The sequence below is a fragment of the Eschrichtius robustus genome, chromosome 13 (genome assembly GCF_028021215.1).
Source record: "Eschrichtius robustus isolate mEscRob2 chromosome 13, mEscRob2.pri, whole genome shotgun sequence".
Taxonomy (NCBI): Eukaryota; Metazoa; Chordata; class Mammalia; order Artiodactyla; family Eschrichtiidae; genus Eschrichtius; species Eschrichtius robustus.
In genome coordinates, this window is record NC_090836.1 from 8,579,123 (window position 1) to 8,867,480 (window position 288,358).

The following is a 288,358-nucleotide window of genomic DNA, read 5'->3' on the forward strand; positions in this document are numbered from 1 at the left end:
TAGATTGTTATTCATTCCATGTTTCTTTTCTTTCCTCTCTGTCAACTTAATTGTGCATGGTGTTTGGCTCATGAAATGACCCAGATTATCATTATTGTAGGATCTGAGTTCTTGGTGATGCTCTTATTGGACATTTTATTTACCAGGACTATCAGGGGAAATGGTACTAAAAGCTGTAAATAGCCTGGATTCAAGGCATAGTTCTCTTACACCTTGTGTAACAATAACCCAATTTCAGCCTATGTAGTTGTCCTCTTCTCAGCCTGTTGTTTTAATGATTGAGAAGCCAAAAATGCTAAGAGGAGGTCTCAGCTTCCAATTCATCAGTACTTCAATCATGTTCCTTATTAGAAGTTTTCTCTTGGGCATTAGGAGCTCTAAACCAGGAGCTCTAAAAACAAGGTCTTGTAGAAAGGGAGCAATTTTTTTTCAAGTGGATTGTTAGGTGTAATAATGGGGTACCACTTCAAATTTGAATCTTAATTTCATGCTTTGGTTCAAAGACCTGTACATTCTGGCTATGGCACCAGCTAGTGTCAATAGTATGCCCTCAGAAAGTCTTTTTATCATCCTTTCTAGCCAGTTACTTACAGATAAGTAAAGTAATGTCTATAGGCATGAGTGGATTGCCAAATATTCTTTTTTTTTTCTACAATGTCAAATACAAGGTTGTGTTGGGAAACCATTACAACAGATAATACATTCTTTAACTCTGTAAATGGTGATGCTAGCAGAAGCATTGCAGGCAGAGAAGTCAAATCTGTTATGAAAATATGTGATTATTTCTATAAAGATAAAGCACTATCAAGTCTGTGATGGCAGGGGCTTAAGTAATAGATCTGCCATCAAGTGGCTGGCTGGTCTCCCTAAGAGAATGTACTCTGTTTTTGTCTCTGCCCTTGACAGATTGGGCATTTAGCAGAGATTTTACCAAAATCAACTCTGATTAGGGAAGACCATATTATTGAGCATTTAGATAGCTTCCATCCTTGCTGTCTTGGACAGTTTTACAGGTGTCCATTTAATAAGTTCCAGGATGGATGGGGAGAGGATGACTGGCATCTAAAATGTCTTTCCTCAGTCTTCTGTCTCACCAGTGAAGTCTCATGGATAAAACCTTTGGGTTTCCATTCTAGATTTGCTATAATTCCAGAGATTTGGGATTTAGTTGCCCCAATTTTAAACTCCTTTATCCCAACTTATAAAATTAGTATTTCCAGAACTGTGTTACTCTTTTTAATTTGGGATTGAGTAATGTTTTAGAGTGATAAAAAATTTCCAAAATTGGATTTGGTGATGGTTGCGCACATCTATATATTTGTTTAGAATCATCCAATCATATACCTACAATGGGTGAATTTCATTGTATGTAAATTAGACCTCACTAAAGCTAAGAGAAAAAAAAATCTCAAATATCTGCCCATCTCATGAATATTGGACAACCTCTTCAAATATCAGAAAAAGTCATTGGAAAATATGATTTGTTTCCTAAATTCTCCCTGAAATTTTTTTCTACATAGGATGAGTCTTTAGAATGCCAAAAAAATGCTGCCAGTATTTTTTCTTTAAATTATACTATTAAATTATTAATATAATTTGTAATCAATGTTGTTTTAGGATCAAGAAATAATTTAATTGTTAGGCAATTGCAAGCTATTAAAATAAATATTAATATATTAGGAAATGTAATTGAAAATTCACATATTTAAGCTAATGCAAAAGGCAGCTAGCTATATATTATTTAATTCAACTCGAAAAGGGTATAATTTTCATTCCCCTGACTTTACAGGTTTATCAGGAGACATTTTTAAAAGAACAAAACATGATATTAAGTTCAATATGTGGTGGACAGTTGAGAAATTATGTGTTATGTTTGTCATGGGAAATAAACTTTAAAAAGTAACATTTCCTTTGAGGTTTTCACCAGTAGATGAAACTGTGAACCCTTTTATGTACCCTGAGTGGACCATTTGAGGACAATATCTGAAGAGCAGCAGGCTTATTATTCTTCTTTTATTACATTAAAAAAAAAATACACTTATACACACACATTCACTCACATTTGAAGATGCAAGATGAAGAAAGATACATGACCTTGAATGTACAGTTGAAAAAAAGGAGTTCTATCCAAACATCCCAACTTAAATGTCAAGGTATGGAATTCAGGGTTTGTTTTTTTTTTAATTGCTGTGGATTAATATGGGCGTGGATTTAATATGAGTTAATATTAATATGAATATTAATGTGGATAGTAGTTTCCATTATTCTGTATTTTTTTTTTCCTGTTCTTGGGCTGTTTCATTTTTGTGATGTTTCCCTCTCTCTGTCTCTGCTTCTGTCTTTTCTGTCTGTCTCTCTCTGTCTCTGTCTCATTTATCAATGTGGGACTAACAGATATTGGCTTTTAAAGTAATATTCTGTCTCATATTATTAAGGATATACTTAGGAAATATACACATTCAATTAAAATTAATTGTTAAAAAGTGAATATTTGGTGCCAGTCATCCACCTCCTTACCATGCATAAAATATGACATTTTAAAATACCAATTTTTAATTCAGCTTGTCAAAAATTTTAAAGTATGTTTTTCACCAGGTGAAAAAGTCTGTTTTGGACAATAGAGGTGTTAACATGAAAGACCACAAAATGTAGTGGCTCTTCTGTGAAAACTTTTCTCACATTCAGTTTGTAGATGTCACTTGGAAACCAAAATGTGTCTTAGTGCAGAAAAGGAGCTCGGGAAACTTCAAATAATAAATTTGCAACTCTTAGTTATTCAAGTGGCATATGCTAATAACAATTCTTTACTGATGTATTTTGCTGGTATTTAGTAAAGCTTGCTAATATTTAGTAAAGTTTGGAGTAAGTAAAACATATTACATTTGAATCTAATTGACAATTTCATATTTCCATCTTTTTCAGTGTTTACTTAACTATTCTCACTTGTTTGTTCTTCCAAATAATTTTATAATAGATTTTGCAGACTCTTTCACTGTGAACAACAAAATCAAAAACAAACGGATGTAGTTTTATAGTATACTAAATGCTTCCTAATTTATCAACTAACTTAAGGAACATTTATCTCTGACGCTTAGCCTTCAATCCAAACATGGCTGAATTTCCACTTGTTCAAGTCTGCAGTCATGATATTCTGTTTTTCATTTGTTTGTTTGTTTGTTTAGTTCTCCTCAGATCAGTTTGGAGCACTCCTTGTTAAATTTACTTCTAGTTTCCTCTTTGTTTTTTATTTTGTTCATGTGTCTCTATTAAATATGATATTAGCTTCATTAGGCAAAAAACTGTTCTGTTGAACAAGTGCCCATCTATTTCTGCTTTATTTTTTAGCATAAAATTGTTGGATTTTATAATTTGTGTTTTTTAACCTCTGTGAGATGGTGATACATTTTCCCCTAGCTCTATTAATGTGATATTAATGGATTTCTTACTATTGAATAACGCTTGTATTCCTAGAATAAATTCAACATGTTCATGGTATGTTTTGGCTACCACTAATATTTTTAAGATTTTTGTGTGAACACTCTTAAGAGTCACTGGTTTTTGTTTGTTTGTTTGTTTAAAATATGTTTATTTTTTGATGGCAAAAGGCTTGTGTTTTAACCTTTTAAGTTAAATTATACCACTTCTCTACAGGATAATGAAAATGCTATTTTCTCCATAAGGCTGAATATTAACATGCCTCAAATTCGTATTGTGAAAGTTGTCCCATGATATTTAGGAGAAGTAATTGAGTCTGAGTTGAATTTGAACAGACTTCCACACCCTTTATCCCAACGTTTTCTGATAAACATTTATTTGATGTTTAAAATAATGGCATTTTATTGCACGTGCTAAAATCTTGGAATTTATTGGTTATCATTAGTAATATATCAAAATATTCAAAAACAATGTGGGAAATGAAAAATATTAATTAATTGAATTCTGATAAATCTTATTTTACTATCTTGTCAATATTACTACAAGAGAAAAGCTTTGTACTAATTCTCTGAAATACTGTTCTGTGTGGTTTACTATGCTCTTTCTTAATTGGGAGTGGCAACTTCAAAAGTAGTTTTTCTAGTCCCACCATTCTGATCACCCAGAGTATTATCATTACTAAATAAAATAAATATGTATTTTTCTCTTTACTTAAGTTTTATGTTTTTATTGCCTAATATTCTTTGATATTCAAAACCCATATTGTGTACAATCCTATTATTACAATTGCTGTCACTTCATAGGAATGTACTTTTCTAAGCTAATTTACGTGATTAATCTCTCAGATTGTTCTGTGGTGTTGCCCTGGTATAAAATCTTACTGAGGATATCTGGAACAGTAAATGGTATTCTGGTTTTGACTTTGATCACCCTGTTTCTGTTAGGTAAGTTAAAAGCTCTTAATTAAATAAAAATATGAAAAAAATTTTACTTGTCTCATGACTCTTTTCATATTCATTCATTCATTCATTCATTCATTCTTCTTTATACTAACAAAGATTTAATAAGGAGCTACTATGTATGAAGCAATACATTATACCCCCCAGTAACATATTTAATAAGTAGTCGAATCAAGTAAGTATCTCATTCTCAAGCGGCATACAATTTACTAGAAGAAAAGTGTGTGTGTGTGTGTGTGTGTGTGTGTATGTAATGTGTCTGAAAGCATATTTTTGGATTTCTTAGATGTTTGTGAATAGATTGAATTCCATTATTTATCTTAAAAAATTTATACATTTTATCTAAGATTGTATTTAGTTTATTCTTGTTTTTGTCCAGACATTTACTGAGCAACTACTAGACCCCAAACATTACTACAAATCCTTCAAATTTTAAAAAAAGGAACATACATGGTGAGAAATCGCATATCTTAGTGGAAGAAACAGATTTTAAATAAATAATTATAGTAGAATGGGCTAAATACAACATCATAGTCTTCAGCAAAAGATTAAGAAAGCATGGAAAGAGCATGTATACTCCCTAGAACTGGAACTTTGCTTTATTTACTATTGTATTACCAGTTCTTATGGCAATGCCTGGCACAGAGTAGATCTGCAACAAATACATGTGTTATAAGTGAATTAATTGTGTAATATTTTAATTTACTTTTCATTAAAAAAACAAAAAATTTTTAAAAGAAAATTTCTAGCTATTCCTTCAGTTATCTCTTGTTCCAATCATCAGAATCATTCCGAAGAATTTGTATCTGAGACAGTGCCGAGAGAAGACATTTTCCCAATCTTAAAATAATCCTGTTTTCAAGTTTCTCAGGAAGTGTTGCTAAAATGCCAAAAAGGAAATAATTCAAATATCACCCAGCAAGATGATATTGAATACCTGAAAGTGAATAGTAACACAAGAGGAAATATAAGTAAGAAGGATGCAGGCCACTGTGTTTCAAGAGCTACAGACCATCAAGGTATCTCTTAAGGCTTTGGCCTATACCACTTTTAATCTTTTGGACTTTCTAAGTTTGAAAAATCCTGTTGAACAGGTATGCAGTAGACTAAATTAACAAAGATTTGATATAAATCTACTTTTTACTCAAAACTTGATTCATACATTTTGAAATTTTTTGCAGTGGGAGGAGAGTTGTAAAACAGCATAACAAATTGGCTCTTCCCTCTAGGAGTTTAAAATCATGTTGAGACATATAAATATAGAAAGTTAATTGTGATCATAAGGAAGTATGTAAATAATTATTTTTGTCTCTTATCCTTTTTTGCAATGGATAAAAGTAATTACATCTAACAAATTATCTGTTATGATTTTTAAGCTTAGAACTTCCAATCACACAGAATTTTGGAAAACTGTTCTTTCCCCTTTCAACTTTTTTTTAGTTTAAGTTTTTAACACTTAGCTCTTTGAGCGTTTGACGTTTATTTTATAGTATGATATGTGAACAAGGTACATACTGATTTATTTTGTAATTATTTGTCAAAGAATTTTTCTTAAATCCACTAGTTTACAGTCCCCTTTAATCCCATATAAAAATGTCATATATATTATGATTTACTTATTAACACTCTTTTCTTTCAGATTATCTGTCTGTTTTACATGTACTAGTCCTAATCCAACTGAAATATCATAATTTTACCATGTATTTTACACTCTAATTCCTCATTATGTTATATATAGCAATGGAACCTTTTCAGAGGTGAGACAGCTTTGATATGTAAACGTAGAATCATATAGACACCACTGAGCATTCATTAAAGTCAGTCTAAATACTGTATAATTGAACTATAAGATTTGAATTTCCTATTAATTTTCTTCCTTTTAAATTGAGGTAATATTAACAAACATAGTTATTTAAAATTAAACAATTCAATGGTGTTAAGACATTCAAATGTGCAACATCCATATCTATCTAGTTCCAAAACATTTTCATCACCCAAAAAAGAAATCCCATACCCAATAAACAATTACTCCTCATTTCCTCTCCCCCTGTCTCCTAGCAACAACCAGTCTGCTTTCCGTCACTATGGATTTACCTATTCTGAATTTTCATGTAATGGACTCATACAATATTTTACCTTTTGTGTCTTTCTTCTTTCGCTTAGCATAATGTTTTTGAAGTTCATCCATGTTGTACCACATATCAGCACTTTATTCCTTTTTATGGCTGAATAATATTTCATTGTATGTATATATCACAATCTATTTAAGCTGGAAATACTAACCAATGTGATCTACAGAGTCAAAGAAATCCCAATCAAAATTCCAATGGCCTCTTTGCAGAAATGGACAAGATGATCCTAAAATTCATATGAAATTGCAAGGGACCCTGAAGAGCAAAACAACCTTGGAAAAGAAGAACAAATTTGGAAGATTCACATTTTCCAATGTCAACACTTACTACAGATCTACAGCAATAAAAACAGTGTGGTACAGGACTTAAGACAGACATGTAGATCAGTGGAATAGAATTGATCCAGAATTAAGCTCATACACCTATGGCTAAATGATTTTTCACAAGGGTGCCACAACCATTCGATGTGGAAAGAGCAGTCTTTTCAACAAGTGGGGCTGTGTCAACTGGACATCCACATGCAAAGAATGAATTTGGACACCTAGCTTATGCAGTACAGAAAAATCAATTTAAGATGGATAAAAGACCCAAATGTAGGAGCTAAACTATGAAAGTTTTACAAGGAAAAATAGATATAAATCTTTATAACCTTGGATTAGACAATGATTTCAAATATGATATCAAAAACACAGGTGGCAAAAGAAAAAAATAGATAAAATGGATATCATCAAAAGTAAAAAATATTTGTTCATTAAAGGGCATTTTAAGAAATTGAAAAGACAACACACCTAATGGGAAAAAGTATTTGCAAATCATATATCTATTAGGTGTCCACTATCCAGAATGTATAAATAACTTAAAGCTTGAAAAAAGAAAACTCAATTAAAAATGGGCAAAGGACATGAATAGACATTTCTCCAAAGAAACTATACAAAAGGCCAATAAGTGCTTAACACAATTAATCATTAAGGAAATGGGAAACCAAAATCACAATGGGAAACCACTTCACACTCACTAAGGTAGCTATAGTCAAACAAAAATAAGTGTTGGTGAAGTTATAGAAAAATTGCTCATACATTGCTGATAGGAATGCAAAATGCTGCAGCACTATGGGAAATAGTTTGTCAGTTTTTCAAAAAGTTAAACATAGAATTATCATATAACCCAGCAATTCAAGTCTTAGATATACACTCAAGTGAATGGAAAAATACAATCACACAAAAATTTATACATGAATGTTTATAGAAGTAGTATTGATAATAACCAAAACAACCCAATGTTCATCAGCTGGTAAATGGATAAACAAAAGATGCTACTTCCATGCAATGGGATATCATACAGCCATACAGCCATAAAAAAGAATGAAGTGCTGCTACAGGCTTCAACTGGATGAACCTTGAAAACATTATGCTAAGTGAAAAAGCCAGATACAAACAGCTACACATTATATAATCCCATTTACATGAAATATTCATCATAGTCAAATCCATAGATACAGAAAGCAGACCAGCGATTGCCAAGGCTCGGTTGGGGGAATGGGTAGAGGCTGCTTAATATTTGTGGGGTTTCATTTTGGGGTGATAAAAATATTTTGGAGTTAGTAGTCATGTTTGCACACCTTGTGGATGTTCTAAAACCCATGGCATTTGTACTTTAAGATGGTTAACATGGTGAATTTTATGTTACATGAATTTTATCTCAATAAAAAAAGGAGATTGTAAAGGTGACAAGTTTGAATAGTTATATTTGTCTGTGCTTATATTTTTACATTATACCACATTTTTCTTCATTATTATTCTAAAAGTCTCAGATATTTTCAATTTGAGAATACCTCAACTTAAATTTAAGAAAAAAGGACTTGATGAACTTGCAATAATAAAGAAGTTAAAAAAACTGTTATTCATCTCAGTGTTACTTAATATCAAAAGGGAGATATTAAAGAACAATTTACGCAGATAGAATGACACAGATGCTAAAACTTTTTATGGATAAATTCTAAGCAAATGGTATAGATAATATTTTATCTAATCTCTCAAATAACATTAATGCAATATGCATCTTAATTATTCATATTATTTTAGTAACCATATCTGATTATGACATGAAAAAAGTCTCTTAACCTCTGTCTAGGCTTTGCTTCATCTTACAAAATTAATTTTCTTAACTCCTATGAACTATCATATGTATTTTGGACAACTTCTGAATCTAAACACTTTGTTATGAGTGATTTTATCATAGCTCTACTCTTTTTCATACAATATGTAAGTATCCTCACTGTCAATTTGTAGGAATGTGCCCATCAGAATGGCTCAAATATCAAGAAAAGTGTTATTGGTTCTCTAATGAGTTGAAAAGTTGGAGTGACAGTTATGGATATTGTTTGGGAAGAAAATCTCATCTACTAATTATTCAGGACCAACTTGAAATGGTAAGTGGTTTAGTATCATGCTTATGGCATTAGCCTTTTTGCAGTTAAAAATGGCTTATCTCAAATTTCTTCCCACCCTTTCATTAAACTATATTTTATCTTGATTATTGAGTTTTTGGTGCTCTTTTAAATTTTGTGCTCAAAGCCAGTGCCTCCCTTGACTCATGCTAATTCTGGTCTGAATATTTGTATTCAATTTGCAAGTAGTGTACATGTGAGTAGTATATAATGTATGTGTAATAAGGTATGAATTGATTAGTATAAGGATCCTCACACAAGTGTTAGTTGCCCAGTAAAATTCTAAAATCTTACTTAGTATGTCTAAATTATTAAACTATTCTGTTCATTTAGTTACTCCTCACCCTCTTTTTAGGCTTTTATACAGAAAACCCTAAAACAATCAAACTACGTGTGGATTGGGCTTAACTTTACTTCCCTGAAGACGACATGGACCTGGGTGGATGGTTCTCCATTGGATTCAAAGATGTGAGTCTTTCCTAAAAGACAATCTGATTTATTGTTTATCACAGAATTTATCTCCTTAAAGCACCTACAAATCCACCAAAATGAACTCACATAGTTCTTGGTACGAAAGAACTTGAAAGGATGAAAATTAATGTTAGCTGGAGTAATGACAGGTATTTTAGTTTGGTTTTCAAAGCAAAAGGATTTGAAAACAATAATGATTGTGCACTTATTGTTTCAAAACTACTCACACTTTATATGGAAAAGGGGACTGAAACAATGTAGTCTGCTGTTTTCAAAGTTCTAAATGCTTTTTAAGTCATCTTTAGCAATTAAAAAAACTGTATACAATTTTTGTATTGTATGATTATCATAATGTTAAAAAACAAACAAGAAATACAAGACAGAACAAAATAATCCTGAATGCTCTCAGCAATTGCATGAGGTTATTGAGATTTTTAAAATTTTATGGATGTTTTTGTGCACTTGTATTAATTTTATAATCAAATATTTAATTAGAAATACAAATAGTGAAACCAGTAAACTCAAATCTTATCCCTATGTTGGTAGGCAGACTAATGGTCCTCCAAAATGTCCTAATCCCCAAATCCTATGAATATGTTACTTTAAGTGCAAAAGAGACTTCATGAGTGTGATTAAATTAATAATGTTGAGCTAAGAATATTCTGCTAGATTATTCGGGTGGGCCCAATGTAATCTCAAGAGTCCTTATAAGAGGGAGGAAGTAGGGGCAGGCTCAGAGGAGACTTGAAGATGAACACAGAGTTCCAAGTTATCTGACTGATACCAAGGAGTACAGGCACCCTATAGTACTTGCAAAAGTCAATGAACAAATTTTCCCCTAGTGCCTGCAAAAAGCAGCTCTGCAGACACTTGATTTTAATCCTTTAAGACCAGTTTTGGACTTCTGATATCTAGAACTGTAAGATAAGAAATCTGTGTTGTTTTAAGTCACAAAATTTGTGGCAATTTATTACAGCAGTGACAAGAAACATTCACTATGGTAACCAACTTAATGAATAGTATGTGTTATTTTCCCTTCACTCCTATCTCATCATTAAATATTACTTATTTTCTATCTCACTGCTCTAAATTAATCAATCTAAGCAAGTCAACTGAAGACATCTTTGGAATGGAGAATAAAATTATGGATGTGTATCAGAGTTGTATCACTGGACATGATCTGATTGGCTACTTATGAAGATACTAACCTGGGTTTTCTCCTCATGCCAAATTCACTCAACACCACCTATACAAAATTCAAATATAAAGGTGTATAAGTTCAAATATAACAGTGTATTTTCCAGTATGAAAATCCAATACTTACTTGTCTATTATTATTCTGGGAGCTTTGATGATCATGGGTCTCATTTCCATGATACCTTCTTGAACTTTTTTTCTAAGTTAAATAAATTCCTAACAGAATAAATCACTAAGACTACAGTATTTTAAAGATAACTGTACTATTGTATTTAACATGTTGCTTTATAGATAAGTAATACAACAAATGTACAATTTATTTAGGGCTTACCTGGGTCAGTTTGTGTATTGAGTTCTTTACAAACATCAATTCATTTAACCTCTATAACAATATCATGAGATAAATATTATTATAACTATTGTACAATAAGATATGAAAAGCCAAGAAACGTTAAGTGAGCAGTTCATGTGACTCAATCTGTTTTTAATCTAATGGATGACATGGAACAATGGCAAGAATGCTAGCATAGAATTATGGGCACAAATTTCTTCTTAGCTCTGTCACTTGCAAACAGACTCTCGGGGAACTGTCTGCCAATCACAGACAGTAATACTAAGTTACAGAGATATTGGAATGTTTAATGAATCAAGGTATTTGAAAATTCCTCGAATATTTGAATTACCTTTTAATTAAGGGAGGGTATTAACTGAAAACACAAATGGATGTCTTCAGCAACAATGATTAACTAAGTATTCATCTTCTCTTCTGCAGATTCTTCATAAAAGGACCAGCTAAAGAAAATAGCTGTGCTGCCATCAAGGAAAACAGAATTTACTCTGAAACTTGCAGCGGTGTTTTCAAATGGATTTGCCAATATTAAAATTTTAAAAGTGATAGTGGAATAATCAAGGATCAAAGTTCTTTTGCCTAACATTAATCTTCAGGAGTAAGAATTTAAAATTGCAGTTAAACACCAGCCTCGCTTCTCTATTTTCCCTCGATCATCTCCATGGGTCCTAGCCACAGAGTAACCCATGTTAGCAGTCTAAAATATACCCTTCTGATTCTTTATGTGATAATGTAATACAGAGTGAACCCGTGCATTTATATTCATGATTTAATTCACCTTTTCTTTTACAACAAATGTGAACAAATTATGTCTGCTTTTCTGTTATTTTGCTTTTCTTTTATTCTTAACAATATACTATGGAAATTTCATATAGTTCTGAGTTGTGTTATAGTGTGGATTTATACATTTTTCACTCCTTTATTGATGAGCATTAACGTTTTTCAGATTTTTGCTACGTAAACTATGCTGCAATAAATATTCTGAATATCTTTCTAAATAGTAGCACTTTTATTTCTATGATGTAAACTTTAAAATTGGACTTTCTGGGTAAAAAGTGTTAAAAATGTTGTTGGTTGGCTTTATACAATTTTTGTCTTAATTTAGAAACTGTCACAAACTTATAAGAAGATTACAGGTACAGGAAAAAAAAAAACTTACCTTTTCCCCAAACCTCTTGAGAATTAGTTGCCAATTTGATGAATTTCATTATAAAATTTCACGTATCATTGGGTACTTTTGTGTATATTTCCTACCAAAAAAATCCCCTACTTAATCACAATACAATTATCAATCAACCAATTAACACTGACACAGTGCTACCATCTCTGACTCTCTACAAGGTTTGCCAGTTGTCAAATAATGTTCTTTGGAGTAAAACATCCAGATCAGAATCATTTTCTGCATTTAGTTATTTTGTCTCTTTAGTCTCTCAACATCTAGAAGAGTTCCGTAGCCTTCCTTGACATTCATGACCTGATACTTTAAAATACTACAAGCTGGATGTTCTGCAAAATGTTCTTCAGTTTAAATTTGTCTGATTATTGAATAGCAGAGCAATAATGCAGTGAAGCTTTGTTCTTCTCACTGCAACCTTTCAGAAGATGCAGTTTTATTTGTTCCATTATTGACGATGCTCACTTTGTTCACGTGGTTTATGTGGTGCCTACCAGACTTCACTGGAAAGTTTCTCTTTTCCCTTTGTAATCAATTAATATTTTGTTGGGAATGACCAAGATGGCCTTAACATTCCCCTGAGCTTGACTAAACTTTAGACAAGTTTCATTCTTCCTGATGATGCACTCTTGACTTCCCCCTTTCTGGAGCATTTTCTCTAGGAAACTTGCTACTGGAAATTCTTTCTCTACCCCTTAGAGATGTAAATCTTTTAAGAAGCCTCTTAAATATTTTACAGCCCAGAAATGTCTTTCGCCAGGACCTGGGAGCCATCCTTTTGAAATGCAATCATCAAGAAAGATTGCACCTTTGTTTCTCAGTTTCTTTGAGAGGGTAGGAGCCAAACTTCAGTGGGTGCCTAGCTCCAAGTTGTAAAACTACCTCCTATTATGAATATCTGAGAAAGTTCAATTTTCTTTTGAGTAAAGTCATATAGATGGTATGTGATCCCCCTTTTACCCCATCTCTTAAAAAACGTATTGCTTTTTGTTTCAGCAGATTTTAGTTCAGACTGAATTCTGGTCTATTTCCCCTACTGCAATAGCCTTGAATAAAGTCTTCCTTTCCTGTGTAACATTGTTCTGTGCAATTTTCACTTTCACAGGTGGGATTTTTAAACTCTGTGAATATCCCATTCGTCATCAAAATTTCAATTTATTCATTTTTATATGTATACCTTTGTGGGCTTCCATTTTCATATTTTGTTCAATGGGTTATAGTTTCCTGTTTTGATGGTCTAATTGTTTCAGAACTACTCATGAGAGTCACCAGTCAAGATGACATCTGTATTCTTAATCTTCACAACCCTTTGCTGGTCTGCAGTTTTTTTGTTTTTGTTGTTGTTGTTGTTTTTTAATGATAATAACCTCAGCAGAATACCAATAACCATTTCTGCCAAAGTTTGAAATGGACTTTATGTTCTAGTCTGATTCATAAACATTAATAAAATAATTTAATCAGACAAATATAAAAATGTCTTTTCCAAATAATTTGCTTCTCTTTGTAGTTTAAACTATTACATTTTGTTCTCTGTCTCCTTGTCTAGAATTTAAGTTCCATATAGGCAGGGTTTTTTTCCTGTTTGGAATCCTGTTGCATCCCTATCATTTAAATCAATGCCTGATACATAATAGGTGCTCAATAAATACTGGTTGAATAAAATTTTATAGGTGCTGTAAAGAAAAGTTCTGTGGATCAAGATGGCAGAGGAGTAGGATGTGGAGTTCACCTTCTCCCCACATATACATCAAAAATACACCTACATGTGGAATGACTCTCACAGAACATCTACTGAACGCTGGCAGAAGAACTCAGACTTCCAAAAGGGAAAGAAAATCTCCACATAACTGGGTAGGGCAAAAGAAAAGGAAGGGGGAGAAAGAGAGAGGACCTGCACCTCTGGGAGGGAGCTGTGAAGGAGGAAGGGTTTCCACACACTGGGAAATCCCCTCACTGGCGGGGACAGAGGGGGAGCTTTGGAGCCTCAGAGAAGACCCCAGCCACGGTGTATGGAGGGCAAAGCAGAGAGAGACCTGCACAGAGGGTTGGTGCCGACCGGCGCTTCCCAACCTGAGACACTTGTCCGCTTGCCTGCTGGGATGGGTGGAGGTTGGGTACTGAATCTCAGGCTTCAGAGGTCAGCCCCCTGGGAGAGGACTGGGGTTGGCTGCTTGAAGACAGCCTGAGGAGGCCAGGGTGTAGTGTGCCACCACTGAGGGAGTCCAGGAAGAAGCCTGGGCCTGCCAGAGAGGCAAGGGACCATTGTTGGGGGGTGCACGAGGAGAGGGGTGGGCCCACCATAGGAGCTTTTTTCTCCATGTGCTCAAAGGCAGCAGGGCACTGCCAACACAAGCTCCAGGGGTGGGGGATCTATGGCTGTCATCTCGAACTGCAGAGGCAGGCACGGACCTCTGTGGCCACGGTCACTGTCACCAATGGTCCTGTGAGCAAGTGCAGGTCACTGCCTCCACCTTCCTGGGAGCCTGAGCAGCTAACGACTGCCAAGGGTGCCATGATCCAGGGCCAACTTCCCTGGGAGAGCACAGGGCATTACCCCATCTGATGCGACTTCCTGCTGGTCTCTGTTGCTGCAGGCACTTTGCACATGCCCCAGTTGACGTTGCCTTATCCCTCCCCAGCCTGAGCAAGTAAGTGTGTCCCAATCAGCACTGCTTTTGCCCCCTCTCACTGGGGCAGGGAACAGACACCTGAGGGTGGCCCACACACAGAGGTGAGGCCAAAACCAAAACTGAGTCCCAGGAGCTGTGCAATTAAGGAAGAGGAACGGAAATCTCTCTGTGCAGCTGCACAAGCCACAGATTTAATCCCCACAATCAGCTTGATAAACCCTGAGTCTGTGGAATATCTAAATGGATAAGAAGTGTTCCCACAACTGTTACCCATCCAGCTTTAGCAGCTGTGAACATTGGGGGCAAGTACACATGGGAGCTGGGCCAGGTCAGAGTCTGAGCTGGGCTCACAATGCCCACAGCTGGTCCAGAGACCTACCTAGAGGTATGGGAGGGCCTCCTGGGGAGGCAGGATTTGGCTGTGGTTCACTGTAGGGGCAAGGACATTGACAGCTGAGGCCCCAGGAAAATATTATTATTATTATTACTTTGGTTTGTTTCATTTGTTTTGTCGCTGTTGTATTATTATTATTTTCTTAAAAATTTTTTTAATATATATTTTATTTTTCTATTTTTACTTAACTTTAACTTTTTTGTTGTTTTGTGTTTTTTCTTGTTTTTGTTCTTTGTTTTGTTTTGTTTTTATCTTTTTTTATTATTTTGTGTTTTATATTTTCTTTGCATCTTTTAGTTTGTTTTCTGCTTTTGTTTTGTTTTTGTTAGTTTTGTTTTTATTGTTTGTTTTTGTTTTGTGTTCTTTTGTTTGGGTGCTCTCTTGTTTTTTGTTTTCTTTGCTTATTTTTCTTCTTATCTTTTCTTTGTCTGTTTCTTTGTTTTTGTTTGGTTTTGCTTTTACCATTTGTCTTGGGTTTTGTTTGCTTTAATTTCTTTTTGTTGTTGTTGCTTTTGTTTTTGTTTTTGGCAATTACCCTGCTTGGTCTTCTCTGAGCTTCCTGGATCTATGGTTTAGTGTCTGACATTAATTTGGGGAAAATTCTCGGTCACTATTGCTTCAAATATTGCTTCTGTTTCTTTCTTCTCTTTTTCGTGTTCCCATTACACATGTTACACTTTTTGTAGTTATCCCACAATTCTTGGATACTGTTTTGGATTTTTTTTTTACTAGTCTTTTTCTTTTAACTTCTCAGTTTTGTAAGTTTCTATTGTTATATCCTAAATTCAAAGATTCTCTCCTCAGCCATTTCTAGTCTATTAATGAGCCCATCAAAGGCACTCTTCATTTTGGTTAATGTTTTTGATTCTCTGGCATTTCTTTCTTTTCTTTCTTATAATTTCTATCTCCTTTCATTACGCATCTATTCTTGCATGATGTCCCTTTTATCACATTGGAGACATTAGCATATTAGTCATAGTTTTAAAAAAATTTCTATTCTGATAATTCCAATGTTTCTTCCATATTGGAGTAAGTTCTGATACTTTTCTCTTCAAACTGTGTTTAATTTTGTTTTGTTTTTGTCTTTTAGTATGGCTTATAATTTTTGGCTGAAAGCCTGTGTTGCAATAAATATATTTGGTCTTTACCGCTGATTCCTGGCAAGGAGCTTCAAAAATCATTACAGTTTCTTGAGTGATAGAAGAAGTATCTTTGTTATGCTATTGTGATTACTCATTGTGGAGGTCCTATATAGCTTCAAGGTGGGGTCTGGTCACCAGAAAAACCAACCACCCTGTGATTAGGGAGTAGAGACTTTCAGCCACCTGACCTCTGACCTTCAAAGAGAGAGGGAGGCTGAACATTAAATTTAATCATATGGCCAATGATTTAAGCAGTTATGCCTATATAGTAACACCTGGATAAAACTCCAGACACAGACTCCATGCTGGGATTTCGATGCACCTGGTTTCTATCAGGTGAGGGCACTGAGTGCTGTACTCTCACCCCCACTTCTGCTTTGCCCCATGTGCTTCTTCCATTTGGCTATTCCTGAGTCGTATCCTTTATAATAAAACTGTCATCACACGTCTAGTGCCTTCAGTGAGTTCTGAGAGTTGTATCTGTAAACTATTAAACCCGAGGGGGTTGTGGGGAGCCTTAACTTTGTAGTCAGCCAGGCAGATGTGTGAGTAGCCTGCAGACCTCACTTGTGGCTGGCAGTCATGTTGGGGACTTTGGTCTTTAATTTGTGGGACCTGATGCAAAGTACAATTAGTTAGTGTCAGAAATGAATTGAAGTGTAGGACACCCAGTTGGTATAAGAAACAAAGCCAGAGAAGATATACTGCGTAAGAGAAGCCTGATACTGGATCCTGTGGAGTTTCTTGTTCCTGGGCTTCTGCTCCAGTAAGTTGTGGTCTCTGTATCCACCAGTGTCTCTTCAATTTGGGGGCAATGGTTTTCCATGTAACCTCAGTTCTCTGATCAATCTAAAAAGAGATGTTGATTTTCAGTTTTTTCTTGTTGTATAGATGGGAGCAATGACTTGGAAGCCCGTTACAGGCTAGACCATAAATCTGAAGTTCCTTAGAAGATAGTTTTCTCTGTTAGGACCTGATGCTAAATTCATATACCTTACAGGACAGAAGAGAGGCCTCAGGGTAAGCCTAAACTATAGCATTTAGGCATCTATGAGCATTTCTAAGAGCAAGAGGGTTGGCCAGTCAAGAGACCTCAAATGGGAGTTGGAAGTCAATTTGAAAAAGCATGGACCAAAGGCAAAATAGGCTGGGTTAAAAATAGAAAGATGATTAATAAAAACCTTTTGTCACTTTATTGTAAGCTCCATTAAGGACAGAATATTGTCTTTTGGCTTGCCACTGTACCTCCAGTGTCTAGGTCAATGCCTATGAAACAGAAAGTATTCAATAAACACCCAACAAATGGGTGATTCTGGTTCCATGTAAGTGGAGTTAACACACCACCACTGTCTCTCCTACTAAATGTACCTCTTAGACCTGGACAGAATGCATAGAACTGCTACTTGAGGACTATAAACTCTATATAGTAGCAGTAATTCTATGAAAAACACCAGAATTCAGGGTACTACAAAAACTAGTATTGAATTTACCTCCCCTCCAACCCCCCGTATCAGTGTCCTGAATGTAACACACCCAGAAACCTGGAATTGAGCATCTATTAGGTCACAGACATAGAGAGCTCCAGGAGAAGCAGCCTAGCTCTGGATTGAGTAGGAAAGTGAGCTCCTAACACAGAGGGAGAGTATGAAAACACCCCATTTTTTCTCTCTTTTTTCTCCATTCTTGTGTGCCTCAAACCTCTGGCAATCTCAAGATGGTAGCCACAGTGGCAACTATGATTCCTAATAGCCAAAACCCTGAGGAGGTGAACAATCCTCTCCATTTGGTAGAGCTGTGCTTCCAAGAAAGTTGGACCAAACCCTTTTCTTTTTTTCCACTCCTTTCTCTCTTTCCTCCTGCTATATGGTCTTACAGATGCAACCACAATTGAGAAGTGCATGGTGGAGGAGGTTAATTACAGTTGCAAGCTTCTTGCAGGAGGATGGATAAAAGAAGCTTCTGGGAACCATTAAGTATTGGGCAGATGATAAAGAGGGAGGAACTTTGTAAAGAGACCCCTGAATCTTATTAGCAAACTCCTGGACTCCCCCTGCCCACACAAACACACAAGCTGTGCCTGCCTACACCTGACTCTAATGTACCAAATACATTGAGATCTAAATTGTTGGTAATAGAACATTGCCCAAATCCCAGATTGGCCATTGCTTGATGGACTTGCAAGAAATATCCGAATAACACCACAAAGGCTCTAAAACTGAATTGGAACCAGTGCCCACAGAAGGCCTGAACCTAGCCAGAGTGATGCCTTGCTCAAACCAAAAATTTGAACATGCTCCGAACATTTAAACAAAGTCAAGAGTCTCATAACAAAATATTTATTCAAAATGTCCATAAGACAATCCAAAATTATTCAGCATATGAATAGCCATGCAAATTTTGACTTGCATGAGGAAAGACAATCAACAGAAGCTGTGCTGAAGTGACACAGATGCTGAAATTATCTGGCAAATATTATAAGCAGCTATTATAAAGATACTCAGAATACCACATGAATGAAGAAAGAAATGAAGGGATTTAACAAGAATTAGAAATCAACTTTTTCCTCATCTGAATTGCCTTCTCTCTAATTTGATTACTACTTTTAACAAGGATAAAGAATTTTTTCCATGCTAAATTATGACACCTCAGTTTTCCCCAACAGGTAAAAATCACTATTTTTTCACTTATTAAATCATCATACAAAATCTCAAATACAAGTTTTTTCTAATTTCAAACTCATATAAATATGTATGATATTATATATGTATATATATACACATAGTTTTCTTTTTACAGTGCACCAATGTCAGATATTTCATTTGAATGCGCTACTAAGTTTTTACTTTGACTTGCTCACTTTTTTTATTTGTAAATGTCTTTTACTTACCTTTTAATATTTTCTCTCCTATGAGCTTCCATGATAGGTTTTCTACCTTATTTCATAATAATACTATGTTGCACCTGTGTAACACTTTTTAGTACATATAGTTCTCAGTGAAATTAATCATTTCATTCTCAGTTGTAAATTTAACCGGATTCCATCCTCTTACATCTTACTCTTTTTTTCTTTAATTTTTAAATTTTATTTTATTTTTTTATACAGCAGTTTCTTATTAGTCATCAATTTTATACACAGCAGTGTATACATGTCAATCCCAATCGCCCAATTCATCACGCCACCACCCCACCCCGCCGCGGCTTTCCCCCCTTGGTGTCCATACGTTTGTTCTCTACGTCTGTGTCTCAATTTCTGCCCTGCAAACCAGTTACATCTTACTCTTAATAGTTCCCTTTCCTTACTTGTTAGGACAAGAATTTCAATATCTGCATATTTATACACAAATTATAAACAAATTTATGACCTCTAGCACTCCATCTCTCATCCTCGAGAGCTCTGTGCCTGTTAACCATTTTCCCTGTGTAGAAACTAGAGTCCATCAGTATTGTTACCTTATCACCCCAATTCCCACACTCACTCCATACGGCCCAACTTCTTACCTTGATTTGCAATCCATAGGGTTGGAACAAAGTCTTTCTCTACAGTATTCATGTCATGCATTTTGCCTCCACTTTTCATGAGAGAACCAAAACTACACTCAACCGTTTGAGGTCAGAACTTCCTCATTAACTGAAAATGCCAAGCTAAGTTAAACTGGGTAGTGAAAGATGTACACAGTGAACCACACATTTTTAGTCAGAAGGCCACTTGCCACAAAAAAAAATAGACAGGGCTTTGTATGAATTTTTAAAAAGATATTGAAGCTACTTCACTAATAGTACTTTGGTTGCAAGACAAATGGATTTCAAACTGATCACCATGATAAGTCTAGTTACCATATGTCACTATACAAAGATATTACACAGTTATTGACTATATTCCTTGCACTGTACATTTCATACCTATAACTCGTTTATTTTGTAAGTGGAGGTTTTTGCCTCTCCATCTCCCTCACCTATTTCTTCCCTTCCGCTCCCACCCTCCTTTCTGGCAAACAAACACCTGTTTGTTCTCTGTATCTATAACTAAGTCCCCTACGTGCGAACTTTCAAGTTGCAAACTTTCAAAGATGCAAACATGCGTTCGCATGTACAATCACGTAAGTTAGTTCACGTGTCTGGTGTACATTGTCATGTGCATCCTCTAAAAGTGGTTGTGCTTTTGTGTACTTCACTGTACAGTACTGTATAGAGTACAGTAGTACAGTATCTTTATTTCAAGCTAGATCTGCAAGAGGACAACTTCATTAAACTCCTTGCTGGGCAACACAAGGAGCTTACTAATGAAGACCTGATGGAATTGGAGGCCCAGAGAAATGATGAAGAGAGACAAGAGGAAGAAGAAGTAACTGAAGAACCAAAGAGGTTCACGACGCAGGAAATGGCAAGGGGATTGTCTTTATTTGAAGAGGCACTGTTAGTTTTTGAGGCACAGGATCTGAATGTAGAACAGTGCACGAAGGTTGCAGCAGCCGTTCAGAATGCAATCCAGGGCTACGCATCATCTATGATGGGAAAAAAAGAGCTACTACCCAGACATCACTGAATCGTTTTTTCAAGAGGGTAGACAGAATTGAATCCAGCAAGGAACCAGAACGTGTGCTATCAACATCAGGCGTGAGTGAAACTGCAGCTTGCCCTCTGTCTCCTATTGTAGATAATCCTTCAGCTCTACCATCTCCCACCCCCTCTCCCTCCTCCAGGCAGTAACTCTTCTTGCCTGTTTACTTGATGCCAGCCCGTGTACCAGCTGTTGTACTGTACTATTGTACTTTTCAAGGTACCATGCTGTAAGATTAAAAATGTTTTATTTATTTTGTTATTATTTGTGTGAAAAGTATTATAAACCTATTACAGTACAGTACTATATAGCCGATTGTGTTAGTTGGCTACCTAGGCTAACTTTGTTGGACTTACGAACAAATTGGACTTACAAACGCACTCTTGGAATGGAACTCGTTCATATGCAGGGGACTTACTGTATAAAACTTTTGAACCACTATATTGTACACTTGAAACTAATATAATATTGTAAATCAACTATTCTTTAGTAAAAAAGAAAAGAAAAAATGTTAAATGCTGCTTGAGAGGGCATGGGAGATATTTACTGTAGCAAGTTCACTGGATATAGCAATAAAGATGGGGGGTGATATGGTGAGAGCTGCTTTTCTGCACTTTTGTCGAGTGATAGACAAAACTAGATTTGAATGGATGGACATGCTGGGAGAATGTATTTTCCTTAATTTAAAGATGGCCCTGAAAGAAGAAATGGGCATTCTAGGTCAGGCTTGTATCTGAGAAAGATGAAACACAGAAATGAAAATAAACTGATGTCGATAATACAATGTATTAGTGCTAGTGCTGCCATAACAAAATGCCACATGCTGCATGCGATTTAAAACAACAGACATTTATTGTCTCACAGTACTGCAGACTGGAAGACCCAACATCAATATGCCTTCTGGGTCATGCTCTCTCAGACTGATCTAGGAGAAGCTCTTCTCGCTTCTGGTAATTGTTGGCAATCCTTAGCATTCCTTGGCTTATAGGTAATCATTTCAGTCACATGGCTGTCTTTTCCTTTTGTCTTCACATAGTCTTCCCTTTTTTAGAGTCTGTCACTGAATCCAAATTTCCTCTTTTTATAACACCACTAAAGCTAAAGAGATTGGGGTCCGTAGGAATGCTTTTATATCAACTATTACCTTTGCCACATTTATAATTTCCAAATAAGGCCACAGTCGGAGGTCCTGGGGGTTAGAATTTCAACACGACCTTTTAGGCTCATAATTCAACCCATAAGAGAGAAGAAGAGGAATTTTATTGAACCTATACATAACTAGAAGTTCACAAAAATTACTTCTATCACCTGGGATAGATCATGTAGTTTTTCATATTAAATATTCATAAATATTAAACAAACTGAATAAAATTATAATTTACCCTCAACTGCAAAGACCCTGTGTAATTACGGATTGCTAGATATTTGGTCTTGTAAAGACTTGCCCCTGGGTCTGAGAACCTGGGCAAACATTTACGACAACATCTCTGTTTAAACAAACACTTTGGTTAAAGTGCATTACAGAATTCATAAGCCCATAAGGAGTATTATTATTTATCAATAAATATTGGTTATATATTGGCTTATTGTCCAGTGAAGGTGCATGCAGATTGTTTATAGTGTTCAGGTGGTATTTCTTCCTGTTCAGAGCCGGGGACAATATATGCCTTCCTTATTTTCTAATGTGTCTTTCCTAATTTCATTTCTCATACCATGAGAAAATTAGAAGTTTGTTTTCATTGAAACAATATGAATCTTCTAGAGGTTGCAGCTCTTCAGCACCATTCTTTAATGCTCGTGTAATTACATCAAGATGTCCATGAATACTCTTTTCTAGCGGCCCTCTCAAAGGTTGTTACTTTTCTTCACTGAAGATCACAAGTGCAAATCTAATAAAAATATGCAGAAAATGTGACCAATAATTAATTTTTGAGACATAGGAAATTTATCATGCACAATTTCATGGCATAATTGTAAAGCAACACATTTTCCAACCATGTCTTCATTGAATTATTTAAACCATAAGCCCCGCTTTCCTAAGGAAAATTTTATGGCAACCACACTCATGAATTTAGATGTAAGAATATGAAAAAATAAATATCAAGTGAATCTATGTAGAATAAATATGATATCACATCATGACTAAATTGAATTTTATCTAGGAATGCAAAGTAATTCTGTCACATTAAAAAATTATAAATGTCATTCACTACATTAAAAGATTAAGGAATAGAAACCAGGAGACCATCAAAATAGATGCAGAAAACAAAAGCATACAAGAAAATTAAAAATCTCTACCTATAAAAAAAAATCTCTTAGCAAACAGAAATAGAAAAGAACTGCCTTAACTTTAAAAAAAAGGGTATAAAAAACTAGATACAACATGACTAATGTGTAAATGTCAGAAGCATTTTCTTTAAAATGTGGAACAATGTTTACCATCAGTATTGTCCTGGCAGTCCTACCCATTTTAATTAGACAAGAAATAAGTAATTTTTTAATACAGGAAAAATAAAACTGTTATTACTAGATGTTATGTTTTATAGTATTTAAATGAATCCACAAATTATTAGAAAATTATGAATTTTCAGGATGTATGTTGAAGAGGACAAGAATATCCCAAACCGTTACATTTCTAAAAAACAACTATTTTAAAAGATAATAAAATTACATAATTGCACCAGCAAAAGCATTAGATACATATAATAGGGACACAGGTAATAAATAATATGCAGTAACTGTTTAGAAAAATTGTAAGTTATATAAGGCAAAAGTCAGTAAAAGATATACATTGTAAATGAATAAGAAAATAATATATAAATACAACACTCCCAAAATTAACCTATAGATTCTGTGAAATTACAAGATTCTTCTAAAGTTGATATAGAAAAGCAAAGATCCAGGCCATTTGAAAAGTAGAAAAATGATAAGGAAATTACTTTAATAATCATCAAGATGTATCATCAGGCTATAATATTACAGCAGTGAAATACTGAAAGTTCAACAGAAGGAGAGAAAAGTTGATAAATATTAAAACCATCTTACCCATGGCTGTAAGTCCATTACCAGAAACATTTACTCAGTGCATTCTTTTCCTGCAAATCCATTTTCTTTCTGTGTAGCATCTAGCTTTTGCAACACCATCTTCATTCAGATAAAAACATATTTCATTCCCTGTCATATTAAACCTACAATAAAGGAATTAAACACTGTGTATTGGGGAGTCCTGTGATTTCTCCCTTGCTCAATGACACCTTTTTAAAAATATTATCTGTCCAGAGTTCTGAAAAAGTATGCTGTCCTTTCTTGCTAGGGTTAAGATATCTGTACCAAATTGGACCATAAGAATCTCCCTTCCAAGAATTTATATTTGTTAAACTGACATGAAGTTACATGTCAGGAGTAGAGCCACCAGTTTGTAGAAACCAATGGTTCTTAACCCTAGGGTGAGTTTGCCTTCCACGCCCCTGTAAGGGAACTTGGAAACATCTGAAGGCATTTTTGGTTGTAACAAGTGGAGGAGGGTAGGGGGAATTCCTACTGTCTCGTGGGTAGAGGACAGAGAAGCTGCCAACATCCTACGATGCACAAGAAAGTGCTCCCTCCACATAGCAAGGAATGATTCAGTCCAAACTGTCAGTGGTATTGCTATTGGGAAATTCTAACATAAATTAAGTGGCAAGGTGGTTGGCAGTCACCATTAAGGGTGGTTATACGGGGGTCATGAGTGCAGTGACCTCAGTCTTTTAGGTCCCGTTTTCCATATTGTAAAATGGAAGGTGTGAAGTCCAGGATAAATTGCAATATCTGTGCAAATAAAAGCAGGTTAAAATAAACAAGTTTAACTTACACTGTAAAAGCTGTCAGCAAACAGGTAACATGAAGCTCGCAGAATAGATATATAATCAGAGAAAACAGGTTAAAATCAAGCAAAAGTTTATTTTTACTGTGTATGTGAATCTCAGGTCTTTATTTTCAAACTAACCAACTAAGAGGTATTTCCCCTTACATCTTGATTTCCAACCTCTCTGGCTGACTCTTGAAACTACTCTCAGTACATGACACAATCTTCCCTGCTCCATTTTTCCAACATGCAAACAAATCGTGGGCGCTAGAGCAATATAGCTAATGTACAGGTTCTAGAGCAGTCTGCACTACCTAAATCTAAATAATCCCAGAAAGAAAGAAACTCACCAGTTATTAACTATGCTTCCATTCACCCATTGTCCTGTTTGATCTTTGGTCATGTCTCGCCAAATCCAGTGATCAGAAGCACACTTGTATCGCCTAAGAAAATCCTTTAGAGACAAAACAAAATTCAGAATTTTACTTGTCAGTTTTCAATACAACCTATTGTGTCCCTCTGGCTGTGCAGGTTGTGAAGAGTAAGGTGACAAAGTTTCAACTCTTGCTTTCACCAGAAAATAGCTATGCGATTGTGAAGAAGTATTTTACCCTCTGACACTCAGTTTTCTCATTCCTGAAACAAAGATGTGAGAGAAAGTTTCTTTAAGGCTCTTTTGATTCCAAATTGATAAATATTCAGTATGGAAATCTATGTCTCCAGGATTTTTAAACTGTAAACTCCTGGAAAGCTAGACTTTCAACGGAGTTCTTACACAGCCTTCGTAATCATCATATATTTATTACAATGTTTTTTTCACTTCTCAGAAAATAATGTAATACTTTACTTCAACTTTTCTCCCAAACTATCACATGTGCACACACATGCATACACACGAGGGCACATGCTCACACACACTCGTGCACACGCACTCACATACACACACACCCCTCATGCATCCAGTTCCTTTAGAATCTAATTCTCAAATTTCATTTTTTTGCAAAATATTTAGATTTCCAAAGACATCATTGAGGGAAAAATTTAATTTTCCTGATATTTCTCCATATTCATTCAATGTTGAAATTTTTTCCTACCTTACAGCCTTTGTTGCCATAGAATTACGTTATACACAGAAAATCACTGAGTCTACCCTGCTACTAAGTAGCTGGGAAACTGTAAGTTTGACATTGTATCACTCTATGTTTCAGTTTTATATAAATATAAGGGAATTATGACAGATCACAACACTATGGTCCATTTCTACCTGATAACAGTTACACTGATAACCTTTGGTATTTTAATATACCATCTTCTGTAGCATTTCATGAATTTATTTGAAAAAAATTCAATTCACTGGTCTAAACTATGGGTTTACAAGAGAACCGATTAAGAAAACAGTGTCCCTGGATTCATGGTTTCATGTATAGTGAGGAAATTTATGTAAACTTAGAGTTAGAAAATATTCTATTAGATGAGAAGACTATGAGTATAATAAACGCAAAGTGAAATTTTAGTTTACGGCAAGAAGCATCTGGGTCTTTATGGGGGACTTTCACATAGGATGTGCTCTAAGAGGTGGATCTGGAGGGGAAGAGTAGAAGATTCCATGATAAACACAGAAATCCAGGGAGAAAAGGACAATTCCTATTCTAGGCTTAGGAAAGAGCTTGTTTTAAGGCAGAAAAAAATGTAAGGCACGATATATGTATTGGAAACCAACAGGATATACATTACTGGATTTTGGGAAAACTGGATGAAGTTCAGTAGCTGTGGTCTTGGTGACAGGGAACTGGGAGGTGTATTTCCTAAAGCCTGTCCTATGAAAAATGTTGAACATTATTTGCTCAGTAAAGGGTAGCTCATGTAGCTGCTTGTTAAAAAGACAAGGTAATTCTAAATAGGTGCAAATAAATAGAGGAAAATTTCATGAAACAAGCTTCACCTCATTTTAACTAGAAAAATATTTCACGGTTTAAATAAACATATATAATATTTTACTTAAACTATTTAAAGTAAACAGTCCTTTAAAATTCTTTTATACGTTACTTTTACCGCTCCTTCACAATACCATATGCGGTAAAGACCTCATTTTGTTTGTTACTCATTATGTTTTTCATCTTGCTGCTAATTTAGCCTTTTTCCCCAAGAAGAACTGTAAGGGCTGTTTAAGGGTTTCTCAGAATGTTCATTTCAAGAGTCTTACAAAATTCAGCAGTGAAACTATTCACTACGGAAGCTCTTTATATTAAATTAAACCTGCATCTTACTTCTTGATTTGGTGTGTCTACTCTTAACATACCTAGTTTTTCACATTTTATTCAGGTTTCTACGTCTTTTCTTCCTTCCAAAATAGTTTAGTTTCCTTACACTGATCTATAAATTGCCCCAGCATAGTTTGTATCTATTTAAATTTGAACCAGTCTTCAGGCATATTGCATAACTATCCTGTGTTCACCCTAAAAGTAATACACAATTCTCTTTTAACAATGTTGACTGCTGTGCTGTGCTGCTTTACATTGAAACACATCTTAATTGCACACACACACAACTTTTATTCACATACACAGAAATTTTAATTAAGTTAATTACCTCTCAAATTGACCCTTTACTTTTAAAGAGATGAAACAAAAGTAAAAACATACGCTTGCCGCATAAGAGAGTCTCACGCTTGTTAAAGATCTTGGAGATTCTCTTGACTTAACAGAATTTTTCCGTAAATCAGTATTTATTGAACAAAGATCCATTAAGCTTTTTTTTTTAAATTTTTATTTATTTATTTATTTATTTTTGGCTGCGTTGGGTCTTTGTTGCTGCCCACGGGCTTTCTCTAGTTGCGGCGAGCAGGGGCTACTCTTCGTTGCGGTGCGCGGGCTTCTCATTGCAGTGGCTTCTCTTGTTGCGGAGCACGGGCTCTAGGCAAGTGGGCTTCAGTAGTTGTGGCACGTGGGCTCAGTAGTTGTGGCTTGCGGGCTCTAGAGCGCAGGCTCAGTAGTTGTGGCACACGGGCTTAGTTGCTCCGCGGCACGTGGGATCTTCCCAGACCAGGGCTCGAACCCATGTCCCCTGCAATGGCAGGCGGATTCTTAACCACTGTGCCACCTTTTAACTTGTACCTGCTTTTACGCTACAGCAATGGATACAATTTCAAATAAAATATGGTGTCTGCTCACTGGAAACTCATACTTCAGCCTAGGGGGAAACTTTCAATTGCACCTATTGCATCACTGGTAGTGAACGCTCTGACGGAGGCTGCCATGAGACCTCAGAGAAAGACAGCAAAGCAAGACTGAGAGGTCAGAGGAAGTTTCCACAAAGAGAGTGAAATGGAGAATTCCATCCTTTCTCTTTGTGGCTTTTAAAAGGTTTCCAAATAGTATCAAGCTCTTCTATTTGTATTCCTTAAAATGTAAAAGTTAGCTATCAAGTCTACTACTTGATGTGAGTCTTATACTATCCAAACAAGATATCACTAAGTTTTTCAGCTGTATCTCCTACGGCATGTTCTGAACATCTGCAATATTGTGCATCTAAAGACAGGCGTGTTTGAAAAGTTTTAAAGACCATAATGGAATTTGAATATTTCTAATATCGCTACTCAATATAATTGATAAGGAATACATATTAAATTACTTACCTTTTCTTCTATAGTGTCAATCATAACTAGGTCAGCATTTTGAGACAAACAGTTATATCTACTTGAATTCCAATCTCCTTCTTCTTTAGAAAAATAATAGCATTTATCTTGGAAACCAATCCAATTATCTGGGCAAAAATACTGAGCACCCGGATCTTTTATAACTGTAAATGAGATAAATACATATCTTAAGAATCAGATGAAATAATATGCCACTGTGTTTTGAGATCATTGAATAAAGACAGGATTGTGATGTAAAATATTATGATCATGGCCAGAATTGCATATCTATCCCATAACAAGTTGAAAAACAAACTTCATGTTAGGTTAAATGACAGCAGTCCAGAATGTGACAGGACACTCACATTGCTTTCAACTCCAAACTCAGTGATATATAGGCTTTCCTAGAGCAGTGTCATTTCACTTGTGTTAAGTCCCTTTCGTCATTTCTGGGTAAATGAAATACAATGAAATCCTAGCATTATCTGGTGGTAATAAAAACACTAATTTATATTAGACTGTTATAAATTAGGGCACAGGTTTTAATCTCTAAGAAAGCAATGAAAATAATAAAACAATAACAAGATATGTATTGGGTTTCCTATTGTCAGCTAGGTACCACCATCACTGTGTGGTTCTGGGTTAACCAATAAAAAGAACCCATATGAAATTTAGAAGATGGAAATAAAGCAGAAGCCATTATTCTTGGAAATGCTGGACACAGGAAGTTCACAGGCCTTTTCATGAGTTTCCCTTTTGTAGTCTTGGCATCTAGATGTGTTAGCTTCCTCTAATCTGTGGGTTCTCCAAACACATTAGTGCTTTAAGCCAAAATCATTAGTGACTATTTCTTCTTCAGCTTTGTGGCCTTCCAGACCATCATTCCCCAGCTCCAGTGGTGTTATGCATAATTCTTATGTTAACGTCCTATTCCATGGTAACTTGCCTTATTGTGGAGATCCTTTTGAAATCTATAGAAATAGTAGAAATAAAATTTGTATTCTTGTAATATCTGTACTGTCTATTTTTCTGAACACACCCAGACTAAATCAGTTCTTGGTACGAAAAGTGATTCTAAAGGAACAGAACCTTAAGGATGAGGTATGCTATTGGTTTTCCAATGTGATTTACATTAAAGGCACTGACCCAGTCACCAGTTGTAAATGGGATACTGGCGGTCTATGGTGCACAGAAGTAAAACAATTAGTTACATGATCACTTTCAGTCACCTGATGCCAAATACCTGTAGAAGGTAAACATTTTAGGCACCCTTCTCTTAATTACTGATGTAACAATGGGCAAAATGTGTAAGGATAATAACATCTGAACACCATGATTAACAAAATTAAGTCAGTTGACATACATAGAGGGCTACATGCAACAACTACTGAATATACATTTTTGAAAGTGCATATGAAATATTTACTAAAATGTGGGACAATAAAGTTGTAGCAACAAATTTTAAAGATTGAAAACATTTACTGTGTGCCACCTGACTGCAGTAGAATTGAGCCATATATCAATTAAAAAATAAAATAAAAAAATCACCAAAGTCTGTAAATTAAGAAATGCAATGCTAAATAACTCATAAATCAAAGAAGAAAAAGAAATCTTGGGAAACAAAATATATTTAGAGGCTTCCCTGGTGGCGCAGTGGTTGAGAATCTGCCTGCCAATGCAGGGGACACGGATTCGAGCCCTGGTCTGGGAAGATCCCACATGCCGCAGAGCAACTAGGCCCGTGAGCCACAACTACTGAGCCTGCGCGCCTGGAGCCTGTGCTCCGCACCAAGAGAGGCCGCGATAGTGAGAGGCCCGCGCACCGCGATGAAGAGTGGCCCCCGCTTGCCACAACAAGAGAAAGCCCTCGCACAGAAACGAAGACCCAACACAGCCCCCCAAAATTAATTAATTAATTAATTAATTAAAAATATATATATATATTTTGAACTGAAGTTAATTACATATATTTTGGTGATATATGTGATATATGGTATACATATATATACATAAAATACCAAAAATTATGGATACAACTAAGCTTGTGGGCCTTGCTCTTTTTTTTTTTGGCTGCACTGTGTGGCTTGTGGGACCTTAATTCCCTGACCAGGGATTGAACCTGGACCGTCAGCAATGGAAGCATGGAATCCTAACCACTGGACCACCAGGGAATTCCCCTAAACTTGTGGAACACAACACATTTCCTTAAATCTTAGAAGAAAATTTATTGGCTTAAATTTATGTTTTTTAAAAAAGGGAGACTTTAAAAAGAAAATTATCTATCTCGAAAAGTTAGTAAGAGTGATAAATTAAAACCAAAGTAGAAAGACTCCATTAAAAAAATAAGATGAGAAATCAGTTGAATATAAATTAATGTAAAACAAAAAAAGCAAGGAACTCATTGGCTTTTTGAATCATCTAGAATAGATAGAACACTAGGAAAACTAATAAAAGAAAAAAATCTTTTTAAAGGGAAATAAATGAATTAGCAATACTAGGAATAAAAAAGAAAAGAAATTTCTGAACAACAAAACCTAGCACAACTGACAAATGAAAGGTAAATGTGAATAAATACTCTATCTAGTAAAGAAATTAAACCTTTCATTAAAAAAATTCTACACAAAGAAATCTCCCAGTCCAGGTGGCTTCAATTGTGAATACTTCTAATCATTTAGGTAAGACATAACAACAATAGTACACAACCTTTTTCAGAAAACGGAGTAGGAGAGAATCCTTTACAACTCAGTTTTAGAGGCCAGCATAATCTTAATATCAATACCTGACAATACTATTATAAAAATGAGAAATTATAGTTCAGGCTTGTATGAACATATGTGCATATTATCTTAAACAAAATATTAGCCAGTTTAATTCAAGAGTGCTAAAAAGGTTAATATTTTGTCATCAAATTGAGTTTATTCCAGACAGGAAGGTTTAGTTTAACGTTTTTAAAAAGTCTGTGTAATTCAACACATTAACAGAAAAAAGAGACAAACTAAGTACATCTCAATAGCACTTGATAACATTCTATGCCCTTTCAGAATAAAACCTTTTAGCTATCTAGGAATTAAAGGAAACTCCCTTTATTTGATTAAGAATATTGATAAATAATCATTCATAATAGAGAAATATTTAAAACTTTCTCATGTATATTAAGAATGAGATAAGGATGCAAGTTCTCAGTACTTCTCCTCAACTTTTTACTGAAAGTACTAGCCAGTAAAATAAGGCAATACAAATATATAAAAAGATATAAAGATTTCAACCTAATAAATAAAATCATTATTATTTGCAGATAATCTGAATGTTTACATAAACATACAAATGAAAATAAAGATAAAATATTAAAATTAATAGTTAATATAAAACACACCTTAACGAAATCAAAAGAAAAATCATATTAATTCTGTTTTCAGATTACAGTGGAATTAAAATAGAAATAAATAACAAAGATAATTGGAAAATCCCAAAATATGTAGAGATGAAACAACATACTTCTAAATAACACATGGGTCAAAGAAGGAATATAGAGAAATTTAAAAGCAATTTGAACTAAATGAACATGAAAACACAACTTATCAAAATTTTGGGCATGCAGCAAAAGCAGTCCTTAGAGAAAAATATATAGCATTGAATTCATACATTAGAAAAGAAGAAAGGTCTAAAATCAATAATCTACATTCTCTCCTTAGGAAACTAGTAAAAGAAGAGAAAATTAAACCCAAGGAAAACAGAAAGGAAATAATAAGAATCAAAGCAAAAAGCAATTAAATTGAAAATGGGAAATTAATAGAGAAAATCAGCAAAATCAAAAGCCAGTTCTTTGCAAAGAACAATAAAATCAGTAAGCCTCTAGCCAAGTTAACTTAGAAAATAAAGGAGAGAAGACACAAATTAATATCAGAAATGGAAGAGAGGACATCACTACAGATGCCACGGAAGATAATAAAGGAATACTATGAACAAGTTAATGCCCTCAAGTTTAATAACTTATATGAAATGGACCAACTCCTTGAAAGATACAATCTTCCAAAACTCACAAAAGAAGAAATAAACAATGTGAATAGGCTTATATCTATTAAAGAATAATTACTGACTTAATAATCAGTAATGTCCGAAAAAACAGAAAGGAGCAGGCCCAGATATGTTCACTGGGGAATCCTACCAAACAATTAAGGAAGAAATTATACCGATTCTCTACAATCTCTTTTAGAGGATAAAATCAGAGGGAATACTTCTTAACTCATTTCATGAGGTCAGCATTATCTTAACAACAAAACCAAAGACATTACAAGAAAAGAAAACTACAGACCAGTATCTCTCATGAACATAGATGCAAAAATTCTTAACAAAATATTAGTAAATTGAATTCAACAGTGCACAAAAAGAATTATACACCATGAAAAAGTGGGATTTATCCCAGGTCTGTAAGGCTGGTTCAACATTTGAAAATCAATTAATGTAATCCATTACATCAACAGGCTAAAAAAAGAAAAATCACATGATCATATCAATATAAGCATCTGAAAAACCTAACATTCATTCATGGCAAAAATTCTCAGTGAACTAGGAGTAGAGGGGAACTATCCCAACTTGATAAAGAATATTTACAAAAAAACCCACAGCTAATTTCTTACTTAATGGTGAGAAATTGGATGTTTTCCCTCTAGAATCAGGTACAAGGCAAGGATAGCTCTTCACAAAATATTGTAATTAAATGAGCAGTAAATGTGAAAAGGAGCTTAACAGTATTGGTCATCAAGAAAATGTCAGTTAAAGTCACAACAGGTTACCGACAAAGGTACCAACGCACACTCATCAGAATGGCTAAAATGGGTAAAACTGACAACAAAGTGTTGACAGGTATCTTGAGCAACTGGCATCTGCATACACTTTTGGTTGGATTATCTACTATCTATGGTATTATCTACAAAAACTGACCTATGCATACTCTGTGGTTTAATAATCCTTCTCATAAATATATCCCAAATAATATCCACTATTCACTAAAAGACTAAAAATATAAGGATGTTCAAAGCAACGCAATTAGCAGTAGTCAAAATATGGCACAATCCAAGTGTCCGTCAAAAGTAGAATGATTAATAAATCAATAAAAAGCATGAAATACACTATAGCAAGGATCTGTGAACCACAACGTGAGGCCAAATTCAGAGCTAAAAATGTTTTTACATTCTAAAATAATCAAAATAAAATATTAATTATTTAAAAATAATTAAAATATAAAAATAATCAAGAGAAATAATGTGTTGTGACACATAAAAATTATGTAATATTCAAATTTTCATGTTCAAATTTATTGAAACACAGGCATGCTCAATTGTTTATGTATTTTCTGTGGCTTTTTTTGTACTACAAATACAGAGTTGAGTAGTGGCAACAGAGATCATATGGCTAGCAAAGCCTAAATTATTACTATCTGCCCCTTTACGTAAAAAATTTTCCAACCCTCTTCTATAACAACGAGTCAGTGAACTTTTACTAGTTATGACTTGGAAGAATCACACAAGCATAATGTGGGACAAAAGAAGCAAGAGGCTAAGGATTCATGAAAATTGCCATTTTATTTACATAAAAATTTTTAAATGGGCAAAACTAACTTCTGGCAACAGAAGTTAAAATAGTGATTACCACCGGCATGGGAATGTTGAATGGAATGCGAGATTATCAGGCTGAATGATTTTGTCATAATCATTTTTACGTCTCCCCATGTCTTACGTAGGTCATGTAATTCTTAAAAATTCATTCATTGATACTCCTTAAATATATCATGAATAATGGGAAGGGAGTGAGAATAATGAGAAAAGATTATGATTGAGGCAGAAAGGAAAAGGATCATACAATAGGAAGCTCTGAAAATGAAAAATATAAGTGAAGAAATAAAGGATGTAATTTACTCACCTGAGATAGCAAGTAAAATAGTAGCAACTATAGATATTGCTAATAAAATACAAAGGAACATCATACGCTTGTTTGTAACACCTGAAACAAAACAAAACAAAAAAACACTTAGATTAAGAAACAGGTAAAAGAAAGACTAAATTTGCATTCAAAACCATACCTTACAAACTTCTTTAGGCAATTTATTCTGATATTTCACAAGGAGATGACACAAAATGTACTTTTCTGTTTGCCATATGAAAAAACCCTGGTTTTTTCTTTTGGCTGAAATTTCTCAGGACATCCTTATATCCAATCCAGATGTTATTATGGATTTTACTGCCACAGTCCAAGGAATCAAATATAGATGACTTTTTCGGGTAGAATTTCCTCAGGCCTGAAGCCACCCTCAGGCCTTCAATACCCTTCCTCTATGGTAAAATATTAGCATATCCTAACGTTCCTTGAATATTTCTAAGAAAATCTACTTTCTACTCAATGAAAAGTTTATTTTAAAGGATAGACAACACAGTATATTTGAAAGGTCACAGAATAATCAAAAAAATTTAGAATTGAGGTTTTTGCCGCAAACAAGCAAAGGGAACTTGGACATGTTTCTGTTGTTGTTGTTTTTCTGGTCCTGTATTCTCTGATCTGCAAATCTGATAGAACAGAATAAATCTCTGGTGAGGAATTGTTTTTCTTTTACTAGTATCCATTCAGGAAGAAAAATACGGTGTGTAAGTTCTTTGAAATGAAACATTTTTTAATTTCATATGATTAAAGTATTTATCCTTAATGTAAAACTTCGTGAAATGTAAAAAATGATAGAAGATACTTCAAGATAGACTATAAACTTATTGAGAACATTGATTCTTCCTGTCTTTTTCACCTAGTGAAGAACTAGTTTTTTTTTATTGAACAAATTCTTTCCTTAGTAGATGTATAAAAGAAAATGAAACTTAAAATAGATCTCAATTTACACTGCGTAGAGATAGCCAGCATTATCATTTGGATTAACTAACATCCTTCCACCCATATATCTCTTTAATCCATTTTTACACATATAACCTCCCTCCCACATACACATAATTTTAAATGAGTACAATCATCTTGTGCCCATTGTTTTAAGTTCTAATGTTTTCTGTTAACACTTTGCTGTTCTTCCCATCTGTGGCAAATTGTTAAAAGTGGCCCCCAAAGAATCAGGTCTTTCTGGGTCCACCACCCCTTTGACATACGATCTTGCTACTTCTCACACCAAGAGGTATTTCCCAACACTTGAACTGGTCTTGTGAATATGAATATGAATTTGAACTGGTCTTGTGTCTCGCTTTGACCAAGAGAATGCGGTAGAAGTGATACTCTGGGACTTCAGAACCCAGACCTTAAGAGACCTTGACCGTTAAATAACTCTCTCTCCTTTTTTTTTTTTTAATTAAAGGATATTATGTGCTATGTTTTCAGGTCTGGTTTATAACAGGAATTAAATAAAAGAAAGCTTTTATTATTTTTTTTCTTGTGTTAGCTCTCCCATTTTTCCATATTTTAATTACTGTGTGTGCAGGAGGTGAAGATTATTTACTGCTGTATTAAGCAGAATTAGTTTTTACATACATATTCCTATTCACTGTTTCAAGTAGGTCTTTGGCTCTTTTGGTATCCTTTTCTCCAGAATGACTGTTGAAATCAGTGATCCTTTCATTAAAAAAAAAAAATCCTATCTTATTAAAGGGACTATTTTGAGAATCATAAAGGGCTTTAAATAAGACGAAATACTTCTAAGCCACAAGAAGAAAGAAGCGGGTGCCCATCCTGACAATATGAGAAATGCTTATTTCCATGTACAGGTGATAAGAGTTCTTTCTATCTCAAAGTTGGCAAGATACTAGATCATTCATATTTGTGGAGCATATGGAGATATCCTGCCTGCAGATAAACCAGCCTCAACAAAGATGCATGTGCCATGAATGGGGCAAACAAACAGAGTGGCTTTCCTTGTAAGTTTAGCACAGAAATAGCAGAACTAGAACCAAAGGGGTTATTGGTGTTGGGATATATCTTCTCATAAGTCATCAGTAAAAAGTGTTGACTAGAAACCCTCTTGATGCTTTTGGGCTTACAATACCTGAGAAACTCCATATAACGCTGGAGGAAACTCTCCATTCAGTTCGGTGTCACCAAACCACCAAGATTAATTATCCTGTCAGCTCAGTGAGATGGGGACTTGGAGTGACATTTAGTTTGATTTAAAGATCTAAAGAATTGGAAATTTATTTCGCTTCTGAATATGCAGGTTCACATTTAAACCTGCTACATGTTTATTTAATCTGTCCACTTCCTGAGCCCTAAAATCTAGTTTTTGACACAGTATAAACAGCTTTCATTTTTAAAGTTTCTTCTTTCTACTCTTTTACTCAATCCTCAATACCTGTACACTGCACAAATATCCAAAAAACAAAAACAACAGAAACTGTGGGTCCCTCAGTATGAATTTAGTATTAAAAGATGAATTTCAAAGAAATTGTTCATAATGTGTTCAACTAAGGAATGTAAAAAAACAGATAATATCCCGGGGCCGCTCAATAAAAACCTATTGAATTAACAATGTAACTAAAATAGTTCTACATGCATTCCTGTTATAATATAAACAGCTAAATATTCCAATTATTTTTTCCCATAGAGAATCTTCCCTGACAACTAATTTCTCTCAGTTTCTGACTGTGATCGTCTCCAAGGAGAGATAAGAGAAAAGATCCAGGGTGACCAATGAATTTAAAACCAAATAAAATCCCCTTTTTTTCTTAGTTTACAGCTATAGAAAAAAATCATAAAATACCAATACATAGAAAGAATAAAAGATAATATTTAAAAAATACAAACAAGTTAAAAAATGAATTCTATCACACTCTAAGTAACTACTATTTCAATGGTGTTTAAAATTTCAAATTATATATCTATAGATAATATTATACATACTATATAATATTAAGTAACATATATTTATGTGGTATATATATAATTTATACATAAAATATATAAGTTCATACTGTTGATTGATATATAATGTAGAAATTAACACTGGTTTTATGAGCGGATAGAAAGCATTCTTAAAACTTTTGGTTTACATATTTTCACATTATCATCTAATATTTGATCCCATCGTCCCTAACCCTCTTTGATCTACTCTTAGAATTATTAAATTGTCAAAAGATGAGGAATAAAGTATTTATGCATTCCAATATGAACTGCAAAAATATTTTTGACTGTTGCATAACTGGTAGGCGGAAACAAAATTAAACGGCAAATTTTAAAACTCACCATAGTCACTAAATCACAGATAGTTTTATTAAATGCATTTTAGCTTCATTTCCCCCCCCCCCTTCACCCTATTTAAGGAGCCCTGTTGAAATAACTTTGAAAGATTATCCTGTTAGATTTAGAATTTGGATCTTACCTACTCTGAACTTGCTGTTTAATACATCCAGTGCTACCAAATTGTTTTCTAAGGTTTTTTTTTTTTTTTAAGTACACTTTCTCTCCTTCTCCATTTAAAAATCACCAGAGACTTCTCAAGAATATTAGGGTACCAGCAATTGTTTAGATAAGCGTAGAGGAGGGAGACATTGTTCTGCTATTAAGTACCTCTAAAGAGTAGTTTATCTTGACTCCACTCATGGTCCATAAACAATCTTTTAAAATATTACAGATATTTGCGAATTATTTCATATCATGTATGTATTCTAGGCATTGAATGACTGTGGTTCATATTTAACATCTCCTGAAGGACAGGTTTTATTGAATACTTAGTAAAAGTGAAATTAAATCTTGAATGGTCTTACATTATGGATAATCTTCCTCCATTATCAATTAAGATACCATAAAGTGAATCTGAATTAAAAGGACAAAATAGTCAATTACAAATTTTTATTTATGGTGAAGTTAACTGGAAATAGAATTTTTTTTTGCCTTGATGGAAGAAACTACAAAACCCCAAAAAGTCTTCAAAACTTTTAACAGTATGCTTCATGATTTCCATTAAAAAAACCTTCATTCAGAACAACTGAAAATGTTCTTACCTCGTGTCTTTTCATCAGCTTCTTGTCTGCTGTTACCAGTTTGCAGCTCCACTGCCTCCACAGCAGCTGACGGGTTGTTTGATAACACACCGTCCAACATCCCTCTTCAAAGTTTTAAATTCATGTAAAAAAAAGTTGTTTTTACAGCACAGCTCCAAACTAGAGTTATGCTACTTTGAAGTAAAACACGCTTTTAACTGATCTCGCAAAAGAAAAGTAATCATGTGATGAAGATTGAGTCATACTATAATCTAGAAAAAGTTTGCTTCCTGTGAAAAAAACACAAAACAATTACTGGAAAGGAAGGAAGTTTCACTAAATACTGAAGAGCAAGAAACTGATATATTCTTAGTCCCTCAACAGAGGATCCTCATCTGAACCGTACAGTAAAAAAAACCTTCAAGGGGAATTTTAACTCTCCCGAGAGTGACGTAACTAGTGTCCTTCCAGAGCCACGGGAGATAAGAATACTAATTAATTAAAAGGCCTGCTTTAGGACGTTATGGTTTCATTATCATGTGCTAAGAAAGACCATCTCAAAGGTGATGAAATTAAAGAGAAGAAAGCTATGCTTTAAAGTAGCTACTGAAGCATTTTCTGTCAAAGACAAACATATGCAGCAGTGCGCGCATGCGTGCGTGCGCGCGCGCGCGCACACAGGCAGAGAAAAAGAAGAGAAAAAGGAACAGGAAGTTAAAAAGTACTCAGAATGTTATCATCAATATTCAAGATGATAATGCTGTTATGCTAGTGTTATCAGGACACTGTTTCCTTTTCAAATCTCTCCTCATCAGAATTTTGAAGTGATTTCCTATTTCCCCTCAATATATGTAAATATAGTCGTCTTGGTGTCTGTGGGGAATTCGGTCCAGATCCTCCCCTCCCTGCCGCGGATACCAAAATCCGGGGATGCTCAAGTTTCTTACCGTCTACTCTCCCGCCCGCCTTGGAATTCTCCATCCACGGATTCCCATCCGCAGCTGGTTGAATCCCCGGTGTGTAAGCTGCAGATATGGAGGGTGAAATGTATTTATATTAAGAAGAAAACTAAAGAAAAGCAGCTGGTGTCCCACAGGCTGCTTCGGGATGAACACCACCTTTGTCTGATAGGCACACTGAGAGGGGAAAAGGAAATAAGAACAGAGAGGAAAGTGGAGTACAAAGGAATGAAAAGAAAGAAAACGTGAAGAGAATAAGAAGTGAAGGATTAAACTCTTCTGGTGGTCTCAAATATATACCTTTGGTCACTTCTGTCATCACCCAAAGTGAAATTATACAAGGTAAACTGCAGAAGGAAGGACAGATAAAATTGTTTCCATTTGGGGACAGAAAGAAGACACAAATTTGGAAGGAAAAATGAACATATTCTACTAAGTCATGACCAAAACATACTATCCCTAGGACTATTAGGAATGCATATATAGGAGAGCACAGGAGTACCTCGTTTTATTGTGCTTTGCAGATACTGCATTTTTTTTTTACAAATTGAAGGTTTGTGCCAACCCTGTGTTGTCAGAAGACGGTGAGCATTTTTCAGCAATAAAATATTTAATCAAGGTATGTACATTTTTTAGACATAACTATTGCACATTTAGTAGACTACAATATAGTATAAACATAACATTTATATGCACCAGGAAACCAAAAAAGTCGTGTGACTTGCTTTACTGCAATGTTATCTTTATTGCAGTGGTCTAAAACCAAAACAACTACATCTCCAAGGTTTGTGTGTGCAGGGATTGCATTATCATGGTTGAGTGAAGTTTACTTTTGTTCCTGAGGAAGGTCAAGATATAAAATTTGACTCGGAGTATAAAACATTTCCAGTTCCTCAGAATGTTCCCTGATGTACCTTTGCAGTTCATTCCCCTACTCCATGGAGCCAGGCAGCCCCTAACCTATCAATGGAGATGAGTTTTGCTGGTTTTAGAATTTTATATAAATGGAAACACACAGTTTGCATTCTTTGTGAGTTTGGTGTCTTTTGCTCAGCATAATGTTTTTGAATTTCATCCATATGGTTGTACAGACCAGCAGTTCATTCTTTTTTATTGCTGCATGGTATTTCATTATGTGGATATATGAAAGTTTGTATATCATTTGCCCATTGAGTTGTTTCCAATTTTTTGCTATTGTACATTAAACTGGCATCACTGTATCTGTTAAAAGTCTTTCTGTGGACATTTATTTTCTAATCTTGAGGAAATATCTAGGAGTAGAATTGCTAGGTCATATAGAAAATATGTATTTGTGTCTCCCCCTCTTTTTTGTGATAATAACACTTACATGTGATCTGGGAGGTGATGGCTGTGTCTATCACCTTGGTTGTGGTGATGGTATCATGTGTGTTTGCATATGTCCAAACTCATCAGATTGCATGCATTAAATACAAGTTTTTTGGTTATAAATTCTACCTCAAGCTTTTTTTTTAATGATAATATGTTTAAGTTTATAAAAATATAACATTATCCAAAGAAGTTGTACTATACCCACCATTAATGTAGAACAGTTCCAGTTACTCCACATCAATGGCAACATTTGATATGGTCAGACTTTTTAACTGTAATCATTCAAGTAGGTTTGTAATATTGGGCGGTTTCTATGATGCAATTATGCCCAACGTGGCTGATTTCAAGCTACCAGTGTGACATCACTGAATACCAGAATTGAAAAGAGTTGTGTAGTAGTACACCACTACACAGTATTTCTATTATACAGATATAATAGATGGAAACAACTTCATGCATAGATAATAGTAAAAATAATCAGAAATTCATGAGTTCTGTGTTTCTATTGTCTTTGTTTCTAATATGATTTATTTAACTTTAAGTTTAGATAATGTAATTTTCACTAATGGCTATGATTAATGATTGGACTTAATTATTGAAAGAGAAGTGAGGTCCTCAGAAGGAAGACCTCTTTAATTCTGTGACTAGGATAAATCATAATGATTCCCCCAGTCCAACCCTAAAGCAACTTGTATTAGTCTTCTCAGGCTGCCATAACAAAATACCTTGTGGCTTAAACAATAGACACTTATTTTCTCACAGTTCTTGGAAATCCAAGATCGAGGTGCCAGATGGTAGGTGTCTGCTGAGATCGCTCTTCCTGGCTTACAGATGGCTGCCTTTTCACGGTGTCCTCATATTACTTTTTTTCTGTGTGCAGGAAAAGAAAGCACACTCTCTGGTGTCTCATCCTTCACTAATAAGGACACCAATCCTATGAGATTAGGGCCCAACTCAATGTCCTCACTTAACCTTAATTATCTTGATAAAACCCTATTTCCAAATACAGTCACATTGGAAGTTAGGGCTTCAATATATGAATTTGGTGGGGGACAAAATGTAGTCCTTAATTTTCCATCCTCTGGCTCCCAAACTTCATGTCCTTCTCATTGTTAAATACATCCATCCCATCCCAATAGCCTCAAGAGTCTCAGCCCATCCATCATCAATTCCAAGTCCAAAGTCTCAGCCAAATCAGGTATGGTGAGGCTCTAGGTGTGATTCATCCCAAGGCAAAATTCTTCTGTACCTGTGAAACTGAAACCATCCAAGTTATGCGCCTCCATAATACAAGGATAGGAGAGGATCAAGATAGACATAAGATAGACATTCCCATTCCAAAAGGGAGAAATCAGAAAGAATAAAGGTGTGATAGGTCCCATGCCAATCCAAATCCTAGTGAGGCAAGTTCCATTAGCTCTTAAGCCTCAAGAATATCCTCTTTGACCTGATGTTCTGCCCTCTGGACCTACTAGGGCAGCAGTGTCATCCCCAGGGCCTAAGGTGGAGGCCCTGCCCCCTCTACTCTGATGATAGCCTTGTCCCTGAGGCTCTGAGTGGGGGCAGCCTGGCCTGCTGGAGCTGAGGAGGTGGTCTCACACTCAGAAATCGAGGAGGAAAAAGTCTTGTCCCCCACTCCCCACCCCTGCTTGTTTCTGTATGCTCTGGGCCTAGGGTGGGAGTGGTAGCCCTGATGATCTCCAAATTGTCTTCAGGACCATCCTTCTTGAAGGATAAAGCATGTTCACAGCCGGATAGCTGCATAGAATCCCAGAAGTCTGAGAACCTTCCTTTATTTCATCCTACCTCTGCTCCCTTTATTTCAAATTTGCAGTGTCTCTGCTGGTGTATTTCTACCTCTATCCCTGGCTTCTGATGATATGGTTAATTACAATCATGGATAATCTCTTTATGGAATGGTTGTCCAGCCACACCCTTGGTATCTTCTCCAGAGCATGCTTTCTCATTTTCTGTATATGGATAGGCTGAGAATTTTCCAGATTCTCAATTTCTGGTTCCTCTTTGCTTAATGATTTCTGAATTTATCTCTCTCCTCTCACATTTTACTATAAGTAGTAAGGACAAACCAGGCAGGACCTTCAACACTTTGCTTAGATATCTCCTCAGCTAAGTATCCAATTTCACTGCTCACAATTTCTACCTTCCACAAAACACTAGCACATAATTCATCCAAGTTATCTGCCACTTTATAACGAGGTAGTTGAAAAGAATCAAACAAAATAGCCACCTTTACCTTGCACCGTAGAGAATTTTAACCAGAAATGAACAAGTCTTTCCATTTTCATTCACCAACATATCCTGTGTGGTTTTAGACAGCAGTGCCTGAGTAAGTTTTGATTATTTTTGGACTTCCTTTTAGTTTTTGGTTCATTGTGCCTAGGAGAAATATCCAAGGCTGAGGCTATTCTCCATTTTCTTTTCCCATTTTCTGGGTAATATCACATGAAAACATTCGAGGAAATGGAGAATGAAGATGGTTATATTAGGGGATATATGTATATGTATAGCTGATTCACGTTGCTGTACAGTAGAAACTAACACAATATTGTAAAGCCACTATACTCCACTAAAAATTAAAGAAAAAAAAGATGGCTATATGCTGCTGGAATTCAAGAATCGCTTCAAATCCAGAAAAAGTTCTAAAGGTAGGAATATTGTTCCCCTTCATTCACACTCCAGTTTAAAATTGAGTTATTCTCTTAGGAGAATAATTATCTTTGATATTTTTAAGTGCTAAAATTAACCATATTCTGGCATTTTAAAAGACGTTCATAAATTGTCTAAGATAAATTGTTCAGACTCATGTAAGCATCAACAGTAAAAAGACAATTCTGCAACCATGATGCCAGAGAAATGCTAACAGTATAATGTATAATCCCATCAAAGTAGTAGCATGAGAATAAGAATGTAACTTTCAACTAAAAGGTCAAAAATAGTATTTTTACATAAATTATTTCTCCTACAAAACATAAGAAAGAGACGCAACTATCTGGGTGTGTTATCTACATGAAGAGGTAGGTTATACTTCGAAGGTAAAGAACAAGTACTGATGGTGGGAGTAGCAGTGGTATATAGTGTTTTACAGCCCTAAAAGCATTTTTATACAGACATGTTGTATTTTTTAATCTTCACAAAACATCGATGGGATTGGCAGAATAATCCATTGGAAATGAGGGTAGGGTAAGAAAAAAGAAAACATTTATCTTTGCTCCTTGAGGCTGCTGTATCTGGGACAAGGTTGTTTTTGGGGTTTTGGTCTTTATTTTAGATCTGTTACAAGTTCTATAGACAAGTTTAATAAACAACATACTAGTGTCTAAATTTACTCTTTCTAAAATAAATTATTTTATTTTATTTTTTTAACATCTTTATTGGAGTATAGTTGTTTACAATCTTGTGTTAGTTTCTGCTGTATAACAAAGTGAATCAGCTATGTGTATACATATATCCCCATATCCCCTCCCTCTTGAGCCTCCTTCCCACCGTCCCTACCCCACCCCTCTAGGTCATCGCAAATCACTAAGCTGATCTCCCTGTGCTATGCAGCTGCTTCCCACTAGCTATCTATTTTACATTTGGTAGTGTATATATGTCAATGCTACTCTTTCACTTCGTCCCAGGTTACCCTTCCCCCTCTTCATGTCCTCAAGTTCATTCTCTACGTCTGTGTCTTTATTCCTGTCCTGCCCCTAGGGTCATCAGAACAATGTCTTTTTTAGATTCCATATATATGGGTTAGCATATGGTATTTGTTTTTCTCTTTCTGACTTACTTCACTCTGTAGGACAGACTCTAGGTCCACCCACCTCACTACAAATAACTCAATTTCATTTCTTTTTATGGCTGAGTAATATTCCATTGCATATATGTGCCACATCTTCTTTATCCATTCATCTGTTGATGGACACTTAGGTTGCTTCCATGTCCTGGCTATTGTAGCTAGTGCTGCAATGAACATTGTGGTACATGTCTCTTTTTGAATTATGGTTTTCTCAGGGTATATGCCCAGTAGTGGGATTGCTGGGTCATATGCTAGTTCTATTTTTAGCTTTTGAAGGAACTTCCATACTGTTCTCCATAGAGGCTGTATCAATTTACATTCCCACCAACAGTGCAAGAGGATTGCCTTTTCTCCACACCATCTCCAGCATTTAATGTTTGTAGATTTTTTGATGATGGCCATTCTGACGAGTGTGAGGTGACACCTCATTGTAGTTTTGATTTTCATTCCTCTAATGATTAGTGATGTTGAGCATCCTTTCATGTGTTTGTGGCAGTCTGTATATCTTCTTTGGAGAAATGTCTATTCAGGTCTTCTGCCCGTTTTTGGATTGGGTTGTTTGTTTTTTTGATATTGAGCTGTATGAGCTACTTGTATATTTTGGAGATTAATCCTTTGTCAGTTGCTTCATTTGCAAATATTTTCTCCCATTCTGAGAGCTGTCTTTTCATCCTGTTTATGGTTTCCTTTGCTGTGCAAAAGCTTTTGAGTTTCCTTAGGTCCCATTTGTTTATGTTTGTTTTTATTTCCATTACTCTAGGAGGTGAGTCAAAAAGGATCTTGCTATGATTTATGCCATAGTGTGTTCTGCCTATGTTTTCCTCTAAGAGTTTTATAGTGTCTGGCCTTATATTTAATCCATTTTGAGTTTATTTTTGTGTATGGTGTTAGGAAGTGTTCTAATTTCATTCTTTTACATGTAGCTGTTCAGTTTTCCCAGCACCACTTACTGAAGAGGCTGTCTTTTCTCCATTGTATATTCTTGCCTCCTCTGTCAAAGATAAGGTGACCATATGTGCATGGGTTTATCTCTGGGCTTTCTATCCTGTTCCATTGATCTATATTTGTGTTTTTGTGCCAATACCATACTGTCTTGATTACTGTAGCTTTGTAGTATAGTCTGAGGTCAGGGAGCCTGATTCCTCCAGCTTTGTTTGTCTTTCTCAAGATTTCTTTGGCTATTCGGCGTCTTTTGTGTTTCCATACAAATTGTGAAATTTTTTGTTCTAGTTCTGTGAAAAATGCCATTGGTAGTTTGATAGGGGTTGCATTGGATCTGTAGATTGCTTTGGGTAGTATAGTCATTTTCACAATGTTGATTCTTCCAATCCAAGAGCATGGTATATCTCACCATCTGTTTGTATCGTCTTTGATTTCTTTTATCAGTGTCTTATAATTTTCTACATACAGGTCTTTTGTCTCCTTAGATAGGTTTATTCCCGGGTGTTTTATTCTTTTGGTTGCAATGGTAAATGGGAGTGTTTCCTTAATTTCTCTTTCAGATTTTTCGTTGTTAGTGTATAGGAATACAACAGACTTCTGTGCAGTAACTTTGTATCCTGCTACTTTACCAAATTCATTGATTAGCTCTAGTAGTTTTCTGGTAGCATCTTTAGGATTCTCTAAGGATAATATCATGTCATCTGCAAACATGACAGTTTTACTTCTTCTTTCCTGATTTGGATTCCTTTTATTTCTTTTTCTTCTATGATTGCTGTGGCTAAAACTTCCAAAACTGTGTTGAATTATAGCAGTGAGACTGGGCAACCTTGTCTTTTTCCTGATCTTAGAAGAAATGGTTTCAGGTTTTCACCTTTAAGAATGATGTTGGCTGTGGGTTTGACATATATGGCCTGTATTATGTTAAGGTAGGTTCTCTCTATGCCCATTTTCTGGCAAGTTTTTATCATAAATAGGTGTTGAATTTTGTCAAAAGCTTTTTATGCATCTATTGAGATTATCATGTTTTTTATCCTTCAGTTTGTTAATATGGTGTATCACATTGATTGATTTGCATATGTTGAAGAATCCTTGCACTCCTGGGATAAACCCCACTTGACCATGGTGTATGATCCTTTTAATGTGCTGTTGGTTTGCGTTTGCTAGTATTTTGTTGAGGATTTTTACATCTATGTTCATCAGTGATATTGGTCTGTAGTTTTCTTTTTTTGTGACATCTTTGTCTGGTTTTGCTATCAGGGTGATGGTGGCCTCGTAGAAGGAGTTTGGGAGTGTTCCTCCCTCTGCTATATTTTGGAAGAGTTTGAGAAAGACAGGTGTTAGCTCTTCTCTAAATGTTTGATAGAATTCACCTGTGAAGCCATCTGGTCCCAGGCTTTTGTTTGTTGGAAGATTTTTAATCACAGTTTCAATTTCAGTGCTTGTGCTTGGTCTGTACATATTTTCTATTTCTTCCTGGTTCAGTCTTGTAAGGTTGTACTTTTCTAGGAATTTGTCCATTTCTTCCAGGTTGTCCATTTTATTGGCATATAGTTGCTGGTAGTAGTCTTTCATGATTCTTTGTATTTCTGCAGTGTCAGTTGTTACTTCCGCTTTTTCATTTCTAGTTCTGCTGATCTGAGTCTTCTCCATTTTTTTACTTGATGAGCCTGGCTAATGGTTCATCAATTTAGTTTATCTTCTCAGAGAACCAGCTTTTAGTTTTATTGATCTTTGCTATTGTTTCCTTCATTTCTTTTCCATTTATTTCTGATCTGATCTTTATGATTTCTTTCCTTCTGCTAGCTTTGGAGTTTTTTTGTTCTTCTTTCTCTAATTGCTTTAGGTGTAAGGTTCAGTTGTTTATTTGAGATGTTTCTTGTTTCTTGAGGTAGGATTGTATTGCTACAAACTTCCCTTTTAGAACTGCTTTTGCTGCATCCCATAGGTTTTGGGTCGTCATGTTTTCATTGTCATTTGTTTCTAGGTATTTTCTGATTTCCTCTTTGACTTCTTCGGTGATCTCTGGGTTATTTAGTAACATATTTTTTAGCCTCCATGTGTTTGTATTTTTTACAGTTTTTTTTTTCTGTAATTGATATCTAGTCTCATAGCACTGTGGTCGGAAAGATACTTGATATGATTTCAATTTTCTTAAAATTACTTAGGCTTGATTTGTGACCCAAGATATGATCTGTTATGGAGAATATACCATGAGCAATTGAGAAGAAAGTGTATTCTGTTGTTTTTGGATGGACTGTCCTAAAAATATCAATTAAGTCCATCTGGTCTAATGTGTCATTTAAAGCTTGTGTTTCCTTATTTATCTCAATTTGGATGATCTGTCCATTGGTGAAAGTGAGGTGTTAAAGTCCCCTACTATTATTGTGTTACTGTCAGTTTCCCCTTTTATGACTGTTAGCATTTGCCTTATGTATTGAGGTGCTCCTATGTTGGGTGCATAAAGATTTACAATTGTTATATCTTCTTCTTGGATTGATCCCTTGATCATTATGTAGTGTCCTTCTTTGTCTATTGTAATAGTCTTTATTTTAAAGTCTATTTTGTCTGATATGAGAATTGCTACTCCAGCTTTCTTTTGATTTCCATTTGCATGGAATATCTTTTTCCATCCCCTCACTTTCAGTCTGTATGTGTCCCTAGGTCTGAAGTGGGTCTCTTGTAGACAGCATATATATGGGTCTTGTTTTTGTATCCATTCAGCCAGTCTATGTCTTTTGGTTGGAGCATTTAATCCATTTACATTTAAGGTAATTATCAATATGTATGTTCTTATTACCATTTTCTTAATTGTTTTGTGTTTGTTTTTGTAGGTCTTTTCCTTCTCTTGTGTTTCCTGCCTAGAGAAGTACCTTTAGCATTTGTTGTAAAGCTGGTTTGGTGGTGCTGAATTCTCTTAACTTTTGCTTGTCTATAAAGCTTTTGATTTCTCCATCACGTCTGAATGAGGTCCTTGCTGGGTAGAGTAATCTTGTTTGTAGCTTTTTCCCTTTCATCCCTTTAAATATGTCCTGCCACTCCCTTCTGGCTTGCAGAGTTTCTGCTGAAAGATCAGCTGTTAACCTTATGCTTTTAACATCTTCTTTTGTATTTAATTTTGATAGCTTGATTAATATGTGTCTTGGCGTGTTTCTCCTTGTATTTATCCTGTATGGGACTCTCTGCACTCCCTGCACTTGATTGACCTTTTCCTTTCCCATGTTAGGGAAGTTTTCAACTATAATCTCTTCAAATATTTTCTCAGACCCTTTCTTTTTCTCTTCTTCTTCTGGGACCCCTATAATTCGAATGTTGGTGTGTTTAATGTTGTCTCAGAGGTCTCTGAGGCTGTCCTCAATTCTTTTCATTCTTTTTTCTTTATTCTACTGTGCAGCAGTTATTTCCACTATTTTATCCTCCAGGTCACTTATCCATTCTTCTGCCTCAGTTATTCTGCCATTGATCCCTTCTAGAGAATTTTTAATTTCATTTACTGTGTTGTTCATCATTGCTTGTTTGTTCTTTAGTTCTTCTAGGTCCTTGTTAAACGTTTCTTGTATTTTCTCCATTCTATTTCTGAGATTTTGCATCATCTTTACTATCATTACTCTGAATTCTTTTTCAGGTAGCCTGCTATTTCCTCTTCATTTGTTTGGTCTGGTTGGTTTTTACCTTGTTCCTTCATCTGCTGTGTGTTTCTGTGTCTTCTCATATTGTTTAACTTACTGTGTTTGGGGTCTCCTTTTCACAGGCTCCAAGTTCTTAGTTCCTGTTTATTTTGGTGTCTGCCCCCAGTGGCTAAGGTTGGTTCAGTGGGTTGTGTAGGCTTCCATGTGGAGGGGACTGGTGCCTGTGTTCTGGTAGGTGGAGCTGGATCTTGTCCTTCTGGTGGGCAGGGCCGCATCTGGTGGTGTGTTTTGGGGTGTCTATGAACTTAGTATGACTTTATGCATCCTCTCTGCTGATGGGTGCGGTTGTGTTCCTGTCTTGCTAGTTGTTTGGCATGGGGCATCTAGCACTGGAGCTTGCTGGCCATTGGGTTGAGCTGGGTCTAAGTGTTGAGACAGAGATCTCTGCAAGAGCTCTTCAGCAGGAGCTCTTGATATTATGTGGGGCTGGGATGTCTCTGTGGGTCCAGTGTTCTGGACTTGGCTCTCCCACCTTGGAGGGTGAGGCCCAACACCCGGCTGGTGCACCAAGACCCTGCCAGTCACACGACTCAGAAGAAAAGGAAGAAAATAAAAGAAAACCAAAAAAACCCCAAGAACAAACAGATAGAACCCCAAACCAAATGGTAAAATGAAACTAAATGGACAAAATCACAGAAACATACACATACACACTTATAAAAAGGGAAAACAAACAAACAAAAAGACTAAAAAAAAAAAGAAGAAAACGAACAAACAGAATCCTAGGAAAATGGTAAAAGTAAACCTAAACAGACAAAATCACATAAAGAAACATACACATACACACTCACAAAGAGAGAAAAAAGGAAAAATATAAAATAAATAAATAAATAAATAATCAAAATATAAAAGGAAGAGAGCAACCAAAGCAATAAACAGATCCACTAATAAAAACTGGTTAATAATTATTTGAATATCAAATCACTTGACGTTCTCATTGTCAATAGTATGGCAGGTTGTCTGGCTAGAATGCTTCTAAACTGAGATAATATTCCTATGATGTCTGCATATAAAAAGGTATCTTTATTTTGTTTGTGGAAAGCATATATATATCCATCTTATTCAAAAGTGCTAGCAATGTGGACAAAAATAGGTAAAATTGAAAGAGGATAGTAACATAATATCCCTGTTTAACATATTTGGAAGTTCTCTGTTTACCCCTCTGTAAAGAGACCATTCCTGCCAATGCTGAGCCAAGGGAGTACTACGACATAAATTCTAGATAAGCATCATTAATCAGAGATCTATGCTGTTTAGGTTGATGCTGAGTCCTGTCCAAAATATCAAAGCCAGGAAGATAAAATATAGCATATGTAAAAGTGGAATAACATGGCAATATTCCCAGTACAGTGACTGGTACATAATAGAACTTCAATAAATGTCCTTTTATTTGTATAGTGAGTCATTAAAATGAATAATATACATGACAGTACCTGATATATATATATATTATTCTATGTATAGAATATAAATTATATATTTTATACACTAATACCTAATGCTTTTAATATATTACAGTACATTATATATGCATTATATATTATTCATATATTTATAAAATATAAAATATATGTATACATAAATAATATATTCTATATATTATATAGAGAATTTAATAAATCATTTTAAGCCATCAAAAAATCACCAAATAATTAGCAAAGCAAGACAATTACAATACAATCCAACACATTCAATAACATTGTTTTGTACTGTAAATATTTTTTATTTTCAATTAATCATAAGTTTCAGTCATAAATTAGGTTATAAATTAAAATTATAAAATAAAGATTAAATTAAAATATATTAAAGGGAAAAGATTATACATAAATTAATCATAAATTCTAATGCTGTCTAAAATGAACATGGATTTTTCTCTGTAATAAAAATAAAACAGAAAAATGTTTATAAAGTGAACAATCAGAGAGTTCTAAAATTACTGAAAAAACATTTCAAAGTTTCAGATTTCTCCCTGTATCTACATGTTATTGTCTCATGCTAGTACTTGGATACATTGGGATCCTTATTTTCATGACAGCAGTGATTGGCCTGAACTTTTGGGGTGAGTATGGAGTCTTTATTTTTTCACTTTCAGAAAAAAAAAATTGATCTTTAATTCCTTTTAATATCAAGATAAGCTCCACACTGTAGCTCAATATTGGTAAATTAAACTGGCCAGTCATATATATCATATTATAAAGTTATTTTTAAATTAAGAAAAAGTAAGAAACACTCAAATATAAAGTTAACATTTATTCCACATCTCTTCTTATGAAGAACCTCCAGTAAAAGATTGACATTTTATAAAAAATTAATGATGTATTTTTACAAAAACTATGTGCTCACTGGTATCACTCTGAGAGACAATTGTTTGAAAGTATCTGCACTTTTTTTTTCTGAAGTAGTATTTAATGTGTGTATTCTATAGTTGTTCTCTTTGAAACAATCAGACTAATTCATGGTTTCTAAAACTTTCTTTCTCTTGAAACCGTAGTTCTTGAAAATATAGGGCTCGATCATTCTCTTTGAGAAAGATGCTATTGAGAGAAAACCAATAAAATTTAACACATTGATGAAATATTAGTAGGGACAATATTCTTTCCTGTTGATATTTTTATTCTAATAAGTTAGTGGCAATTTTAATATTCATGTTTCTATTAAGTTTGTGCTTGTACTTTGACCAGTTTAAAAATATTTTCCATGCTTCCAGTTCAAAACAAAGTATTGACAATAAATATTTACATACACTCCTTCCCAAGATTTTATATTAGAATAGTGAAAAAAATAATAATAACAAAATAGAATAAATTAATAGCACAGAATGAAAGGGAAGAAAATTCTAAAGAAAATGAAAAGCTGATGGAATAGTGCTATTGGATAAATCAATGGAGAGAACCACAGTTCAGAGAAAGGGTGATAGATAGCTACAGTGTGGATGAAAGCCCTTCCTCACAGCCAAACCCAGGCAGGACACCACTTTCAGAGCTAAGAGTACAGAGTGTAAAGAGAAGTCTAAAGCAAAGTAATTAATGGAAAGACTTTAAGGAACGCTCTTTTAGACTGGTGTCTCGACAACCCCTTACTCCACTTACACTGTGGCATTTGCCACCCTATTGCATCAAAAACAAACAAACAAACAAAAATGCTCTTAAAACATATATATATATGTCTATATATATATATATATATATATATATATATATATATATATATAAAACTAGATACATAAGCTAGGGCTCCTCTTTTGTAGAGTGTTGGTTGGTACAGTAGGGTGTATGTCTCCTTGTTTTGGTTCTGGAGTGGGCGAGGGGAGTAGTGTATTGGTCTATTGACTATCTTAGCTATTTCCTGTGTCTTTTCTATCTAAAAACTCATGGTAGCTAACCAAATATTACAGAGCATAGAGTAATTGTCCAAAAAAATCAATAAATATAAATAAATATGAGAATATCTGAGACAAAAACACAAAATAATGTCATCTAGGAATGACAATATTTCTTTAAAAATTTCTCAGAAGACAAGAAAGGGGAAAAAAGTAGATATGAAATAATAAATAATAATAATAATATTTAAAAATTCAGGGGAAAAAGCAAACTCCCAAAACACAAGGTTTCAGCTTACAAGAGCCCACAAAATTCAGAATAAGATACAAAAATAGATATAAATAGATAGATTATGGATGGATGAATGGATGATGGATGGATGGATGGATGGACTGATAGATGATAGATAAATAGATGATATAGATAGATAGATGGTAGGCAGATTAGATAGATAGATAGATAGATAGATAGATAGATAGATAGATAGATAGAATAGATTCAGTGTATTTCAGGACACCATGGGTAAAGACATAATCCTAAAAGTTTACATGAAGAATTCATTTTCTACCAAAGAAAAGACAAATTTGCATCAGATTTTTAAATGTACATAAAAAGATACCACTTTAACACTGTAGCAGTGTTCTCAGAATTATAAACAAACTTGATTTTAACTTAAGTTTTCCATGCATTCTTTTGGAACAAATAAGGGGATGGGGCTAATTTTAGATAGAGTGAAGATAGCCCAAGAATGTAATGAAAAGACATGTCAGATTATCAGCGGTCCTGTGTTCCTGAAAAACAATTAATTCAGTCCGTATAAAACAATCTATAGATAATACAAATAAGAAGCTGAAGGAACTTGATATGGTAAAAAGGAGGCTTTTTGTGTGTGTCTGCAACAAGATGAAATAACATTAATTAAAAAGTTCACTGGAAAAAATAATATACAAAAAAGTAATAGGTATGAAGTTTAAGAATGCACACAATATTTAGAATTTTGATTAGTACTTAAAGAAGTAAAAACAGATATGGTAAAAAGTGGTTAATTCCGGGGAAGGAGGAGAGTAGAGGCATAGCAGAAGAGAGAATTTTGAATTTTTATTTGCGTGCCTTTATTTTGTGCTAGTTTTTTATTCTCATATACCTAGATTGCTATTCACTGACTCAGTGATTAGGAACACGGGCAGTGGAGACCAACTAACTGGGTTGGAATTTCAGCTCTGATACTTATCTGTTGTATGACTTTAGGAAAGTCATGTAATCTCTGTGTGACTCACTTTCTCGTCTGTAAATTGAGGGTGATAATAACATCTATGTCATAAGGTTTTGTTTTATTATATTCTTAGATTTGCATTATGAGAAATATAACTAAAAGTAGAGGGAATTATATAATAAATCTCCATGTGCCTTTCAAATGGCATCAACAATTATCAATATGTAATGAATATTATTTCATCTATGTCTCCACCAACATCATTCTCCCAAACTAGATTATACTAAAGCAAATACCAGGTATCACGCCATTTAATAGTTACATATTTTAGTATGTGATTCTTACAGTTAAGGGCTTAACACAATCCCAATGTCACTATAAGTCCTGTGCTCATTTTCTCTTAATGTGTAACAAATTGTCATACACCTAGCAGTTTAAAATCACAATTTATTGCCTCAGAGTTTCCATGGGTTGGGAGTCTGGGCACAGCCTAACTTGGTCTTCTATTCAGGATCTCACAGGATACAGTTTAGTTGTTGACCAGACCATGCACCTTTCTGGATCTAAGGTTCTTCTTCAAGCCCATGCAGTTGTTGGTACAATTCAGTCACTTGTGGCTGTAGACTGCGGTCACAGCTTTCTTGCTGGCTCTTACACAGGGCTGCTCTAAGCTCCTAGAGGGCCCCTGCATTTCCTTGCTAATGACGAACTCTTGTACATCCTCTCAAGTTATGGAAGCTTAATTCTTCAAAGACAATAGGAGTTATCTATCTCTTCTGAAAAAGCCCACTCCCCTTCTTAAGTTCTCATAGCTGATTAAGTCAGACCTACCTGGGATAATCTCTCTTTTCATCAACTCAAAATCAACTAATTGTGGACTTTTCTTTAGCCTTCAAAATACCTTCATCTTGTCATATAATATAACTTACTCATGGGAATGATATCCCATCATATTCACAGGCTCAAATCACACTGAAGGAGAGCAAATTACACAGGACAGCAAGCTTGAGGCCATTTTATTTTTTTCCAGCTTTATTGAGATATAATTGACATATGACATTATATAAGTTTAAGGTGTACAATGGGTTGATTTAATACACATATATTGCAAAATGATTTCCACTTCCATCACGTCACATAATTACCATTTCTTTTTTGACGTGAGTGTGGGTGTATGTTTAAATTTTGTATATACCTAGGAGTAGAATTGTTGAGTCACGTGGCAATTCTTTGTTTAATATTTGGAGGAACTGCCACTGTTTTCCAAAGCAGCTGCACCATTTTACATTCCCACCAAGAGTGTGACTCTTGGGGCCATTTTAGAATTCTGTCTACCACAATTCCTAAAACACGATTGACAATAACCTCTTAATATCATCTACTATCCCGTCAGCATTAAAATTTTTTTTTCCATTTCATTTGTTAGAATCAGAACAAAGACCACAACTGCATCAGTTAAAATGACTCTTAATCTATACATTCTCTTTTCTTCCTTTTATTTTCTTTTCTCAGACATTTATTTAACAGGGAAAAAAATGGGTCATGGTTGTGTCTAATTTCTCATATTCTGGATTTTTCTGTTTATCTCTATTGTGTCATTTAACACATTCCTTTATTTTATAAAGTTGTTTTAAAAAATGAATATATGTTAGGTGCTTAGAAACCTGCTTGGCCCACAATAATGGCATTATGTGTTAGCTGTTACTATTATGCAAGGCATCTGAGATAGGAATTGATACAAAGTATTGCTCAATAAATGTTTTTCTCCATTCTCATCCCCATGACATTTCTTCTTATTATAGAACATGGTACTTGAAGCTGAATTAACTTATAATAACTCTCTGGACAAGAAGTGTCCATATTTTGCATCCTTCTTTGGTTTTAACATATTAAACTGATCTTTTGGAGTATTTTCAGTGTGTTTTGCAGCTCTAGAACTGTACTTTACTGACCAGTCTATCAGTATCCATGTAATGGAATTACTTTGTCCAAATGACTCTTTCTCACCAATAACAGTGAATAAATATCCCCTCTCCAATCATAAATTGGGATGTATATTTGAGGTTATTTTATATCTTTTAGCACATGACTACATACTTGTACAGCTGAGATTGGAATCCAATTATCCTGAGTCATCAAATATTCTTGCCAGATTATAATTATTCAGGACTGGCAACTCTTGCCCTGGAACAATGAGTTAAGGATATATTAATATATTTATATTAATGAGTTAAGGATATATATAATATGTTTGATATATTGAAATTAGTCCATGATAAGTCTTTTTCAAGTCATGCTTGCTGATGTGACTTTGTTTTCCCATCTTAGTTGGACATATTAATTCAATTTCTTAAAATAAATTTTTACAAAATTTTAGGCTCAGAGATGACAGGCTAAAATATTAGCAACGAAAAGTATGACATGCTCTGACTTATAGGTATTTAATTCAATCATTCAACAATCAACAATTAGGCACTATAATGATACAATTAGGCACTATAATGATACAATTAGGCACTATATGATAGAAGATTCAATGATGAATATGACAGTCAACTTAAGAAACTTCCAGTCAGATAAAAGATTTGGAGCTGTTCACAACTGACTGGACATGGACAGTTCATCCTTTGCTAAGTGGCACCTGAGTATTATGAGTCTTAGAGGTGGCAGAAATTATGACTGGTTAAAAGTTTTGTTTTTGAGGTGGAAATACGATTGATCATTAGAAGTATAATTTAGAGGATGAAGAAGGAAGGGAAGGCTATTCAAGGCTAAGGCAACAGTGTGAATGAAAAGCACAGGAGAATAAAAGCAACCAACACAATACGATAAGGAATGGTGATGGTAAGTAATCTCGCAGAAATGAAGTGCAGGTTGTAAGGACAGCCTCAAGGAAAAGGAATTAGAACCAGATAGTGGAGAGGTTCAAACAACAGGTTTTTAATTTCTCAATTAGTTATAAACACTTAAAAAATATTATATATTTGTCTACCCTAGTTATGAGGGGGCAGAATTCATTAGCTTTGTTCTCTGCAACCCATAGCCCAAAACCCTGCCTCCATTCCAGGAAATACACAGATTATGAATTAATTATATTCTCGTTCTGCTAATAGAGGTGTCTTTTAATCACAAAAAGTGAGTTGGCAAAAATCTGTTTTCCAGTCAATCACATTTGATTTACTATTCATGCTTTCTCTATTGACTGTACCTTACTTGCTTTTTTCCCCTACTTTTTCCTTCAGGAAATAATTATGTGTGCCCAAATGACTCGCTATTGAACCAAGGGAAATGTTACAGGTTTTCAGCTTCTTCTAAAACTTGGAATGAAAGTCAACATGATTGTGCAAAGCTACAGGCATATTTGCCGGTGACTCAAAATTCAAAAGAGCTGGTGAGGAATCAAAAACAGGATCTAAGTGTCCAAGGGTGAATCGCTAAGTGCAATTCTAAGTGTGGGTGGTTTATAGTCATTGCTTTCGAACATTCCTTAATCATAATACAATTGCTATTGTTTATTTTTAAAAACCCTACTATTCTGAAAGAAATGATTATTTACCATTTCATTAATGCCTGGCTCAGTGCCTTAGTCTATAGAAGGCATCAAAATTTTTTAAAATAAATGAATGAATACACTATTTCTCCTATAGGAGTTCATACAGAAAAGTTTAAAATCTGGACAACCTAGTTGGATTGGACTATATAGTACATCCCCAGGAAAACAATGGATGTGGATAAATGAATATTTTGTGGAATAAAAAAAGTGAGTACTTATTTGAGGGGGAGGGATGGTGGCAGTATTGACGTTTTATTCATAGAAAGGTATTTTTATTTAAGCTTCTTTGCTTTCTAGCCTCTTTTTTTTTTTTTAATGGCTGTGTTGGGTCTTCGTTTCTGTGCGAGGGCTTTCTCTAGTTGCGGCAAGTGGGGGCCGCTCTTCACCGCGGTGCGCGGGCCTCTCTTGTTGCGGAGCACAGGCTCCAGACGCGCAGGCTCAGTAGTTGTGGCTCACGGGCCCAGCTGCTCTGCGGCACGTGGGGTCTTCCCAGACCAGGGCTCGAACCCGTGTCGCCTGCGTTGGCAGGCAGATTCTCAACCACTGAGCCACCAGGGAAGCCCGCTTTCTAGTTTTTTTATCTTTCTTCTTCCTCTCCTCCTTTTCTTTTGAAAAATTTTTTCTCTCCTTTTTTTTCTTTTCTACTTGTCTTTTTCTTCTTTCCTTTCTCCCTTTCTTCTTTGCTTCCTCTCCTTCTTCTTTTAACATTTACTAATGGGAATAGAAAGTGTGTATTATGGCACCTGGAAATTATTGTCAAAATGGTAATTATTTTAAAATTGTTAACCTGATTTAAATCTCATTTAAAATAATATTAAGCAAATATTTTCTATACACAAACTGCAAAGATAAAATTCACTTATAAATAAAAGCACCTGGAATATATAAAAACATCCCTTGAGCTGAAATCAGAAAGTGTGAATTTGAAATTTTGCCCTTAGAAAATTCTTTTAAACTTGTTGATATCGATTTTTTCACATGTATGAAAAGAACAATGAAGCTTTTCTCACAATGTTCTTGTGTGAACACTATAAGGTAATACATGTAAGAAGGCTTTAAAATTCTTAAGTATCATATACATTTACATGTTCTCTGTGCTTTCATTTTCTTTACATATTACCCTGCTAGAATACCTAAGATTTGGCAAGTCTGGAGCAAGGACCATGAAGTGATAGTTCATTTCCTTCTGGATATTTATCCATTCCTAGATATTTCTCTTCTCCATTCATTATCGTCTTTCACGAACGTAAAACTAAAGTATTGTGTGATAGTATTCATTCTTTGGACCTGCTTTGATTGCAAACTTGACAAAAATTAGTAAGAAATACCGAGGCTCTTTTTTTCCCCTTTTATTTGGAAACAAATATGTTGTTAGGGCAACATATCTCTTTTTAAAAGCTTTCATTTAATTATTCAAGGAAAAATGATACACAGATGGTTATAACAGTGTTTGGTTTTTATTTTTTTTAAACGATAATCAGTGCCTAGAAAGAATAGCTAAGGAAACAGCTCTCTCCAAAAGTATTCTATTCACACATTTTCCTAACCTTATCATACCACTGAAGTTAACTGAGGAAATTAACAGTTATCTAAACAGTTTCTACTTTAACTTAAAAAAAAAAAAAATCCCTAGTTTACTGCTTCACAACTCCCACTGGTATGTAAAATACCTGTCACCATGCAGTCTTTACCAAAAACTTTCATTTTAACATCTAATTACCTTTTAAAGGAAATTATTTATGCTGCTATGTGGAAAATGAATAGATGGGAAGTGAAATCGAAACTGAAGTTCAGTTAGAAGGCTATGACCAGAAAGAAAGAGAAGTATAGTAGCCTGGGCGAGAAGCGAATGGATATAAGGACTAACCTGGAGATAGGATACCCAGGACTTGCTGATACACGTAATTCGAGGGCTGAGAGGGAAGGAAGAGTCAGGGATGCTCCTGGTCTTCAGGCTTGAGCTCCCCTGGCAATGATACTCAGATAAGAGACATCCTGGGGGCTCCCCTGGTGGCGCAGTGGTTGAGAGTCTGCCTGCCGATGCAGGGCACACGGGTTCGAGCCCTGGTCTGGGAAGATCCCACATGCCGCGAAGCGGCTGGGCCCGTGAGCCACAACTACTGAGCCTGCGCTCTAGAGCCTGTGCTCCGCAACAAGAGAGGCCGTGATAGTGAAGAGGCCCGCGCACCGCGATGAAGAGTGGCCCCCGCTTGCCGCAACTGGAGAAAGCCCTCGCACAGGGGCGAAGACCCAACACAGCCAAAAATAAATAAATAAATAAATAAATAATAATTAAAAAAAAAAAAAAAGAGTTAATTCAGGTACTTATTTAAAAAGAATAAAAAAGAGACATCCTGGAGGGGAGGGGGTGGAGGACAAACAAATCAAGAATTCCCAAATACAATCACTGGCAATAAAAGAAGGGTCCATTCTAAAACCTCTGCAACATTCTGGCTGCTGAAGAAAAATACCTACAGAAGTTTGGCTGGGGGGAAACTTTAAGAAATCCAACCATTATTTTAAGATAAATGCTCTAAAGTCTGCCTTTTATCTCCTAGTTTTTCAATGACTGGACCAGTTGATAACATGAGCTGTGCTGTCATAACAAGAAATCAGGTGTATTTTGAAGACTGTGACTCCAAATTTAATGGCATTTGCCAGAGAGATGTTGTCTGAACACCAAAAGCAAACCTGGGCATTTAAAGAATTGGAAGAAATATGTATGGATGTTAACAGTCCCTATTCCTTTTTTTAGCGGAATACAAATTTATTTTTTAAATACAAATAAAAATTTTTCATGTATTTTGTTCAGACATAAAACTTCAAAATAAGAAAATATAACATTTTTAAACTAGAAAACGTAATTCCCTATCATTTCAGTGTCTAAAAGTAATTCAATTTAATCTTCTAATCCTGCTTATTCCCTATTCCTTGGGTTCTAACTCTTCCTGTGTATTTGGTGAAATGACCAGTACATAGATATGGTTATGCCATTATTTTTCTTCGTGGTGGGCTTTTTCTTTAAATACAATCTTGTGTTTAATGTGATTCTACAATTCATTTCCCTACAATCAAATTTATATTTAAGCATTGTTATATTGAGAACTGTCTCACTCCCTAAGTTTTCTAAGTGAAATTCTGTACAAAGTAAAATATCTTCTTTTTCTCTCGTTTATCCAAAACACACTCATATTTCAAAATAAACACAACAGCTCTGTCCACTATGTAAATGCGGTAGTAATTTAACTCCATCAAAAAGTTGTCTGGAGTTCATGCTAAGCCATCAGGAATGTATTGTATTCCTGGTAGGTGTTAATCAGAGGAAAACAAGGGATGAATTACTCTAAATTGCTAAGCAATGAAAATTAATTTGTAACCATGAACCAACAATAAAAATAAAACTTATGAGTCAAGTAAAACTTGAACTTTATCTGAACCAAAATTTAATACATCAAACTGTAATACACAATGACACCTAAATTTCATATTTTCAAGTTTTCTTGGTGACAAATGATGAACAGATATAATATGCCCATGCTTGATAATATGCTGATATTTGCCAAGTATTTGCATTTATATATAGTACCAGGGAAACCATTTACCAGTGGGGCTCCTTTTTCAAGAATCTCCTTTTTCACTTATCAGAAAGTTTTCATCTGCAACTAATTTAGGAAGTAAGCCTCCATTAAAGATTTGGGAGAAGGACTGGTTTGTATGTTTCTGTGTGTTTACCCTGTAACCTAGACACTCTCTTTTTCTCCAGCTTCTCTGCCCTGCTAAGTGTCTATGTATTCACCTACACTCACATTCCTTCTTGCACTCAGAGATTACAGTTACCTAGGCAGGAAATTTAACTCAAACTAATGTAACAAAGGCAGGCTTGATACAATTTTTCCCATACGCTGCAGGATTTGAATTTTATGACATATCCAGGGATACATCATAAGCCCATCCTATTTCCTTGTCCTTACTTGGGAAATTGAAATATTTTTCAATAATCTATTTTTAATCACTTTTAATGTTATTCTTCTAGTTTATATTCTATAATCTAAGCTTTGTAATTTTAATACATAATTCTGGTAATTTATCTGTGATTATTACTTGTAGAGTTAGGGTCCTTCCTGGTGGTTTTCCCTTATTTTTAGGATATTGTTGAAGTACATGTCTGTTGATAGGTGATTCTCTAGTAACATTTCTTGAAGCCAAAGTTGCTGTGGTTAGTATTTTGTAATATTTACACATATTAAGCACATATGTTTCTCTAACTTTTAAGCTGTAGGTCTTGGCTGACCTATCAATATAGAACCCTTTAAATTTGTTTATCATCACTATCAATGCGGTAAATGTCATCTAATTGTTTCTTGTTACTTTGTTTGGTCCTATTTAACAGAAGTTTCCTGACTTGTCCTCATAATGGGCAGTTATGTGTCTTGAATTCATGAGGTTCTACTTAAAATCATTCATTCATTCAACAATTTTTAGTTCCTTTGTTTAATACTTGCAAAACTCTGCTGTACACCAGAAACTAACACAACATTGTAAATCAACTATACTTAAATTAAAAAAATAAATAACACTTGCAAAATTCTTTATTCCAGCTCTTATTCATTTTCCAGTTTATCTTCTCTATTAGATATTTGTTTGCTGCAAATCCACTTGATATCAATAAATCCCCTGGAACTGTAGACTCCATCAGAATTCAAAAAAGCAAAGGATCCATTCCCACTAATTTCAAACCTGAAAAGAAACAATCGAAATTAGTTTGGGAACTACTTACACCAGTAATCAAAAATAAAATTAAGAATAGAGTAATTTGAAACATTTTATACAAAACACTGAGCCTCATACCCATCGCCATACTCTACCCCCAAAAAATCTGGTATATTAAAGGAATGTAGATATTTAGTATTTAAAGACAGAATGTAGGTATCTAATATTATTATAATTATTAGCATAATCTGTAACCTTATTTAGAACAATAAGTAGAAAGAGATATAGATAGACATAGAGAAATCATAGATATAAATATAAATCTATATCTATCTACATTTATCTATCTATATCTATTTCTATTGAAAGAGAGAAAGAGAGTATTTCTAAATCCAAAGATCTATGGAATTTTTTTTAAAGCAGTCCCCTGGCATATTACCTGATATATTTTTAGCCAATGTTCCTTTTTGAAAGTAAGAAACAAGGTTTATATTCATTTGGTACTTTTGAAATATACTCAGATGGAAACCAAAGAGACTAATTATAATAGTTTTTATTAATTTGCACAATCGATGACCATTTTTTTTCTCTTTTTGTAATAAATATAATTTGTCCTGTCTTCCATATTTTAAAATTCGTTCCCATTTTTTTTTTAATCTAACACTTAATGAAATATTAAGGCAGAAAGACATGGGTACAAAAGAAAAGTCATACAGCCCTTGCTTTCAGGTAAAATAGTATATTGCTTTCAGGTAAAATAGTATATAAGTCAGGAAACAACATTCACTCAAGAAATGGTTACATAAATAAATAACATTGCTTATGATGGACAATTGGAAAGTTAAAAAACAATTATATGGTCTCTAACGCTTTTTTTTAAATTAATTAATTTATTTATTTATTTTGGCTGCGTTGGGTCTTCGTTGCTGTGTGCGGGCTTTCTCTAGTTGCGGTGAGCAGGGGCTACTCTTCGTTGCGGTGAGCGAGCTTCTCATTGTGGTGGCTTCTCTTTGTTGCGGAGCATGGGCTCTAGGCGCGTAGGCTTCAGTAGTTGTGGCGCACGGGCTCAGTAGTTGTGGCTCGCAGCCTCAGTAGCTGTAGCACACGGCCTTAGTTGCCCCACGGCACGTGGGATCTTCCCAGACCAGGGCTCGAACCCGTGTCCCCTGCATTGGCAGGCGGATTCTTAACCACTGCGCCACTAGGGAAGCCCTTGGTCCCTAACTCTTTAAAGAAAAAAGAGATCTGACGTGAATTTAGAAGGTACAGGTAATACGTGAGCATTGGCTTTGAATTTGCAGAATAGTTGAATTTGAATTAGCAAAAGGAGGGTTTATTAGCAAGAGCTTGGCAATAACAATAAAGTGAAATAAGAAACAAAAATAAAAGTGGAAAATTTCACTGAGTGTCATATAACAACATAGAAGGAAAGTGGGTTGCTCTAGGGTGTGTTTCAATGTGAGAAGACACATGTCACACGGTGGAAACAGAAAGGTAATTACACATAGAGAATAGGGAGATTTATTTACAATAATGCAACTCAAAATGATTTAAATTTTTTATACAGCACCAGAATAAACCTTTCCTACTAAATTTGAAACTCACCAAGCATTAAATGTAGTGCCGTTTGTCCATTTCCAAGATTCTCCTAGTTTTCTGCTCAGTCCAATCCAGTACATAGAATTTCCTGTGTGCTTCTTCAAAAATTTCACAAAAATCAGGAATTCTCCATTCCTTCATATTTTAGAGCACATTGCTAGCATGCTTCTCACCCCAACATCCCATCTTTTATGATTTACATCCTAATTTGCATGCCCTAATGCTTCCATAGCAACAAACAACACAGATGGTGATGTTTAGGTTAGTTTTATCAGAATGATTTTCACTTCGCTCTTTTACTTCTTAAATATCTCTAAGTAGTAGAGTGACCTTATCAAGTCATCAAAACTCTCTGAGCTACTATATCTTGAATTATCATTAAAGGTAATTTCTATCTCTCAAATAAGAAACTGATGAGAAAAACACATTTGACTTCCTTTCCTTCAAATTCTACTGCATAAACCATCAGTATGTTTTAGTCACAGAGTGAAGGACAAAGACCCTAAACTGATAGGATGTTATATCTGGATGAAAAAATCAGGAGCTGAGCAGTTTCTATAGGAACTGAACAGTATGTTCTTTAAGGGTGACAGAGAACTAACGCTTATATCTTGTTCTGTGCACTGATCCTCTCCCTCAAATCATAGAGGGGTAAAGGTGTTTAATGGAAAGTATAATTACTGTTAAAATAGGAAAACTCAGAAACTACTTTGAGTAGATACCAGAATAAGAATGTCATTGCTGTAGGATTTCACTTATATGTGGACACTAAAAAACAAATGATCAAACACAACGAAACAGAAACAGTCTTAGATACAGAGAACAAACAGGTGGTTGCCAGCGGAGAGAGGGGAGTGGGGAGAGGAAAAAAATAGTTGAGGGAGGTACAAACTTCCAGTTGCAAAATAAATGAGTCACAGGTATGAAATGTACAGAGTGGGGAATATAATCGATAACTACTTAATATCGTTGTATGGTGACATATCATAGCTAGACTTATCTTAGTGCTCATTTTGAAAAGTATAGAAGTACCAAATCACTGTTTTGTGTAACAGGAACTGACATATGTTGCAGGTCAATTATGCTTCAAAAACAAACAAACAAACTCAGAGAAAAGTTGTGGTTACCAGAGGTGGGAGTCGGGGGGTAGGGGGAATTGGATGAAGGTGGTCAAAAGGGACAAACTCCCAGTTATAAGATAAGTAAATTCTAGGGATGCCATGCACAACAGGATAAATAGAATGAACCCTGCTGTATGTCACATATGGAAGCTGTTAAGAAAGTAAATGCTAAGAGTTCTCATCACAAAAAAACATTGTCTGTTTCTTTAATTTTATATCCATAGGAGATGACGGCTGCTCACTAAACTTATTGTGATAATCGTTTCATGATCTACGTAAGTCAAATCATTATGCTGTACACCTTAAACTTACACGATTATATCACAGTAAAACTAGAAGAAAAAATGTCTTTGCATATTTTCTCCTATAATCAGAAATCTAACTTCTGGGTGAATATGATTTATTCCAATAAACTATATTGAGTGCCATCCCTGAATAGTCTCTCCCCTATGGACTCCTTGCTATTGGACCACAAACCTATTCGTTAACTTTTCTTTATAAACAAAAAAACCTCTCCACTTACCCTGTGCCCCTGGATTCCATGTCCCTCTCCCTGGCCCTCTTTTACTTCTTCCATTCATTGTCTCACATTCTCCAAACTGCACATATTTCCTTCATACCCTCCTCTCCAAATTCCAAGGGCCGTATCTTTTTTGTGTGTGTTGCGTTTTTCCCAGGCTCTTCTTGGCAGAATGCAAATGTAAATTTATTAAAAAGGATTTAATAATTTAAGAACATTGACCAAAGGCATTTAGCTATATAAACAATATGCGTTGTGATTAAGGACATAACATCACTAGCTAACTTGCCTAAGTTCAAATCTCAGTTCAACAATTTGTAGCTATGTGGCAATGCCTGGATTACATTCATCTCTGTGCCTCACTTTCCTCATCTTTAATATAAGGATATTTAAATATCTACTTCATAGACATTAGCTGAAGATCATATGAGTTTTTATAGTTAACAGTGCTTAAAACACTGTGTGACATGTATTATTGTAGGGGAGCAAAATTCGTCACCCCAGTATGTGTCTCTTTGGCATAAGGATTATTTTAAGCTGATTATTTTTAGGAAGCAGAAGACTTGGGAAGGCTTTCTTTTTACCTCCTCCTTAACTGCCTGAAAGAATTTAGATAAAGGACTTGGTCCAGGAAGTGCACTTTCACCAGAGATATCTACAAAGAATATGGGTTATGCGTGGCCAGGGGAACTCTGCCGGACAGGAGACCAAAGCCCACTCTGTGTCCCATTGTCTCTGCATGGCGTAGCAAATATTTGTTTACCAAACATTTGTTTTTCCATCTTCATGTGAATTGCCTTCTTCCCCTTTGAAGTTCCAAACCCCTACCCCCTACTTTTTCTCTCTGATGACATATAAGCCACAATAGCCTAACTTGTCCTTGGGTGTCATTTTCTTATAGAGCCCCCATATGTATGTAATTAAATCTGGTTCTCTCCTGTTAATGTCTCATGTCAGTTTCATTCTTAGATCAGCCAGAAGAACCTAGAAGGGCAGAGGAAATTTTTTTTCCCCGCTGACATTATCATAGACTATTTGCTTTTATCATTTTTATTCTCTCTGTACAAAATTAAGTTTTGAAATAATTGAAAACTTTCCCTTTTCTTACCGTATCCTCTGGTGTATCAATCTGAGTGAGTTCTGATCCCTGTGAACTGCAAAATCTTTTACTAGCTGTCCAATTTCTGGTATCATCAGAAAAATGTAAACTAACACAATATTGTAAAGCAACAATACTCCAATAAAAATTTTTAAAAAAGAAAAATAGAAACACGTTCCTCTTACTCCAATCCATTCCTCTGAACATTCCATAGTTTTGGGACATTTTGAAGGTTTTGCAGATAATACTGAAAAAAAAGTGTTTCTACTCATTCTGGTGAATCAATTTTATTTTTTACTCCCATAGTTTGAGGCCTAAAAATTAGCTTCACTCATGGAATGATGAAAGAATTCAATTCCTCTGTTCATAAGGAAGACCATTTAGTGGTCAAGAAGTCTATACTTTATTCTATTGTCCTGTTTTCTATTTTGAGAAATGGAACTGCTAACATCTCATGGTCTATATTGACATCCTACCAAAAACAATGCAGAAGATTTAGTAATCAAGGAAGAGACCTAGAGACATAAATATAAGTTAGTGCTCAAGGACCAAGGTAAGAAATAAAGGGTTACTGTTACCTCAAAGAAATGAAAAGATTAAAGACAGGAAAGGACATCCAAGCTAGGGAAGTGAAACTCACCATCTTGGCAGATGGGAGGGAAACGTCATCTTGGCAGAACTGCTGAAGAGCCTAAAGCAGGAGTATGCCTGGCTTATTTTGGAAAGAGGAAGTCATTTGTGTCCGGAAGATGGAGAACAGTGGGAAATAAGGTCAGATAAGTAACAATAAGCTAATTTTGATTTTTTCCATTCTAAGGTTTTGGCTAACATTCTAAGTGAAATGGGAAGTTGGTGAATTACTTTAACCAGAATACTGTTTTGATCTGACACATATTTTAAAGGTTCAATGGGTGCTCTCAATTGGAAGGGAACGGGACATACTCTCCCAATCTCAACAAGTATTCTTTTAAAAATTGTTCAAACCCCTGTCCATTACAATCCTAAAGTTCACTATCTACTCCTTCTTTGTTCTTCTCCTCTCTCTTTCCTTATCTATCAAATTCCCATCATTGAACACTCTGGTCCTTTTCGGTACTATTTTGATCTTATTAGGGACTGATGGCAATTCCATCATTCGGAGATGCAAGGTGGCTCTCTTGAAATGTGAGTCACCACTCCAGATATCCCTAGTGAAGACGTACAAGTCCCATTTCACATCCTTCTTTTGCTGACAATGGTTATCTTTTGTAGCACAGTAATCGGAAAAAATTTAGAAATTTTTTTGTTCTTGCACAGCATGTAAACCATATTTTAACAAAGCATGTATTCAACCTGCTAACACGTTTTATACACGTTTAAATCCTAGTCCTTGTGCAGAAGAAAGGAAAGATGTTGCCAAAATTTGCTTCTGGTGATGCTATACATGACTTCTATTTTTTCTAAAATATATTATTTTCCATACTGTTTGAATCTTTACAATGGGCATGAGACAGAACTGAGCTGAAAATGTAGTTCCGTCATTTAGTTTAATCTCAGCTAAATAATCTAAGCTTTCACTTGTCTATTTATTTAAGAAAAATTGCTATGAAATGTTCACCACTGAGGGGTTGAAAACACTCAGCATAATTCATGATATAAACAGTACTCAAAAGAGGATCTCATCGTGTTTGTAAATGTAAATATGAAGGAAAGAACGGCAGGCTAAAATAAAATATCAGCTATTTAAAGGTGCACGGATTCTTAATGAAAATTAGATGTTGACCCTCACTCTCTGTCCCTCAGATACCTGTTTAAATATTATCTGGAGTCTAAATCCCACAGCTGTGTGAGAGACCAGAGAAATCTCCACGCTTTCTTCAAGTCAGCGGGGCTTCTTTCCTCGCGTTCTGCTCCATCTGTACATACGCCTGCTCTGCTCATCGTGACTCATATGGCAAAGCCTGACTCCTGGGCTTCCCTGGTGGCGCAGTGGTTGAGAATCCGCCTGCCGATGCAGGGGACACGGGTTCGAGCCCTGGTCTGGGAAGATCCCACGTGCCGCGGAACAACTGGGCCCGTGAGCCACAACTACTGAGCCTGCGCCTCTGGAGCCTGTGCTCCGCAATGAGAGGCCGCGACAGTGAGAGGCCCGCGCACCGAGATGAAGAGTGGCCCCCGCTTGCCACAACTAGAGAAAGCCCTCGCACAGAAACGAAGACCCAACACGGCCATAAACAAAGAAATTAATTAATTAATAAAAAAAAAAAGTAGGTAAACATATATATTTAAAAAAAAAAAAAAAAAGCCTGACTCCTTTACTGGTTTCACGAACAACAGCAACAACAAATCCATTGAATGTAAGTCACTCTGAATTCAGTTCAGTAACTTGAATAAAGATCTAGGAAATCATGGAAAACTGTACCTGGCTCAGTATGCATTTATTTCCAGGGGATTTGATCTTCGAAGGTGATGCAAGGCAAGAAATCCTAATTAGTCTCTGAATACGAATCCCATGGGCCTTCTTTCCAAGTTCTAAGTGAGTGACACACCTCTTGAGGCTGAGTGGAACACTCAGTGCTGACCTCATGCTTCATCTCTTTTGCCTCAGATAAGTAGAGGTATTTTTCCTTCCCTTCCCTTTACCCTCCAATCTGGTCCACCGAGGCATGCTGATTCATCAGTTACGACCAAGACCACCACTACAGCCATAGGCTTACTGCACCAACTTACGTGGTCCAGCAACACTGTGTAAAAGCTCAGTTTAGTTTCTTGGCTTCTCAGATAAGTATTTAAATGAGATAAAAGACATTTAAAGTTTCATCAATGAGCTTAAAACATATGTCTGATGAAAAGGAAGATGTATCAATATGAATTTATAATGCATAAAAGATAAGTTTTTCTTTAATTACTTTATTTCCTGTACGGGAAGAACTCTTTATCTAAGGACAAAACCCTTTATGGCTGCATATATATTTTCTTGCATCATCACAGTTGGCACTACTTATGCCCTTCTTAAACATGTAGGCACACTCTCCACTTCCTTCAATATTGAACCTGGAACAAAACCAAGAGATTCGTTCTTTATTTACGGAACTTCATGAAAAATAACGAAGCACAGCCTAAAATATGTAGTGTAAATTCTGGTGAATATGTTTCAAAATGTAAGAAGGAGGAGAGGAAGTGAAATAAGCTGCTTCTCTCCTCTTATCAAAATCTACCTCCAAACTTTACCTGTGATGGCGGGAAGAAAGGGATACGAGGGTAGTAAACATTGTTAAGTTGTTTTGTGAAGGATGGGATTCTTCCCTTTGTACTTTAAAATAGAAATTAACAAATAAATTTCTTTAGCTGTTTAAAGATTACATAGAAGGACAGTGTAACTGACACTTCAATGACCACCCTTCACATGTCAAAAAAATTGGACTATCTTAAGGCTGAAACAGATGTTCATTTATCCACTCTTTGCAACCATTGTCATGGTGAAGTAGGTATCCTTTACCTGATAGATTATGATACACGTAAATAATCATAAATAAAATATCTAGAAAGGAATTCCTAAATTCCTATTTTAGGTCATATATAAAGAGAGGAAGTTGAAAATTCAAAATAAGGAAAAGAAAAATAGAACGGTGGGTCATGATGAATTGCTGGTATATAATTTCTGGTAATTAAAATGCTTTCAGCATTTTTTTGTGGAGGACTTTGCAGCACTGGTGTACACTTCCTAACTTCTAGGGTACCTTCAAATTTTTATCCTGCCAGTTTCTAAAATGCATGGGTATTTCTGTGCCTATGCATTCCCTGGTGCCAACTGAGAACTCAATAATTGCTATGGGCTGAATTATGGCTCCCACCCCCCAAATTCATATGTCGAAGACCTAAACCCTAGTAGCTCAGAATGTAACCGTATCAGGAGATGAAGTGTTTCAAGAGTTGGTTAAGTTAAAATGAGGTCTTTACAGTGGGCCCTAATCCAGTATGACTGGTCTCCTCATAAGAAGAAGAAATTTGGGCACAGATAGGTGTGTGCACAGAGGGAAGACCATGTGAAGACACAGAAGGAGACAGTGACCATCGACAAGCCACGGCGAGAGGCCTCAGAAGAAATCAACCCTGCCAAACCTGGATCTGGGACTTCTAGTCTCCAGAACTATTGTTTAAGCCACCTAGTCTGCGGTATTTGTTACAGTAGCCTTAGCAAATTATGACACCAACTTTAACCAACTTACTTTTACTTCTTCCTCATTTTTTTTTTTTGAAGCAGGACTATATGTAATATATAATATCATATAAAGCTGCCAATATTTTCTTTCAAGAAAATTCCATAAGTGTTAAGTTTTGTAGTCAGAAAGTTTATGTTATACTTTTTCATACATTTTTCAAAGTTGAAAACACAATCTTTGGCTATATCATTGTGCTCAAATCATTGTGTGTGTATTTCCACCCCAAATTGGATATAAACACAATGATGACAGAAGTTTCTCTAAATTCAGAAACTCCTGTTACTCTCTTTATCATGTCATATACCCCATATCATATCTAGAATGCCACAGAACTAGGACAGTACCTATCTATAGTAGGTGCTCAATAAATTGTAGCTAGTGGCCCCCCCCTCTATGGGGAACTCAGTATCCTTCCAATTCCTTTCTCCTCCCTGAATTTGGGGAAGAACTTTAATGTTTCAAGAACAGAAATGGAGTCTACAGGTACAATCAGTTCTTCAAGCTTAGAAACATAGATAAGTTCTAGACTTTTAAATAAAGGTCAACTGAAGCAAACATTTTGTCTTTCTCTCTCATTTTCTTCCATTTCAGGCCACCAGTGGGTGTGGTAAGTGTAGGCTTGAGTATACTTTCTAAGACTCCCGTGCCAATGAGAATTCAAAGCAATAGCAAACAAATCAAAGGCAAAGCCCTGAGTAGAACAAGGCAAGGCTCAAACTAGTTGGACTTTCATTTAGTCTAGAATAAAAGAAACCCTGTGGCTCACATGTGGTATAGTCCATCTCAACATATAGAAGTAAATATTGGTATTTGATCCTCACTGAAGACCATATATTTATTTGAAGTTTCTCTTTGGCATCTAATTGTTGAGGGCTCTTTTGGGAGACAGTGTGGAGGAAATTATTGAGGTAGCTAATTATAGACACAGAATCCTTACCATCCTTAACACTTTTAATAACAAATGCATATTATTAAGGCTTACCAATTGCTGAATGCTTCTCCATTTGTCCACATCCAGAGTTTGCTTGCATTGTGCTTTTTCAGTCCAATCCAATAAAAAGAGGGTCCCAGATAGGGCATCAAAGATTCCTTTTACAAAATGCAGAGTTCTATAATGGATCTCTCCTAGTTTTCTCATCCTCACTACCTCTAATGCTATGGTCCTTCTTTGAGCCCATTACTCTCTTGCTCGAGTTATTGCAGCAGCCTAATAACATACACTCTGCTTTTATATTTGTCGTTCACCGGCACATCACATTTAAAAGAAAATGATTCTTTTAAAACTTAAATCAGATCATGTCACACTTTTTTTTTTTTCATTTTCTGCAATATTGCCTTAGTTTTACCTGGAGGAAAAACCAAAGTCTTTACAAAAGCCTACAAAACCCAGGTGATCCACATCACTCCCTCACTTCCTCATTTTAGGTACATTGATGGCTGCTTCATTTCTGTTCCTTGAATATTCCAGGCAAATACCTACCTTAAGATCCGTGCTCTACCTGTTTCCTTTTCTGGGAAGTTTATCCCTCAGATATTCCCTTGACTGACTAACTCCCTTATCTACATTACATTTTTGCTCAAGTGTTATCATATCACTGAGATGACTATCTTACTTGGAGCCTCCCCATTCAAAACACTCATAAGACCCCTTGACTTATAATTTTTTGCATAAAATTTACTAACTTGCGATATGTTACATAGTTTATATATTTATTATGATTATTTTTTATTCCTTGTTTCTTCCCTTGGGATGTAACCTCCATAAAGGTAAAGATTTTTGACTGTTTTGTTGACTGATCTATCACACCCTTGAGGTATATCTGTCATATAGTAGCGACTCAATAAATTAAATGAAATGTATATTTCAAAGGAAACATCTAACCACTTCATTCTTGGAGTTGAATATGGCCAGAGATCCGTAATGGGCCATGCACTTTGCCTGGCCATCTATCCAAGTTTTTCCACATTCAGATTGAAAGAAGCAATTATTATTGATTCGGTTCCAGCCTTGTGGACATATAGTTGCATCCTCAGAGCAGGTCTTGTTGTCAAAGAGCTTTGGATTTCTAGCTAAAATTAACACAATAATAGAGGGAAAAAAATGAAGAAAGTGTAAGAAAATGGAAGAGTTTCACCTTCAGTGTAAAAGATTCTCATATATTTCAGACTGAGAAAATGTATGTTACTTCCATATTCAATTCAAATAATTTAAACATCAATTCAGAAAAATTAAAGATCAAGAACAGAGCGTGAACCAAACCACCATTGAAGAATGCAGATCTATGCATAATTTAAGATAGTAATAATAAACAAACTTCCAGAAACTCAATCTTCTCTAGCCATTTTTCCTTCCATTTTTTCATACTTCTGGTATTTTCTCTATTTATCCATTTTCTTCCCTGTAATTTACCATGGTGACTGGGACACGTCTCACCATAAATGAAGTATTTCTCCTTATTGCTAACCTCAGAGAGCTGGCTCCCTATTGCTGACTTAGCTGAGACTAGATGGTCTTTCAAGAATAGCATCTCTTGTTAAAATTATTCATTTATCCTTAAACTCAAAGCAATAGAGGGGAAAAAATGTTGAAATCTTACTAGCTTTTTACCATTCACTTTTTACTCTCCAACTTACCTCCACTAGGTAGATGAAATTACTTGTTAAGGTGTGAAACCTTCAGAGAAACAAGGTTTAACAAAAGGACACCTCTTACCCACAGCTGAAAGAAATGACTGGTTCACATTCAAGACTATGAACGGAAGACCTCAAATTGGACAATAAACCAGCAGTGTGGGACTATACATATGAGCCCTAGTATAAAAGCCAAGTGGAAAAATCAGGTCACCAATATTAATTTCAAAATGATTTTAAAATGTCAAGTTCAAACAAACAGCTTGTTCAAAAATCAAGTATTTGGTTCAGAACTTGAGTCACCAGAAAGCCAGGTTTTCTCATTCACTCACTAATTTGTTCATTCATTCATTCAACAATTACCATTTGAGCTTCCATCATGTGCCAGACACTGTTGTAGGTCTAGAAATACAACAGTGTATATAACATACAAAATCCTTCTCCTTAATGGGACTTACATGTCTAGTAAGCTATACTAGTTTGTCATAAAATATATCAGAGTGAAGGGGATTGGGACCGTTGGTGGAAAGAGCTGCAATTTTAACGAGGTAGTCAGGATAGTGTTCAATGAGAAGCTGATATTTACTAAGGACTTGAAGGACGTAGCTAGTAAGGCATAGGGGAAGATCTTCCCAAACAAAAAGAAGAGCTAGGACAAAGGACAAAGGTGAATGTGCCTGCCTTGTTCACAAAATAGTGAGGATGCTTGGAGGACAACGGTGAATGTGCCTGCCTTGTTCACAAAATAGTGAGGATGCTTGGAGGACTGGAGAAGAATGAGTGAAGGGGCAAACAGTAAGAGATGAGATCTCAAAGGTAATTCAGTGACTGGATCCAACAGAGCCTTATGGGCCATTGGCAGGATTTTGGCATTACTCCGACTGAATAAAATACCATAGCAGCATTTTGTACAGGTCTGATTTGTCTTAAAAAATTGTTAAAAATATATTCTAGAACTGTCCTGCCCAGTATGGTAGCCACTAGCTACATGTGGCTATTGAGCACTTGAAATATTGCTAGTCCAAATCCAGATGTCTTGTTAAGTATAAAACACACGTTGAATATCAAAAACTTACTACAAAAAACTAATGTAAAAATCCCAATAATGTTTACATTGTTACATGGTGAAATGATAATATATTGACTATATTGGGTTAAATAAAAATACAATGAAAACTGTTGTCATTTTTCTCTTTTTACTTTTTACTTTCAGTGTGGCTTTTAAAATTTAAATGACATTTGTGACTCACATTATGTTTTTACTGGACAGTGTCACTCTAGGAGGTCAAGGGTAGAAAAGGGAAGAACATTTAGAAGAGAGAAGATGTTGGTTAGGAACCGGGGTGTACAAATGATGAAAAGTACTCAGATTCTGGAAATATTTTGAAAGACCAGGCAGAATTTGCTAATTATATTTGGGCTTTGAGAGTGGGAAAAGAGTCAAAAGATGACTGTAAGATTTTTGGCTTGAAAGCTGAAAAGATAAAGTTGCTATTTCCTGAGATGAGGAAGACCACAGATAGAAAAGGTTATAGGAGATAGACAGATTAAAAATTTCAACTTGGACAATGTTAGGTTTGAGATGTTTATTAGAGAGTCAGTAGTTGGATTTAAAAATTTGGAATTCAGAGAGAAGACCCAGACCGGAGATGTATTTGGAAACCATCAGTATTGATGTAAAAGTTGTAAGTCTGGTTCAGGTCACCAAGGGTACAAAGGTAGATGAAGAGAGGACCTGCTAAGGGATTGAACTATGGGGCAAAGGTAAGAGGTCAGGGAGAAAAGAAGGAACAAACAAAAGAAACCTGCAAGGAGCAACAAATTAGGTAGGAAGCAAAGCATGAGAGAATGGTGTTTGGGAAGCCAAATGAACAAATCATTTCCAAGAAGAGAGAGTGCCGAATGCTGCACAGATCAAGTTAGATGAAGACTAAGAATGGAAATGGAAGTTACTAATGAACTTGAAAGATAAAGTTGGTGGAAAAAGAGGAAGTGGGAACCTGAACAGAGTAGATTTAACAGAAAATGACAGACATTAGAAAAAACTAGCAAAGAAAATTGTTCAAGGAGGTTGCTTTACAGAGGAGACAATGAAAAAATTGGTAGCTAAAGGAAGAGTAAAGTCTAGTGAGGTTATGTTTTTAGGGTAGGAGAGATATCACTATATTGTATTGCTGATGCAGATGTTTCAGTTGAACATGAAAAGACTGATGATGCAGAAGAGAGACAGGAAAATTACTAGAGTAATATTGATCAGGTAAGAGGCTATAGGATCTAGTGTAGAACATGAATACTCCACCTATATAGTACCAAGGATCTGGATAGAGTATATGTGTAGAGATAGAGGTAATAAGATAGGTGTGGTGAGGAGAGTTATTTGGAAGTTTTCTACTAATCGTTACAATTTCTAAAGTAAAATTGGAAGCAAGGATATAGAATTGACAGTGAAGATGTGGACTCATTAAAGGTTTGGAGAGAAAGGAGAAAGCATAAAATAATCATCTATGGAAGTGAGAGAGTTAATGCAGTAGGGAAATGTAATATAATTGGTATAGACCCCACCCCACTTCTTTTTAACTTTATCCTAATTACACCTGGTATGATTCTCTGACACTCATGTTCTTCTTCTCCTCTAAGGTGCTCTCTGAAACATGCCTACTTGACTTTATGATTCAGCACAAATACTTCTCCCTTCGTAAAGCCTCACTAACTACTAGAGGCAGACTTATAATCTCCTTCTCTTCTGCTTCAAATTGAAAGTACTTCTATTTAGCAGTTATTTTATCGTGTTACTATTTGTTTACATGCTTGTTTCTTCAGTTAACGATGAATCCCTTCCAGGCCAGAAAATCCACTTTTTTCATTTTGGGATCAACATATGCCTGAAGTTCAATAGATATTTATTAAAAGAATGATCATTCTAGAAGGCAAAGCAGGGTGACTAATTTTGAAGAAGAGCTAGATGCTTTGGTTGGGAGAATACTTTCTGAATCCAATTGTTCAGTGAAGGGGAAGGAAAAGTTAGTCACTCGTGTTACTGAATCGATAATAATATTGATACAGTCAACATATTTTTAGCAGAAATTTTTCACTTACATTTTTGAGGAAATCCTAACGCTGCCCAAAGAAGAAAGGCGATGCCTGCACATATCATACTTGATATGATTAGCATTCTCTTTGTTACTACACCTGTGAAAAACTTGTCATTGTTTATCTTCTAGAGAAAAACAAACAACAGGCAAATAAACAAAAGACCCAAGTAGTGGTGTTTTTTTCCCTCTATCTTCTCTATGTGCTACTGTTCACAACCCAGTAATTAACATGTTAGCAAAATGAGGAAGGGCACAGAGATCTAATTTTCAACAGCAGCAGTCTTAAAAGTGCTTTGGCTCCACTTTTTGGTGCCATTTCTGAGAATTATGTTACCCAATCGACCTAAATGGGAAGGAATCTAAAAAAGAGTGGATCTATGTATACATATAACAGATTCACTTTACTGTACAGCAGAAACCAACACAACATTGTAAAGCAAATGTACTAAAAAAAAAAACAACAAGAAATGGGGGGAAATCTGGTGGAGAGGGGTGGATCCACCATTTCTCTGAAGTCTTTGTTTTATAACTAAGATTGCTTTTACGTAAGGGCCAGATTATGTACGATATAAACTAAAATGCTGCGGATGCAAGGTGGAATCAAGAAAGGATGCTCAGTTCCTGTATCTGACGACAACCTCTGTCTTCCCCCTTACCTGGTCTTTTGGTCCTCTGCTTCACAGCCTCTCTATTCCCAATCCTTTCACCCTCCATCTCCGACCCTCATGGAGAAAGCTCTTTCACGGTCACAGTTGCAGGAATAATCCTGAGGATGAACTGCTAATTATATTTGATGCACACTGCAAGAAAGCAAGATACCAGTTTTCTCGAGGGATGGGGCGGCAGCAAGACTGAACTGGAAATAATGCAGCAATCTAGCACCCTCCTCTCAGTCCCACGACTACTTCGGCCAGATATCCCCACGGGCGGTGCATATCGTTTATCCTTTTCTCTTCCGTTTTTATGGACCTGGGTAGTAACGGCTCCTAGGCAATTACCAACCCGTACCCCAGCCGCAGGCGCAGCGTCTCAGCAGCGCCTGATTGGTTGGAGCACAGTGACGACTCTGAAAATTCGATGTCTGATTGGCTCCTTACCTCTCTCCAGGTAACTACTCAGAGCACAGCCGGTAGAGGCGCATACCCTCCGATTTTGGTGTCTTCATACGGGCTCCCTAAAATCTCAAATCTGTGACAATCTGACAACATATGGGGTGTTGGCCAGTAAACTGCGTATGCTCTCCAGCACCACAAGGTGGCTCTGTCCAGCCCCCTCTTGCCCAACTTTTTCTTTTTTTTTTAAATAAGTTTTTTTTCTGTTCTTTTAAACTTCTGAATTCTAAGTTTTACTTGTGGACAGTTTAGGGTTACTTCAGAAGGAGGATTTAAAAGTTTCAGACACAAAGTCGAAAAGGTAAAACAGCTATATTATTAATAGTTATATTTTGTGAGATTTGGAATCCAGCTGCCTTGAAGTACAGTAACCAAGAACATGGTACAGCAGTCGCTAGGGTGAGATTGGTCAAGAGAATGTTGCCAGGCAACAGCTCAACCAGTGTCTAGTGTGTAATGATCTGAAGATGGCCTGGGGTTGAGTTTGCTGCCTGGCAACGTTCCCTTGACGGATCTCACCTCCAGCGACTATTGCACTGAGCTTGTGTGGTGCTTGCTCCCCACCAGATCTCCAGCTGTCTTGAGAAATAAAGAAAAGTAGAGATGTTCACTACTGGACCAAACACTTGGTGTATAAGTGCATATGCCTCTTATATAGTTTTGTACTATTTCATTAGACCTGTTGCAGCAACCTGGATTGAGAAGTTTGTGCTGTGAAGTTTCTTCTAATAGCAAGTGACTTTGCAGAAACCTCAGTAGCTGTGCCCTTGCTCCATCCCTTTCTGTGACTTGTGAAGGCCAGAGACTAGAGTAGCAGGCAGCCATTTTATTAAAAAAAACACAATAAATTTCCTGATGCCTTTTAGTCATTTGGAAGATATTAACTGGGCACCTAAATACCTGATAAATGCTATGAAAAAGCATGGGATTAGGTAATGGATACAACGATGGATATGTGTGTGGAGGGATGGGAGGTCAGGAAACTCCTTCCTTCTCATTAAAAGAAATTTTTCTGCCTATACAAACTCATCTTCATTTTTCTAGCCAACCCATTCCAATGAAATTACGTATAGGGTGACCAGATTTAGCAAACTAAAACCTAGAATTCCCAGTTAAATTTGAATTTCAGGTCAACAAAAAAATATTGCAAATAAAACAAATAGAAACATTGCATGAGGCATACTTACATGAAAAATATACTATTGTTAATCTGAATTTACAATTTAACTGGATATCGTGTCTTTCACCTGACAACCCTACTTAGGTCACCACAATTCTTTTTTTATCTTTTAAATTGTTAGGTGCTCCAGGGCTTGGCTGGGAGTTTTCCTCGATTCCCTGCTTACACTCCTCTGTGAAATTTTAGGTAGTCATGCAGCCCAGGGACTGAGAACAGGAAAGGAATATGCAACAAAGAAAAGACAGACTGCTGTCCCTTCAAGGGTGGAAAGAAGCTAAAGAAAGAGGAAGAAGAAAAAGAGGACATGAGATGCTGAGAAGCAGATCTTGAGGAATCTAACGCAAGCAGTTTATTTTGAAGGTGAGAGAAACACTGAAGGAACAAGAGAATCGAAACAGGGGGCCTGTCAAGCAAGTTACCACTGTGAACATCAAGAGCTTCATTTAGCAGAGGACTTCTAGAAGCCAGTGTAAATACCGTCAGGCTGTTTCCCTCTCTGTCCTCGAGGAGTATAGAGATGTTTCTTTTTCATTTCCAGCTGTAATGAGCTGCTCTTGAGCCTGAGAGGGAGAGTTTGCTGCTCTGCCTCCAGTGGCTTAAGGCTCTAATTCCACAGAGGAGAAATTTCAGGCTTTGTGTCTTTTAAACAATGACTGCTCTTCATCTCCCCAGGCCTGAAACATAAGGGAAACTTGCTAAAATGTCATGACCTGCTCTCAAACTTACAGCATCTGGTGTGGTCTGTAAAGCGCCTTCAAGTAGCTGTGATTTACCTTTGTGTCTGCAGTTCTCAGGGTGTCTATGCTCTCAAGCAAAACCACAGTCTGCCTTTAGCAACTTGTTAAAAGTTTTGGCTGAATTCTTTATAACAGCTTATATGAATTGAGTATTTTCCCCAGATGAGCAAAATTTCATGCCCTGTCTCTCCTTGGAGGTACCTGTCTTTTCTTGGATTTCAGCTTAGTTGACTGCCCTGTGACCTCAGAGCTCTGCTGGGTTTAAGCAAGTTATGAATTTGCAGATTCTCCACCTCTGCTTTGTTGTAAAAGTTGGAGTGATGTACTTCCCAGCTCTCTGCACTCTGAGTGGAAATGAGTCTTCCCCTCCAGTGGCTGTCTGTTCCAGTGACCCAGCCTTGCAGACCTTACAGGTTCAAGTGTTTGCTCAGTTGCAGTGGGATAGACGTCAGCCACAGTTTAGAGTCAAGATTTGAAGGAATTAATGAATAATGGTGCTTCAGGGTAGCTCCTGTAAGTCTCCAAAGCAGCTGGCTGCAGTTGAGTGCTTAAGGCAAACATTTGGATCGTGTGCTTAAGTGACAGTTCAGATGACAGGTTCTGACACATCCTGCAGTTATAGACATAAGGACTGGGGCTGGTGGTTTCTGTGGTGAAAATGCTGAGGCAGCAGAATGGGGGAGAAGCAAGACTTTCTCATTATACTGTTGTGACCAAAACGCCTAGAACGCAGCCCTCAATCACACCTGCAGGGAAGCTGCTGGTCCCCCAGTCACGCACTTAAAAACCCACTTGTAGCATCCGAATCTCCTTCCTGGAATCTGACATCCAGACCTGCCAGATTACCATGCATGACCCCATACTGTGAAAGAGGAGAGGAAAGCTAAGCAACTGCAATGGCTACTGCATCTGTGATATTGTCCCCTAGTAAATGTCCCAGAAAACCTGGTGTGGATGCATTGTTTGACCAATAGCTCTTAAATATATATATGCTCAGTAGGTGTTATACAGTGAGCAATAGGGAGATCTCTCCATTCTGACCGTAAAACTGTAGCTTGTATCACATGAAACCTCCTACAAAAAAATCATTATAAAAGCTGGAGAGAATTTGTAAAACAACTGAGAAGACAAACTCGAGGGACTTCAATATACTGCTTTTATTCTACATGCCTGCCAGAAAAAAAACCCAAACGCCTCTCTTTGTAGAAACATATCATTCATAATCTTTACTGTCTTTAAAATTATGAAGCATCCTAAAAAACAGACTAAATGACAAAATACTAATTGATAAGCCAACTAATAAAAACTGACTTGTAGATGCTTCAGATACTGATGATATCAGATAGGAAATTTAAAATAAAAATGATTCGTGTGTTCAAGTAAAGAGAGAAAAGTATAAAGAATTTCCACAGCATAGAAATAATTCAGGAGTCAAATGAAAATTCAGAACCTAAATGAATAATAAATGAAATTAAAAATAATTTAATTAAGGATTAAGTGAGGGCAAGATGGAACTCAAGACATAAAATTGTTTAGCCGTTGGCAACAAATTCCCCTTTTATTTTTTTTAAAGATTTAATTTTATTTATTTTTGGCTGCATTGGGTCTTCGTTGCTGAGCACGGGCTTTCTCTAGTTGTGGCGAGCAGGGGCTACTCTTCGTTGCAGTGCGTGGGCTTCTTGTGGTGGCTTCTCTTGTTGTGTGCACAGGCTCTAGGTGTGTGGGCTTCAGTAGTTGCGGCACGCGGGCTCAGTAGTTGTGGCGTGTGGGCTCAGTAGTTGTGGCTCACGGGTTCTAGAGCGCAGGCTCAGTAGTTGTGGTGCCCCAGCTTAGTTGCTCTGCAGCATGTGGGATCTTCCCAGGACTGGGATCCAACCTGTGTCCCCTGCATTGGCAGGCAGATTCTTAACCACTGTGCAACCAGGGAAGTCCCACAAATTCCCCTTTTAATGTTTGTACTTTTTTCTATTTGGATCCTGACTGTGGGTTTCTTTTTTGAACTTGAGTATATCACTATGACGGTGGTTTCTCAATTCTTCAATTATATGACCCTGAAGGTATATGTCTTAGAATTTTTATCACTGTGTGCTTCTCTTCAACTATCTCTATTTCTCTCCCTAGTTTCCATTGTAATAACCCACAAAAATATATGTAATTCAGGTGTTAGACAATTTAACTATTATTTATGTTTAATATTGGGAAACATTTGTAATTATATTTGAAGATCATTTCTCAGTATTTGAGTAGAATCAAGACTAACATAGGCTGTGGAGTAGAAAACTGTAAATCATTCCAGATTTCAGTTTATTCATGAGGAAATAAATGTTTTAGCTAGAGTTCTAAAGATCTGGCTGGGTTTAAATCAAAGAATTTGGTATGAAGTTGCAGTTATTCAAATATTTTCATCAAAGAAGACCACATTGTAAACAGCAGTTTTAAATATCTTCTTTTGTTGCGTCTGCCTATTCATTACATACTCTTCATTTAGCACTGATAATTGATTAAGCAACTATCCACAGTGTAACAAAGGACCAATATAACATCAGAGCAGGGCTCTGCCCATGTACTGGCAGGCTCTCACCCTCCCTGAAGCAAAGAGCTACTTTAGTTCATTCTTTATTTATTCTTTCAATATATGTTTAGTCAGGTCCTATGTTAGAACCTGGGACACTAACCAGATTATTTACATTTTTATTACCTTTTAAATATATTCTTCAATGCTTACTTTTTCCTCTTTAGAGTATCGAGATTTACCAGATAGAGAGACATAAGAATAAAAGAAGGAAGAGAGAAAGAAAGGAAGAGAAAGAAGATAGGGAGGGAGGGAACATATGTACAAGAGCAAAGATGCAAAATAAAAAGTAAAAGATGCAAAATAAAAAGTAAAAGCCTCCCTTTCCCTCTCTCATTGTTCTTCTGCCAGAAATAAATTTTAAGCCATTACAAAATAATTCCTTCTGAAAAAGAAAGATATAAACCTGTTATATCAGTGTCAATTTTCTCATTAGTATTTGTCTCTTTTCTATTGATTTGTATAAACGTCCTGTAAATTTATAAGATGTATATATATAATTATTATATACATATTTTGTGTATTACATGCATACATAATACATAATATGATATACATGATTTTATTCAGTTTGCCATGGTAGTTTACTCTATTATACTTTGTCACATTAAGAGCTTTTAACTTTTATATTGTCAATTGTGTCAATCTTTTTAGTGGCTTTTCTTGTTTTGTTTAGAAAGTTCTTTCCCACTCAAGGAGAATAATAAATAAATCCACCAATGTGTATTTTTTTCTAAAATGTTAATCTTTTCATTCTTTGTATACAAATATTTGATCCACCTAGAAGGAAGAAAAGGGCCAGTCTGTTCCCACGGTAAGAGGCATGATAGCCTGTGAATATGTATTTGAACTAGACAGTCGGGTTGCTTGGTCGGGTCCCAACTCTACCGCTTACCATCTATGCGATGCTGGATAAGGACTTAACCTCTTATTTATTTATTTATTTTTATTTGGTTGCACCGGGCCTTACTTGAGGCAGGCGGGCTCCTTAGTTGTGGCATGTGAGTGGGATCTAGTTCCCTGACCAGGGATCAAACCCAGGCCCCCTGCACTGGGAGCGTGGAGTCTTAACCACTGAACCACCAGGGAAGTCCCAGGACTTAACCTCTTTACAGTTCACTTCTCCATCTGTAAAATAAAGGTGATAATAAGAGTACTTAGCTGAAAGACTTGTAAAGATGAAACCAGCATTAGTAAAGTGTGTAGGATGAGATAATCATTATATGTTTTGCATATACTTTCATTTAAATGGTGCTGGAAGTATGTTCATGGTTATATTCTCAGACCAATTTCAATGGTTTTTTTTTTTTTTTGCAAGTATCAGGGAAAACGTGTATTAATATTTTAATTAAGTTGACATTGTGTAGATAAATTAGGAGCATTGAACTTTTGTCTACAATATTGATGCTTTTACTCCCAAAGCGTGTTTTTCTTTTTTTCTCTTGTTTTTAAAAGTTTCAAGATTTTCTTCATGCTGCTTATGCAAATTCCTGGTTAATTTATACCTATTATTTTGTTTGTTTTTAAATTCTTTAGTTGCTCTTATAAAAGGGACCTGTTATTTTATTTTATCTTTATTGTCTATCCAAACATAATAAAGCAGTTAAATTTTTATTGCATATTTTAAAAAATCTTTACATATTCTCTTTAGTAAAAAAAAAAAATAAATAAAGCCTATCCATTTGTGTTATTTATACGCAGTAGTACCAATAAGAATTCAAAGTAAGATTTACAAATGAATGTTAGAAAAGAACTTACTCGAAAGCAGTCATTCCCCAATCCTCACCTCCATCCTGCATACTTGATCAAGAAATGAATGGGACCCTGCCTCCTAGGAAAGTTTGGTCAAATTATGACACTCACCTTGGTCAAATTTATACATCCCCTGGAGGCTCATTTCCTCCCCCCTTATGATGTGATTTCTTTTGTGTTATGATTCCTACTCATCTTGTGTGAAATGCATAGGATTTCAGCTATGTTAAATAATTCCAGGTGGAGTCACAGTGGCCAACCTGAAATTCCATGTCAGTTGTTTTGAAACGTCTGATATATAATATACCCTTGTGAGTGTCTTCATGTGACAAATTAAGAGGTTTACTTTGGATGAGGAATCTATTTAGTAACGTCCACAGAAAGACTTTGCTAGAACAGAAGGAGGGACTGATAGAGACAAGCCCCCTGGGGTGTAACCATTACACCCTACAGCAGGACGTCTTAAAATGGGACCACTGAGCTAAGCGACTCCGCTGGCGGACCCGACTCCACGCCGCCGAGAGCCCTTCCGGCTGTTCCGAAAGTGGCTGGAGGCTCCGTCTGGGCAGAAGGCAAGTTCCGTTCACACTTCTCGCGAGACTCATTGCCAGACTCGGAACGCTGCCCGCTTACTCGTGCTGAGACGTCTCCTTCCTGACTTCTTCCTGGAGAGGTAAGTTACCCACTTTTCTCTTTTCACTCTTTTAACTAACCTGTGTCGTGTGCTACTTGTGCACAGTAAACCGAGTGATTCATGAACTGAATATAGGCCATGTTTTGTATGTTTCCAACTTAACTTGGCCGTATCCCTGGGCTTGCGGCAGGTAAAACACCCCTTTTCAGCTGAGAGTTGGCTCAAATGGATTGAGCAAGTGTGCAGAGACAGCAAGGCTCATCTCAGCTTCCCTGGCTCCTTGCAGGACGTTTCGTCCTGTCCAAAACATCCGTGAGGCATGTGGTCCTCTCCAAAAGGTCCATGAGCATACTTGGTCCATGCCAAATAGTTTTTGGATGGGACCCCAAATATCAAGGACCTTTCGGTGTGAATCAAATGCCTTATGGGCATTTTGGACAGGACCGAATGTCTGCTCCCTGAATCTTATACAGGTTCCCTGACCTGTGGATTCAGTGCTATGATGGCGGGAAAGCCCAAGCAGAAGCTGCTAGAACTGCCTGTATCTAGCAAACAGTAAACCAAAAGCAATATTGGATTCCAGGGAGAATTTCAGAGATTAGTGCCACCCGCCGCCAGGACTTTAAAAATATAGAGGTGGTGATTCCAATGCCATCCCCATTCAACTTTCCTATTTGACCTGTGAAGAAGACAAATGGATCTTGCAGAATGACAGTAGGTTATGGTAAGTTTAACCAGGTTGTTATTCCAATTACAGGTGTTGTACCAGATGTGGTTTCATTGCTTAAACAAATTTATACATCCCCTGGTACCTGCTATGAGGCTATCGATCTGGAAAATGTCTTATTTTTCATTCTTGCCAATAAGACCGACCAGAAGCAATTTTCTTTCAGCTGGCAAAGCCAGCAGTACACCTTCAATATTCCACCTCAGGGATATATCACCTCTCAAGTTCTATGTCATAGTTTAGTACGCAGGAGTATTGACCACCTGTTCCTTCCACAGATATCACCTTGGTCCATTACATTGTTGATGTTATTCTGATTGGACTTAATGAGTAAGTAGTAGCAACTACTCTAGATTTATTAGTAAGACATTTGTGTGTCAGAGGGTGGGAAATATATTTGACAAAAACTCAGGGGCCTTCTTCTTCAGTGAAATTTCTAAGGGTCCATTTTCACAGGGCATATTAAGATCTCTCTTCTAAGAGAAGATTAATTATTGCATCTGGCTTTTCTTACCACCGAAAAAGAGGCACAACACTTAGTGAGCTTCTTTGGATTTTGGAGGCAACATATTCCTCATTTGAGTATGTTACTCTGGTCCATTTATTTCTAGCTAGAAATAGAGATTTGAGTATTGTCTATATTTTCTATTTCAAGTCATGTACAAAGATGAGAAAGTATATAGTGAAAGAAAAAAAAATGTTAAAACTCTGAGCCAACCGACATTTGAAAGGCTGATTAAGGAGAATTCTACAAAGGAGCCAAAATAATTGAAATGAAAGAAAACCAGTAGAAAATGATAATAAGGAAGAAAAGGATAGGAGAGGTTCAGAGATAGTTCAGTTGATAATACTTTATAAAGTTTAGGTAATGTATACTGACAAGTACACATGGGTTTGGAAATCGCTGATGCTATTTGAAAGTGTAGTTTCAGTGTAGTGATAAAAGATGAATACAAAATGTAGTGTACAAATGAGTAAAATGGTATTGAGAAATATAGACAGCAAATAGATGTCTCCTGACTCTAAGGCTTTACCTACCTTTCATTTGAAATATCCTTGCAACTAAGCTTGTATCCCCATGTAATGCACTTGTATTAAATTACTGAGATTTTTAACCTTGTGTTAACCTCTATTGTCATAATTCCCTTCTTTCCACTAAATATAGACATTTTGTAACCAATTAATAAAAAGCCAGGAGATGAGAAATCATTTTACTGACTAGGGACTTCAACTGAGTGGATCCTAGAACTTTTTAATCAAATATGTTTTAAACATATTTTTCTCATTCATAGTCATACCGACTTCTACTGAATAAATAAAACCATGGAATGATACTAGTTATGATGCTCCAGTTATTCCTGTGCTGTGAGTATTATAATAATGTAATAAAGTGGGAAAAGGCAGAACATTGAATCATAAGACCTGACTTAACTTCACCATGTATTAAATACAACCTTAGTCATAAAACCTAAATTGTGAAGCCCAGTTTCTTCTTTTTATCTGTGTAAGTGATTATGATAACCTATGCAAATCAAAAGGTTCATGCGAGCCCTACAAGGAGAAAATATCTGAAAATTCATTTTTAGTGTCAAGTGCTATCCCATTGAAATCTTTTCATTAACGTCATCTTCTTCTCGACTCTTTGGTGTATTGTTTCAAAAGTACAATATGTGTAGAATTCCAGTAATAAACATGTAAAGTTAGAGGTAGATCCTGGATTCACATTATACATGAAGTTAAACCTCAGATAGATTAATATCTAAATGTGAACATTAAAATAACGATACTTGGAGAAGAAGATACATTATCATTTTATTTCAAAAAAATACCATAGAAAGTAATGAATACATGATTGAAAAGTTGGGGAAACCTATGTTCAAGTTTAAAGATACAGAGGGTGGAAATTTTTGTCCATTTAATTCACTATTGAACTACAGGATTTTTTTCGGATCTCATTTTTTATCTTGACAGGGCCTTGGCAAAGTTCAGAAACATCACTTCTCATGCTTCCATCCTTAGTTCTGGTTTAAACTTCAGATTGGCCTTGTAAGCTCCTTTCTCATCAGTAATTCATTACATTTTGTCTTCTTCACCTTTTTATTTTATTATATTCCTTATGAAAATAGGAAGGATATTCTTGACTTAAGGACAAAGGACTAAACTCTAAAATCTAAGCTAATAATGGGAAATACATTTTTATCTACTTTTCCTCAGATCAGTTTTGTTCTGCCACTTCACTAAAACCAGGCATCATCAAAAAATACATATATTATTACCCAATTCCTTAGAAAAAGACTCTTCCTTGAGCTGAACAATCCTGTTCTCATTTTCCCCTTTAATTTAGTCTTGCATATTCTTTATTCTCTCTACTTATTCTAAATTACATGCATATTCTAAGGGGGAAATGCCCTTAGAAGATATCTGGGGTAAGAAAAAGATTGAGTCTTCAAAGACATCCTCTGTGCTAACCTCACAAAAGGTCACAATAGCCCTAGCAAGTGGTTTCTTCCATCTTCAAAAAAACCACAGATATTTCCACATGGCTCTACTACTTCTGAGTGAGGCAAACACACAGCAAATATATTTTCTGGACTGAGCTGAAACACATGCTCTAAATTTCCCATTCTTAAGAATTCACAACTTAACAAGCAAAATTGTGTCTAAGTGCTTGTTCATAATCAGTAAGTAGCTTGCTTGAACTAGGGTGGTTGGAGGGTAAATACGGAAACATTAAAATATATAAAAATCTTGTTTCTTTATTTAGAAAATACAAATGAAGTATAGAAAAGATATTTTCATTCTGCTGCTACTACTGCAAGAAATCACTCATTATCTTCTCTCGAGCATCGGTCAATTGATAATGTGACTGAAGTTGATTTTAATTGGTTACGTGATTTTGATATGTCCCACTAACATTAAATCACCTGCACTAGGTGTGGAAGGATGACCAGGAATTAATTGGGCAAGTATAAAATGTAATACTAAAGTTGCAAGGAGCAGCATAGGCAAAGGCTTGGATGTAAGATATATATTTTGTGGGTTTTAGGAAAGTAAACATAGTAACTTATTTTTACGAGCAATGTGGTACATAAGAGCATTGGAAATACGTTTCTTTCCTATGTAATTTAGAGCTTTATATACCAGATATTCATAGAATGTTCTGGGAGAAAAGACAAAGGGAGGGGAGGCATCAAAACTATTTTACACTAGAGTTGTATAGAAAATGAAAAATATGGAATAAATGAAAAAGTTACAGTGGTGTGGGTTATCTCAGGCTGATGGTTTACTATGTAAACAGCATAAAGACATTAAGAGTGAGAGGATCATGTGTCTAGATTATGTACATTTGCGTAACTTAAAATAATTGGGAGTAAGTTCTATGTATCGATGTTATGGTGCATAATTAAAGACCTTATGCAACATGCTAAAATTAAGCTATATTCAATGAAATGCATTCTTTAGGGATTTGACATTTTCTGATATTTTAAAAGAAAGATTAATCTAACAAATGAAAGGATGGAGAAGACCTGGTAGACTACATTATTAGTGGTGAGAGATGATTAGGACATAGAATGAGCTAAAGTGGAGAATGTGGTAGATACATAAGAAAAAAGCTTCTAGACTAGATTTATTTGACTTTGGTAGGGGAGGGGGTAAAATTGAGGTAGAAACATAATGCTTCCCGTATTTCTACACTGGAAAATTGGGAGTTGGTATAATAAACTTGGCTTTATTTAGTTTGAGTTTCTTTTGGCTTAATTGGGGAAAACAGACCAATTGGGGAGATAAAAAAGTTGTTTTGGAGGTTAGGAGAGAGGACTGCTTGAGATAATGATGAGGGCTTCATCCACGTTTGGGTAAATGCTAATATCTTGGGCATATGAAGAAAGCAGCATGTATAAAGAAAATAAGGTCTACCATAGAACTTCAGAAAAGGACAGTGGAGAGAGAGAGGAGCCTGAAAAGATAGAAAAGCAGTTAAAGAGCAATAGGATCACCATGAGTGAGGTTAAGGATGAGAGAATTCCAAAGAGGAATTAGTTTTTTATAGTGTGAAATGTTCAATGACTAAAAATTGCCTATTTAATTGGCAATTCTGTGATCAATGGTGATCTTAAGTGTGACTAGATTTCTCTTAAAGTTTTTTAAGAAGTAATTAAAGATGTGAAAGTGCATACCACAAATAAAAAATACTCATTAAGATTCTCTTAGAATGAAAAGTTTCCATGTTTGTGAGGATATAGATATCTGAGTTTCACTAGACTGCTGCTGATGTAAGTCTAGAGGATGGAGAAGAGATGACATTATCTGAAGCATATGGAGCTAGAGTGAAATCTCCATTGTCATCCAAAGTACTTAATCTCTTCTCCAAAATTAAAGCCTTCCTCTCTCTCTCTCTCTCTCAAACACACACACACACACACACACACACACACACACACACTTGCACATATTCACTCACAGAAAGAAATAGTATCCCTTTCCAAAGACCATGCCACTCCATGTATGAGCATAACTTTCTCTTGGTTTTAAAATGTTATGTCTGTATTGTATTAGAGCAGGGTTTCAAAGTAAAGGGTGGAAAGAGGTATCATCCTAATACCAATCAGAAGGAAACTGAAGTAGCTACATTAATTTTAGACAAAGCCAGCTTCAGAACAAGGAAAATTATCAGAGATAAAGAGGCACATTTACATGATGATAAAATGGTCAATTCTCCAAGAAGATATAACAATCTAAATGTGTCTGTACCTATCAACTGAACATCAAAATATGTGAGACAAAAGCTGATAGAACTAAAAGGAGAAATAGATAAATAGCTAGTATAGCTAAAGAGTTCAACACCCTTCTATCAATAATTGACAGACCTAGTGGGCAGAAAATCTGTAAAGATACAGCTGAATGGCACAACATTATCAATCAACTTGATTGAATTGACATTCACAGACTACTTCATCCAACAACTGCAGAATACACATTCTTATTAAGCTCAAATGAAATATTTAACGAAATAGGCCACACTTTAGCAAATTTAAAAGAATCAAGGTCATACAAAGTATGCTCTCAAACCACAATGACATAAAACTAGAAATAAATAAGATAAAGATAATTAGAAAAATCCCCAAATAATTGGAAATTTGTAGCATCCTTCTAAAATAACTAAAAGGTCAAAGAAGTCTCAAAAGACATTTTAAAAATAATTTGAACTAAACAAAAATTAACATGTCTATTTTCTGAACATCAAAATTTGTGGGATGTAGTAAGAACAGAGCTTAGAGGAAAATGTATAGCACTAAATGCATATATTAGAAAATAAGAAAGATCTAAAATTAATAATCTAAGCTTCTATGTTAAGAAACTAGAGAAAGAACAATTTACAGATAAGCAGGGGAAGGAGGCTAGAATGATCTGTGTGGTAATAGATTAGAGTTGGAGACGACAGTATAACGGGTAGGTTAATGTAAGCATAACTGACTACTTATAGAAATATTTATAGATACATGTATATACAAGTGTTAGTACGCTAACATGTATTTAGTAACATGTGTAGTAACACAACATGTATTTCTTTGCATTTTCAGCTGAAAGAGCCTGTAAGCAATTAACATTCCAGTAGCAATGAGCTACTGCCATGCAGATCTTGGTTCTTAATACCACTCTCCAGTAAAGGGAACCAGGTTCCTTAGAGAAATGGTTGTTTCTAGGACTGGAGGAGGAAGTATACAAGACGAGTCTGCTCAAACAAGCAAGTAAACATAGCAACACAAACAACAAAACCTACATTGATGGGGGAGTGTCAAAGGGCACAGAAGCCGATTGAAAGAATTCTCAAAAGTCAGAATTGCAATAATTTGAGCAACGTAGTAAATAAAGTAGGACTGGATTAATAACCCAAAATATAAAATAAATATTCATGAGTCCTTACTGATATAAATGGTTGAATAAATAAATGGAGAGGAGATAATATTCCTTCCAGGCGAATTCCAAGTAATTTATAGCCTCAAAATTGGGAACCATAAATTCCACTCTTTAAGTTTGGGCTACATATAGTGACTTCCTTCCAAAGAGTACAGTATGGAAAAGGGGGAAAAGAAGAGCAGCTTTCCAGATGTGAAAACAGGTACTATTTCAGTGAGATGATCAGGATCCGTATCAACAGCGATAAATCATGTTTATATTGTATACCCTTAATATGTGATGAATACTAATACTCTGTGGTTTTCCTTCCAAAAGCCCATAATACCAGTTTAACCATGAGAAGGACATCAGATCGTTTTCAATAGAGGGGCATTCTATAATATTTGTCCAGCTTTCAAAACTGTTGAGATGATCAAATAAAGGAAAGTCTGAGAAACTATCAGAGTCAAGAGGACACTAGAGAGATATAAAAATTAAATGTAATGTGATACCTGCTGTGCATGGGGTCTGGAACAGAAAAATATTAGACAACAACTAAGGACGTTTGAAAAAAAGTATAAACTTTAGTTAATAATTTATCCCTATTGGTACATTAATTGTGGCAAAGATACCAGCCTAATGTTAGATATTAATGACAGCTAAAACTGGATGTGAGATCTGTGGAAATCCTTTCTATTTTCTTAATTTTTCAGTAAGTTCTAAATATATTCAATTTCAATAAATACACTTTATTATTTTTTATTTTCCCTTTCCCTAAAGGTATTTTCAAGCTTGTCTTTTTTTAAAGTTTAGCCATAGTAAACATAGTTGTTCTATTTCCATTTTCTGTGCTTGATAAATCCACGATATGACAAGAGTGACTCATTCTGTTGTTAACTTATTTCTGCTAGTTCTCATAAATTGTGTCCTGTTTCCTTGCAGTAGCCTTTTACTGAGATGTATGCAAGACTGCATGTATTCCCTAGCCAAAACCATATGTGTATACGTATACACACACCCTGGTTTCTCTCCCTACCTTTCCAGAGCAGTCCCCTCAGAGCTACTGAGAAGCTGTTTCCAGGTCTATAGTCCTCAGTAAGACCCTATATAAAATTCAACTCTCAGCTCTTACATTTTGTGTTTTTCTTTCTGTTGACAATCTGTATTCTGGGATGAAGTTACCCTTCTCCAGAAAGGAGTTACATGTTACTTCTCTCAGGATCCAGGGCTTTACCAATTTTGACCCCTTAACCCATGAATAAAGATTGAAATTTCTTGAAAACACAGATGATTGTAACCTGGGCTGTAAGATCTTAGAAGGGCTTGTTTACTTTTGGTTCAATCTTACAATGAAGGTAGAATTATTTGAGTTCCTAGCTCATAGTATGGAGATTACGTTATTCCAACCTCCATTTCTCCAGGACCCAGGCTCTATCTAAATAAAAGGTCAAATTTGTGGGAAATTGCAGATACCTTCTCAGAAAAATAGGCATAATGACTTAATTAGTTCTCTGAGTTCCTGTTATCGCCTCAGTTTTGGCCTGATTATTTCTTAGCTTTAATGAATGACTAGGGATGTTTCAACATAAGAGTAAAAGAGAGGATTAGTGCTAGATCATACCTTCATTAGGTATCAACTTTATTGTCTTGAGAATACTTCATAGATTTGATAAAAATATGTAATAGTCTGGAGAAAAAGAATGACATGATTATAAAATGGAGCACACCTCAGATGCTAATTTTCATTTATTACGTGAACTTTTTAAAATGTCAGAAATAGTACATGTTTACTCTAAAAGAATAAGTCGGCAATATATCTGATATTAATAAAACTAGTTTACCTCTCAGAATCAGCACAGGATTATATCTAAAAGGAATTTACTTCTTACTTTTAAAAAATTGCAATAGTAGTATTAGTTATATGGATGTTTTCTGGAATTTTAATTTTAATTGCATTTCATTTATTGATTAATCTGACAGAAGTGATGCTGCTTTTAGAAGGTTGAACTTTCTATCCAAGAAAAAGTTACATTACTTCTTTTGTTGAACTTATCTTGGTAGCTTTCACTATAATTTTAAATTGTCGTCATTTTATATCTCGTATTAATTTATTCACATGAATTTATTTATTTGTTATTATGGTGGACAATACCTTTTATATCATTAGAGAGAACAATTTGCTATTGTAACAATTTTCTATTTATTTAAGATAGGGTGTATCCCATGGATATTTGTCATGAGATTAGTCAGCTTAATGAATTATCTGTGTCTTATAATTTTCAGTCAGTTTTTCTACATCAAATTTATTTTCTACAAATCCATAATCAGTGTTTTGTCTTGTTTGTATAATCAATCATCACTAATTTTTATTTCCCTCTTCGTTTCACTGGCTAGAATTCTGGAGCAATGTTAAATAGTAACGATGATAAAACAATTTTGGTGATTACAAAATGTATAGAATCACTGTTTTGTTTATTTTGGCTGTAATTTTAAATATACAGTCATTAATATGTTAACGCACTATCTACTATTTCTAATTCACTCAGATTCCTCCTTTTTCTCCTCTTCCTCCTCTTTCTTCTGCTTCTTAAATCCGGAGTAGATGTTAAATCTATCATATGTTTTTCCTCATCTATTAAGAGATCAGATATAATCATTCAGAAAGACATGCTTAAGAAAGGGATAGGTGTTATAAATATACAGTAACACGTGGAAAAATATGATTATGCAGTAAGTGTTAGGTTCTTGGTGTCATGAATTATTTGCTCAAGTTCCCAGGAACATGAATTGCCAATATTTCACCTGAAGTTCGCAATAGCACAAAGAAAGAATTTTACTAAAAGGAAGGCTAAAGAAAAATCACATCGTTTCTAAAAAAAACAAAAACAGAAACAAAACACTTTTTTTAAAACCAAGGTATAGAATATTTGAGTTAAAGGGTAAATAATAATTTTTTACTAGTATCTTATAGGTACATACTGAGCAGCTTGAGGGAAAAGACAAAGTCATTGATCTTCTCTATATCCAGTATGCTACAATAGTGGGAGTAAGATAGATATTATTGAATTTAAAAATTGCTGTAACCTACAGTATTTAATGGAGGTACTCAAATTGTGCAGTAGCTGAATTGTATTAGAGGTACAGACATCTGTATTAGAGGCACAGAATCTTTTCATGGTTCTGCACACGTGCAGATTTCAGAGAGCACGGTTCACTTAAATAACATCAGCCACCCAACTACAGGATTCAGTTTTCATTTACCACAGTATATTAATTCTGAGTAATCGCATGAAGTGCAAACTTTGCTGCTATGTAAATAACAGATACTCATTATGGTCAATCTTGTTACTTCTTTTAATATTTCTCCAGGACTGGTTACTGAGAATCTCTTATTCAGTTCACATATAGATAGTAATGCATACCATTCTTTTCCCTCCTTGCCTCCAAGTTTATAGAGATAACTGTCAGCAAAATAATTTAGTTTTTAAAGCACTTCTACTGTTAGATAATGCTATAGGTCATACTATTCTCTTAGGGTCTTGAGTGAAAATGTGAAAATTTGCTTTTTATCATTAAACGCAACATCATTAATCCAGTCAATGGACCAAGGAGTTATTTCAACTTTTAAGATCTTTTATCTTAGATGGACATTTGGACAGACTACAGATAATGCAATTGTAACCGAGTTTTAGAAATATGATATAAAGCATACAGCTGAAAATATTCAAGCATCCTGGCAGGAAGTAACAGTGAATAACATCTTTATAGTATGACAGGAACTTTTAGCACACTGTGCAAATAATAATCTAAATATAGTTATAAAAGAAATCGCTCACTGTGAGAATGTTGACACCGCCATCATTTTAGAGAATCTCAATATGCAGTCAGAGGAACTTACCAAAGAAAGTTTTTTGACATAAATAAGGAAAGTAGTTGCAATGAAGAAAATGACATTGTCTAAAGGAAGTGACACCAGCAAAAAAAACCTTCACATTAAAGGAGCTGTTGGAAATATTTCATGTCTTTGAGCGCAGAAAGGATAAAATGATAGAAGCTGATTCCCAGCTTAGAAAAGAGTGTGACAATTTGCCTAAGATAGAAAAAACTGTTCCATCTGGATAGTAAAGTGTATTGCAAGAAGTTGTACCACTGTTCATGCTACTTTTGATAAACAAAATAAGCCACTTTAATTCTCAATGTTTCTAATATTTTAAATTAAAGTGGACTAGGTAATATTAATTTCACTTTTTAAAAAATTTTCCTATACAATTACAATCAACTGTAAGGTTTTTAAAAAATTTTTCCTATACAATTACAATCAACTGTAAGGGAGTTTTTAATGTTTTGACAAAAAGTTTTAAAGGTCACAAAACAATCAGATTTACCCCATTTGATTCTGAGATTGTTTTTGCATAGTTTCAGCTTACACGGTCATTTCTATACCCTGCATTGTTATAAGTGTTTGCATTTACATAAGATTGAGAATTTGGTACATCTACTCTGTTCTCACAGATACAATAACTACTAGAGTCATTAGATTTTCCAGTTATTCCATTTCCATTGAATACTGCATACTTCACTGTTTCGGCACTTGAAATACTTACGGAGGTACCAAACCTGGAACAAAAAGATAAATGAAAATGAGTCCTGTGCTTTATCTTGAAAAACAATTACCTCATAAATCCAATATATTGCTTCCAAACTCATCATTTTTTTCTTGTTAGATTATTTTAGTTAAAAGAGAAGAAAGTGACAATAGCTCTGGTGATTCCTTACACTATTTTAAGAATTCTCCAGCCCCCTCAACTGTCTAGGATCCCAAATTACCTCTGGTCTATCTGTTACCAATTTTACCCAAGAGGTCATTGAGTAATATTGGCTTGCCCGGGACACTACTGATTTATGCCCGGTGTCTTGGTGTAATTATCAATAGTGCCTCATTTCACTCTCAAAAGTGTTCTGGTTTGGACAGTAAATCATATGGTCACCCAGATTATAACTCACTTAAAATTCTATCACAATCCTCCATTAGTAAAGTATATAAGCTTATATTATTTCTTTAAACAATGTAAAGTAGTAGAAACAAAGCAGAATTTCTTGGCTCCAAGGAGACACTTTATTTTTTGTTGCACTGGGTAATGTCCTTGACCCTGATTTGACTTTGTCCTTTTACCTTGTCTCCTTTCCTTAGTGTCCTAGGAAAGCATGGAGCAGTAGTATGAAATAAGGGAAGGGAAGTACAGCAAAGCTTCTGAATTTCTACCCCAAGTGCTCTCAATTCCAAGGAACTCCTATATAGAATAGATTTTTTTTGCTAAAAAAGAATTGCCTAAGTTACAGACAAATGCTCCCGGAATTTCTTGCCTTCTCTTTATACACCTTTGACCATATATGGAGGATGGCTGTCAGAGAAACATCTTCAAAATTAGCATGCCACATATACCTTTATTATTGACAAAAAGGAAGAGACGGGTTAACTCACATGTCAAAATGGAAAAATTTGAAACATTCTCTGCTGTGTGATTTGTGTTGTCGAGAGTAAAATTCAGATCCGTCCAGGAGATAGGTGATGGAAGACATCTAATGAGCAGCTATAAAAAAAGGAAACATCGGTTACTTTGTACAACTGGGAGCTAATTCCAGTGCAACAGAACCAAGTTCATGTCATCAAAATTCCATTCAACAATCATTTCACTTCTTCTTGGTTCCTTGTCCCTTTTCCCTCAGTGAGATTTAAAGACCTTCTTTATTCTTCTCAAGTGTCCTACTTAACACCATCACTACACTCTTAACATTTTGCAGATGATAGGCAAAAACAAGTCATCAGATGAGCAAATACCACCCTATAGACATCTGCAGAGGTTCTAATTTTCTTTTCTGCATTCACTGTGGAATAGGTTCCCGTTCATTAAACACTCGCCTTTCCAATGAGGCCCCCCACTCTTTTCCAATTTACTTGTCTCTATCCTACTTTTTAAGATTTTTCCTCCCCACGCTGAACTAAATCATAATGTCTTTAAAACTCTTCCTGGCATGATGAATTTTCTCTCGAGATACAAAAGATATTTTGTCTTCCATTAACTTCCAAGATTCTTAAGAGAAAATCTGGAGTTTAAGCTCTGTTTTAATGCTTCTTCCTCATTCAGATTTCAAGCCGTCTCTAACTATCCTCTTTGAGGACTGACACATACTACAGTATGGATGAGCCTTGAGGACATTATGCTAAGTAAAATAAGTTAGTCACAGAAAAACAAATACTCTATGATTTCATTTATATGAGGTACCTAGACTAGTCAAATTCATAGAAACAGAAAGTGGAATAGTGCTTGGCAGGGGGTGGAAAGAGGGGGAAGTGGGGAGTTGTTTAGTGAGTATGGCATTTCAGTTTTGCAGAATGAATAGAATTCTAGAGATTGGTTGTATGGCAGTGTGAATGCACTGAACACTACTGAACTGTACACTTAAAAATGGTTAAGGTGGGAAATTTTATGTTATGTATATTTTACCACAGTTTTAAAAAATTCATTGGCTGGAATCTGAGAGGACTCTAGCCAATGAAACCCCAATAGTGAGAGTCTGTGGAAACCCAAAACTTTGGAACTTCCTTCTTTGAGGAAGAACCAGCTCAAAAGAATTATCTCTGACAGGAAATAAGTAAGTAGATGTCAGATAAGGTAACTTCTGAAAAACTCACAAAACCATTCAGTAAGGAAGCCATTAATGGCACATGTCTGTTCTTCTTTTCCTCCAGTTTGAAGCTGTACTTTTCATTTTACATAAATGTAACATCATAAATTGCAGTTAGATAATCATTTGCATAATTCTTGATTTATTATTTCGATTCACCTTAGATTATAAGCTTTTGTAAGATTTATTACATTTATTACTGTTATAGCCCCAGCATTTAGTCCACATTGCAGACCTTAGTAAACCCTTAAGAAGCACTTGTTTGAAATGTTATCAATATTTAACCCGTATTACTGACTGCATTTAAAATACTCTTGTCAGAGTCATCTTTAAATTGTCAACTAATCCTTTATTTTTAGACATACCTTGGGCTTTGGAGATAGGCAGACTAGGATTTGAGCTTGCCTTCTGCTGATTATTACTCATGTGACCTTAAGAAATTTACTTATCCTCTGTGAATTTCAGTTTCTGGATCTTAAAGTTAGGGATAACGTATAGAGACTGTTTGATAGAAGGCATGATGCCATGGGAACTAATGAAGAAAAGAGTTTCGAGAATAGTGCAATTAACAGTGAAAACACCTCAAAATGGTTAAATAATGCATATAAGTAGTGACACAAATTATTTACTATATGCCTATAACGAACCACAAACTGGAAATCTGAGTTGGATTAATCAAGTTCAAAAGGGAAAGAAGAATAATTCAGGTAGTAAAACCATAAAGGCCAAAAATCACAGAGGCATGAACCACATTCAGATTAATGCTGATGACAAAATCTTTTGGATTGGAGCATGCTGTGTGTTACAAGAAATTAAACAAATGGATTGTGCTGGATAGTAAGGGTTTTGGCATTCTACAGTTGGGAGTTTGGTGTTTTTTCTACACTCACATATTAAGAAAAACAACAGCAAAATAATCATGAGCATTGCAGTAACTTTATCTGATTTTTTTTTTTATTTTAACTTTTAAAGAGGGTTGTAATATATGAAGATAAGACAGATAACTTACATGATTGTACCAAGTGGTTTATAGCCCAGAGTATGATTTTTCATCACTGGACAACCGCTCTAAGGGGGAGGAGAATCGTATGATGTAATTTGCATCAGTGGTCACTTAAAATATACCTCGCAATTGGAAATAAACCCTTACTCTCTCCTTCCTGGTTCTACAAAAAACAGAATCACAGGGAACAAGAAATACCAAAGAAATATACTTCCATAGCTTACCATGTGGACCAGCAAATAACTGTAAATCCTTGCTTTCTGGACCCATGATACAGGAATTTTCCAATGACTCCACTCAGGGAGATGGCAAAAGTAAAGGGCATGAAGGCCATTTATTAGGAAAGGCCAAGGAGTAATGCTGTTACCCAAATGCTCCTTACCTGTACTTTAACAATACCAAGAAATTTCTATGGATGTATCGCAAATCATAGCACAGACCTTGGTTCTATTCCAGTTTTCCCCATTGCCCATATTCATCAGGGAGCAGTGATTCTTTCCATGGTCACTGTTACTCATATTCCAACTCATTAGTTCAGCAGAAAAGTAACAGCAGCTACTTCCATGCCATATCCACAACTCTGAGCATAAGTAAAATCCCGGGTCTGAAAAACAAACGAGGAAAGTCTATAAAGATATGATACTGATAACACACATACGCATAATATGTATGCACAGATAAGCATAGATATCAGAATTTCTAAACATTTGCATTATACATTGAAATGATTAACAGAAGTTATATTTTGAAAGAGATGATTGCTTAAAATATGAGAGAAGAGAGTGTGACCTGAAATGAAACAGGATTTGGATCTGGAACAATCTGAAGATAGAAGAAAAATCGTAGCTATAGAGGGGAAAAAACGATGAAGGGATTATTAAAAGCACTCAGAGAAAACTTCAGAATGTTTAGTTTGCTGTAACAGGACCCTAGTCCCTATCTATTCTGCTATGGTTTCTACAGAAACCTTATCACCTCACTGTTTCCAGTGACATTTCTATGAGACTCTGCTTTAAATGATTCATTATTTTCCCATAGATTTCAGGTTGAAATTCAGATTCTCCCCATTATTTATAGGAACCCTCATGGCACTCCAGTTTTATCTCTTATTAGTCCACTTAGCTTCCTGTCATCCATTTATCTTGAATATCTTGAATTTGTCCTGAGAATGCCATGCTATCTCATTACTTTTATGGAAATATGCCTCCAATCCCTGCACTGAATATTGTACCCCTATTCAGTCTGGACTGTTGCCTCCAACTATATTGTTTCTTGCACTATGTGTTTATGTTTATGAGCACTCAAACTGAATTGTAATTTTTTTGTTTACTTGTCTGCTTCTCCTCTCACACCGCAAGTGACTCAAGACGAGAAATTGTTATAACTGTTATGCAGAAAAATTTATATTCTCAGGGTTTCCCAGGTGCTTGACATATGGTGTGCAGTGCATTTTTTTTTTAATTAAAGAAGATAAAGAGTGAAGAGAGGGAGGGATAAAATCAGTGAGCATCTATAGAGTTTTCCAGAGAGGAAAAGACATAGTTCATCTCTGGAAAAAATTGAATGAGCTATCCGGCAAAGCCTTGGTTTCTACTCTAATTGTTGGTGCCGTACTTTATATCCAGCTTCATTTAAACTGGAAAGTTGCCTGTTCATCACTCCACCCTGGCCTTCCACCCTTAAAATATCCACATAAATTTCTCACTTCTGGAGAGATCTAGTGGAAAAGCTGTCCTCTTTATTTATTTATTTGGTATCTTCTTTAAATAGCAGTAGTCAGTCCGCACCAGCCATCACTTCCTTTCTTGAATATGAACAGAGAAGCAAGAATCATAGAGTATATAGGAGCACCAGCACATGAAAGAGAATTCTCATGATAAAAGAAAAACAAAAGAAAAAACTGCCCTCCCCCCAAAAAATGAATTTCTGAAAGAAGAGATTGACATCTTAAAATACACCTCTAATTAATATACTTAGATGTCTCCAAAAGATAGTATATACATAAGGTAGGAATAGGATGCTACAAAAACAACTCTCAAGGATCATTAAAAAACATGATTGTCGAAAAAATCATCAGTAGAAAGATTGAAAAATAAAATTCAGGAAATCTCCCAGAATCTAATGCTAAAAGAGGCAGGAAATACAAAGAAAAGATGACAATCTGCAAATCTGAACATCCAAAGGAGAGAAGTCATGGAAAGAACAGAGGAAATGAAGTAGAGGACAAAATAAACTTATAAGGAATAGCACATATCTTCCCTAAATTTGAACGCCCTAAACTTTCAGATTGAGAAGGCCCACAGAGTACACGGCAAATAAATAATTTAAAAACACTCATACCCAAGAATATCCTAAAATTTCAGATCCCCAGCAGCCAAAGTCAGGTCATTTTTATAGAATGAAAATTACACTGGGAACAGACCTCTTACTAACATTGTTTGCCAGAGACAATGAAGTAACTCTCTCAATATTCTCTAAGAAATGAATTTTTAACCATCAAATTTATAGTTAGCCAAATTAAAGACTTTTTCAGACATGCAATAATACAGAACATTTATCGCCCATATACCCAGCTAAACTCCATTATAGCTAAACTCCATTAAAATGTGTGTAAATGTCAGTGTTAAAGAAGGAAAAAAGAAGAAAGAGGGAATCAAGAAAACAGTCTAACCCAACAGAGAGAGAGAGGAAGGAGGTTAGTTTGATAAAAATAATAATTAAACATATAAAGAAACTAAGTCAAGAAAGACAAAAAGTGTTTACTTAATAGAAGAATTTGTAAATGGTTGCCATATTTCCATGTTTTTTTTTAAATTTCAGAAATATTTCAAGATTTTGAACGCAGTGAAAAGACAAGGGAAAATTGGAGAAAACAATGTTACTGATGAGACTCTGAAACAGAGAGATCTTTCACTTTCATTTTCCTTCTGCTTTAACTCTTCAAAGTACTTTGAGGTACAGTTATTCAACACTTGTAATGTGTTTTCTGACATATTAAAATGATGTGCTCACCTGAGACATTTGTAGGCATATTCGTGGGTAATGTCGTAGTTCTCTCCACCCGTTCCGTTACATTTTCTTGCGCGTCATAATGTGTCCTGCTGCCGAAGATGATGAGTTTGTAGTAATCTATAAGTCATATCAGGAGATTAATGACTTAAACATACTCAGAATCTACCAGTAAATTATACTACTATCACAGTAGTCATTTAAAAATTTAATAGAGAGCACATATTTAAATGATAGCTACGTAAGTGTAGAATACTATATACTTTTAAGATTAACATTTATTTGAGATAACAATGTTTGATGTTACTCAACAGAGTACTAGTTCTTGTTTAAGGAACTGCCCAAATAAGTTTAAAAATACAAAACAAAAAATATCTATGAGAAGCAGAGATTTCAAAATAACAGTGCAATTCAGTAAAATGCAAACCACTCTTTTGAGATTAGGAGGCACCAGAATACATTGGTGAGCCTATGCGTTGTAATTTTGAGTTTCTTGGACAGCTATAACCATAATTTATGGATACAGAATTAGTAAACAGCAGCCTCAGAATTAAAAAAAATAATTTCCGAAGATAGGAATCATGTATCTAAGAACTTCAGAAGATGCAGAAAACATAGCATCTCCATTTTGTGGATTATTACACAGAACCTGTCTTTTCTACAAGACTGATATTAGTTTATCTGCCAGCCCTTCCACCTCATAGAATCTTTCATTTTTAAGTTTTATGAGGATTAAATGAGAAACAATCACAAAGAATGGACACTCAAGAAATGTTAACGATTATTGTCCTAATCATCCTCTATTTCCTCGGAATGGCTTTGTACCCTCTGTTGTCGGAGGGAAGGGAAAGGGAATAGCATTTCCCAGTAGCACCCAGGCTTGAGAAGCGATGCTCCCCAAATGCTGAGTTGTTTAAAAAAAAAAAAACTTTTATTTATCAAATACATAATTAACGGATATTTAAAGAAACAAAGTATTGTAATGATTGGGAAGACAGTCAAGAAAGAGAAAAAAACATGCTCAATATAGCAAAGGAAAGACAATGGGGTATTAAACCATAAAGTGTAAAATAAAATGATAGATGTATGATCAAATATTCCCCACTAGTCACTTACAAACCGCACAGAACTGGAAAAGTACTTGGGGCTCTCTGACTCTGGAAACTGAGGAAAAATGTAACTATAAAGTATGGTTGGGGTAAAGATTAAAGGAGATAATGCATGTGAAGAGCTTGGGAAAACAGTACTCAAAAAGGTAAGTAAATTGTTATGAGAGTGTTTATTTACATTACTCAATGAAATGTTGATATAAAATGATATCCATGATACAAAAGATATTAATGTATATCTTTATATTTTAATAGTTATTACCTCCCATTGGCAGATACTAATTGCTTTTAGTTTCTTGTCCTTTCCTATATTTCGAAGTTTTGGCAAGATCTTTATTGCAAATATATTTTAAAGTACTTGAGATTCCCTTTTTTCGTAAATGTGGAACAAACTGCTGAAAGAGTAGGTTGAGATGTGCCTTTACTTGTAAATATACTTCAGCTTTAATAGTCAAAAGCCTACTAGTTTCTGCTTGTTTATTCATTTGTTTGTTCCTTCACTCATTCGTGTATTCAACTAATACATTCATTCAACCAAAAAATACAGAGAATGAATAATCCACAGTCTGTGCCCTTAAGAAGCTTGCAGTATATTGGAGGAAAGAGACTCTACCCACCAATTATTATACTAATGTCAGGAACAATTATGGAAGTTCTAGAAAAAATTAGTTTATCATTTGGGAGAAATTATTTTTCAAATGACAGCACCATGAAGCCAGATCATATCTATCTGAAATTGTGATTCTTAGAATAAGATAACTGGCCCACTAATGAAAAAATTAAAGAAAATCAAGTAACGATAGTGGTATCTTGAAAGATGTTTGCAATTAGAATGGGTTGGGCAGGGAGAAAATGTCATGAAAATAAAGAGTTTGTTTCTAATAAATGAAATCATCATGAAAACTCTCAGAGTATAAATTAGTTATACTTCTGTCGTTGTACTGATTTTATAACTTTTAGAAACATAGGCTTTACATTGCTATCTTCATCATTGGTTGCACTGAAGGGATCTGATATTAAAATAGCCTAAAAAGAATGACTAATGTTATATGGTCATACAGAAATGAAACCTGTTTTCCTGGAAATTTCATATGGGTATGTCTCAGGACTAGGATTCATTTGTGATATGCCTGATAAAAGCAAGGGACAGCCTCAGAGAAAAGTGGAAACTTACTCGTTAAGCCCAGGGTTCCCAGTCCAGCCAGCACCACCAGGTTCAGCAACAGTGAAATGAAAGCAATAGGGCACCACACCTTCGATGGAGTGCTACGTCCTGTGAGGAAAATGACAAGAAGCCACACATTTTAGGCTGCTTCCTCTTTCCTTAACCCCTTCCATCCCCTACTCCTCTGTTCATAGTAGTGTTGGATCTCTATTTTATTGTTTAATTAAAAATACTGCTTGTAAAGTCAAGGAGTTCTCATTTATATTCAGCCAACGTGAATACACCTCTACATTCACACTAAAAACACAGAATTTTATGTAAATGTGATCATATGACATATTCTGGATATTTTTATGAATACTCTCTTGTTTATATTTTAGCAGTCTTTCTTCCCCTCTACCTTCTTAATCTTGTTCTCGTTGGTCTACCTTCCCATCTCCAGGTAATCAGTGTTAACCACCTGCTGGATGTTCTTCATTACTTTTTCCAGGCTTGTTTTGAAATATACTATTTAATGTAATTGACAGTCGGTTCCCTGATGATTTGATCTTTTCAAGTGATCTATTTAATATGTTAGTAGAAAATCCAGTCTCCAATATGAATTTTTATAGTACTTTCATTCCCTCACTGCTTCTCTCCCTTACCCTAGGGTTTAGTAAAATCAGTTCTAGACTATTATAGACTTTCTCTTGCAGTATATCTATTTCATTGAAAAATTGTTTAGCACGTTTATATTTATAGTTTTCGTATGATGCCATTATCAGCTATTATTTTTTTGCATGCCACTAAATGTTCCCTTAAGTTCTTATTAATTAATCATGTGACTGGAAACTTTCTTGAGTATTTCTCAGATGACGTGTATGACGATTTTTTTATTTTGCTGAAATGGATTAATTCTATCTTCTCTGATTTCAGGATGAATGAATGACAGTTATTTTCTCTCCATGTTTACTCAATACTAGATATATCTAATTACTTTATTTCCTTGTTTATATCTATTCTTTTTATTCTTTATGGAATCTTATTATTTACATATTAGATTACTTGGCTTTATTATCCAATCATGATTTTCATATCTCTTTAATTTTGAATAATTTCTTCTGTATGATCTTTCAGGACATGCAACTGGGCCTTAATTATCATTTTCTCTTTCAACTCATCCACTGGAGTTATTACAGTGAAAGTGATGTTTCAAATTTTAAAATTTTAGTGCCATAATTTAATGTCATAAATTATCTTATTATGTTGGTTGTTTAATTTGATTATCTTTCCCTTCCAGGGATTCTGTTTTACTAGGAGCTGCTTGTTAGGCTTTTTCTTCCTCCTCTGGCTTCTGGGTCCCCTAAAATTAGTTGCTTTTATTTGTTTTCCCTTAGTTTTACTGACTCTTGGATTTGAGATCAAGCTTTGGAGTACTTTGAGAAGCGTCAAATCTATGTGTGATGGAATGCACAGTTGTTTCTTTCACTGTGTCAGTGGCACGCCAGATGACAAGCTGTTAATTTTATGCCCCATAAAAGAAGAAACCTGGTCCATTGTCTTCTCAGATGAAGTCTGGTGCTCTCTATGATTTAGGATTACAGAGGGCCTTTTCTGCATGCCTGTTTAGTTTGCATACTAATCCTCTGAGGCCAGAAAGAGAAGTAGGTCCTCCCAGGACCACACAAGAAAGTTGGTATCACCTTTTTTCTATGGAGTCTAATAATCTCAACAGACTAAGTTCTTTCTAGGCACCAGAGAGGCCTGAATCTTCCTCTAAGCCTTTTTTTCTGTGAATCTCCAGGCTGTTAAGTAGCACAGTGGTACACAAATCTATCACCTCTTCTCTTCATTGGAACCTCATAAGAGTTTGGGGCATAAACATATCCGCAATGCCCTGCCTAGCTACTAGCCCCTACAGTTGCTCCTTTCAGGGGAAGTATTTGCTAGTAGGAAATGGGAAAGAAAGGCAGAATGAAAGTACATTTGGGCTGATTGAAATGTTGATTAAAAATCAGTCTGGAATGAATGGTTATAGATAGATATCATCCCTTTACCTTGGTTTTCTCTAAAAGCTCCAATAAAATATAGAAAATAGGTTAGAGAAGGTGTAGATTCACAATAATAAAGAGAAAGGAAACCACAGAAATGGCATTTTGGAAGGCAGATAACAGATACAAAGGCTACTAGTAACTTTGTACACCCTTAGAAGCAAAGTCAGCAGTGAGAAAACAGAAGAAGCAAGCTGATTCTCACTTAAGAACCCCAAAGGCTCCATGTATCAGTGATACGTGGTACTTTATCTTTCCAAGTGGAGGTATGGGTGAGCCTGAAAACTGAAAAAATACCTGAAAGTCGACATAAGATGTTGGTACTCCCCTCATACCATATTTTTCTCTCCACTTTGTACAACTGAGTTACCCTCTCTTACCCATTATAATAGCAGAATACCCTGGGCAGAGTACTGGAGGATTCATTCATCTCCAGAGCAGTTTAACTGGCCCAAGAGGGGGAAAAAAAACATACAAATATTGAAAATTGGACTTCTCAGTGAACTGCTCCAGTCCATGAAGGCTACCATTTAACAAGCCCATCTCATCTACACAAGGTCTCACTAAATCAGTTTAGTACCACACACTTAAATGAGTGCAGGCAACCAAGGGTCATCAGATATTTTAAGAAAGCAGCCAATAATAAAAGACTGAAGAAACAGAAAACACAGACAGCAAGAATTTAGAGGAAGCAGAAATACAATGAGACCACTTCAGAAACTCTGTAAATAAACTAGAATTCTCTTAGATGGCTGATGGAGGTATAAATGTGGAAAACAGTTTTGTCCGTTTCTTATATAGTTAAACACACACCATCCAACCCAGGCTTCTACTCCTAGGTATTTACCTAATAAAATTTCTAAAAATATGTCTACACAAAGACTTCTACATCATAGCAGCCTCATTTATACTAGCTTCAAACTGGAAGCAACTGAAACGTTCATCTACAGATAAATGGATCAACATAGTATAGTATAGCCACACACTGGAATACTACTCAGCCATGGAAAGGAATTCACTGCTAATGCACAGAACATGGATGAATCTCAAAAACATTATGTTTAATGAAAGAAGCCAGTCATTGAAGAATATGTATTATTTGAACCTATTTATATAAAACTCTAGACTTAACAGAGTAGTCTAGAATGACCGAAGGTAAATCTTTCTGATTAGCTGGGGCTAAAACTAAGACTGGTGGTGATGGTGGTGAGGGTAACTTGAAAGACACACAAGGTGTCTTCTTGGGGTGGCGGAAATATTGTATCTTAATTTTGGTGGTTTGTATGCTTAAAGTGGGCATATTATTTTGTATTTAAATTACGCTTCAATAATGTTGACTTGAAAGTACAATTTTTCAAACCATCAGAGAAGTAAGATAAGATTTTGCATCCACACATAAGAATAGAATGCCATAAAAAAAGCCTTTAGAAAACAATAGCAGGAGTTCATTGAAAATAAAATAATACCAGGAACACATTTTTAATAGAAAAAGATAATTTAAGAAAGTCACCCATGAAATATAATAAAAGATAAAATGATGAAAAATGGGAGGGTTAGTGAGGTTAATATTATAAAAATTGGAAATATCAGAAAACTATATGAAACCTCTGGAGGTAGATAGAGAAAATAATCAAAAAGAGATGATTTTCCATAACTAAAGGGCATGAGTTTATTACCTTTGGTTTATCCTCCTTTTCTCAAAATTTTTGTTTTATTTTTTGTTGAAGTATAGTTGATTTACAATGTTGTGTCAGTTTCTGATGTACAGCAAAATGATTCAGTTTTATATATGTATTTTTTTCAGATTCTTTTCCATTATAGGTTATTATAAGGTATTGAATATAGTTCCCTGTGCTACACAGTAGGTCCTTGTTGGTTATCTATTTTATATATACTAGTGTGTGTATGTTAATCTCAGGTTCCTAATTTATTCCTCCCCCTGATCCCTTTTGGTAACCGTAAGTTTGTTTTCTATGTCTGTGAGTCTGCTTCTGTTTTGTAAATAAGTTCATTTGTATCATTTTTCAGATTCCACATATAAGTGATATCATATGGTATATGTCTTTGACTTACTTCATTTAGTATGATAATCTCTACGTCCATCCATTTCACTGCAAATGGCAATATTTCATTCTTTATTATGGCTGAGTAATATTCTATTGTATATATGTACCACATCTTCTTTATCCATTCATCTGTCGATTTAGGCAGCTTACATGTCTTTGCTATTGTGAATAGTGCTGCAATGAACATTGGGGTTCATGTATCTTTTCGAATTACGGTTTTCTCCAGATATATGCCCAGGAGTGAGATTGCTGGATCATATGGTAGCTCTATTTTTAGTTTTTAAAGGAACCTCCATACTGTTTTCTATAGTGACTGCACCAATTTACATGCCCACCAACAGTTAGTAGGGTTCCCTTTTCTCCACACCTTCTCCAGAAATTATCTATCTTTTATTTTTAAAAGCAATCTTTATTTTTTCTGCCCCAGCATCTCCCACTATGTCCTTAATTTTCTTCTTGCCGCAGTGGCTCTATTTATTGAAGTAGGTCTCACCTCTCACAGCTCTGCTCTTGGCCGCCTTGGCTGTGCCCTCAATGCTCCCTGTTGCATTTTCAGCTGCAACACCCAGCTCCAACTCAGGCACTTCATGGTTGTCTTTTCAGGAAAAAAACAGTGGCAGTGTTTTTAAATAATCAATCTTTTCTCTCATCTTCCTTTTACTTTCTAACTATCCAGATATTCCCAGTGTTCCTGGCTTGATTCTGATTCTGATGATAGATTTTTTAAATAGACACTTTGTGACCTTTTATAAAAATGGAATTCAAACAGTTTACTCAGATGTATAGAAAAGGAAACACATATTAGGAAATACGTATCAGAACATAAATTGCATCTCCAATTTTATAAATAACTTGAGTCAGTGGCCTATGATGTCAATTGGATGGTGAGGATGTGGTACTTCTCCCAAATACATGCAGTGCCTTCATCAAACATTATAGAGACAGAGAAGATGACTCTTTTGGGGGAAACTAGTCCCTAAAACATCATCCACTAACCTGATGCCAAAAATTCTATAATCAATCAGAGATTTGTTCGTATTGAGTGCTTTTACTTCATTATTTAAATGTAAAATACTTTGAGGTAAATTTATGACTTTAAAAAATCCACATCTATATAGAAGATATAATTTTATATTAAGATAAAAAGGACCTAAAAACAAATACAAAAGCAGGAAAAATAATGTAAATAACAAATAACAAAAAATAATCCGAGGGAATGCACAAGAAACCATGTATCCCATAGCAATAAAGAAATTTCAGTGAATATGACTTTCATGTTTCTAAAAAGTATCTTCCTACTGCTTCATTGTTATTAACTGTCTAGGAATTGAATCACAGACTACAATTCTATTATTCTGAGATAAGGAACCTTCAGTCTTATTCCTTCTCAGAATGAAATAAATGTTTACGACATCATCACTGACTGGGGTGCCATGGTCCTATGAAACCCTTAGCATATGCCTATTTCATATCTTCTAGCAGTTAAATAAAAACACTGGATAGTTATGTTCATGCTATTACTGTTTTTCCTTCCCCTAATATCCTGTGTGTAAGATCATCCTAAAATGTCTAAAAAATATAAGAAATGCTACTTTGGTGGCAACGGAGATCTGGATTTCCAGAGGCTTAGACCACAGTCTTTTTTCACACACTATGATGATCTTACAAACTAAATAAGATAGACAAAACTAAGCTCTGGTGTAGTGACTGCTGTACGGACTAGCACTCCAAAATTTAAATCTCAGGGGGGACTAACAGCCTTGAGTTGAAAACACGAGAACCCACCAGCATAGCCTGAATAACCGCTTCTCTGGTCTTTCTGATCCTCATTGAGAGTCTTACCCATTCTTTTGAGACTGTGGCTCTCCCGGGGTTCCTTCGTCTTAGGACTTGAAAACTTGAGAGTTGCATAGGTCACTTCTTCAGGCATCACTGAAAAAACAGAGCACAATTCAGTCACCCTGTGTACTGTGCATATCACCCTGAACTCTCAGAAGCTGCTGTTGGGTAACCTATGCACGCAGGCACTGAGTTGACTGATCTACCTTTGTAAAGACCAAGCAAAAGAAGTAGTGCCAGAAAACAGAACTGTTCCACTGAGAATTTCATAACTGCACTATTCTCACCTCTGTACATCCCTCTTACCTCTCGTTTCCTAACTTCCTCCAGTAAAACACCAGGTTGAAGAAATGACTAAGAGAAAAATGTGGGTTTTAAATGTAAATAAGCTTTTTTTTTCAGCTAGTGGGAAAACCATCTGGATCTCCAGACTCGAGACTATCCTAGGGAAATACAAAGAAAGTGTATTTATTTCTGCATATATAATCAGCTCTTAATCAGCATGTGCCTGTGAGAACTGTGTTGTAATTGCATGCAGTACGTAACCCATGGCTGACTCCCAGGAAATCACAGGCGAGTTAATTCTCACCAAAACATTTTTCCTTCCATTTTTCGTTTATTTTTGTGGATTGAAGAATCCTGAGAACTTAAAAGCAGAGTATTAATGGAGCAATACAAAATCAAGAAAAAGAGAGCTGCAGTGAGCTACACTAAATAAAGATTGTCCTTCCCTCTCCTCCCTTTTATTGACTTTCAAGAAAGATTGGGGCATTGTGCAATAAGCAGACAGAACCTCCCACCGAATTTTAAAAAAGAAAGAAAAAACTATAAGGAGTAAATTTAGGAAAGTGTTATGAAACTTGATACAAGGAAAAAGACATTACCTTAAACTACAGACTTCGAAACATTTTAAAAACAGAATGGTTCAGACCCAGTAAGAAATATTCATAACTCATTGCAATCAGGTAGGAATACAGTGAACTTTTCTTTATGATAGAGGGGAGAAACTGTACTCCAAGCAGGGGTTGGAGTGGAGGCAGGGATGGGGCAGGAAATATGTGGGTAACATGTGCTTTAGTGCTTTCTTTAATATTAAGTAAATTAGGGAAGTCTCTAGGTGTCACCTCACTTATTTATTAAAAACTAAATGGATGGACCTAAAGCTTTTTTTTTTTTTTAACATCTTTTATTTATTTATTTATTTATTTATTTATTTATTTATTTATTTATTTATGGCTGTGTTGGGTCTTCGTTTCTGTGCGAGGGCTTTCTCTAGCTGTGGCAAGCGGGGGCCACTCCTCATCGCCGTGCACGGGCCTCTCACTGTCGCGGCCTCTGTTGTTGCGGAGCACAGGCTCCAGACGCGCAGGCTCAGCAGTTGTGGCTCACGGGCCCAGTCGCTCCGCGGCACGTGGGATCCTCCCAGACCAGGGCCCGAACCCATGTCCCCTGCATTGGCAGGCAGACTCCCAACCACTGTGCCACCAGGGAAGCCCTAACATCTTTATTGGAGTACAATTGCTTTACAATGTTGTGTTAGTTTCTGCTGTATAACAAAGTGAATCAGCCATATGTATACATATATCCCCATATCCCCTCCCTCTTGAGCCTCCCTCCCACCCTCTCTATCCTACCTCTCTGTCACAAAGCATAGAGTTGATCTCCCTGTGCTATGCAGCTGCTTCCCACTTGCTCTCTATTTTACATTTGGTAGTGTATATATGTCAATGCTACTCTGTCACTTCTTCCCAGCTTACCCTTCCCCCTCCCCGTGTCCTCAAATCCATTCTCTACATCTGTGTCTTTATTCCTGTCCTGCCCCTAGGTTCATCAGAACCATTTTTTTTTTAATTCCATATATATGGGTTAGCATACGGTATTTGTTTTTCTCTTTCTGACTTACTTCACTCAGTATGACAGACTCTAGGTCCACCCACCTCACTACAAATAACTCAATTTCGGTTCTTCTTATGGCTGAGTAATATTCCACTGTATATATATGCCACATCGTCTTTATCCATTCATCTGTTGATGGACACTTAAGTTGCTTCCATGTCATGCCTACTGTAAATAGTGCTGCAGTGAACATTGTGGTACATGACTGTTTTTGAATTATGGTTTTCTCAGGGTATATGCCCAGTAGTGGGATTGCTGGGTCGTATGGTAGTTCTATTTTTAGTTTTTTAAGGAACCTCCATACTGTTCTCCATAGAGGCTGTATCAATTTACTTTCACACCAACAGTGCAAGAGGGTTCCCTTTTCTCCACACCCTTTCCAGCATTTATTGTTTGTAGATTTTTTGATGATGGCCATTCTGACCGGTGTGAGGTGATAGCACATTGTGGTTTTGATTTGCATTTCTCTAATGATTAGTGATGTTGAGCATCCTTTCATGTGTTTGTTGGCAATCTGTATGTCTTCTTGGGAAAAATGTCTATTTAGGTCTTCCACCCATTTCTGGATTGGGTTGTTTGTTCTTTAGATATTGAGCTGCTTGTATATTTTAGAGATTAATCCTTTGTCAGTTGCTTCATTTGCAAATATTTTCTCCCATTCTGAGGGTTGTCTTTTGTCTTGTTTATGGTTTCCTTTGCTGTGTAAAAGCTTTAAAGTTTCATTATGTCCCATTTGTTTATTTTTGTTTTTATTTCCATTTCTCTAGGAGGTGGGTCAAAAAGGATCTTGCTGTGATGTATGTCATAGAGTGTTCTGCCTATGTTGTCCTCTAAGAGTTTTATAGTGTCTGGCCTTACATTTAGGTCTTTAATTCATTCTGAGTTTATTTTTGTGTATGGTGTTAGGAAGTGTTCTAATTTCATTCTTTTACATGTAGCTGTTCAGTTTTCCCAGCACACTTATTGAAGAGGCTGACTTTTCTCCATTGTATATTTTTGCCTCCTTTGTCAAAGATAAGGTGACCATATGTGCGTGGGTTTATCTCTGGGCTTTCTACCCTGTTCCATTGACCTATATTTCTGTTTGTGTGCCAGTACTATACTGTCTTGATTACTGTAGCTTTGTAGTATAGTCTGAACTCAGGGAGCCTGATTCCTCCAGCTCCGTTTTTCTTTCTCAAGATTGCTTTGGCTATTCGGAGTCTTTTGTGTTTCCATACAAATCGTAAAATTTTTTGTTCTAGTTCTGAGAAGAAATGCCATTGGTAGCTTGATAGGGATTGCACTGAATCTGTAGATTGCTTTGGGTAGTATAGTCATTTTCATAATGTTGATTCTTCCAATCCAAGAACATGGTATATCTCTCAATTTGTTTGTATCATCTTTAATTTCTTTCATCAGTGTCTTATAGTTTTCTGCATACAGGTCTTTCGTCTCCTTAGGAAGGTTTATTCCCAAGTATTTTATTCTTTTTGTTGCAGTGGTAAATGGGATTGTTTCCTTAATTTCTCTTTCAGATTTTTCATCATTCGTGTATAGGAATGCAAGACATTTCTGTGCATTAATTTTGTATCCTGCTACTTTACCAAATTCATTGATTAGCTCTAGCAGCTTTCCAGTAGCATCTTTAGGATTCTTTATGTATAGTATCATGTCATCTGCAAACAGTGACAGTTGTACTTCTTCTTTTTTGATTTGGATTCTTTTTATGTCTTTTTCTTCTTTGATTGCTGTGGCTAAAACTTCCAAAACTATGTTGAATAATAGTGGTGAGAGTGGACATCCTTGTCTTGTTCCTGATCTTAGAGGAAATGGTTTCAGTTTTTCACCATTGAGAACAATGTCGGCTGTGAGTTTGTTATATATGGCCTTTATTATGTTGAGTTAAGTTCCCTCTATGCCTACTTTCTGGAGAGTTTTTACCATAAATGGGTGTTGAATTTTGTCAAGAACTTTTTCTGCATCTATTGAGATGATCATATGGTTTCTATCCTTCCGTTTGTTAATATGGTGTATTACATTGATTGATTAGCATATATTGAAGAATCCCCTTCAGCCTGTCTTCACACAGCCATCCCCAGTCCTTTCCCTGGGATCTGACCTCCAAAGCCTAAGCCTCAGCTCCCAGCCCCTGCCCGCCCCGGCGGATGGGCTGACAAGCGTCTCAGGCTGATGAGTGCTGGTCAGCACCAGTCCTTTGTGTGGGAATCTCTCTGCTTTGCCCTCCGCACCCGTGTTGCTGTGCTCTCCCCTGTGGCTCTGAAGCTTCCCCCCGACCACGCCACCCCCCGCACCCCCCCATCTCCACCAGTGAAGGGGCTTCCTAGTGTGTGGAAACTTTTCCTCCTTCACAGCTCCCTCCCACTGGTGCAGGTCCCATCCCTATTCTTTTGTCTCTGTTTTTTCTTTTTCTTTTGCCCTACCCAGGTGCATGGGGAGTTTCTTGCCTTTTGGGAAGTCTGAGGTCTGCCAGCATTCAGTAGGTGTTCTGTAGGAGTTGTTCCACATGTAGATGTATTTCATATGTATTTGTGGGGAGGAAGGTGATCTCCACGTCTTACTCCTCCGCCATCTTGAAGGTCTCTCAGACCTAAAGCTTTTAACCTATTTTTTCTAAATGTATATGATACTCTCATTCTACTTCTCCTTCCAAGAGTGAATCTATCTAATGCTTCTTTGAGGTCTTAAAACATACATTTGCTTTGAGCCAGTAATCTCACTGTTTGGACTTGATGCAGAGATAGATAAAGATCTATGCACTTTCATGTTCATCATATTGTTAATTTATAAAGGGTGAGAAATGATAAAAGAGTTAAATATTAGACAGAAAGAAAAATTGAAATTCTTGACCATTCAGATAATGAGATCAGAAGCCAAGTTGATGTTTTGTACCTCTCTTCTTAACAGAAAATGTGTTTATGGTGTACAGTGTCTAGGGTAAAATAAAAACATTATAAAGGTAGAAGTTAAGGAATATTTCATGTGTTGTTGAGAAAGAGAATATAAATATATATATACATGTATGTATGAAAACCACGTTCTGATATGTAAACCTCGATAAAAAGGGAAAGACCAAAAACTCTTACCCTGAAGCCCAGAATTTTCACTGTCTTGAATTTGCTCTGGAGGAACAGGTGTTTCCACCATCCTCCTAAATGTGCATCCTCAAGGATACTACCTGAGCAAAACTCATTCAATATTCTAATCTACTTTCTGAAAACTTGAGTAGTAGTTTACTTCCTAAATCTTCAAAGGATCAGCTTTCTTCTCCCAGATACCGATGTGCATCCCATCTTAGTCTAATCATAATAAACTTTGTCTCCATAAATATAAATGCAATGTATTTTATTTCATAAGTGGATTCTGCCTATTAACTTTGAAAAGTAAACATTTTTCCTTGGGGGTTCAGAAACATTTGCTTATTCATCCATTTATTCATTCCTTTATTCAACAGATTGAGTACCTACTGTATGCTGTGCAATATTCTAGAGTAAATGATAGAAACTTTTTTTTCCTTAAGGTAGTTTACATTCTATACTTCATATATTACTTGTAAATATATATCTTATATTAATATTTTATATATTTAATCATAGATAAGCAATATAATGTAAAGTAGTGACAAGTACTATGGATAGAAATAAAGCAAGGTAGAAGAAAGCGTGAGAGAGAAAGGAGAGGAGGCTTATACTAAATGCGAGACTCATGGAAGGCCTCTCTGTGGAGCCGTCATTTGAAACAACCAGAGAATAATGACAAAAATATTATTCTATGAAAACATGCTAATTAAATACTGTAATACCTACTATCTTTTTTAGTCACTGAAATCTAAGAGTCACAAGTTATTCACTCTTCAATTTCAAAGTTTCAGTTCCTTTTAAATTTCCCCTTTCTTTTCAATTTCATCATAATATGTTCCTCCTTTTCAACTTTTGGCCCAAAACTGATCCCTTGACAAATTTGACCAAGGCAGGAAATGTGTCAAATATTTGTTCTCATTTGATCTGAATAAGAATTACTTCATGTTCCCAGCCTCTGATCCACTGATGCAGTCCCGGTAACTTGGTGCACATTGACTCTTGGGTGTGTTTCACAACTAAAGATTCTTTATCTTGAAAGCCTGAATCACAACCCCTTCATCCCTGGATATATCCAAACCGACCGATTCACAAACATGGTACCAGCTGGAAAAATAACAAGCCAGCTAAAGAAGGCAGCAACCAAAAAAGCTGACAGATATGGGATCTGGCTAACAGTGGACAATCCTCAAAAGTGCAGTAACAAATGTTCCAGGCTGATTATTGCAACAGCTCTTGCAAAATACTGGTACAGAATGAAGTAGGAGAACCGGGGGGACTCTGGGAGAACAGGACACATCACAGAATATGCAATATGACAATCCAAATATCTGGAGGATATGATATAAGAAAAAGTAAGGAAAGAAGAAAGGGAACTAGGCAATCAAGAGGCAAAAGCAAAAAACTAGAATAACTATGTTCAAATGTGAGGCAAACACAAATTTGGCATGACTGAACAATTAGACAGATTCCATTTGAAATTTATGCTAAGAATATTGTCCTTTGAGTTGCTAAGTGGAGATGCAGAGAAAGATTTGCAATCACTGCATTGAAATTAATCATTATGCAATTGTAATGTGATAAATAAATAAATGCATTTTAAAAATTCACTTTTAAAATCAGCCAAAGGTAAAATCATGAAATAATTATGGCTATGGAGTATATGCATACTATTCATAATATTGAAATATTAGCAGTATAAAAGCGGAGGATCAAATGACAGAGACTAAGAGATAATAAGATGAGAAGAGAGAGGGGGAGGACAGGAGAATAGGAGGAAGTGGAGAATTTAGATATATGCCGCATGGTGGTTAAATGAGAAATAAAGGTTTATGTGAAGGGGTGAGGGAAAGGAAGTGAGAGAGAGTGGTCTTAAATGAATCATTTATCAAAACAGAGCCAGTAGATAATTTCTAAAGTTTATAAATCTATATAGAATAGTATAAATATTATTTAAAGCTACAAAGGTAATCACTGTAAGAAATAAAAACAAATTATTAAAAACAGTTGCCATTGAGGAGCGAGACAGTCATTTGAGGGGAGATGTTTTTATTGGCTAATAAGCTGTTCTGGTCTATTTTGTTTTAAACAAGTACACATATTACTTTGAAAAAATGAAAATAATAGCAATTGTGTATATTCATATCTATTAAACAAGGTTCTCTCCATTTCATAATTTGCCTTCATTCTGACCTTGCCTCAACAGGTTTCTTTACTGTTGATTCTGCCCTCAATTTAAAACCCACTGATTAGCATATTAAACTTTCTGCAGTGAAGTATGGGTACAGATTATGAATTTTATATATATATATATATATATATATATATATATATATATATATATATATATATATTTTAAGATGTTGGTCTATAATTTTCTTTACTTGTGATGTCTTTTTTTTTTTTTTAAGCCAGCATTTTACTTATTTATTTATTTTTGGCTGTGTTGGGTCTTCGTTTCTGTGCGAGGGCTTTCTCCAGTTGCGGCAAGCGGGGGCCACTCTTCATCGCGGTGCGCGGGCCTCTCACTATCGCAGCCTCTCTTGTTGCGGAGCACAGGCTCCAGACGCGCAGGCTCAGTAGTTGTGGCCCACGGGCCCAGTTGCTCCGCGGCATATGGGATCCTCCCAGACCAGGGCGGGAACCCGCGTCCCCTGCATTGGCAGGCACACTCTCAACCACTGCGCCACCAGGGAGGCCCCTTTATATTTGTTTTATTCCTGTATATATAAATTGAATCTCTAAGTATTAAAGTTTACAATTAAAGTAATTGATATTCATTTGATAAAAACAATATAAATGTATCACTCATTTGAATAACTTTTAAACAAATGTATTGGAAATGCTTTCTTTAATGACACTAGTGCATTCTATAATTAGTTCAGGTACATTTACATAATTATGATTGAGACAGTTTTCAACAGTTTGTATTTTTTGTTATTTATAGATGTATAAACTAAGAAAATTCCTGTTCATAAAAATAAAAAGATGAAAACAGAACGATTCATTCTAGCAGTGCCACTCGGCTGTTTGAATTCCTTGTGAATTACCTGCCAAGGTTACATAATTATTTAATAGCAAATATCACTTATTTACCTAATAAGCTGATTAAATCCTCTCCCAGTTTTTGTGAAAGAATTGGAAACCATGAGAAGTGCAAAAATAATTTGCTACCTAGTCATTAGTTTCATTCATTTTCTCAAGTTTGGGGGAAAATATAAAGCTTAAGATTTATCTCTGTGACAGCTCTATCATACTTTTTCACTTAGAGACTACTTGTTGAACCCAGTATACTCAGAGCATGTTGAATTATCAAAATCCTATTAATTCCATTAAACTCCAACATATTTTTAAAACAAAATGTTTATATCTCATTGTTTTTAGTATATCTGTGTCAGTAAAGGATAGCCACATAGTTCAATGAATTTATGAAAAACATTTTTTATAATCTTATTGACAAACCTAGTAATCATTATCATCCTCCAATCTGACTTATACAGTGTCAAAAAATACCTTATTCCTATTCATGTTAACAATATGCATTTTTAAGAAATACGTTAAAAGCCACTAAAGCTATATTATGAACTATATTTGTAACACCAAAGTAGTTAAATCATATTTAAAATAATGTAGACCTAATGAAGTTAGTTTACACACTTTCATGTTATAAAGGTAAAGTAATCAATTAATATGTTATTTCTCATTGCTTAACTTGTAATCATGCAAGGTATGGTGTTGGTAAAATTTTAAGATATAAATGGGGTAAAGTATAGAACACAAGGCACAACATTTTATCAATTTAGTTGTGTGTGTGTTTGTATGTGTGTGTATACACATGCATGAATCAAATCCATGGTCAAATTTTCCAACATATATAATTAACCCCCTCCAAATATGTATATATTGTCCTGTTGAAATCTACTCTGTTAAAAAATCGGTATATAATATCTTCATTAACAAAAGTTAAATAATTTATAAAGTGAAATAAAATGAGGCTTGATTATATTTGGAAAAGACAGGTTATGATAGAATTTGACCCAATATTTTTTTCAGACAACTTATTTTTAAAAATCAAATGAAAGTTTAGCCATGGGTTTTACTAATTGACTTTAAAAATTGGCAGATATGGAAAAAACTTCAGTTACCAGAAAGAGACTCATTATTACTGACGTATTATGCTTTGAGTATTCAGTGGTGATTTTTCAACTTACAACACATCCTTGGGACCAGTATTCAGAGTAGCAAAAATAACTTGTTAACATTGACGTAGTGAAAAATAAACATTTTAATGCTTAATTTTAGCTTTACTCTAATGGAACTTTTCCTTGAGAAAATTGTGTGATTAAACACAATTTGTCATAATTCCTAACACACTGTCACATGTCTCATTTCAGAGCAGCTCACAAGTGTCAAGAGATTTCACGCATAAACAAAGCTTCACTTTGCCATTTGGGCAAAGGCAAAAGTCATTGCTTAGTTACTTTCCATGTAACAATATGTACTTTATCTTGGAAAAAAAATTGGCAAACTGTCCCTACCAAAACAGTTTGGTGGGAATGACTTGGGTCATTCATTCCCAAGTGAAAATGTATTAATTCACAATGTGGGGATAGGATGAAATTGATTAATACACTATTCCCAAAAAATAGACCCTTTCCCTTCAACTACCTCAAAGTACTACAGAAGTATGGTAGAAATGGGATTTAAAAGGTCTCAGAGAACACACTCCTTACATAATTGCTTTTTACATTGGCCAGGTGATTGGCTTTTTGATCCAACTTATCCCCTGCATCCTGTTCTTATTCTAATATTTGGCATATGAGAACTATTTCAACAAAATAATTTGTTAAAGAGGCAATTCAACAGATTGTTATGCTTCCTTTGAAATGAGGCACATTGATTAACAAAAAATCAGCAAGTATATAGTGGACTTGAGCAGATCTATCAACCCACTTGGTCTGTTTGACATTCTACATGAACCAATGATGAATAGTCAAACATATTGAAACATACTGAAAAACATATTGAAAAAGAAAGACATATTGGAAAACTTACTGTCTACCTGACTTAAGACTCTTTAAAAAGCTATCATATGTAAGACAGTGTGATGTTATTGTCAGATAAATAATTCAATGAAAAATATTGAAGTCCATAATGGACCCTATGTATGTGGCCAGTTGATTATTTTTCACTGAAGACAGCATATTAATTTCTAAAGTAGGGTATCATTATGAAAAAATGGATTTTTATCCATACTTTGCACCATAGAAAATAACAATAAAAACAGCAACAACAAAAACTCACGATGGATCATAGACCTAAATGTAAAATCTGAAACTATAAAACTTCAGAAAGAACATAAAGGAGAAAATGTTTATGATTTGGGGTTAGGCAAAGGTTTTCTAGATACAACACCAAAAGCAGATCCAAAAATAACAAAGTAAATTAAAAATTAGGCTTGATGAAAATTAAGAACTTCCACTTTTTGAAAGCCACCTAAGGACATGAACAAACAAGCCAAACACTGGGAAAAAATATTTGCCATTCACATATCTGATATAACACGTCTGATATCCAGACTATATAAGGAACTCTCAACACTGAAAAATGATAATAAAATATTACAAAATGGGCAAAAGATTAGAACGGACACATTATCAAAGAAGTTATACAAATGGCAAATAAGCACAAAAAAAGACAGTCGACATAATTATGCATTGGAGAAATGCAAATTAATATCACAAAGGACACCCCTATATAACTCTTAGAATGTAAAAATAAAACTTACCATATCAAGTCTTGGTGAAGATTCTGAACAAACAAAACTCTTTTTTCCCCAGTTTTATTAAGATATAATTGATACACGGCACTGTAGAAGTTAAAGGTGTACAGTATAATGATTTGACTTACATTGTGAAATGATGACCACAATAAATTTAGTTATTCATCATGTCATACAGATACAAAAGAAAAGAAAAAAATATTTTCCTTGTGATGAGAACTCTTGGGATTTGCTCTCTTAACAACGTTCCAATATACCACACAGCAGTCTTAACTATAGTCATCATGTTGTACATTAGATCCCCAGGACCTATTTATCTCATAACTGGAAGTCTGGACCTTTTGACCACCTCATTTCATATCCTCTCTTTTGGACTCTTGATCTGGGTCCGTGGATGTATATCTATCCTGGTATCAAAACTGTTTTATTATTATGACTTTAGAGTAAGTCTTGTTATTGAGTACTGTACTTTCTCCAAATATTCTTCTTTTTCAATATTATCTTGGCAATTCTAAATCTTATGCATTTCTGTGTTAATTTTAGAATTAGCGTGTCACTTTAAAAAAAAATCCATCTGAAAAGTTCAGGGATTGTATTAAATCTAGAGGCAACTTTGGGAAAGTAGACATCCCCCAAATATGAACTTTTCTAATCCAAGTTTATAGTTATCTCTCCACTTATTAAGGTTTTCTTTAATTTTGTCAGCAACATTAACAGGCTTGATTTCCAAGGAAGCAGATTCTGAAAACAAGATTAGTATGATGGAGGTTTATCAGGGACACCCTTGGTGCGTCCACCTGTGGAAGAGAACAGAAAGAAGCAGGGTCGGGCAGAAGGGGAAGTTGGACTGTGATGGGTTCTCAGTGAGGCCTCAGTCAATTCCAGCTGGAGCTCTGAAGCTGGTATAGACCTTTTGAGTTTGACCCAGTTAGGGCAGGACAGCCAGGCCTTCATATTCCCACATCACTAATCATTGGATATGAGCTGCCTTGGGAAGGCAACATGACCTTGGTTGAGTTAATTCTCTTCAACAGAGGCAAGGGCTCATACTTGATAGTTGTATGTTGACAGCTCTCCCAGCAACCAGAAGAATAAGCCCTTCAGTCCTGAAGAGGGATCTGTGTATTACATTATAGAGTCCACTACAGTTTAAGTTTCTTCAGCCTAGATGTATTCCTTCATGGAAGTGAAGCAAGTCCAGGTTGAAGGTATGTCTCTTTTCTTGGAATAAACTTGTAAGAGGAAGGTGTGTGGAATGAATTCTAGCCCCTGGCGCTGCAGCTGAGCTCAGAGTCACAACTGATCTTCATCGTCTCCCTCTCCTATTACTCCTCCTCAATTCCTCTCACTCTCAGCACCTCTGCTGATCTTAGAGTCACCTACCTGGGGTCTGAGCCCATCCTACCATTCTCAGGCTGTGACTGCAATTTGTCTTTTTACCATCAAAATAGGGGATGGATTAGAAAGATGTCCTCAGCTGGAATAACTGGATGCCAAACATCTTTCTTCCTGTCCCGATTGTGTAACAGCAAACTTACCCCTCTCCTGTTGATCGGCGTCAATTACTCATCCCAAGATAGTGATTCATCTAACAAGATGTTGTGCCCCCTGGTGGAAGTTTTTGTCCTTTACAGGCAAGATTGGACAGAAGGCACACATCTCCCAAGTTGGTTATTGGAAATGATGGTAAGAAGGATCACTCCTGCTTCTCCCCTTGGTTTCTAGACCCATGTATTCTACCTGCTGAGAACACAGCACTATATAAAGGTTACTGATTTAAGTATACATTATAATTTGGAAGATGGCATCATGTTGTCATAAGTATTAACTCTGAGCTGGTTCTCCAACTGTGCTTTCAACAGGCCCTGAGTCTTACCATTGTGCTATCTGACCTGCAGCTGTATGTGGCTTCAATTTGTGATATAACTAGTGGATCTCATGGTCAATTGTCCAAGCCCTTACCTCTTTGCTAGAAAGCATCAGACATGGTGTTATGTAAGGTCCTATTCTAGTTGATCAAATATTCTCCAAGTTTGTGGATATTGGTTCTGGCTGAACGCTATGGACAGGACAAGCAATTCTATACCCAAAATATGCCTCTGTTCCTGTCAAAGTGAGTCATGGCTCCTTCCATTGTGGAACGGGTACATATTAGCAAATTTGACAGCAAACAGCTTATTGTTTTCTCTGAGGCATCTTACAGTGGATTCCTGGTCCTTGCTATGCCGTGCTTACCAGTCACTGGATATAGAGATCCCTCGGAAGGTGGTGTAACTTTGGGTGAGGCAATAGGATCACACAGCATATAATATTTACATGTAGAGATTTTTCACTTTTTTATTATTATATTTATTACTATTTTGTTTTTGGATGCTATTATCAATGGTATTGCTTTTTAAATTTTATTTTGCAGTACTTACTGCTAACAAGGAAATATGATTGATGTATATATATTGAGTATATATTATATATAATTTATCAGTGACCTTGATAAATTATTTAACAGTTTATAAATTATATTTGTTTTTACGTACATTATTAAATTATCTAAAAATCTTATTTCTTTCTCATTTTTTATATTATTAATTTTTTTCTTGCTTTGTTTCACTTCTAGAACCTCCAATAAACAGTAGAGGTTGTTGAATAAAATAATTGATAAAGACCATTTTTATATTCTTCCAGGGTTCAAAAGAAAAACTTTCACTCTTTTACTAGAAATATGATGTTAGGCTTAGGGTTTTTTGTTACTGTTGTTAGTTGTATTTTCTTTTTCCTTTTCTCTTTTTAATGTCAACATTATCAGATTAAAGATATCTTCTGCTTCTAGTTTTCTAAGCGATTTTATTATGATTGGGTGTTGAATTTTATCTAATGCTTTTTCTACATCTGTTGAAATAGTACTGTATTCTGTTTTATTTTTCTTCCAAAAAGCAAATCAATGTATATTGTCCCACTTGATTATTTCTATATATTCCAATATTTAGTTTTCTTTGATTTTCTGTAAAGTTGATATTTACCATGTTTCTGGAGAAGCAGGAAAAATTAGCTTCAGTTTCTGTATTCTCACCCAAAACACTGTTTATGCGCAACGGTATCTGGCTTGTATCTGGATGATAAAGTATAACTTTAGGTATGACTTTAGGTTCTATTCACTTAGCAAACGAGGAGAAAGAAGAAAGTTTGAAAATTTAAATTGTTAGGAGAGAGGCAGAAATGTAGTCTCAGTGCATCTTTATTCCATTTGTGTGATCCGCAAGGTGTATGCTCCCTAAAGTTGCCTTTAATTGCAGGATAATAGCTGGGGCAAAATAATTGCACTAACTACATTCATGCTTCTGGTACTTCACTCATTAGTATACTCTCAATCTTCACTGGATTGGCCAGCTTCTCACATATAATACGTTTAGTCTTGGTGCACCTAGTATGATAAACATATGTGTTTTCTGTGTATCCACAATACATCCAATCATCTAAGTCATTTGTATTTCTTGTAAACCTGAAAGAGAAAATAAAGAATTACACTTGGCAAGTCAAACATTTGAAACACATTCACAGAAAAAAAATTACTTTCCCAACATATCATTGCTCCTAGGGTCTGCATTGTCTAAAATAAAGTTTAATCATTATTTAGAATGTCAAGTGTCCAAATTACTCGTTTTTATTGACAAATATGCAGTGTCACACACTGCCTGATTTCTCTCTGCCTTTTCTGCTTTCTCACATTTGGAATATTTGTTGTCCTTTATTTCCAGACACCTCCCTTTCCCAATACCTAATATGATTTGGAGTAATGTAATTATATTAGATTCTCTAGGAAAATTGGACCAGTAGTATATCTTTGAGACTGTCCTCCTCAAATCATAATCACCAAAACCAGGAATTAACCTCATCTGTGATACCTTAAGCTCAATATCATCTCCAAGTGACATTTCCCTCCCTCCAGCCATTTTTCAGAGATTTTACTATGAAGTTCTGAATAATTACCAGCCCCTAATACAGGATTACTGATGAGGGACTATGCATTAAAGACAAACTTGTAAACTGAGTATATTATCTTTGGGAAAAAATGTAACATCAATATTGGGTCAATAAATAATGATCAATCAATAAATAAGTTCCTCAGTTACATTTTCAAAAGTGAAATTTCCCATTTGAAGTGGCATAATACAGATGTTATTGATCACATCCCAATTCCAGAAACAAACCCAAAAATAACATCGAGGATAAAAAACAAAAGGGAATTACATATATTATATATGAAAATATATACATAATAATGTATTCACCTATACTAGGATATAATTTTTATTTCTGTATTATTTCTTGATGATTTGAAATATTTACTGTGTTTTCCATCCCATTATAGATGACCTTCCCATTAGCAATAGTTACAAATAAACACGTGGAAATCCTACTTTTTGAAATGAGTCCATCTATACTGTTCCCTGATGCTCACATTACCTTTACCTCTAGTACTTCACTCCAAATGAGGTCTTCAGAATATATAACCTTCTCTCCTCTGTTTGTGCATATCCTATCCCCCATTCTGTGCTGTCATTGCAGACTGCCAAAGATAGAGCTGCCTTGTCTTTCTGACCCCTATTCCTACACATACTATTTCTATCTGATGGAAAAAGCAAACAAGACAAAACAAAACAAAACAACAAAAACAATCAAAGCTTCTATTTGCCACTTTGCCCAACGTGGTGAGTATGGAGGAACCTCAGGGTTTAGATTCAGGCAGCACCTCAACAGTTATCCTGAGCTCACCCCTGCTTGATGTGTCCTCAACCAGCAAATACGTATAAATTTGTGAGATTGGGACAGCATCCAGCAGCTTGAGGCTCTGGTTTCTTTCTTCAGTGTAATCCTGTCTGCTTCCCAAATTTAAGGAATTATAAAACACAAATGGATAAGCCTAACACCCCCCCTTATAAACAGAACAAATGCAACATATGAATCCATTTATATTTATAACCACATGTCTTAACCACAACAAAATATTTTATATATCCCATATATGCAATATATCATGCCCATGTTCATTTTATTCTCTTTACCAGAAATGTTCTTCTAGTCAATCTCTAAATTTTTTATTCAAAAAATGTCCATTTCAGGGCTTCCCTGGTGGCTCAGTGGTTAAGAATCCGCCTGCCAATGCAGGGGACACGGGTTCGAGCCCTGGTCCGGGAAGATCCCAAGTGCCGCGGAGCAACTAAGCCCGTGCGCCACAACTACTGAGCCTGCATTCCAGAGCCCACGAGCCGCAACGACTGTAGCCCGCGTGCCTAGAGCCCGTGCTCGGCAACAAGAGGAGCCACCGCAATGAGAAGCCCTTGCACCGCAACGAAGAGTAGCCCCTGCTCGCCGCAGCTAGAGAAAGCCCGCGCACAGCAACAAAGACCCAGTGCAGCCAAAAATAAATAAATAAATAAATTAATTTTTTTAAAAAATGTCCATTTCAACTGTCAGTTATAACACAAATTTCAAAGCCAAAATTTATTTTTTGTTATTCCGTGTATCCTTACTGAAGCATTTATCACATTTTATTCTTTTCGTCTGTAAAATTGTTTAATTAGCCTGTGCATACAATTAATGGTTAAGTAACTAAGGGAAGAATTAGTCTTTCATTCCTCTTTGAATCCCAGCACTTAGCACAATTTTAAGTACATATTCGAGCCTAGTGAATTTTGTTGGCTTCTGTAATTTTCTTAGATAAACGTATTACTCACAGAAATTCTCCCTTATTTGGCTTATAAGCTCCTTACTCACTTGTCAAGGTAATGGGAAGACATTCGCAGAAACTTTTTCGTTATTAAACACAGTACAGAAGCCTGATGGAAAAGAGTTCTTTAAAGATGCAATTTCAATAGAAGCTAGTTTTCACTGTAATCTACACTGCTACTGTAGTGTAGGGAATTCGCCTTTACTGAAACCAGCTATAAAACTTTAACAACCGTATTACCAATGATAATAGTATTTTGAACTGAAGATATGATGAGGAAACAAACTTATGTATAGTCAATCTTTTAATTAAGCTTTGACTGTTTGGGGAAGGGAAAGCGCCTCTTAATGAGGTGACTGTAAAACACTTAGGGTCTTGTCTCTTAAAATGGCTTTAAATCTTGACCTTAGGAGTGATTTCAAGTCCTATACTGTAGTGCAGATAAGTGGCTCAGTTGATCACAACTATATTTTAACAACTTTGTTCCCCTAGTGTGGTCAATTGACCGAGAGGTGACCATTTGTAAAACATTTGAAAACATGTTTTCATCGTTCCACTTTCAAAAGTATTGCTTTTGTTAAACCCAATATTTAGCTTTTCTTGTGATACATTTTGTTAGCCTGTGTAAACGGATTAAATTTCAATAGGGTTGTAAAAACTCTATTTTTATGTGAATTTAAGTGCAGCCACATACTGTTTTTTAAAGCATATGTTTTACCACTAATTTCCCAAAGTTACAATAAAATCCTAAAAGTAAAAATCTACTAGAATTTACTGTAAGGCAGACTGTTAAATGGTAGAAAATTATTTCACAGGTTAGGCACTGAAATTTTGAGGTATATTAGGTGTATAAGGCACTTCACTTGGATGCCTTTTCATTTGTAGGCAGCCTCAGGAGCACCAAAATACGTTGGAATTCCAGTACTAAGAAATATTTATGTTTGTAATATTGAAAGGCAGTGTTCGTTACTTGGAAAGTTGCGGCCAAAGTAATCAACTCTGTAGGCTCCAAGCTGTTGGGGATGCTGGTACTCATTAATGTTTTTTACTGAATGGTTGGAATCACATGATGCACCACACCAATTAATCTTTAAGTAACGTTATTTTATAGAACTGTTTAAATGGTGTGCTTTAGATGAGGTGTGTTCCTCTCTGCGCGTTGTCTTAAACTAAACATTTAGGGCTGAACAGGCTTTATGTAATTCCTCATTTCATGGTAGAATTTGATCCCGTGGGTTAATTTGATCCCCACTGAAGTGGGTTCTTGTTTATTGGGTTTTAAACTATAATTTGCATGCCATGGAGGAATTTGAATACTGTCTTAATGAAGGACATGCTTGTAATCACATACTTGCGTTGCTCAGGTTTCCTTACCGTGTGATAAGGTTTTTTCCTCTAACTTGACATTTAAAAACTATTAGTGATTTCCTGTTTCTTTTATTAGTTAAGCAGTCTAAAACTTGGAACGTTTTAGCATGGAGTCAACAGTGAAGACTACCAGATGATTTTGTATTGGAGAAAAGAAAAGTAACCTAAATTGTGAATTTCAGTGCTTTATAAGGTGCCTTCAGAGTCAGCTTTTGCATTATAGGGGCTGTTACAGGCCAGCTGAGATGACCACTTACAGTTTATACAGAACTCATATGTATAAATCAACATTCTTAGGATATTACTATATATCCTTTGAATAAACCCCTGTGAAGCACTTCCTCCCCCCTAAAATGGTGCATAACGTAAACATGAAATGTGTAGTATGCAGATACCATTTATTAAATAGTTTGCAGTGTATAAATTTAGAACATTTCTTTTCGACAAAGGGTGAATTGATTGCTAATTTACCATTTAATTCTCTCAGGAACAGGCAAAACAACTTCTCATCTTGGATAATCAGATGCAAAGTCATCTACGAACTTAGAGCTGAAGTTAGAAATAATATAAATGGCCCTTTCAACCTTGACCAGCTGAAAATAACTAAAACACTTTTCTTTAAGTGAAAGTACGTGATTTTTCACATCTAGCAATTTTAGAGTTCAGTGTTAACACAATATTTCTAGTGAGAAATTGTTATTAGAAGCATGGGAGTGAAATAGTATGAAATGGTGGTGAGTGCGTCTATCATATTACTGTAGGTACTTGGACTGGTGCAAACTTGATTCCCTTTCACGGCCCTATTTAGGAGCTGTTAAAATCCAGTACCATTTTTTGTTTCATGTAATAGGAAATAGCCGAATTCACTTTAAAGCTTCTCAACTATTTATGAAGAGCTCACTTGTTTTAATTGAAATTCACTAGAATTGAATGTGGCATGAAACCACTTAGCCTGTGTATTGGACAAAAATATTAATATCATGATAAAATTCTACACGTTAAGAGAATTCTTGTAGGCTTTTAAAAAATGATTTCTTTTTGGTTAGGTTTAAGAAATATGTGCAATGCAGGAAGACAGATCAGGTGAACGTGTCGTAGCAGACAATTTTTTAAAACGGTGTTAGACTTGAATTCATCCAGTTATTGTTTGAATGAGGGTGGGTGGGTAGAAGGATAATGAAATTACTGTATTGTTTCTTTCCTTAAGGAAAAAGATGTGAATCCTAGCCTTACTTCAGGGAAGTCTTTGAGGCTGTGATGGACAAAAGTCTAAATTAAATGTATGTATGCTTCATTATATTGCTCTTAAGACTACTGAGATGGCAGTTTAATTCTTAAAAACAATAAAATGAAAGCATAAATACTAAAAAAAAAAAAAAAAAAAATTCAACAAGAATAAAGACTTAACCAGTCAGAGGATATAATTGTCTCATCCAAGATCTTGTAACCGTTTTTATATTTTCTGGGAGATAATCCCAGCCAATAGTCATATAACCTCAGGGATTTTATAAATTCCTACAGGAAGCAGAGGTTGTTTGTTAAAATCATTTTCTCCCATTTCTATAAATTACCTCACAATGTAATTTCTTACAAATTACTGTGCTAAGGTGACATCTTTGACATTCTACTACTATTTTCTATGCCATTAAAACAAATTGAGACAAAGTGTCTCTTACTGTAAGATTTCCTTCAACATTTATACCTCAGTTACTGTCTCACATGGAGAAGGATCTACTAATCCATGTGTAACCTTAACTTAGGGTCAGTGAGGGTCACAAACTTCAGGATTCAAATGCTAAGCAGTAAATACTCAGTTCGGGGGCAAAAGAGGTGGTTATTCACAAAAACACAAGTTAAGAGAAACACAAGGAGCAGGAGAAAAATGTAGGAAGGTCAGATGAGAGTGGTTATAGAATAGAATTCAAAACCAGTCCAGAAATTTGTAGCCAAAGTAATAGTTTTTTTCTCATATTCCAGTAATTCGTTGAGCAAATAACTATGAATGGATCATTTGAGAATAATCAGATAAGGAAGAGACTATGGATTGATTTCCGCTCTTCTATAAAGGAGGGCAAGGATTCTTAGAGTAGGGAAGCTGAGACTTTTGGGGAAATATATTTTTGCTTAAAAATAAATATGGGATTACTGTCTGAAAGACCAGAAATGCTAATTAATGAGTAAAATATAGAGATACTATTTAAATATTAGAATAAATAAATAAATATATAAATAAATCTTCCAGAGAACTCACTTTTCCTGGGACCCAGGAGGAACTCAGTGCAATATATCTGCTTGGCACTTGCCTTTGCTACCCCATCTTAATTCTACTTTTTTATACATATTTTATCCAAGCTATCTTTTTATTCTAATACATGTTGGCTTTTTCTCTTAGTTTAAAAAATACAAAATGGTGGAAACAAAGAACCTCCTCCTGTGTAGATCTTATGGAATTGGTAACAGTCAGGAATAATTACAGATCTTCTGTTTTTAGATAAATGCTCAGAAATAGTGCTCTAAGAGTTGATCCTAAAGTTCCAGTTTGGAAATGTTCGCAGACCTAAAGATTCTGGGTGCCCCATATCTACCCATCTGCCCTTCAGCCTCTGAGATTCCTCTGCTGCTAAGGTCCTAAGCTAAGGTTTCATATGACTAACCTTGGCTTGATACCCAGAGATAAGTGTACTAAGTTTTATTCACCTCATACCCCAACTAAAATAAGCCAGACTCATGTCTGGACTAATACAAATCTTCCCCAACATGCCTCACTCCTCTCTGTTCTATGATGGGGAAAGTGACTTCCTTCCTCACAGGAAGAGATCCGTGAGATCTTACCAACATGCTTTTGTTTGTAATCTTCAACAGACTGGCATTGTGGTCAGAACATATCTTGTCACTCTTTTGCCACGTTTCGTAATGCATAAATTGTATATAACACCTGTCCTCATGCCACATCCATTTCTTTGGACAAGGTTTACATTTGTGCTCTGGAAGAAGAGCATACTTTCATTTGGTTTGTGGGGTTAATCTTCATAATTCTTATTATTTCCATTGTTCTCTATGTTAAATTAACCACATTTACTTGTCTTTCTTCTTACATCAAAGGTGAAGAAAATAAATCCTGTGTTCCAGGCTTCTGTATACCACCACAATGTGTCCAAAACATAATTAGAGCATATTTGAAGTTAAACACTCAGATTCCAGTGTATTTTCCTACCTCAGGAGCCCTGAATAGCAATTAATTAATCTCCTTCTTTCCCTTTGTCATTTTGCGTATTTCTACATGACAATAAAAGGTAATAACAAGAAACATTGCCTCTTCCAACTAGAGCATTTCCAGCTCTCTGACTTGCTGAATATTCGGAAGACTTCTCAAGAGGACAAAGAACATGTTTTAGTTATAATAACTATAGAAACTTAGAGATATTAAAAGACCAATTCCTCCCAATTCCAAAGGTAAGACTTGACTTCTTTTCTTAACGTTAACTCATCAAACACTGACTGAAATTTAGGAACGAGGTCATCTGTAAAGAGATGACCTATCTTCCATCGCTGTCCTTTTTAAAGGATTAGAGAAGGATTAGAGAAACTGTAGACTGTCTAATGTTTTTGTAAGTAACTATCATCTTCTGATAATTTGGGGGCCTATAGTTATTATTCTGTTTTTCTTCTAACTGCACAGAAATATCAGTGAGTCTTCTGTCAACCACATTTAATTCTTTCCTCCAAATAATGGTTTCCTAGGGAAAAGCTGCTAGCTGTTGATGAAATGGTTCTCAAGTGACTCCTAGGTTTAGTTCATTGTCTAGTAAATAACTCAGAGAGAAATATAGGATTACCTGGGATTTTTGTATATAACTCATGACATAATTTGGTGGCTGTTTCTTGAAGTGTGATAGAGAGATTCCTGATCTTCTCGGAGCTATTCATGTTATGCATTAGTTGTAGAGAAACATTTCTCTGAAGTTCTTCTTTGAAATTTTGTAGTTTATTCAACTTTTCCATGTCTATCTTCGAAGTTATGTAAACTCCAGATTAAAAAAAAAAGAGATGATAAAAAATTGTAATCCTTCAGTACAACCATCACCTCCTTTTTGCTGAATTGTATTAAGAATAATAAAGGTCTAGGGAAGCAATTATTTCATGAGAGTGAGAGAAAGAGACTAAGTACCGTGTTGTAAGTACCTAGTTATAAGTCCCTTTGTGGGCATATCACCTATAATCATTCCAAAGCCTCAATTCAAAGAGTAAAACTCGTGCAATTCTAGGTGTTTTCCCTGTCAATAAAAACACAGGTAATACATACATAGGCTTCCTAAGACTCCCAGTCCAATCAGCAGCAGAAGGCATAGAAGAGTCAGAGCCCAGGCTCTTTGACGCCATACGTGGGACGCAGCAGGTGGTACTGTTGGAAGCAAAATTAGCAAAGACACCTGGAATGGTACACATCTTAATTTGATTCATGCATTCATTTATTTTGCCTTTATTTCTTTCCTCCCATGTCCCTGGTGAAGGAATGCATTTTGCTAGAAACTCAAGGATATTTTAAAATAACTTTTAAGAGAATAACTCAAGAAGAAGTCAAAAACATTTTGTTAATTGTTTCGCATGCAAACTGATTCTCAAAGGAGAGGCTGTTAATTCATAGGCTGATTCAAGAAACAGGCAAAAATTGGGTTGAAAAAGAAGTGAGAAGACCAATCAGTCTGGAAATAACGTATCTTGTCTGTACAAAATTGGGGAAACTGAGTAGCAGGCAGCTAACACAAAGGTCGATTTGAGTATTCCTTCCTTGAGTCGACAATTGTGGGGTGTCAGAGAAAATAATTTCATTTATTTATGTTTGTCCCCAGGAAATCCTGAGAGTTCGGCTGTGGAACATAAATGATCAGCTGTCTCTGTAATGTCTCTGGCTGTCCTCCCATCAGCCAGATCTTAGGCTAGACTTGCATAATTTCCTCAGAATTTTTTCATGCTTTTAGCAACAAACTTTTGTCGAATGTTTCTTTTTTGCTGAACAGTGAGGCTCCAAACAGATCATTTCCCTACTAAAAATCCTCCAGTTTATAATATAAACTTTATATTATAAATTAATTATTATTAAGTTACTATGTGATTTAAATTATCATCATTTGTATACATGGATGCTAGATATGTCAAGAAAATGTAATTCAGGGTTAACATTACCTCACTATACTTCTGATCTATGTCCTACATATCACAGTTGGTGATACAGTGATACTGTGAAATATAGAAAGAATTGAAAATAAAATGTGAAACAACTTTTTTAGACCTTGAACAATAGTTAATGGCAAAAGAATTACATAGTCAAGATCATATCTAAGGTTAGAATCATGACTTCAAGTGCTATCATTCTTACGAACTTTTTCTAATGTATTTATGTATACAATTAATCAAAAATTATCTATTGAATACCATCTGAACACTGGACACTAGTCTGGGTGCTAACAATACAGAAGTGAGCAAGACATGCCAGTTCCTGCTTTCATAGGAGATTAATTTTAATTGTGAGAGAAAATGAATGGATAGATAGGTGATAGACACATGATAGATAGATAGATAGATGATAGATAGAGATATATCTCAAATTGTTATATGGTATGCACAGATTTGAAACTGAGTTATATTATAGAGAGCAGGTAGTTCAGATCTTATGGCCACTGAGAATCAGCATGAAAAATCAGTGCAAAGAAATTACAGACAGCAAGAACACCTAGTTCAAAGACTCTAATTTTGGGGAAAGCTTTATCTATTTGAAAAACAGAAAAGATTCAGAGTGGCTAAAGAATTGTGGCCAAGGTGAGAAATGATGTTAGAAGTGGTCAAAGAAAAAGTCAGGAGACAGATTTACAGGCTTTGTTAGCCAGAGTAAGGGCACTGGAGTTATTTGGAAAACCACTGGAGGGGTGCAATCAGGAAGAGAAAATAATTGAGTTTTTTTTGTAATAGAAAGATCACTGTCACTGAATATAGAGAATGAATTGTAGGGCTACAGTATTGGAAGCAGGAAGAATAGCAAGAAACATTTCAGTATGCTACGCACGAGGGAATGGTAGCTTGATTTTACTAGTATTAGAAAATGACCCATGGATAGATTAACAATACATCTTATAGTTAGAATCTATAGTTCAAATTTATGAAATGTTTATGAGAGCTCCAACTTGATAAAGTTGGTAGAGAATAAGATGTATACATTTATAGGCAGTACAGCATTATGATAAATAGCACAGCACATTCTCAGATTAGTGTGCCTGGGCTTGAATCCTGGTTCTTCTGTGTATCACCCGTGGGGCCTTGGACAAGTTATTTAACCTCTCTGTGTCTTAGTTTCTACGTTGGTTAAAAAAAGAGAGCCACAGAGTTTCAGACATTAAGTGATTTAATATTTGTAACACAATTAGAACAGTGCTAGCATATGGCAAACAATTAGTGATTGTATTTAAATATGTATTTATATTTGTAATTAATGAGATGAGGATGATTGGAGAGAAGAAATAGTTTTAGAGAAAAAATAAATATTTCTATTTTTGGTCTTTTAAATTTGAAATGAAATTAGAACCCCATGTTCAGTGACATAAGAAAAGGGGACCCAGAACCGAGCCCTGAAGTAATCTGTAGGGAATCTGATACAAGGGGAAAAGTTGAAAGAGAAGATTGAGAGGGCGCAGCCACTGTGGTAGCAGAAACCATGAGGACGTGGCCGTGAAAGTGGGCAAAGACAAGTATTCAAATAAAAGGGACTGTTCAGCTTTGCAAATGCTGCAGGAAATTCAAGTAGTACAAGATCAAAGATGTGACTGTCAGGGTGAATCAGGGAGGAGGTCATCTGTGACCTAGACAAGAATCGTCTCCATGAGACAATGAGAGCAGAAGCCCAGGAGAGTCAGATGAGAAGAGAACAAGAGATGGAGAACTGGGAGTCTGTGACCAAAGACTATACACTCGAAAAGTTGGGTTGTGAAAGGAAACAAAGAAATGGAAGAATAAATGGAGAGTTTTAAGTGGCCAAGTAGGGACTGTGTTTTGTTAAAACAGGAGTAGCAGAGTATGTTGGTGCACCAAGGAGGGGTAATTAGAGGAAGGAGAGAGAATAGCAGAGGAGAGAAAGGAGAAAATTATGGAAGAAACATCTTTGAGGAGGACACCTGGATTGAAATTTAGAGCCAAATGAGGAGGTCTGCCTTTTGATAAGAGTAAAGAAGTACATTGTAAATATTATCTAGAAGTAAGGCAGAGAGTATGAGTGAGGATATGGCAGGATGGAAATTCTGGTAATAGAGAGAAAAGGGGTGGTGTGAAGTAGGAGCAAAGCTCATCAAGTGAGAGTAAGCTGGGCTCGAAACTTTGTGTGTTTTTACCCGCAGTGTTCAGCTGCTCAGGTGGGGCACAGACTGGGTGGATACTTAAATTTAATAAGAATTGGAATTTTTCAAGGAAAAAACAGAGGAGGGGGTGTATAAGAGAGTAAGAGAGTAAGGGTAGATGTTAAATAATACAAAACTTATATTACATAATATAGACTTTAAGCTGAATAATGAGAAGATTAGACAAAATTGAGAAAGTCAACAAGACATACGAGACATGGATTCGAGATTTCTGCAGAGACAAGGAATTTCTGAAGTGCAAATTTAGAATAAGGATGATTAATGGGACAGGAAATGAGAAAGGATGTGATGGCATATGTAAAGAGCAATGATGGTATATTAAGTTCATGGTATGTTCCTCTCACACCATAAAAAAGGAGAAATACAAACAGGGAAATTCAGACAAGAAGTATTATAAAATCAGTAACTTCCCACCCTTTTTAAAAAAGTCTGTATTAAAGGAAAAGGCCACAGAATTAAGCTGATATCCTTTCTCAGGATTTACAATGCTGATGATAAATGGCTCCAAGGTTTAACAATGAAAATTCTGTTCACAGTAAAGTTAGAACTTTAAAGAATGTTACATCTTGTATGGGGAAAAAAAACACTTAAAGAATGCATGAGAATTTTTCTATTAGTCCCCTTCTCCTAATTTCACTGTTTCCACCACGTTTTTTGTTCACCATATGTACTGTTTAATTTATACACACTGATTTTAAGTATGGATATACTGGGGCAGATTTCATCCAAAAGGCCAGAAGCCAGGAGGTAGAAGCTACTTACAATAAGAGAAATATGGGATTCTGAGTAGGATGGAAATTAGGGTATACTTTATTGAAGTAAAAACTGAAAGGAAACACAAGTAGTCCATTTATCGTAATTAAATTTGAATAAAAAAATACAAAACTTCCAGGCACAAGGTGGATTTGAATGTTGTATCTTCTAATATTTCTTTATCTCTTTTCTTTCTTTAGTCCTTGATGTGTCTTTTCATTTAACTGAACCTCTTCTATGTTTTAGAAAGTTGGGAAAAGATCTCCAAAGAAGTAGGAAAGTTTTTAGAGTAATATAGGCCCAATTTGGTAAAAAAATCAAATCAAATCCTCTAAAGGTCCTCTCTGTCTGTCTGTCTCTCTCTTTGTCTCTCTGTCTCTATTTCTTTTTTAGACATACATGGACACACACACACACATGCACGCACACACACACACACACACACACAGACACACACAGACACACTAGCATTTTCTTATAAAAAAGAATGTACAAAGCCATGACTTTCCTGGACAACACGTCTTCATTGTCCATGGCTTCCTTTCATGGGGGAAAAAATGTTTCACAATCCAGTCATACGAAAGTACTATCCTGTCCTAATTATCTTGATCGTGATATGAAAACAAAACAGAAAATTTGTAAAGGATTGAGTGTTCAATGCACTGATCATTGCCTTAAAAAAAAACTTATAGTCATTTTGTATGGACATTTTTGGTAAAAATAAGATTAATTAAAAATTCAAATGGAGAGTTCATTGCCAATTCACTAACACCCAAGGGGCAGGGCATCTGCTCTTATACTTCTGCCACTTTCTGCACTCTGACCACATCCATAGCCTAAAATCTTACCTTTTATCCCAAATTTGTCAAACTCCTGCATTTTTCCTGTCTTACTGGAGTCCTGGAATTTTAGATCTGCATAAGTGACTTCTTCAGACATTGATGGCTATGCAAAGAAAGCCCGACAAACTGCAAAAAAAAGAAAGAAAAGAAGAGGGTGAACTAAAAGAGTTGGATGATAAACAGGAGTTGTGTTTTCAACTTCTGTTTATAAACCAAAGCTTAAACTTATAACCTTAAACTTCTGGTTTTAATGCACAGTACCAATCACCCACACTCCCGGAAACGAGCTGCCATACATGGCCTCAGAGAAGAACAGAGAGCATCTTTCTTCCTCTTATCCCTTCCTTTTCTCATTTCTCTATATCTACTGACCACAGAAAGTAGTTTCTAAATTTGTGTTTGGATATTGTTAGTGTTGTGCGAAGGGGCACAAATCACCAGTGCCACATGGTGCAGATATAACATAGAGTTTCTTGGAAAAAAGTCTTAAGGAGAGAAATAACAGAAAGCTCACAGCCCTCAAGCACTCACTAGTCTACAGCCATGGCCTGTATGTGTCGTGGCAAAGGTCCTGATAGAGGGATTTGCATCAGCCAGGAGATCACACATGCACAGAGAGAGGGAGAGCGTAAGCCCCACCCCATCACCCTGTTACACAGGTACAGGATAGACTAAAAGGACCGAGGGAACGCCTAGTTTCTCTAGTAACAAGAAATATACTAAGGGATCTGGAATAGGGGCTGTGCTAGGGCGTGTGCATACTGACAGCTATGGTCAGTATACCAAAGCCCCAGAAACAGCTTTGCAGGTCAGGAGGTTAGCAGACATTTGGTCCTGGCCAAAACGTCCATAAGACATTTGGTCCACGCCAAAAGGTCCTTGAACTTTGGTCCTATCCAATATGTCCATGAGCATATTTGGTCCACGCCAAATGGTTTTGGACAGGACCAAATATGACCAAGTATCAAGGACCTTTTGGTGCAGATCAAATGTCTTATGGACCGAATGTGTTATGGACATTTTGGATAGGACCAAATGTCCTGTAAGGGGGAATTCTGCCAGCTACTGAGTATATTCTAATTGTGCATTCCAAAAATGAAAAATAACCACAGAAAGGGTTTGGGGACACAATGGGCCCACTGTGAGATGGACCTAAACTAAAACTCCATTGGTCACCGAACCTCCATAAGCTCTTACTCTGCCTGGTGGGCCACGGTGATATTTTGGGTCTCCTGGAATTAGTATAGGTTCAGAGCATTTCCTGAAAGGTCTGACTCTTTCCTTTTCTGAAATGCACAGTGACCCTAGTAGACTAGCCGATTTAGGACCTGCCAGTCTAGAAGCCCCGGTTTCCGGAGTGGGAACAATTTCCCCAGGCAGCACAGAGGGACTCTCGTTCACGTGTAAGCTATGGCTGCTACTCTGCACTTCTTATGCCAGGAGCCCAGCAGGAAAGAAAATGAGTCACAATCCTGACGGGGCTAATTAAACCTGATTATCAGGAGAATGTAGGGCTGCTGCATAAGAGGGAAAGTGAAGCACGTGTTTGGCCCCAAGCTGACCCACTAGGATATCTCTTGATAGTCCCCTGTGAAATTTTGACAGCTAATAGGTAAGAAATGGTATTTTGTAGCCAGGGGCTTAGAGCCCTTAGTGATGAGTACCTTGATCACCCTACCAGGTAAAACATCCAGTCTAGGTGAGGGTGTTGTCAAGGGTGCGTGGAACTGGAATGGTGGTGGAGTAGGAAGGTGATGGATATTAGCTACAACTTCAAGACAAACTGTAATGACGGGGAGTGTGGTTTGTCCCACTAATCTTTTGTGAGTTTCACCAGGAAAAGAGACTGAATAGAATACTGGAGGGGCTGGGCAGGGAACATTTATATACTAACCAAGCAGATCAAACAGTGTGAGAGTAGATTGCAGCAGATGCTTTGGTTTGCTGCCCAGATACTCCTGTCAGGACTGATGTACTCACTTCCCAAGCTACTGGGAATGTTAGCAACTGAATTCTCTCTGCTGAGTCTTTTTCTGGGAATTGCTCTCTGCCAAAGGGAGTCACCCCTCTCAGGGACAGCCTGCATCAAATGACTAGACAAGGTGACAAGTTGGGGGTAATAAAGGTCCAGCCTTCTGGCCTCAAGATGTGCAACTTTGAAGGATCAGCCTAGCTCCAGAGTTCCCCATAGGATTAGCTGAGGCCTCAGTGGCAACTGAGTTGTATGGATGAACTTTTCTCTTTATCCAATGTTGCTTCCCTCACCCTCTAAGCTGTTACTCACAAGGGCATTTACCATTAAAGCTTCTACACAGAAATCCCAGAGTTTTAGAGTCTGTTTCCTAAGGAGTCTTACATATTAAAAAAAACTAAAGTGATGATTTTCTTGATCCACTTTATATTTTTTAAGGGAATAAAAACATTTTGTCACATTATGACTCTGGTTGCTTCCTTTTTACTTAACTTTTATTGTACTCACTCTTACTTATTCATTATCCATCCATTCAACGAATGAGCATGCTCTAATTGCAGAAACTATTATGCCTAAGATTATACAATAAATAGTTTACTTGTGGTTTTTCGTGTGGCATGTAAGGAGGTTGGAAATTATCACTCCCATCCACATAACAAGTAAAAAACCTAAAAGTAAACAACCCTTCTTAGATGCATCAGAGAACTGAGGTCACAGGGCAAACCACTGTGCCATAAATCGAAGAGACAGACAAGTAGAAACGGAGAATCATAGCTTCCTAGAGCAGAGGCCTAGGAGTAGAAAAATCCACAAGAGCTGGTACCAGAGCAGGAAAACCTAAACTTTAATTGACAAACTTATGATAAGGAGATTAAGGGAAGGTTCTGCAAAGATAATGACAGCCCACCCAAACAACATCGATGAATAGAGTAAGTTCTGTCAATCAAAGAGTTTCAAAAACACAATTTCTGCATGGGATATATTCTTCAACAAATACAGTACCATTAAAAATATTCCCTCTCCCTTCTGCATTCTTTGTCAGGCAGTTTGGATATCTCCACTTCTTTAGGGTTGGTTACTGATGCTTTATTTTGTTCCTTTGGTGGTGTCATTTTTCCCTGATTCCTTGATCCTTGTAGCCTTGAGTTGATGTCTGCACATACGATGAATTAGTCCTCTCTTCCACACTTTGTAGACTGGCTCTGGCAAGGAAAGCCCTTTACCATTTAGCCCTGCCAGAGATTCTGGGAGGTCCTGGTGCCAGAATCCACAGACATGCAGGCCTGGAACCTGGGTCCAGGGGCAGTTTGGCCTAGTGCCTGGATCAATAGGCACCGGCCTAATTATTGGGTAGACTTGGAGCCTGGTTCTATGGAGGTGGGCCTGGAGCCTCAGTCTATTGGGGTGGTTCTGGAGGATGGGTCAACAGGGGCTGGCCAGGTGCCGGGGTCTGCGGGGACTAATTTGGTGCTAGGGTGGATCTAGAGCCTGAGTCTGTGGCAACAAGTCTAGAGCCCGGGTCCATGGGTTCTGGATTGGAACGGGGCTGGCCCAGCACCAGAGTTCACTGAGGCAGGCCGGGTGCCAGCGTTCATGACAAAGACAGATGTTCATTGCACTCTCTTTACCAGGTGGTGCTGCATTTCATGGGCTTGGGGAGGCATGATGCAAGTAAAGTGAAACTGTCCTTCTTACTCTCATCAGTGTGTCCTTTCTTATTTCTGTGTTCCACCTGTTGCTGTAATCTCTCACCTGGATTCCACTGCTCTTGTGAAGGTGTTTCATATGTGAATGGTTGTCAAATCAGTGTTTCTGTGAGGGATGAGGACCCTCCTATTCCATCTTACTGATGACTCTTCCTCAATTAATCTCTTAAGGAAAGATTTTTCCTAAAATAGTTTAAGTTCACAGGTCTTGTACTTTAGACACCTGTCATAGATTGACCAGTACCGGCATGAAGCTGGAACTCAATATTGCTTCCTATATTGTTTCTCTTTCTGTCGTTACTTATCTCAAATAACAATAGGTCTCTGTTATGCTTCGCGTCTACTAAGTGCCAAATGGCCTTAAAATGAAATACTCATGAGTTCTGAGAACATGTTTTTTAATATGATTGTATAATGAAATTAGCAATTGAATTATAAGCTGTTATCACGATATTCTATAAAACATTCACTGGTGTTCTCTGGTGAGGGATACATTTTCTCAATATTCTGTTTCTTTCTTAGTGGAAAAAGGCCCAGTTTCAGCTGTTGAAGATTGATCGTATGTTCCAAATGCTAACCCTTTCCTTTGGCTGGATCAGAAGAGAATAAGAAAGATAAATGAAGATATTTTGGTAGTTTTTTGGATACTTTAGTCTTTTCACATGTCTGAGGGTTTGTTTTGATAGAGAAGTTCATACTGAATTACACAGTGTATCATCATACTTTTGGAACTTTAAACTTCTTAGAGAGGAACTTCAAGATGGCAGAGGAGTAAGATGCGGAGATCACCTTCCTCCCCACAAATACATCAGAAATACATCTACACGTGGAACTGTTCCTACAGAACACCCACTGAACGCTGGCAGAAGACCTCAGACCTCCCAAAAGGCAAGAAACTCCCCACGTACCTGGGTAGGGCAAAAGAAAAAAGAAACAACAGAGACAAAAGAATAAGGACAGGACCTGCACCAGTGGGAGCGAGCTGTGAAGGAGGAAAGGTGTCCACACACTAGGAGCCCCTTCGCGGGCGGAGACTGCGGGTGGCGGAGGGGGGAAGCTTCGGAGCCACGGAGGAGAGCGCAGCCACAGGGGTGCGGAGGGCAAAGCGGAGAGACTCCCGCACGGAGGCTCGGCGCCGAGCAGCACTCACCAGCCCGAGAGGCTTGTCTGCTCAGCCGCCGGGGCGGGCGGGGCTGGGAGCTGAGGCTCGGGCTTCGGTCGGATCGCAGGGAGAGGACTGGGGTTGGCGGCGTGACCACAGCCTGAAGGGGCCTAGTGAGCCACAGCTAGGCGGGAGGGAGTCCGGGAAAAGTCTGGAGCTGCCGAACAGGCAAGAGACTTTTTCTTCCCTCTTTGTTTCCTGGTGCGCGAGGAGAGGGGATTAAGACCGCCTCTTAAAGGAGCCCCACAGACAGGCGCGAGCCGCGGCTAACAGCGCGGACCCCAGAGACGGGCGTGAGACGCTGGGGCTGCTGCTGCCGCCACCAAGAAGCCTGTGTGCGAGCACAGGTCACTCTCCACACCGCCCCTCCCGGGAGCCGGTGCAGCCCGCCACGGCCAGGCTCCCGTGATCCAGGGACAACTTCCCCGGGAGAACGCACGGCACGCCTCAGGCTGGTGCAACGTCACGCCGGCCTCTGACGCCGCAGGCTCGCCCCGCCTCCTCCGTACCGCTCCCTCCCCCCGGCCTGAGTGAGCCAGAGCCCCCGAAGCGGCGGCTCCTTTAACCCCGTCCTGTCTGGGCGGGGAACAGACGCCCTCAGGCGACCTACACGCAGAGGTGGGGCCAAATCCAAAGCTGAACCCCAGGAGCTGTACGAACAAAGAAGAGAAAGGGAAATCTCTCCCAGCAGCCTCAGGAGCAGCGGATTAAAGCTCCACAAACAACTTGATGTGCCTGCATCTGTGGAATACCTGAATAGACAACGAATCATCCCTAATTGAGGAGTGGACTTTGGGAGCAACGATATATATATTTTACCCTTTTTCTCTTTTTGTGACTGTGTATGTGTATGCTTCTGTGTGTGATTTTGTCTGTATAGCTTTGCTTTTACCATTTGTCCTAGGGTTCTGTCTGTCCTTTTTTTTTTTGTCTGTAGTATAGTTTTTAGCACTTGTTACCATTGGTGGATTTGTTTTTTGGTTTTGTTGCTCTCTTCTTTATTTTTTTTTATTACTTTAAAAAATTTTTTTAATAATTACTTTTTATTTTTTATTTTAATAACTTTATTTTATTTTACTTTATTTTATTTTATTTTATTTTATCTTCTTCTTTCTTTCTTTCTTTTTCATCCTTTTATTCTGAGCCGTGTGGATGACAGGCTCTTGGTTCTCCAGCCAGGCATCAGGGCTGTGCCTCTGAGATGGGAGACCCAAGTTCAGTACATTGGTCCACAAGAGACCTCCCAGCTCCACGTAATATCAAACGGCGAAAATCTCCCAGAGATCTCCATCTCAACACCAAGACCCAGCTCCACTCAACGACCAGCAAGCTACAGTGCTGGACACCCTATGCCAAACAACTAGCAAGACAGGAACACAGCCCCATCCATTAGCAGAGAGGCTGCCTAAAATCATAATAAGGCCACAGACACCCCAAAACACACCACCAGACATGGACCTGCCCACCAGAAAGACAAGATCCAGCCTCATCCACTAGAACACAGGCACTAGTCCCCTCCACCAGGAAGCCTACACAACCCACTGAACCAAGTGCATATGTAACAACAAAGCAAGAAAACTCTTTTATTTGAGAGAGAGAGAGGAAAGTCAGTGAAATGAGTCTGAGATTGAATAAGAGGACCATAGAACAGCTATTCCTGTAGGTTCCCAATGAGTTCAATACTGAATAACAAGAACATCCGGTCAGAAGGCATCAGACGATGAGGTGGAGACTGTCTGTGAAGCAGATTTATTCACCTGTTGCCTGATGGTTTAAGTACACAGTCACTATTTAATCTGTTTTGGGCTCGAATAGTGTAGCTCTTTCCTTCCTCACATCAGCTTATTCACAAGTCCGTTACTTCCTGGTGAATTTGAAGGAAGCATATTAATCCAAATCTTCAATCTTCACTAATGCAGCTGTCTTCTCACAAATCCAAGAAATTTCAGCACTGCAGCGGGAAATATAAATATTCCCTCTTTGAAAATAAGCACAGCCTTTGGATCCATTGACCTGGGCATATTCGTTAGTACTAAATCTGAAAAATAATCAATTTTAAATTAACTACAAATGTCATGTTTGAAACTGATCACAATTCAGCGTTCTCAGGTCCCCTGACAACCAAATATCATACGTCTGAATGCGGAGAGACTTCTACGGCCACCACCCATCAAAATCCCTAAAGCTGGCATATCTGAGTTTTTTAAATTTCAAATTAATCATGATCTCAGATAGAATTATTTAAGAAGGAAACTTAACTTTGGGGTTGAGAATATTTATTCTCTCCATTAACGTGGTAGAAACTACCCAATGCAGATTATATTAAAAGTACTAGAATTTCTTTACTCTGGAACTTTCTGAAGAAAAACAGAAAAATAAAATCACATTCTGTGTAAAAGTGTATTACGTCTTACTATGCACAAATATAATTTTGTATATGTTTATACATATGGAGAAGGTGAAAAGAGAATAAGAGATTAAGAGAGAAAAATGAATGACTTCATAGACGTGTTTCTGCTATCGGCTCCTAGTTCCTCTGCTAAAGAATGGATGATAGGGCTTCCCTGATGGCGTAGTGGTTGAGAATCTGCCTGCCAATGCAGGGGACACGGGTTCGAGCCCTGGTCTGGGATTGAGATGGCGTAGTGGTTGAGAATCTGCCTGCCAATGCAGGGGACACGGGTTCGAGCCCTGGTCTGGGAAGATCCCACATGCCGCGGAGCAACTGGGCCCGTGAGCCACAACTACTGAGCCTGCGCGTCTGGAGCCTGTGCTCCGCAACGAGAGGCCACGATAGTGAGAGGCCCACGCACCGCGATGAAGAGTGGCCCCCGCTTGCCACAACTAGAGAAAGCCCTTGCACAGAAACGAAGACCCAACACAGCCATAAATAAATAAATAAAATAATAATTAAAAAAAAAAAAAGAATGGATGATAATTCTTTTTTTTTTTTTTAAAGATTTATTTTATTGATTAATTGATTGATTGATTGATTGCTATGTTGGGTCTTCGTTTCCGTGCTAGGGCTTTCTCTAGTTGCGGCAAGTGGGGGCCACTCTTCATCACGGTGCGCGGGCCTCTCACTATCGTGGCCTCTCTTGTTGCAGAGCACAGGCTCCAGACGCGCAAGCTCAGTAGTTGTGGCTCACGGGCTCAGTCGCTCCGCGGCATGTGGGATCTTCCCAGACCAGGGCTCGAACCCGCGTCCCCTGCACTAGCAGGCAGACTCTCAACCACGGCGCCACCAGGGAAGCCCTGGATGATAATTCTTAAGTAATGTCATCAGAAAATTATGCTCATCATGTCTAAATCTTCTGTGTTCCCCAGACTGCTTTTATTCAAATGATTCAAATGTTCTGCGTTACACTGCAATACTCTTTTCTTGCTTCAGGGCTGGGCTTACTACTAGATCTTACTCATAGTGTAGGCACTTTTATTTAATCTCTCTACAACAATTTTTTTAATCTATAAAATGGGAATATAACAATGTTTTTATCATACGGATAATATTTTAAAATACTTTAAACTAGTAAGTATTACTTGTGTCTGTTAAATAAAGAAATTTATTTATTTATTTATTTATTTTAAATAATTGACTTCTTTATTTTATTCTATTTTTTGGCTGCGCAACATGTGGGATCTTAGTTCCCCGACCAGGGATTGAACCCCTGCCCCCTGCAGTGGAAGTGTGGAGTCCTAACCACTAGACTGCCAGGGAAGTCCCAAGAAATAAATTTAAACTAATAGAGTTCAGTGTCCTGCCATGAATTTATCTCATGCATGAAACGAGTTACTCCTCCTTTCCATCTCTATTAGTGAAGCTCTCTTTTCTTTGTAGGTTGTACTCTTTTTTTAATCTAGATTTACAATTCTTACAATTAACATTTATTTTCTTCGTATTTCATTTCTTCGTATCCTTAGCTTTTTTATTTCCCCAATAGTTAGAGACTTACAAGGATGGAGAGGGGCTAGAACCATCCTCCCATAGCCATCTTCTGCCAGATGGGTCCCATGATAATCCCAACCAGAAGAAAGGAAACTTGGGTAATGGCTGTGACTTCAGAAAATCCTGAAAGAGAAAACAGGAAAAATGTTCCGTGAGAGCCACATTCCAGTTTGTAGGAGTAAGAGAGATGGGAACATTCATCAAATTCGTGTATTAATTCTTATTCAAGATGTACTGAATTCCTACCATGTGAGTCAGAAATTCCATTTATTTCCTTTCCAGTATATGGATAATTTCTATAACCAGGGAAGGAGATTCAACCAGACCTTTTCCTCCAGGCTATCTATCTTCACCAGCGTGGAGTTCTTATCCTTGCAGCTTTTTCTACTGTTAGGCCAGGTTTTCTGCTCATTTGTCGCAAAATAATAGCAGCTGTTTTGGTACCATTGCCAGGTCTTAGGACAAGGATTACATTTGTGGTCTGAAAAAGAAATTACACCCAATAGCACAAACTACACAACTTTGGAGCGGCTAGGGACTGGAAAGTAAATCATGTAATTTGACAATAGAGCCTCAGAGCCAGCACCCTGAAAACATACTGCTTTAGGAGCCTCTGAAAATGAAGTCACCCCCGATAATGCATTGGGACAATGGTGATTGAAATACTCTTTTCAGGGCTCAGTCTTCTGGCTTCAGAATTACCAGCTATACTTTTAACTTCTTATAACAACAGGATCACCTAAAAACAGTTCACAAAATGAGGGACTGAAGTATCCAGATTGGTATCATTCCAAGGTGCTTCCCAAATTCACCTCTGTGTTTTCAAAAAGAATAAAGGATTTCGTATCTTCCCTTGTCTTCTGTAAATTTAGTGCAGCATCATTAGAAGTCATTGGTAACACACTCTCATATTCCGAGGTGGTGCACGTAATCAGCCTTAGCCAGAGCAACAGATTTGATCTGACTGGTCAGCAGGTCCTGATTACCTGAAGTGTGAATGATTAGCTCTTGGCAGAGTTTGATGGCCATTTGTCTCTGCCTCTTCAATAGACTGGAGATCTGTGACTTGAGAAATTCCTCCTCCATGGGAAAGTTCCTGTAGTTGCTCAGCTGCTGGGATAAGTTATCCTGCTGTTGGTGGATGATTTTCTGAAGTTGACTCAGTTTCTCTGAATCTGAGTTAATTTCATTAGATGTCTGCAAAACTCCAAGAAAGAACAGGGGACAAACTCATATATCCTTCCATTCTTATTATAGCCATAGATAATTCTCTTAACACAGAAATATTGCTTGGATTGTTTAATATTTATTAGTAATTCCTAATAATCCAGGTATCATGGAAGAAACACACCTGATGCCTTTCTATTCCAAATTGTGTAGAGCTTATCCTTATAATTTTACTTATATTTTTAATTATGATTGTACTTGTATTAAAATAATAAATTAATAGTTACATATGTCTGAAAGTTCATCTAAGGTAGTGCCAGTCATTTTGTCATTCATAGTGGTGGATTTTTTTTTTCTTTTTGGAGTTGATTAATGTAATTGTTGTTTTAATAGGAACAGAATCCTTTGGGGCCACGGGTATCTCAAAGTATGGTCTGCATATTATCTGCATCAGAATCACCTAGGATATTTGTTGTTTGTTTTTTTTTAAAAAAAAGCAGATTTTAATGCCACACTAGACCATTTTTGGTCCTGAATTCATAAAATCTGAATTTTTAATAAGCACTTCAACTGATTCACCAGCACAATAAACTTAATAACCATTGCACTAAAAGTACTATAGGGAAAAAAAAATGTTCACCCTTGTATGGTGAACCAATGAATATATATTGTTGCATCTTCATTCATTCATTTAAATATACATATTGTAGATCAACTGCTAATCCTCATAATGATTGGCTACTGAATATCTGTTACTGCTGCTAGAACATCATATTTCTTTCCACAAAAGCAAGCTACATCATTAGCCTCTATTTATAGGTCCAAATAAGTATAACTAAATTCCAATTATCCTTGAGATGAAAAGAAATGAAAGTAGCAAAGGAGGTGTTATTATTCAGCAAATAAACTTCCTTGGTACCAGTTCCCTGAAAGTGAATGCTGTGTCAACTCACCTACTCTGTACCTCATATACTTAACAGCATTCTACAAAATGTGTGTTCTCAGGACATTTTCCCACAAACTTTCTATTTACTGAGTAAGATATTATCAGGCAACTCTTCCTCCTTGTTTGTATCTTCTTTTTTTCCTTCATAGCAGTCAAGCTGTAGCTGCTGTTTAGAAGTTTCTTCTACCCTAGAAAGGTCTTGGGTGAGAAGATTAAGCCAGTCTTGAACTAAGTCTTAGAGGTAAATGAAATGTCATGCCCTTCTTTGAATCCACTTCCCTCAACTCCCTGTTTCTCAGCATTGGAATAATAAGTGGATGTGTGTCTAGGCAGACAAGAGCCTCCTTATTCCAATCAATAACTTGAAAAATAAAAGTTGTCTTCATAGTCCAGTCAAGTTTATCAAACAAAAACCATGTATTTTGGGCAAAATCCTCCTAAGAATGAAGTATGTCCCTTGCAGGTTTATCTTGGAGACATGGAGAATGAGAGGGATAGGAGGTGCAGAAAATATTAGAGGATTCGGAATGCTAGCACCTATCATATAATCTAACCTGAATTTATATAGTTTACAGCTATGTTTCCTAACCACCTTTCTTGGGTTTGATGCAAGCACACTTACACATAATCCCCAAGGTCACCAGCCCAATCAGCAGCATCAGACAAAGAGTGAGCAGACCCAGGGCAGCCTGACGCCATATGGGGGATGGAGCTGGATACCCTGAAAAAAGCCAGCAGAGGGATTAGCAAACAGAACTGCCTTGTGATTGTCACACTTTGAGTTGATTATTTCTCCTACTTAGCAAGCTTCCAGATATTAAAATTTCTCTCTTGCTTCTTCAATTCCCCTATTTAGAAAATACCTAAAATGATGCACCGTAAGGGCCCCACCATAGTTCTCCTCCATATTTTTTCTTCACCATCCTCTGTTCCTTTAAGAGTCTCCTAATTTTTAGGTTTTTGCTTTACATCACCACACACCTTTCTTCTTCAGGATTACTGAATCCATGTATGAGATGTTGTGGTAACTTGTTCTCTGGTTGATCCTGACAATGGGAGAGACCCCAAGTTTTTGAGATTGCAAACCTCCATAAGGCAGATGTTTTGTGAATTCTGTTTTCATCTATTATGTATTCTAGTTTTCACCTAGTAGATAATGAATTAATACTGAATGAAAGAATGAATGAATAGGCAACCTAACCTGCCAACAGCAGAACAGACCAGAAAGCCAGACGATAACTCTTCAATATTTAGCATCTTACATGTATATATGTGTGTGTGTGTGTGTATACATGGTATGTGTACATATATATATGATTTTTATACTTGCCTCACCTTCCTATTCCCTAATTCTGGATCTAGTGGCATCTAGCTCAGTGTCTCAGATAGATTAATACAATCTCCTGATTAATACAATCTCCCTGCCAATGCACCACGTCCACAACTGCCTTTTTCTCAAGGATTAGATTTTTAAAAACAAAACAAAACAAAGATGTATAACCACCTTTACCAGACACACGCAAAGTCTATTCCCATCCTCTTTTTGGATATCATCCCCCCAAACCACATACACACATATACACACGTGCTTAAAATAAAAATCAATCTAAAGAGCCGGAGAACATTTTAGACGATTCAGGACAACAAACTGTCCTAAACTGTCAACAGATTCTTGAAGGTAAGGGATGTTGTCTGATACATTAAATTGGATTCCTGACCATAGAGACAGATATTTCTTCCAGTTTGATACAAGGGACTGAGTGGAAGAAAAGAACTGAGTCTCAACTCTACCACATAAGAGTTGCATGAACTTGGTTAAATTATTTAATGTCTTTCAGCTCAGTTTTCTCATTAATACACTGGAGAAAGTACTATTATTCCATTTCCTTCATAGTTATGTTTTGATAAAGACATGGTATAATGTATATAAAATACTATACAGATATTAATATTGATTCAACATGACTAATTATACTGGGAATTTCAACCTACCTTTAAAAAGTTTCTAAATACTTATAAGACAGAAACCAGCTCTTATCTCTTTCTGACTCATCCTCCAATTTTTCTCTTCAGTTATTTATACCTTCAGAAAGAAAAATTCCCTCCACCTTCTCTCTTTTAGAAGGCTCCAAACTGGGTTCTAGAAGGATATGCCCCTTGGCATCTCTCACAAGGTATAAATATCAAGGACTACAGTTATAAAAAGAAATCTCTTAGCTCCCAGACTCAATCTCTGGCATATTTAGTCAAAATGATTCACTATAACACAAGAGCTTCATGACACATAGCGATATGTGGTCCTGGAAGCCACATATTTCCTCCTCAATGAGGGAAGCCCCACTCTACTAAACAATTCCCCAACTTTGTCTCCATTTTGGAGATTCCACAGTACACCTGTCTTTAGCATCAGTATCAAAGCCAGCACCTCAAGGCATCTAACACCTGTCCATCCTCCGAGATTACATCTTGCTTTCTCTGAACTCCTACCTCTTTTCCTTAGGTTATTTCTATCCCGATTATTTCTTGCTGCAACAGAATCCTGAAATGTGAGTGTCGCGTAGGTCACTTCTTCAGACATTGTAGAAGAAAGCTCTACTCTAAGGGTAATTAATGTTTCAATATCTTCAGACCAGGAACAGGATGTTCTTTTCAAGGCTGGGAGTTCTTATATCCACACCCAACCGACCCGAGACACATCCCACGTTCCCTCTGTAAAGACAGAATGAAGATCAGTTTTTCTGCAGAGAAAGTAAACTATTGCCCTTAGAAATCAGAATACTATAGATCTCAACTGTTTGCTCCTTCGGCATTGTTTCTTGCTGTGAAGCAAAGAAGGGGTACTTGCAAGCAGAGCAGGGATGATGGTTTCGTGGGGAAATTCCCATAATCCTCAGCGCAGGGGCTGCTCTGAGTGTTTTACTAAAGGCTCGGGTTGTCCTCTTCACATGTGTCAAAGGTCAGCTAATCCTGTATGGAGGCTTTAGATCTGGTTCACACTCAGCCATATCAGATATCAAGGAGATACACATACTAAAACAGCAAGAGCCCTGTAGTTATACATACTGAGACAGGAACAGCTGTATAGTTAAAAACCGCCCACACCTGGTTGCAGATTTAAAAAACCAAATGTGTGTGAGAGACAGACAGATGGTGTTGGCAATGTGCTCGGAGAAGAAATTAATAGCTATTAAAACTGGGCATGAGTGGGAGTTTCCTTCTTACATGGCTACGTTCCTAACAGAATAATGCTCCTTTAGGTAACAAGTAATAACTCAGGACAAGATTTTTAAAACGACCTCCTGCTGTTTTAGAAGAGTGAAAAAAGCAGGCAGATTCTGGAGAGAATGAGGCTGGCACATGGGAAGGTGCTTTTGTTTCTGTTTTTAATTTGTTTGCTTGCTTGGCTTTTAGCCCGAGGGAAGCCCACAGTCACGGTTGTGGCGCAGCTGAAATTCCTATAGAAAACTTACCGTCTTCCAGGTCCCAAAAATCAGAAGATAGAGTGTGGGGTAACCACAGGCACAGACAGTGCTAGATACTCATATTGAACACTGGATATGGGGAAATCTCCAGAGTGTCTTTATGCCTGAAGTCTCTTTCAGCTACAGTTTATTTACATTTCATTAAAAAATAACCTGATGAACTAACCAACCTCTATCTCCTCTTAGGCCTAAAAATGCCCTGAAAAGATGTTTCCAATAAAACTGAAGTAAACTCACTGCACAAGGATTTACCCGGTGATACTGTAGGTTTCAACAACATCACATGAGCAATAAAGAGGTGACAGTTTATATAGAAAGTGTTTTGGCTGTTTATTGGAAGAACATGAGAAAAGACAGCACACTGCACATGTGGCTGGTCGTTTAGTCACAACAAGCATCGGATTTACAGAGCTCTTAAAGGACTGCATCTACTGCTAATCCCACCATACTTTTCATAAAACATACTAATTTATTCAAGAAAGTAAATTGTTGTTAAGAACCTGTGTTAGGCAGAATAATAGCCCCCCAAAGATAGCTGTGTCCTAATCCCCAGAACCTATGAATACGGTAGTTTACATGGCAAAAGGAACACTGCAAATATGACTAAGATTACAGATTTTGAGATGAGGAAATTATCCTGCATTATCTGGGTGGGCACATTTTAATCATAGGAAAGTGGAGAACCATTTCTAGATGTGGTCAGAGAGAGATGTGACAACAAAGAAGGGTCAGAGAGATACAGTGTTGCTGGGTGAAGGTAGAGAAAGGGGGCCAGGAGGCAATGAATATAAACAAGCTAAAGGATGAAAAGTTGAGGAAATGGATTCCACCACAGAGCATTCAGAAAGGAGCACAGCTCAGCCTTAACTTTACCCCAGTGAGATCCGGGTCAGACTTCTAACCTACAGAGCTGTGAGATGATAAATTTTTGTTGTTTAAGCTGCTATTTTTGTGTGATTTTGGTAAAGCAGCAAATACAGAACTCAAAAAATATTTGTGGGCAATACATGAGGAAGGAAACTGAGGAATCATTTCTAAAGGTCTCCTTTGGGGTGAGGAGGAGAAGATTAGGTAACTGTACTCAGGAAGAGAATGTGGGTTGGGTTTTTTGTTTTCAGATGGCTGGGGGAGTGATCCAGAACCTCCCAAGGTTCACCTCTGTGTGAAGATTATTTTAGTCACAGGTCTCCAGAAAGAATTGCAGCTGCTTTAGGGGTGTGAACGATTATCCAGTGGGCTGCAGAAATGCAATGTAGCAATAATAATTCTTCAGAATTATTTCTGTATTTATATTTTCTGTATAAATACAGAAAAGTACATATATTTCTTGTTTATTTTTTTTTTCAAACTGATGGAGAGCTCAGTACAAAAAAAGAAAAAGAAAAAAGTGTGTGGACGCTCTGGGTCATAATCAACTAAACCCCACCACCAAAAATGTGAAAATGAATAATAAATCTATGCTTATGTTTCTATTCTAGGTAAATTAGGTAAAGGCACAGACCATTGATATAAGCAAAAGTTAAATCAAATAGGTGATTACAAAAATTAGAACTTGGGAATTCCCTGGCAGCTCAGTGGTTAGGACTTGGCGCTTTCACTGCCATGGGCCCGGATTTGATCCCTGGTTGGGGAATTAAAATCCTGCAAGCCACGTGGCCAAAAAATAAATAAATACATAAATAATAAAAAAATAAATAAAAATTAGCTGCCCATTAAAAAAAAAGGGAACTCAAGGGTGTTTTTCTTTGTTTTGGTCTTTCACTTAATTTTGCAAAGACTGTGTTTTCATTTTCATTTCCCTAATTCTTTCATATGCCTTAAAGTTCCCTTAAAAAGTATTTAATTTCTTACTATCTTATATGAAATAATGCTTCAGTTAAACCATGATGAGGAATCTCATCTGGTTCCTAATTATTTCTATAGCAAAGAAGATTGATCATACTTCCTACACACTTTCTACTATTATGATCCTAAAATGCCATATTATCTGTTATTAGTTGATTTTAGAAATTACTGTCTACACTTTCCCCCTTAAAAATATCCAGCTCCTCTGTAGCACATTATATCAGATTATACTATCAAATAACACAACACGTTGCAAGCATCTACAAATTCCAGGGCATTTCTCATATCTTTACCATTTTTTCAAATGTCTTAAATCTCCTTGTTCACCTCTATTCCTGTCATGATTATCAGTAATTTCAGTATTCTTGCAGGTGAAAATTCCAATACCCTGTGCTCCCAGGTCCTGGATTTACCTCCAGTCACCTTTGACCACACCACAAATCGACCACTCATTATGGTGATCATTCATTAAAGCTATGCTTTCCATTATTGTCATTACTAGCCACATGTGACTATTTAAACTTCAATGAATTAAAATTAAAAATTCATTTCCTCAGTCATACTAGTCATACTTCAAGTGCTCAATATCCACAGGTGGGGATCTTGGCTGTGGACCTGGACAGCACAATGTATAACATTTCCATTATCACAGAAAATTCTATTGGACAGTGCTGCAGTAGATCCAGACAATTTCATTACCAATGTGAGCACCCCCTCTATTACTTCAGTTTTAGATTTCTACTCTCTAACTTCCAAGTCTTTTCTTTCCAGATCATTCCCTAGAGTGAGTCTATGGCCTACGGTACTCTGATGCCCCCGGGGGTATCAAATTCAGTGACCATGCCACCTTTTCATTGTCCTAAATCCTTCATGTCTCATTTCCTGTTTTACCTGGCTTAGACCGTTTATCAGGGTCAATTATAATGATCACTTCCTTACGTACAGCTACAAGTTCAATGCTTGTCCCTTCCTTCATTGTAGCTATCCGGAAAATGCATCCCGGTGAATCCAACTCTACCTACTCCATACTTGTGTACGAGCAGCTAAATGTGACCGCATTCTCTGGTCTTATTTTACATTTTTGAATGATAACTTGCCAGCAGTCTTACTAATCAGTCTATTCCGTGAATCTGCTAGAAGATTACTCCCAATTTCTCTTTCTTTTTCAATTCTCAAATTTCTGTTCTCCTTTCTCAAACTCAATTAAAAACCTGGCCTCTTATCTTGAGAAAATCAAAATATCAGAAGAGCATTTCCTCTGCCCCATGAGCAAATATACAAAAAATATTTTACATCTGTATATGTAAAGCAATATCATTTTCAACCGTTTTCTGTGGTTAAATTCTACACACTCTCATCTATGGTCAATCTCCATCTACAAATTGAAATCCATTCCATCCGCTTAGTCAAATATTTTTAACTTGTAAATGTCTCTCTCTCTCTGGAATCATCATTTTTTTTAATCTCTAGTGGTTTACTCACCTTAACTTGTAAACATGATATAATATCTCCATTAAAAATAAGCCAAAAAATGTTTGCTTACACCCCTGCCACACACACACACACACACACACACTCTCACCCCATTTCTCTAATTCTCTTAACAACAAAAGGGTTCAAAAGCTGTCTATGCCTGCGAACCCACTTTAATCAGGCTTTTCCCCCCACTATTTCTAGTAAGATGCTAGTAAGTCACTGTTAACCTCTACATCAACACATCTAATGGCTATTTCTCAGGATTCATTTTACTCAACCTATAAACAGCATTTGACATAACTGATTGTTCCCTTTAATTTAAAATTCTTCTCCAAAATACTTTTCTCTCCAGGACACCATTATCTTGTTTTTCTTTTACTTCATTACCTAATCTTCCATCAGATTTGCTGATTCCTCCTTAGCTGACTTCAAAATACTTCTGAGCCCCAGAGTTCAGTCCTTGACCCTCTATCTTCTGTGTATTCTCATCGCTGGATGAGCTCTTCCAGATTCAGGGCTTCAAGTAACAGCCATACATAGATGACCTCCAAATGTATATCTTCATGCCAGAGTTTGATCGCCAGGTTCAGGTATCTGAATGGAGACTTGGCATATTCACTTAATATGTGATAGAATTTTCAGACTTAACACATTAAAAAAATGAACAACCCTTTTCCAATCATTTCACTCTACATTTCTCCATTTCAGTAAATTAGAACTTCACACTTACAGTTCCTCAGCCAAAAACTTAAAATCACCTTTGACTTCCCTTGCTGCCCTCACATGAATTAAATCCATCAGAAAATACTGTTCATTGCAGAAAATAAGGGAACATAGGCTTTAAATAGAGAAGTATTGTTCACCTGGGATACATGAAAAGAAATAATGAGTTTACACAATGGGAAGTTGTATTCTCACTTTGTTCTTCAATGATCATTCCATTCCCACATATTATGCTTATGTCAGAGAACACTTTCAAAGAAGGACCTATATTGGATAGTACCCAGAGAATGAGCAGAATAGGAATGAATTCAAAATTATTTACAAAAAGGAATGGAGAAAATTGAAAATTAAACCTGGAGGTACCAAAAGAACTAAAGAAAAGATAAAAGCAGAAACAACAACAACAAATGACCACAAGGAGGAGCCAGAGGATGAATATAGGAAAGAATTTAGTTTTGAAATGTATCAACAGACTCATCCAATCAGGGTAATAAAATATCCTGTTTAAAATAAAGGACTATGAAGACAGACTGATTGATTCAAATCCTGGATCAACATTTACTTGTCCAGTGACTTTTGGCAAGTCACTTAACCTCTGTGCTTTATTTTTCTTTCCAGTAAAATTGGCGTAAGTATAACACCTACCACAAAGGCAATTAATATAAGCATATAAAAGCAATAATAAATGGTATCGTTGTTATTATATCAGAATTAAGCATAAATTATTTTGGATGCTCTTAAAAGTGGAAGATTTTGCACAGCAAAGGAAACCATTGACAGAATGAAAAGACAGCCTACTGAATGGGAGAAAATATTTGCAAAATATTGATGATGATAAGGGTTAATGTCCAAACTATATAAAGAGCTCACACAATTCAATATCGAAAAAACAAACAATCTGATTAAAAAATTGGCAGAAGACCTGAATAAACATTTTTCCAAAGAAGATACACAGATGGCCAACAGGCACATGAAAAGATGCTCAACATCACTAGGCATCAGAGAAAGGCAAATCAAAACCACAATGAGATATCACCTCACATCTGTCAGAATGGCTATCATCGAAGAGACCACAAATAACAAATGTTGGCAAGGATGTGCAGAAAAGGGAATCCTCCTACACTGTTGGTGGGAATGTAAATTGGTGTGGTCACTACGGAAAACAGTACAAATGTTCCTCAAAAAACTAAAAATAGAACTACCATATGATCCAACAATTCCACTCTTGGGTACATATCTGAAGAAAACAAAAACACTAATTTGAAAAGATACAGAACCCCAATGTTCATAGCAGCACTACTTACAATACCCAAGATATAGAAGCAATCTAAGTGTCCATCAACAGACGAATGGATAAAGAAGATGTGGTACATATATTCAGTAGAATATTACTCAGCCATAAAAAAAGAATGAAATTCTGCCATTTGCAACAATGTGGATGGACCTGGAGAGTATTATGTTTAGTGAAATAAATCAGACAAAGACAAATATCATATGATATCACTTGTATGTGGAATCTAGAAGTTAAAATGAATGTGTAAAACAAAACAGAAACACACTCACAGATATAGAGAAGAAATTAGTGGTCACCAGTGGGTGGGGGAGGGGCAAGATAGGGGGATATTGGATTAAGAGATACAAATTGCTATGTATAAAATTAGTAAGCAACAAGGATATGTTGTACAGCACAGGAAAATATAGCCATTATTTTGTAATAACTTTCAATGGAGTGTAATCTATAAAAACATTGAATCACTATTTTGTACACTTGAAAAATAATATAATATTGTAAATCAACTATACTTCAATTTTAAAAAATGGAAGAATGGAAGAATGTGCAATTCTCCACCCCCTTCTAGTAAAGGTTAAACAAACCAGTTCAAATGAGCACAACCAGGGCTGCTCCAAGCCCCACCAATAAAGCTCTATTATATGACTTTCTTCATAGCATTTATGATGATCTGAAATCGTCTTGCTCTTTTCTTTCTTTTCTTCTTTGCTATCTGTGTTCACCGCTCTCCACTAGAACATAAGCTCAATAAGAGTACAACTCTTGTGTGTTTCGTTCACCACTTGATCCCCAGAAAATAGGATAGTGCTTGGGACATACACAGTGATCAATAGATATATGTTCAAATAATTGATTGGTTAATTGTCCCTGAAATGTAAGTTTTACATTTACATTAATAGGACACCTTGTAGCCCAATATACGGTGACGTGAATACTCAGTTCAAATATGCTTGATCAGTTCACGTTCCTTGATCACAGATCACACCATACTCATTCCAACTTTCCTAACTTTGTTTCAGATGCGTGCCCTCCCTGATAAATATTCCCCTTTCCTCTCTCTTATTATGCAATCTTCGCCTTTCTGTCAAATCTTAAGTCTTATCTATTCCATTTGAATATTATTTGACTTTCTTACTTACAGGGATTTTGTATGCACATGCATGATAAACGTCTCAGTGTTGTGAATGTGGTCTAACACAATTTTCCCCTTCATTTTATCTACTATTTTGTAACCAAAAGCTCTGCCACAGTTGTTGTCTGATACTTATACATTTAGTTTATTCACTTTTAATAGCACATTCCACTTTGCAGTCCACAGGTTTAAACTTTCTGAAAATGAAAGAGAAAGTATTAGTTAGGCATTTTTTTCGTGACAGGAAATTCTAGCCTTTCCCAAAGATAAACAGTATTTGATATGTGTTTAGAAGGCTAGAAAATCAGAAGTGAACCAACAATTTGAATTCAGAGGACTGAGAGAGGGAACAGGATATCACTGACAAATGCACCTAAGGGTTAGCTTAAAGGTGATGTACAGTAAAAGGTCTATAAAAAGATATTACTAACTGCAAAATGTTCATGTCCTTTATATTTTTTTCAGTTTAGAGACATTATTATAACACTCATACTAGTCAACATCATTTTCTTTTTGTCTTTCTTTTTTACACATCCTCTAGCCATCATTATATATTGATCAGTCTTATCCACTGTGCTATGCATTTCACTAATTTCCTTTGTTTTTGTATCTATACCTTGTCATTGTGATCCTAGTGTCTTTTACTGGTTCTTCAGCTATAAGCATAGAAAATGGAGTCTGGGTAATACCTAAATTTGAAAGACATCATAGTACAGTGGAAGGAACTTGGAAACTAGGTAGATGGTGACGCTTTTTGCAAAAAGCATGATCATAGAAAATTCCCAAGATTCCCTAAATTGCTTTCTGCATGTGTAATATTCCAATAAATGCCCATTTTACATATACTCATTCATTCATTCATTCATTCATTCACCAAATTTCTACTGGGTGGTAACTGTATGTCAGTCACTGTTTTAGAGCCATGGAATACATTCCTGTGAGTATACATGACAAAAATGTTTTATATATATATATATATATACACACACACACACACACACACACACACACACACACACACACACACACAGAAACACACACGTATATGCAATGGAAAAGAGTGAAACAAGAAAGAGGGACAAAAATGTGGCCTGGGGTGGGGTGGAGTGGAAAGTTGTTCTAAATACTAAGAGGCAAAGGTTAAGTAGCTAAAGTCTAAGACTCCGTGCTCCATAAGGACTAGTGCCATGACTTTCTCCATGAATACTCGCTATTAATTTCAGTGTCTGACACATAGTTAAATTAATGAGATATTTGCTTTAAAATAAAAGAGATAACTTATGTAACACTCAACCTCTGCAATATTAAACAAAGGTTTTTATTCCAAACTCAAACTCATCAGGATATTTGGAATAAAGACTTCTTCAGCTATACTTTCCTAAGCCAAGAAAAGAGGGAGCGATAAAATATGCAAGTAGAAATAAAATGTCAATGATAGGCCTTATAGGGTGATTGAGAGATAGCTGGAAAAGCCTCTGGATTTTGGAAAAGAGAAAAGAAAATTTTGTTGTATCTATTGGTTTTTCCTGCAGTTCTCTGCTTAATTTTTGCTGAGTAACTCAGCTTGTATTTATGGGGTACGTGGAGAGAGGAAGCAGAATTAAGACTATTGTTATCGGGGCCTCCTTTGACCCTGACAGTCTCTGTACTTACCCAGCATATTTCTAACACCACAAAGTCACGCTTGATGGATACAAATAAAGGCAAATATATTTTTATGAAGCAGAGATCCAGCCATAAGACACTCAGCTTATGTTTAAAGTTATCAGAGATCCAAAAGCCATTCCTGGAAATTTACTTTAAAGTGAAAACATTACTGAAAGGCAATATATGAAGACATTAACTTTGTATTATTTCACTTTATTAGATTGTTTTCCTTTGATGCCTAAACCTAAGCCATATAAATCCTGCCTCATGTGGAGTTCTCAAATTTTTTAAAACTTTGATTTTCAGGGGCTAAAGAGTATAATATAATTTGAATATCTTTGACTCATTACTTAAAATGTCAGCTTGTTCAGTTTTTCATTTTAATGCAATCAAATAAATGGATGGATGAATAACTCTAACAAAAAAACTTTGATTTGCAAAACGTGCAAGAATTTGGATGAATTCTAGGTCATAACTAGACCTTCTAACACAAGACCATGAAACATCTACTATAGCTCATCTTAGATCAAATTATATTAGACTCTTACACCACAATGAGATAGACTCTATATCTGTTGATGTTTTATCCATGTGTTTTCATCAGAAATAAGTTCATTTAAACAACATGATTTAGACTCTGCCAAGGTTAAGATGAAGCATGAACTTCTGTTCTTTGAAAGGATATACACGATGGAATAGTCAGAATGGAAGTTAAGGAAACAGGAAACAAATGCCATATCTACTCGTTTACCACAAGTTATTATTTTTGTGTTTTGGTGTTCAAGGTCCATGTATATCTGAGCGGCTATTAAAGGGCTTCCTGGAAAGAAACAAAAAACAAAAAATCATGTGCCCCAACTCATACGTCTCCACCTTACCAGACAGAGGAGGACCACAGACGGGTAGACATTGAAATCATAAGGGTGGGCACTACATGTTGCAAAGTCATTGAATGCTGAGTTCACTTTCATTCCAAGGGAAGCCATGCAGGATGAAGATGGATACGTCACCTTAAATATTAAAACTCAAAAACCAGCTCTCACTTCAGGTAAGAATGCCCAGAGGCAGCAATTTGGAAATTAACTGTTGAAATGGATCCACCCTAGTTTCCTTTTTTCTACTAGTGATAGCATACATAGTTTTGTTTTATTTTCCTGAATGACCTTCTTTCCCTACATCATTTGAGTGGTATCTACATGGGCTACCTATGTTATTTAGAATATAAAAATCAAATGATACAAGCAGGGCACGTTACATTAAGGCTTATAGATTTAAATGCTGGAGGGAATAGAAATCTAAGGTATAAGAGGAGGAAATGTTTGAAAACTCCACTTTCTAAGATGTCAGCAAGTGGGTGTGATTCCACAGTTGTGGCTTATAAACACCATTATTTAGAGGAGTGAGCACAAAATAAAACAAAGACAAACACAAACACACAAGACCTTAGCTGCTAGTTACATTTTGACTCAGAGAGAAGTCCAGTGGGAGTGGGGATGGAGTGTGTTGTGTTTACTGTTGGTGATTACCAAGGGAGCAAAGGCAAGATGGGCCAGAGAAGCTGTTTATAGCACTTGAAAAATCCTGAGAGGGCAGGGGATGGGGGTGAAGCTGTCCCCCAAAACTATGCCATACTGCCTGCCCCCTAACATCTTGATTGTATGCCCACAGTTGACCCTGCTTCCTCCTCTTTGTGGCGTGTGATGGCTTTGATTCTGCTGATCTTGTGCATGGGGATGGTTGTTGGGCTGGTGGCTCTGGGGATTATGTGTAAGTATTGACTTATTGCCAATGATTTGATCTGAGGAAAGCAATACGTAAGTGTCCTGGTGTATGCCATGAAGCTTAATTGTCACTATTTATTTGTCACTACTGCAATTATCCTATACATAGCTGCCAGGATATTCTCAATAAAGGAGAACTCTGAACTTTACCTTTTGATTAAAATTACCTTTTAGGTTTTTAAAATTAATTAAAAATTATTGTTTAAGAATTTTAAGCTGGTCTTTAAGATCTTCCTCAGTATAGATCCACACTATCTTTTGAAACTTTTTATTTTTTCCTCCCTATTCTGTGCATCTTAAGATCCAGCCAACGTGGAGTTTTCTGTTTCACAAATAAATCCTATGTTCCCCTGCCTGAGATTTTGCTGATTCTGTCCCCTCTTCCTAAAATGTCCTCCTTCCCATTTTTTAAGATGAATGTATTTACTTCCACTGAGACAATTCATATCCCACCTAACTTATAAATATTTTTTCTTCCTATACATCTAAAAGCCCTCCAACGTCACATTATCATCTGTATAATTGTTGTTTGTTCAGATACTTGTTTATTTTTTCATAAGATATTTTAGAACTTTGCATTCACTACTTTGATTTACCTGAATATCACAGTACTTCGAGCACAACAAGAAATCAATACTTTTTTTTTTTTTTTTTTTTTTTTTTTTGCCGCGCCACAGGGCACGTAGGACCTTAGTTCCCCGACCAGGGATCGAACCCGTGTCCCCTGCAGTGGGAGCACGGAGTCTTAACCAGTGGACCACCAGGGAAGTCCTCAATATGTATTTTTTAAGTGAATGGATATTCTGGCGTTACATAGAAAACATAATAGCAGAGGTCATTCACCTCTGTGAAATGTGCTTAGAAATCTGTGTTCAAGGAAAGGTCAAAACGACTGCTTTGGGCATGCGATTTGATTATGGCATGTTCTTACTTGTGGTCATCTCCTTCAAATAGTTTGCCTATTCTTTTGGAGAACTCTCGGTTGTCATTCTGCCTGGCACTTAATGTTTTCTTTATAACCCCTTTACCCTGATCCCTTTTCAGCACTCTTTTACTCATAATGTATCTAGTAAACACTTCATAGATTGACAACTCTACTGAATATAAAGTTCATTGAGAGGACTTTTTCTTTGCATCACTCCTTATTATCCTAATTACAAATTATTATCTAATTTTTACAACTAGCTGTCACGCAGCAAAACTACCTACAAGCTGAGAATGAACATCTCTCAGGAACTCTGAAACAATTAGCGAGGAAGTTCTGCCAAGATTTACTACAACAATCAGGACAAAAGGAAAGTAAGTATGATTTGGTAGTCTCTTCATCTCCCCTAACTCTGGAGTATTCTTGTGATGCTATCTGTCAGGAATCTTGAGATCTTCAGGAAACATTGAATATGAGGAAAAAGTAAGCCCATCCTTTCAGAATGAAAGGCATCCTATGCTTGGATTCTCCTTAAGGCCATAAATGCAGCCCATGTGACATACACTGGAGATATTATGGAGACAGTTGCTATGGATTCTTCAGGCACAACTTGACATGGAAAGACAGTAAGAAATACTGTGCTGATGTAAATGCTACTCTTCTGAAGATCACCACGGAGGACATGCTGGTAAGAATATTTCTATGTCAAATATTTTGGAGTCACAAGGAGAGAAATCTCAAATGAAACATGACTTTTTTTTTTTTTTTTACATTTTTATGTCTTGCAGTTTGTGCTAATCTCAGAACCTTATCAAGCTCAGTAAAAATTACATTTGAGAGTAGAAAGTGCTGAAATAGAACTAATGAAACTTTGAGTTCTGGTCTTGTGTCTGCAACAAGAGTTAAGATCATTTCTTGGCTTCCTTAACTCTGTTTATTAATTCAAAACAGGATCTGAAAGTATAAAGAAACTCAATATGATTGTAAAATATAAATATAAGTGTTATCCCAACATTACATGCATTCTCAGTTTTTGCTAAATTATTGACACTTTGAACGAACCATGATGCAAACTCTATCTTTTCATAGGCCCTACCAGGCGTAGTTTGGGGCACAATCTTATTTGCATAACACACAGGATTTCAGTTGAAAATTTTTTATTAAACATGTCTCCTCTTCTATATTTCCCTTTTTGACAGCTTCTAACAAAAGCTCTCTTTTCAAGTAATGTACATTCACATCCACTACTGCACTCTCCCTATATTATTGAATGTAGCTTTTCTTTTTCATAAATCCTGGGAGCAAGCCAGGAACCAAGACTTGGGGTCTCCCTTCTACCCAATAACAGTTTGTCAAAACATATATTTTTAAAAAGGCAGAAATTATTTATTGTACTTATCCTACAATTTCTAATATAGTAATTATTCACATTTTTGCATATTAAAATAAATGCAAATATAAATTGTAATAGAAGATCAGGATTTGGGCTCTATGCAGACAGAAATTCAATAGAATTCAAATATTCAGGCAAGCCATTTTCTACAGAACTGCTATAGGTAATCAGCAAAATTGACTTGTACCTTACTGAGAGCTGAAGTAACCAGCAGTGGACCAGACATGAGGAAATCAGCCCAGTGATGTCCATGCTCATTTGGGTGTCCTGTTATTCTAATTTGCTGTACCATATACTATTTTTGTGGCTCAGACTCATAGAGAAGATATTCAGATAAATTAACTTCTTTCAAATCAGGCAAAATAAGAGAGTACCTGCTTTGAAATCTCAATTCTATTACAAAGAGATTAATTGGAGACTAAACAAGTCTTGCATCTTATTACTCTAGGCTGATATCAGGTTGGAGATGAACAACTAAAAGAGGAAGTAATGTAATTTTTGAGAAATAAAAAATAGTTAAATTTCAGGTAGACTGTATCTGTCAGGTCCTATAGTGAAGTATACAATATGGATGTACTTTAAAGAAAAAAACCCATAAATTCACAGAAAGGTGACAGGTAGCTCAAGCTTTAAGAAATAAGTGACTCTCACAAAATATCTCTTATGGAATGCCATTTTGTGTCTCACGTGTCTGCCAAGATGCTCAAGTCATTTTTTATTTGCCAAGAACATGTCCTCACCTGTTTCTTCCAGGAGGTATGCGATTACGTGAACATTTGACCTCTTTTTAATTCTGTTACCCATAGATCGATTGATTGACTGATTTATTCATCCATTAATTCAACAAATATGTGCTGGAACTATTCCAGGACCTGAACCTATGCGTTAATAAAACCTACAAATTTCCTAAATTCATTCACTTTATTCCAGTTGGAGCAATAGGCAAAGAACAAAATAAACAAGTATAGTATATAGTATAGTAAATAGTGATCATTTCAAAGTAGAAAAAAGTAGATGCACGTCATTTGTAAATCCCTTTGAGAAAGACATTGTATAACTCTCTTTTACCCAGTCAACTAAAATAAATGAATATTCCTGTATGCAAGATTTTGTAGGCAAGCTAAGCAATGAAACCAAAGCGAGTAGAGCCTAATTCTAGGGAATATAAAGTTTCATCAACAATGTATTTCTTTTCATTTTCCTTCTCTAGTTGTTTACCACTTATTTCATTTAAGAGCCATATTTGATACTTTATTTGGGATTCTAACCTTCAATTGATGGAAGATAAACACATAGGAATATTAGAATATTATCTATCTTGCTTACAGTTTTCCCTGTATCCTGCAAGCATTTTTATGCAAAAACAAGTGAACTTGGTACAATTCTAAATATCAAATATAATTAATTAGTATTAATATAGACATATCTACTTTTTATGTCCAGCATCTTATCATGAAGCTTTGCCTTTATGCCGTTACAAGAACTGTAGAAACACTCTGAACATTATATTTACTTGTGTTTGCAATAGCAATACATCAGTAGCAGGACTGGATTAATTCGTTGGGTTGGATTGTCCCGCCAGAAATCCAGTGACGTCTGGATGTGGGAAGACGGCTCAGTTCCCTCCAAACATTTGTAAGTTATTGGATGCTCAGAATACAAGGCACAACTAGGAATTTTGAGTCCTGAGGTCTTCTACCCTCTTGAGTACAGGTTACTTAAAAGTTGGGAGGTGGCTCTGTGGTTTACTGTGTGTTACATAAGCATTGGCTGAGTCACTTACACCATAATCCTAACAACAGAGCACTTGTAATAAGATTCTACTTTCCTACTCTCCCATTCCTCTGCTTTTTATCTAAGTCGCAATCCACCTCTGTTCCTGATACTTTTTTCCCATTCATTTCTACCCTTAACTTCACCATTGGAACATTTTATGTATGTGGTTTTGTTTTGTTTTGTTGTTTTAGCTTGATCTGATTCTCTTCACATATTTTCAGAACAAAATTATCATCCTCATTATTTTATGGTTGAAGGTTATTTCTTTGAGCCTTCTTTTGACTTTTCAGTATCATTTTACCTCGTCTTTTACCTTAGGGGTATCCAAGAATCAGGCACATTATCAGTCACAAGGTGATTCTAATGTTCATGTCAAAAGGGAGCCCCAGACCTCAGCTAGAAAGAACCAGACCAGAATCGGCCCCATTTTGAGTTAGTGCCATTTGTCTGTAGCCTTCTACAGACAATCCAGGCAAAGGGACCAATTACATTGGGTTACGTAATATGGTTTTCCAATCTCTAATCACCTTTTGTTAATCTTGTGCAATGTCTCTCCAGTTAAAATGTAAACTTATACCCAAAAACCTATACAATCTGATCATTACTTAAAGTTTTAATTAATTTATTCAACAGATATTTATTAAGCATTTGCTATGGGAAGGAGCCAAGAATATTATGAGTACAAGCAAGCTTCTTCATAGACCTGGGTTTTATTCTTATCATTTGTTGCCTCATTCACAATAGTGCAGACACGCTGGTGATCCCTCTGTTCTTTCAATGAATCAAACATGTTTTGAGGTCTTAGGGCTTTTTGCACTTGCTCTTCCCTTCTAGAAAGCTCTGCCTCCAGAACTCCATGAAGGACTCCCCCTTGTCACTCAAGTCTGTTTAATCATCACTTCCTCAATGAGACCAGCTTTAATTACCCAAACTAAACTAGCCTCCCTCCACCACATGCACTTGAGTCTATCATATCACACTGTCTGTTTCATCATGACTCTTACCACTCTCTGAAATTTTCTATTTATCTGTTGGCTTCTTACCAACCTTCTCTCATTATAATGTAAGTTCCCCAGTAGAAAGGACCTTGTCTTTGTTTACCACTCTGTCATCAGCACATAAAACAACTTTGGCTCGTAGTAGATATCCCATAGATATTGGCAAATGAATGAATAAATATACATTCTTTGTCCTCTTGTCATAGCACTGTAGCAGGAAATATAACAAGCAATTACAATACAGTCTTGTATCCAGCTGCCCTATAACATAAATCCCCATTTCAAAAATGTTTAATCAACTTATTTTTCCTTGAGCTCATTTCCAACCCGTGCAGCTACTTGCCTTACAGGACTCCTCTCTGTTTATCTAAATCCTACCCTTCCTTCAAGGCAGAACTAAAGTATGATCTTCCATGAAAAGATGAGAAGGTAAAGCCTTTCTCATTATTTCAGATACCCATCCATCTTTTCCTCTGGACTCCTATTGTACCTACTGTTCACTTCTGCTTAATCTTATGCCATATTAATTTGCTATTGAGCTATTCAAGTGTACATACTTTATACTCCCAAGCAGATTGGAAGTTTCTCAATGATCTGAATGTTGCTTTTTAGTTTTTTGCCTCATACTTCTTATCTCCACTTTATGCAACAAAACACTATACACAGAGTTTGATTGTTGATTGTTTATTTAGCTTTCAAAGGAACTCATTCTACCTTTTCCATTCACAGGTTCACACTTTCTGGAACTGCAACAGAAAATATGAATTGTGCTTATTTTCATAATGGGAAAATTCACCCTACCTTCTGTGAGAACAAACATTATTTAATGTGTGAAAGGAAGGCAGGCATGGCAAAGGTGGACCAACTACTTTAATGCAAAGACATGCACAGCATGTCACAGACAAGTGCTTGATAGTACAATAAGAGATCTGGATGAAGGAATCACTAGCCATAGAATTGCTTATTTTTCCCTTTATTCCCCTTAGAGTCATCTTTACATTATCTTTCCTACCAACACCACTTAGTTCCTTCTTTATATAACCCTTTATACTGAGGAATAACTTAGTGCCTTCTTTATACATCCAGAAACCAGTCTATGAGCTGATTGTTTGTTTCCCAATGGTTCTGCTTCCACTAATTTTCATTCTTCTTGTCTTCCATTCCTAATTATCTCAACATGCTGTGATTCACTGCATCTTCAGACATAAGCATATACATGTTACATTGAAACAAGAAAGGCTAGCGCTTAAATGACTTAAGCTCTGCAAAACATCTAAGTCTGAGACTATGCAAAATATCTAAATTTGAAAAACAGCATAAGATGGTGGAAAGTACACTAAACTTGGAGTCAGTAGAATAATTTAGATGGCATGATCACTCAAGTACAACCATGGCTCAATCACGTTGCCTCTTAACTTCCATTTTCTAATATTTAAAATAGGATAACACCTGTCTTACATACCTCACAGTTCCACAACCGAAAATAAAACTTCAAAGTATTAATTATATCAGAAACTCCATGAAAGCAAACCCCATGACTTTCTTATTTTCTATTCTATGCCAGCAAGCACAGCTCCTGGCTCACAGGAAACAGAAAAATATTTGCTTCTCTTTGTGTGAGATAGTTCATTAGAAAGCACAGCAATCGGTAAAACACTATACAGATAAAATTTCTATTCCAAGTCCCGCTATGGTCAGACTCAAGAGCAGTAATTTTCTGTCCAAGAGAAGGATAATAAAGTTTGCAAGAAAACTGACAGGGCTTGAAAATGAGTAAATGCTTTTTAACAAGTTGCACAGGCTAGTTGAACAGCAAGCAAAAATGCTTTATATAGTTCTTTTCCTGACAGCTCTATGTTTGGCTTTTGCTGAGTAACTCATGCAGTATTTATAGATATGTGGAGAGGCACCCTTTAACAGGATAATAGGCAAAAATTTCATTTCTTTTCACAGCTCCCCTGAAGGTACTCTTTCTCCTTAAATTCGTGGCAATAAAATTTATGAACATGATTCTCAAACATCTCAACTGAGGTGCTTGTTAAAACATGCAAATGTTCAAACACAAATACTTATGGTACTCAGTGGGAAGGCTGAGGAGACAGAGTCCTATGTTTTTAATAAGCACCCTGACTTGATTCTGATACAAGTATCCTTTAGTACATTTCGAGAAATGTTACTTTGGAACTTACTCTCTATCTGGCTTTTGGTAAATTGGTTAGTCTCTTTAAAACTCAGTTTCTTCATCTATGAAATGAGTTTAATATTATTACCTTACTCATAAAGTAATTGTGAGGATTATTTAATATATTTATGTAAGGCATTGAGCAGAGTACCAAGCATATAATTAATACTCGATGAATATGTATAACTTTTATAGCTTTGTGCACTGACACCCAAAGACACTTGAATCTATTTTGTTTTAGACTATCAATAAACAAGCAGGTTTGGCAGGGGAGGGGCGGCAAGAGGGGGCACCGAGGAAAAACAATAGAAATACCATAGATTCTGCTTCCACTTCAAATGTGTTGAGATCTTGGCTTTTGGGGTATAATGCCATTATTTTCCTATTTTTACTTGTTAATTTAGAGAGACCAAATTGGAACTAATAATTCAGAAAACTGTCCAAAAATCAGCCATAGCTCTGAAATTTAATGTTTTATCTCCCCCAAATGGAAAAGCATACATTTTATATCACTATGCATGACTAAATTTTAAAGAATAATATTGTAGTGGATGGCAAAAGTGCAATTAAAAAATGTAAACCAATCAAACTGTACCTACAAAGATTCTTTTTTTCTGATACTCATGTCAAAAGCATCTTATACATAAAATCAGAATAGCATAGACTTTAGTAGCACAGGTAAGAGAACTTGGGAAAATAGTTTGACTTCTCCATGCCTCAATTTGCAATTTTGTTACAACATACTAATAATAGTAACTATGTCACAGAGCTATTTTGAGAATCAAAATAATTCAAGTAAAAGGCCTTTGAAACAGTGCTTGGAATATAATGAAGAATAAATAAGATAGTATGATTAAAAATATTAAACGTCATACCAGTAACATACTAATCTTTGGCTGGGAGAGCCCAATGTTTCCCGCAAAGAAATTTATCAGAGAACATACTGTATTGGGGAAAACTAGATCTTTCTGAGCCTGATATTTAGTGCTGATAAAATTTGAGAGCCCCTGGAAATTAATGACAACCACTGAACTTCCGTTCCTACATTCCTCCTGACATTGCTCTTAATGCATATTTGTTGTGCTTATTGTTTCTTCCTCTTCTTCACCTCAAGATAGAAATCATTTCAATGTAAAGGCTATAGGGAGTTAAGTCACATTATTTTCTCTGTCAGAATCTCAGGTCACATAAAAATCATATGACATATTTGGAGAATTTGCTGGATATTCTCCATTTGCCTCTTGAGATCCTCTTGGCCCCATCCTATGCCTTGGGAGGCAGAACTCCAATGTACAGCAATATCTGGGCAAACTTGACCTCTGGCTTCAGTTAATTCCTCTATTGGGAGGTACTAGCAGTGATCAGGGGGGTGAAAGGGGAGAACGGTCCGGGTGTTTATGCCGCTGGCTGTCGCCTACCACACCCTGGTTTGGCAAAGCCCGCATGTTCTGTGTCTTAGGCCATGACCCTTTCAGATAGGTCACAAAGTTCCAATAATCACCCTCCCCTTAACCCTTCAGGCCTGGGTGTGTTAATCGTTCCCCAATGCATATTTCACAACCCCTTTCTGGTTTCCTTAATCCTTTCCCAATCTTTATAAAACCATCTTTGTTAAATGCCCTCAGATGCCCCCTTGAGTGTGCCATTCGTTTTCTTTTGTTACAGAGATCAGTGGTTGATCCAGTGAGACACTGCGACCAAAAAGAATTTTGCAGATTGTTGGGATTTGCAGACTGTAAATTACTGAGACACTACTTTTGGCCATAAGGACAAATGGCCAATATATGAATGATGATTAAAGTATCAAATTTCTCAATACCAATGCTGTAGTCACAGGATGTGGCAGAAACAGCCCTCTATCCACTAAATAATTCATGCTTCCCTTCTAGAGTGAAATTATTGTAGAAAGTTTGCTAGCCAGGCAAAAATTAGGCTTATCAGGACCAAACTGTAGATCCAAACAGGGCATTATTAGTGCATGTGAATGTCATACATGATAATTCAAGGTTACGGCTTTTAAGAAGCAGATGTGGATATGCCATCTTCTCCTTTTCTTTCCATTGGCTAGAAGTATGACATTCCAACCACTCACAAAATAGAAGGAGCGGGGTTACATTTGGAGGAAAACTACCCACTAACCAGGATTACTGGAGCTAAAATGTTACGTGAGCGAGAAATAAACTTTGTGTTAAATGACTGATATTTTGAGGTTTACTTGTCACAGCAACTGCATCACCCCAACTAATACAGTGTGTAAATTTATTTGAGGGATGAAATCCCTTCCCTGTTTTCTTGTTTAAGGAGGTACAGTGATTACAATTCCTTCCACGCTGGTTGGCCCAATGTGAGCTATCCTCGTATTTTTGCTATCAAGGTCATTCCCACACTTCACATCCTATACCAAATGTAAGCTCATTCTCTGCACTTCTGGCCTTTTCATTTTAACAGTAATCCAGTGCCATCACCTTCAACATCTGCTACATTGTAGAAACCAGAGCAATAACCTATTCTATTATTGGCCATTTTGAATTCAGTTTCTTTCTCACTTCCCTCTTTACCAAGTTATGCTTTGGCTTAAACTTCTACTTTCTGGATGAAGATGCATCTATTCTATTCCTTAAACTCAAACATATTTCCCCACTGGTGTGAAAAGATAGCTAATTTCAGTTCTTCCATTAATCCGCTCCTGACTACAAAAGGAGTTATTTGTCTCAGCTTCTCACGTGGACCCCCTTACCTATCAAAGCACCTCAGACATGCAGGAGGAAGAGACATACACCTCTCTTCAGTGGGATAATCCAGCACCAAACCCTTACCAGAAACATCTGTCTTCCACCAAAAATTCAGGTAACCAGTTCTACTTATTTAGACCAAGACCTTGTGGTTTATAGGTTTTCTTTCTTTCCTGTTCTATGATGAGCCCAAGGTGATTTTTCTAATCTGAGATAACCCACTTAAGAGTATTATAATATGCATAATATGATAATATTAAAAACGAAATGAAGTGGAGGAGGAGTAAGTAAAAGTGAAAAAGGAAAAGAGAAATGGACTTGACAAATATGTATTACACTGGTTTTCTCTCTCTCTCTCTCTCTCTCTCTCTCTCTCTCACTGGAAAGACAAAGAATTCCTGGATTTGGAAAATAAGTGAAAGCAATCATATATTTTGTGTAATTTTAATTCCCACGTAAAAACACCCTGCACATTATCTGATAAATACTAAGATGTAAAAGAGAAAACGTAGGTTGAAAAAACTGGCAAACACTCATCAGCCTGGATCAGTTCTGTCTTTATAATTTAATATTCGTATTAGCCTCCTATTGTTTAGGTAATATATTACCACAGACTTAGGGGCTTAATACAACACAAATTTATTTTCTTATAGTTCTAGAGATCAGAAGTCCAAAATGGGTTCCGCTGGGCTGAAACCAAGGTGTCATGGGGCTACCTTCCCTAGAGAGGCTCTAGGGGGCAACCCATGCCCTGTCTTCTCCAGTTTCTAGAGCTGCATTTCTTGCTTTCCTTAGCTTGTGGCTCCTTTTCCATCTTCAAAAGACAGTAGCACATTTTCAAATGTCTCTCTGCTTCCTCCATCATATGGCAGTCTGTCCCTCTAATCTAAATCTCACTTATAAGTGCCCAGATAAAACAGGATAATCTCCCCATCCCAAGATCCTTAATTATACCTTTAAAATCTCCTTTTCCACGTAAGGTAACACTTACTGGTTCCAGAGATTAGGACATAGACATTTCGGGCAAAGCTGTTATTCAGCCTATGACATTATCCAAAGATAAATTTTATACATTTTTCTGTAACTAGCATTAAGAATATAACAAATCACACATTCATTTTCCCTTCCTGAATAGTTGCAAAATTACCTTAAAAAATTGTCCTCATCCAAAATCGTACGTTTAAAGGGAAATACCTTTGAACCAATCATGCTCAAGTGACACTGGCAAGAGATGAGGAGATTGGAGACAGCCTCTTTGCTCTCAGAAACTAAAGCCTGCTGCCTGGCTTGCCATCATCTCTAAAAGATTGTTGGAAGAGAATACATCTAACTAGTTACTAAGTTTGTGGTGTTATATAAGGATAAGAGAAGTATATTATTAAAACTGTTCAGTTTGGCATTTTTCCAAATCCAGTGTATTCCAAGTTATGACTTGCATTTCAAAGAGTTTGGGTTCACCTTTTCCTGTTACACACAGTTACACGGCCTTGCTGATTCTCTAGGAGGAATGTCTAATGTTAACTCCCTAGTTTACTCAGTGTCGTCCTATCCTGCCCCACCTCTTTCCTCTACTTTCTCTAATACAATTTCATTGTCTCTATTCCTTGTTCAGGAACGTGGTGTCTTGTGACAGTGGTTTTATGTATCTTCTGCAAAGGCTCATTAGCAACCTCCATTTTCTTGGGTGTCAAGTGTAAGTACAAAAGGATATCTTCAAAATAATCTATAGATAGGTTACATACTTCATGTAGTGTTATATACAATTATATGTATGTATGTCGTGGAACTGGAACTTCATAATTTATAAATGGATAAACAAATCAGTTAGAAACATCTAAATGACATAAATGATATAAAATAATGGCTTCGCTATTTAAGTTATGGGACATTTATTTGATATAACTCTCTAAGCACTCGGATGCTAAATGATAACTTTTTTTTTTTTTTTTGAAAGGAAGAGCCCAGATGGCCAGGCTCAGATGGTAAAGGCTTTTTTTTTTTTTAATTTAAATTTATTTATTTATTTATTTTTGGCTGTGTTGGGTCTTCGCTTTCTATGCGAGGGCTTCCTCTAGTTGCGGCGAGCGGGGGCCGCTCTTCATCGCGGTGCGCGGGCCTCTCACTATCGCGGCCTCTCTTGTTGCGGAGCACAGGCTCCAGACGCACAGGCTCAGCAGTTGTGGCTCACGGGCCTAGTTGCTCCGCGACATGTGGGATCTTCCCAGACCAGGGCTCGAACCCGTGTCCCCTGCATTGGCAGGCAGATTCTCAACCACTGCGCCACCAGGGAAGCCCTAATGATAACTTTTAATTGTTCAATTGCATGTTGTTTAACTCAAATCTAATACCATAGGTCTGTTTGGGGAAAATGATGCAAATAATTGCTTATATCATGATTCAATTTATGAATCATGTTAGTATGCCAAAGCTTGCAATTTGTAAGTTTTCAGTATAGGCTCTTCCTTTTCTAATATACATTTGTTCTAAATTTGACTTATACGATTATTTTAATATGAGTTTTTCACTTTATATTTGATGAGGTACCATTTAGTATGTTTAAGGTAAATGTGAGAACTTTGTTTGAGCCAATATTTAACCACATTTCTTTATTCCTTTTAGTCCAAACTGGAGACATGTTTCTATATCTAGCAAATGAATTTTTTATAAAATGTAACAATTACAGAACTGCAGGTTCCAGAAAAAGGACTAAGACCCTTTATTATCACTCATGCTAGCACTAAGAAATATGCTTAGCAAGACAGAGATGAAGGTTATAGTCTGGATAATTCTTATTTCTTGTATGCCTTGGCAAATCATTTTTCTGTCTAGGAGGAATTAGCTGGCAAAGGAGAATTAGGAGTTCTGAAATGAAGAAGAGAGGAGTACAAGGTTTGCTTCCACAAAGTACAGGAAACTTGACCTTGTTCATGTTAGCTATGATCTTATTTTCCTGGTGGTTCAGAGAGGAATGTTTTAATAATTTCTAGGCTCTCAAGAAGTAATTGTTACCTTGTCTATCTCCTCAAATAAAATTTCACAGCCCAGCATAAATGTCAGAACTTCCCTTATCTCACCCTATCCTCCCTCTGTACTTTATTAAAATACACATAAATATAAATATATATAGTATATATAATATACTATATATATTTATATATATAATGCTAGTCCATTTTTAAAAGAAATTCACAATTAAATATCTGTCTATCAAACATATATACTGGAAGCAGATTTGCAGAGTTGGAAGAGAACTACCATATATCCATAAAAATCCACTTTTTCTGTAAAAACTGGGGACTCTCAATGAAATATTGCCAAGTTCCATTCTAACTGCAAGAATACATATTTATCTGACATTGCAAATATCAAAAGTTATGGTTCAGGTATCAATTCTGTATAACAAATTTCAGTGTTATTTTATAAATATTAACTACTTGGGGTAAAAAGATGAAAGAAACTTGAAGTACAGAGAACAGTTTCAATTCAAAGCAAAATAACTGAAGGTGCAACATCTTGAAACAATATTGTCAAGTGAATGGAATGTAGAATTTGTTTTATACATAAAAATAAATCTATAGTCTCCAATCATCAGTTATTATATAGCTAAAAAGCATATAGTACATACTAAGGATGTTGATAAAATCATACTGTACATTTTTATGTCCTCAAAAATCTTGATCTCTGATGGGCACATAATTTTGTTTTCTTCTCTGTCTAGTTTATGAAATCTGTTAAGATCAACCATGACAATCATGTTCTTAACAAACTCTGGGTTATCTTAAACTGAATGAATTAATTTTGATCTAGAAATCCCACTTCTGGAAAGTTTTCCTATTGATAAACCTGCACATGTAGCAATAGGAAGAAAAAAAAAAGATTGAAAAAAATGCAATTGCCTATCAGTAAGGGACCACTTAATTATAAAATGATACCTCCACACTGTGGGATACCAAGAAGCAAGAGGAAGGAGGAGAAGGAGGAAGTGGAGATGAAGGTGGCGGAGGGGGAGAGGGAGGAGGGGCAGGGGAAGGCATTAAAGGCAGGATGTGTATTACAAAAGTGTCTGGAGAGACCAGGTTCCAACAGGCACCTCTTCCTCTCCATGTAAGTGTCCTTTCACGACACAATTTCTCTCTTGGATCAGGAACCACCGATGTGTACGCAAGACACCTTGGTACTTGGGAGCCCAAAATGAAGTCTTGTTTGGGAATTTATTTCTTGCTGACCACGTGACATATTCCTGAGAGGTAACTAGCCTCAACAGCAGAGCCTTCTCAGGGTCTCTTTGTAACCAGGGACAAATCGTCAATCGTATGTCATCAATAAACAATGCTGACAAGACGGTATAATCTGGCCCCCCAAATCCTCATACCCATGATAACAAAGCTACACTATTCATTTGTATGTTTCATGCCTTGTCCGGAGATCAGTGTCACGTAGGAATTTTAAAAACACTGCTCAGGCTGATTCCAGGCCAGCCCGAATTAATTCTCACGGCACAATAAGGGCCACATATATAAGACTAGAAACCCAATGAAAAAAATTACAAAGGATTTAATTATACACTTCATTGAAAAGAAAATACAACTGACCTTTATTTATACATGTGTGAAAAGAGTTTCAACATCAAACATAAAAAGATACATGCAGGGCTTCCCCGGTGGCGCAGTGGTTGAGAATCCGCCTGCCAATGCAGGGGACACGGGTTCGATCCCTGGTCCGGGAAGATCTCACATGCCGTGGAGCAACTAAGCTCGTGTGCCACAACTACTGAGCCTGTGCTCTAGAGCCCGTGAGCCACAACTACTGAGCCTGCATGCTGCAACTACTGAAGCCCACGCTCCTAGAGCCCGTGCTCCACAATGAGAGAAGCCACTGCAATGAGAAGCCCACGCACCGCAATGAAAAGTAGCCCCCGCTCGCCGCAACTAGAGAAAGCCCGTGCGCAGCAACGAAGACCCAACACAGCCAAAAATAAATAAATAAATAAATAAAATTAAAAAAAAAAAAAAAAGATACATGCAAATCCAAATGAAATTGAGAGAACTTTTGCATGAGATAATAGAAGACATACATTAGCGTCTCTCCCCTCTGCTCTGCCGTGACAAGGGCACTAGGAGCATCTCTTGTCCTAATATTTGGTCTTTGACCCCTTCCCTGACCCAGGGCTCCTGAAACGCTTGTAAATTCCTAAGTGAAAAGAACACTTGGAGCATCTTTTGTTCTAATGAGGTGACTCTGGGTGAGCTCCTGTGTGGGGGCTGGACACCAGCAAGACCACACCATGATTAGAAGCTTGGAATTATCAGCTCCACCCCCCATCCTCCAGAGAGGGGAGAGGAGCTGGAAATGGCAACAACTGATCATGCATGGGACTTCCCTGGTGGCGCAGTGGTTGAGAATCTGCCTGCCAATGCAGGGGACACGGGTTCGAGCCCTGGTCTGGGAAGATCCCACATTCCGCGAAGCACCTAAGCCCGTGCACCACAACTACTGAGCCTGCGCTCTAGATCCCACGAGCCACAACTACTGAGCCCTTGTGCCACAACTACTGAAGCCCGCTTGCCTAGAGCCCGCGCTCTGCAACAAGAGAAGCCGCCCCAATGAGAAGCCTGCGCACTGCAGTGAAGAGTAGCCCCTGCTCACCGCCAACTAGAGGAAGCCCGTGCGCAGCAACGAAGGCCCAACGCAGCCAAAAATAAATAAATAAAATAAATAAAGTTATATTAAAAAAAAAACAATTGATCATGCCTATGTGAGGAAGCCTCCATAAAATCCCAATAGTGTGGAGTCAGAGAACTTCCAGGTTGGTGAACACATCCACACTGGGAGGGTGACACACCCAACTCCAACTCCATGGGGACAGAAGCTCTTGAGCTCGGGACCCTCCCAGACCTCTCCCAATGTATCTCTTGACCTGGTTGTTCATATATACGCTTTATCATATCCTTTAAAAAACTGGTAATTCATTTCCCTATCAGTGAGCTGCCTTAGCAAATTAATTGAACCCAGGAGGGAGTCATGGGAACCTCCAATTTGTAGACAAATCAAACAGAAGTTGTGGAAACCTGGGGACCTACTACTTGCATTGGCATCTGAAGGGGGGAGCAATCTTTGGGACTGAGCCCTTGACCTGTGGGATTGTTACTTTCTCCAAGAAGATAGTGTCAGGTTGAATTAAATTATAGGACACTGAGCTGGTGTTGTGGAGAAGGGCAAGGGGGGTGGTGGTGGGGAAACCATACATTTGGTGACCAGAAGTGTCAGAAAAGTCAAGGTGATTCACAGGAGAAAGGCTTATAAAAGGAAAAACTGAGTTTTTCCTATACAGTTTGCATCGGCACACATGGAAGGTAATTTGGAAATATCTAATACAATTTAAATGCACAAAACTTTGACCCATCAATGTATCTTACAAATATACTTACACATGTGTGAAATTATGTATAAATAAGGCTCTTTATTGCAGTATTTCAGTAATATCAAAAGATTACAAATAGTCTAAAACAGAGAATTATTAAAATAAATCATGACATATCGATACAGTGGAATCCTATATAACAAAAGGATGAGAAAGCTCTTTATGTACTAACATAGTATTATGTCCAAAATATATTTTAAATGTTAAAATAAAAAGTGAAAAACCATGTAAAAAGATTGTTACCATTTGTGTAAAGGGGAAAGAGGGGATTTTATATTCATTTGCATGCAAAATTCAAAATATCTCTGGAAGAATAAAAAAGAAATTGGCAAACCTGACTACTTTGGAAGACTGGAATTGGGTGAATAAGGAAACAGGAATGGCAAAGAGCCTTTTTGCTGTGCATTCTTTGTAGGTTTTAATCACAAATATAATCAGTAATGTGTAGTTCTCTTTAGTCTACGTTGAAGGTTTACTTTGTTATATGTCAGTATTTTATCAGGAATGGTTGTTATTGTTTGAAGTGCTCCAGGTGTCCACTACTGCAATGAAGCAGCAAGAAAAACTCATCCAATGGGACAGAGTACTGCTCAACTTCACACAATGGAAGAGAAACCATGGCCTCCAGATGAAATATTGCCAAACGTTGATGCAGAAGTCTTTCAGTTCAGGTAATTGATACAAAATCAGTTTCCACTGCGTGGATACACATGTATACACCAATTCCTCAAAACAACAACAACAACAACAAAAAACCAGTGACATACATTTTATTCTTTGTAAAATTATAGTCAAGATTTCATAATAGGAGAGACATACTTTTGATCTACTCTTCAGTTCAATCTCATATATATACATATATATATCAATAGTATGTGGAAAATACTGAGGTTCCAAGAAATACAGATAAGGAAAATATACAGTCAAATGTCAAAATGGAATGTGTGAGATTAGTAGGTAAGATTAAACAACAAAAAACGCAACATATTATGTGTTATCCAATCATTCAAATTTATGTGTATCTTTAATTAGAGCTCCAAATGCCTCAATTTATTTAGTTTAGATCTTGCTTTAGATTCAAATTTAGATATCTCTTGAAGCAGAAAATTCATTTTGAAAATCAGGGTATTTACAAAAATTATAACAATGCAGGGTTCAGCTCTTTTTTAAAAATTCTATGAAGTGACTTTGGTTTTATCTTTTTCATCCCTTACAAGCATTTTAAACCTGTCTATTTCGACTTGTTAATAGTGTGTCAAGTACTCTGTGGTTACTTAACTAGTGTTTAATAATACTAATACATAAAATTTAGAGAATTAACTTCCCTGTAGTGGATATCATTTTAGTAATTGTCAATAAGAGAGGTCAAAAACCTACCATAGCTCCTTCTAATTGAAATTTAGTCAAGTAAACGTTTAAAAAACTTCCATGTTTTTAAATATAACAGACTACTGAAAGCATGAGTTAGGCCCACCTCTGAGCCATCAACCTTAAATCAGTGACGATATGCATTTTGGAGACTTACAAATCCAGCATGTTCTCAACCTTTCAACTGCCACTTCAACACTACTTATGCTATGACTTTAACAATATTCAGGATACTGATTAGAGTGTATTTCAAACAAAGGATATTGAAGAGCCTTAAATAACTTGACATCTGTGCCATGGAGACTGATAATGAACTATTTTTGGTCTTAAGTAGAAGGCTTTTCTCTAATAACTAGTGTTCTGGCAGTTTCAGTGTCTTTCCCTCTATAAAACTGTGCCAGAAACAGTTGGTCAAATTCTTCCTCTTTGGTTCCCCTTTTATACATTTGAGCATCCTTCTTTTGTGAATACATTCTTTCTTAACACAGGTTCTGTAAAACTGGTTAAACACTATGGCTTACTTCTTAGTTATATCAAAGTCCTAAAATAAACATATTGGTCACTTGTGTTTTTGTTCACTTTTCCTCACCCGCAAATTTTAAAATCATTCCTCAAGGTGCATTGTTTGTTCTCTCCATTCTATGCGAAAAATTTTCATGTTTAACTCTCAGAATTTAAACATCAACTTGAGGCTTATTATGCCACTCAGTTAATTGGGAATGTACTTATTATTATGCTCGGTACATTCCCAATTAAATTGGGCCAATAAGATTAAAAGACATGAAACAATAAGCAAACAAATGAAGATTATAAATGATGTAAAGTTAAAAGGAGGAAAGATTTCTAAAAATAGAATAATCAGATCAATTATTATAGAGGAGGAACAATTTGGGAATAGATATTCTCAAATTAATTTTATCTTAAACTAATTCTTAGAGACCTACTGCACTTGGAAATAATTGTATAAATCTTACTGTATTCAGCCTCAAAGCAGCTGAAGTTGGTAAGTACTGCATCATATGAACCATTGGGTTAAAGGGTCCAGCTTTACTGGGAGTGACACAAGGGTTCTTTTGAGAAGATATGCTACTAATATTTTTACAATAACTTTAATAAAATGTTTATATTTGAAACCCGTAACTGCAGCCCTTGTCCAGACAACTGGATTCAGAATGGAGAAAGTTATTACCATGTCTTTGAAAACTGGACAATTTGACACACCAGTAGAGAGGATTGTTTGAAGGAGGGATCTAAGCTTCTACAAATAAGACAGCAAAGAAGAAATGGTAAACACTGTTTTATAGTTTCACATCATTCTGAAAATACCATATTACCCATTAAAAGAAAAGACTGGTTCTCATAAGACAGAATTCCTTGATACTCTATAACAATGGTAGATTTGTTGAAAAAAAGGTTTAACACACAAAGTAAGAATTAGCATGGCTTGTTTTTCTTTTAACTGGAGAAACAAAAAACGAGATGGTTATTCAAAAATCAAGGAGAATATGTTAGTTCTATGTCCTTTGTTAATCAAAAAGGGGAAAGGGTAAGAGAAATACCGTTTTGTAACATGGTAACCCACTCCAAGATATGCATACATTATAAGTGTATGTATGTTTTAAATGTCTTATTTTCAATGCTGTAGGGAAGTATAATAAGCTATAACAATTTTGTAATTATCAAGAAAAGTAGAAGTATAAAAAGTGAGATGACATCATGAAATGGAGAGATTTATGAAAATAAGCATCTGCTAAATGAAAAATTTAATTGACCTTAAATCTAGTTTACTAACGTCTTAACGAGCAAACAGCAGGATGTTTCCCTGAAATCATTCTACCCATAAATTATGTGTGAAGTAGAAGACATAGTTACACATTTATGAATTTATTAAAAATGTATGCCTACTATATTTAGTAACTAGTCAAAGTTCATTTTTGCAAGAGTAATAGTAGAACAATTTGTTAAGGCTATACAATAAACCAAGGCAACTTGGACTAACTTATTACAATTATGGGTTCACACTATTTTTTCTGTGCAAATTTAGTGACAAAAGTTAGAAATATTTCTTCTCACAAAATATGCCTACAGTTAAGTTGCTTCTGGAATCTTCTAAACTATTTCTGACATTGAAATATCCTGGGTAAGTCATATACTATATGCCAAATTCTGAATCTGTTAAAACTATTTTGATACCAGATGCCTAATTTTTCCATAGTCCTTAACACCACATTGATCATTTAGCAATAGGGAAAAAGGTATCCTTTCTTTTAAAAATCCTCTCTCTCTCTCTCTCTTTCCAGCTCTCAAATTCTAATTACTTCTGTGGAAACAAAATACCACACTTTATATTTCATGGTAATTTATTGGGGTTTTTCTGGTGGTACCCCCCCGCCCCCACTCCATCCTCGGTTCACTGTTCAAGTCTTGTTTCTTATAGGACTTTATCACTGGCAGCCTGAGGTAGATCAAAAGAAGCTATGATTACTGGGTGGGACTGTCTCAGGATGGGTCCAGACAACCTTGGCTTTGGCAAGACGGCTCCTCTCCTTCCCCTGATCTGTAAGTCTCTGAGGGAAACATTCCCAGAAGAATTAGACACAGGAGGGAAATCAAAAGTTCATTTTATTTGATACCTCACATTTCCTCCAGAAGACATAACCAGCATGATAATTTCACAGGCTTCTGATTGGGATCAAAGCCAAGATAATTTAAGAATGGCTACATGACTTCTAAATTTTCTCCATCTCAGCCCCACTGCCATTACACTGTAGCACATTCACATCAAAATTTGAGAGTCTGAATGAACAATATTATGTGATTATCAAGTACATTTCCTTTGTATCATTTAAAGGCTAGAGTGCTAAGGGCAAGAGACTATAGTAGTTATTAGGCAATTTCCATAGTAAGCTTTCAGAAAGAACTGGGGAGGCTGGTCAGCAGTGCCTTCGTATTTTGAGAATTAAGAATCAGAAAAGAGATTCCAAATTAGAGCCTATCCTTTCGTATCCAAGATTTTTTTTTTAAAAAAAAAAATGCTGCTTGTTGAAGTAATATTTACATACTTTATTGAGAGAAAATAGTTCTGTTATTGAAGAAGAAGGGCAAAACTACCTCAAGAGGGTGACAGATTAAAACAAAAGGAAAAGCTGTACATCTCTCATTTTATTGCTCAGAGGACATTCCCATAAGCCCAACACCTAACCTCAGATACACTGACTTGCCTCTCCAGGTCACCAATACAGGGACCCCCAATCAACTAACCAGGTCTGTGGATACCTCAGAAACAACGGCCTTTCTTCCGCTAACTGCAGCATTTGGAAATATTTCATCTGTGAGAAATACGCATTAAGATCTTCTACCTGAAAGAAATTTTGCTTGAAGTGATTGCTCCATTACGGTAATACCTGCAACAGATCATTGGAAAACCTGTAACAATGAGTTTAAGAGCCAGCGCAGAAGTAAACCAGTGCAAGGGTTGTGAAACCAGCTACCTGAGACACAAAACCTATCCTGCATTTACACTTGGTAATATTCCTCAACATTTTCCAGATGTTCCTTTGACATTGTTCAAATTAATTACCAAGAATAAAATTGGTTTAGAGCAACAGAGGACAAAACCCTGAAGAGTGGAAAACAAGCTGAAGAAAAATCATTTCTATTTGTCATTTTTTTTCTTCCTCTCTCTCTCTCTCTCTCTTTAATTTAGAGTGACTGTGAACTCCACAGAAAAATCTATAAGTCACTGGGGAGATGATGCAGTTTTAGCTGACTGATACTCTTTTTAATAAATGAATAAATGTGATCTTTTAAACTCACTGTTTGCCAGATCTTTCTGTGCATTTGCTGAGTTTCCAGGCATTATGTTATTGGACCAGTAGGATGGGAGGATAGAGATATGGATTTTCAAATTGGAAGGAAGACAGGCTGCTCTCTGCTGCCTGTAAGACAATACCATTTTTAGGACTGCAGAATTCTACTGGAGAGATGAACAACCAGAGCTACACGTAAGTGGAAGGAAGAGTCAGGCTGCCAATATCAGCGTGTCTCCAGTAAAGAAGAGCTGCAAGCTGCCTTCCTGCCTCTCACTGACCGTCCCCACCACTCACAAATCAAAAGACTCACGATCTGGATTCTCAAGGTTAACACTCCAGCACTTCTAACTACATGTCTCTGTGTCTCAATGTCCTCCTTGAAAAACAGTAATAGAACTTGCTTCAAAATATTGTTTGAGGACTAAATTATTAATATATGTAAACTTGCTGAGAACTCCATCTGTTCTTGCTCTTGTTACCTGGAGTATCAGTCATCTCTAGGCACCAACCTCATTTCTGTATTCCAGATAAAAATGACCCCTTTACTGCTCATGTTATAAGAAGATTGAGAAGATAAATTGTATGGGTTAATTGTCACCAAGTATCTGGAGAGAATATCTGTCTTAAAGTCAATAAATCTATAGACAATCCCTGTCCTAGGTCTGCGGACTCCTTGAAGCATGGACTAGCTTGTCCCCCACAGACAACGGATGTGAAAGTGTCTGATGACTTACAGAAAGGAAAATTTCACTCATTATTATTACATTACTTTTCTACCACTTGCCTACCATCCCTAGAACAACACCTTACCATTCAGCAGATTCTCATCAAATAGATGTTAAATTCAATATAATTTTACTTACTCTTTCATTTCTCACAAGGAGTAGCTGAGATACATTAGATTCTCATCTTTCTCTCCTCATAAAAAAGACACCACTTAAATAAATAAGGTGAAATAAAACCTAATTCACGGAGGCAGTAGAAATCATTTAAGTGAACCTGGAAGTCTATTGTAAAAGATGACCTCTGAAGGAGACATTCCTTTAGGGATGGGAAGGGCATGTTTTTGTGTTTTGTTTCTTTATTTACCCTTGACTTGGAGCTTAAATGGTGGGAATTTCAATAAAAGGGATTATTCTCTAGTTTTCTGCTGAACCTAGAAAAGGAAAATAGCAAAGAAAACACAGTATAAATTGTCCCCTCTGGTTTTTACAGCTGGCAGCTCAATGTAATAACCTGGAATAAAGGGGAAATAATAGCAAATTTTAGAAGCAAAGACTGTTTGTCTTCAAGATTCTTCAAAGTATTGTCATGGAGCTATGTTTAGAGAAAGGATAGGAAGCATTTAATAACTCTTTTTAGAAGAAGTACAATGAAGCCAGAGGCAAACATCCTACAGCTGACATCATCCGCTAGCATGTGATGCAGTATTTACAAGTCCGAGTTTTATCTACAGAGCAGCTGGCATAAGCCTCTACAGATTTCCTCAGTGGTAATATTGCTTTCCACACAGATGGTATGGGTGGAAGATTTTTCCTTGCAGTTTGCTGTTGGCCCAGAAAAGCAAGGCCTTTTTCAACACAGTGGTAAAAGACTGGACCTTAACACCGGGATAATCAGTTTCATATCCTAGTCCCACCAGTAATGAAATGGGTATCTGATCCATCTCACTGAGTTCCAGATTAGTTTTTAAAAAGGGAAAGGATAGAAAAAATAAAACCCTGTCCTATAAATGTAAAGAGGCTTTTTTAACATGCTCTATCCAAAGGACATTAAACGTATAAAAAGAAAAACTTTGGTAATATGGATAGAATAATAATATCATTAGATTCTAAAAATCGATTCATACAATGAAACTTGTAAAATAAGTTATGTACACTTGAAATCAGATTATGCAGCTTTTTGTATTCTTCAAAAACTGCAAGAATTCCATTAGAAAGTATTCGACTCCCAAATATTGAGGGCAACCCTGAGGCAACTTTCTAGACCTTTCTACGTATTTCACAATCTGCTACTATCTCTAAAGTAAAAACTCCCAGCACACTTCTCACATTTCCTGCTGTTACAAGGCCCCTGACCTGTTTCCTGTTGATAAATTTTAAGAGCTGGTTCAATATCCTCAGGAAAAGAAATAGCTCATTGTTTACCCTGGGGAACTCGGATCTACCAGGAAAGGCCATGTTCCTCATTTAACATTTCCCCACAGTTTCTTCAGAATTACCTAAACACACAAGAGCCTAGAAGAAAAAAAGTTTTCTCGTGTTGGAAAACCCATTCACGGGGTGCTACCCTCTCTGATTCTCAACGGAAAATTGTTCTCAGAAAGTCATATTATGATTATTGCCTATTCTTAAAATTTTAAAAAAAAAAAAGTTTGTGGAGTGAATGCTGTGCCATACTCCTTTCTGTTCTTCTGAAATATTTGCTCATGTCGTGATCAGTACTGTGGATTTTATTAGGTAGATGAGGAGGCTGAGGGCAAAGATGGAGAGGAATCAGCTCAAGAATAACAAACGTCAGATACATGCTGTTATTTTTCCTTCCTCACCATCTAAAGTGACACTTTCCCTTAGACTGCAGATCTGGAGAGAAAACACTAATCATCACCCACTAACCAGGCAGCTAGACTTGTTAAAGCAATGACATTTAAAGAGACACCCGTCATCCAGCCCTGAACTAGTCTGCAGTCATGTAAGATGCCAGGGGTCAGAACTGAATGTGTGCCACCTCAATTTTACTTAGTTCACAAAAGCATTTGACTTTCTCAGATTAGCCATATTTTCTTTCTGCAGTAACAAGGCTTAAATAACACTTAATTGCTTAACTAAAGTTCTAATCCATGTCTCTCGTTATGTGCTTATTATATCAACCATGTTCATTAAATATCTGCACCCATCATGGAAAATATTTAGTAATATCCACAGGCCCCCAGTGTAGGGGCCTCTCTATTATTTGTTCACGAATATAGGTCTCTGAAGAAGGTTGTTTATGCTTGCTTTCGCTTCCCTGCTTTTAAAAACTAAATCCCTCCTCTGCTTTTCTACATATTTTTAACATCCCTTACATTTTACATTGCAATGTAGATTATGAAACTAATTCCACATGTACCTCATTTCAGCCAACAATAACACCCTGAGGAAACTGTAAATATGTCTACTTTATACTTGATGAAATAAGTTTTGTGAAGTAAAGGGATTTGCCAGATAATAAATTACAATACGGGATCTAAAACTTCATTTTATGGTCACAAATGCAGTTCTTTTTGCAGGACACAATAAAATGATACAAAATTTGTTCAATGCTGAAGGAATTTCCTAACTAATTAACAGAAAATTGAAGGGAAAATTCTTAAGGAAGAAATCTACAAGCAACGATTGATAAGCGACACAGTCTTACAGGAATAAATACAAACATCTCCCCTTTATCATGTATTTGCTAATTCAATGTCATTTCACCATGAGATAGATGTTTACTGAAAATAAAACTGAAGCATCCCCGTTTCCACTGTTGAAAAACAAAGAATGATACTAGATTATCCTTTCTAGTGTTAAACCCCTAAAATTGATTTATCTCTAAGTCCATGAAGTCAGTGGTTGTGATGGTGTTACTTGCAATGATTTCTGTTATGTGCGTGCATATTGTCCTGAGCTAGGGGCACCTGCACAGAAGCCAGCTGTGTATGCAGATGTCACAGTGTCTCTTTCACTTGCCATGACCTGATTGGATAACTCACCCTATCACAATTCGGTCAACTCATCTTTAGCCACACATTGATGATATAAACGTGCCTCAAAAGATTTAAAATTTAAAATGTTAAAACCATCCTCTTGAAGACAGCATGCCTCTCCAAGACTTCTTATTTTTCTCAAATCATGAAATAATCAGTACTCTTGTGGAGTCCCCACAAACTCTCAGTAAGGCACACACAACCACAACACTGATTGCTCTCACATTTTGAAGAGCGTCTTTACGCTGAATTTTTCCCCAAATCACAAGTCCATTCTAAAACCACCAACACTTTCCATTATTTACATTTATTATTATCAAATCTTCAGTACCTGGAAGGTATGAACAGGGATGAAATGGAAGGAAAAGGAACGGAAACCACACTAGGCCAGGCGCACATAAAGAGCTTGACTTTTGTTCTGCAGAGCAGAATCTTCCACTTCTCTGAAGGGAGGCTGCAGTTGCAGCTGTAGCTGGAGAACCATTGGCCTCCGTGTCCGGCTCAGAGAGGCTCATGGAGCCTCTGCAGTTTCACTGTGGCCGCAGCTCTTTCACATGCGCATCGCCTCAACTCTTTGCAGTCCTTGGAGAAAGCCTTTCCATTGAGGATGGTCACACAGTCCCTACTTCTTAGGCTGGTGAAATCTACTACAATCTCAAACCTCAAAAAAGAAAAAAAAAAGTCCATTTTATCATAGTTTACTTGTAAAATACAAAAGTACACAGAGAGTGTCCTAAGCTTGATAAAATGATAGAATAGACACCCATAATGAGTTTACTGGAAAGATGGGGTCACCAGACTCTTTCCTCAGTTTCCATAAGCGTTCTTAGAAGCACCAGGTCACCCAAAACAACAAAACTATTTCTAACTAAAATTAAAATACACGTCATGATCCAATTTATCATTCGATTTTACTGCCATCTGAAAAATTATCTACCTTCTCTGTGACTCAGTTTATTTAACTGTAAAAAATAATCACATTGAATATGTACTGTCTCCTGGAAAAAGAAATCCTATATAGGTATATAGAAAGGTGTCTGCTTAAACAAGGCTTTAAACTGTAATATATTTTGATATAGATATTACGCTTACCGATCTCAAACAATATACCATACACATTCCTATCTAAATGCTCATATAAGTAAAACTAATTTTTGATAATATTACTGTTTATATTGTGAGTAAATCTATTCTCAGAGACTGTATTTTGGAAGATGTGCTCCCATTTCACTGTACAGAAAGCCAAGAAATCTGAGGTCTTATACTGTCTCTGGGTATTGACAAGTTGTAGAGTTGTGTGATCTTAGGCAGGTCACCCATTACAACCTGGGCTTCAGTTTATTCACCCATAAGAGAGCCCTCTCTCTCCCTCCCTCTCTCTCCCTCTCTCTCAGAGAATCCCGGTCTGTCTCTCTCACTGGTTTATGAGCCATTCTGAGAGTAAGTACTATGTTTTATACACCTTTGGAAGTCCTCCTACAAACACAGTATCCATACAAAGCAGATGTTCTCGCTTGTTGAACCAAATGGTTGGACTCTTGTCACTCAAGCAAAAGCTCTCTATTAAATGCCTTTCCCATGAAATGTGCTGAAGGCTTACAGTTCATGGGAGTAAGGGGCTCCATCCATCCACAGCCAGGCCTTGCCATTGCCGTTGCGGGATAGCCCTGTCCAATAAGAGTAGAAAAACTCAGAGTAGCTCTGAGGCATGGCAAACTCCTGTGAAAGGCACACAAGAAAACCTTTAGCTTTAGAATTGTTATATACATACAGAGATGTGTAGGGCTGGCCCTCACTTTTAATATGAGAACAACACATGGGTCTTGCCCACATAGATGATAGTACATTTAAGAAAAAGAGTGTCCATGCTGAGGTCAGTTAATTTGTCCAAGTTAAAGAATTATTTTGTCTTAATAAGCATAGACTATATGCTGATGTTCTGAAACCAAGAATCACATCAACCAAGATTTATAAATGACCCATTATTTTCAAGTCACAGGATTTAACAAGATTGATATAAAAAATACGGGATGTAGAGATGTGGAGTGATTCTGGAAACTGGAAGAATCTGGAAGGAAAAGTGCAGGAATGGGAAGTAATCTTCATGAATACATGTGAAAAGGACTGACCAGGAACGAGAAAAGAATAATGAATATACTTTAATGCAAAGAGGGGTAAAAGAAAAATTTATAAGGCTGATTTATGTCTCAGACTAAGACGGGAAAAAAGAGAAATGTTTCATATATATGCAGATACATTTTTGTGTATTTACATATATGTAATTCCTTTTCTACTATCCATGTTGAAAAATGTTTAAAGTTATTTATTTCCTTCTATATCATCTCACTCTTTAACACAGAAATTATCTAAATCTTTTATCATTATCCATTGTTATACCTTCCTTTTCCACGATACTATGAGTTCCTTAAGGACATATACTTTGTTTTGTTCATTTTCACATCCTCAATCCCTCGGATAATTAATGGCACATATTGGTTCAATAAAAGATTATTGGAAATATAAATGAAACTATCACTAAGTGATAGTTACAGAATAGGCATATCAAAGAAACTGTAGTTGAAAATATTGTTTCCAACTGAATGGTGGCCCCTTCACATTAAAAGTTCTATAAATAAATCGTATGAAAGTGACTTAAATATATGCAAATACATGAAGTGCATGAGAAAAAATTACTACGTAACTTTCATAATAATACTTCTAACCACTGCATCTAGTATACTTCAGTGGTATATCTGAATCCTCAGTTTGTGCTGGAGGTGGAGGAAACAGAGAATAAAAAAATTTAGGGGGTTTTATGCCAGGATACATTGGCTTAGTCAAATAAATCGCCTCTTTTTCTGCCTAAATTGAGCCATCAAGAGCCACCTGGAGGGGTGGGATAGGGAGGGTGGGAGGGAGACGCAAGAGGGAGGAGATATGGGGATATATGTATATGTATAGCTGATTCACTTTGTTATACAGCAGAAACTAACACACCACTGTAGAGCAATTATACTCCAATAAAGATGTTAAAAAAAAAAAAGGAAAGGATGAAAAAGATTATTTTAGAGGTTTGAGAGAGATCGCAGAGTTTCATTCATCACAGATTTCAGGAAGTGGATAGGAATTAAGATGTACCTAGAAAGATGTGAAGAGTTTGCACAGTTAGCAGGGTATTAATTTCAATTAAATAACTCTGTTGATAAACTACTCTGTGCCAAGACCTCTGCTAAAACAATGATAAATAAATAATGGTCATACCACTTGAGGAATTAAATCCAAAGTCTATAGATACAGCCACTATGGAGAACAGTTTGGAGGTTCCTTAAAAAACTAAAAATAGAACTACCATACGATCCAGCAATGCCACTACTGGGCATATACCCTGAGAAAACCATAATTCTAAAAGAGTCATGTACCACAATGTTCATTGCAGCACTATTTACAATAGCCAGGACATGGAAGCTACCTAAGTGTCCATCGACAGATGAATGGTAAAGAAGATGTGGCACATATATACAATGGAATATTACTCAACCATAAAAAGAAACGAAATTGAACTATTTGTAGTGAGGTGGATGGACCTAGAGTCTGTCATACAGAGTGAAGTAAGTCAGAAAGAGAAAAACAAATACCATATGCTAACATATATATGGAATCTAAAAAAAAAAAAAAAAAAAAAAATGGTTCTGAAGAACCTAGGGGCAGGACAGGAATAAAGATGCAGATGTAGAGAATGGACTTGAGGACACGGGGAGGGGGAAAGGTAAACTGGGACGAAGTGAGAGAGTGGCATGGACTTATATATACTACCAAGTGGAAAGTGGATATCTAGTGGGAAGCAGCCACATAGCACAGGGAGATCAGCTCGGTGCTTTGTGACCACCTAGAGGGGTGGGAAAGGGAGGGCGGGAGGGAGACCCAAGAGGGAGGAGATATGGGGATATATGTATATGTATAACTGATTCACTTTGTTATAAAGCAGAAACTAACACACCATTGTAAAGCAATTATACTCCAATAAAAATGTTAAAAAAAAATCCAAAGGCAATAATAAATGTAAGAGAAAAGGGAACAATCACGCCATTTTAATAGTGAACTTTAATTGCATGTACTTACTCAATATATGCCAATTTCATTTTCATATTTGCCTTGACCAGTCTATGTTAGGGTGTAAACTTCTGGAAGGCTGGATATTTATTTGCAGATTATGGCAATGATTTAATTAAATGTTTTTCAATCAAAAGTTTTGTCACTTTCACATGGAAAGACAGGAAGTGCTACATTCATGTCTCTGACGTGGCACCAATATTGTTCCCTTCCTACCCAAACCAAAAGAGGTTAAGAAATTAAGACCTTCTTCATTTGATTCCTGACTGATGGGGAACTTGAAGGTCTTTCTCTCATGTTTCTAAGGGGTGGATACTTGTGGAGATCATTCCACAAATGATGACCTCAGGGGATCATTCAAAGCAATAGGAATAAGACTTAGGCCTTGATTGCAATAAACAGGAGAGTCTGTGGGCTTTGACTCCTTAGAATCTTTGAAAGATTTCTTTCTGAGAGTACTTCAAACACTGACCAAGCCTCAGGACCTTACCAGTACTTCCTGTGTATTTATCTTCAGCATGGTCGAGTTCTCAGCAATGCAGAAATATTCACAACCCTGCCAACTCTTGCTTTCTTTATAGAATTGGTAGCATTTGTCCCCATGCCACTTCCATTTTTCTGGGCAAGGGCTGCATCTGTGTTCTTGAAAAGAAACCAAATTTAATGTTATTTTCTACCCAGGTCTGTTGTTTTTGTTCTCTTGAAATTACATAATATTTGATGATGCAAGAAAGAACTGATTCCCTCGCTGTTAGATATTTAATTGCCCAATGATAATTACAAATATCTACTGAACACCCACTATATGCCAGGAATTATAATTGGGTATACAATGGGAATTAGAATAGACACTACCTGCTTTTATGGACAATGGAATCTAGTAATGAATGATTGGAACTTCAGTGTTCCTTGCCCCATGTAATTCAGCATACAGAGAGGATATTCAATTTCATAAAGAACTTTTCATCTGTTCAAAAACTCAATATGCATTGGATTTGGGAAACCATTGAAGTTTCTATAATTTTCTTCCTCAAAATCCACTTATATAGTAGTAAAAGGATTTTTTAATGAAATATATATCAATAAGATCTGGATTATTTTTTCATTCAAAGCATAAGTGAATAAAATTTTAGAAAAAAATCACATAAATACAATACTAAGCCAAGCATGAGTTAAAATGGTAAATCTCCATGTGTCAGAAATTGAAATGGTCATCAAAGTCAGAGAAATAAGTGCACAAGTCAAGGGTAAGATGGACTGAGTGCGTCGTGATTGTAAATATAGGAACTAGGCCCTGAGAACCATGGTCTTATCACCTATGTGGATACATGGCCTTGGGCCTTTGAGAGTTGGGCACCTGTATCCACATCCCTTGTCGGTGTATGGTGAGATGGGAACTCAATGATTCCACAAAAACGTCTTTATTTTAAAAGCAATCCAGTGTCAAAATGTTAACATGTGAAAATCTGAGTGGTCAATACACAAATGGATATTACATTATTGTTCGTATTTTTCTGACTGTTTAAAATATTTCATAAGGTAAAATGAGGTTTTAAATAAATAATTTGGGAGATTTGCTTTGAAAGTCGGGTTATATCTCTGGCCCAGACCTTTTTCCTTATATATCAAACTGCCTTCTCATATCACCACACACATCTAAGGGATATTTCAAAGTCAACATGCTCAAAACAGCATCCCTGGTTCCTAACCTCCCCCTTCATGACCACAGAATTCTTCCCCATTTCACTTGATCACATCTTTATGCTTCTAGTTGCTTTGCCCCAGAACTCTGGAGTTATCTTTGACTCCTTTATCTCCCTCACACCCCACTTTATTCCATCATGCATTCATCTCCACCAATAATATCCTAGCTTGAGGAACCATTCCCTCTTTCCTGGATTATTGCAATAGTCATCTCTTATGTGATTTCTCTGTTTCTATCCTTCCTACCCTCTCCCAGTCTATTTTCAACATATTTGCAGAATGAGCCTTTAAAAACTCATGTCAGACATGTATTTCTCCTGCTCGGGGAGAAATGAATCTTTCTTTTGCTCAAAATAGAAGCCAAACCCCTTACAATGTCCCTTAATGCCATGAATAATCTGGTAGGTGTGTTAATTATCTTGATCTTGATAATCACTGCATAATGTATGTGTATATCAACTCATCATGTAGTATACTTTAAATATATATAATTATATTTGTCAATTATTCCTCAATAAAGTTAAAGACGAATAAAGAAAATAAATAAAATTATGACCACTGAGATCATTAGTCGTGTAGGAAAGAATCACTTAGAGAAGTGGAAGTGTGCGTGTTGATGTTATTTACTGGGTAACCATGAAATCAGGCTGTCTGGTTAGTGTGGAAACCAGTCTGTGTGTGGAAGACTAGGAGACTTCATCTTACTGTAGAGTCCCCGAAAGAAAAATCGGAGACTTGGAAATGTGTCTGGCTTCCTGTGCACGCATAATAAGGAGAACAGAAAAGAAGACAGACTTGAATAGAGCTGGGTGTTATGAAACCCAGAAGGATAGAAGAAAAAGAAGACAAAGAATTAAGGTGATGCTTCTAGGCTTGTCCAGTAGTATTTACCAAAGCACAGTTCATCCAACACTGGCATTGTCATCATAGGTGGTCCTCAATAAAATGCAGATTTTTGGTACCCAGACAAGTCATACTACATTAAAATAACTAGAGCTTGATTCCATTTATCTGCCTTTTTAACTCGATTCCTATGTGATTCTTAAAATCCAGGAACTATAGTTATGAGTTCATTAACTTCTTAATGAGGAAGGATTTGTGAAAACATTATGAAATGTATCCTACTCTTAGGTATTTATGTGCCAAGGTCAATTGAGAAAAAAACCTGTATTTTATCTACTTGTAGTGTTATTTTGGTTAATTGAAGTTAATTGTATTTATTATTCTAAATGTCTGAATTTGCTGAATCCCTTCACGTTCTGTAACACAGACACAGCTGAACTACATGATCCCGATAACTGGGGATGATCTGGATGTCCAAACTCTTTATTACGTTTGCCAGACAACTAGTTGAATAATACATGGTTCCCAGGTACACTGATGGGAGAATCAGCCCTATACGGACAGATATCCTGAGGGCAGAGGGGCGCTCAATGAACAGGACTCACCTCCAGTTTTGTTATAGAGCTCACGACAGAGTTTTTCAGCCACGTGATGCAGAGTTTCTGCAAGCTTCCTTTTCTGAGTTTGGAGAGATTGCAGCTGTCGGGAGAGATTCCCCAGCCTTTCTTCCTTTTGAGAAATGTTTTCTTGCTGAGTGTTGGAGAGCTGGTAGAACTGAAAAACTAACCCAAGTTACCAAGTCAGACTGGACACCTTATAGGCTTCACTTCTATTTCTATTTCTATTTTCTACATCTGGGGAAGACAACAACAGTATGTTATTTAAGATCCCAGGCTCTGGGCGCATTGCCTACACTCAGGTTTGGACTATAGTACATAATAAGTTGTATTGCCTTGGGCAAATTAATTTCTGTTTCCGTATCTGAAAATATGGAGTCATAATGACAATTCCTGACTTCAGGGATAAATTCCTTAACCATATTTACTGCTCAATAAATCTTTCTGTGTACACTGTCAAACCATTACTCAACCTAAAATCATAAATCTATTTATCTAGTGATCGTTATATTGAGTATTGACAATGTACCATATATTGTTATCCCATTCAGTCACTGAAAGAGTCATGTTATTGTTTCTATATTTTTATAGCTTTGCAATTGGGCTCAGTGAGAATAGGTAACCTTCTCAACATCACTTGGCTAGAAAATTTCAACCCTTAGCTTTAAACTCCAGGTTTCTAAATCTAAGTAAAAAAAATTCTTCATGAATCATGAGAGTTGCTTTATACCGTTAAAAAGAATGGTGTATGCAAACCAACAGTTATATCAAAATGAAGTAAAAATTTGGGAGCCAGGGTAGAAACACTAAGATACATTTTTTTTTAAATTTTAAAATGTAAGATTACAAACAAGTTCTGAAATTTCCTATAAAAATCCAATTTTGACATTTGAACCTGCTTTTCTATGTGATCTTTTACCTTGAACCACCTTCTTCAACTGTTCAGGACATATTGCCGTAGGGTCCCATCTGATGAAACCCATTTATTTACTCACTCCCTTTTTAAGTTTTTTACTGTGCCCTTACTAGTTTGAAATTTAAAGACTTTATACGTGAATTCTTCCTTATTTGATTTTCATGAGTCTTTGCAAAATGATTCTATAACTTCCTGGACTTTTTGAAAAACATTACAGCGATTAAGACCTGGTCTATTCTCCGTATATTGAGGGGGGTGGGATATAAATGAAATCTTTTCCTCTGATTAGCCCACTGAGCCATGAATGCTAAAAGCAAAAACCACTGCCGCTGTCGTCTTTTGTGGAATGGAAGAGGGCTGAAGTATGCATTCATTAAACATTGCTGATGTTAAATATTGATATATAAACAAACAACAAAAACCTTATCTCAGAATGTAAAAGTCTAGCTGGTAAGTGACTGTTGCATTTTAATGTTTCTTCCACTATGCTCATCATTTACAGAGTTGCATTAGAATAAGGTACATCATTTACAGAGTTGCATTAGAATAAGGACTTATACACAGGCTCCAGAATCAAAGTAAAAAAAAAAAAAAAGAATATCATAACAAGTACTTCTCATCCCAGACAAACCTTGGAACCAGGATCTTCCCCCAAGTCAGAGTGCAGACTTACACACAAGCCCCAGAGCTGCCAGGCTAATGAGCAGCACCAAACACAGAGTCAGCAGGATCAGGGCCACTGGACGCCAAGCTGAAGAGGGTCGCCGGTGCTCTGCAGGGGACAAAAGAAAAGACACTTTTTCTTCCTCCTGGATCTATGTCAGCAGCAAGCTAGTGAGAGGAGTTGGTTCCGGGAAGAAGCAAAAATTTTCAGGGCAACAGTATTCAGGGGCTAGATAACATTGCCTCTGTCCTGGGAAACGCTGTCACAAGGCTCCACGCCGAGCCTCACTTATCACGGCTGGATTCTTTCACAAGCCCCACCCACTCCTACCCTCCCCATCCACCCCGTCCTACTTTGCACTGAATCAAGTTCTATGCATTACCATCATCTCCATACGGCTATGTGTATAACGTTCTTTCTGTCAAAATGAGAGTTGTAAAAGACTCTCACGAAAATGCCTTCACAAAGAACAATTTTTCACATCATCAGAGAAGAGGCGGAATTAATTTGTTGTTACTTTTTGCAAAACGCCCCGCTCCCATATGGTTCTTCTGAAAAAGCAAATTGCCTATCAGTAATGAGAAATGATTGTTTTACTGTTTCTTTTTGGGATTTCTTTGTCAGAAGTCTCTCTCTTGTAAGGATTTTTGTTTGCTCCTTCATTTGATTTTATAGCTCCAAAAATAGATTCTAAAAGTAACATGATCATCAGTTTCTCAAGGATGGATCTAAGTGATCTCAACTTTGTACCTGTTAAGGAAAAAAAGAAAAAAAAGCTGTAGCCAGCATCCTTCCTTTGCCCACACCCCATGAGTTTGCCTTGTGGTGATTGCAGAGGCTCTGCTGGGTCAAGAGTAAGCCCATCACCTAGTGAGGTCAACTATCAATCTGAACAGCCAGCAATATCTGATCAGGAAGACCCTCATTCAGCTGCAGGTATCCTCTAGCATTGTGATTAAAATAAAATAAAGGGACAGTAAAACTCTCAAACAAACCCTGGTCTCTTCGTGACCTGTGAGTTTCACTTCATTGGGAATTCAAGTCAGGTTCGAAAACAGAAAGATTAAAGACACAGAAATTCATTTCCTCTTTAGCAAAGTCCTCTGTGTGATAAATTTCAGGTACAGAAATTTGTGCTAAACATTATTTCCAAAGGGGGAATGATAACTAGCAAAGATAGTATAGAAATAGAAAATATGATCACTATCCTCTGAGACTTACAATCTAACAGGGAAAACAAGTAAAAATCAGGATACAGACATTGATATATTTTAAAATGTGAATCTTATTTTCACTTTATAATCATATCCTTCATAAAAACTTTCAATAGTGTGCATTATTTTTAGATTAAAATCTACATCACTTTTCCTAAGACCCAGATGGCTCTTTTTTAAAAGTGGACATTTTATTATGGTACGTTGTGACTTAAAAACTGCCTATAGTTTTACTGTACTTAGAATAAAATTCTACAAGAATCCTTTTCATCTGGACCCTGCTTAGGTTTGTCACCCATTTCTGAACTATTCTTCTCTCACTCAAATGCTCTAGTCACAGTGGGCTTCTGTTTATCCTTGATCCAAACAAGTGTGTCCATGTCTTGGTAACTTTGCATTAGCTCTTCCTATTCCCTTGCATTAATCAGTCCTCAGATGGGTTATTGGTAGCCTACTTCCTGTTACCCAGCTTTCCACTTAAATGGCACATCGTTGGAAGATGTCCTTGGAAGTCCATTTCTAGCACATCACTGCATTATGTATGTTTTTTAAAAATAAGATTATTAAGTGATATTTCCATGGTTTTTCTTTGTTTTTGTCTATCACCTCCCCTTGAATGTACCTTCCATTGAAACAATGATCTTGTCTATCTTGTTCACAGTGTATTTCCAGTACTGAAAATAGTGCCTGGCATATAAGGGCTGAATACATATTTGAACGAGTGAATGAATGAAGAATGAAATTATGAAAAATTAATATTACCTAACTGTAATTTTTACAGAGGCACAGAGCCTTGTGGTGACTGCAGAGGCCCTGCTGGGTCAAGAGTAAGCCCATCACCTAGTGAGGTTATCTAAAATTAAACTTTACAGGTTGATTTTTTTAAAAAACTCTATTGACTTTTCAGCAATATTTCTGTCAGCACAGGGCCGACTCAGCTAAATTCATCTCCTGGCCAAACTGCTTTCTATACACTGACTTATGTGAGATTCTGAATCATAAACAGATATAATAGAGATTTGCTTTCTCCCCTATTTCCTTCAATTAGCTGGCTTATCTGATTTGGCCTAAATTTTTCTGGAAATTGCTAGCTTCTCACGGCATTGTCCTTAAGAATATCTCAAATCAACAGAACATAAAGGAATAAGATCACAGAGCAGAATATAGCTTAAGCTAAACATCCTCTCCAAAACCCTACGTCTCTTTAAAGTTCTATATAGCCCAAGAAAATTAACCAGGTAGATGTTTCTAGACCCCAGAGGCAAGTACATATGTGGACCCACCACCATGGTAGCTTTATTTTCTCCATCATCTGTTATTACCATCAAATATACTCTATATCTTACTTATTTGAGGGAAGGGGGGTTATGTCTGTCTTACTCCAGGAGAAAAAAAGCTCCTTCTTGGAAAAGACTACTGTCTGTTTAGTCACTAGAACATCAGTTCTGGCACCTAGAACATCAGTTGAAATAAGTTCAATTAAAATTGAATGAATGAATGCGTTTAGTATGTATAAATAGCTCTGTCTTGGCTCCTCCTGCTGAAACCCATTCATATTAACACACATCTCAAAGGCATAAAATTTTAAAAGATCCTGTCCCTTTTTTACGATTAATAATTCCCCAGCCACAATTAGAAAGGAGAAGAAGAACTATGTAAAACAGCCAAATCATTTATACCTCCAGAAACCCACTTTTCCTTGTATAATATTTGGGGCAAGGGAGATGTTGATTTTCTGCCCAAAGGATCAACAAGAGTGGACTTAAATCCCTACTGTGAAATGAGGGGATGGAATTTAGGGATTAGAACATTATTTAATAATAATTATATCCATGCAAAGAATAAATACGTGATCCTTCCTAAGGCTGCCTCTAGGACATAATAAGAAAGAAGTGTAGTGTATCTCTGCTAAAGGAAACAAAGTTTTAAAAGTTCCCTCCTAAGGAGTTATCTTTCCCTGATCATTTGGAAATGTCTTTACCCGGACTCTCCTCTCTCTACCTCTTCCTTGCTCCCTGTCTCCTTCCCTCCCTGCTTCAATATTCACAATCCCTCCTGTTTTAACTAAAGACCCAGAGAAACACAACCCTAGGGAGTTTCTACAGCAGGTGTGACCATTTCCTAGGAAACCAGGCTTCCATGATGGAAAGGCTATAGTGTTGAAAGTTTTACTTTTTCCTTTTCTTTGAAGCTGTATTTCCCTCTAGGTATTTTCTTTTCTGACTGTGGGTTTACCATTCCTGAGTTTTATTCCAAGTGCCCTGATCATAATGAGGTCTCTCTCTAGGGACCACTCCCACCCTAAAATAAGAAAAAATAAGCTGCCTGGGAGGTGCTTTAGTTTGGCTTGGCTTTCTTGCGGTTTTAGTTTTTGGAAGAGAACCCCTATGCTGTCTCGAGGCATGTTTAGAAAAAGGTGTGGACAGGCCAAGGAATGATACAAAGATCCCTAGGAATAATAAGATATATATAGAAAAAAACACCCCTTTCCTGTATCCTCTTACTATAACTATACTATAAAAGGCTACAGTGCTAAGGTCAAGTTTTGAATATAAATCCCTTTGTAGTTATGCGAAACTTTGTGGATGAAGAGAGTTGTCATACTTGACCAGCTGCCCTTCATCAGGCATCAGAGGGAACACTTTGTACACCTCCACTCCCAGGCCTTCTAAGAAATGAAACAAACATTACCAAATGCAGGCTATTAATATGCCTCTGAAATAGAAAGGATCGGAAAAGCTTGAAAAGACACAAAGAATTTAAATAATTTGCACAAAGCCACATTGCAAACTAGTGGCAGAGCCAGGATTAAATTGTCACGCTTAGCACCTCAGTTTGTACCTTTCCCTGTGAACCATAGCACATCAGTTTGTACCCTTCCTGTGAACCAGCCTCACAGGGACATGGGGCTAAACAGGTGACAAGGTATATAATATTTCAGAAGTGACTTACCTCATCCTTTAGATTACTGGCAACATTTTTCAATCATGAGACATTGCTGATTATATATCTGACTTTTGGATATATTTTTAAATTTTAAATATTGTCTTTTTAGCAACTTTGTTTCCTTAATCCTCGCATGTGGTACACAGTAGACCTCACGGGAAAAGGTTGGAGGTTCTGTGGTTTGAGCATATTTTTCAGCCTTCGTGAAAATGCATGTTTCCTTTCTCTTACGAATCGATTTCAGATATTTGCTATTTTCATTCTTAAAGTAAATGAGTGTTACTTCTTCTATAATTTCAACAGACTATACTTCTAAAAACATATAAGCTATTTCTAGAATATCGAGTTTCTAATTCACAGCAATTAGAAAGTCAATTGTATTTTTCCTTCTCCTTTTGAGCAAAATTTACATGAGTCCATTGTGCATCCAGTCAAGGGGTTTTGTTTCTGAAACATAATTCAAAAATAACATTACTATTAATGATAATTGCTAACATTCCTTGAGTTGTTGAGATAAATGCTGTATATGAATTATCTCATCGATCTTTGCAAATACCTTATGAGGTAGATGCTATTATAATCCCAATGTTATAGGTAGGCAACTGAGACCTAGAGAGCTTAGTTGCCTTACCCAAGGACACACAGCAACTGATAATAGTACTTACTGAGTGTGTTATATATGTTGTAGTATTTCATTTGAATCTCCCAATAATTATTCAAGAGGGCACTATTTTTTTTTTTTTTTTTGAAACTTTGGAAGCCATTTTAATAAATGAAAAGTCCAGCAAAGGTACATTTACCGAGAATAAAGCTGCCCAGGATAATGAAAGTGCCAGGTAGTTTGGGGTGTTTTTGTTGTCGGTAATTGATGTTCTTTTTGCTCCGCTTTTGTCTGGAATTGCAGCGGACACTGTGGTGACTGCTCCCCCCTTGCAGAGCCAAGGTTTAGAGCAGCTGTTGTACCAGGAAGCCCTTGAACTAGTTTAACTCGGTGGGTTGAGACTCATGGGCGTTCCCCAGGTGACAATTCTTCCGTAATGCCCGCAAGGGCTATCCATGCTGTCACAAATGGCAAGCTTCCATTCTGTTTTATTCCATTGTATATATTGGTGATGATTTTCTAGATGCAACACCAATGGCACATTCCATGAAAGAAATAGTTGATAAGCTGAACTTCATTAAAATTTAAAATTTCTGCTCTGTGAAAGACACTGTGGAACAGCAATTTCCTTGGTTCTTGTCCTCTCCAGGGAAAGAATTCAGATGAGAGGCATAGAGCAGTTTTAAGTAGTAAACTGCTACTTTAATTAAGTTTAATTAAGTTTAAATTAAGCAAAGGGAAAGTACACTCCCAAGAAAAGATGAGAGTGGGCTGTCTGGAAAGCAGAAGCAGCCAAGAAGGCACTATTTTTAACCTTTATTTGGATAAGAAAACTGCAGCGCCCAGGAGCTGCTTAATTTGCTTTGGGTTGCAGAGCTAGTACACGATGGAGCCAGACGTTCTATCCAAGCACTCTCATTCCAGAGCTGATTGTTTTATTTTATTTTATTTTATTTTATTTTATTTTATTTATTTATTTTATTTTTGGCCGCGTTGGGTCTTCATTGCTGCGTGCGGGCTTTCTCTAGTTGCAGCGAGCGGGGCTACTCATCGCGGTGGCTTCTCTTTCTTGCAGAGCACGGGCTCTAGGCGTGCGGGCTTCACTAGTTGTGGTTCGTGGGCTCTAGAGCGCAGGCTCAGTAGTTGTGGCGCACGGGCTTAGCTGCTCCGTGGCATGTGGGATCTTCCCGGACCAGGGCTCGAACCCGTGTCCCTTGCTTTGGCAGGCGGATTCTTAACCACTGCGCCACCAGGGAAGTCCCCAGAGCCATTGTTTAAAATCATTTTCCAACCCTCCCAACAAATCCCACATTAATATTTGTCTGTATATGGCAGTTCCATATGGAATTACAGAAACACTAGCATTTTACCACTTGCAACTTTTCACTTCTATATTGTGAATATGTTCGTAATAGTCATTTTAAATCATACATTCTCCACTCTACCACCAAGGTGAGCTTACTAAATTTACTCTCTCCCTTAAGGAGAAAATGTCCCTCAGCATGCTATAAAAGGCCCTCCACGGTAGACTCTCATCCTACTTTTTAGCCACAGCTGCCCCAAACCCCCTCATCCACCCCTTCTTTGAGGACTACCCATTCCTCAGACAAACAGTCTACCTTGCCATCCTGTTTGATTCTGCTGATGTCTCCCAAAATGATCTTATCCTGATCTAAATTCCAATCCAAAGTCAATACCTCATCTCTTCCCTCTGTACTCTTGTCTTCCTTCTTTTACCCAGGAATACACTGCACCAAGTTAGTTCTTACCTCTGTGCTTTTAGCTTTGCACGTGTGTTCCTCACTCTGGAAAGGTCACCCAGTGCCTAAGTTGCTCTTCCTGGAAAACCTAGACTCAGACTTACAGACTAGGTCAAATGTCACCTCGACCAAAAATACCCACATGACTAAACATGGTCAGTAACTTATTCATTCTTCTTTGCTTCTGTGGCCTCCTACATATGTTCAATAGCAGTGCATGACATGTTCTTCTAATTAGTGATTCAGATTATTCCTTCCACTTCTCCAAGCACCTAAAAATAGAGTCTCCCCAGTGCTACCGTAATGCTAAATATTTAGTAGGCATGAATTAAAGATTTGTTGAATCAATTAGATGAGATTTATGCCATGACTTTTCTTTTTTTAATTTTTATTGGAGTCCAGTTGATTTACAATGTTGTGTTAGTTTCAGGTGTACAGCAAAGTGAATCAGTTATATATATACATATATCCACTCTCTTTTTAGATTCTTTTCCCATATAGGCCATTGCAGAGTATTGAGTAGAGTTCCCTGTGCTATATAATAATCTATTTTCCTTCTTATTTCTAAAACAGTAAGCTGTTTTTTGCCTTCCTCATACTTGTACTCTCTGCCGTATTGACTGTTTATTATTTTTTAAATTCACTGTTCATTACCATTGACTTGTCCATTTCTCTTGAAGTTATTGTCTCTTGGCTTCCTCTCTCCTGTTCCACATCATCACTCCTTACCACTCATCCTTAGCAGCTCCTACTGGAGTCTCTTTCTTAGCCTGCCCCTCAATTGTATTCCCTAAGATTCTCTCTTTGGCACTCTTCTCCAGTGTTTTGTCTTGTTTTGTTTTCATTTTCATTTTACATTCCCCAGTGATCTCACTCAGAAAGTGTAATTCCTACCTAAATGCCAACAATTCTCACATGTAGACGCCGTTCAGAATCCTTACCTCTGACCCACATGCTGTATATACAAGTGCCTTAGGGCGACTCCAATTGTGCCTTCTCTTACAAGCATCTCAAACTTAAACTGAATCCATCATCTTTCCTATTCCTCCTGTGGTTTCTCCTCTTATGTGTCTGCCTGCCTGTAGTGACTGCAGCCACTTAAACCTCCCATTTCTGCTCCCATATCATGGGGAACATCTTAAAGTCAAGTCCACTCAATGGTCACTCCCTCTCTCAAACCTTTCCTGATCTCTACCCCTACCAGACAGAAGTGACCAAGCTCTCCCTTATACCAAGCTCATGCCCCATCACGGCACTGTATCACACTTGCTGCTCAGTTGACAGTTGTATTAGACTTTAAGTTTCCTCATATGCAGGGATCGTGTCATGTTTGACATTGTATCCTCAGTACTTTGCAACATGCTTGGCATAACATGACCCCAAGCATAAATCTAGGGAAAGGAGGTTTGAGGGTGTTGTCTTTCGTTTTTACTTTCTATCCTCTGAATGATCTGGCATTTTTTAACACAGACATAAATTTTATATCAAAAAATTGAAAACTAGAAAATAAGTGAATGTGTATCATTTATTTTTATTAATTCTAAAGAAAATACTAAAATTTTCTAGTCATAGCTGTGCCCCGATATTAAGTTGAATCTGAATCTTCTGCATTGCCAAAAAATTCCCAGAGTAGTTGTTGCTGTTATTTTTAACAGCAAAATGATGTCAGATCTGTTTTTCTAACAGATAATTAGACTTCTAGAGTGACATTCCTCTAAACACTTGCATTATCACCAGATGGAAACAAAATGTCAGACACATAGGCTAAGATAACTATTTTCAGGCGTTTGCCTCCAAGATCCTTCTTTGTAACCCCTATTCCTGCCGTTTCCATTTCCATTCTTACAGAAAGGCTGCCAGATGTTTCAGCTGGTGCTTTATCCTGCTCCACCCCCCTCTCCACCCTCAACCTCCGCGGAACTTATCTGTACACCCTGTTCTTGATTATGCTGATCACTAAGCCTTGTGAGAATTCCCAGCTCTAGTCAAAGGTGAAAATGAAGTTGTACACAAACCACTTGAAACCACAGCTGGCTCTTCACAGGATTTGTTGGAGGAAAACCTACCGTGTCCTGTTACACATATCCGGTGGCTACAGACACTGACATCCCAAAGTTATCACTTTGCTTCCCATCAAGGAGGCTGGAAATCCCCAGGACCGCCTCACAACTTACTAGATAGTTTAGTAAAACTAAATAAGTAAATAAAAATGTGAAAAGCAGCCACATTAGTGGGTCTCAGGTCGAGGGTCATTCAACGAATAGAAAGTGGATGGAAACGTTTAGTAAGAAAAGGGAAGAACACCTAAAAGTTTTTTGATAGAGGAGAAAAGGAAGGGAACGGTGAAAAAGTGAGCGTCCAGATTTTAAAAGGTGAAGAATATCTGGATATGGTCAAAAAGTTAGGACATATGAAAATACAGGCACTACATGAATCTCTCTCTGACGCAGATCCGCACAAAAATTTTAAACAGATCACTTTAAGAATTCTCAAGGAATGGAATATTGAAAAGGAACTCACATTTTTGATGTGTCTGCAACGTACCAAGGACTTTTATTACTCAGTTATCAACCTTAGTACTTAGAGCCACCTGATAAGAGAGGTTTTGTTACTTCTATTTAACATTAGTTCAGGTTAATATGAATTAATATGTATAAGTGCTTAGAACAATAGCAGACACATAATAGGCACTGTATACATGGTTACCATCATTAACATTTTATAAAAGAAGAAGCTGAGGCCACAGGATACTTAAGTTACTTGTCCAGTATCACACAGTAAGTGACACCCCTGGTATTAGAACCTAGTCCTGTCTCTACTACAGTTTGATGTCTTTTTACTAGAACTTAACTCACATTTCTGCCTTAGATTGGCCGAGTTTCCTAGGAAATAAAATCCTTCTTTATGTGTGTGAATTGTCTCTTCAATGGACATAGTAATAATATATATTATTGCATAGTAGTAATATATATTATTACTATGTCAAAGGGTGAATTATTTGAAATAGAAGCATAAGATGTAACTAAAACTAAATACTTTCATAATTTAATCCAATCATTTCAATAATGTTCTAGGAGTCAACAGAACAAAAGGGAATGGGATGGGATGTAATTGCATCTGGGGCCACTATTTACATCAACAAGTCAGGATTTCAGAGGTGAAGGGACCTTGGAAGACATTTGATTTAATGCCCTGTCACTTCATAGATGATAAAGCAAATACTTAATGTTGGCATGACTCTCACAAGACCTCACAACTTCAAGATGCAGAACTATTATAACAAAATATCAGGGTTGGTGTGTCTGCTTGGAGAACCCCCTCTAAAGCCATGAGTTCAAAACTTGCAAAAAGGTAGCCTTTATAAATCTAAATTTCCAGATCAGATCACAGCTGGTAAGTAAAACAGCACTGGATCTGGCCTTCATGGGAACGCAGGAAGGGGAAGGGACATTGCACTCATTGTAGATACAGTCTCACGTCTCTGTGCTGAAACTGCTTGGTAAAAGCAACACACCCTCAACTGCAAACCACCCTGCCAGAGACAGAATCTTAGAAAAACACTTATGCGTATACGTTTAATTTTTCACACGTTCACATATGTGGCAGGCGAGTTGTAGAAAGTGCACCGTTACACATTATTGTAAATCACGAAAACATTTCCTCTCTTTCCTCCACTTTGTGCATTCCTAGGAGAGGTGGCTCATCTTGTGCATTTCTCAAGGGTCTGGCCAATTTGGACTACGGGAGACAGGGTACCTGTGTGGCCAGGCTCTGGCCGCTGGGTTGCAGTAGAGGCTCGAGAATGCAGGCTCATCGTGGTGTCCCCATCAGCGTCCAGCATGTCCCTCGTGCTGCTGTACTTGGCCTGCATCCGGATTCCTGCAGTGGTGACCGTGAGCTATGATGGTTGGATTTCCCCAAGTGAGACAGCTCAGAAACCGAGGCACTGAATGGCATTCCTAAGGTTCTTCTCTCTGAGCAAGTAGCAGAGGAAGCCTCCAACCCCGGTTCCTGTCTTGAGAGGCCCGGCCCCTCTCCTGTGAACTTGGACTCTGATTGCCAAATTGGTCAGGGGGAGGGGAAGTAGCATGTGTTTTCTATTTGGGCGGTCTCTGAACAATTACCGAAGGGGTTGCCCTTGTCAGCTCTCTTTTGCTTACTTGTTACTACTTCCTGTGTAACTGCAGTGTAAAAGGTGGCAAGAGTTTACAATTGCGGAAGATTCCTTCAGACTCTGCAGAGCAATAAGCCCAGTCAGAGGGACCTCACCCGGTTCTTACCCATCATACACTCACTGTGTCACTCAGAGTAAGTTTAACCTCTCTGTGCGTTTGTGAAAAGAGAAAAGACTATAGGACAAGGCTTTTGCTTTCTCCAAGGGCACAGTGTAAAGCATCATATACACGGAATGTCAGCCTAAGAGAGCCCTTTGGGGGATGTCTAATTGATACTACTCTTTCATTTTACAAAAAGGGAGATTGAAGTCCAGCTGGATGAAGTGATTGCTCTAAAGGCACATAGCTGGTTAGGGACAGAATTAGCTTTAAAAATACTCTCTGGTAGTCAATTCAATGATCTTTCTTCGTACATCATGTGGACTCAATTTAACATTTTGTACACAACACATTTGGTACGCAATGATCATGAACAATCACATACTTTACTGGAAGTCAGGACTTTTAGGATTATTACTACCTATGACTTTAGAAAACCAGGTAACAATTTTTTGCCTAAATTTCCTAAGCTGAGAGGGAAATCAGAAGATTGCTTTATATAATATCCAAAAAATTTTCCCAAATAAGTACAATAGAATTACATTATTCTACCAATGCTTTTCTGTATTTTGGGAGATAGCTTGGTTAAATCAAACATACTAAACACAAAAGAATGTGGAAGATGCTTGGGCTGGAGCAACCAGGCCCTAGGAGAGATGGATCAGGAAGCATATACTGTGAATTCACTGTGTCTCAAGCTGTGCATTGTTCATCAGATCATTTTAAATTAAACAAATCTAAAGAGACCTTTCTCCTGCATAATGCCCTATAAAAAGTAGGATATCAAAAGTTATTTGGTCATTTGCATTGGATTGATGTATTAGAAAATGTTACAGGAGAGAAGGCAGTAAAAAATTGCAAGGGAGAGAGGTAAGTGAAGCACATATGAACATGAAGTAAGAAGATAGGATAGTAGAAATTGTCACAGCTGAGGTGTTATAATTTAGGAGGTGCTGATAATTATGATTCCAATGAAATAGCACTTAGAGTTATTTCTCAAGCTTTATTCAAGTAGATCCTTGATAATTTTTACCAACCCACATTAACATTTTTAATTCTTGTCCTTAAATATTTTTTTCAACCATGACAAAAATATTTTTTGGGTACCTACTTTATTGCAGGCACTATTCTCAGATTCTGAAATCCATCAGTGGAAAACAAAACTCTCTGTACTTTTAGTGCCTACATTGTATGGAAGAAGGCAGATGATATACAAGAAAGGTAATAAGTAAGTAAATAGTAGAATATATTATACTGTGATAAGAGTTATGGAAATATACAGAGGGTGAGGGAGGTTAAGAATGTACAGGAAGGTGGGCTGGTAATTTTAAATAAGGTAGTCAGAGTCAGCCTCATTAACACGTGATACTTGGGCAAAGACTTGAAAGAGGTAAAAGAGTAGGTCCTGCAGGTATCTAGGGTAAGAACAGTTCAGGTAAAGGGACGGGGAAGCTCAAAGACCCTGAGATGCAAGCATGCCAGCTGTGGCTGGAAACAATAGAGAAACCATCATCCTAAACGGAATGAGTCATGAGGAGAAAAGCAGCTTAGCTCGAAGGAGTAAATGGCCAGCAATTGTCTTGGTGAGTAGACAGTTGTAAAGGTCTTTTGGTTTTTGTTTCAATTTATTTATTTATTTTTTTACTCAGATATGCGGGAAGTCAGGGAGAGTTTTAGTAGAGAGCTGGCATGGTTTGTTTTAAATTTAATGGAATCAGTCTGCTACGTTTGAAAATGGACTGTAGAAAGACAAGTGTAGATGCTGGGAGACTTCCTTGAAAATTATTGCAATAACTCAGGCAAGAGGAGATGGTGGCCCTTGAATAGGTAAGCGTTTCCTCTAGCATGATCGTTACTCATCTTGAATTTGCCCTTTAGACATACGTCAGCTGGTAGCTATTTTCCCTTTTCTGTCTCTTGGAAAAGTGTGGATGTTTTCTGTTCATTCCCATGCACGTTCCCACTTTGGCTGTGGTATACACGTGTATTGACAAGTGAGGTATGGTATGCCTTGGACAGCCTAGAGCATTCTGACTTTACACCATCACTTTTGTTAAAGTCGTGCTTTTATCTTTAAGTTATGGATTATTGTTGGCTCACCTGTCTGGTCTAGATAAGTGCAGCTGGACATTCAGCACACAGAATTATTTCCCTGATTATCAAGATTTCTTCAACTCATCCACTCCATTCGGAGGATACAGGAGACCCAATTAAACCAAAAGCAAAATTTAAATGCATGGCATCGCTTCGAAATCCCACTTTATGCCTTAATTTAACTCTCAACCTGAATTATCTTTGCCCTTCCACATTTCTTTTCAGACAGTGACAACACAAGTTAGTGTCTTAAAAGACAATAGTCAACCTCACCAAAAATTTCTATCTTCTTCTCTTAGGTTTTTAAATATTTAAGATCCAAAATCTATTCTTCAACACAAAACTACCTATTATACTACCTCCTCCCCAGGGCCAAATTCATCATCATTTTTGGGGAGAGGGCAAATAGACATAGTGTTAATTACACATGGCACATAATTTAAAGGCCAAAGTTTCTTTAATTAACATTTTTTATTAAAATGAAATTTGCATAACATTAACCATTTTAAAGTGAAAAATCCAGTGAACGTGATGCAATTTCTGTTCACATATTAATGAATACAAGAAGGCTGTAAATGCCTCTCCAGTAATACGGAAATCCCCAGTGGAAATATAAATAGCACCAATGGGAAAGTTTAAAAGAAAATAAGAAAGAGACAAATCCTCATATGAGGGAACTTAGTTATGTTCCAATAATACCTTTTTACAGTAATTAATTCCTGAGGAATTGCTGAAAACTGCAAAAAGGTAATCATAAAAAGTAATAAAACATGTTTTGCATTACAAAATGTTAAGACCTCTGTCAATAGGACAGTTACTTTTTTATATTCATTATCAGATCTTTTTTTGATTGATAGTATTTAAAAAGGAGAAAGCTTTCTTATAACAGCAGATTCCCTACAATTTCACATTATACAAGATTCTCTTAGAGATATGGCAGACATATTCTCTCGGCTATTTGAGAAAAAAAAGAGATGGAATTGGATGATTTTTTATGATGCTTTTGGTCGTAAACATGTTGTTTTCTGCCCTCCTTACTATCTTACATATTTCTCTCTGCTGCTCCATGGCGACATCCCCACCGTTATATTGACAGCTTCTTCTCACAAATACTGTATGAAGGCCTACTACAAAGTTGGTCGTAAATGACTGACACATGAATCCATACACAACTGTGAGATGGGTCTTGTTTGGTAGCTGTTCTTCTGATTTGAAACCTGTCAAAATAAAATACAATAAGGTAATTGTATAGAACAAGCATAAGGAATGTTGTCCACTGTCTCCACAGTGCTGAAATAAATTGGTAAGGATATTGGTGAAAAGAGTTTCTGAAGTGTACATATCATTGAAAAAGGAAACTTGAATTTAGATTCTATTTGTTTCCAGTAGTAACAAAATAACCTTCATTACTAAGGCATAAAAATGACTCAAAAAAATTTTAAGAAATACTACTAGTTGCATAAAATTAAATAAAACTGACAAAAAAGAAAAACTATTTAACGTTCTATAGACAGTTCTTTACTTCTCTTTTAACCTTTTACCTAGACGTATGTTTATTAAATGAAGCAACAGCTTAGCGAAAATATTATTGGGTATGTTTAGTGAGTAGACCAAGTTGAAACGTTCCTGATAAAGTTATTTAGAACTAAGTGAAGAATCATTGATATCAAAGCCATTTAAAGGCAGTTCAAACAACCCTATATTTTTAATGTATCCTGAAGTTTGCATTGTATTGCAATATAATGAGAGACGATTATGAGAACTACCATGGGTAAATAGAAGCATGGCTCTGTTCTACTTGCTCTTTAGTCTCCTAAAGGAACAGTGTTAATTATTTAGTCAAGCTCAAAGGGCATCACTGAGCCTCAGTGTAAAAGCTATGGTCTGGTACTTTTCATCCTGTACATCTATCTCTTCTTGGCCCTGGAGTTGGAGGATTGAGAGAATTCTTCTATTGAAATAACTAGACTAAGGACATGAAACAACTTTGATCCAGCCTCAGAGAGAATTCTGACCAGTGATCTTCTCCAAAAAATTTTCTTGACCTCTAAGGGATTTTGGAGTATGTACAGAGCCAGATTAAATTACTGTCACCAATGAGTAGTTACATATTAAAATGTTAATTTGGACCTACTCTTATGACTTTAGAGAGTCCACTAGTCATTTTTTAAAACAGAAAAGAAAACACAAGACAAAGGGCTATAGAAAAGTAGGAGATACATTTTGTCAAGATCCTTTGTTAATAAATTCACTGTGCTTTGGCTAGTGGAAGTGAAATAGTTAAGTGGTATTAAAATCAAAATGTGATAATACTCAGTTTGTACTATTCATATCTGATGGTGCTTGCCAGAAGCAAATGAAACGCTTCTCTGTAAACTTCTAATTAATTCTACAAACATTTAAGAGATAATGTTAAGTGCATTATCAAAAAAAAAAAAAATCAGACATATCAATATGAATAAAAATTAGAAGAAAAAGATAATAGAAACCGATACAAATGAGTATATGACACTGGTATTATCAGACACAAATGTTAAAACAACTATACAGTGTATTCTAGGAGTTAAAACACAATACTGAGAATGTTAGAAGAAAGCTAGGAATTATAAATAGTAACTGGGTAGATTTGAGAAATTGTAAAACTGAAAAATTCATCAAACAAAATTAAAAGCTTAACTGAGGCTTTCAATGGCAGTTTAGCTACAGATGAGGAAAAATAAGCACTGGAAGATAGGTGAGAAATAAATACATAGGTTACAGAAAAAAAGGATAAAAATATAGGAAAAAGCAAATGAGACATATAGGATATTGTGAATGGGTCTGTAATACATTTAACTGGAATTCCAGAAGAAGGGAATAAAGTCAGGAAGGAAGCAACATCTGAAGCAAGTGTGGCTGAAAACTTTTCAAAGCTGAAAAAAGACATCAGATTTAAAACATATATTACTTTCAAATAGCTGACTTTTCAAAAACAACAATAAAAATAGAATACATTATAATAATATCTTTGAATGCTTGAAAGAAAAAAACCTACAAATTTCTAATTTTATACTCAAAATATTTTTTAGAAAAGTTGAAATAAAGACAGTTTTAGACAAGCACAGAAAATCTGACCTTAAAACTTCAACTCTAAAGGAAATACTAAAGAGTATTCTTCAGATTTAAGAAAATGATTCAAAATGGAAGGTAGGAGAGGCAGAGAGGATTAAGAAGCAATGAAAACCGTAAATATGTGGGAAAATCTAATAAACTGACTGCATAAATCTATATTGTTTTCTAGGGCTATACTTTTATTGAATCCAAGATGCCATCAACCATTGGTGTACCATTTATTTAATTCTGTGAAATAAATGCATTCAAGATGGGAATTTAACAGAAAACCCTGCAGAAGCTGGAAAACAAAGGACTATTTTGGTGCAGGAGTAAATGAAAAATAAAACTGCCAAACAAAAAAGAGTAACAATGAAAAGTGCGTTTCTCAATCTTGCCACCAGGTGGAAGGTGGGAGGAAAAAATTATACCCCCTATGATGTTGAGCCACAAGCTGCTACTCATACAATTTTTCTGTCTGAACCCATGATAACAGTATACACACACACACACACACACACACACACACACACACACACACATATATATACAAAACCCCTACTGGAGTGTTTAATTTAAGTAGTCTCAGGTTTGTGGTGCTCCTCTTTGACTGGCAGAAACAAATGCTAAGCTTTGACAGAGCTCAATTTTAGTGCAGGATGGCAATGATTAGAAAAGACCAGCAGTTGTAAGACATATGCCAATTTTAGAGATACTAAAATGTGGGAAAATATGGGCCAGAGTTAAAATACACAAAAATAATAGCATGTAATTTGGGGAGGGAGTACACAGAGTAAAGAAATACTCTAATATTTTATAGTGCCCAGGAAAAACATGAAAAGGCCAATTAATATTAGACTTCGATGAATGAAGACCATATGTGGAAATCTCTAGAGTAACTGCTAAAATTAGTTAAAAAGTAAATTCTAAATTAACATTAAGAAAAGGTGGAACAATTTTTAAAAAATTCAAAAAAGAGGAAAGAAAGGAAAGAAAAAGTACATTGAATGAGCCTGAGCCTGCAAGATATAACAATTCTAAACTATATGTGCCTAATAATATGGCTTCAACACATCAACAAAAATGTTTACAGGGGCTTCCCTGGTGGCGCAGTGGTTGAGAATCTGCCTGCCAATGCAGGCGACACGGGTTCGAGCCCTGGTCTGGGAAGATCCCACGTGCCGCGGAGCAACTACGCCCGTGAGCCACAACTACTGAGCCTGCGTGCCTGGAGCCTGTGCTCCGCAATGAGAGGCTGCGATAGTGAGAGGCCTGCGCACCACGATGAAGAGTGGCCCCCGCTTGCCGCAACTAGAGAAAGCCCTCGCACAGAAACGAAGACCCAACACAGCCAAAAATAAATCAATAAAATAAAATTATTTTTAAAAAAAATGTTTACAGAATTGTGAGTAGAATTACTGTAGAAGATTTTATTGTAATTCTCTCAGTATGGGAAGACGAAGCAAATAAAAACAAGAGAACTGTGAAATCCCTGGTGGTCCAGTGGTCAGGACTCAGCATTTTCACTGCTGAGGGCCTGGGTTCAATCCCTGGTCGGGGAAGTAAGATCCTGCAAGCTGCGCTGCATGGTGTGGCCAAAGAAACAAACAAACAAAACCCCAAAACCCAAAAACCAGAGAACTGCAATCACACTGAGTATGTTCTCTGACCACAATGGAACTAAGCTAAAACCTAAAACAAAAGGATAACTATAAACACACAGATATTTCTAAATTAAGAAACACATTTCTAAGTAACTCATTGGCCAAAGAACAACTCACAATGAAAATTAGAAAGTATTTTGAACTGAATGAAAATGAAAATACACTAAAATTATAGCCTTAAATGTACGTCTTTTTTTTTTGAGGAAAAAAAAGGATGAACTTCATGAGTCCACACAAGAAGTCAGAGAAAAAGTAGCAAAATCAACACAAAGAAATTGAATGGAAAGAAATAATAAAGGTGAAAACCAAAATTAATGGGAAAAAAAGAGAGAAAAAAAGACACAGAGGGAGAAAGAATCAACACAGCCACAAGTTCTTTCTTTGAAAACTACACCCAATGAGATTGATTAAAAGAAGAAAAGAAAAGAAAGAAGAAAGCACACACACACACACATACGCAAATACACATACACACACCAATAATAGAAATTGAAAAGGGGAATATAATTTCATATTCTGCAGATATTAAAGAAAAAATGAATGCCAACTGCAGTGAGGAAGACTTCAACACTTTGTGAGAGTTAATTTCATGTGTCAACTTTACTAGCCACAGCCAGATCAAACATTATTTTCAAGTGTGTCATTTGAATCAGTGAACTAGACTCAGTAAACTAGACTTCACTCCCCAGTGTGGTTGGGCATCATCCAATCCATTGAGGGCCTAAATAGAACAAAAAGGCAGAAGCAGAAATTTGTTCCTCTCTTCCTGCCTCACTGTGTGAGTGGCGACATCTCATCTCATCTCACCCTCTCCTGCTCTGGCACTGGGTTTTACGCCATTGGCTCCCCTGGTTTTAAGCCCTTCATACTTGGACTGAAGCTCATACACTACATGATTTCCTGGTTATCCAGCTTGCAGACAGCAGATTGTCGGATTTCTCAGTCTTCATAATCATGTGTGAGCTTATTCCTCATAATAAGTCTCCATATGTAAATTCTTCTTCATCGTGTGTATATTAGTGCGTACACATACAATGAGGAAAAATTTATAATCATGCAAATGTGCATATGTCTAAAAGAGCTTTATAAAATGTGAAATGTAGTTGCTTTTCAAATTAATAATAATAGCATGTATCACACATTTACTATGTGCAAGATGCTGTGCTAAGTGATTTTACTTTTATCTCAAAATCCTAAGAGGTATGTACTATTTTTATTCTCATTTACAGATGCAGAAAGAGGGGTGCAGTTAGATTAAGGAACTCATCCAGTCTCACACAATGAGTGGGCCAGTCATTGACTCAACCTGAGAACTGACTTCAAAGCACTGCTCTTAAGCACAGTTTTACACTGAGTCACAGTGATTGCTCCTTCCTGGGGAGCTTCAAACACATGCCCTCCTAGTAAGAAAGCTGAGGGAGCACTTGTGTTGACAGCTCGAGATGGCCATTCAGCTCTTTGTGACTCTTAAGTCCTCCTCTACCCTCTTGTTTTTGTTTGTTTTTTTTTTCCTGGCTCACTCTTTCTCTCTCCCCATCACTATGTATCTTTTTCTCTCTCTTTCTTATTATGGCCAACAGATCAGATTCTTAACTGCCTGACATGTTCTCACCTCTCTGAGGAAGAGTATGAAGCTTTGTCTCTCCAGATACTTACAAGTTAGACAACAACATTGAACCATCGTCCCAGAGCCATTGTTCTTCAGTCTGACGGCGAGAAAGCCCTATCCAAAATGAATGGTCAGGTTGGGAAGACACTTGCCTAGATATAAATTCCTGTAAGGAAACATAAATGCAAATACAAGTCAAGGAGAGAGAGACAGTGTGATAGACAGAGATGATAGAGATAAAGAGAAGATACAGAAACAGACTCTTAGAGATTTTGAGAAACAGAGATTGAGTCACCTTGGTGGGGGTTGCACACATATACTGGCATCAACCTAGACAGAAGTGCCAATTCTTGAATGCCACTGAGTGTCTCAAAAGTCATATCTCATTTCTTCAGAGTCGTTATTGTTTAATTTTCCAATAAAGAATAGATCCTTAATGTCAACATTGTACGGCCTGCATTCAACCTACCTGACAAAATCCAAGGGAGACAAAATATCCTAGGCAATGTTCATGGATGACAGGCCACTATCTTCCCCACAATTTTAATAGAAAATATAAATTTACATGACCTTTGTCAAGAAATGCTTCTCAGAGCTAGATGACAATTTTAAAGTAGTTTAGTCCCACTGCATGAGTTATGCATAAGTAATCTGGGGGTTAAAGATCATATTTGAATTGTTGACAAATATAGCACAACATAGCGGCAATTACAGGAAGGTCTAAAAGCCAGACAGACTTCCAGTCTTATGCTCTTTTTTTAGTCATACATCTACTTCCATTAATTTTTGTGTAAACTATAACTGTTCGGTAAGACAGAATAGAAACCAAAAAATGGAGTAGTAAAAGTAAGTATAGAAGTTATAGATTGTTTAGATTTGTAGTATAGAATGTTTCCTGACTATTAACCCCTTCTCATAGCTCATCGGAGTTCTATCCATCATTCAAGATGCATAGTAAGTTGCACTTTTTCTGTGAAATTTTTATGTCAGCGGGGATCTGTCTCTGAATTTCTATGGCATTTGTTGCCAGTATGAGATATTTTACTTTTAATAGCTGAGTTGTTTCTATTTTCTTACAAATTATTTGAGCATTGCTAAAACAAGCCTACTTTTTAAACCTCTTTGCCTTTCCTAGTATCTTGCAAGGAGTAAATGATTTATAAATATATATTATCATAGCTGCTGTTTTTCTTGATAATTATGATAACATGGGGAAGATTTTTCTATTTCATTCCACCACATTTACGACCTGAAATCCAAACCCACAAAAATGAGTAGTGGCCTGACTATTACAGTCAACTCGGAGTTGTGCTTAAAGGATTTATTTTAAAGTAAAATGTGTTCATATTTTAATTAATTAATTAAAAAGAGAAGCATATATTATGCACTTTACTCACTTAATGTATGCTATTATTATAAATATGGAGAATATGTAAAATGACTTTCTTTTAGGGAAAATCATCATTACCTGGAACCCACCTCTATTTTTCTGTTCAGTATAGACCACAGATAATTATAACTGAAATCCACACTTACCAACTCTTTTAAGCTGTCTATCTTCAGGAGATTAGAGCCCAGTTGAAAGCACCGTCTTTTACTTGTATCCCAGGAATCTAATGATGTGCTAAATAGATAACAGCTATTCTGATGTGTGATCCAGTTGGGGGGACAAGAGCTAGAAAGAACTCCTGGAAATAAAAGATAAATACAGTGAGATTCATACTATACCAATTCCCTCTTTCAGTGCAAGTACCATGCATCCTAAGGACACTTAATAAATAATCAATGAATTACCATTAATAGATTTCATTTTCAATTCAAACTGTATGGACACAACCTTACAGAAGAGACTACATTAAAACCCCTTCTTCGTTTACAATTAAAAAATGAATTGAGTGGCTATAAACAGTGTTTTAGACAGTGAACCCTCCTTTCCTTCTTGACTTGTCTTCCATTCCTTCAAAGTCAGACCAGAACTCCTTTTCTCCATGATAACTAATAAATCAATTCAAAATCAATCACTGAGCTACACAGTAATTTCATGTTAACTTATTTTACAAGTGTGAGATCCATTTCAGAATGCAATTTTCCAAATAAGAAAAGTATAAGAGCAATCATTCACATTATAGAGTAATGTGATACAAATAGTGAGGAGGTAGGTGTCCAGAGATGGAAAATTGAAGTCAAAATATTGTCATAGTCAATAATGATGCAATTAGAAATTGAAGTTTAGTGTATATAAAATTGTAATTAAATAAATGAACTTGCATGATTAAAGAAAAACAAATTTAACCAGGGTTTTCAGAAACATATCTATTAGGTTTATTTCCTTTGTAAATGTTTAATTCTTAGCAACACTTTCCCTTCTTTCCTTTTTCTATCCGTTTTTCTTTTCTGATGTCCTATTTCCTATTTTAACTATATCACTTTAAAATGTCAATTCCCTAAGGGATGAGAACACTTTTTGTTCCTTCACATCAAATTATACAATCTCCTATTAGCCTAAATACATAGCCTGTGATAAATTAGTTACTGATTTTTAAAAAATCCAACTAAGTTGGAGATTCAACTAAGTTCATAAGTATTTATGATATCACTTTATATATGACAGGGGACGTATTTTACTGGGACAATACTGCTGTGGGCTTTCCTTGGATGCACAATCACCACACGTAAAAGTACTTCCTTCATCCCTTGCTCCAAACCTTAGCACCAATAATTAACCCTTCTGAATCAAGGACTTTATTAATCTTTTAATTCTGCCTTGCCTGTGGTCGTGAGAGCCTTGGTAGGAGCCATATTCCTTTCTAAAGACGATTGTGTGGGTTGACTGTGGTTCTCTTTATTTCTTGATTGAAAGCTGTTATTCTTCAACAGGTTGCTCCCTGAACTGGATCTCCAGATAGCTTCGTATACCAACAACAATAGTAATTACAGAAGAAAAAGTCATTTTGCTATGTTTGAGAATTAAAATCCCCAAACCCATATTTTTGTTGGAATGTAAAGGGTTACATACTTGATTAGTGATAGATAATACATTGCTGATGGAGAGGTAAAGTTAGATGATAGATAGATAGATAGATATAATAGATGATAGATTAAATATATAGAAAAAAGAAATAACTTCCATGAAGAAGGTTTAATACAAAAGAGAAAAATGAAGCAGATGGAGAACGAGTATGAGGGGAAAGTGAGAGGTAAATGGAATACAGTCAATTGGTACTATGATAGATTTGAAAGAGTAATAAGTCTTCTATCTTTCTTCTATTATTTAAAAATGAGAGTCCCTTGAGAACCTGCCTGGTGCCTATAACATAGAATGTACTCAATAAACACTTACCTATTTAAGAAATCTTTCATATAGCCTCTTTGAAGGTACAATAATACTTTATTCAATTTTGAATGCATGAACAATAAAATCTATGGAAATTTATTCATCCGTCACAAAATAACTAGTTAGTATTTGATAAGTGCCTCAGGTGTTTCCTGATATTATCCAAAGGAGTTTAGATTAAAGATCAGGTATAAAACAATTTCCTTAAATCATGAGACATAAAAAATAGTTTATAGTCTCTTTAGAGAATTTATTTCGTTAGGAAGATAAGCACCAATTGTACTTCCTTCTTTACCTCCGCTGGTTTGCTTTCATTAACTTATCCTAGGAATTCCATAGCTTTGAAACCAGCTATTCAAGGAGAGCATGCAGTTAAGAGTATGAGTTTTTAAGACAGACCACCCAAATTTCTAATCATGGTCCTACCAATAACTAGTTTATGACCCTAGAAATAAAATGAGAACTAATAGCGCCAATTCAATAGGGTCAATATACAGATTCAATTAGATTATGTTACGCTCTTAAAAGAGTGCCTGGAACAGTATAAATGCTTATTAAATATCTGTTGTTAATCTCTCCCACCAATACTCACCCATGGTACACAGGACCACAGTTATCACCAGCATTACCAAGCATAAAATTCCCAAAGTCACAGCAATGGGACGCCAACGAGGGGATGCAGCACAAAATCCTGAGGCGCCATAGGGAGCAGAAATTGAATAAAGAAATTGGATGATGGATCACAGAGCACTTCAATTCTACAATTCATCAAAATCTGATACCCAGATAAGCTACTCATCTAGGATTAGTCTGAATTTTTCTCCACCTTTAGCATACCTCTTCAGGTTCTGAAACTTGATATCTATGCACTCCTAAGTTCAGCTCCACATTGATGTCTATAGTTCTTGACAGTGCCAGGATTCCAGAAATTCTACCTATTCTTAGAAGAGATAGCTTAATATAGCAGAAATAATTCTGGTTACTAAGGGTAATCTTCCCCTTTCACTTATTTCTTGCACATCCTTGGGCAAATTACTTCCTCTGTTTTTCCATTTCTCTTTGTGAAAAATTAGGTTAATAATACATCAAAGGATTATTGTGGGCATTAAGTTAACATATGTAAAAGTACCTAGTTTAGGGACTACTAACACATTATAGGTAACACAATTTGTCCACACACATCTATAAACATACACATGCCTCCCTACCTCTTGCATCATCTAGTTTTTCCGCTCTTCCCCATCAGGTTGCCCAAGAAAAGAATTGCATAAGTGACAAGAGGAAAATAATTGTGCAATGGGAATAAACAGAAAGCAGAAGAGAGTAAATTCTGCCATCAAAACCTGTGAATAATCTCTTGATAACAGGAAATTCGCTTTATATTACTATCACCACTTAAAAACTGAGAATAAGCAATAAGAGTATTTCAGAGAATTGTCAAATAGGGGAATCATAGAGGCGATTAAATTGCTCATTCAGTGAAGAGAGAAATCTTTTAATGCCCTTCTCCAGATTTCACCTCTTTTACGTTATGTCTAAGACTCATGTCCTGATAATGGGATCTTTTTGTCTAATACATATATATTTCTTCACTGGTATACAAAGAACTCCCTTTTGTTTAAAAAAAAAAAAATTTCCAAATCAATCTCATTACCACACACACACACAAAAACAGACTCAGGATTCTAAACCCTATGACTTCTGACTTCCCTTTGGCCTTCTCCATAAAATCACAAGTTGTTTTTTCCATCTTTTCATTCTTCTCATTCTTATCTCCAATATCCTGATGTTGTTCATATACACTTCTTTGTTTCCTTGACCTCCATTCTGCAATTTACTCTTTTCTGTCAAATAAACAAGTCACTCCTATTGAAATTCTTTCAGCTTTGCATTTCATCACACTTATTACCAACTCCTTATTTTTGAAGTGTCTGTCCCTATAGAACAGAGAAATTGTGAGTATTTTCTATCATCATAATAATTAAACACAGTTGACCCTTGAATGACACAGGGATTAGGGGCACCGCCCCTCCCCAAAGTCAAAAATCCCCATATAACTTACAGTTGGCCCTCTGTATCTCAGTTCTTCCATATCCACAGTTTGGAATCCATGGATTCAACCAACAGCAGATCGTGTAGTACTGTAGTATTTACTTTTGAAAAACATCCATGTATAAGTGGACCTGCGCCGTTCAAACCCATGTGTTCAAGGGTCAGCTTTACTAATGATTAGTCGCTGAATGGTTACCAAAAGTCTTAGTGCACATTCAAATTACCTTCAGTGACGTCTGAAAACCTTTTACAATATATTAATAAAAGCCCGACAAATCGCAAGTCTCTCCAATTTTTTCCACTTCCAGTTTTAGTTGATAAGAATGTAAATGTTGAAGTCAGAAAGAAAAAAATATACCTTTCTCTGAGACCACAGATTTCCTGATGATATTGCAAGAGCTGAAGTCTAATTGAGTATATCCATCTTCATCCAAATTTCCTATGGAAGAATGGAATTCCATTGTTCGATTGAGTTCCTGAGTTGCCTCAGCAAACGAGAGCTCTTTCTCCTCTTCTCCGAAGACAAATGCCTGTGGGCAAAAGAGGACCTATGAGTCAAGTCATGTGGGGGAGGCATTTACTAGGCTTTAGCAAGTTGAGCTTAAGCAGTCCAACCAGATACCCAAAAGCAGGAAATGAAAAATATGCTCTGGTAATTTCCCATTGGTATCTTTAGATCCTGTTTTTGAGACTGATGATTCTTAAGAGAATTATAAGGTAGCACAATAGATAGATCTTTGTTTCAGATCAAACATAAGAAAAATGAAACCATTAATGTCTTATGCTGCTTTCATTATTCTCACAACCGAACTGGACATCATTAATTGACTTGGCCTATGTAAACTTAAAACAATTTTGGTCCCTTGAGTTCACCAATACTTTGTTACAACTGTTCATTCATTCATTTATTCATGTACTGCTCTTTCAGTAAACATGTATCAAATGCCCATCTTTTCAATTGACAGGAGGTGGGGATAAAAGGATAAATGATACCTGTGAAGAAGCAAATTGAGTAAAAGAGGAAACCCACAGATAGGTTCATGAAGGATACCATAAGGAGGTACATTGTTGTAACAACAGAGAGAGGAAACAAATCTCTTTGGGGCTTGTCAGAGATTTATAATACAAAGTAGAAAATTATTTCTTCAACAATGACTATGAACTAAGTACTATCCATTGCACATGTTTTCTCATACAATCTCAGTTTTCCAACAAGTCTATGAGATAGGCACTATTACTCCTATTTTCTTTTTTAAGTATAGTTGACTTACAATGTTGTGTTAGTTTCTGGTGTACAGCAAAGTGATTCAGATATATATTTTTCATATTCTTTTCCTTATGGTTTATTACAAGATATTCAATACAGTTCCCTGTGCTAGACTGTAGGACCTTGTTGTTTAGTCCTATTTTCAAATGACAAAACTGAGACACGGAAATTTTACTCCCTTGCTCAGTTTTAAGAAACTAATAAAAATATTGAAGCAAGGAATCAAACCAAAGTCCCCTCTTACTGCAAAACTCATGATCTTTTCTGTTATGCTACCCTGCCCCCTTCACCATTCTGTACACTTATATTGCAAGTAACAGCTTATGGAGAATTCTGGAACTGAAATACTATGTTAAATGCTTAATGTTTCCTCTTTGCCAATTTCCACAGTAATACCCAAGTTAATGAGATATGGAAAAACATTTATCATTGCTAGAAACTAGAGAGGTACCCATCTGTTCACAATACTTCAAAGCAAGAAGAGTGGAAGAGACAACTGGCTGTTGTAAAAGATAAAACCAGACACTCATTAAATGTAAATTGATACAGCCTCTATGGAGAACAGTATGGAGGTTCCTTAAAAAACTGAAAAGAGAACTACCGTATCACCCAGCAATCCCACTACTGGACATACACCCTGAGAAAACCATAATTCAAAAAGAGTCATGTACCACAATGTTCATTGCAGCATTATTTACAATGGCCAGGACATGGAAGCAACCTAAGTGTCCGTAGACAGATGAATGGATAAAGAAGATGTGGCACATATATACAATGGAATATTCCTCAGCCATGAAAAGAAACGAAACTGAGTTATTTGTAGTGAGGTGGATGGACCTAGAGTCTGTCCTACAGAGTGAATTAAGTCAGAAAGAGAAAAACAAATACCATATGCTAACACATATATATGGAATCTAAAAAAAAAAAAAAAAAAGGTTCTGAAGAACCTAGGGGCAGGATAGGAATAAAGATGCAGATGTAGAGAATGGACCTAGGGACACGGGGAGGGGGAAGGGTAAGCTGGGACGAAGTGAGAGAGTGGCATGGACTTATATATACTACCAAATGTAAAATAGATAGCTAGTGGGAAGCAGCTGCATAGCACAGGGAGATCAGCTCGGTGCTTTGTGACCACCTAGAGGGGTGGGATAGGGAGGGTGGGAGGGAGATGCAAGAGGGAGGGGATATGGGGATATATGTATACATATGGTGATTCACTTTGTTATACAGCAGCAATTAACACAGCATTGTAAAGCAACTATACTCTAATAAAGATGTTAAAAAAAAAAAAAAAAAGCAGTGAGGACAGATTTCCTTCAGTAATACGATTACAACAGAGAAGAGGGCCCAGCATAAACTGAACTCAACTTCCCCAAAACAAAAGACTAGTGACTTTTTAAAGGCTGGGCTGTGCTAAGGGAAAGGCACTGAGTGGTATTAAGAGGGTTAATCCATGTGACTAGACCATGTGGATTTGTTCATTGGTGCTTCTCCGGAAGAAAAACAAGCTTCTTCTTCCTTTGGACCGGAGACAGTGTTGCGTATTGAAGCAAGGTTGTGCCCCATTGAAGCTAGGGCCCTACCCTCCCATGGGGACTGGGAGAGGGCAGGTTATCTCCCTAACTAATTCCCTGAGTGTTTGCTTTCAGAGATGGCTCTCAGGACCCTGAGGCAAGTTTTAGGTGGTAGCTTTACACCTCAAAGGGCAGAGAGAGGATTTTATTTTTATTTTATTTTATTTTTTTGTGTATGTGTTTTGTTTTGTTTTTTAACATCTTTATTGGAGTATAATTGCTTTACAATGGTGTGTTAGTTTCTGCTTTATAACAAAGTGAATCAGCTATACATACACATATATCCCCATATCCCTTCCCTCTTGTGTCTCCCTCCCACCCTCCCTATCCCACCCTTCTAGGTGGTCCCAAAGCACCGAGCTGATCTCCCCCTACGATGCAGCTGCTTCCCACCAGCTATCGGTTTTACATTTGGTAGTGTACATATGTCCATGCCACTCTCTCACGAACAAACAGTAAATTCTCCTGGCAGCAATGAACTTTCTCAGGCAGGCATTTTAAACGGATCTGGGATCATTCCCGGACACAGCCTTAAACTACTAGAAGCCATGTTAGAGTTTGTCAAATGTCTTAGTGCAAAGGTTTGGATGGATTTGTTCTGTTCCGAGAGTTCTACAGTTCTCATTAATACATATCAAAATGGAAGAGAGGTCAATGGAAAAAAATAAAATTCACCCTCTTACCTAGCCTGCCACAAAAGTTTTACTAACTTTTCACGGACACAAGATAGTGGTGTGGATCTAATCTCGACCTCCATCAGACATCCAGTTCGATAATGCAGCCCTTGGGAAAGCAGAGGAGAGCTGGAAAGCAAGGGATTTTTTTCTCAGAGTGAATAAATTGGCTTAAGGAAGAAAGGTCAGTCAACTAAGTAGAACTAGAGAACAGGAATGAGGGGAGCACCTTCTAGGCAGTAATAAAAAGCTTTTTACTATTGATTCAGACCACCCACGCACAATGGGAGAACCTTTATGTAATAACTTTTATTTTCTTTGACTGCCGTCCTCTATTTAATCACAATCCTACAAAAACAACTGACTCTCTAAGTTATCAAAGAAAATTTTCAGTGAATGTAAACTTTAGCCTTCTCTTTTGTCCAGGACTAAAACAATTAAACAGTGATTACACAAATCATTGACAAACTAGGAAAAATAAACCCTCAGCATTTTAAAAGGCAGGAGGGGGAATTCCCTGACGGTCCAGTGGTTAGGACACAGCACTTTCACTGCAGGAGCTGGGTTAGATCCCTGGTCGGAGAACTAAGATCCCGCAAGCAAGCCTCGAGGTGCAGCAAATTAAAAAAAAAAAGACGGCAGGAGGGGGTGGGGAAAGACAGTTTGCACATTCTGAAAAAAATACCCCTGGTTAAAAAGTAATGTAAGAAACAGGTGAAAAACAAACCAATCTAACCAACCAAACAACAAACAAAACCCAGCAAATAACAACGAATTCACATTCTCAGTGAGATTTAATGAAAAATTGCATTTATACAGCAAGTTTTTTCTTCAAAGAAAAATGAGAAATCTGAGAAAAGTTCTTAGAAGTGAAAACACATTTTATAAACTAAAAATACAATAAACTGAATCGAGTTAGATTGAATATTGCACCAATAAAACAACTTAAAGAACTGCATTCAGTACAGCTGAATTAGCCTGGGCATGCTCTCATTTCTACATATGTAAAACTGTTGTTAACGGTAGTGTTTGCTCCCAGAATTAAGTCTCAAAAATAACATCCTTCCCAAATAAATATCTATTTTGGTAAGTTTACCAGAATGAATGTTACACCAAGAAAGGAAGCACAGGAGATCCTGAGGCATAAGTCCAATGTGACTTTTTGGAAATTTTTATATAAATAAATGAATAAAGAGAAATAAATATATGAATATATAGAAATAAATGAATTAAATAGAAAACAAGATTATTAAAAACAAACTAAGCATTCACTTAAGAACCATTGTAGAAGAAGAAAATGTAAGTCTTCAGGAGATAGCAACATTTCAAATAACTTCCCTACTTATGTTCACAAATTTCAAAAAAAAAATCTTCAAATTTCACCTCTAGTTTGAATGCTAACTTGGGTCTCTTCCCTTTCTTCCTCCAACCATCTACTAAGCAATTAAACATGGAGTGAACATTTACTACATTCTCAGAAACCTGGATACAAAGAAGCATGAGGCCCAATCCCCATCCTAACTGATTTCACATTTTATCTGGAGGGTAAAGACCAAAAACTATTACTTAAACCGTCTAAGTATGCCCAGCTTTGGGCAGACCACAAAAATCACTTAGCTTTATTCACAACACTCCTTCCGGGGTTAAATTACGCTTACTACAAAATGACATAGAATCCTTTCCTAGAGTCCCTAAAATTTTTAATTAAGTGAAAAGCTCACTTTATAATCAATAAATCCTTCATGGTGAAAATGTGCCCTTCACCATCTTTTCCCAACCTACCTTCTCTTTTCTGAATCTGTTTATGGTTTCATGGTTCCAGTTACACTGTTGACATTCTACATGTAACCTCTGCTATCTCTCTACCTTGAGCCCCTTTCCTTCCATTTTACTGGGGGGAAGTGTGTAGAGTGTATATAAACATCACTCTCATATGGCACTTGTATTTGAAATTTCCCTGTCTCCCCAAGGAAGAAATGCCACCCATGTATCATTTTCTTATTGTTAGATACTTATAACTGTTTTCCTCACTAATCCTTGAGCTCCTTGAGCAGTGGTGTACCCAAAATTTTTTGAACAGTTCATTTCTTGTCATTATTTTTTCTTCCCTCTCCTCTATACAACAGAATAATTTTTAGTAATAATCATGAAATGGAATGAATGATAATAATGGCGGAAAACAAATGTAGGCAGTGAATATTTTTAATTGAACTTTGTGTATAAAATCATGCCAGTAAAAATTAAAATGTGCATATAAATATGTATATTAGAACAAAAATAAATATTGTGCAAACTACTTTTAAATATATGGATAAAATCTTTCAATGATATCAACACCTTTTTTTTTTTTTTGGAAAGGAAGAAAAAATTTATACCTACATATAGGTATGTCACAGCAATAAATAACAATATTACAATCTCTGTTTTGGACTCTGTCTGTCTCCAAATTTGTCAGTGATGTTGTCAAAATTAATCTTTTTCAAGTGATCAGGTTGAGTAGACTGCCTTCCCAGACACATCAATTTATTTGCTCATAATTGATTTAAGACCATTTTTTGTTTATTTTAATTTTGAAAAGTTTCTTTCAATGAAGGAACAGATGCATAAATGGGAAAAAGGTTTATACATAGGATATGTGTGCTAAAGATTTAGAAAAATCCTATTTCACAATTTTTCCAGAAACTGCAAGATTGCCCTTGTCTTTGTTTCTTCAGGATCAATTTTAGAAGCTTTCAAATGTCTCTGCAGGTTGCAAAATTGTATAAGTACAAAGAATAATTACAAATGGTCACTTAGAATGACAATTGAAGTAACTCAAGTTCTATTTGACTTTATAATCACTGTGCAATCCTATGAATGTTTATTTCAAAGCTACCCTTTAAATCCAGAAATGTTCCAAAATGGGGAGCTACAAATAATGCAAACCAAGTGGTGCTCTGACTGAACTTGAGCAATTCCAAACCTTTCCAACATGTTCCCAAACTACATATGTCAGTATAACCGGAAGTTCTGTGAATTTACTTCCATGCAGAATACAATGTTTACTAAAGGAAAAGCGATACAAACCTGCTACGTGAAATATAAATGTACATTTATTTGTATTAATATAGATATAGTTTATCTTCACTATTCATGGATTCCAGAATTGCAAATGTACATACTTGTTAAGATCTATTTGTCATCCTTAAATCAATACTCATGGTCATTCACAGGCATGCGCAGAGTAGTAAAAATTTGACTTGCCCAACATGCTTGATCCCAGATGAGTCTGAACAAGGCAATAGTCTGCCTTCTTGTTCCAGCTCTCCTACCATAAATGAGTGTCATTTTCATGGTCTATTTAGTGTTATATTGTTCTCATTTTTTCACTTTTTGTTGGTTATTTCCCTGTTTTAAATACCCTCAAGCATAGAGTTGAAGTGCTGTCTAGTGTCCCTACCCTCAAGAAGGCTGTGATGTGCCTTATAAAGAAAATATGTGTGTTAGAGAAGTTTTATTCAGGCACGAGTTATAGTGCTGCTGGCCATGACATCACTGTTCGTGAATCAGCAGTATATATTAACAAAGGTGTCTCTAAAGAGAAACATATATAAAGCAAGGTTATATATCAATCTGTTGATTAAAATGTTGGGACAAGACTCTCAGAGGAAAGTAACCTTGCATTTCCCCTAGAAGCAGAGGTTGTTCAGTGTTCTCTGTGGCTCTGCAGAACGTGACTACCGTGAATTACAAGAATCGACTGTGTAGATAAATAGATAAACAGAGACTTTTAAAATTCAACAGTCACCACCATAATTGTTTAAAACTTTGGGCAGCCAAAGATATTTTCAGGGAATATTTTATCACTGACATTGTTAGTATTGCTGGTACATGGTGATTATAAAAAGCAAACTGACTTCTAGTAAATGTTATTATTATTTTAATTGTCTACAGACAATTCACCACCCCCTTATTGCCAGCTGAACACTCATTGGTTTTATCTTCTCTGTCCTATAAGGATCTAAATAATCTGATGCCTATCTTTCTTTTTCTTACATATATATATAAATTTATTTATTTTATTTTTGGCTGCACTGGGTCTTAGTTGCTGCGTGCGGGCTTTCTCTAGTTGTGGCGAGTGGGGGCTACTCTTCGTTGCGGTGCGTGGGCTTCTCATTGCGGTGGTTTGCTCTTTTTGCAGGGCACAGGCTCTAGGCATGCAGGCTTCAGTAGTTGTGGCTCGAGGGCTTAGTTGCTCTGCGGCACATGGGAACTTCCCAGGCCAGGGCTCAAACACGTGTCCCCTGCATTGGCAGGCGGATTCTTAACCACTGCGCCACCAGGGAAGCGGTGATGCCTGACTATCTTTCTAACTTAATTTCCTAGCCGTCTCTCCTTCACTGTCCATGGTCTTGAAACACTGGCCTTCTTTTATTTTTTTTTAATTTAAGTATAGTTGATTTACAATATTGTGTTAGTTTCAGGTGTACAGCAAAATGATTTGGATATATATATGCATATGTGTATATTTATATGTCTATATTCATTTTTTTTGTGTTCTCAATAGTGGCTTGTCTTTAATTTTTTTAATTAATTAATTTTTTTATAGTAGGTCCTTATTGGCTATCTATTTTAAATATTGCCGTGTGTACTCGTCAGTCCCAAACTCCCAATCTATCCCTCCCCACTACCCTTCCCTGCTCGTAACCATAAGTTCATTCTCTGTTTCTGTTTTGTAAATAAGTTCATTTATACCATTTTTTTTTTTGGATTCGGCATATAAGCAATGTCATATGATATTTGTCTTTTTCTGTCTGACTTATTTCACTTAGTATGATAATTTCCAGGTCCATCCATGTTGCTGCAAATGGCATTATTTCATTCTTTTTAATGGCTGAATAATATTCTATTCTCTCTCTCTCTCTCTCTCTCTCTCTATATATATATATATATATATATATACCATATCTTCCTTATCCATTCATCTGTTGATGGACATTTAGGTTGTTTCCATGTCTTGGCTATTGTAAAGAGTGCTGCAATGAACATTGGGGTGCATGTATCCTTTCGAAACATGTTTTTCTCCGAATAAATGTCCAGGAGTGGGATTTCTGGATCATATAATAGCTCTATTTTTAGTTTTTTTAAGGAACCTCCATCCAGTTCTCTATAGTGTCTGTACCAATTTACATTCCCACAAACAGTGCAAGAGGGTTCCCTTTTCTCCACACCCTCTGCAGCATTTATTGTTTGTAGATCTTTTGATGATGGCCATTCTGACTGGTGTGAGGTGATATCTCATTGTAGTTTTGATTTGCATTTCTCTAATAATTAGTGATGTTGAGCATTTTTCATGTGCCTCTTGGCCATCTGTATGTCTTCTTTGGAGAAATATTTAGGTCTTCTGCCTCTTTTTTTGATTGGGTTGTTTGTTTTTTGGATATTGAGCTGCATGAGCTGTTTGTAATAATTTTGGAAATTAATCCCTTGTTGGTCGCATCATTTGCGAATATTTTCTGTGGGTTGTCTTTTCGTTTTGTTTGTGGTTTCCTTTGCAGTGCAAAAGCTTTTCAGTTTAATTAGGTCCCATTTGTTTATTTTTGTTTTTATTTCCATTACTCTGGGAAATGGATAGAAAAAGATATTGCTGCGATTTATGTCAAAGTGTGTTCTGCCTATGTTTTCCTCTAAGTTTTATACAGCAAAATGATTTGGATATATATATATATGTATATATATATATATGTGTGTGTGTGTGTGTGTCTATATTCATTTTTTAAATTCTTTTCCATTATAGTTTATTACAAGATATTGAATACAGTTCCTGTGCTATACAGTAAATCCTTGCTGTTTATCTATTGTTTATCTATTTTATATATGGTAGTGTGCATCTGTTAATCTCATACTACCAATTTGTCCCTCCCCACCCTTTCCCCTTTGGTAACCATAAGTTTATTTTCTATGTCTGTGAGTCTATTTCTGTTTTGTAAATAAGTTAATTTGTACTATTTTTAAGATTCCACATATAAGTTATATAATATTCTTTTTGATCACACAAACACATCAGTTTGTTCCTGTCTCAGGAATGAATTTTGCGCTTATACTTTGGCTAATATGTTTTGCCTTGAGAACTTTGCATGGTGGGGTTTTTCTTGATAACTAGTTCTTAGTTCAAATATCACTCTTTTTGGTAGGTCTTCCCTGATCATTCAGTCTGCCGCAGAATATGACCACAGCACCTGTCCGTCACACTGAATCACATCAGACAGCTTTTCTTTTTTTCTCTGAAGTACTTCCCACCATTGGAATACATCTCATCTGTTTATAGTTAGACTCGCCATGTTTCCATGTTTGTAAGCCCCATGAATTAGGAAACTTGCTTGTTCATTCCTTGCTCGTTCACATATATATCCCAAGAACCTAGACTAGTTTCTGATTCATTGTAGGTTATCAGTAAATATATGTATAAAAGATTATGAGAAGTAAGCAAAAATACTTTAAAAATAATAATACATGTACAAAATATATAGAAGTGCCTACCTATATTATAGCCTAAAATTACCTAATGCTATTGTCTGGTTCAGCTTATAAACTCCAAAAGAACAAGCATTCTGTCTCTATAGGTATTCTATGTCCAATGTCTAGACCAGTGTCTTAATGGTCCTGTCTATTGGGGGAAATAGGCAAGAACACTAACAATTATACTTCTTATGAACTAAGAGCTAAACTGTTGGTAATTCCAATTTCTAGTCCCAAATCACAACCACGTTGTCTTTAAATTCACTGTGGAGAGCAGGGGAAAACAAAGAAGGGTGGGTGTTATTTTCAAGTGGGAGGTGTTTCTTGTATGTATGTTTGTTTATTTTAGGTTACCTGTGGCATTGTCCCTGTTTTTTCCACCCACTGTGGCTCTTCTTTCTCCATTGCATTTGCTTTTGTTACTGTATTGGCCAGTCATGTTTCAGTCAAATACATTGACTATATTTTCTTTTTTTCCTGTACCTTTAAACTCTGTATCATCTTTAATAGGAAGAAAAATATAGCAAAACGTGGCTTGCAGTACAAGCCAAACAGGAAAGTGTCTAGACTGTCCCAGTATCAATACAACCAGAGCATCCCTGATTTTACTTGTTTTATATCTGGGAATTTAGTACATAATTTTATTGAACCCATAAAATATTTGGAAGCTATTCACCTGGTATATTCTATTCATTTCTTTTTAAAAGTGGAAACAACCTGAGATAAGGCAATTGAATTGCAGAGGGGGAAAAAAATCTCCAAGTTATTGGCAGAATTTCTAAATTCAAAGTCCACATTCTAGCTAATGAATGAATGATGTCCCTCCTGATTCTGTCACTGGATTAACTGAGTGACTTTAGATGTATTGTTTCATTTTCTCTGCTTGTTTCCTCACCAGCAAAACGATGATGGGTCTTTAAGCCCAGCTAATATCCTTGGATGGTGAATAAGAAAGATACAGGAAAACTAAAAAAAGAAAACAGAGTCCCTGTGGGGTGTGATCTGAGCTGAGTCAATACGAATTCATTAAAAAGATTTAGCAAAATCAGGCAGAAGTGAATGAGGTGATGGCGCCATCTGCTGCTTTATATTATGAATTTCAAGGCAAATTAGAGGAAGTTAATCTGTTTTATTCACTTGTGAGTAAAACTGAAGCATTTCTGCAGGGTGGACCTGACTCATAATAAAAACGTGACTTTCACTCTGCTTAAAGGCATCTGTATTACTTTATTCCTAAGAAATTGTAGTTGTTGGGAGTTATTCTATTGTGAGCAGCCATTGGATTCCTTCAATAATAACCACGTATGTTTATTGTCCTTTTAATTTTCAATGTCTGCCAATGTGTCATAAGTTCCTGGAGAGCAGGAAACTTGTCTTGTTCACTACAAATTCCCAGCATCTAGAGTAGCGCTTCACATATTAAATGAATGAATAAAATTGTACATATGTAGCTATTTTTAATTTGTTTGTTTTCTTCCTACACACTAGACTGTAAGGATCCTAAGGATAGGCTCTCTGTATGTTAATTACTGCCTACTCTGTTAGGACTAAAGAAAGAAAGCATCTGAGTGAGAGCTGTTAAATAAGTGAATGTGTAACCCCAAAAAAGTGAGCAAAATTTCGAATCCACATCTCTGTCACAGCAAATTAGAGTAACTTGGAGAAACCAAAACATCCTGATACTATTATTTTGATATTTAGGTTACTGAGGTATATAAGCAGGTGTTTTAAAATTATATATTGGGCATCCTACTTCATTTCCAATATATAACCCACATGCTTAATAAGATGGGAATAATATTGAGAAAAAGTTGTCTAATTTTTTTTTAATGTTTGGGGTCTGTTGTAAATAAGTAAAAGACTTAGTGCTATAGAAGCATGTCCCAGAAAAGAGCTTAGCAAACACAGATGATTTGATGTTTATGAATATATTCAGGTAGATTCCTGCTATCTGTCTTATAGGATGCTTTACTAAGCTTAAATTATGTATATTCTCTAAGAGCAGAATTATAAATCATCTGTCAGCTGTGCTCTTAATGGGGTAAAGAACTAGGGAAGTGCTGAGGCATGTGGCTCTTCACTGGAGAGTAATGTGGACCCCTAAGTTTAATGGGTTCTACAAACGTCCAATTTAATAATTTTCAAAGCCACTGAGATTACCTTATGGTTCAGGTACAAGTCAAATACCTAATACTCCTACTTAAAATTCTATGTTTTCGCAACCGTGCAAATGCTCAGGACCATGTACTTCTCTCTCATTTTTAAAATGTGCTCCCAGGAAACGAGTGGTTCATTAACTTTCTGGTTCATGGCATCCTTCATGGGTTAATACCTTGCACATCACCGGGATGAGGATGACTGATCATGGAGGGGATTTTGGAAGTAAATATAGGTGCAAAGAAGGTACATTTGGAAACATTAAGGTATAAAGATCAGATATTTTAAATTTGCTCATTTTACTTGCTAAGATTTAAAAACTTGAACAATAGATGCAGGAAAGCATACCTATTCTGCTCATCTTTCCAAACCAGAACAGCCTAATTCTATGAAATACTCTAAGGTAATTCAGTATTTTAAATAATATTCTCTTATATACCATCTATTCTCATTGACCCAAATGCCCTGCAAGCCCTAATAAACTCAGAAAATCTCTACAAAGAAGAAACTGAAGAAATGCTGAACAATACTCTTTATGGTTCACGAAACAAGAGGCAAGTCAGGAGGTTTCCACAGGACAGTATTTCAACAACAACAACAGCAAAAAAGAATCCTAAGCAATGTTTATAAACACCATTAAACCTAAGTTAAGGAGTTATGTGGTCAATTTGCTGTATGAGATTAAGAACCTGCTACCAAAAACAGAAACACTTGTAGGACACTATAAATACAAGGAAAAAATGAACTAATAGTATAGTTAACATTTCTTGAACTCTAATCAAATCCTAGGCACTACATGAATTATTATATAAACATTATCCCATTAAATCCTCGTATATCTATGACCTACTAGAAATAAAATGAAGATCTATGAGTTACTAGTGTTATTCCTATCTTTCAGTTAAGGTAATCAAGCTAATGAAGATGTTAAGTAACTTTCCTTAGATAACAGAGACGTAGAAAACTGGGATTTGAACTCAGCCCAAATTCAGAGTGCATTCCCTTCATGAGAAATAAACATGGCCTAAACAGTAAGTTATTTACATCAGGGGTCAGCAAACTCTTTCAGCAAGGGATGAGAGAATAAATATTTCAGACTCTGTGGGTCACTTACAGTCTCTGCTGCATATTTGTTTTAATAACGCTTTAAAAATGTAGAAACCAGTCTTAGCTTTCAGGGCATCCATAAATAGACTGCAGGCCAAGGCTGTAGTTGTAGCCCTCGTTTAAATAGTAACAAGCAAGGACAAGAACATTTACGTCTTTGGGATCAAGAAGCAGTCTATAAACTGAGAGATATATCCCCAAGATAGATCAGATTAAGGCAGTTTCCTCCAAATCTAAGGTTTAGGAAGACAAGTTGCCAACGTCCGGAAGAATTGGAGACAGAAATAGTAAAAGTGACTGAATAATGACTCATCGGCACTGTCAGCTTGGCTAAAGAAGATAGCTCTGTTATCAACTTTGAAATTTCTATACCAGACACAGAGGCAAGAAATTCATCTTCCAATCTGGACTAGATTTGCTTTTTCCAGGGATCCTTTCAGCCTAACATGTTTTTGTTCAGAGATATCAGTAGCTCCAACGGAAAGAGAAACTAAAGTCCCTAATTACAAAATCCTTCTCTTGGACGTTTGCTCAAAGCCAAATGGAGTAATAAGGACCGTGCCACCTACAAATTGGCTCTTGCCATCTACCTCTACAGGGTTTAAATCGTGAGCCGCTGTAGCTGCTGACCTTCAACACCCCTGAAAGGAGTTCAGGGTGGAGATCAGGAATGAGGCCCTCTGTGCTCTGGGAAAATTGGGCAGAACAGGTTTTTAGAGAGTTAGATATTTTCAGGAGAAAATTTTATGAGCCCAATTCTTGCATCTCCTCGTACCTAGAAAAGCACTAAAATCATCAGTGGTGACATCTGCTCCTCGTGACTAGTGGCCACCCTCTGCCAAAATGTGTGCTTGACTGCACGTCCCCCCTTCACTAAAATTATATATAACACTGACCTTCCCCCCTACTTTTTGGAGGCACTTTCTCAGAGCTATCTGAAATGTCGTCCCCTGGGCTATAGTCCTCATTTTGCCCCAAATAAAACTTAACTCACAACACTCACGTTGTGCAATTTTTTTTTCAGTCGACAGCTGGATTTACCTTCCAACCTGACAGATACAAACAAACAAAAACAGACAAAATGCATGAATCAGCAGTTTTCAAAACACTGGCTATCAAGCAACAAAGCAGGACAATGATCTATGAGAGATGGAAACAAACAAGGTGAGTGCCGGGATTGCCCCAGCTTACCATGCTTGTGGAGTTTGCAGTCCACACACAGGGAAGGGGAATTGAGGAGATTACTGGAAAACCCCTGAATTGAGACAGACAAAGGCACCAAGAGTTCAGGCGAGAGTACGAGAGAGAGGAGAGCTGCACAGAGAGAGAGAACCCCAGAGACCTGCAGAGAACCTCCTACAGATCAGAGCATGAGTGTGAGGGAGTAACCAGAGGGTCTGGAGAAAGAACCATCGAAAATAAACAAAGGGGTTTTGTTTCCGGTAAAGTTGCTATGTTTACTTATTAATTCTAATAATTTGTAGATCTGGGGGGGATTTTCCAAGCACTTAATGATATCATCTGCAAGTGATGACAGTCTTATTTCTTCATTTCCAATCTTAATATCTTTTAATTCTTTGTCTTATCTTATTTCATGGCCTATAGCAACTTTACTGGATACAAAACCCCATATTCAAATATATGTTGTATTCATATATACCAGCAAAAATAGACAATTTTTTGTCATTTACAATAGCAAGAAAACTATCAATATCCTAATAATAAATACAATAATAAATGTAATAAAAATGTGCAAGAGTGTTATATTAAAAGCTCCAAATTACTGTGCAGAGAATTTTTAATAATATCTAAATAAATGGAAAGATATATCATTAAAAAAATAAAATAAAATAAACAAAGGAAATAATGCCCAAGGTCACGTGGGGCAGGAAACAGTGCCCTTTCCCAACAGCAAGACTGGACAAGATCATAGCCCATTGAGTATTGGGTGGGATACTCAGAAAATATTTCCTTCGTAATGGAGAATCATTAACCCCAGACTGAGAACTTCTTTGGTACTGCCTGACAATCATAAAAGCAATACTCAGGAACATCACACTGTTTCTATGTAACTTAAATTGTTCTCACAGTAAAACTCAGGAATATTTAGAGGAACAAAAAATATCTAGCATTGACCTAATATAATATTGTAAGTCAATTATACAGTAGATCCTTGAATGAGATGGGTTTGAAATGCATGGATCCACAAATATGTGGATTTTTATCACTAAATCCATACTACAGTACTACGCAATCCACATTTGGAAAGGAGGATACAGAGGGCTGACTACAAAGTTATACACAGATTTTCCGCCTCATGAAGGGGCTGGTGCCCCTAACCCCTGCACCGTTCAAGGGTTAACTGTACTCCAATTAAAAAATAAAATTACAAAAAACAACTTAGAGGTTAGAATTAGAAGGCACAGACATTAAGATAGTTAATATGTTCTTCATATGTTCGTAGATTTAAAAAGCTACATAGAGACATGGAGGATTTGTTTTTAAAGCATACTTCTAGAGATGAGAACTACAAAGTGTGAGATGAAAAACACGCTGTATGATATTAATGATAGACACTCAGTAGAAAAGATTCATGGACTTGATTATATAGCAATAGAAGCTAACAAAAATGAAACACTGAGAGATAATAATTTTAAAAGGAAAGGAAGGAACAAGGACAGGGAGGGAGGGAGGGAAGAGAGCAGGAAAGAAAGAAGCATTAGGGCACTGTGGCAGCCCAGTATTCACATAACTGGAGTCCCTCAACAGTGTGTGTGTGCATAGGGGTGGGGGCGGAGGAGAGAGAGGGGGAGTGAGGGGGGTACTGGGAGGTGGGGCAGAAAAAACATTTGAAGAGGTAATAGCCTAGCAGCTTAAATTTTTTCAAACTTGATGGAAAAGAAGAAAGATTTCCTCACAAGCAGACCTTCACTATAGGAAATGATAAAGAAAGTCCTTTAAGAAAAATTAAAATATCACATGATGTAATGTGGATCTAAAAAAGAGATGAAGAGCACCCAAAATGGTCACTACATGGGCAAATATGTAAGATTATTTTTGCTTACTGTTTAAATGTCTTTAAAAGATGATTTACTATTTAAGCAAAAATGATAACTATGGATTGTGGTGTTTACAACATATATAAAAATAAAATGTCTGGCAACATTAGTGTGAAGGCTGGGAGAAAAGAAATGGAAGTATGCTATTCTAAGGTTCTATTCGTAGACATGAAGTTGTATAATATCCCTTCAAGGTAGACTGCAGTAAGTCGTGATGTGCATATAAATCCTGAAACAACTACTAAAATAACAAAACAAAGAGTAATTGCTAATAAGGCAACAGGAAGATAAGATGGGAGAGTAAGCAATATTTAATTAATACAAAAGAAGGCAAGAAAAGAGGAAAAGGCAACAAGGACAAGTTGAAACAAAGTGAAAGGAAATATCAAGATGGTAGACTTAAATCTAATTACATCAATATCACATTAAATGTAATGGTTTAAATACACAAACAAAAGACAGAAATTGTCAAATTATATAAAATAGCAGCACTCAACTATTTGTCACCTAAAAGAAACACACTCTAACTAAAAAGACAAAAAGTTGGTTAAAAGTAAAAGAATGGAAAAAGATATATCATATTTACATTAATCAGAGAAAAAATGGAGTGCCTGTATTAATTTCATTCAAATAGAGTTCAGAGCAAACGTTATAGAGCCAAACTGATTTTTTTTAAAAAGGGGAGGCATAAATTAACAATGTCAGGAATAAAAGAAGTAGCGTCACTACGGACTCTAGAGATATTGAAGTAATAAGAAAATATAAAGAAAAATGTTAGGCCAAAAAAATTAAAAAATTGAGATGAAATGGACAAATTCCTTGAAAGACACCAACCACCAAAGCTCATTCAAGAATAAATCATTTGAATAGCACTGCATCTATTAAAGAAACTGAACCTTTAACAGTAAATAATTAAAAATCTTGTGAAACAAAGAAAACTCCGTGCCCAGATGACTTCAATGGCAAATTGCTTCAAACATTGAATGAACAAATCATACCAATTCTACACAAAATCTTCCAGAAAATTGGCATAAAGGAGTACTACTCTGAAACCTAAACCAGACAAAGCTGTTACATGAAAAGAAAATTACATATAAATATCATTCAAAAACATAGTTGCAAAAATCCTAAGCCACATTTTTGCAGATCTAATCCACTGATACACTAAAATGATAATACATCTCGAGAATTGAAAGTTGGCTTAAACTTCTATAACTATTTAAGTTAATTCATCATGTTAAAAAACTAAAAAGAGAAAAGAAAAACTATATGATCATCTCAACAGATATAGGAAAAGTATTAGACAAATCAATACCCATTTCTGATAAAACCTCAGTATTCTAGGAACAAAAGGAAAATTTCTCAAACTGATCATATTCATCTATGAAAAACATACAGTTAACACCTTACTTAATGGTATAACGTTGACTTATTCCCAAGATCAAGAACAAAATAAGAATTTTCACTCTCACCATTTTTATTCAATATTGTACTGGAGGTTCTAGTCTAGGAAATCAGGCAAGGAAAAGAAATAAAAATCATCCAGAAAGGAAAAAATAAAAATATTTTTATTTGCAGATGACATGATTATGTATGAGGAAAATCCAATGAAATACACACACACACACACACACACACACAAACACACACACAAACTTACTAGAAGAAATAGTGAGCTTATCAAGGTTTCAGGATATAAGGTTAATATAAAAAACTATTATAATTCTATACAATAGCAAAGGACATTGGAAATAAAAACTACAATGATAACAATACCATCTACAGTAGCATAAAAAATGTGAAATACATGATGATAATCTAATAAAATATGTGAAACATCTATACAGAGAAAATTACAAAACATTGCATAAAGAAAATCCATGAGTTGAACAAATCAGTATTTTAAAGAATTCAATTTCCCCCAATTTATCTATAGATTCAGTGAAATCACATTCAAAATTTCGAAAAGTTTTTTTTAGAAATTGACAAGCCAATTCAAAAATTAAGATAGACATGCAAAGACATAGATTAACCAAAACAACATTGAAGAACTACCTCCATGTGATTTCAAGATATATTATAAAACTACAGAATCCAAAATATCACAATGGTGTTATGCACAAAGAATACACAAATAGATCGATGGAACAGAATAGAGTCCAGAAATAGACCCAGACATGTATGGATAATTGTTAACAAAAGTGCAAAGGCAACGTAGCGAAGAAAGAATAGTCTTTTCAGCAAATGTTGCAAAAACAATTGAATATCCACATGCAAAAAGGAAAAGAAAAAGAACTTCCATACATCCATACTGACTTACAAATTATCCCCCCAAAAGTTATAGATTTCCACGTAAAATCTGAAACTATAAAATGTCTAGAAGAAAACATAGCAGAAAAATTGTTGTGACCTTGAGTTAAGCAACAAGTTCTTAGAAACAACAATAGAAACAGGAAAATGGACTTCACTGAAGACTGGCAGGGGGGCTTGGAACAAGCTAGGTGAAAAAAATATACATAGAGAATTGAAACTTCTGCTATCAAGGTGTCAAGCAGCTGGGCCCCAGTCTCTGCTAAGGAGTTCTACACTTTAGCTAGTAACAGGAAGTTCTCAGGGCTTTTATGGTTTGCACCTAAGTGACGAAGTATAGCTTAATTTTCAGAAGAAAATTCAAAGGTCTTCTCCTCCTTTTCTTCCAGAGCCTTCACATTCACTGTACTCTCAATACGTTCACCTTCTTCTGACATATACTGAATGCAGTTAAAATGCAGTTTTCAGCAAAAACAGTTCCCCTTTGTATGTATGCACAGGTGCCTGAAGGATACATCTGGAAAACAGCTCCCTGGAGTCTAAACCTGCAGTCAGGGGGAAAAACAAATTTAGATTTACTGCCACCTTGTGTCAGGCACTTAGCCTTGTCTTAAAGCTTCAAGTCAGCAATAAACGTGAGAAGGAAAATTTAAGAGAAGGTCTGAATGGGTAAACGGGCAAGTCCCTGTGTGAGAGAGCTGGGGAGAGAGATTCAGAAATTCCCCAAGCTTCTTTCCAGCAAGAAGAGGACATTGTGTGGAATGTGGCAGTAACTTCACTAGTAAGTTCAGCAAAGAATAGGAAACTTACAAGTGGGGCATCAAAAAGAATAGGCAACTTACAAGTGCAGCATCAAAAAGAAGAGGAAGCTTACAAGTGGGGCATCAAAGGAGAACCATCCTCCCAGAGCCATGAGTAGTTGGGTTTCTTCAGAGACAACCCCATCCAGAATGGGAAACTGGAATGGGCAATTGCTTGCTGGATGAATTCCTGTGGGAAGTAACGTTTCAGAGTTGATGAAAGAGTCGATGTGGACTTTTTAGATTAGATTCACAAAACGAAAGAACCCAAAGAGCTCTTAGACATCCTCTTGATGGCTTTACAGAAATGTCTACTGGAGCCTAGAGATACTTCATAACCTGTCCATCCAAGGTCATGCATGTAACCAGTGGCCAGCCTAGGCTAGAAAACAGGTACATATTCTGATTCTCAAGGAAAGCCTTAACCTGATCTGTTTCCCTGTAAACCAATATTCCAGCCCAACACACATCCATTAAAAACTCACCAGATCATCTGAGCTATTAATCTTCAGCATGTGGGCATCCAAAGACAAGCAGTTCTCCCGGCTTTTTTCCCAATTAAATGGGCCAGAGGAAAATTGGTAACAGTTTTCTTCATGCCAGAGCCAGTCTTGGGGACAAGGACCTAGGAAATGTAATATACTTAATTAGTAAGTTATGCCTGAGTAAAAATATTGCTACAATTCTTAAATCAATTCACCTCTCAGGACTCTCACATGCTACCACCTCTTCTTAATTAGAATTATACCCAGACTCTGCAAATACCTAAATAGCCTAGAGTCTTCATTGCTCCATTTTTTGGAGAAAAAAGAAATGAAGCATTCTGATTTTAGAAAACTCAATTAAAAAGCAAGGCTTGAGCTGGGATGTAATTTTAGAATCTGATCTATTTTTTAAAAATTATGTTTGGAATCATGGAAGTGAGAGTTGGGGGGATGAATATGTAATAGCTATTCTGCTACTAAAACAGATATGCTTATATATTTTAAAACTTCAGGTCTTTGAATGATGGATTTGGGCTTAGATACTGTGCCTCCTGTTTCTGGACATGTAGCCCTATGTGCCTCCTGAGTACTTGAATTACGGCTAGTCTGCATTGAGATGATATTCCGTAAGTGTAAAATATACCCCTGATTTTGAAAACTTACTATGAAAAAAAGAATATAAAATATCCCATTAATTATATTTATACTGATTAGCGTCAAAATAATATTTCAAGTGTATTGGGTTAAATAAAATATGTCACTAAAATTAATTTCATCTGTTTATTTTTCATGTTCACTGTGATTACTAGGAAATTTAATGTTGCATACGTGGCACACACTGTATTTCTTTTGGACAGAGCTGTTCTAGGGAGAACAGTATATTGATGCAAAGAGAGCATCTCAATTTAAATAAGGTTTCAGAAAGTAGGGAAAAGTTTTCAGCAGAAAATTCCCAGAGAGTCCAGAAAACTCAACTCAGGGCTTAGGCGATAGGCAAAATATGTGTTTTACAGATATTTTAAACGATCCCCAAATCCTCTTCCTCTTCCCCCTTTCCCTCCCCCCTCCTTCTTCTCCCCTTCATCAACATCATCTCTTCTGTGTGTTACTAACACTTGGAATCTCTTTACTGGGGAACAAAGCCCTTTGTTCTATGCTGTGACCAAAAAAAAAAAAAAAAAAAAAAAAAACCAAACCTCAAATCCTTGAGCAAGGCAACATTTTAATTTCAATTTTCATTGTGGCATAAAACCATCAGATAATTTTGTAAGAATAGGCTTTATCAGAGAGGACAAAGTAGAAGGGCACTGAACTAGGAAAGAAGAAAGTGAATGAGGAAGGGCATACATAAGGCCGGATTGAAAGCAAAGAATGCAAGCTTCCTAACTTATTAATTTGCCTAGTCCTGTCTTACTATGTCAAAGGAAAGAATATATTCGTTTTCCTGAGCTAAAAGAAAGGTCTAGGTAGGTTTTCCAAGCTATGAAAAAGTGAAAAAGATGAATGTTAAAATGTGGCATTCAAACCATCTGTATTTCCTTTAATTATTATTATTTTTTAATTTAACAAACACAATAACCATTGTGTTAACCAACGTGCCAAAAATGGTTGGCAGTAATTTTTATGTATTGGCTCATTTTAATCCTCATAACCACAGTATGTAAGAGTTAGGTTAATTTTCTTCATTTGAAAGATAGAGAAAATGGGAATTTGAACATGGGCAGTCTAACGCTAACATCTGTGTGTTTAGTCACTATATCACACTACCTCTCAAACTCCTGAGTTTGAATTAACTGAGGAAATATTTCTTGATGCCCCTCAAGATATTTTGATACAGGGTTTTGGGGTAAATCTGGAACTTGCCACTTTTAACAAGCTACTTAGGTGATAATTTTGTACACTAAGGGTTGAGAACCACCACTAATTCCAGTGCTAAAATGTAGTCTGTTACTTTGAAGACACTGCATCTTTCTAGCTGGCTGACCTCAAGCAAATCACATACGCTAATTTCTCAGCGTCTTGCCCTCTTCATACATATACCGAGGACCACCGACTGGTTAGTAAGAAAGATAAAACTTGTCTCAAACTTGAGAAAACTGGCATAATTTTTTTGCATAGTATTTTATTATTAATGTTTTTGAGAATCTTCTCAAAGCTGCTTGACGAACAGCAGTGCTTCATTTGGCATCTCTACTAATTGGCCTTTATCTGACACTGCCAAGGAATGCAAACACGTTACTTGGTGTATCTACTACAAAAGACATATCACCTATTAGTTTTGATTAGTTGTCCACACTTGGCATCTCTGGGATATGGTTCTGAACAATCCTGACATAATTTTACTCCCATACAACTGATGAAAACAAGACTATTTTACAGCCCCACCTGTGAAATAAACCATTTTTGGTATGTAGCTATGTCTGCTTATATAAACGTTCCTGTCCTTGATATATTAGCCTCCTTCCTTTAAGCCTTCTTTGAGATGGTTTTATTTCCTAAACAGCTCTTTCCTTAAAGAGATTCAATATATGTTTGACGCTTGCTAAAAAATCAGCTTGTCTATAAACGTCTGCTAATTTTGGAAATTTAAATAACCCTGTACATACTGAAGGGATTTATAAACTGCAAAACTTTATACAAAACTACTTATCTTTATTACCATTTAACTTACCTGGGTTTCAATTTTTTCATCTATAAAATAAATGGATGGGTACCTATAAACTGTTACTTTATAATCTTTATTCAACAAAATTACGTGGTTGAGATTAAGGTGAGCTGTACAAGCAAGAAGCTGCAGAAATCTCTGTCTATTAGTGGCAGCTAGCTACTAATGCCAAGAAAGCAATGTACCACTGAAAGTGACTCTATTTACACTTTCAAACTCTCCCCATGACTAAAAGCACATACCTGATTTAATTATACGTTGTAGAAAAACTATACTAACTGTACAGATGACTTCTGTAATATTGAGTTCACATTATCATCTCCATGTTAGAAATGTTTCTATCTGCCTCCTAGATTCTGAGTTCACCTAGTCAGCTGAGATCAACTCAGTCCTTCTCATGTACAGTGACTTCCTGGGCCTCTCATAACTTTGTCTAATTTGAAGTATCTACTTAACACTTTCAAGCCAGCTCACCTCTATTGATTCAATTTACATTGATGTAGTACACTTTATGAGAAACAGTCCCATAGAATAATGCTAATGAAGAGGAAGGGGTCCCCAGGACAAAGGAGACCCCTTAGGAAAGGAAATCGATGATTAAGATACATTGGAATGGAAAGAGAGAAGAATCTGTGCAAAGGGTAAAGGTGAGGGATTTCTTCCAGAAAAATCTCAAAACTAGAAACTTAAAAAGAAAGAGAAGGCTCTTGTGAGGCAGGAAAACTTAAATCCACCAAAAAGTATGGTTAATTGAATCAGATTAACTCAAGAATTTGGCATGGGATAGGGTGAGGATGACAAAAAGAGAGGACTTCTGGTGTAGAACATGATGAACAAAAAAGAATACATATATCAGTATGCCAATTTCGTGCCTAGAGATATTTCCAAAAAACGTTAAGATTTACAGAGAAGCTTCCACTGTCTCTCTTCACCCCTCCCTCCCTCGTACCTGAATAGTTTGCTGCTTTTTTCAGAGCTTCTTGGAGATTCAGGTTCTGGTGATGGAGTTCCATTAGTTTCTTGGATTTTTCATCCAGCTTGTGGGCAAGGGTTTCTATCATTTCTTTGAGTTCCCATTGTGACTCCTGGGAAGATTTTTCTGTCTGGTGCTGGGCTGAAATCTGCCCCTCCAAGATATCTTCCTGGTGAGTAAGGTTTGCTTGCTGTTGCTTTAGGAGATCAGACACCTGGGATACTAAATCAGAGCTGAATTAAGACTCCATTTCCAACCCCAGTAGAAATTCCTCCACAGGATTTTGAGGAAATCAAAGAACTGAATCAAACCATTTGTTTTGACAACAAACTGCTGCAAGATGACCCAAATTTATTCAGGAATTACAGATTTGGAAATTATTTGATATTCATGCAATATTTTTTTAATGTGAGGAACTGTCACAGATACTTGTGATTTAAAAAAAAAAAAGACAGGATTTTACTCGTTGTTGAGAGTTACACACTACTTAAAAGGAATCACAAGATAAGTCTTATACGAGTGGCATAAATAAAATATAGACAATCTAAGATAGTCAGACACCAACCAGACTCAGTGACTGTTAGTAGCACTGGTCATTAATGACTTACTCTAGTTGTGTCTTAATTCCTCTGCCCTTTCTCTACCCTTCCACATTTCCTGATTTTAGTTAAAAACTGTGACACTCAACCCGTTTTTGAGAAACCCTCCCACGGAAATTTTTTAAGCTCCTAACACAAGAGTCTGAAAACATATTTTTCAGTTTTAGTTTGTTATTTTCTCTGTTGGTTTTTTGGTTTTGTTTTTGTCTTTTTGTTTTGTTTTGTTTTTTTTAGGAAGGGTGGAGATGAAAGGAAAGTTGTGAAATCAAGCAGGCAACAAATGTTAAGGGTCCAATGTCTCAGTTCTAGAAGCTTGACGGTTCAGTACAAAGTAGACCTCTTGGGTTGAAAGCCAGATTTGACCCTGTTGCAAAGTGGTCCAAGCCTCAGAGGAAGACTCTTCCAATGACCATCTCTGAGTCAAGGGCTCTTCTCCCAGATCAGTAGGACAAGTTTTAAAGATTGAAAGTGTTCATAGATTGAAAACATAAGTTGTCTGAGACCTTACACAACCGAGAAACAAATTAGCACTTCAAAGGTCTTAGTAACCTGGATTCTAGGACTCTAGAGAGCCTAGGATTCTAGGATTCTAGAGATAAATAACTCAGATCCATGCCCTAAATACACAGGTGTATTAGACAGATGATCAGCACCATTTTGTTTCTTTCTTAGCCATTTTCATCTTTCCTTTCATTTCTTTTCCTCTCAACATCCCCTCTTTCCTAAATGGCCATATTATAAATTTGAAGACTGTTTTGTTTTAAATGTTTTATTTATGAAGACTGTATTTCTGGGTCCTTTAAATTGGTATTTAATCATCTCTATTAAAACTCAGCATGAACTAAATGAAGTTTCTTTTACTTTTGGGTCCCTCGGGTGACCTTGTGGATTAGTAACTTCAAATTATTTTCTTCCTTATTATTCTGGGATTTAAATAGGCTTTATCCATGAAGTTCTGAAAACAAAACCAAACAAAAACCTGCCATTCATAATCTTCATCCCATGCCTCAATCTAGTTGAGGGAAGAGCACCATATACCCATTCATCTTCCCACTCACTCTTAAGACAATTTGCCTAAAATGTATCTAAATCAAGGCTGTTTATAGTTGTTATGAAACCAACAAATAAACCATGTTTATAAGTTCTCATTTTTTTTTCTCCAGCTTTTCCCGGCTTCAGCACTTACATTGGATTATCAGCAATATAACGGTCACCAGTAATCCCAGACAAAGGATCCCTAGAGTCATAGCAGCAGGGTACCACCTCCGAGAGGAAAGAAAACGAAGACCTAAAGTGATAGAGGATAGATTCAGAAAGACAAAAATGATGGAGGCAAGGGACCAAACAATTCTTTGGATACTGTCTGTACCTGGTGCTTTGCATTACTTACCTCTAGTATTCCCAATGGCTTTGCAAATAATTCATTACTCACATTTACAGATGTGAACTATGTACAGTTAAAGAATTTAAGTAATTTACCTATGGTCATGCAGCTAACAACATTTAGGAGCCAGGATTCAATACCAGATATTTGACTCCAGGTATCTGATTCTAAAGCTTATGCTTTGTCTACTGTCCCCACAGTGAGTCTTCAAGAAACTCTCAGCCCAGCTTGGTTAGATTAACTTCCTCCACGGGGTAGAGAGCCTGATGTTTTTAATATGGATCATGTGTATGTACACGCACATGTGCACACACACACATGCACACACATGCACACACACACGCACACGCAGTTATAAGTAACATACCATAAACGAATGTCAGATACCAAGCAAATAAGCCTTTAGTCAGTTAACCGAGAAAACCTCAAAGAACTAATACATAATTTTGTGCTATTCAATTTTTATTTGGAACTGGGGTTACTGACCAAAGAAAAATAGGAATGAAGTCTCAATATTCACTTGATTCATATTAACATCATGTCCACTACTCACACCAGCTGTGGCCTTCTTGTTACAAGAGAAAAATTCACCATTATTATAAAAATAAATAAATCATGTAGCTCACAGGTGTACGAATATCTTATTATGAGGTCCACCACTTAAAAAGCACAGATATTACTGGTTCAGCAGGAAAACATTTCGTGTAATGGATTTGGACTCCTCACCTTGTAAGATAAACAGATAAGGCACTGACAATGTTATCCTCTATATGCAAACAAGGAAACTGACAATTCAGTGACTTGCCTAAGATCACACAGATGTTAAGATCCAAACATAGGTCTTTAATCCAATTGTCAGTAGCTATGTGACTTAGAACGTCACATCACAAAACTTCCAGCATGAATGTATAATGATCCAAATCAATCAGTGGTCACATATATTCACAGAGTTCTCATGTGTCAAAAGCACTCCTAATAGACTCTACAGATGATCCAAACAAAATAGCAATTTTGACAGGAAGCAATACGGTTTATTCTCTGATTCAAAAGTTATTAAGCTCCTAGAAATGTGTATGGCAAGTTGGCAGAAAGGAAGTTGAAGACAGTTATGTGTCTTGCAAATAATTGCTCAATCCTAGCCTTGGAGGCAAATATCTGAGTAAATCTTTCAATCAACATTTCTCTCTGGTCAATATTCATTCCATCTTATAGATCAATCCTAGCTCTACCACTTACTAGCCACATAAAACTGGGTAAAACTCTGTAAAAGGGAGATAATATTAGTCCTAATCTCAAAGTGTGAAGATTTAGAGAAATAATGCATGTAAAGTGAATATCATAGAAAACAGCCTATAGCAAATGTTCAATAAAAGTTAGTTACCACCCTCTACTACAGCGTCATTCATACCAAGTTAGTTTATTCATCAACATCATCTTCGTTATCACCATTATATCTGACTTGTTTTTCCTTTAAGTAAGTGCTATTAACTCTTTAATATTTTCCCATATGCAGGTGTTGTAGTCTTCTAATCCTATATTCAGTTAGTTTACATTTCTAACCTAATTCTGTCCCTGTACATATTTAGCCACCCCTAGTACCTTTGTCTCTCTCTCCATTTGGCTTCTGGTCAAGTTGATCCTTCATACTCTTGCTCTTGAGGTCATCAAAAGTCATTTCCAAATTTATTCCAAGAATGAGAGAGTGAAGCAGTCAAGGACTTCTACAAAGTAAAAATGTGTGAGCTCCTGCTGGAGTGTTTAAATAGCTACTGATATCTAGTAGAATGACTCAATCATTGGTAGGAGGAAGGAGAGGCTTTGCTTCATACTGGGAAGTTGGGTGACGCAACTTCTTGGGTTATGTCTATTGCAGGAGGGGAAAGTGGTGATTCTGATAGTGTTTCAGGATATTTCACTGAGTAATTTATGAAAGGGAAAAATGTATTTTCCATGAGCATTAGAGGAGAGGAATTTGTACCCACGCTTCAGATATGGAAACTGAAATTTAAAAGGGTAATTCACAGTAAATTTGTGGAAGAGTGTGCATTAGACCAGACTACTTGATGCCAATATCCATATTTGTTTATTTCACTGTAGCAGACTATCTCTATACTGAGTCTTTCATAAGTCTCACATTTTCCTTTTTAATTTTGACTTTTTTTCATCAGCTATAGACTTAGGAATTTGGGGATTAATCACTTATGACTCATGTCTCTACCCATGATAACCTAGGTAATTTTAGAACTTAGGAGTGTTATTTCATACAGTGGCAGTATAACATAGCAGCAGAGAGAACTTTGGAGCCAGATGGAGCTTGTTTCATATCCTTCCTTTGCTATTCCCTTGGTCTCTAATCTTGGGGAATGTCTTTGGCTATACATTAGGACATTGTAATGTCCACTTGATAATGTTGATAATGTTGCTATAGGTGTTCAAATGAGATATTGGGTGAAAATGCTAAGCTTTGTACTTCAAACATAATAAGAAATCAATAAATGGTAGTTATTAATACTAGCGGTAGTAATACTCAACACAGTGGAATTGCTCATCAAAGAATACATTTTATATGTTTGCCTTGAGTCACAAAGACTTCTATGGGATCCCAATAAAGATAGTATATGTACTCACTGATAGAATTCTCACCTATTTTTCCCTCACAACCTCATAACCAGAAAAAAAAATCTTGTTGCAGTTATACATGCTTTTTTAAAAAAAATCCTTATCTATTAGAGATATCTATTAGAGATATAGCTAGTTTTTGCTTTAAACTATACCAGGAGAAAAATAAAAAGAAGGGAATACATAAAAGATTGGAGAAAAATATGTAAATAAACAAAATCTAGGAAACTATTAGGAAAATGAATAGTTTTCACCAGTAATAATTTTTCACCAAAATGAAAGCCCAATTAGGATTCCATTTCTCTCCTCCTCCCTAAATTTTTTGTATTCGCCTTTTCTGTGCAGGGTATCTGAGGCCAAACTGAAAATAGTTGATCATTTAAAGTGCTACTCTATGAGACAGATCACAACGGAAGCTCAGCAACTTGCAAATATATCCTAGTCCAATCAGCTTGTAACAAATCAATGTTACTTACCTTTATCCCTCAAGCCCCACGCCACCTCCCTTGATTGTGAGTGCCAGTAGGCAAGGTTAGATACATTAGTGCATTTGCCAAGGGGACTTTCACATAAATAGGATCTCAGGAAATTATTTTAATGATGATTAATAAATACTGAAATGATACCACAATGAAGTGGACACTTTATCATTTCCCACAGCGACGCTATTTTGGATGCCATCAATATTCTAGTGGATTAAGATGAGACATATGGGTACCCTTGTTGAGGAAACGGACATGGCACATATTTCTTGTGAGCCCATCACATCCTCGTAGCTTTTTATGGGAAGAAGTATCTCAGAAGGATGCATGTGAGTATGTAGTTAAAATGCCCAAAGAAAGACACAAGACCAGAAAGAAATGCGTTCCTTACAGAAGGCCTAAGATTGAGCTAGAGCGCCCAGATTTCTGATATTCATCTCCACACTTCACCCATGAGACCCAGGAGAACATAATCATCCATTGTCCTTTGGGTCAACACTCACAGGAATCTCCCTGAGCAGTCCAGGCCTTGGTGGTGAGCTCTACGAGTCCTATACTTCCTTCAAAAACAATTATTTTTTCTTTAAAAAATCCTCTCACCTTAACACCCACAGGTCGGATTGTCATCGTCAGTTTCTTTTTCTCCCCTCGTTTTATATACTCTAACATGCACTGTATTGATTTTCAACTTCATTAATGTTATTCCATTTCTCCAACTAAATTATAAGCCCTTTAAAAGTAAGGATAGATTCCCCTTCTATTAAGGAAATCTCATTCTTTTCTACCACCCTAGCATACCATACTAATTGTGCTAATATTCTAAAGACAGTTGACAGTTAACACGAGATTCTTAATTGTGAAGACATCACCAGCATAAACTGGATTTTTAAACTACAAAGAAATCTAAGAAAAATCTATCTCGATTCTTTTATTTTGAGAAAGTGGAACTAAAGTCCCCAAAATTTAAGTGGTTTACTGAATATCTCTTTTCTACCTGATGCTAGACAAGAACTCAGTTCACTGTTCTTTCAATTATACCAGATCATAAAAGACATAGGTGACTTCTTCTAAGTGATATTATAAATGCAGTATGAATCTCTCTCAAAGGATTCAGTGAGAGACTTTTCAGATCACCAAGGCAGAGCATATCCACTTCATAGTAGACTTTAAATGTGGTATGCAGTAGAGGATACCCACACCAGGGGCACCCTCAAATCTTTTCCTGATGTCCCTCCAACCAGAAGCTCACGCAGAAGTGCCACAACACGGACAGTATGAAAACTAGACCAGTCACCATCTTCTGGGTGATCTAGCCCCTCAACATGGCCATATTTTGCCTTTTGTTATTCAAACCTGTAGGTGTTAAGCTATTCCTCTCTCTTTTTATTGTGGTAAAACTTACACAACATAAAACTTTTACCATTTTAGCCATTTTTAGGTGTACAGTTTCATGGCATTAAACACATTCACATTGTTGTGCAGGCATCATCACTATCCATCTCCAGGACGTTTTTCATCTTCTCCAACGGAAACCCTGTATCCACTAAACAATAACTCCTGTGATGGTTGATTTTATGTGTCAACTTGACTGGGTCACAGAGTGCCCAGATATTTGGTCAAACATTCTTCTGACTGTTTCTGCAGGGGCGTTTTTGGATGAGATTACCGTTTTAATCAGTAGAGTAAAGCAGATTTCTCCCCAAGTGAGTGGGTTTCATCCAATCAGTTGAAAGCCTGAACAGAACAAAAAACTACCCTTTCTCCAAAAAAGAAAAAAATTCTCCAGGAGACAGCCTTTGGACTGGAACTGCACCATTGGCTCTCCTAAGTCTTGAGTCTGCCAGCCCACACTACAGATTTGGACTTGCTAGCCTCCATAATTAAATGAGTCAATACGTTATAATAAATCCCCTTCTCTCCATATATACAAATTCTATTGTTTTCATTTCCCTGGAAAACCCTGACTAATACAACTCCCCGTTCCTTTGTCCTCCCAGATCCTGGAAACCACCATCCTACTTTCTGCCTCTGTTAATTTGACTACTGCAGGGACCTCATACAAGTGAGATCATACGATATTTGTCCTTTTGTGTCTGACCTATTTCACTTAGCATAATATCTTTAAGGTTCATCCAAGTTGTGGTATGTGTCAGAATTTCCTTCCTTTTTAAGGCTGAATAATATACCACTGCATAGGTATACCACATTTTCTTTATCCATTCATTCATTGAGGGACATTTGGGTTTCTCCTGTTTTTGAAACATCCATGGGAATAATTTCTACAATTTTTATGTGGCAGATAGCTGGACAGACTTGACAGACCTTAAGTGGTTCTCATTATCCCTGCTTGTGTAATCTCCTCCTCTTGAGTGTGGGTGGGATCTGTGGCTTGGAGTGCAGCAAAGGTGATGTAATGTACGTGATCACATATATGTGGTTACATAAGGTGTAGTGCCTATCTCACTAAAGTACGGATCTCTCCCTGTGCACTCTCTCTCCCTCCCTCTCTCTCCCCAGCTGTATTTAAAGAAACAACTTACATGAATCTTTTTTTTTTTTTTTTTTTTAATTTTTATTTTTTTGGCTGTGTTGGGTCTTTGTTTCTGTGCGAGGGCTTTCTCCAGCTGCGGCAAGCGGGGGCCACTCTTCATCACAGTGCGCGGGCCTCTCACTATCGCGGCCTCTCTTGTTGTGGAGCACAGGCTCCAGACAAGTATGCTCAGTAGTTGTGGCTCACGGGCCTAGTTGCTCCGCGGCATGTGGGATCTTCCCAGACCAGGGCTCGAACCCGTGTCCCCTGCATTGGCAGGCAGACTCTCAACAACTGCGCCACCAGGGAAGCCCAACTTACATGAATCTTACAGCCACAGAGAAACGAATTCTGCCTAGAGAAGCTCAGAAATGAATCCTTCACCAGTTAAGCCTTTAGATGAGAATACAACCCAGCAGACACCTGGATGGTAGCCTTGTGAGACCCTAAGCAAGGGACCCAACTAAGCTGTGCCCACACTTCTGACCCACAGATACTGTGAGATAATAAATATGTGTCATTTTACATTGCTGCTTACATAATTTGTGGTAATGTGTTACATGGTATATAAAGTTAATAATTCTGTGATAATCTTAATCCTCCTGTTTTGTAAAATTCCTTAAATCTCATCCTATCACTGACTTTCAGTGCCTCTGAGGTTCCCACTCAATACTTAGGCTGCTTAAAAAAAATGAAAAAATAATCGAGGACTTCCCTGGCAGTCCAGCAGTTAAGATTCTGCGCTCCCACTGCAGGGGTACAGGTTCTATCCATAGTCTGGGAGCTAAATTCCACATGTCGCGTCGTACGGCCAAAAAAAAAACTTAGGCTGCAATCACGGTTCATAAAGTAGAGACACTATTATTTTATGTCTTCCTAGTGGAGCTTCCAGTAGATGCAAGATGAAATTGGTTTCTCCTGCCATATTATCTATTTTTGAAACCATGGCTGTGGTCCAACCCACTGTCAGCTCTTCATAGCTCCCTCTTGGTGTCTCAGAGTAATAATAGTCCTAGCCTCTGTTTCATTGAAGCACAGAGAGGAAGGGAACCTGCAGTGAGTCACCTGACCTAGGCAAGGTCAAAAGGAGAATAATCAAAGGAGCCAGAAGACATTCTTTAGCCCCACGTGTTATAGCTGTTGTATAACAATTCCCTGAAGCATAGGTGAAAAGGCTTTGGTACAGTACTCTCCATTTGTTCCACTCCATGTCCTTAACAACCTGGGCACAAGCTAATGATTCACAAGCGAAATGGAACCACAAGATTGTGTAGGGTTGTAATGAGTTCATTCACCTCTACCTCAGGTACCTGCCCTTCCAATGTGGACCTCTTCATTCTTCCCACCCGAATCCTCTTTCCTGTCTCATCGTTCCCTACATGGATGCTTTGATAGGGACTGAGCTCAGAGTTAAAACTGCCACAAGACATAATCACTTCCATTAGGATAAACAAGAAGTTCTCTTTCTCCTGGGAATAATCCAGTGGAGGGAGGGGTGGGGGGAGGGCAAGGGGCAGTAGTAATTCTAAGAAAGAAAAGTAACAAGAAGGTCATTAACAGAATTCCATTTTGTTCTAACCTGTTAGGAAGCTGGAGGGCAAAGAGATGATGGCAATCACATGGCAGGAAAGTGCAATTGGGGGGAAAAAGTCATGTTATTGGGCAAACCTGTTCATGCAGGTGAAGGCTGGCAGGGCTGGGAGAAGAGAGGGCCAGGATAGCAAGGGGAAATACTCAAGAACGGGAATGCTAGGAAAGCTAAAACAAGGTCATGGTAACAATACACATGAGAGGCAGGAGGACATCAGTTATCCAGCATATTGAAGGGAAAAGTTACGGTTAAAATTGAGTGGAAATCAAGACAATCTTAGTTAACACTCACAAAATACTTGTTATATCAGGACTAGTGTATGTATTTCATACACATTAACATAGTTAATCTCTATAAGTGTATGAAGTAACATTATTTTATCCATTTTATATAGGATGAAACTGAGCCAACAGAGAGATGTAATAACTTGCCTAAGATCCCACACCTAATAAGTGACCAAGTAAGTATTGTATTTAATCCCAACCAAGCTGGATTCTTAGCCATGATGCCCTACTGTCTGTCTGACAAGAGAATGAGAAGGGCAAGGTTAATGATGCTATATGAACATGTACATGACACTCTGACTAGAAATATTCTAATCAAAATACTTTCATGATGCAACATAAAGCAACATCTAGGGCAGGTCCAGTGGGCATTCCACTCCTATTTAATGAATGGGAACATTGAGAAGTGAAGAAATTATATAATAATTTAGTGGAGGGCTGAGATTAGAATTCTGCTCTCTTACCCTGTAAAATACCTCCTACCTGGCCAAGTTTTCTGCTGAAATTTGGAAAGTACTCTTACATTTAAAAAAATAATGTAGTGTTCATTTATTTCTGGAAATGAATGATTTTGAATCACCAGTATCATACCAGATTTTTCTCTCACTATTTGATTTCCTTAGCTAAGAAATAAAATTAAGTTTATATTCTCCATTCTCATATCACATTGTTATGCGGTGGGAGGGCTTTGAGAATCAACCCCGCCCAATGGTCTCCCCTCAACAACTCAGTAAAATCAGATTTTCAGAGTTAGTATCTGAAAGTTGTCTTTTTCCCAATGTTTATAAGATAGATCCCTGTAAACAAATGTCCAATTTTCTCATGAAAGACTTTGTGTTTAAAAAAATTTTAATACTTTGTATTAATTAAAAGATTACTGGCTTAAGCATACATCATTTATACAGCATTCATTTGTTCCTATACAGGTGCGTCTTTACAAATTTTCTATGTCCTTACCATGTGTGCTTATTTTTGCTCTGACTTTACATAATATGAGAGAGACAGAGCGAGAGTGAGAGAGACATATAGATCTTGAATCTTGTTTTTAAAATGTCTCTTTAACTATTTCAATGGGAATTGAAGTCAGGGTGGAGGGGGATTTCATGGACAGCACCCAGAAATTCTAATCTCCCCATCTGCTTTCTCCAAAGATGCTATAGATTTCCAGTTCATTTGGCAACCTCTCAGCCCTACTCCAGTGTCTAGGAATAAATGACCCAGAACCAGGAGAGTTGATTATCAACATAGTGAAGGGGAAGCCTGCATAGTGAAGGGGAGAGCAAGAGAGGCGGGCTAATCACACGGAGAGGGGAGTGAATGGAGGTTGGCAGGGTGACTTTCAACTGCCAACAGTCACCCTGGAGTGCTTGGGTGAAGGACCAAGAATATTACTCCTTTTCTGATGGAGAAGAGAACTTATGTGGTCACCCTCAACATGCCTTTGATTCTCCTTCAAGTCCAGTTTCTCACCACTGCCTAGAAAAATATCCAATTCACAGGACTGATGTGTCCTTCCTGAACGTCTTCCCTTTTGGAGGCAGTGTGAGAAAGTTAAAGACATCTAGAAAGGACTAAGAGTAGAATGGAAGAAGAGAAGACACAGGGAAGCAAATGTGGAGACCTTAAAACCAGGAATAGAAATAGAGAAAGAAGATAGGATGAAAGGGGAGAGAAAAATCACAGAAAATAACAGCCCGAGGGAGTAAGAGAAGAGAAGGAGAGAGGAGGAAAAACCGACTTATTGCTGAGAAGTGTTTCTCTCCTTAAGTCCTCTAGGTCAAGAAGTCAGACATGGCACAGAGCATGGAAAGAAGGCAACGGACGCCCAGTGCATGATCTGGAGAAGCAGGAGTCCAGCCCGATGGGAGTGCAATCCCGAGCCCCGATGGCTTCTGCCGTGGTGTATTTCATCCAGGTGAGTTGTGAAAATGCAGGCATAAGACTTCTGTTTGTTTCTTTGTCTCTCAGATAAATCAACTCTCAGAAAAACCTGGAGGGAAATGAATGAGGGGGGAAGACATATACAGAACCAAAGGGATGGTAGGGAAAAGAATAACTAGAATGTTCCCTTAGTATTATAGGATTACATATAGTGCATGTGTGACTAATGACATCGGCGTAAAGGAGGACATATATACTAGTAGGAGAGCAATGGCAATTTAGAAGTGTCTCTTCTGTATATTTCTCTCTTTTAACATCTCTTCACCTATCCCTCAAAACCCCAAGTAAGTCACTGGGAATTCCCTGGTCGTCCAGTCGTTAGGACTCCACACTTCCACTGCAGTGGGCACGGGTTCGATCCCTGGGCAGGGAAATAAGGTCCCACAGGTTGCGTGGCATGGCCAAAAAAAAAAAAAATTCCAAGTAAATTATTAAAACTAAGTACATAATTCCCCTAAATGGTGTTTCCCATATCAGCAGTAATACTACTCTAGCAGTTTAGGTGCCTCCGGATCAGAGATAAGTTGAGAAAGAAAACTCTTTTAAAATACTTTGCACTTTTTATTTCTCCCCACTGAGAAGCAGAAGATTCTGAGTAACTCATTAGCTGAGAAAGAGTCATTGGACTGAGGAATTCTGGATCACTTTCAGGGGGAAATTTACACAGATATAAAATCTATTAAGAAGAAAAGCAAATGAAGAAACGGGCTGGTTTCAGATTCCTGAACAGCTCCTAACAGGGAGGGTGCTATTTTACTTCCTATATACCAGTTAACTGAATGTCTGAAACCATAGCTTTTTCTTTCTTTTTCTTGTATTTTCTTTTTACTTCTTCTTCTCCTCCTTTTCGTTCCCTTCCTTTCTTTTCTCGTTTCTTCTCTTTTTGCAACAGGCCTGAAAAGAGGCATTTTATCAGCTGAGCACTTTAGGCTTTTTTTTAAAACTTTAATCAAGAAAACAAAGCGAAGTACCAGGGGTGGGTTGAGGAAACACATACTTTGTCATCCTTAGTGGCCAATTATTTTAAATTAAAACAAACCCAGGAGTTTCTCAAATGTTTTCTGCAGAGATCAGCTGTTTGTTCTTTTACAAATCCTTTTCACCCAATGTCACATGTAGGTGTGTCCCCTGCCTGCCTCCACCCTCCCCCCAAACTCCCAATAAGTACAAATTCTTGCCTCTTTTTAGAGTAACTTTGTGGCCTTTGTTGTTGATTTCCTGAAATATCAAGTCATCCAAGTTACTGGAAGAGAGAGACAGTTTCTAGAACAGAAGTTTACCTAGAGAGGTTTTTGAAGGAGAAAGTCAACTGAAATATAAGGTAAAAGAAGGAGTGGGATGTTCCTTTCCTGGGAGTAGAAGGGACCTGACAGCAGTGTCAACAGTTGTTAGAACAGACTAGTCCCTGGTTCTAGTGATTCATTCCACACGTATCCGTGAGAGAGTTTGATCTGAATTCTGGCCAAACCAATAGGTGTATGCAGTTGGTCATGTTACTTAAACCTCTCTGCCTTAGTCTCTTAACGTTTCAAAATAATGAACCCACCAGCATGGTTATTGTGATGAAATGTTATGAAATCTTAAAAATTCTTGGCAATCTGGCTGGCACAGAGTAGCTATTCAATCAATAAGTTTTTCCCCTCCCTTTCCCCCCTTCTTCTCTTGTACGGTGAGTTATTGATGTACGGAGGGCATAAAAAAGAGCAGTGGGGTTGAATTCAACTTGTAACTGATAGAGAATTAGGAGAACAAGAACAGTATCCTGAGAGACAGATCAGGAAATTTCTAGGACAAACAAATTGATATAAATGCTGCCCCTCATTCACAGAGGCAGTGATGTTCACCCACCACCAAAATACCAAAACCAAAACAGATTAGGTATTTGCTCTTCCAGGTTTTCCCACTGCGAATTTAATAAAGATCAGGTATAGGAGAGATGAAAACGGTCCTGAACATGACTGACCCCATGACCTTGTCCTTGTATTTGCCCTGCTGTCACCAACTGACCTGACAGCGCAGTCATGAGGGGCGGCTCATAGGCTGCTGAGCAGAGCAGATGGGACCATTTCCCTGTCTGAGATTGTTTCCCTTCCTACAGCTTCCTTGGGCAAGATGTGAGGAGAACTGTGGCAATCCTGAACAGTAAGTATCTGAGAGTCCACACTGGGAGGAAAGCGAGACAGACAAAGACATCAACACCCAAAACAGGGTCAAAATGTCATGAGATATCTCTGACTTCCCTTATTTCTACTTAAATGGCATCACGCCACTAATCTCACAGACAGGTTATCCAAAAACAGGTGTTCGTGACATCCTAAGTACTCAAGATAACACTGCTGACGGCGTTTTTCCAAAGCCAATCTTCCTGTCAAAACAGCAGACTTAATCTCAATTTATACAGTCACAGTGATTTGCAAAAGATTTTCTTTCCCAAGCCTCTCACTGAGTCACCCGAGACAGACAGGATTCGCTACTGACACGCAGATATACTTGGGTGATTGCCAACGTAGCACCACCATTTCAAATCTGCAAAGCGTTTCCTATTTTTCAGGGCATGTTAATATTTATTGCAGACTTCATTTAGCTATCACTTTGAGGTAGTTATCCCTCAATCTAAGCCTGTCACAATTAGGTCCTGTGTAGACACAGAGGACACAAAGATAAAAAGGGAAGAGATTCATTCCTCTTGGAGGTAAACTATTTAAGAAAGCAGGGACAGTTTGAATGAAAAGACTTAACTTAGGCTGAAGGAAAACACATATTTAGCCAAGGGAAGAGTTTCCCTACAGCCAAGTCTGTGAAACCCAAGGGAAATGATGATGGCCTTGGTTACTTGCCACGAGCTCTCTGAGGTTTTAGACACCTACCACCATAAGAGGGATATTTTTAATAGAATCAGAATTGTAACATTGTAGAACTGGAAGGGGCTTTGAACAAATGGGGAATGTGAGAACACCTAGAGACACTGTTCAGTGAAAAAGAAAACTGTATGATCTACAACTGTGCAAACAGAGAGGATATAGAAGTGGATTTCAACAGATCACTAGATCATAAAGTATTAAATGTATTCATCTTCAGTGACAAATATTTTCCTTCCTCTCCCCTTCACACTCCCCAACTTATCCCACGCTCCTTCTCCCTTGCAATCCATATTATCTTCATTCTATAGAGAAACTTGATAATTGCCCTATTTCATTCAGAATATTTAATTAGCTTTTGTTGTGATGAAGTTGGTTTCTACATTTTTTCCCCCTTCTTGTTGGGCCTCAATGGATATGCTTATCTGTTTTGATCCTGGATGTGAAAATTTAAAGCCCTTTTTACGGTGGGAGTTTTTATGGTGGCCCTTTTTTTTTTTTTTCCCGCTTTTTATTTTTTATTGAAGTATGGTTGATTTACAGTGTTGTGATGTGTTAGTTTCTGATGTACAGCAAAGTGATTCAAATATATATATATATATATATATATATATATATATATATATTCTTTTTCATATTCTTTTCCATTATGGTTTATTACAGGATATTGTGTATAGTTCCCTGAGCTATATAGTAGGAACTTGTTGTTTATACGGTGGCCCTTTTGGCAACAACTTGCAAAACATAAATTTCAAACTATCGTGCTTATAACTGAAATTTTATGTTTAAATTTTATTTACCTCAAATATATACAAACCTTAACTTTCACATTTATTTTCACTCTTTGTAAACTTGCATTGAAAGTTCTTTCTTGGTAATTGTCATCAAAACTGTTTACAATGGTCATGGTTACATGTTCTATTAACATTATTTTCATGATCACTAGTTTAGTCTGTCTCATAATGACTTACACAATGCCATCTATAATATAAACCACTACTGAAGGCATCCCATTTCATAATAGATTCAGCTGGTTACATCGAAGTTAATATAACCTGTGATGCTTTTATTATAACAAGGTATCATACATTGTAACTTGTATTTCTGATTCTGGAATTATAACAGGCATTGACTATATTTTTATCGCAAACAAACCTTTATTCTTTCTCCATAGTTGCCTGACCACAGATTGGGTACATCTCTGGTATATATGGTAAGTTTCAGCTATATTACCCAGAAAGATGTTTAAAAGGGAGTTTTTCTCAGGGGGTATTACTTTTATTTATTTATTTATTTATTTATTTTAGTTTTTAAATATATTGACAGCAGAAAAGAAACTGAGACATCCAGCCTATTTCCTAGCATCTCATGGAGTAAAGCTTCTTTACCTCATCTCTAACCCGTGTGACAATATGCCAGGATTTCCTATTTCAATACCATCTCCTGGGCCAACATCAACGGATTATTGTGTACTTTCTCAGGGTCAGCTCTAGAGAAAGCCACAGAGAGGAGATTACTTCAGTAAAAAGTAGCCCCTCCAAACCACATTTAAATCTGTCATGAATTGCTCTAGTGAACTGCCTTAGTCTTGCTGGCAAAATAAGGAAGTATACACGTGAAGAGAAAGCCTGGGAATTAAAATCTGATAGTCATTCTATAAAATACTCAAACAAAAATCAAAATGGAGACACTGAAGACTGATTACGCCGAAGTTGGGAAAAACACCAGACCACAGAGCTCTCACTGCTTGGTGGGGCCCTTACAGGTTGCTGGTGGTCATCGGCGCGCTGCTTCTCCTGTGTGGCCTGACTTCTGTGTGCTTCCGCTGTTGTCTGGGTCACCAGCAAAATGGGGAAGACGAGGGCCGGCCACCCTATGAAGTGACGGTCATCGCTTTTGACCAGGACAGCACTCTCCAGAGCACGATCACTTGTGAGTACACTAACGTAGAACATGGGAGGTGAACCCAGGTTTAAACGATTGCTTAGGACAGTGCAACGGTGTAAAAACGTTGATCAAATAGTGTTAAAGGTTCTAAAACTTAGGGCAGCTTTAATTTCCCAAAGCCTGATGGTGCAGTGACCTGGTCTCCCATGGATGCTGTATTTTCAGTTTTTGGCCAGATAATGGAGTGAAGAAAGAAATGAAATGTTGGAGACAATATTGGAAATGTCTTACCAGAAGAATTCCCAAGTTTATAAATAATTATTTTAAGCTCTGAACATATCCCTTTTTCGAAAATGTCTTAGATTTTTGTGAAAACTTACACTTTCTATTATCTATACTAATTTTTTTTTATCTTTGGAGAAATTAGTCGTGTGTACTTTCTTTATTCACCAGGTCTTAAACCATTAGATATTAAACCCAACACTGGATGATCATAAAACACTTTCCTTTATTTCCCTCTGTTCTCTTCTTTGGATTATATTCTTTCCTAAAATTGGAGAGTGAATACAAGGCAGAACAGCAGGTGGTAATACCCTGTGATATTTATTTTGAAAAGAGAGAACGCTATAGCACGTTGTTCACCTATCCTGCTTTTCTTTCTCACTGTCATTTTGGGGAAAAGATAAATAGGCAGAAACAACTATTTCTAAGGAGTCTGCAACTTCAGTGTGTTGGTATAAAGGGTTCCAAATCCATAAAGGGGAAAGGGCAGGGTTGTGAGATATGGGAGCCCACTTTAGAATTTGAGGAAGCCAGAGAAGACGGGATCTCCTAGCAAAGAGTGAAGCTGGTTTCTGAACAAGCTTCACAGGATTTTCCTAATATCTGTGGCCAAGAGTGACAACGGATTTGGACACTTGGTTAAAATGCAAGGGGATTGAGTGTGCCGTAAGTCTCTGATTTCTGTGGACGCCGCGTTTACTTGAGCTCCCGTCCTTCTTTCCTCTCCAGCCCTGCAGTCAGTGTTTGGCCCTGCAGCTCGAAGAATCCTGGCCGTGGCTCACTCCCCCAGCTCCCTGAGCCCGCTGCCGTCCTCCCTGGACACCCTCCCAGGGTATGAAGAAGCTCTTCACATGACTCGCTTCACTGTTTCCAAGTGTGGCCAGAAAGCACCTGATCTACCCCCAGTGCCAGAAGAAAAGCAGCTGCCCCCAATGGCAAAGGAGTCTCCTCAGATAGAACACCGTTCTAATTGATGGGAACTCTGGTTTGATCAACGGGTTGGGTGTTTCACCAGAGTTGGTAGAGATTCACAGACAAATGGAGCATTTTTTTCCCCCTAACTTTCAGAAGGCTTAGGATGGCCATCTAAACAACATTCAGTGGCAAATGTGGATTCCAACCCAGACACATATATTTTCTGCTATGGCATGCTCTAGTCGAGAACTCTTCTTTATCCAGTGGCCACAATTTGCAACAAACCTGTAGCAATGCTGATTACTACTGAACAGGAAAGCATCAAAGGGATCTTGGATTCCTTCAGCTATTGAGTTCCTTTCCCCATAGGATGCTGCAAGTTGCTGGTTTCTCTACCAGCAAATAGATTATGTACACTTGTAGAGAAAGACCAGCCTGCAGGCACAGCCAGAGGCGTTCATGCACTGAATTCATACATGCTTCCTCTCGAGAGAGCATTCACTTTTATGCTAAATGACAATGATAATTTTGTACGTCATGTAATGCCTCACTGGACATCCAGAATCCAGGGGTGGGACTGCAGGCCTGGGCTTAGAGGACACAGCAGAGTAATGAAGTGCCAAATATCAAGGTCTTTCTTTCACTCTGGTTCTACCCACCAGCAGTAGGGGAAACTGCATAGAATGCAGAAACAGTTCTATTCATTTTTTAGTTCCTCTGCCCTGCAAACATACGCACACACACGGAGGCACGCAAGCATATACACACGCACACTTTTCTAACTCTGAAAGAATAGTGCCGCTTTGCTTCTTTCCTCTTTCCTGCTTTGACCAAGTGTCTCTACAGTAGTGACAAACACTTGCTTCTAGTGGTGGCCTTCACTGCCACCTAGTGGAGCCATGGCAGAAATGCATCCTCCTGTTGGAGCCCATCTGCGTACCTCTCTGGTTTTTGGAGCACTAACTGGGTGAGATACTTCCCAGGGCACGATCATACTGTGTAGTGCTAAGCTGTCCACATAACATACTACCTCCAAAATGTACTGTTATTGGAAAATTTAGGACGTGAAGTGTATTGGGGGAAATACTGCTTGCCAGTGACCTTAGAAAAGTCATTGAACTCCCTCAGGCACACTTTTCTCATCCATAAATTAGGAGATATAACTCTTCCAAGGATTGTTGTGAAGATCAAATAAGCTATATGTAAATGTGACAAGATTTGTAAATTATTATGCACATGTATTTGTTACTCGTATTCTTGACAACTCATTTTCACCTGCCTGCTATGACTCTACTGAAAATTATGTTCTGATTTTCCCTTTGGCAACCCAGCCTGCTATGTTATTGCCAAGTCACACCTGATGTAGCTTTATTTCATCAATAAATATTTGTTGATTGAGGTAAACAGCTGAAGACATGTGATTCCTCTTGATATATCCTGTGTAGAGGTAAGAAATATTTGAGAAAATTTGTTTATTAGGCAAATAGGTCCATTTCTCAGGGAGCAATACAGACCCGGGGATGGCTGATTAATGCACCACCTCATTAAATACTTTCTTGGGATGTTCACTCAGCCAGGAGGGAAAATGTTCTAAGCGAGTATAACCTGCTGGTGATCTGAATTTATTCTGAGTCACTTAAGACATGGCCTCTGGAAATTGTTAATGCATGAATTGTTAATAACACCCGAGGGGGCCTTGTTTTGCCACTGCCAAATGAATCTCTTCATTGTTACATATTCCATGAAATATTCTAGGCCCTTTCATTCTTCAAAATACTACAGTCTTAAAGAAGTTAAAACGTCCTTGGGTATAACAAGATCTTGAAAGAAATCCTGCCTGTAAGGATCTTATTCTAAAGAGATCTCTCCGCCCCACTTTCCCCTCCCCCTTGCCCTCTCCTTAGCCACAGAGAAGTCACCTTAGCATTACATCACAAGCAATCAGCAGCCACTTGGCTTCACTTCTTTATCTACTCAGCTGAAGACATCTGTTCATCAGCTCAGTCACTTTCACCATTGGTCTCAGTTTCGTTTAACTCCTTTTAACTTTCCTCATACCCATCCTTCAAACTTCAAGCGTTGGTTCAGTGACGCTAACTGATTTCTCCCCAAAGCCTACATCCCTGAGCAGTGCTGCAGTCTGAAAGAGACATTGGGAAATAGGATCACCAGGACTTGCTGATGGATTGGGTAGGGAAATGTAGTAAGGGAAAATGATTCCTAGATCAATGACCCGAGCCAATGTGGGGAAGGCATAGCTGTTTATGAGGATGGGGAAGGCTAGCAGAGACCTGATTTAGGGGGGAATTAAATTCAGGGATTTCTAAAATGGGGGAAAGGCATTTTGTGGCAAAATATAAACCAAGTTAGTCTGAAATGAGGTCTAATACACAAAAGCAGCCAGGAAGGTTCAGGTGTGCCAACGAGAAAAATCATTTTCCTCGAGATTGAATGGGGAAAGCCTCAATCTGCAAAAAAAGAAAAAGAAATTCCATATTGGATCTTGATACTTTGCAGTGTTTGTAAAATAAGCCCCTGAGAATGGTCCAGAGATTATTGGGATTTGCCAATTTGGGACTCTGGGGTCTGGACAGGAGGATATGAGTTTGGAAGCCATCAAGTTAAAATGTATATTTATAGATATGGGTGTAAATGAGATAAATCTCCCTCCCCCTTCTTCCTCTTGCTTATTTTTTAATTGTTCACTTTCTATTAGTTTCTTCCCTTTAGTATACATTAGTTTAGTATGCATTATATATTCTAAAAAGAAAGGAAAGCCTAATCTGAAAGAGAAAAGTATCACATTGTTAAGCCTGGCGCTAAGTAATTCAGACACTGCACTTGAAGACAGCCATGAAAGTTTTTTAGCAGGAGAGATCCATGGGGTCAATGTTTTAGAAAGACACTGATGAAAATGTCTGAAGTCTTAGCTGAAGTGTGAAGAAGGCAGGTCTTGCTTCCAGCCAGGAGCATATATTAAAAATCCTAGTCAAAACTGATGAGAGCCTGAAAATGAATGGGAGACTGGGCGAGAAGTGGTGGTGATGAAATGAATGATAATCATTTCTTCTTTTCAGCAGAGCTCTGAGCTGTGCTCAGATTGCAAAAACGAATAACAAAATGGTTAGGAAATATAACCTTTACACCATTGTTCTCTAGGTCTTTCGTCTAATTTTAAGCAGTGGAGAATCTCTGCCACCTCTTTCTCAGTCTGAATGACACAAATATGGATTGATATAAACCTTCTGAAGCCTGGCTGTGAAGCTGCACTATTCATTCTCTACAGCTTAATTTGGGTTTTCTGGCGGTGAGGACACTGGTGAAAAAAAAACTCCACATTTTAAAACATCATTTTTTACTTGCCAAAACTGAAATTCTTACAATCAGGGCTATGTCCAGTATCTGAAAGGAAGTGTTAATATCTACATAGCAAGAGGAAAAGACTCTGAGAGCATGAAGTCCCTAATCTGTGAGACACCTGGAAGATGGGCCTGGATTAGTTTACACAAGGATAATAAAGGCACTCCTTTCTGCAGGAAGATGGGTCTGAGAGAAGATTGATTGGGCTGTGATGACTGGTTTTGTCTGAGGTTTGGAGGCAAATAGAACAGTACAAGATACCTTGTAGTGGCTTGTTTCTGATCCAAGTCTAGGTCAAGAGCTAGAGCATAGAATCTGGTTGAGTTGGCCTTATGGGTCTGGCCGATGAGACCTTTATTAGACGGTCTGATTAGTTAACACATTAGGAGTGTACTTGTATATGAGAGCATAGATATAAAGCAAAAATGGAATTTATGTAACAAATATAAGAAGCAGGGGAGAAAAACTGCAAAGTCTGGGAACACTGAGTTTTGTTTTCTTTCCATTTGTTAAGCAGATTGTCTGGAAGGCAATAAAGAAGCCAGGATAGGAAGTCCGCCCTTGAACAGGCTGACTGGGAAAAAAAATTCAGTGATTTATGGATTGTCCAAGATATATTGAGCATTCAGCTGTGGAAAATATTTTACAAGCTGTGTCTGAATAATGTTGGCCAGTGTCCTTCTGCTGGCACCTCCACCTCAGCTAAGCCAGAATTGCGCTATTTCCCACCTCAGAATTCCTCATAACTGTAGAGTTTGGAAAGGGTGTCATGAAAGTGGTCGTGTTTGAGTTGAAACCTGCAGGATCATAGAACTTTAAATGTCAAATAGACATTATAAGTGCATTTTCTGTCTATGAGCAAAGATGAGAAAGATGAGAACGTGAGTCATGGAGAATGTTAAAAATTCCAAGAGTGATAGAAAAGGAATGGATCTGAAAAGATAGGTTGACATCTGTTTATGGGAGGCATTAAATATCGTAACCAAAGGCAGGTTTGGCCACTCGCTGCTCAAGAGCCAATAACGAATTGAGGGGCAAGCTTCAGTAGAGAAGAAAGGTTACCTTACTCAGAAAAACCGGCAATATGGGGAGATGGTGGACTTATGTCCAGAGACCAACTCTGAAGATTCTGCTCAGCCATGACGATTTTTAAAGGGAAAACAATCTCAGTTAATCATTAAGGCAGAAGGTCAGATTCTTCGTCATCTTTCCACTGTGTGCAAACCTGCTGACTTCTCCTGATCTATCTTGGGACGCCGTCTTGCTCATGTGGCCCACCTGCAATTGGATGTTCTCTTGCCCACGTGCTCTGCCTCTACATGTGAGGTCCATCTGCAAATTTACTAAGGGAAAGCTAGGGGTAGAAGGTCAGTCATTCTTTAACTACTTAATTCTTCATTCTTATTCCTTCTAATCCGGGAAAGGAATCAACAGGTTAGGTAAGGTGTTGTGTATGTTTAGTAAAGCAGAAATCAGGAGCTAAGTTAAATGTTGCCTAATGATCTCATCTTTATGATTAAGGTCTAAAGAAAACAGGGATGGACAAAAGAAAAGAGGCAGAGGAGCTGCTTACAATATGAGCTTAAGCAGTTCGGTCTTTATCCTGCCTTGTATGAAAGCTATTGAAAGTTTTTGAATAGGGAAAAGAGATCATGTAACTTGTAAGATGCTTCAGTTGTCACTAGAGGATGAATAAGAGAAGTGAGATGTAGAGGACAGGGACACCATTATGGCTCTTCAGCTACCCCAAAGACAACACTCCAATTTCTTCCATAAGGGCTTAGTTATAGGCAAAGTTATGGAATAAGGCAGACTAAATTTAAAGCCTCTTCACTGTGTTTCAGCTTCCTGGTAGGACTCATCCTAAGTGTTTATGTGGCCCTTTGGTAATTACTGTCTTTGTTTCACAAATGATATCAGTGTTCTTAGTGTCTGGACTTTCTTGGGTCCCAATTTGAATATCAAACTTGCCTACATAGGATCTGTCTTGTACAACCCTCTTGCACTAGACTTAGCACCTGCTCTTCCTTCCCATGTAAATTCTAATTACTATGGGTGGTAGAATTGAGTGCCCTCTTCTCCCTCTCCCCCAAAAGAGTGTAAATCCAAACTCAGGAAGTATCAAAGTAGATAAATGTAAATCCAATTCAAAGGGGACAAAAGTTCATCAGGAGTCAAACAATTGGTAAGTAATCATAACCATTTGAATGCCTTCAGTGCCCTATCTCATCCTCCAAACTATGTGCTCCCTTTTGTCAGCTTTGGAGGCTGAGTTGCAGGCAAGTGATGTAACTGGTGGAGAGCTGAGTGCCTGAGCTGGCTTTACACTCAACTTCCTCAGACTTCAAACACCAAACTGAAAAACATTCTGCTCTTATTTTTTTCATTTAATTTTTATTCCTTTTAATCAAATGCACACCTTCATACAGATTACAAAGTCAAATAGCTCTACAAGGCTTGTGAAGAAAAGGAGTGCCTTCCCACCACACGCATACATGCACATAGAATCCCTACTTTTTAGCTGACTTTTTAAAATCTGCATTTCTTCAAATACTATACATATGTTTCTATTCCTTTTCTCTTTTTTTTTTGAAGTATAGTTGATGTACAATGTTGTGTTAGTTTCAGGTGTACAGCAAAGTGATTCAGTTATATATATATATATGTGTGTGTGTGTATATATATATATATATTTTTCACATTCTTTTCCATTATACATTATTACAAGATATTGAATACAGTTCTCTGTGCTATATAGTAGGTCCTTGTCATATGTTTCTATTCTTGATTTTTATTTTCAGTTTGGACCATTATCTATTGACTTGCCATTATGGAAGATGAAAATATGGCCCTTTTTCGCCACCATCCCTACCGTTGTGATCACGACACATCTGAACATTTCTTGTGCCCCCCTATTTTCTAAATATAGTTATATCATAATTTTGATTAGCTGAGTATAATGGGAAGCAGGAGAAATGACTATTAAGGATTAAGTTCCTGAAACCAGTCTTTCTGGGTTAAAATTCTGGCTCTTTCCCTTCCTCTTTGTCCAATCTTTCTGTAGTGACTTAACTGTTTTACGCTTCCATTTCTTCAGCTGTAAAATGATCATCAAATGAGTATACATACATTACATTATTGCGTGAGGATTATGGAGGTTAATACATATATTCATACTATATATAAAGTGTGTATACATTAATAACTATCAATTACTTTTACTATCTTGAAGATTATCTTCATCTCTCTCGTGTTAAATCCTGTCTTCTATGTCCCATGTCTTTTCCTTTCTTGGTTTACTTCCTCATTTGGGGGCTGCTCCTGGAAAAAGGTACATAAGAAGTGAATTTTTGAAGAGCTTCAATGTCTATGAAATGTCTTGTGCTACCCTCATACTTAAGTAATAGTTTAGCTTTGCATAAAATTCTAGGAAGAAAATAAATCCCCTTAGGATTGTGTAGGCATAACTAGCTTTAAATAAAATCTGACCTCCCTCCCTCATTTTCTGAAATCTCCCTCTCTGAGATTCCTAGTATTTGAATGTTGGACTTCTAGTTCCCCTGGCCTCCTTTTCCATCTTTCTGTTTTGTTGCTTTACTTTCTAGGAAATTTCATTAACTTTCTTCTAATACTTCTATTGAATGTTCTCCTTCTCTTACTTTTAATTTTTAAGATTTTTTTATATGAATACTCTTTGGTTGTAGCTATTTTTGTTTCATGGATGCAATATCTTCTTTTGTTTCTCCAAAGATATTAATGATAATTTTTTTGGTATTTTTATCTCCCCGAATAGTCTTTCTTATTTTCTCCAAGTTATTTTTCACTAATTGTTGACTTCATATTAGATCTTTTTTTGAAATCCTTGAGTCCTTGCTGCCTGGTCATACTTAAGAACAAGGCACTAAAAAGCCATTTGAAATTTCTGTACGTGTGCAAAAACCCAGCTGGGCTGCTAGAATTCTGGGAACAGAAGGAGGAAGAAGGTTGGGGGTTCAAGGGTCAGTATGTAAGTTCTCACTTAACCTTCCTGTTTTCAGTAGCCGTCTTCTACTAAGCCCACTTTCCCCCCTAGCTTTCCCAGTCCATAGACCTTGTTAATCATGCAAAAATAAATCTCCAGTCTCTACAGGGATGGGGAGATAATCTGGAGGTAAAGATGGCTGAGCCTTTCTAAGTTCTGTAAAGAATAATGGACTACTTTAGATTTTCCCTAGCACCAGGTTTGGACTGCCTTTTTCAGATCTCCTCTGTCGTTTATTATTTGTCAGTCTTCTTTTTAGACACCAATATTGTTTTCTGTTTTCTTCTTTTTGACCTTGTGAGTTTTTGATTCCCTTTTTCTCCTTTACAGTCTGTACTTGTTTTCTAGAGCTGAAGGATTCTTTTTTTAAATTTTTGTTGGAGTATAGTTGATTTACAGTGATGTGTTTGTTTCAGGTGTACAGCAAAGTGAATCAGTTATACATATACATATATCCACTCTTTATTTTTTTTTTAAGATTCTTTCCCCATGTAGGCCATTACAGAGTATTCAGTAGAGTTCCCTGTGCTATACAGCAGGTTATTATTTTTTATCTATTTTATATATAGTAGTGTGTATGTGTCAATCCCAATCTCCCAATTTATCCCTCCCCCCCATCCCCTGGTAACCATAAGTTTGTTTTCTACATCCATGACTCTACTTCTGTTTTGTAAATAAGTTCATTTGTACCCTTTTTTTTTTTTTTAGATTCCACATATAAGTGATATCATGATATTTGTCTTTCTGTGTCTGACTTACTTCACTCAGTATGACAATCTCTAGGTCCATCCATGTTGCTGCAAATGGCATTATTTTGTTCTTTTTTATTGCTGAGTAATATTCCATTGTGTATATATGTACCACATTTTCTTTATCTGTTCCTCTGTTGACAGACATTTAGGTTGCTTCCATGTCCTGGCTATTGTAAATAGTGCTGCAATGAACACTGGGGTGCATGTGTCTTTTTGAATTATGGTATATACCTAGGAGTGGGATCGCTGGGTCATACGGTAGTTCTACTTTTAGTTTTTTAAGGAACGTCCATACTGTTCTCCATAGAGGCTGTACTAACTTACATTCCCACCAACAGTGTAGGAGGGTTCCCCTTTCTCCACACCCTTTCCAGCATTTATTGTTTGTAGATTTTTGATGATGGCCATTCTGACAGGTGTGAGGTGATACCTCACTGTAGTTTTGATTTGCATTTCTCTAATAATTAGTGATGTTGAGCATCTTTTCATGTGCTTTTTGGCCATCTGTATGTCTAGAGCTGAAGGATTCTGATGCCAGTTCCCATGTGTGGGTTTTTTCCCCACACCAAGCAATTCTCGTACACCAGCTGGATGTCCTACAATTCAACTGAATTCTGACACTATCTCCCCAGATCCCACATTTAAGGACTCAGTCTTACAGGACTACCCTCCCCCACCAACACACACACATCATTTCAGATGCCAATCACAAGTCCAGGTTGTCACGTGGGATTCTGACTGATAGACTATAGTTCAGAGGTTCCAATGACCTCCTCTTCTCATTTGATTAATTTGCTCCGGCGACTCACAGAACTCTTCCATAAGTAGACAAAACAGTTTACTTATGGATGAGGTGCATAGGGCAGGGTACGTGGGAAGGGGCACGGAGCTTCTGTGCTCTTCTCCAGTGAGCCACTCATCTGGCACCTCCATGTATTCATCCACCTGAAGGTCTCAGAACCCTGTCTTTTTGGATATTAATGGAGGCTCCATCACTTTGGCAAGCTGGATTATGTCATTGACTATTGGTGATTGAACTCAATTTCCAGCCCTTTTCACCTCCCTGGAGGTGGGGGTTGGGGGGGACTGAATGTTCCAACTCTCCAATCACATGGTTGGTTCCTCTGGTGACCAGCCCCTATCCTTAGGTTACCTAGGGTCATTCCAGAAGTCACTCATTAATGTAACAAAAGACACGTTTATTGCTCTCAACACTTAGGAAATTCCAAGAGTTTTCAGAGCTCTGTGTCAGGGACGGGGTGAAGACCAAATATATATTTCTTTTTATAAATCACAATATCACAGGCTGCCATAAGGACTACAAATTGGATGGTTTAGACAACAGAAATTTATTCTCTCAGTTCTGGAGGCTAGAAGTCTGAAATCAAGGTATGAGCAGGGTTGGTTCCTTTTGAACGTGGTGAGGGAGACTCTGTTTCCTGGCTCTCTCCTAGCTTCTGGTAACCTTCAGCATTCTCTGACTTGCAGATTGCATTCTTCCAGAGTCTTCACATCCTCTTTCCTTTATGCATGTCTGTCTCTGTGTCCCAATTTCCTCCTTTTTAGGAGGACATCAGTCCTATTGGATTACCATCTACCCTAATGGCCTCATCTTAACTTGATCATCTGCAAAGACCCTATTTCCAAAGTCACATTCACAGATACTGGGGTTAGGACTTTAACATTTTTTGGGGGGGATATATTTCAACCCATGACACAGTTGCTTACAGCAGCGGTCTGCAACCTTTTTGGCACCAGGGACTGGTTTTGTGGAAGGCAATTTTTCCACGGACAGGGGGTGAGGGGGGATGGTTCAGGCAGTAATGCGAGTGATGGGGAGCGGCACATGAAGCTTCACCCCTCCTCCGCTGCTCACCTCTTGCTGTGTGGCCAGTTCCTAACAGGCCGTGGACCGGTACTGGTCCGTGGCCCGGGGTATGGGGACCCCTGTTTTAGTGGAATTTCAAGAGACAGCAAAGATAAATATATCCTTTTCAATCTATCATCTTAAATCAGAAGTCTACCCTTTACTCTTTTTACTCTCACATACTGCACATTTTTTGAGTCTTTACTTTGTATCCAAAGTACTGAGAATACAAATACACATAATATGCCATCAAGTGGCACAGAAGCAACTGCGAGAGACTACCTGAAACTAAGGACTTAAATGCCATTAGAATTGCCTCTAACTCTTTATCTGTCTCTATCCCTACCTATATATCTTGCCTCTCTGAATATCATCTTCTCTATCTCTTGTTGGAACCCAGAGCAGGCCATCCCAAAATATGCCTCAATGGCATATTGATTATTTTGAATTAAAGTTACTTCAGAAACAGCTGATGCAAGAGGGACACTGACCCTCCTCTCTGTCTACCTGAAAGCAGGAAATAAATCTCCCATGTGAAAGGTGCACTCCCTGCATCTAAGGTAGAAGGACACTTTTATTGCCAGATATGGGAAATTCAGGGACAAGAAACTTGTGTAAGCAAAGCTTGTTACTTCTTTAATTTACCACTGCAAGCCCAATCTCTGTTTAGATTCTTCATTAATTGAGTACCCCAAACCTGTTTCTTTGCCCTGTCAGTTTCTCACAAATGTGCTGTTTCCTTGTCTAAAAAGTATAAAAGATGACTGCTTTGCCCATTTCTCAGATCTCATTTCTGAGATTTTTGTGTGCACTAATTAAACTTTGTTTCTTTTTCTCCTGTTCATCAACCTTGTGTCAATTTTTTATTAGTCCAGCTGCAAGAACTCATGAAGGGTAGAGGGGGAAATTTACCCCTCCCAGATATTCTTTTATGTTGAACTGGTACACTTGGACTGCAGGAGACTAAAACAATGGCTCCTGTAAACCTGTGATCTTACATCATCAAAGTTCATCTCCAAAGTAGAGGCTCACTTCTCTTAGTTCACAAATGAGAAGTTCTAAGGATAGATTCTGATTAGTCTTGTGTAACGTTACTTGGCCTTATAAATGGTCAAGGCAGTGAGGGTCTCTGATTGGTGGATTCTACTAGAAGAATTATGTGGTATCAGTGGGACGAGAAAGTCCCTCTAAAACCATGCATATCCCCCGCCCCTCCCCCCCCCAAAAAAAACCCAATGAGAAGTAATAGGCATAATATTATCTAATGTACAATACATCATTACAAAATGCATTGTGACAATGACAAGCACACAATGCTTTGGAGGCCGGTTGAAAGGATACAAAAGGATCCAGGTAAATGAAATCAAAAAGGTTTCCTGGAGAAAGTGATGCCTGTACTAAATCCTGAATGATTTATAGAAATCAGACAGAAAAAAAAATAGGAGAAAATGTTTTCACAGGAAGAGGCTTTGAGAATATCCAGTGGCCAGAAACAAGGGCAATATTAGAGAAAGAGGTAATTTAAGTGACTTAGTATGCCTGGAACAGAGAGAGCAAAATAGGAAATGGCAATATATGAGGCTAGCGAGAAAAACATCAACCAGATCCTAAGTATTCCATTTCTCTACTAAGGAATTTGAACTTTTTCCAAAGACTACAGAGAATCTCTGACCACTGAAAGATATTAAGAAGAGAAATGATACAATGAAATATGGTTTTATTATAGTTATTCTGGTATCAGTGAGCTTTTTCTTTCTCTATCTCCTAGAAACGATAAAGATAAAAATTAAAGACTAAGAATGGATTTGAGTAATAATGGTGGTTTTAAAACATGTCCACAAATTCTTTAACATTCCTTCCATCTAGGTTGGAATTACCCTTCCAACCTAGGGTAAATCCTACTTGGTTCAGGATATCTTTTTCTTTTTCTTTTTTTTTAAATAATTTATATTGCAGTATAGTTGATTTATAATGCGTTAGTTTCAGGTATACAGCAAAGTGAATCAGTTATACATGTACATATATCCACTCTTTTTTAGATTCTTTTCCCATATAGGTCATTACAGAGTACTGAGTAAAGTTCCCTGTGCTATACAGTAAGTCCTTATTCGTTATCTATTTTATATAAAGTAGTGGGTATATGTCAATCCCAATTTCCTAATTTATCCCCCACCCCCATACTCCCTGGTAACCATAAGTTTGTTTTCTACATCATTGACTCTATATCTATTTTGTAAATAAGTTCATTCATACCATTTTTTTTAGATTCCACATATAAGCGATATCATATGATATTTGTCTTTCTCTGTCTGACTTACTTCACTCAGTATGACAATCTCTAGGTCCATCCATTGCTGCAAATGACATTATTTCATTCTTTTTTATGGCTGTGTAATATTCCATTGTGTATATGTACCACATCTTCCTTATTCACTCCTCTGTCAATGGACATTTAGGTTGCTTCCATGTCTTAGTTCTTGTAAATAGTGCTGCAGTGAACATTGGGGTCCATGTACCTTTTCAAATTATGTTTTTTTCCAGATATATGCCCAGGAGTGGGATTGCTGGATCATACGGTAGTTCTAGATTTCGTTTTTCAAGGAGATTCTGGACATCTTGATTGCTTCCAAGTTTTGGCAATTATGAATAAAGCTGCTATAAACACCTGTGTGCAGGTTTTTATGTAGACAAAAGTTTTCAACTTCTTTGGGTAAATGCTAATGTTGGGGAGGAAGAAATTTCCCTCTGCCCTTCTTGGTTCTTCTGGCTGGTCTAAGAATTAAATCGACATGAGACACATTAACAGGAGAAAACCAAACGAAAGTTTAATAACACATATACACAGGAGATACCCAGGAGAACAGAGTAACTAACTCATCAAAATGTCCGAAGCCCTTACCTTAAATACCTTCCTCAGCTAAGGACAAAAGAGGATGGATGTTTGAAGGTGGGGAGAGTCAGTTATGGGAAGTTACCAGGAAAAACACAGTAAACAAGGGTAAGGTTATTTTGCAGATTTAAGTCCTTGACTTCTCTGTTGATAAGAGTTTCTAGAGATTTGGCCACAGTCCTCTTCCAGGGGCAACAAGGGAGACACCCTTATAAAGGAGATTTTCCTTACAAACACAAATGTCACTTACAAAAGGGTAACTCCTTGGTTTTCAGAGTTTTCCCCATGTGTGCTGTTTCTTAGAAAACAACCAGCTTAAAATAATTAATATACCAGCGATATCTTTAGGGTGGCAAATTCTGCTCCCCCTACACTAAGGGGTTGATTGCTATATTTTATTGTAAGCGTATGTTTAGTTTTCTACGAAAGGACCAACCATCTTCCAAAGTGGCTGTACCATTTTTCATTCTCATCAGCAATGAATGAAAGTTCCTGAAATGTGAAATTTTCAATATCGCCTTTGGTTAAAGGGGGGATTTGGAAATATTTTTATCTGAATGCATGTTTTAATTTATAAAATTACCTCCTATATAATATTTTAAGTGTTCTGCTACAAATAAAGGTAGAGAGCAAGCTGTGGGAGTTGAAGGATTGGGTAGTCTAAGATAAAGTATTAGCATTTAGAGAAGCCTTAAGGCAGAAAGAGTAACTGAAATTTCATCTCCAAATTATTTTTCATATATAAATTGCCACTGTGGTTAGGTATTTTTAAAATAAAAGTTAAAATCAGCTTTAAACTAGCTATGATTGTTTCCAGTAGATCTGATGGGAAAACAACACTCTTAAAAAATATTAATTTCCATCGTAATTACTTTTCTCAATTGGTTTTAAAGTACTCCTCTGAGAGATTTAGCTATATTTGGGTCAAAGCTCAAATGAGCTAAAATGTTCAGTTTGAGAATAAGGACTAAACATTATAAACATATAATGTGATAAAAGAATTCCTGGATTTTCATACATGAGAAGGATTGAAAAATGCCATAGAGAAAAATAATGAGCATCAAAGACTATGCAATTCATTTTCCTTGTTTCAATAATGAAACTTAGTTTCTTTTCTTTTGTGGGTTTGTTTTTCAAATCAGAGATAAGGAGACCTTGCTGAAAGTAGACAGGTGACTGGGGCCACTGTTGTCTCATACATTTTTTAGAGCTTCCAGCGCTTTGTTTAGGGCAAAGCAGCCCTTCATTCTTCATCTTTTCTTCACTCTTTTTTATCTTACAATTTCTGCTGCTCCTCCCCTACAGGTCCCTGGAATCACTGTCGTTAGTAGTGGTTGGAAAGGCCTTTGTCCTCGGATTCTTAGCAGGGAAAGGGGAGGGCCAGAGGGAGGCGACACTGGCACCAGGTCCACCCTCCGGTCTGCCACCAGCCCTTCAGGTGGCACTTTGTATTCAGGTTAGGAGAGGAGTACTCTTCTCGGTGAATTTTTGCCTTAGGAAAAACAAAAAATGTTTGAGGACTACTGAGTTAATCACCTGAATCGCTTGATATTTTCTTTTCCGAAGACAGATCCGACTTCTGGGTTAAGAAGAGAAAGTAAATCATTTCTATATCTGAACGTGTGTGAAGCCCTTCGTAGTCGGGACTGACATCACTTCTCTGGACCTTGATTACACCTCTTGCCCTTCACCTTATACGTCTCTTCAGATCCCTTAGTCATGCTCTGTTTGTGCCGCTGCTCTAGGAGCAGCCTGCGGCCAAGACCTAAACAACACGACGCCAACGTGGTGAAGGAGGGGTCACGGTCGGAGGCAGCCAGCCTAGCACCGAAGGCGCCGGGCGAGTGCAATCCAACGAGCGAAGGGCGAAAGGCAAGCACGGGGCACCTCTGCATGGGCCAAAGGAATGCCAGGACCCCCATCCCATCTCTTCCCCGACTCCAGATCCCAACAGGCTGAAAAAAGCTGGATTTTCGCCATCTCTATTTGTTTTGGGGCTCAACCAAGAAACTGCGAAGGAGAGGGAAGAAGACATTTTTAGAACATCTTTTTGTTTGAAAAACACCTTTAATGTCACAGTCACCATAAAATAAGAGGTGAAAATTGCTCGTGTTCCCAGTGAACTCTCTTCAGGGAAAGTTTAGATGGAAGGAGAAAACACTGAAACGGACAGAGTTCCCGCCCACCCCCATCCCGCGGACCACGGGTCGCGGGGGGCGGGCCGGGGGCGGGGCTTCGTGACGTCACAGGACCAACGCGCCGCCGTGTTGTTTTTGTGCCCCCGGGTCTCGGGAAAAGCCTCCGGCAGTTCTTTACCTGGCCCTCCCGTGCCTCTGGACCGGGGGCCCCGAGACCCCTTCTGAAAGCTCTGCGGAGCCGCGTTGCGACGGGGGCTGGCCTTCCTGAAGCGGGTCTGAGACACATTGCGATTTGTTCCGAGGGAATCGAGACGGGAGAGACGCCTTCGTCCGCGAGGGAGGCAGGCCCCGTCCGGGGATCTTAGAAACCCTGCGGTCCATCATGAAGTTCCAGTATAAGGAGGACCATCCCTTTGAGTATCGGAAAAAGGAAGGAGAAAAGATCCGGAAGAAATATCCGGACCGGGTCCCTGTGAGTGGGGAGGGGGAGGAGGGGAATGAGGGGGGGGGGGCGGCGGAGTCGTGATGGCTGCCAGAGGCACAGAAGGGTGGTCCCTAAAAGTACTTAACCTGGATGCCCTTCACTGCGGAGAGAGCCAGTGGAAGGAACGTTCGCACTGCGGACCCTTTAAAACCCGTACCCCCAGGGCCCCATCTTTGGAGCTGACCGCACTTTTAGCGCGGAGCCTACGTTTGAGTGACTCAGCAGTATTCAGAGGATGTGTGAGCTGGGATGTACTCAAAATGTGGGCCTTTTTGTGCGAGAATGATTAGGTTGGGACTACCCATTTGCTGCCTTTAAGACTGCATGGGAATTGTTCTGGGAATAACAGATGCGGTGAATTTGCTCCCATCAGTTTTCTCCTTAGGTGGGTCTGCGTTAATCAAGTTGACTTTGGCCCTTAGAGCCTTGGGTTTGGGAGGGAAATGTTCGGAAGCCAGTGGATGTTTTATTTTTGTCTCTGAGGGTTAGGAAGCGGGGGTGGGGGGATGGGGCGCCCCCAGACAGGCCTGGCCCAGAAAACAAGGTCACGTTCTCCGCGCAGCAGCCGGGTTGCCTCATCATTGTTGGCTCCGGGGCGTCTGGGGCTGCAGCCAGCCTTCCTCCGGTATTTATCCTGAACACATTGTACCTGGACACAATAAGGAAGGACTGAGACCTTTTTTCTCTCGGGTTTTTGGACTCTGGCGTATGTAATGTAAAACTAGTGCAGGCAGTGAGGAGGTACAGGGAAGAAATAGTAAGGCATCTTTCCGCATCCGGGCGCTTTTCTCCCTCTCCCCCTCCCCCTTCCCCCGCCTCCTGCCTGGTTTTTCTCTACTGTGGGCTACGCAGCCGGATGGGAAGACAGAAGGCTTTAAAGTGTGGTGGAGGGAACAGTCGCTGAGCTTTGGCGATGGGGGACTAGAGACCCTAAGACTGTGCTCTTTATCTTCGGGCAGGGACATTCGGATAAATATTACAGATAATTTGCAAGTAAAGGAATTGCCATTATCTGATGGTGAGAGGTACTCTTGAATTCCTTCCCAAACCTCATCTAACTCTGATGTTCTTAGAGCTGCCAGAAGCGACCTGGGCCGTATAAATCCCTTGCAGTCCTTTTCCTATAAGGGTAGAGGAGATACTAGAGCTGTTCCATTCCCCAGGAATTACGTACAAAAGGGTTTTCAGCTAAAAAGGAGAGCTAGCCCTATTACCCACTGACGGATTCGTGACAAATTGATTTCTTGGTCTGTGGACCTTGCATGACTGCTTTAAAAGTTTCCCCAAATCTTGGTGATACCCATCCTACTCTCTTATAATAATATTTGAAAGGGACAACTAACTTTGATTGATAACTTACCATGTAGCTGGGAGTATTCTCAGTGCCCCGTCTATATTCATTCACTTAGTCCTCACACCGTTATAATCCCATTCTGCAGATGCAGGATCTGAAGCACAGAGAACTGAAGTAACTTCCTGAAGGGTTTCACAGGGCTGCTGTGTGGCAGAGCTGGGATTCTGACCCTGGCTGTTGGGCCCTCCATGTCGTATTGTTTCTCAATCTCTAATGCAGTTCTGTTCAACAGAACTATTTAAGTGTGTCATGTGTGCCTCGCACTGTTAGGTATTGGAAATACAGAAGTCCACTGTTGCTGCCTTCAAGAGTTCGCAGATGGTAGTAGGATGCCAGAACGGCATCCCAGTCAGCAAAATGACTACCGTATATTCAGAACGCTAAGTATGAGGCTCTGTTCCAGTAGCTCCGTATAAGTCACAAACTCAGAATTGTACCTGTTCCTAAATCTAGTTAAAATTCTCATCCATTTCCTCAAAACAGTCTTTTCCATTTCAATCATTTACATGCATTCACCCAGAATAGTTCAGCTAATCCCCCCTATTTTTGTTCTGCTCATTGTTTGGTGTTAAATGTTTTACTTCTGTGATAGTTTGTAGGCCATTATGACTCTCACTTAGATCTCATGATTCCTCCAGTTAGGTTTTAACCAGTGGTCAGCCTCCTAGCTGCTCCTTAGGTGCTCAGCCTGTGGCCTTCTTTCTAGTTGTGATGCAAAAGGATCTCTACCCTCTGAATCCTAAGATTTGGTGCATGTTCTGGGCAGAACCCTGAATCTTGCTGTGCTCAAGTGTCGTGTTTACGGAAAAGAGGGTTAGACTAAATGATTGCTAAAGCCCTTTACCCCTAGACCATTGGTGTAATTAAAGCAGTCACGTACCCTGACTGCTTACGTGACTTGAGTGTAGCCTGAGCACATCTGTAGCTGCTGCCCAAAAGAATAGGCGTGCTTGGGCCTTGAGACAGAGTTTCATGGGATTTTGAAGTTACCTTTCTAGCTAGAGTGTATTGAAAACCTGCAACATAGCAGGAAACTGTTAGGAAGAGATTGCCTATTTTTTGAAATTCATGAGCAGCCCTATGGAGTATTAGTCTCATTTCACAGAGGAGGAAAACTGAGACCCAAACAGGCAAAACATCTAGGCCCAGGGCCCACTGTTAAGTGAAGGGTTCCTGGGAACTTGAATATTTTCTGGTAAACGAAGGCCTTAATGATTCCTCCTCCCCTCCTGTTCCTCCACATCCCACCCTCTCCTCCCGATGTCACAATTGCACTTGGCTTTGTCGCTGTCTTTTTCTGCTCCCTTCACGTGGTTTCCATGTCTTATTCCGGGCTGGAGCTGCCACGTCGTCTCAGAGCTCCTGCGTGACACAAGGCAGCCTCCTTCCCTTTGATTTTATGCGCCTGCGGCCTCCTGACCATCCTCGTTGTTGGGCCATCACTGGTCTCTTCCTACTTTTTCTTTTAATTTATGACTCACATATCATTGCTGCAGTTTTGATTTATTTATTTTTCTTCCGGTTTTATGGAGATATAATTGCCACATGGCACTGTATAAGTTTAAAGTGTACAGCATAATGATTTGACTTACATACCTCATGGAATGATGATCACAGTAAGTTGAGTGAATATCCATGATCTCATACACAGATACAAAATTAATGAAGTAGAAAAAGAATTTTTTGTGTGTGATGAGAACTCTTAGGATTTACTCTCAAAGTGTAATTGACCTACAACAGTGTGTTAATTCCTGTTACACAACATAGTGATTTTTTCTGTACATTTCAAAATGATCACCGTGATAAGTCTAGTTAGTTATGGTATGTGACCGTATTACTTAGTTATTATTATATTCCTCACACTATACATTTTGTACCTGTGACTCATTTATTTTGCAACTGGATTTATTTTTATTGTTAAGTGTGATCACGTCCTTCTGGTCTTCCAGGTGCAGGATTCTTTTTCTGTGCAAAAATAAGTAGGTTTTTCACTTGTTATTCTCTCCCCTTAAATTTAAAAGCTTCAGATTTCTCCGAATCAATCCTTATGTTTAGATCGTTATACTTTACAAAACCTTTTCACATAAAATTTTATGGATTATTCAAGTTCATTGTCTCAGTTCCATGCCTCTGTAAAAGGTGTGTTTGAAAGTTGTCGTCTTCCTTTTACTTGTCGGAATGCTGAAGCTCAGAGAGGTTAAGTGACCTGTTGAAGGTCACACAGCTACTAAGGATACTTGTCCAGTGTGTATTTCTATTTCTTTAAATTTTCTGTACTTCCCATATCTTCTACATAGAGTGATTGTTTTCTAAACTAAAAATCTAAAGCTGATGGTTTTACGATAGATTTTAAATATTTCGAAATTACATTAAATTAAATATTATATCACATATAATATATAAATAGTAAATATATTTATATATTTATACATTTAAGTATATTTAAATTAATATTAAAAATTTATAAGATATTTTCTATTTTATAAATCTTCATGTATAAAGAGTTTAAATTTTACATATCTTTTTTTCTTTTCGTTACAGACATATATGATCTTTCTAAAACTTGAAATATTATAGAAATATTTAATGTAGACATTGAAAATCTCTTAAAATCCTAACAGATAATCAGTATTGATTAATGGGTTAGTTATTGTACTGACATCATATTAAAGAATATAAGAACTGTTTTAATACTTACTTTTTTTCAGTTAATAGTGTCTTGAATATGTTCTTTGCAGTCGTTCTCAAAAATTTTGACAAAGTATAAAATTTGAACCACATTGTCAGTACCTTTAATAAATAGCATTTATAAGAAAGAATAAAACTAATAGGTACTCAGGACCATCTGAGAAAATTCAGACAATCTTCTTGGTACTTTAACTAAACACCAGAAAGTATATATCCTATAGTATACCTTACAGGTAATTCGTAATTAAAATCAAGGTTTTAAAATCTTCACTTTTCATAACATGCCCTCCTCATCCTCTTGTTATTGCAGTAATAAAACTATAACCTTATTACGAAAGTCCATTTCCCCATACATTTTGTAAGGGGTAAGGGGGAATAAGCAATGGAAAAGCTTTATTGGCCCTAGACAAACTCACTTCAGATAGGGCAACTGTAGGATGTAGAGAGGAAAATGCTAGGTTGGATTCTGCAGTTTTTATCCCCACTCTCTACTTCTCCTCCCAGGTGATCGTGGAGAAGGCTCCCAAGGCCAGGGTGCCTGATCTGGACAAGAGGAAGTACCTAGTGCCCTCTGACCTCACTGGTAATGCTCTTTCCCTCCCCTGACAACGTCCTCCCATGGGAAAGCATTCCCAGCCTTCCTGTGTGCATGGGATTGTGGGATTGAGAGGAAGCAGAATTGAAGAGAGTGAGTGGGATTCTCCTGAGAGGTGATTCAAAAACGGTGATGTCATAGTTCTTTCCCATCACCAAGTTCCTTAAGCATTTCCCATGATAGTGCTTTGTTTGATTTAGATGCAGCAAAGTACGAAAGCTTGAAAGAAAAGATCCGACGTCCATTATTTAATCCGCTTAAAATTCAGCTTTGTTATTGTGATACCAATTTACTTCAAAAGGAAAACCAGACTAGTTTATTGGGAGGATCACATTTTAGAGATTCTCAGCTGAATACCTTGTCTCAAGCTACAGTTTTTTGTTAATACATCTTGTAGATACTGTTTGGATAGGATATATTCATTCTTCACGTTGATTCTTAATGGAGTAACTACTGCATCCAGGAGACACTTGGAAAGATTTTGTAGATGTGTTTGCTCCAGAGTTATTAGACTTGCATATCAGCCTTCTAGAAATCTTTCAGTGTGCTCAGTGAAGGGTAATGCATTGAACCCCACTTATTGCCCCAACATTGGGAGGACTGATTGTGCTGAGATTACTGCAGCCTACTAGACCGCCTCCCATCACAAGTTTGTCTTAGCTGGGAGTGGGAAGTGTGTTTCTTTCTTTCTTTTTGTTTTTTTCTTCTTCTTTTTGGCTGCACCACGTGGCTTGCAGGATCTTATTTCCCCGACCAGGGATCAAACCCGGGTCCTGGCAGTGAAAGCGCCAGAGTCCTAACCACTGGACTGCCAGGGAATTCCCTGGAAGTGTGTTTCAAATCAGGTTTAGACAATGATGGGAGTGTTTCAGTCTGGAGACACATTGTATTCCCTCAAAGGTGTCCTCAGGCTTTGAGTGGATATGCTAACATTAGGTCTGAAATTGAGTAAAGTGGGGAAGGATTGAGGAATTAAACTCCTCGATGGCATGTCAAGAAATATGCAGGCTTCTTTGAGTATCACTTTTTATTTCTAAAGCTGTAGGACGGTATTGCGCTCTGCTCAGGTGATACGTAAGTCTGGTACTTTTGGAAACAGGTGCAGTAGGATTTTTTTCTGGATCTTAACCGTTCTGCTAACCTCTCATTTTCTTCCGCCTTTCCTTCCTTTTCTAAAACCTACCTTCATCCAGTTGGCCAGTTCTACTTCTTAATCCGGAAGAGGATCCACCTGAGACCCGAAGACGCCTTATTCTTCTTTGTCAACAACACCATCCCTCCCACTAGCGCGACCATGGGCCAGCTGTATGAGGTAATGGTCCTGGTGACAATACTGTGCAGTCTGGCCTTCTCTAGCTTTTGTCCCAGGTGTGTTATCAACATCCCAGGTGTGTTATCAACATACCTGGGAAGTGGGGCAGGAGGTGTTGTTTATCAGGTTCCTTTCACATGGCCGTGTCAGGCTCTGGGAGGTCAGACGCCACTTGTCCCTTAGGGAGTGAGCAGCCCACTAGATTCAGCCCCTTTGAATTCTCTTTTCAGTCTCGCCTTGCTATAGTGTTTTAACATCGGATCGTCTTTATTGAAACAGCAGGAAGTGGTTTCTGACTACAGAAATTCCAGATAAAATGAAATTTAAAATTAAGGCAGTCTTTAAATGGATTCATTTGTCTTCACAGATAAACTCAGTTGGGGGGAATAACTTGAGTGTTTTTATTTGGTTTAATTGGTAAACTGTCAGAATCTGATGAGAAAACTATAATAAAGGACTTTATCATGCTGTATCACCGAAGATTGTTACTGCATTATTATTCCTTAAAGGGTTTCACACAATACTGCCTTCTTTTTGTGTCCCATTAGTGACTTGCACAAACTTTTCTAATAACCTCTCATTTTTATTCCACAGCATACATTCTCTATTAGTTTTTACTCCAGTATATATAGTTACATTGTGTCTATGTATATAGTTACATTGTATCTATGTATATAGTTACATTGTATCTATGTTGCCCTTGCCAGAATGAGCTTTTTAGGGGGGTCGTGTTTGTACCCCTGATGGGTATGGTGTTCTCCACGAAGGTCTTTGTGAACTCAGAGTTCAAAGTTGAATCCCAGCCACTTCTGCGTCTTCTTCGATCCTCTTTTCAGTGGGGACTAATGATACCTCCTCTGCCTACCTTACAGGGTTGCGTGAGGCTCTGAATCCTAGGGCTGAGGAACGTGATTATGTTTTCTAAACCGTCGTCTTACCTCTTCCCCTAGGACAACCACGAGGAAGACTATTTTCTGTACGTGGCCTACAGTGACGAGAGCGTCTACGGGAAGTGAGTGGCGGACGCCGGCCGATGGGAGCACCCGGACTCGGGGCAGGGGGAGGGGCATGTGTGGGGCTTGGGGAGAGAGAGGGGGGAGGGCTCCCCCCGTGGAGGAGACAGAAGGTGAAGACATCTGGAAACACTACACTGCACACACCATCACCATATTTTCACATGCTCAATTGATATTTTTTGCTGCTTTCTCGGCCCGGGGAGAAACCGTGTCAGGACAGAGCTGTTGGGTTGGCTCCGTAGAAAAGTGAAGATGCTCTAGTCTCACCACACTGCTGCGAATTAACTTTTGTGGGATTTCCATAGAAGAATCGGGGGGTGGGCACGTTGGGGCCAGAGATCGTGGACCACCAGTAACTTCCTGCCCTCCTTCTCTTCGGGCAGAGGTTCTGTTGTTGACATTTGCACAAGACATGTAGGGAAAGGGGATGGGAATGTTTTAGGACCACTGGTAGTGGACCATTCCTGGGGACCAAAAGAGACCCATTGTAATTGAAGCATTGTGACCCCTGACCTCTCCTATCTCCACGTCTCCTCCCGCATCCCAACTGCCATCTCACAAGCATCACAGTACCCACCCCAGTGGTGGCAGTAGACCTCAGACCCAGACACTTAGATGGAGCTCTCCTCCTGCTGGAAAACAGGGGCCAGGCGTGAGGGATGTCAGGATTGCGAAGATAGCATTGATAGCATTAAACTGGAACTGACAAAGTATTGAGCATCTCTGTCTAACCTGCTTTGCTCTTTGGTGCCCCTTTTCCCCACACCTACCTTGGACTTGAATGAGCCTCAGCCATTTCCAGTGATAGGCTAAAACCACTCGTCTGGCATTTCCCAAACTTCACTCCATGAATGGGGACAAAGATGAGTTACGTATGGAAGGGGCAGGTATGAGGTAAGATGGATTGTCCACACCTCCAGCTCATCCAGAATTCTTGCTCCCGGGCTGCTGTCCTTCACTCTCACACGCACGGAAATGCCCAGTGTGGGCCAGCTGCTTCCCTCCTTGGGTTTTCACTTACCACAGCTGCTAGATAGAAACATTTGAGAGGGTGACTTTTAGTAGCTCCTGGGGATTCTATCTGATTCTGATTGTTTTCACTTTAGGGGTTGTGATGTGGGTGGGAGTGGGAAGCAGGAATCGCACTCAGATGGGACATTTCAATTCATCTCAGACATGACACTTCAGTTCATCTCCGCTAATGAAAAGGGTCCTTCCCGTGGTGGAAATCCGTGTGTCAGTTCTGTCAGCTGCAGGCTCTTGTGTCACGAAGTTTCTGCTGTCAGGCCGAGGAAATAAAAGAATTGCATACCTTAAAAACCTACCGTGAGTTCAGAAATGTTGCTTTTATTTAGTAGGTCTTAGAATCGACGACGTGTGGACTCCAAGTAGAAAACTCTGAGCTGGGGTGACTGTCGGCTGGGTGCCCACGTGCGGGCAGACGTGTACCTGCCTGTCACCGCCCAGGAGTCACCGGCCAGAGGTGAACGGAGGCGGGGCGGCGTGCCCAGGGTGTCGGTGGAGCGTGGGTGATTTTCTCCTCCGCAGATAAATGCCTTGTCACCGCTTTACGTGTTCCTCAGAGCTGAAGGTGGAAGGCTGCCTGCGTTAGAAGATTGGGGGTGGGGGAGGGAGGGGTGCTTGTTAAAATGCAGATGTCTAGGCCTCGCCCAGATTTGGCTGACTCAGAATCTCAGCGTGGGCAGCTGTATTTTTAACCGGCTTCTCGTGACTCCGCTGCACGCCGAGGTTGGAGAGGCGTTGCTCTGGTCCCTAGTTCTGCTGTAAGTCCTAACCCAACCTGTTCTTTCCACATCTTGGTCAATATGAGGCCACCATCTCCCAAAGCAACACATGGCGCCTCCTTAAGGCTCCTGGGGTCAGAACGAGCTTGATGCCTTCCGAGCTTCGGAGAGTCTTCATTCAGGAACCGATATGTAGGTAGGCGGTGGGGTGCCCGTTGAGAGACGATGAAAAACAGATTAGTAGAAATTCCTTTCTGAAAGAACTTTAATATCCATTTCTAATCTTCTTTAATCTCTTGCAGGGCTATATCCCCACGTGGTGTCTACCTCTGTAGAGTTTTATGGAAATATAAGAGTCAGCAGAGAAGAAGTAGGTGGTCGTAAGGGATCCATGGCAGGATTCCACCCATGACCAAACCCAAATCATGCCCAGTGTACTGACTGAGAGTTAAGTTAGGACTGAGAGGGAGGGTAGAAGAAGCCCAAGCCCAGCAAAGGCCACATACAGGAAATACAGAAAGTTCTAAGGAATTTTCACGTTGACGTCAAGGCATTGGAAATGGATACCTGTCACTACTGGCAAGTATTGGGGTGTTGCTGATAAAGCCAAATGGAAGCTAATACTGGAATTGAGATAATGAACTTGAAACTGAAGACTTGCCCGCACTACCTAGGAATGAGATTGGGTAAATGTTTAAAAGGAAAACACATGGCAGGTCCCAGTCCTCTGTACACATTGGAAGCAGTGGTGCGGGAGACTGTAGGCCACTGCTAAACCAAAGAAGTGCCCTGAATTTAGAGGCTGTGCCTCCCCCAGGAGGCCTTTGCTTATTTTGGTCCTACTTATCTCTAGATTTTCCTAGTAGAGGAAGTTTATCCTCGGATGGGACATTACATACCATATCAGACCAGCCCTCTGACCTAGGTGCATAAAGTTTAAACAACTAAGTTAAGAGACAAAGGCCGGCTGGATATTTCATTGTTCTCAGTTGGATGTGATGCTCTTTCCTGCACATCAGTATCTCAGCAGCATTGCCCTGTTTCCTGCTGGTCAAGCTTTAAAGCTTCTTAGCACCCTCAGTCCATTGTGAGTCATCTTGAACTAAAAGCAGGTTAGGAAATGTCCTTTCATTAACTGGGTCCCATGTAAGATTGACTGACACCCTGATGCATATTCCTGGGGACCAGTCTTGAATGATGTGTCACGTAAGTCCATTCTTCCCTTGGAGGCCAGTATGACATCAACGGCAGAGTTGAGTCAGTCCTTAACTTTTACAATATATTTGGGTAGAAGGATCTCAGATACAGCTGTAGGATAAGTATACATCTAGGTTTCCAAGGACAGTCCAGATTTATGCTTATTGTCCTGATTGGTTTATTAATGGTTTCTTATAGCACTGTCACAAGTCCCCCAGTGGACAAAATGTTACATGGTCACGCTGTTTATACTTAGTATAAAAAGGGAAGCTTAGTTCCGCCACCCATCCCAATGCAGCCTGCCCCAGCACAGTGTGGGTAGAGACCAGAAAAAGAAGGCCACTCCTGAATGGCAGATTGTTCTGCTTCATTCTATTTTTTTCCCCAGTGCAGAGTTGTTTTCTTCCTTTAAAGCATTGTGTACTTAAAAAAAAAGTTCACAGACCATATTGTGAAATCAGAAGTTAAGATTGCAAAAGAACAAAACAAATGGTTAAATCGTGAATAGTGGCGATTAGGCAGACAGATGCACTGCCTTGCACAACTCCAGGGGGTGCCCTGCCGTGGTGGTGTGAACAGCACTCTCCAGAGCTGGCTGGTGCCCAGGCTCTGCCTTGGTGCATTCACCCTTTGGACACAATATTGTCAGTTATTGCAAGTTGCTGTGACTCTGTTGCGTGTATTAAGCACGCAGTTCTGTCAATACATCGCCTCTGTCGGTAACCACCCAGTATGATAGGTGCGGTATGATTTTGAGATTCTGTATGTGGGCTGGGACGGCACACGTACACTTGCCCGTGGATACAGCCCCAAGTCAACTGCGATAAGTCATTTCTGAAAAATAAACTAGTTGATAAACTGATTGCATCCACTTTTTTTTTACTCGATACAAAACTTGGAATCAACTATTTCTAGCTGTGTTTTCTTTGAGATATATTTTTTACTCTGACAAATTTGACCAAGTTCCAAGCATTCATCCTCGTTTTGTTTTCGCTGCATGAAACCACCAATTATTTTCAGAAACTGGTCCACTTTGTCCTCGAGTGGCTCTGGGTCCAGTTGGTCACTTTACTGCCACCCGAGTAACTAGTTCCTTCCTATGCCCCCTGCTCCTCACCCGCCCCTTTGTTTACCTGGATGTTACAGTGCGGGGCCTGCAGTTTGGTCAGCTCCAGTCTGTGGCGTACTCTCCCGTGGATGACTCAGGGCTTCAGAGCTTGTTTTTCTCATGCTTCGAACCGCCCACCGCCCCAAACAAGAAGCATTCAGTCCTCATCCCAAAAGCTGTAAGATGTTGTGAAGATGTCAGCCTGTTTCCCCTGTTGTGTTATAGGACCATATATATCTTTTTTTTACTTTTATTCTTACTGTTAAGGGCACTTTAGTACTTTGTAAATACAGACGACCAGGTTATTTTCAAAGTTTGAAGTAACAGGAAGGGATCACCCCTAGAAGGAGTCAGACGACATCCCCACATGCCACCGTGCAGGTGCATACATATTTCAGCAGTGACTAACGGACGACCCTAGTCACTCTCTTGGTGCATATTCCACGGTGTGGACCCATCAGTTTTGACAGTTCTACTTTCAACATAGCAGTGGATTTATTTAAGAGCCTCGTGACTTCTGTTCGGAGGTATTTAGCACCTAAAACTTGCATGAAGTGATCCTGACCTCTTGGGTTGGGGGAGTAAAACACATTTGTTTTTACACATCTCAGAGGGCTCAATGTTGCCTCACATCACTCAATCAAAGCTTGGTGATTGCTTGTTATTCAAAGAAAAGGAAAAATAAGCCATGTTTTAGGTGCTAACATTGGCTAACTAACTCCCTACCGCCTTCAAGTCTTGGCTCAGCTGTCATCTCAGGCTACCCAGAGCACCTCTTTTAATATCTCAACAAGCTCCACCCACTCGCAGCTCCCACTCATTCCCTCCTTGATCTACTTTTGTCCTGTTCGCTGAGCACTGATCACCTTCCGACGTTTTCTCAAGTTCATGGCCTGCTCTCACTAGATTGTAAGCTCCACAAAGGCAGAAGCTTTATTTTGTTCCGTGGTTTACACAAACTGGTCAGAACAGTGCCTGGCCTAGAGTTGATGCTCAAAAAATAGTGACAGCATAGTAGCTTCTGGTAAGATTGAAGGTTTTAGTTCAGGGACTAAGGTAATCAAGAACTAAATTAGCCATAAAAGCACAAGTTACGAAAGGGCCATTCAAGGAATTTTGGGAACACCTTGGAGCTTACTAGAAAGAAGATTTGGAGGCAGGGCATAGGGCTTGAATCCGAGCTCTACCACTTAACCAGCTAGGTGACATGGACCAATTTATTTTTTGTATTAAAGGAAATTCAGAATTTCCTTCCTGTCAGATATAATAATTACATCATAGGTTGTGAATACTAAATCCTTT

The 288,358-nt window shown here is 37.1% G+C and overlaps 13 protein-coding genes across 24 annotated transcripts; 6 read left to right on the top strand and 7 right to left on the bottom strand.

The window, feature by feature from the left end:
- The first annotated feature begins 2,068 nt into the window (after positions 1–2,068).
- Positions 2,069–11,521, top strand: KLRF1 (killer cell lectin like receptor F1). 4 transcript variants are annotated; one of them, XM_068561434.1, is made up of 6 exons: positions 2,069–2,153; positions 4,281–4,379; positions 5,258–5,413; positions 8,815–8,954; positions 9,328–9,440; positions 11,413–11,521. In XM_068561434.1, the coding sequence occupies exons 1-6, from the start codon at positions 2,069–2,071 to the stop codon at positions 11,519–11,521; spliced, it is 702 nt and encodes a 233-aa protein (XP_068417535.1). The 4 variants fall into 4 exon arrangements, with proteins under 4 accessions (XP_068417535.1, XP_068417536.1, XP_068417537.1 ...); XM_068561435.1 differs by lacking the exon at positions 5,258–5,413; XM_068561436.1 differs by lacking the exons at positions 8,815–8,954; positions 11,413–11,521 and having other exon boundaries at positions 9,328–9,380.
- Positions 11,522–21,720: 10,199 nt separating this feature from the next.
- CLEC2B (C-type lectin domain family 2 member B) lies at positions 21,721–39,350 on the bottom strand. Its single transcript, XM_068560423.1, has 7 exons — positions 39,269–39,350; positions 38,343–38,611; positions 34,285–34,365; positions 28,366–28,529; positions 25,082–25,185; positions 23,933–24,075; positions 21,721–22,776 (listed from the first exon to the last, which is right to left on the bottom strand). Exons 2-6 carry the CDS (start codon positions 38,440–38,442, stop codon positions 23,967–23,969), a joined length of 558 nt encoding a protein of 185 aa, XP_068416524.1. The 5' UTR covers positions 38,443–38,611; positions 39,269–39,350; the 3' UTR covers positions 21,721–22,776; positions 23,933–23,966.
- Positions 39,252–59,822, top strand: KLRF2 (killer cell lectin like receptor F2). The gene is made up of 6 exons (XM_068560925.1): positions 39,252–39,341; positions 39,834–39,864; positions 56,836–56,984; positions 57,241–57,339; positions 58,911–58,975; positions 59,705–59,822. The coding sequence occupies exons 1-6, from the start codon at positions 39,252–39,254 to the stop codon at positions 59,820–59,822; spliced, it is 552 nt and encodes a 183-aa protein (XP_068417026.1).
- A 35,444-nt stretch (positions 59,823–95,266) lies between these two features.
- Positions 95,267–114,683, bottom strand: LOC137775249 (uncharacterized). The gene is made up of 8 exons (XM_068560926.1): positions 114,623–114,683; positions 109,587–109,733; positions 108,295–108,396; positions 103,715–103,825; positions 101,435–101,551; positions 98,863–99,026; positions 96,215–96,323; positions 95,267–95,349 (listed from the first exon to the last, which is right to left on the bottom strand). Exons 1-8 carry the CDS (start codon positions 114,681–114,683, stop codon positions 95,333–95,335), a joined length of 828 nt encoding a protein of 275 aa, XP_068417027.1. The 3' UTR covers positions 95,267–95,332.
- An 8,926-nt stretch (positions 114,684–123,609) lies between these two features.
- Positions 123,610–141,753, bottom strand: CLEC12A (C-type lectin domain family 12 member A). Its single transcript, XM_068560447.1, has 7 exons — positions 141,315–141,753; positions 136,493–136,612; positions 131,792–131,890; positions 131,325–131,513; positions 130,321–130,472; positions 128,897–129,003; positions 123,610–123,891 (listed from the first exon to the last, which is right to left on the bottom strand). Exons 2-7 carry the CDS (start codon positions 136,581–136,583, stop codon positions 123,723–123,725), a joined length of 807 nt encoding a protein of 268 aa, XP_068416548.1. The 5' UTR covers positions 136,584–136,612; positions 141,315–141,753; the 3' UTR covers positions 123,610–123,722.
- A 1,460-nt stretch (positions 141,754–143,213) lies between these two features.
- Positions 143,214–149,963, bottom strand: CLEC12B (C-type lectin domain family 12 member B). 2 transcript variants are annotated; one of them, XM_068561116.1, is made up of 6 exons: positions 149,873–149,963; positions 148,008–148,106; positions 146,259–146,477; positions 145,599–145,753; positions 145,280–145,395; positions 143,214–143,277 (listed from the first exon to the last, which is right to left on the bottom strand). In XM_068561116.1, the coding sequence occupies exons 1-6, from the start codon at positions 149,961–149,963 to the stop codon at positions 143,214–143,216; spliced, it is 744 nt and encodes a 247-aa protein (XP_068417217.1). The 2 variants fall into 2 exon arrangements, with proteins under 2 accessions (XP_068417217.1, XP_068417216.1); XM_068561115.1 differs by having other exon boundaries at positions 143,214–143,364.
- Positions 149,964–159,964: 10,001 nt separating this feature from the next.
- CLEC1B (C-type lectin domain family 1 member B) lies at positions 159,965–166,728 on the top strand. Of its 2 annotated transcripts, XM_068561423.1 has the most exons (6): positions 159,965–160,029; positions 160,650–160,748; positions 161,948–162,061; positions 162,224–162,375; positions 164,609–164,715; positions 166,584–166,728. In XM_068561423.1, the coding sequence occupies exons 1-6, from the start codon at positions 159,966–159,968 to the stop codon at positions 166,726–166,728; spliced, it is 681 nt and encodes a 226-aa protein (XP_068417524.1). In that variant the 5' UTR covers position 159,965. The 2 variants fall into 2 exon arrangements, with proteins under 2 accessions (XP_068417524.1, XP_068417525.1); XM_068561424.1 differs by lacking the exon at positions 160,650–160,748 and having other exon boundaries at positions 159,966–160,029.
- Positions 166,729–170,792: 4,064 nt separating this feature from the next.
- CLEC9A (C-type lectin domain containing 9A) lies at positions 170,793–182,039 on the top strand. The gene is given in 7 exon segments (XM_068561573.1): positions 170,793–170,883; positions 172,381–172,461; positions 177,714–177,860; positions 179,691–179,824; positions 179,826–179,843; positions 180,995–181,116; positions 181,800–182,039. Coding segments are annotated over 7 exon segments (714 nt in total). The 3' UTR covers positions 181,921–182,039.
- Positions 182,040–186,447: 4,408 nt separating this feature from the next.
- CLEC1A (C-type lectin domain family 1 member A) lies at positions 186,448–205,436 on the bottom strand. The gene is made up of 6 exons (XM_068560853.1): positions 205,228–205,436; positions 194,960–195,058; positions 193,359–193,535; positions 190,697–190,848; positions 187,697–187,815; positions 186,448–186,757 (listed from the first exon to the last, which is right to left on the bottom strand). The coding sequence occupies exons 1-6, from the start codon at positions 205,340–205,342 to the stop codon at positions 186,598–186,600; spliced, it is 822 nt and encodes a 273-aa protein (XP_068416954.1). The 5' UTR covers positions 205,343–205,436; the 3' UTR covers positions 186,448–186,597.
- A 3,181-nt stretch (positions 205,437–208,617) lies between these two features.
- Positions 208,618–220,049, bottom strand: CLEC7A (C-type lectin domain containing 7A). Of its 5 annotated transcripts, none has more exons than XM_068560549.1 (6): positions 219,599–219,747; positions 218,129–218,227; positions 216,971–217,108; positions 215,739–215,890; positions 214,250–214,368; positions 208,618–209,056 (listed from the first exon to the last, which is right to left on the bottom strand). In XM_068560549.1, exons 2-6 carry the CDS (start codon positions 218,160–218,162, stop codon positions 208,924–208,926), a joined length of 576 nt encoding a protein of 191 aa, XP_068416650.1. In that variant the 5' UTR covers positions 218,163–218,227; positions 219,599–219,747; the 3' UTR covers positions 208,618–208,923. The 5 variants fall into 5 exon arrangements, with proteins under 5 accessions (XP_068416650.1, XP_068416652.1, XP_068416653.1 ...); XM_068560551.1 differs by lacking the exon at positions 219,599–219,747 and adding an exon at positions 218,374–218,471; XM_068560552.1 differs by lacking the exon at positions 216,971–217,108.
- Positions 220,050–237,473: 17,424 nt separating this feature from the next.
- On the bottom strand, positions 237,474–246,920 carry OLR1 (oxidized low density lipoprotein receptor 1). 2 transcript variants are annotated; one of them, XM_068560870.1, is made up of 6 exons: positions 246,740–246,920; positions 244,943–245,044; positions 243,134–243,379; positions 239,520–239,659; positions 239,109–239,224; positions 237,474–238,779 (listed from the first exon to the last, which is right to left on the bottom strand). In XM_068560870.1, the coding sequence occupies exons 1-6, from the start codon at positions 246,813–246,815 to the stop codon at positions 238,635–238,637; spliced, it is 825 nt and encodes a 274-aa protein (XP_068416971.1). In that variant the 5' UTR covers positions 246,816–246,920; the 3' UTR covers positions 237,474–238,634. The 2 variants fall into 2 exon arrangements, with proteins under 2 accessions (XP_068416971.1, XP_068416972.1); XM_068560871.1 differs by having other exon boundaries at positions 238,691–238,779; positions 239,077–239,224.
- A 7,006-nt stretch (positions 246,921–253,926) lies between these two features.
- Positions 253,927–261,941, top strand: TMEM52B (transmembrane protein 52B). Of its 2 annotated transcripts, XM_068560897.1 has the most exons (5): positions 253,927–254,561; positions 256,686–256,729; positions 258,620–258,658; positions 259,211–259,377; positions 260,344–261,941. In XM_068560897.1, the coding sequence occupies exons 1-5, from the start codon at positions 254,508–254,510 to the stop codon at positions 260,586–260,588; spliced, it is 549 nt and encodes a 182-aa protein (XP_068416998.1). In that variant the 5' UTR covers positions 253,927–254,507; the 3' UTR covers positions 260,589–261,941. The 2 variants fall into 2 exon arrangements, with proteins under 2 accessions (XP_068416998.1, XP_068416999.1); XM_068560898.1 differs by lacking the exon at positions 256,686–256,729.
- A 13,726-nt stretch (positions 261,942–275,667) lies between these two features.
- GABARAPL1 (GABA type A receptor associated protein like 1) lies at positions 275,668–284,330 on the top strand. The gene is made up of 4 exons (XM_068559805.1): positions 275,668–276,029; positions 280,588–280,666; positions 281,872–281,990; positions 282,941–284,330. The coding sequence occupies exons 1-4, from the start codon at positions 275,940–275,942 to the stop codon at positions 283,004–283,006; spliced, it is 354 nt and encodes a 117-aa protein (XP_068415906.1). The 5' UTR covers positions 275,668–275,939; the 3' UTR covers positions 283,007–284,330.
- Positions 284,331–288,358: the final 4,028 nt, after the last annotated feature.

Bases quoted from the DNA above. Each gene is read 5' to 3' on its own strand.
- KLRF1 (XM_068561434.1), top strand. From the start codon at position 2,069: ATGCAAGATGAAGAAAGATACATGACCTTGAATGTACAGTTGAAAAAA. The intron at 4,380-5,257 runs GTAAGTTAAAAG...CCTGTTTTCAAG, and splicing joins GATCACCCTGTTTCTGTTAG to TTTCTCAGGAAGTGTTGCTA. The intron at 8,955-9,327 runs GTAAGTGGTTTA...CCCTCTTTTTAG, and splicing joins TTCAGGACCAACTTGAAATG to GCTTTTATACAGAAAACCCT.
- CLEC2B (XM_068560423.1), bottom strand. From the start codon at position 38,442: ATGTTGGACGGTGTGTTATCAAACAACCCGTCAGCTGCTGTGGAGGCA. The intron at 34,366-38,342 runs GTAAGAACATTT...GTTTTGTTTCAG, and splicing joins AGCTGATGAAAAGACACGAG to GTGTTACAAACAAGCGTATG. The intron at 24,076-25,081 runs GTGAGTTTCTTT...CCTTTATTGTAG, and splicing joins GGAAGCATAGTTAATAACTG to GTTTAATATGACAGGGAATG.
- KLRF2 (XM_068560925.1), top strand. From the start codon at position 39,252: ATGCTCAAGTTTCTTACCGTCTACTCTCCCGCCCGCCTTGGAATTCTC. The intron at 56,985-57,240 runs GTGAGGAATCAA...TTTCTCCTATAG, and splicing joins CTCAAAATTCAAAAGAGCTG to GAGTTCATACAGAAAAGTTT. The intron at 57,340-58,910 runs GTGGAATAAAAA...GAAAATGAATAG, and splicing joins TGTGGATAAATGAATATTTT to ATGGGAAGTGAAATCGAAAC.
- LOC137775249 (XM_068560926.1), bottom strand. From the start codon at position 114,683: ATGGTGGAAACACCTGTTCCTCCAGAGCAAATTCAAGACAGTGAAAAT. The intron at 109,734-114,622 runs GTAAGAGTTTTT...CTGTTTTTTCAG, and splicing joins TGAAAATTCTGGGCTTCAGG to TGATGCCTGAAGAAGTGACC. The intron at 108,397-109,586 runs GTGGGTTCTCGT...TTTCCTGAAAAG, and splicing joins CGGTTATTCAGGCTATGCTG to ACAACCATGAAGTGCCTGAG.
- CLEC12A (XM_068560447.1), bottom strand. From the start codon at position 136,583: ATGTCTGAAGAAGTCACTTATGCAGATCTAAAATTCCAGGACTCCAGT. The intron at 131,891-136,492 runs GTAAGATTTTAG...TGCTTCCAACAG, and splicing joins TGACAAATTTGGGATAAAAG to TACCACCTGCTGCGTCCCAC. The intron at 130,473-131,324 runs GTAATCCTATAT...CTCTTCTTCCAG, and splicing joins GTTATATACAAAAATCCCAG to AGCACAAATGTAAACCTTGT.
- CLEC12B (XM_068561115.1), bottom strand. From the start codon at position 149,963: ATGTCTGAAGAAGTGACCTACGCGACACTCACATTTCAGGATTCTGTT. The intron at 146,478-148,007 runs GTAAGTGTGCTT...TCTTTCTTGGAG, and splicing joins GGTGACCTTGGGGATTATGT to TTTTGCAGACATCTAATGAA. The intron at 145,754-146,258 runs GTAATCAGGACC...TTTCTTTTTCAG, and splicing joins GCTAATCATTCACACTTCAG to ACCACAAATGTAATCCTTGT.
- CLEC1B (XM_068561423.1), top strand. From the start codon at position 159,966: ATGCAGGATGAAGATGGATACGTCACCTTAAATATTAAAACTCAAAAA. The intron at 160,030-160,649 runs GTAAGAATGCCC...GTATGCCCACAG, and splicing joins AAAACCAGCTCTCACTTCAG to TTGACCCTGCTTCCTCCTCT. The intron at 162,062-162,223 runs GTAAGTATGATT...ATTCTCCTTAAG, and splicing joins ACAATCAGGACAAAAGGAAA to GCCATAAATGCAGCCCATGT.
- CLEC1A (XM_068560853.1), bottom strand. From the start codon at position 205,342: ATGCAGGCCAAGTACAGCAGCACGAGGGACATGCTGGACGCTGATGGG. The intron at 193,536-194,959 runs GTAAGTCTGCAC...AACTTGGGTTAG, and splicing joins GGCAGCTCTGGGGCTTGTGT to TTTTTCAGTTCTACCAGCTC. The intron at 186,758-187,696 runs GTAAGCCTTCAG...TTCTTTTTTGAG, and splicing joins GCCCCTTACTCCCATGAACT to GTTTGAGATTGTAGTAGATT.
- CLEC7A (XM_068560549.1), bottom strand. From the start codon at position 218,162: ATGCTGGTGATAACTGTGGTCCTGTGTACCATGG. The intron at 217,109-218,128 runs GTGAGTATTGGT...TGGTATACGAAG, and splicing joins TGTGGTCCTGTGTACCATGG to CTATCTGGAGATCCAGTTCA. The intron at 209,057-214,249 runs GTAAGTATCTGG...TTATTTTGACAG, and splicing joins TCAATGTTGTTGTCTAACTT to GTTTCAAATCAGAAGAACAG.
- OLR1 (XM_068560870.1), bottom strand. From the start codon at position 246,815: ATGACTTTTGATGACCTCAAGAGCAAGAGTATGAAGGATCAACTTGAC. The intron at 243,380-244,942 runs GTAAGTGCTGAA...GCTCTGATTTAG, and splicing joins TATATTGCTGATAATCCAAT to TATCCCAGGTGTCTGATCTC. The intron at 239,225-239,519 runs GTGAGTTTTTAA...TACTTCCCACAG, and splicing joins TTAATAGCTCAGATGATCTG to GAATTCATCCAGCAAGCAAT.
- TMEM52B (XM_068560897.1), top strand. From the start codon at position 254,508: ATGGGAGTGCAATCCCGAGCCCCGATGGCTTCTGCCGTGGTGTATTTC. The intron at 258,659-259,210 runs GTAAGTTTCAGC...GGGCCCTTACAG, and splicing joins GTACATCTCTGGTATATATG to GTTGCTGGTGGTCATCGGCG. The intron at 259,378-260,343 runs GTGAGTACACTA...TTTCCTCTCCAG, and splicing joins TCTCCAGAGCACGATCACTT to CCCTGCAGTCAGTGTTTGGC.
- GABARAPL1 (XM_068559805.1), top strand. From the start codon at position 275,940: ATGAAGTTCCAGTATAAGGAGGACCATCCCTTTGAGTATCGGAAAAAG. The intron at 276,030-280,587 runs GTGAGTGGGGAG...TTCTCCTCCCAG, and splicing joins AATATCCGGACCGGGTCCCT to GTGATCGTGGAGAAGGCTCC. The intron at 280,667-281,871 runs GTAATGCTCTTT...ACCTTCATCCAG, and splicing joins AGTGCCCTCTGACCTCACTG to TTGGCCAGTTCTACTTCTTA.